Source organism: Anopheles coluzzii, chromosome X (genome assembly GCF_943734685.1).
Source record: "Anopheles coluzzii chromosome X, AcolN3, whole genome shotgun sequence".
In the NCBI taxonomy this organism is placed as follows: Eukaryota; Metazoa; Arthropoda; class Insecta; order Diptera; family Culicidae; genus Anopheles; species Anopheles coluzzii.
The window spans coordinates 13,436,836-13,674,284 of NC_064669.1; the positions used below are offsets into that span (position 1 = coordinate 13,436,836).

Sequence of the window (237,449 nt, forward strand, 5' to 3'; positions counted from 1 at the left end):
GCGATCCCGATTGTTACTCGTTACACGATCGGGATGCGAGCGGCAGTCGGGATACAGCTAGCAACGAATGTGGTGTGGTGTCATTACAAGGCGGAAATAAATTAAGTTTATTTATTGTAGTTTATCTAATTTACGTTGTGTCGTAAACACTTATTCGGCCACATATCACACGGCGAACGTAAAAAGAAGCTACATGAACCTGTCGGCTCATGGGACACGCCTTTGCCCAACATGTTGCTGATAAAGCTGGACAATGAGACCATTCTGGCGTGGGAAAGGCATTCTGTGCATAAGAAGCAGGACAAGTACAGCGAGTTGATCGAATTCCTGCAAGACCGAATTCGAATCCTAAAATCGAGCCAGAGTGTCTCGTGCGATCGGATTGTGGCTCCGATCAAGGTGGCCGGGGCACATCGGCCCACCGCACCACGGCGGTCGGTAACCAACGCTGCTTCTGTGCAAAGGAATACTCCCGTTTCATCGACCATTCAACAAGTGACCTGTCCATTGCAGTGTGCAGACCATCACCTGGTTCGAAATTGCCGGGATTTTTAGCCAGGAGCGGCGGGAAATCGCACGGTCAAAGGGATTGTGCTGGAATTGTCTCAGTTGTTCCCATCAAGTGAGATCGTGCAAATCCGAGTATTCTTGCCGTTCGTGCAAGGAACGGCATCATACGCTGCTTCATCAACCACCACAACAACCTACAGTCGCTTTGTCAGCCCAATCAGATGATGATATGGTATTTCTCGAGACGGCTATTGTGTTTATCGTAGACGATTATGGAGAGAAGCATGAGGCACGGGCGCTTCTGGATTCGGGCTCTATGTCTAACTTCATCTCGGATACGTTAGCTCGGAAGCTCATGACACCTCGAGCGAGAGTTAATGTATCAGTGTCTGGCATCGGAACTTCAAGGCAGCAGATAAAGGGTTCGACCACGGCGATCGTTCGTTCAAGAAACCTTCAATTCACCACCCCATTGGAGTTTCTGATCCTGGATACACCCTCGGCGGACATTCCCACCTCACCAATCAACGTGTCTTCGTGGAACATCCCGGATGTAACGCTAGCAGGCCCCACGTATCACATCCCAGGCAAGGTCGATGTGGTCATAGGTGGCGATACGTTCTGGGAGCTGCATACCGAACGCAAGCAATCTCTCGGTTCGGGTCTGCCATGGTTGGTAGAAACGCAGTTTGGATGGGCGGTAGCAGGAAACACAACGGATTCGTCTCAACAACATCGGGTATGTAATATGGCAACGAGCGACAGTCCGTTGGAAGCCATATTGACGCGGTTCTGGGAGAGCGAGACCATCTTCGACGAGCCCGCTCTACCTCTGGAGGAAGACATGTGTGAACGTCATTTCATCTCTACTACAACCAGAGACCCATCTGGCAGGTATGTCGTACGTTTACCACAAATTCCTAATACGAATATCGTTTTAGGAGAATCGAAAGCAATCGCTGATCGTCGTCTCCTAGCGGTGGAACGGCGGCTTAAGTCTAACCCTGCAATAAAGGAGGAGTATAGTAAATTCATGTCGGAGTATGAGCGCTTAGGGCACATGAAACAACTCACCGAGCCGGTGGACGATTCGTGTGAACACTACTATCTCCCTCATCACGCGGTGCTTAAGGAGTCGAGCACAACCACCAAGGTCAGGGTAGTCTTTGACGCGTCGTGCAAGACATCTTCTGGCTACTCCTTGAACGACAAACTCCTGGTTGGGCCGGTGATCCAAGACGATCTGTTCACCATCATCGTTCGTTTCCGGTCTCACGCAGTCGCACTCTCAGCAGATGTTGAGAAAATGTATCGGCAAATTTTCCACGATTCTCGCGACACTGAATACCTGCGCATTCGGTATAGAGGAAACACCACAGGGCCGATTCAGACGTTCCAACTACAAACGGTAACATATGGCACGTCTTGCGCACCCTTCCTAGCAACAAGAACGCTAAAGCAGATCGCTCTCGATCACAAGATGCAATACCCCCGAGCAGTGGATCCTGTATTGCACGATTTTTATGTGGATGACCTGCTAACGGGAACAGACGAGTTGGCAGATGCAATTGAAATGCAAAGGCAGATTTCCGAGATGCTCAAGCAGGCTGGATTCGTGTTGAAGCAGTGGGTATCGAACGTACCCGAAGCACTAATCAGCATTCCCTCAGAAGACCTTGCCATCCTTCCTACTCATGAATGGCAAGATCCCCAATTTGTATCGACGCTTGGTCTGGTTTGGGAGCCAGCAGTTGATATGCTGCGATATCGGATCGATCTACCAACTGCTGCGACGATGTTTACAAAGAGGCTAGCTTTGTCCTACATCGCCAAAATCTTTGACCCGCTGGGCTTGCTTAGTCCAACCATTATCATCGCTAAGCTCTTTATGCAACAGCTGTGGAAGTTGCAGGAAAACGGTAAGCCGTGGGATTGGGATCGTGAGCTACCATCACATCTCCAAAAGGAATGGACGGCATTTCATTCCAAGCTGCATTCACTCCGGGAAGTGCGCATTCCGCGTTACACTTCAATTCGGCAAGCAACAAACGTGCAGCTACACATTTTCGCGGATGCTTCTCAGGTGGCATATGGTGCTTGCTGTTACGTCAGGGCAGAAAACGATTCGACAACATCGGTGCAGCTGTTGGCAGCTAAGTCTAAGGTAGTATCGTTGTCGAACACACATTCTATAGCAAGACTCTAGCTTTGTGCAGCGCGGTTGGCAACGCAACTGTTCCAGAAGGTCAGTCAGTCCCTCAACGGCGAATACGATGCTTTCACTTGGACTGATTCCATGACCGTGCTACATTGGCTCAATTCAGCACCACGGAGGTGGAAGCCTTTCGTTGCCAACAGGGTGGCACAAATTCAAGGAGAAACCCGGATCAAGTGCTGGAGGCATGTTCCTGGTGTAGACAACCCAGCAGACGATGCATCGCGAGGTCTACTACCAGACAAATTGCAATCCTGTGAACGATGGTGGCATGGGCCACATTGGTTGAGCAGCAAACAGGAAAAATGGCCTATAAGAGAACCTGCAATTGAAGAAACGGCATCAATAGAAGAAGAACGTGTTACACAATCACGAATAGCTGCAATGTCGATGGAGGACGATTTCAACAATAAGCTATTTGCACGGTTTTCAACCTACCTCAAACTTCGTCGAACCATGGCGTATTGTTTACGTTTCGTGCAATGCAAGAGGACACCGAAACCCGCAATTGCGTCACCGACAGCCAAGGGTCATGCTTCGATTCAGGACATGATTATATTGATTGCACCTCCATCTCGAGACGAACTCATCCAAGCTGAGCTGCAGTTGTGTCGGTTAGCTCAGCAAGATTCATTTGCGGACGAGTTAAAAACGGTTAAAAACGGCAAGGATATACCACGCAATTCGAAGCTGAAATGGTTGTCCCCCTTTATTGATGAGGCGGTAATTCTGCGTGTTGGTGGCCGGCTTCACAACGCACAAATAGCAGAATACGCGAAGCATCCTATACTTCTTTCTGCAAAACACCCACTCGCTGCATTGTTAGCAGTCGCGTATCACCAGAAGTATATGCACACCGGTCCGGAACACTTGTTATCCATACTTCGTGAACGCTTCTGGATAATCGGTGGCCGTAATTTGACGAAGTTGGTTTTCCATCGGTGTCACAAGTGTTTCAAGGCCAAACCTACACTGGTGCAACAATCCGTTGCAGATCTTCCGACTTCAAGGGTTACACCCACGAGACCGTTTGCTGTGAGTGGTGTGGACTATTGCGGTCCGGTATTGCTGAAATCGCCTGTTCGCAATAGAAGTCCCACCAAGCCATACATCGCCATCTTCGTGTGCTTTGCAACACGAGCGGTCCACATTGAGTTGGTGAATGATCTCACCACGGCAGCATTTTTGGCAGCACTAAGGCGCTTCGTGGCTCGCAGAGGCAAAATCGCGGAACTGCATTCGGATAATGCTACTACGTTTAAGGGGGCTGCACACGAACTTCATCGCCTCTACGAGATGTTTAAGTGCAGCAATAGCGAACGCATCGAAATCTTCAACTGGTGTGCCAATGAAGAAATTCAGTGGAAGTTTATTCCGCCTCGTGCGCCGCACTTCGGAGGACTGTGGGAGGCTGCTGTACGATCCGCTAAACAGCACCTAATTCGCACGATAGGAAGTACGAGCCTCACTCAGGAGGGAATGGTAACATTGCTAGCGCAGGTCGAACAATGCTTAAATTCAAGACCCCTGATTCCGCTTTCTAGTGAGCCATCGGACACGCAACCGCTCACTCCGGGTCATTTTTTGGTAGGGTCGAACATGCTGGCGTTGCCACTTGTTGATAGGAGTCAGGTAGCAGCCAATAGATTGAAGGAGTTTGATTTGGTGCAAAGCATATGCAGCATATATGGTCGCGTTGGTATCCGGAATACTTGCAGCAGCTTCAGGCCCGGGCCAAACGTTTAATAGTTCCACCAGTACCGCTAGAAGAAGGGCAATTGGTAATCATAAAGGAAGACAATATACCACCTACCTTGTGGCCAATGGGTAGAATAACACGATTGCACCCAGGAAAGGACGGCGTTGTTAGAGTCGTAACACTTCGTACAGCTGCAGGAAAGGAGATAGTACGCGCAGCAGCTAGATTGGCAATCCTTCCAAATCCAAACGTATGTGAAGACAATTAACCTCGAACACCAAAGTTAGGAGGCGATCAACGCGAAGCACATGTGTAATGTAAACAACCACACCGCACATACACACGACACGATACACGAAGTGACAGATCGACACTTGCAACTTGTACAACACAACACCACACTTGCACAACATTTGCTATCTCTGAGGCGAAGTTAGATCGAGATACTTCTTCATTTTCTTATTTTTTTTTTTCAATTGTATTTGCTGAATGTTGTAAAGAAATACTTTCTTTGGTGGCTGGAATGTTGGAGATTGATCATTTGAATTTATTAGTTCGAATTCGAAATTCGAACTAAATTTAGAGATAGGATAGGAAATGAACTCATAGGCATAGATAAGGATAACAGAATGAACTCAAAATGAATTATGTAATGAACTCTTGACAATTGAATATACAGGCGGTCCCCGAGATACACGGTACCTCTTATACGCGGATTCGGAGATACGCGGTTTTCTAAATTTGACAATTCTTTGAGCAAATTGTACTGATTTGACACATCAATTTCAAATTGCCAAATAATTTCCGTTTTGATCGAATGTTAAAAACTATTTTAAAAGGTTTAAAACAGTTATTTTCAGTCAGAATCATATCAAATAATTCATAAAGTGACTAAAACCGCCCCCTACTTGCAAAATTACACAAAAATTTGTGATATTTTAGCAGGAAATCACGAGATTCGACTTACGCGGAAATTCGAGATACGCGGTATTTTGCGGCCGTTTTCGGTCCCCATTAACCGTGTATCTCGGGGACCGCCTGTACAGTAGCAAACGGACATTTGAACGAGTCGCATTCATTTTTCTAACCGGCACAAGTTTTTGGAATTATCGGGAAAGAAAACGAGTTGTACCACGTAGCCGAACATTCGTGAGGTTTTCTCACAAACACTATTGCAACACATTCATTATATTACATCAGCAAATCAATCCACACCATAGCAACATACCTAGACCATACCATCCATAGAAAAAACCATTGAGACATTTATCGAAAACAACCGAAACGCGCAACATAAGCAATTCAAGCGTTACTGCAGCAACTTATTGCTAAAAGCGCAGTGTAGGCAATGATCGACGAACGCACTCGTTATTTGGCTAGAACAGTTGAAACTTTCCAGAACCTTTGTAAAAACACTAAAAGCGCAGCATAAGGACAAATTGACAGAGACCTCACTCCGATAGAATGAATAAATTGCACCTCATATCAATAACCTTTAATTAGGACAAAAACACATTCCAAAACCAATATTTCGAAACCCATTGAGTATAAATAAAACCACCCAAATAGCCAGCTCGTACTTTATAGCTGATTTAGGGCTGTTTAACGAAAAATCGTTCCATTGTCGTACTTTGTGGCTGATTAAGAGATAGACGGCACTTTGTGGAACTATGGAGCTTTTTAACAGGCACATGGTACTCTTTGGAACTTTGCGGCTGATTAGCACTATGTGTAGGGTTCATGATGGAACTTTAAGGCTTGTTAAGAACGTGTACCGAACTTGGTGGAACTTCATAGCTTTTTAATGCATGCCATCGGTACAAGGTGAGTCTTGTCAAAGAGTCAAAGACAGACGCCGCCAATCATCTCATTGCTGCTGTACAAGTTAGATTAGTTCTTTGAAGAAGGGATTTTGAAGGAAGTGATTGTGATTGTACAGTAAATTGTGATACGTTTCGTGTAATTTATGAATATTAAGGGTTTAAAAATATACACATGTACACAAACAAAACAAATCCTGTTGTTTATTTCATCGATGACGCTTGCTTGAAAATAAAACACAAAGAAAAATAATCCCCAGCACCGTAGCTTAAGGAAGCTGCTTAGGCGCTATTTAGAAGGACCGCCTGGAACTTTGATGCTGTTTATCTACTGCAAAAGGCGAATTAGAGCAGCGATCTTTAGCGTGCCAAAATGAGCTGCTTAAGCAATTCTGGCTATTTGGGCAATTCCGACCGTGGCAAGTCAGATTCGTTCGGACTGCCAAGATAGGACGTTACGCTTCCTAAAAACTTCGTGTACCAACTTATTTCAAGAGTTTAGTTATCCCAAATAGCCAGAATTGCTTAAGCAGCTCATTTTGGCACGCTAAAGATCGCTGCTCTAATTCGCCTTTTGCAGTAGATAAACAGCATCAAAGTTCTATGTTGGTCTTTCAAACAGCGCCTAAGCAGCTTCCTTATGCCACGATGCCAGGGATTATTTTTCTTTGTGTTTTATTTTCAAGCAAGCGTCATCGATGAAATAAACAACTAGATTTGTTTCGTTTAAACACATATGTATATTTTTAAATCCTTTGTATTGATGAATTACACAAAATTTTACACAATTTACTGATAATTCACAATCACTTCACTCAATATTTATTCTTCAATTAACGAATCTAACTTGTGCAGCAGCAATGAGATTATTGCCGGCGTCCGTCTTTGACACTTTGACAAGAGCCACCTTGAACCGATGTCATGCATTAAAAAGCTATAAAGTTCCACCAAGTTCAGTACCGTTTCTTAACAAGCCTTCAAGTTCCATCGTGAACCCTACACATAGTGCTAATCAGCCGCAAAGTTCCAAAGAGTACCATGTGCCTGTTAAAAAGCTCCATAGTTCCGCAAAGTACCGTCTATCTCTTAATCAGCCACAAAGTACGACATCGGAACGATTTTTCGTTAAACAGCCCTAAATCAGCTATAAAGTACGAGCTGGCTATTTGGGTATGTCCCCCTACACAAGGTAAGGCTTCTAAACTCCAACATTTCCAGTAAGGGAAACTCCTTTCGGGTTTCCATGATCGCCTGGACGATCAAATCAGTCCGCTTCGAATAGTTCGTTCCACCTCAGCTCATGTCAGTAAAGACTGACTCCCCGCAAAAACGGTGCACGACGGCCCCGCGTACGTTCGATCACATTACATCCATACTGGTCCTGGATTCGATTATGAACCCATACCGGTTCCGGTTCATACCGGATTTGGAACTGACACTGGTCCTATACCGGTCCTGGAACTGAAAGTAAACCTATAAAAGACCTGGAACTGATTCTGAACCCATACCGATCCTGGAATCGATCATGAACCACAGATCCACACAGATCCAGAGATCCAGAAATAGCTCCATTTATTTTTTTAGAAATAGGTTACATTTATTTTCTGGAACAGTACCAGGAACTGTTCCGGATTCGGAACGGCATTCGGACCTGGTGCGGGTATGTCTCCGATACAATTCCAGTCTCCTCTCATCGTCACTACCACAGGTGTGTATCTCTGTTGGCACCGTTCTTACTTTGCGCCATTGTTCAGCGTGTCTTGTGCTCATGCTTTCGACAGGTGAGATAAAACACGTGGATCACCTATAGGATTTCAAATAAACTGTTACACACCTTATCCAATTGCTTTTCATCACGACCCGAAGGTAAGTAGTGATGAGTCAAGTAGCACTGTGCCACCACGCACACACAGCACCGTAAAATGTGCGAGCACAATTGCACATTTTATAAAATTGTGGTGCCACACTTAGCACAATTTATGTGCTCCGCACAGTTTGTGTGCTCCGCACAGTTTGTGTGCTCCGCACAGTTACTGTGCTCCGCACAGCTACTGTGCTCCGCACAGTTATTGTGTGCTTCGCACAGTTTGTGTGCTCCGCACCAAGGTGTTATAAATGACAAGGTGAAGTTGTTCAGAGCAAAATGACGTTTCTCGACTTGACACATCTCTTCCGGGGGCTCCGGTATAAAAATCGGGGAGGGCTGGTACGGGGTAATGAAATTTGTATGCAGAGAGTGACAGATGTCCCCCACAATGTCGCCCAGCAAAAGCGGTAAAAATCAACCTTCTAAATACATTATCCTTGCTCCGCACAGTTATTGTGTGCTTCGCACAGTTTGTGTGCTCCGCACAGTTATTGTGTACAATCCGCACAGTTTGTGTGCTCCGCACAGTTTCTGTGCTCCGCACAGTTTCTGTGCTCCGCACAGTTATTGTATGCAACTGTGCGGATTGTACACAAACTGTGCGGAGCACACTAACTGTGCGGAGCACAGAAACTGTGCGGAGCACACAAACTGTGCTGAGCACACAAACTGTGCGGATTGTACACAATAACTGTGCGGATCACACAAACTGTGCGGAGCACACAAACTGTGCAAACTGTGTGGTAGCTGTGCGGAGCACAAAAAGTGTGCAAAGCACACTAACTGTGCGATAACACAGTAACTGTGCAAAAACTGTGCGGGAACACAGCTACTGTGTGACCACACATTAAGTGTGGTACCACGCACACACAGCACAGTAGACTGTGCGTGGTACCACAGCACCACACAGTGAAAAGTGGTACTTGACTCATCACTAAAGGTAAGGCATGCGTGTGGAGAGTACCGTGTACATGCAAATTTCATATTTTAAGCTTTATTATGTGAGATGGATGGAGCAGCAACATGCTTTCAGAAGATTTAGCTTTTGTTTGAGAAAACTTAATTTAAACAAAATCATTTTAATCCCACATCGTATCTCCTGTGTGCTTAGTGCCTATTACCGTTGAGATTTAAGAAAAAGCTAAAAAATGTGCAACTATTTAACATAATAGTTATTTCCCTAATGTTGCGTTCGAATGTGATCGGGGATGCAAAGAATACAAAAAGTTAAATAAGTTGAACTCATCTTTATTTGTAATTCGTCATGGCACATCGGGTGTCTCGCTTCGCATCTTACAATGGTTGTGTGTCGATTGAGGCCTTAATTCAAATTAACGATTTTTTGGTAGTTTATTTCTATGCAAGAAAACAGTTCATCAACGCATTAAGTAAAAAAAAAAGTCCTCCGGAACACAAGAGCTCACTCGCGCTTGTTCTCCTTCTCCGAGTCCGCTTGGCGCTGCTGGCGCGCAATGGTTTCGTCTTCCCACTCCGTGCGCCTGGATCCCCGCAGCTGCCCGCCTGCCGCCGTCGATGTGTCGACCGTACTTTTGCGACGCTGCCGGATCGCGCCCAAACCATCCCCCGCCTGCCGCGACGATGTGGCGCTGCGGCCCGCGGCACCCATTGGCGGGGGCGCCGGGCGCTTAAAGGACCGCACCGGCCCTCCCCCGGTCTTCATCGCCGCTCTGCCCGTCGGTCGGCGCGTCGGTGGACGCGCCGGTTGCCCGCCGCCCACCGACAACTCCATCGGCTGCTGCTGCTGCGGGGACGCCGACATCGGCGGAATGCGTGAGGCCGAAGCCGCCGGCCCGTCCTTCGTATCCATCGGCCAGATTGACTTAGCCGAGCCGGTGTCGTCTGTGTAAAATTGTGTGGTTAGAAAATGGACGGGAAAGTGGACCGCGCACCACCCGGGCAGAGAAATCATTGCGGGAAAACTCTTCCAGGTTGTGCACTTTTTTACCTACCTTTGTTGCTTAGATCCATAATTGGACACAGAGATGTGCGACGCTATCAAAAGAATTTTTTTTCAATCGCACCAACACCAACTTGTTCTTGACACTTGCGAACTTGTTCTTGAAAGCACGTACGGGCTTGGAGAAACACGTCCGCTCGCCTCGAGAAGCTGTGCAGAAATGGAAGCTCAACTCGTTCGTCGTCTCCAACGGCTCCCGGCAACAGTCGCTGGTAGTGATGGGCGTTTCGGAGCGCACCAACGGCTCCGTAGTCGGCTCCGGAATAACGGCTCTGCACTCACGGCTCCGTTCCAACGGCTGCGGAGCCAGCTTCAGGCCCACCGTTCCGGGGCCGGCGACGAATCAACGGCTCCAGATCAACGGCTCCGAACTAACGGTTCAATAGAGACATCATTGTATGATAGCGTAATAAAACAAACGAATATATCTTCTTTGATAAATTCTTTGAAACATGACCTACTCCGCTATTTACGGAGTTTCCCGATTGAAACTTCATTGAAAAAGTTATTTTGGTCCTTTGTGTTAAAACCGGCTCCGGAGCCGTTGGTGCAGAGCCGGCCCCGGAGCCGTTTTGCCCATCACTAGTCGCTGGTGCGATCTCATTTGCGAAGGGGGTGGAGCTAGAGGTGCTGGTGGTGGTGTCGATGGTGTTGGTGGTAGTGCGACAGACCGTTAGAGCACAACAAAGGATGTGAAATTTCTTGCGAATTCCGCGCGCTGGTTCTATACACGTCCGGCCGTTGGCTTCAAACACTTTAACATCTTTTCAGTCAAAAAGTCAGGCGACACTTCTCTCTTGGTGTGTGTTTGCGTGCGTGTGTGTATTTCGTGGGGTAAGAGTGAGCGAGCGCGAGCTCGAATTCTTAGTTTTATCGTGTTAGCTCCTAGCAGTCCGCGGTTTTGTTAGTGTGCGCGCGTGTGTGTATTGCTCAACTGTAATCCGAGATCGACTTTGGCCCGTGGGTAAGTGTCGTACGGTTTTTGGCTATTTCACCCAGCCCCTGCCCTTTTCCTATCTCACAAATAGCGCACAAATCTCCTTATACAAAAAAAAAAACGCACGCAATTATTATAAATCTCTAACCAAACAAATTTGTCCAGTGGCGCTCGGAAACCACAAAACAACGCTTCTCGTTCTCGTCGGGCGGCAAAAACGCCCAACATGCCTCTCTACCGAAAAAGCCCTTCTTTCCCTCCCTCCCCCCCATTGTCCGCATAGTTTAGTTGGCCCGCCGCTTGATCGACACCTTGCCGCGGCGCAGATGCGACAGAAAGATGCGCACCTTCTGCCCGTCGGACGTTTTCTTCACGCAGATCGCCTCGGTCCCGATCGCGGAGATGTTGGCCGGAAAGCGCGGTATGTCCCGGCCCTCGACGTGCACCGGCTGGCCGCGGTGGAACCAGCGCCGCTCGTACCACAGCTTCCCATCCTCGATGCGCGTTTCCGTCGACGGTTGCGCGTTCGATTGTCCGCCCTGCAAAAAAAAAGCGCGTCGCGAGCCGAAATTGAATCAAAACCACACACACACACACATACACACACACCCGCTAGCTACACTTACCGTTCCCGTGGGTGCTGCCCCACTGCCACCGTAGCCCTCCGCCGGCTGAGATCCACCGTTCTGGTCGGCAGCATTCGCTCCTCCGCCGCCGCCCCCTCCTCCTCCTCCTACTCCTACTCCTCCTCCTCCGCCACCACCCGTTTGCGTTCCTCCACCCGTGCCGCCGGTGCTACCGCTCGCCCCATCGTTGACGGAATGTTGAGCGGCGGCGGCGGTGGAGGAGGCTGCGGCGGCGGCCGCAGCTGCCGCCGCCGCTGCTGCCGCCCGGCTCGCCGAGATCGGCTTGCTGCGCGAGATCAGCTTCAGATCGTGGTCCACCTCCTTGTCCTCCAGCAGAAACGTCAGCTGGTTGGTCGTTGGCTTGCGGCGCTTCTCCGGCACCGGCAGCGGCTCGTTCGGGCGGCGGCGCAGCTTCCGCGTCACGGTCGGCTTCACGTCGACCGAGTCGCCGTTCAGCTCCATCGTCGCGAACTCGTGCTCGATCATCTTCTTCTGGTCCTCCAGGTCGGCGATCAGGTTCTCGATCAGCTCCGCCTTCTTCTCGTCGAACTCCTTCTCCGCGGCCGCCTTCTCGAGGATGCAGTCGCGCTCCGCGCACGCGAGCAGGTAGTCCCGCTCGACCTCGTTCAGCAGCACCCGGTCATCCAGCTCGAGCTGCAGCCGGTCGACGATCTTCAGGTACTCCGGGTGCTTGCCCTGCTTCAGCAGCTCCAGCTGCCCGAGCAGGTTCGCCAGCTTGTCCTGGTACATCTGCTCCCGGATCTCCATCCGCTCGTCCACGCTGTGCTGGTTGTTCGTGCCGGTCAGCAGCTCACTCTCGCTCGCCTCGTCGGTGTCTGTTGGTGGAGGAGAACATGCAAAAAAAAAACCCGTGTTATACAAACGTGTCCACACGCGGCCCAGCTGCTATAACCGGTCGGTTCGCTTGCCTTCACCACTATCGGCGTCATTTTCGCCGTCCTGTTCCGGCAGGGCGTGCTGCTCCCGCCGGCCGTCCATTTCGAGGTACACCGTGCTACCGCCCCGGTTTGTTGCCATACTCTCGCCCACTCCTTCCCCGGTTCTCGGTCGCACTGTTGGCCCGTTGGCAAGTCGGACCCGAAAGGAAAACCTTTTCCCCCTGGGAAATGCTACCCTTTTCCAGAATTCCAGAAAGTCCACTGGCCTGGTAAAATTAGCTACAAATCGAAGTTTTATTTTACTGTTTTTATTTATTTCTATTTAACTATTTAAACACCAGGCGCGCGATATATGACGCCATCGGAGGCTATGTTTTTATTTACGTTTTATTTGTTTGACAGCGGCGTCATGTTTTCCACTGCACAGCGGGGCAAGCACGGTCGGAAGTAAAAAAAAAAATATATTTTGAAATATAAAAAATATTTTTGTATTACCAACTTTAATAGTAAGTTAAGAAAAATCAGTAATATTATAACTCTATCATTTCAATTTTATTAGTAATGACTGGTCAAAGTAGCAAAAAAATCATTCCCCGGGCCGTTCATCCGGCTGTCCGATTATCCGTGCTATTGAGAAATGACAGCTCAAGACAAAGATGACATTGCGTGCTGAGGAAACAAATTGAAAAAAAGGGTAAAAGCAAGGTGGAATGTATAATGAGGTGTAGTTATAGCGCTTTTGGCGATCCCCCCCCTGGGCTCCGATTTTGACAGATGGTTTTCCGCTTGTATATGTATTGATGGATTGTTTACGTTTTGCATGGTCAATATTTGGTGGAGATCAATTTGGGTGAATATTTTAGTTTATTAGAACACAGTCCGTGATTTAAAATGGAAATTTTCCGACGAGAACCTGAAGTGTTCGCCAAAAGCGGAAAACTAACTGTCGGTTTTCTTCGTCGATTCTTCTTCCACCTAGCTGTCAAAACGAGCTTATAACTTGACCTGATATCTTTACGGTCCTTGGGTAAAAGATTTTTAAGGCCCCCCCCCTATGGCAATCGAAGCAGCCCTGACAAGAAAAACGAGATAGTGTGCGGTTGATCGGTCATGTAATCTGTCAAATATTCAAAAAATAAAGTTTGTTTACATTTTGAACCGAACGATAGCTCTCACGATCAAGGTGTTATAAATGACAAGGTGAAGTTGTTCAGAGCAAAATGACATTTCTCGACTTGACATCAAGGTGTATGGATTTATGGAGGTGAAGTGCTTCAGAGCAAATTGACATTTCACGACTTGACATAACAATACTGGGGGCTCCGGTATTAAAATCGGGGAGGGCTGGAGGAGGGTATAGAAAATTGTATGCGATTTGACATAACAATACTCAAGGATGGCGCCCGGAAAACGCGTTAACAATTCACCTCCTTAATAAAGACACCTTGCTTGACATATCTCTTCCGTGGGCTCCGGTATAAAAATCGGGGAGGGCTGGTGCGGGGTAATGAAATTTGTATGCAGAGAGTGACAGTTGTCCCCCACAATGTCGCCCAGCAAAAGCGATAAAAATCAACCTTCTAAATACATTATCCTTGCTCACGATGTACAACGGCGAATGATTAAAAAAGGCTACATCGGTGATGAAAATGTTGTGTGTAATGTGTAAAATAAACAGCCGAAAAATTATAAATGGAGGTAGAATCGACTTCGCACGCCAGAAAGCCGTTTAGGGTAAGTAAAGCATAGCTAATATTTGTAATATTAAATCAATTAAAGCGGTATTTTCTATGCAGCTGTTGTGCAACCGTGTTGAGCCGGCGATAGTTAGAAAGAGGGAAGAAAGAATGCCCGCAATCAAACTAAACGATGTTTGATCATGGAAAACAAGGTAAGTTGATAATGAACGTAATCCGCATGGTATCAAAAACTCCTCGCGTTTATTTTTTTAACCACTGTTTTTTTTTTTTCTATAGTTAAAAAGCATACAAAGCTCGCTCGCCGTTGGACGCTTGGACAATTACTTTTACAATCATTCGGTGATCAGTTTGCGAAACAAAAGCTGTTTCCTGCTCTTTGCCAAATGTCTCTACTTCTCCTCTAATAAATTTACGTAGAGGTTCTGACCTACTCGATAGATGATGAATAAATTGCCCTACAAAGTTTACCAAACCTAAGAAACTTCTAGCTTCCTCCCTTGTTGCTGGTTTTCTAAAATTCTTAATGGCTTCTACTTTATCTTCAGCGGGTGCAATACCTGACGAACATATTTTGTACCCAAGTATTTCTAAACTGTCAGCTCTAATTACACATTTCTCCTTATTCAAGGTTGCGTTATTTTGTTTTAAGACTCCTAACACTTGCCTTAAGCGTTTATCATGTTCTGTTTTATTTTCACCTGCTACAACTATATCGTCAATGTAAATTACCACTCCATCTATTCCTATTAACATTTGAGTCATAATTCTTCGGAATATTTCTGGGGCACAATTAATTCCAAACATTAATCTCTTGAAACGCATAAGCCCTTTGCTAGTCATGAAAGTGGTAACTGCTCTTGAGTCTGGGTGAAGTTCAATGTGGTGATATGCGGAAGTAATATCTAGTTTAGAAAATATTTTGCATCCACGTAACTTGTTTAACAAAGTTTCAATAACTGGTAACGGAAATTGTTCGCGTTGGATAGCTTGGTTTGGATATTTCATATTGATACAAATTCTTATATCATCTTTTCCTTTTGGTACTACTACCATTGGGGATATCCATTCCGGAGGGCCTAAGACTGGTTCAATTATGTCAGAATCAAGCATGTTTTTAATTTTACGGTCTACTTTTTTTTTCTAACGCAATTGGAACTCTAATATACGATTTTTTTTTTTGGGGTGTTGCCTTATTAATGGATAATCGGATTTGAATATTTGGACATTTTGGAAAAGGTTGTATTTTTTCTTCTAAATTGTGTACCTCTAAACCTACTTTCAACACTTTTAACTGCTCGGCAGTAGTTTTGCCTAACAATGATTTGTTGCTATTCTGCACTACAAAGAATTCCGCATATACCGTAGGCTTATTTTCGTTAACTGTTACTAATAATTTAAATTTAAGAATTATTTTTAAGGGTTGTTTGCTCGCATACGCAGTTATATTCTTGTTACAGTCGTACGTGATATCGTGAATATCTGCTTTGAATTCTTGTAATGTTTTCCATACTTCCTCCGTAACGGTATTCACAGACGCACCTGAATCTATTAAAAATTCAACAGGAACATGATCCAATGTACATGTGACCATACCGTTCTCCCAAAGCCGTGATGTCGTTAATCGCTATAATAATATTAATTATTTTAATTATCAAATCTACAAGGATTCTACGAGCCCTCATTATTATTACATTACCTCATTAAGGTTGTCTACCGCATCTGAGTTTCGTCTTTGATTTCGCTGCATATGTCCTGATGATTCTGTTTTTGGTTTTTTTTTTCCGTTTAAACCTATTCTTTGTTACATTTCCTCCTTCCGTTTTGCAACATCTACCGAAATGTCCTTTGCGCCCGCAAGCATTACAACGAGTCTTTCTAGCATAACACTCATTAGAATTTCCGTTATGTCGCCATGACCCACAACGGTGGCAGCTAGTATCTTGCCATTTTCTTTTTGTTATCATTGGTTGTTGTTTGACGTATGTGTTAAGGTCTGTAGTCATGTATTTAAAATAAGAGGTGGACGAATGCACGCGAATAAGTTAACACAAATAAAAACGTTTATTCACTATCCTATGTGGAGGCGCGCCGGAGAGAGAGTGATCCTTCGGGGATCACGTCATAAGCCCGAAACTAACGGCATCTCACGAGATGCGTGCACTCATCAGTGAGAGCCGTGATACATACAGGTTGGCTCACTAAGGCAAAATATTCACCATAACAGTATGCAACTGACGGTTCAATTTCTTTCTCCTTAATTTTCATTTTCTGGCTTATTAATACTTCCCTGTTAATTGCATAACTAATAAACTCATCTAATTCCATTATGTCTTCTAAAGCTGGCCCTACACGCTGCATTCATGTATGCGGCTACAAATGACAGCTACACATTTCCATTGTTCTCGATCTGTCAGCTCGTCGCCGCTCGTAACCCGATGTATGCGGGTTACGAGCGGCGACTAGTGACGTATCTTCCACCTGCTATGTTTACATTATTGTTTCAAGTGTTGAAGGGAGGGATGATTTTTTTTATTCAGTAGGGACGGCTTTGCCGTATTGCTTGAAGGGAGGGATGATCATCGAATTAAATTTTTAAATTTGAGTGAAATAAAATTTAAAATTACGTGCTTATTTAAGTTACTGATAAAATAAATACAAATTATTAAAAATATTTTTATGTAATGTTTTATTTGAGGGCAATAATAATATTGACAATAAAATGAGGCTTTAATAAACGTATACGAAAATAAAAATGTTGGATACATTATGTGGGGATTTGTTGGTATTGTGTTTGGAGATTCCTTGGAAGTTTTCAGGCGGACATTTTCGAATAGCAGTCAACCACGCCAGTGTTGAAGTGTGAGGGAAACGCAAAGTGGAATACCGAGTGGACTGATTTACCAAAAGAAAAAATACGTCTGTTCGCTTGTACGCTTAATGCAGGAATGGTCTTTATTCATAGTTCAATGTGTGTGTTGCCCGATTGGCAATCATTCGGTGTTGCCTGATAGGCACTAGTCGTGTCAAGCTGAGAAGTTCAACAGCCAGCACTTAACAATGGAAGGAGCTAAAACCGCCCAAAAATCGAATAAAAATGTAAGTTACACCTTTTCTCATAGAATGACACACTAAATTATTGGTTGTTTTATTATTTTAGCCTATTCCAGATGAGGAAAAAGTCATTGAATTGATCAATTTGGTGAAAACTTATCCGTGCATCTGGTTAGATACTGATCGCCAGTATAAAAATAACGAAATAAGGCATCATGCCTGGCAACAGATAGCATCCGTGCTGGAGGAGGATCCACGGTGCGTTCATGCTAAATGGAGGAATTTAATGAATTCCTACCGGCGGACAAAAAAGGAGATCGCTTTGAGTCAGACAACAGGTTCCGGTGAGTAAATTTTGCTATTTTATTACTTCATATTTGTTAAGATCGTTTCTATTGTATAAATATTCAGGTTCCAGCGAGCTATTGAAGGAGGTTTGGTATGCCTACGAGCATATGTCGTTTCTACATGAAACGACAGCTCCACGTCGTACAATCAATACTGTAAGTAGACATTGTTTATGTATCGTTTTGTGGAGGAATAAATTAATATAGCGTTTCTGTTCTCATGTCAGGCAAATCTTGAAGGAACTTCTCGGGAACCTGTTGTTATCTCGACCGCTCCTGCAACCGCCGCTTCATGCAGTTCAACTGCCTCAACAACAGCCACGACAACTCGTGGTCGCACAGCGTCCAAAGGACGCAAAAGAAAATTTAGTGAAACGATTCGATCAAGTCAGATTAGCGAATGCTTGACACCCATTCAAAGCATTGCTAATACTGCTACTGCTGCTGCACCTTGCACAAAAGCCAGGGCTCTGGGCAACTTTGTAGAGGCACAAGTTGCCACCTTCGAAGATGAACATCCAGAGTTCTGTGCTAAACTGATCAGGTCCATAACGACGGTCATGAATGATCAAATTGATCAATTTTATGCGGACCAACATGGCTCCTCGATGCATAATCATGCATATCTGTAGGATTAAAATTTAAGCGTTAACATAGTTTAAGTGCTTGTTGGAATTTAAGAATTTTATGAATAAGTGAATTATGTATTGTTAAGATAGTATAAGTGTTTTTGGAATTAATGAATTTTATGAATTACTGAATTGAGCATTGTAATTATTTTCCATGAACTGTGAAAATCCGAAATTTTTGTTTTTACTGTCCAGGAGTAACGGTCCAAAAAGGCCGTATTGCTTAAGATAATTCCTGTTTATAAAAAAAAAACGTATTCGTATCATTCATAGTAATAATGACATTTATTTTGTATGTACGCCTTACATTTCATGTTTGCATCGGTTTAGCATAACGATAGGAACTTTATTAGTTTCAGTTATTCTTCCTTGGTTTTTCAGATTGTATGCACACATTGAGTTAATTGCCATGTAAAGAATTCTACTATTCTTTAAAAAATAATATTAGTACAGTCATTATCCGATATACGCTATCGTACGGGACCGAGCGCAATAGCGTATCTCGAGTTTTCGCGTATAGCGGATTCCTATGGAAAAATAGTTTACACTACCGGTTCGAGGGTTGAAAAATATCGCCACAGAGTTTTGCATTAAAGTTTTTTGTTATAAAATAGGTATCTTTTGCACAAATTTAATGCAAAATGCATTAAGAACATTAAGGAAATTCAAAAAGAGCATAAAATATTTCAAAAAATTAAAATATTTGCAAAAAACACATGGAGCTGTCAAATTTAGAGGAATCGCGTACTGCGAATTCGCGTACAGGCGGTCCCCGAGATACACGGTTAATGGGGACCGAAAACGGCCGCAAAATACCGCCCGACAGACAAAGAGAACGAAATTTTCAGGCGAGGGGTAGGTAGAAACACGCGGTGGGGGCCCGGCCCAAGATCGGATCCAAAGTCCGTTGTTTTGGGCTCGAAATTAAAAATGGCGGATGGAGCGCTACCACGGAGAGAATGCGCTCTCTTGCTTGCCTTTAAAATACACGAGGCGCTCTCGCTGTAAAGAACGCTCGCTCGCGCTGTTTCATCGTATTTTCTTCATACCCCTCCCGACAGACAAAGAGAACGAAATTTTCAGGCGAGGGGTAGGTAGAAACACGCGGTGGGGGCCCGGCCCAAGATCGGATCCAAAGTCCGTTGTTTTGGGCTCGAAATTAAAAATGGCGGATGGAGCGCTACCACGGAGAGAATGCGCTCTCTTGCTTGCCTTTAAAATACACGAGGCGCTCTCGCTGTAAAGAACGCTCGCTCGCGCTGTTTCATCGTATTTTCTTCATACCCCTTCCTTCCCGTTTCTTTCGGCTTGCGCAGCGCTGAACTGGTACCCCCTCCCACTTGATTCCAGCGAATTGCGCTGCGCTGGACTGACACCCCCTCCCGCTCGTTTCTTTCGTAGCGCGCTGTGCGCTTTCCTTCATTCGGACTTGGTACACCCGAATCAAAACAAAAACTTGAACACATCAAACTTGGTTTATATTTTATCACTTTTATTGCAAATAAAGGGGCATTTTCACACATAGCTTCACACAATCTTGCCACAAAATCACACAAATTCTTAATATAAAAAAATCGTCGTATTTCAAAGAGCCGTCAAACTGCGTGGATCCCGTTGTTGATGTTCGATACAGCAAAAATAAACATTGAAATAAAGCAGCGCATATCACACATTTAAGATAAATGGTGAAAGAAAAGCGCAGCTTCATTTCAATGTGCACAACACTTCAACACTTAGCGAAACTTCGATCGCCCGGGACTTAGGCTAACACGCGCGAAGCCTTTCACGGCGAACGCTTGAGCTGAACTGACGATTTCGTGTGGTGGCAAGAAGGGGAGCGCACAGAGGAACACTCGCTGCACTAGTGCGAGCGAGACACCGATACCCGCATGCCGCTGCGAGAAAACCAAACTGAGCGCGCAGGCTGAAAGTGAACGCACACATTCACACATGTGTAATTGTGTGAGTGCAAAAACTGTGTAGAAACCAAAACACGCTCGCGCCTCCGAGCAATTCCGCGAATTTCCAACCGTCTCCCCATGCTTCTACATGCCCCTCGCCTGAAAGTCGCACACTTTTTCATTCTCATTGCTAGTAGGGCGCGTATCTCGAATTTCCGCGTAAGTCGAATCTCGTGATTTCCAGCTAAAATATCACAAATTTTCGTGTAATTTTGCAAGTAGGGGGCGGTTTTAGTCATTTTATGAATTATTTGATATGATCCTGACTGAATATAACAGTTTTAAACCTTTTTAAAAAGTTTTTAACATTGGATCGAAACGTAAATTATTTGGCAATTTACAATTGATGTGTCAAAACAGTACAATTTTCTCAAAGAACTGTCAAATTTAGAAAACCGTGTATCTCCGAATCCGCGTATAAGAGGTACCGTGTATCTCGGGGACCGCCTGTATATCGAGTATCGCGTACTGCGGATAATTGCTGTATATAGTTCACCACAGTTAGCTTTTAACTTGCGAGGCTTGTCTCAAGTAAACGGTGCCTTTATTTATAAAGAATGCTACAAATCACAAATAAATGATTTTTATTTCCACGAAAGGAAAATATAAAACGTGTTAGGAAAAATAGGAAACATTCATAAAGATTTCGCAATGCACACAAAAATCAAATACAAATTTGCTTTCGCTTAATACCATAATTCTAATTAGTACGTGGTGGTTTATATGCTTCCGAAAATTACACAACTCTGCGCGGTTGCGGTAAATCAAATGGTAATGGATCATTAAACTTTAAATGTCGTGCTAAGTGTTATCGCATGTTTTGCAACACTCTAGGCGGCCTCAACGGAACGTGTCGAAGAGGTAACGTTGTAGTAGGGTCAACGTTAGACTCTTGAGAGGAAGAGGATCTAGATGCCGTATTTCTTGTGGGTGCAAGAAGAGTTGTATTATAATTCCAAAGCAAGTGCCGACGTCTAAAGTTGTGTAGATGAATTGTTGCCAGAACGATTTTTTCAGCTACTTGTGGTTCTAATTCCATTGGTTTTGCTAAAACTCGCCAGACCTTTACATCAATGCCAAAACCGTTTTCTACCGTTCGACGAGCTCGCGAATGCCTGTAGTTAAAGTGGTGTTCTATTGAGTTTGCGGTATGCATTCCAGCAAAAGGCCGGAGACAATATTCTTTCAATGCAAACGCTTGATCACCCAAAAAAAAATAGGTAACCTCGATCTCGTAAGGAACTTGTAAAATTTCAGGAGCGGGTATATTTAGCTCCCGGCGCTCCAGTTTCTGGTATATAGCACTGTTTGCTAACACTCCACCATCAGAAATTCGACCCTGGCAACCGACGTCAGCAAATATAAAATTTGAATTAGCATCCACTATGCCTAGCAAAACAATGCTGAAAGTGCTTTTATAGTTGAAAAACTGGCTCCCGCTATTAGCTGGTTGTTTTAAGGTGACATGTTTTCCATCAATGGCACCAATTACATGAGGAAAATTCCATTTTTCCTCGAATCCTTTTGAAATCGTCAACCATTCTGTAGCAGTAGACGGCAACTGTAAAGAAAAGTTATTTGAAAAAAATATTATTAAACAACGTTTTGTTCTTCTTCTTCTATTTGGCGTAACGTCCTACGCGGACATGCCGGCCTATATACAGGCTTTCGGGTCTTAATTCATTACCACGTAGTCGGTCAATCCTAGCTTCGGGGGGACGGTCCGTTCTAGGTTTGAACCCATGGCGGATATGTTATTGAGTCCTTCGAGTTGACGACTGTACCAGGACTGCCCCGTTTTGTTATAATTATTACAATAACTCATACATATTCGCGGATATTATTGAATACGTTTGTAGCGGTGGCTTACGTCCCGACACTCATTTTCGTGACTTACTAGATAGTTGCTTTAAATTGTTGCTATACCGCGACATTGGAAAAACGGGCACGAGAAATGTGTTGCCTTCCCTAGAATTTCTTGTGAGCACCGTACATTCCCGCTACGAACAGATTCAATGATACTAGCCATTATCACTGTTATAAACTATGTATTAAAACGATTAAATCTCTCTGTTTGTATGACAACCTAAAACATTAGTGTTAAGTGTCCTTTTTTTCATTTGTTTCGTACACAAAGAGGTACACGCGTTCTTATATAAACGACACATGAACTTATACAATAAAACTTAGACGTTATTCTAACATTTAAAATACAAAAACAAAACATTCCCGCCGTTCCCTTCGCGTGTGATTTCTGCTTTTGCCAGTTGTCAAATGCCGGCGTGTTCGCCGGTCAACCCCGTTGACCGCGCAAACGATGACCCGGATGGATTGCACAAACACATTGACCAATGACCGCTTACGCGTCAATGGTGAGTTACCAGTATCAAACCATCTCGTCCACGTTAGCCTACAACATTAATGCCCATAAAGGGATATGCGGTTATGTTAGCAATAATAGTAGAAACATCCAATCCAGACTGATAAAATTTTAAATGAAAGTTCCCCAGCACGTTGGAACGAACATTGGGAAAATTAACTGTGCTATAAGACAAAGTTCGTTCCTATTTTTATGGTTAGTTAGTAAAAAAAAAGATTGTCCAGTGAACCTTACGTTTTACTGAGCTTTGTATTTTTAGTAGGGTACAATCTCAATGTGCAATAGTTTTTATATTCAAAAACGTTTTGACATACATTTATTTCCGTCAATATAATTTTTATACTATGAATTTAGTCATTTCTAGCATAATCCTACGCCAAAAAAACTAAATAATTAAGCTTTTCACAAGGTTTTAATGTTGCAGCCATTTGTTTTACATCGAACATGGTCAGGGCTGTGTGGATTGATGGACAAACTATTCATAGGCTTAACAATAGAAAAAGCACCATTCATTCTTTAAAAAATATATAATACAGGGTTTGTTGGTAACTACGGCAACGCAAACAACAAGCTGTTGTGTAAAACGCAACATGGTTGCGGCAAATAGTTTAGTGTTCTATAAAAATCTGACACAGCCCACGCGTAGACTATATAGATTTAAGTATTAACACTCGTTTACCCCATTATTTTCGAAACATGTAAGCTAAGCTAGTTTTTAACGTATAAGTGACAAGGGCCTGACGTACGCCTTCGGCTATCTTTAGAGCTGCCCTTAAACGAAGGGCTCTGTATCGTTATCTTCGTTTCTCTTCGTTAACTTACCGACCTAGACGGATGCAGTGCGTGCTCGTCCTAAGTAAACTAAAAGTTAGCGTTGAATGATTTGCCAAAACGGCTTATAATGTGCCTGCCTTATAATATATATCTACATTTTACTTGGCCATGACATTCAATATCGTCACCCCGAACTCAATCACACCAAACTTACAACACGCTCAGCCACCGCCACGTGCGCAGCCACACTGCAGTAACAGTCAGCAATGTCACAGTTGTCAGCAATAATCGACCGAACCAGCCAGCCGACGACTAGCCAAGTTGTCAGCAATTAGTTCAGATCTAGTTTAGGACTCCATGAGTAAGGAATACATTTTTTTTTGAAAAACTAGTTTTCTCGCTGGTGTCTTTAATTATTTTGTTCTTTCAATTAAAAACTGATAGAAACTGACTGTCTATTGTTTTGAATTACTAATGATGATTATGGATCGAAATAAGTTAAAATAATAAATTCAGTAGGCGACAAATCATATATAAGCACATTTGGGATGTTGAAATAAGAAATTGCAATTATGTAGGTTTATTATATTGATACCAAGTAGACGTCCAGTTTACAAGCTGTAGAAAGAGGCAAACTTAAAGTAAACGCTAAATTACTGTGATATATCACTTTGTTTCAAAATGAACAGTCGCCTGTTCGTTGGCCTTAACAAGCATAGCAATCAGATTTATTTTATGTTTTTGATAAATTGATCAGATATAATAAAAATGAATTAAAATAATGGGTGTTCTTGTGTGGCTTATTTAGAATTAGTTATTAATTTATTTAGCAAGCACTGACGCAATAAAAGGCCCATTTATTATTATTATTATTATTATTATTATTACCAAAAGAAATATTCTCAACCTGTGGTTGCGTTAGTGACATGATCTGAATAGTTGTTTATTGCAACAAGTTCATTTGTTAAATAGTATAACAGCAGTTTTTAGGCAATATATTAGTTTTAAAAAAATAGACTATAATAACACGAGCACCAGAAAACGAAACCAAACTTAAAATTACTATATATACAAACAGCTTAGATAAAGTGGTCATCTTATAAGTAAGAAGAGAGTATTAGTATGGAACTGTTACCATATTAAATCAGTGAAATAATACCTTAACGTATTCCTTCAATTCATTTATTATGTGTGTACAAACATCACGCACAATAAGGGATACGGAACTGCTAGAAACCTAAAACAAATGGTAATATTATTATCATTTTATATTGTTCAAATATTGCATAAAACTTACCCTAAACAAAAAAGCAAGAGATTCATATGAGTCTTCCGAAGCTAAAAAGCGAAGCCCGATGCATAATCGTTGCTTCGGGCAGATCGAAGGTCGCATCGTTGTATCTTGTCGCTCATTTTTTGGACCAATCCGATTTAAAAGATAGTAAAATTCTTCGCGATTCACACGTAGAAAACTTTCTAGCCGGTTGTTTGGTCCTTCGCCATCTATCGCCCTAAACAGCCGGGTCCAAACGCTTTCCCTCTCCAGAAATAGATCGGTCATCCAGCAGCGCCGTGCATTTTCCTCTTGCTGCAGTTCTTCGTCTTCCTCTTCTATGAGTATCAACATGAGAGTAGCCACTTCAGCCGCTAAAGTTGGAAGAAGTTGATTTATTTCCATTTTTCCACTGTAAAAAAAAGAAACTTTGTGTATCACGGCAAAAACAAAACCGGAGTGATCTCCGCATAATATAAACACAACCAACTATGTTTGACAACCACAATATGACAGCTGAACAAACACGGATTGAAAAGGTCCCGAACGATAGCTACATCTTGTAGCTACATTTGACAAATAGAACAAAAGAAAATGTGTAGCTGTCATTTGTAGCCGCATACTTGAATGCAGCGTGTAGGGTCAGCTTAAGCCTTGTAACTTTCCTTTGACCATTTCGATTCTAGTTTACCTGAATCATAATTCCGAATTCTAACTTTGTCGCCCTCTGATATGTTTGAGATTTTTGACCCGCGCCTCTTATCGGCATAAATTTTTCCTTTCATTTTACGAATTGCGTCAGAGTCTCTTTCATTTTCATTTCTACTCCAGCATGGATCTGTCTTTAGGGACGGTAAAAGATCTTTGATAGGTCTCCCAGTGAGTAATTCTAACGGAGCTTTACCAGTTGTCGTATGTGGTGTTCGGTTATACATTTGGTCATGTTCTTTGATTGCTGTTTTCCAACATGATCTAGTGTTCTTGGCTATTCGCAATGCTCTCAATATTCCTTGATTGTTTCTTTCTACTAATCCATTCATTTGTGGCCAATAGAGAATGGTATGAATTAATCTAACATTCTTTTGACTACAATAGGTCTTAAACTCTTCGCTTGAAAATGGTGGGCCGTTGTCACTTCTTAAAGTTTCAGGGTAGGATTGTTCTTTAAACACTGCTTCCAACGCTTCTATAGTTTTGCTTGCTGACGTGTTGCTCATTTCTATTACCCTCACATACCTGCTATAGTAATCTACCACTACTAAGAACGTTGCATATTCTTTTGCGGTAAAGAAATCAATAGCAATATCTTGCCAAGCTCGTTCGGGCATTGTTTTCCTAATCATAGGTTCTGCTTGTCCAAAAGGTGCTACTAGTGCACACCCTTCACATTCTCGAACATAGCTTTCCACGTCTCGGTCCATATATGGCCACCAAAGTCGTTCTCTTAGATTTCTTTTCATGCTTACTACCCCAGGGTGACCCCTGTGAGCAATCTGCATTGCATGCCGCCGTAACTTAACAGGGAGAACTATTCGATCGTTTCTGACAACTAATCCATCTATTATGCCCAGCTCATTTGCAAAGGCTTGAAAATGTGCTAAACTTGGATCCCATGATTGGTTATTAATGGCCATCATAACTTTACTTAACGTTTCATCCTGAGCTGTGTCCTTTTGAATTTGTGGTATTGTTATTGCAATATGCTCATCGCCAATTGCATAAAGAAAATGTTCTGTATCGTCATCAAACGGTTTGTTTTCAGATACGGGGCACAATCGTGACAATATGTCGGATATGTTGGTAGGTCCGGGTATGTGCTTAACTTCGTATCTATAGGGAAGTAAGCGAAGCGCCTACCCTTCTGCCCTAGAACAAGCCCTTTTTCCGTTCTGATGTTTACCTTCAAACATGAACTGTAGGGTTTTGTGATCAGTGAAAATAGTGAATCTTGTTCCAAACAGGTAGTAGTAGAATTTTTCTACTGCCCATACTATTGCTAGAGCTTCGCGTTGGGTTTGAGGGTATATCCTTTCGGTTTTCGACAATCCTTTTGATGCGAAACTAATGATGCGGGCCTGCCCTGTCTTGGATCGTTGTGCTAATACTGCTCCTAACCCTACCGGAGAAGCATCTGTATATAATTCAGTGTTGTCTTTTGGGTTAAAGAAACCCAGTCTGCTTACTGTATTACACAGTTCCTCTCTTAACTCATCAAAGGCCATTTCTTCGTCCTTTCCAAATGAATCAGTGTCTCCACGTATACATTTTCTCAATGGTTCTGATTTTGTCGAAAGGTCTGGGATAAATTGGCCTACGAAATTGATTAATCCTAGAAAACTCCTCACTTCTTCTCTTGTCTCTGGTTTCCTAAAGTTTTTAATTGCTATTACTTTTTCTTCCGAGGGAGATATTCCTTCCGCACTGACGTTGTATCCCAGAATCTCTAAGCTAGATACTCCAAAAGTACATTTGTCTTTGTTAAGCGTAGCATTGTTTTTGTTCAAGATATCAAGGACCTTCTTTAAGCGATATTCATGTTCCTCTTTCAATTCTCCTACGACAACAACATCGTCAATATAAATAACAACACCTTCGATCCCTATCAACATTTGACACATAATCCGCTGGAAAATTTCAGGCGCACAATTTATACCGAACATTAATCGTTTAAATCTCATTAGTCCCTTGCTGTTCATAAACGACGTGATGTCCCTTGAATCAGGGTGTAACTCCACATGATAAGCTGAATAAGCTGAAGTAATGTCCAATTTCGAAAATATCCGTGAACCTCTCAACTTGTTAAGCAATGTATCTATTACTGGTAGTGGATAATGTTCCCGTTGAATGGCTTGATTTGGGCCGCGCATATTAATGCATATTCGAATATCGTCCTTTCCTTTTGGCACTACTACTATAGGAGATATCCAATCTACTGGTCCCTTAACTGCTTCAATTATATCGGTGTCTAACATGTCTTGGATTTTACGCTCGACTTTCTCTTCTAACGCTATTGGTATTCTTAGATATGAAATCTTTTTTGGTACTACTTCTCTGTCAATTGAAAATTTCACCTGGATGTTTGGGAATTTTGGAAAAGGTTTCTTCATTTGATCTACTTGTAGTACTTCTAACCCGACTTTCAGTACCCGTAGTGCCTCTGCTGTTCTTTTCCCCAGTAAACATTTCCTACTACCTTCAATCACGAAAAATTGAGCGTATGCTTTTGGTTTTGCTTCGTTCACTTTTACCCATGCCTCGAATTTTCCTTGGAGTCTTAACGGTTGCTTAGTCGCATATGCAGTTATACGCAGATCGTCGTCGGTTTCTTGATGAACAATCGTAGCATTACTTTGTTTCAGCTGTTTCCATGCTTCTGGTGTAACTGTGTTTATCGACGCTCCCGAGTCAATTAAGAAACTAACTTGGAAACTATCAATCCAACATGTTATAATCCCATTTCCATTTTGTTTTCCCTAAAAGAAATAAAGACGAATGCAAACAACAAGATTAAGGAAAGTGGCAAAATAAATTAACTTCTATGTTATTCAGTTCGATTGTAAATATGTATATATATATAAATGCTCCCATGCAAATTATTCCATATGCACATATATCCATGTAAATACGCTCTCTTCTCTTTCCCAGCTATATTATTGAATATAGCATCAATGCTAGTATCATGATACTATACCTCTTCTCGTTCATCCTTATCACTGTTTCCTCTGTTTCCATAAACGACGTTAGCCTCTTTTGGCCTTTTCCATTGGTATTTTGTGTTTTCGCGCCCTTCGTAATCACGTTTTTTACATACTCTGGCAAAATGACCAATGGTTCCACACTTGTTACAGCGTGATTGTCGTGCAGTGCATTCTTTTGCATTTGCTTGGTGTCGCCACAATCCACAACGTAAACAAGTATTTGTCCGAAAGGATGCTACCCCTTCTTTACGTACGTGAGCAATCTGTGCTTCTCTTTCATCACCCGCAGCATTTTTTCTCTTTTGCTCCGTGAATACCTCACGATTTATGGCATAATTCAGCTGTGTCAAACTTAATTCATAAGAGGGCCGCAAGTCAGTGATTCATGGGCCGCAAAGTTGAGAATAAAAAATATACCTCAATATTCATATAAAATACTGTTTAAAATCATTATTGTTAAACAAATTGACTTTTTGCACTCCTCGCTTCAAATCTGGAATACTTTCTTATTTACAAATTTGCTATGTTTTTTTTTATTGTGCACTTTTTCATTTAAAAAAAATGTTTAATGTACTTTTAAAGTCACATGCGTTTTTTTCATCCTTATTATTAAAATAGGAAATTTCTCATTAGTCGCGTTCTAACACGGCACTTCTGTTAGAAAATATCACTCAACCACACTTTTTTACTGAGGTAGGGGAAGTCTACCAGCCTGTTGCGAATCTTTTTCAAGTCATCCGAGCTATCCACCGCTGGATGAATAACAAAAATATTTGCATGCAATTTTTTGATAGATCAAGAGGTAAATTGTAAAAAAAGTGTTTAAACATGATTTTTCGCTAATTTCCAAGTTCGAAGGGGTATATGGTGGTATATGGTAGTATGGTGTATATTTATTACAAGAACCCATATTTTACGAATAATTTTGTTAAATTACGATAATTTTATCTGACGAAGATTCGTGGTGTGTGATCCCATAAAGATTGGCAAATCTTGTTTTGCGCTTGAAGGGAGATGATTCGCGAATTGAGGTATGGACTGTGTCAGCTAATCTATTAATAAGCTATGTATTGCAGGGCTTTGGCATTTCGATTATTTTAATCCTTAATCTAAATCTCTTAGTCTTAAGCGTAATCATATCATTTTGGTTTAGATTTTTGGGGAGGTTCAAAAGTACATTAATTCGTCTTGCAAAATGTGGGGTACACAAAATTCCAACTTGGCTACAATCATTTTTATTAAAATTGATGGTGGCATGATTATGACAAAAAAAAACAGAAGTGGCTCCAATCCAACATCAATGATGTAACATTATAAGGTTGGAGCCGTGCAAATCGGAGAAATTCGGAGCCGAATGAATCCTTTACTCGGCAGTCGGGGGCATTGAGATCGTCAAATTCGGTGGGACCGACCGGATCCATTTCTCACTGTAGATTAGCCGCTCTGTGCGACAACCGATGACTCCAACGGTTCCGAATGGCTTTAAACGGCTCTATAGGCTTCGGACGGCACCGAACGGAATTGTTGGTTTGATTTGGCCGGATTCGAAGTTGCTATAGCTAAGATCGAAAATGGTTTTGAGCCGTGGATGCGATTCTGACAATCCATCATTAGTTGTTGCGAAGTTTCCAAGTGTGTGTATCAAGTTATTTTCATTACTTTTCGTTGGTAGAAGGTAGTCGCAAATCTATTTTTCCATATAGAATGTGCAATCGAGTGTGCACAATACTATGCTAATATTCAGAATTTAATCGAAACATAATACCGACTGAGTTTGCATTCAATTCAATGTTTCTTAAGGGTCTCGATTGTTCTGTACGATTGTGTAGAATAAGTTTATGAGATGTTATGGGTACATTCATGTTAGATTCGAAAAATATACCATCTAAATGATTGTTCTTCTCTGGAAAATTAAATACACTTCGACAAATAGTACTAACAGTTTTTTGGTTTGGAGTGATTTTAGCAATTCTCAAAATATTCTCGCGGGCCGCATTCAGCATTGACGAGGGCCGCATGCGGCCCGCGGGCCGCCAGTTTGACATACCTGGCATAATTGATTAATTCGTCAATATTCATAGCATTTTCCATGCCTTTGTCTCGCACTCTTTCATCTTTTGCGCCGATGGTGATTTGATGGTATATTTCTTTTGGTGTGCGCGTTTCGAAATCGCATTTTGCTGCCTGCGTTCGAATTCTTACTACGAATTGGTTAAAACTTTCTTCCTCCTTTTGTTTTAACGACCGAAATATTTCCAGTTCGATTCTTTCATTTCTTTTTCCCACAAAAAAGTTGTTAAGACTTTTCACCGTATTGTCGTACACAGGGATAACTTTCGGTCGGAATGGTATTTCAACTCGCCGGAGTGCTTCTTCTTCTTTCTCACTGGGCGCTAAATAATAGAAAATTCGCTGCAGGCCCCTTCCTCCACGAGCTAGCATATACGCTAGTTTGGTTTTTTGTGATTTAATCGAATTAAGCGATAAAATCAATTCCAACGCACGATGCCACTCTTCCCATTCTCGCCGTAAGTCTGCCGGGTTAGCCGCGTCGTTGAATGGTTCCAATGGCCACCGTTCCAAATTCATCGATGGAAAAATAAAATTAATATGTTTTAATTCTTTACAAAGATGTTCTTTTAACTTAATTGACGCGCACAATTGACTGTAATATTTGACGCAATAGTAAGAAGAAAAAAAAAAAACAAAACAAAACAAAATTTACCGAAATTAATTTTCCTTTTTTTTATTTCTTTTTTTTCTTTTTGGTTATCGCTACCATTTTACACTCTTGGTTATTCTCAACCATTTCCCACTCACTTTAATACAGCGTGATATTTGTTCTAGTGATGTGCTGTATGGAGCGCACCCACGACTCCGATCCGACTCCGACTATTGTTAGTTCGATTCCGACTCCGGCAAAATTGAACCACTAGATCCGCCCGGTGTCGGAGTCGTTTGAAGTCGTCCGGAGTCGACCGGAGTCGTGCGGAGTCGCCGACTCCGAACGACTCCGAACGACTCCGACTCCGAATGACTCCGGACGACTCCGGACGACTCCGAACGACTCCGAACGACTCCGAACGACTCCGGACGACTCCGACTCCGGGCGACTCCGGACGACTCCGACGACTCCGAACGACTCCGAACGACTCCGAACGACTTCGAACGACTCCGACTCCGATTGACTCCGGACGACTCCGGACGACTCCGAACGACTCCGAACGACTCCGGATGACTCCGACTCTGGGCGACTCCGGGCGACTCCGAACGACTCCGGGCGACTCCGCACGGCTCCGGACGATTCCAAACGACTCCGGATATTGCAGCGCGGATCTACCTTCCGGAGTCGATTCCGAATTTATCGGAGTCGGATCGGAGTCGACTCCGGATTTTTGCCAACTTTACCCATCACTAATTTGTTACTTGCTAATTTATATTACAATATGGATGTTTCTGTTCGCTATGACCATACCGCGCGTTTGCCATTTCAGCCACTATGAAGTTCTTCGAACCTGTGTTTGTGCTGCGGCTTTGTACCGGACCCACACTTCTACACTTTTCTACCCGTATGCGACACTATGGATTTCTCCGGATTTGCCTTTTGTGCTGCGGCCACGCGCCGCACTCACAATTGAACTGTTTTTTTTTTATATTTTTTTTCGACACTTCGGACTTTACCGGACTTGTCTTTTGTGCTGCGGTTCTATTTTGTACCGGACTCACACGTTTACACTTTTTTTTACCCGTTTGCGACACTACGGATTTCTCCGGACTTGCCTTTGTGCTGCGGCCACGCGCCGGACTCACAATTGAACAGTGTTTTTTTTTCTTTTCCTTTCGACACTTTGGACTTTACCGGACTTGTCTTTTGTGCTGCGGTTCTATTTTGTACCGGACTCACACTCTCACACTTTTCTACCCGTGTGCCCATCATACCTTCTTACCAATACGGTTTTCAACCAGGGCATTCAACTACTAAACAAATTGATAGATTAACCACAAACATCAAAACACAGCGAAATATTAAAAAATCCACTGGTTTTGTGATGCTAGATCTAGAAAAAGCGTTTGATACGGTATGGCACCAAGGGCTTTTGTACAAACTAATTTCTTTCAATTTTCCTCCGACCATCATTCAACTGATTCAGTCATTTTTATCCGATATAGCGCGTGGCCACGGAGCTGAAAAAATGTTGACAATTTTTTCAACTTTGTCAAAATTGCTTGTCAACTGCAAAAAAGAGCTTTTCTCGTGGCCGCACCAAAAACATACACAAGAGCGACAAAAAGCTCCAACATCTGAATATCATCGATATTTTGTTTAAGAAGCACTAACTAGGTACATAAATCAATTAGAATCATGCATTTTAGCATTATTATCATAACAATGGGTCACAACTGCGCCAAAAAGCTGTTTGTTTACGCTTTTTCACGAACGTCAAATTTTGTCAACTTTTGTCAACTTTTTTTCCTGGCTGCTCCAGGTCACAAAATTTTGACAAAAGCTCACATTTTGAAAAATTTGTCAGCATTTTGTCACTCCCGTGGCCTTTCGCTTATAGAAGCTGTTTCCTGCAAATAACCTCTTCGAAATCAAATGACATTCACCCACCTGCCGGATTACCCCAAGTCAGCGTGCTGTCACCCGTTCTTTTCAACATATTTACAAGCGACTTGCCTAAAACAAAATCTGTAAAAAAAATATTGTTTGGCAGATGACTTTGCCATGAGTAGTTCGGATTCCAATCCAAAATCTATTATTAAAAACCTCAACAATGGAATTAAAAAATATGTGACATTTTGTAAAACTTGGAAATTAAAAATCAACGACTTAAATAAAAAAAAAAAATTAAAATTTACTCATCTAAAATATGGGCAAATTGTGCAAATGTTCATATAAATAAGTTACAAGTATTTCAGAATAAGTTCTTGAAAGAGTGCTAAACCTTCCTCCATGGCATAGCACATTTGATATACATAGAATTACTGGTTTTGAACTAGTAAAAAATTTTGTTCGTAACACACAAGTTTTATAATGCCAGTGAAGGCACAATTGTAAATAGCTAGATTGTAATGTAGATGTAAAAATAGGAGTAAGGACTAGTACGTAGGATTATCTTAAGGTAAAACAATCAGAGGGTTTTTTTTTCTAATTTTTCCCTATCTACTTCAATTCAGGTAAAGATGTACAATCCAAATACGCAAAGCGTTATAACAATCAGGTTATTGAGTAGAGGTCAATCGATCGGAACCAATGTATAATTCGTGGAATATTGTTACAAAACAAATCAAAAAATTACTTACTTACTTACTTACTTACTTCTACCCGTGTGCGACACTACGGATTTCTCCGAACTTGCCTTTGTGCTGCGGCCACGCGCCGGACTCACAATTGAACGGTGTTTTTTTTTTTTTCTTTTCCTTTCGACACTTTGGACTTTATCGGACTTGTCTTTTGTGCTGCGGTTCTATTTTGTAGGGGAAAGCGGGGCAAAATGGGCATGTTAAGCAGTTTACTGAATATTCCTTTGAATATTCCACAAAACACAATTTTTCTTTCATTAATGTATGCCTCAACCATTTATCTATGGATTAAAATTGCCACATAGAATGAAAACAACTTAAAATCATGAAAACAGTGTAAAATAAAAGTTGATGTTTTACGAGAAGCTATTTTGACACGCGGGGTAAAATGGGCATAGCCCTGGGGCAAAATGGGCATATGTAAACAAACTGTGAAACGTCAAAACACTGGGGCAATTTGGGCCACAACAACTGCGCTTAGGTAATGGTCTATGCTTTTGCGCACGTTTCGTGAAATGTATTTTTCGTTCTATCTTTTGATTTGCTGGTCAGAAAAGCCCTTAAAATTCTTCCAAAAATATGTTATCAAGATTAAAACAGCTTTTAAACGTTTAAATCTACAAAATCGAATCTTATGAAGCTGTGTCTGTTATCATTTTGAGGCGACAAATACAACACCATAGCCTCACCAAGCGCCGTATGTCAAAAGCATCTGGCCATTTTGCCCCAAGCGTAACTGCCCATTTTGCCCCACGTGAAGCACATTTGTATTATTTGTTATATTAAAAAAAATACGCATTCAATCGCCTTGCTTTCTTCAGACAAATTGTAAAGAAATATCATATCTTTAAAAATATATCATGTAAAACTTCAACGCATCCCTGTGACACTAGTTTAAGCTTATTTTAGAAGTGGCTAAAATTACATCAATATGCTGCTAAACCATATTTTGCATTTTTCTTGGTTATTTGTTATGTAAGGGTTATGAAAACTACATGGTGTTCATAGAACACTCTAATGAATACATTTTGAGCATTGGAAAGTATCTTTGTAGTCAAATAATGCTTAAATAGAGGGTGCCCATTTTGCCCCACATGCCCATTTTGCCCCGCTTTCCCCTACCGGACTCACACGTTTACACTTTTTTTTTACCCGTATGCGACACTACGGATTTCTCCGAACTTGCCTTTATGCTGCGGCCACGCGCCGGACTCACAATTGAACGGTGTTTTTTTTTCTTTTCCTTTCGACACTTTGGACTTTATCGGACTTGTCTTTTGTGCTGCGGTTCTATTTTGTACCGGACTCACACTCTCACACTTTTCTACCCGTGTGCGACACTACGGATTTCTCCGAACTTGCCTTTGTGCTGCGGCACGCGCCGGACTCACAATTGAACGGTGTTTTTTTTTTTTCTTTTCCTTTCGACACTTCGGACTTTACCGGACTTGTCTTTTGTGCTGCGGTTCTACCCAACTAACAAAACCGATATGCTTTCTCGTTCTACCCCAATAGAGCGGTAAACCTGAGAGAGCGAGAAAGTTTGTTGATTTTGCCGCTTGGGTATTTTGTACCGGACTCACACTCTCACACTTTTCTACCCGTGTGCGACACTACGGATTTCTCCGAACTTGCCTTTGTGCTGCGGCACGCGCCGGACTCACAATTGAACGGTGTTTTTTTTTTCTTTTCCTTTCGACACTTCGGACTTTACCGGACTTGTCTTTTGTGCTGCGGTTCTATTTTGTACCGGACTCACACTCTCACACTTTTCTACCCGTGTGCGACACTACGGATTTCTCCGAACTTGCCTTTGTGCTGCGGCCACGCGCCGGACTCACAATTGAACGGTGTTTTTTTTCTTTTCCTTTCGACACTTCGGACTTTACCGGACTTGTCTTTTATCAAAAAAAAAAATTTTTTATTTATTTTTTTTTACTCTTTCTGCATTTTTTCTGGTACTCAACTCTACACCAGCATGTATGCTAATTTCTCGCTTTGTGTTTCGATTTTCTTCAGTGTGACAATCAGTTCAAATGCTCTATCCTTTAAGTTGGCAACCGGATACCCGGGTATTTTTTTCAACTTCGAACCGCTATAACTTTTGATTCATTGCTTTTATTGACCTGAAATTTTCCGTAGCCTCCCAACTTTTAATTTATGATTTTTTTGTGTATAAGTTGTAATTTTAAACAGCCTGTCATTTTTTTAATTTTTATTTTTTTTAAACTTTACCACGTAAGTTGGCAACCAGCATACCCGGGTATTCCATACATTTTGTATGGCGAATGACGTTTCTCTTCTTCCTCTTTTCGTATTGTGCCTATTTTCGAGTCAAATTCAAGCGATTCCAAATTTCAATTTGACCGTTATTTTTATAATAAAATGAAAAAAACTTAATGAATAAATGAAATAGAAGAGAATATATGGTCGGCATTACTTGCTTAAAGCATTAAAATATAGAAAGCATTGTTTACCTATGAAAATCGTTAATTTTTTGCGTTAAAACGTGTGGAATACCCGGGTATGCCGGTTGCCAACTTACGTGTGTAAATCTGGTTGCCAACTCTACGGCTATGCCATTCTTCCCACTCGCGACGTAAATCCGATGCATCCGCAATATCATTGAATGGCTGCAAAGGCCAATGTTCAGTATCCATCTGTAATTAATTTTTTTAAATTATATATATTAGTATTTGTATTAATTGTTTATTTTCCTTTTTTTAAATTTTATGACATTTATTGCTGTTATTATTTTCCATACTCTAACTACACTACTGAACCAGCAATAATATTCCGCAATAAACTTCGCTCTATCTCTTTCATAATAACTTGATCAATATGAAATGCACCTACACTCACACTTGTATGTAATTTAAAACCTATGTGGAATAATATTTACTCAAATTTTCATTTACTAATAATTGCTACATGTAGTAAAGAAAATAAATAAACAATAAAATATTAATCTACTGTCCCGCCTTGGGCTCAATTCGCCTTGGGTTCTCAACTCTCGCTTAGTGATGGGTAAACTCAACAAAAATCCGGAATCGCTTCCGAATCACTCCGCCAAAATTGGAAGCGGTTCCGGAAGGTAGGTGCAAAACTCCGACCCCGGAGCCGTCTGGAGCCGTTCGGAGCCGTTCGGAGCCGTCCGGAGCCGTCCGGAGCCGCTAGTCGGCAGCCGGAGCCGTCCGGAGCCGGCGGAGCCGTTGGAGCCGTCGGAGCCGTCCGGAGCCGTCGGAGCTGTCCGGAGCCGTCGGAGCCGTCTGGAGCCGTCGGAGCCGTCCGGAGCCGTATATATATAGGAAAAAAAATGAATCAAATTAGGAGGTCAAGGAGCAATAGAACTATGACGGGAGGTGGGTTTGATAAAATACGAAACAACGTAACGTAATTATGGCAGTTTTGCACGGTTGTTTACATCGACTAACGTGTATGGTTTAGGCCGCACTTGTTTTTTACCGAATAACATGATGGCACATGGACAAGACAAAGAATATAACTATCAATCATCCGTCCACCTTTTATGAAAATAAAGATCAATAATAGTTTGATTCATAATTTTTCCCTAGATATACGGAGCAAACAATTGTTTTTGACTTTATTGTTTAAAAAAAAATACAAAAAAACTTCAGAGCAATAAATGAAGAAGACTATTTTTTTACTCGTAAGCTGTTTTTTTAAATGAAATCATCGCTGATATCGGGAAATTAAAGCGCTTCAGAAGACTTCCGACTATTACAACGACTCCTACGGCTCGAACTGGCTCCGTCGGCTTCGACGGCACCGACGACCCCAACGTCTCCAACCGGTTCCGTTGGCTCCATCGACTACGACGGCTCTGTCGGCTCCAACGACTACGACGGTTCCGACCGGCTCCGGACGGCTCCAACCGGCTCCGTCGGCTCCAACTGCTACGACGGCTCCGACCGGCTCCAGCTGCCGACTAGCGGCTCCGACGGCTCCAACGGCTCCGACGGCTCCGAACGGCTCCGACGGCTCCAACGATTCCGGACAGCTCCAACGGCTCCAACGGCTCCGACGGCTCCGGACGGCTCCGACGGCTCCGACGGCTCCAGCTGCCGACTAGCGGCTCCGGACGGCTCCGACGGCTCCGGACGGCTCCGACGGCTCCGGGCGGAATCGACGATTTGAATTTTTCGGAATCGGAGCCGGAGTAGCAATGCTCGGAAGCGATTCCGAGCCGTGGGTGCGATTCCGGTTACCCATCACTACTCTCGCTAAATTCGTTGGTTCTATTGTCACTGATTGTCACTTGTTTATTATGCCTCACATTCACACACACACATACACGCATTGTCTAATTGTTCGATTTCGTCACACAATAGCTGCTGTCTTACTGTTCCAAAGAACTTAAAATTTACCTACTCTCACCGCGAATGCACGTCGGACCACACATGTCTTTTCATTTTTTTCTTTTGTCTTCTAAAAAATCTGTCGTGCCTCAGTTGTCTAGATTGCCACTTGTTTCTTCGGGCACGGACTATTTTAACCAACTTCTAGCAATACAATTTGACCACACGCTCTGTTTGACCATTTTACATTATTCGAATTTGTCCTTTCTTTTGCAACATTTTCATTCCATTCCACTCTGCACACTTTGATATCGCACATTATTTATCTTTTCTAATTTCCTTATTTTCATTTACTTTATATATCTTTTTTTTTAATGTTACGGTTCCGCACTGGTTTCGGTTACTTTTCGCTTTATCAAATTTTCTTTGCGCTGCGGTATCCTACCGGTCTCGCTATGATACGGATTTTCCAGACTCTTTATGCTATGGAATAGCCGGACTCAAATACGTGCTACGGGATGTACCGGTCTCATAATTTTGCTACGGATATCCGGACTCTTTCTTGGGCGCTACGGTACCACACCGGTCTCGGCCACTTTTGCTACGGTATATCCGGACCCTTTTTGTTTTAACCTGTTACATCTTCGTTTATCTTTAATTTTATTTTTTTATTTTTTTTTTATCTTTTAAATTCTCACTCTTTTATTATTCTCTTGTTAGTCGGGCTGTTTCGCTTGCTAACTACTACCACACGCTTATACGTTTTTACGTTTTATAACGGACTTCACATTGTTCGTTCGGGATTACCACCGATTTCACCACACTTTGCTACCATAATCATGTTTATCACTCGCACATTTCACAATTATTTTATAATAATTATCATGATTAATTGAACCATTTTTTTTCTTCTTGTACTCAAATTCCTTGACTCACCTTTCTCGTTTCAAATTTCCTCTTTTCTGTGCTTCGTTTACCGGCTGCGCCAATTGTAGAATCCTCCTCTTTTAATTAATACCCACGGTATCGTTGATGTTTCCTCGTCACCGTTTATTAACCATCTTTTTTTTTTATTGATTTTTATAGAGACTTTGAGCCTTTCGGCTTCATTCGCCTCTTAAAGATATTAACCATCTCCTCGATTCTCACCAACGTTCTCTTTATATAACTTCCAACAGTGACCAATGTTCTCTCCCACAATTCCCTCTCTTTTAGTCAACGTTCCCACACTTCCCCTCGTTCTATGTTTGTTCTCTCTCTTGTATACAACACTGCTCGTACGCAACTCTACAAGCAAAAATCTATATGAATGGTCGTGTGGTCAGATACGTGGGTATCATCACCAACGACCATTACTCAAATCTCACATGCTTCAGTGCTGGTGATTTCCGTTGGAGTTTAGTATTTCATTACCAAACGGAAGTACCACAGAGGACGGATCGCGGACAACAACCAGGTTTGGCTGGTCGGTGGTATTTGTCGGGAGACAAAAGAGATTTTTCTGGAGCTGGTTCAGAAACGCGACGCTGGCAACTTGCAGGGCATCATTATGAACAATGTGGCCCCCGGAACGACAATTGTAACGGATGGTTGGCGTGCCTACATCGGATTAGACGGAAAAGGGTATGAGCACGAGATGATAAACCATTCCGAAAATTTTGTCGACCCAAGCGTTCCATTAGTACACACACAGACCATCGAGAATTTATGGCGCTGTGTCAAGCCCTTTTTAAGATCTAAAGGCACAAACCGGGGAGCATTGATTGAATATATACGCGAGTATCAGCTTAAGCGAGCCCAGCCTAACAATTTCATTACCATCTTGCGTGCCATCCAATCAGTTCAGGAGTTTGAGTAAGTATTAACATATTCTTCTTCGTATTTTTAAACACTTTAAATTCATCGAGCTCTTTCCAGCTGGCTAGCTAATGCCAGGAAGCGGATGTATTATTATGCAACCGCTATCTTGGAACTCCGAATCCTACCTCCTCGTGGTGCTAGCTGGAATGCGACGTCAATTGCTGACGATCGTATACTACCAGGATCGGGGGACTATGTTTTATTTTTATTTATTTATTTATTTTTAATTTTTTTTTCTCTCTACATACTTAGCCTTGACCTTTTATTATCATTGACAATACAGCATACGTATTTTACTCGACCGTATTTTAAACAATAATTATTTGACTAAAGGAACAAACTCTTAAAACTATCATCAGGACGATCACATGTTGGTACTAACCACTCCCCTTCGAACAGTCCTTTCCTATTCAGTTGGGCTCTTGTTCGTAAAACACTGACCTTCCGCAACAGTGCTTAATGCCCGCTGTGGCCTGCGAGCGTTAAAATCTTCAATCGGTTTCTTTGGCTTCTCTGTTCTTCAATGAAGGAAAATAAGTTGATTGTTATGCACTAAACTAGTTTTCCAAACAACATGCTCGTCATGGGCTCAAGCCCCTCATACGTAGGACTGACTATCCTGATCTGGGTGATCAATAGCTTAATTACACTGATACATCCATTAGTGGTACAGGCATGCCATTAATGACAACAGTTATATCCAAAGACGAATAAGAGAAGTAAAAACACCTGACTACATTGATTGTTTATTCATGAAGCATACTGACCAAACCTTTTCGCAAGCTAGTTCCATTTCTCACACAACGGTTTGGTTGATGATAGAACACCTTCTGTTAAGACGGAAGCACTTTTATCGTATCCATCTCGATAACGCAGCACATTCTTTCTATTTGGCTTAACGACATACGCATCGACCTATACAGGATTTCGAAACTGATTTAGTACCACGCAGCCGGATAGTTAATCCTTGCTACGGGGGGACGGTCCGTATGAGGTTTGAACCCATGACAGGCATGTTATTAAAACGTAAGAATTGATGACTGTATCACGGGATCGCACAGCGTTGCACTTTCTTGCTATTTATTGCGTAACAAATAAATAATTGTTATGCTTTATTTTCGCTATAGCCGACATACGTGGTCATGCAGACGTTATGTTTAAATGCTTACAAGACTTATTCGTATCACCTAACCGGACAGTTAATCACTGGTTGGTGTGTGTTCCGGGAGGGAATAGAACTACGTATAGCCTATCTAGAGACCAGCTTTCTGCCATTAGGGCATACGGAATGATTAATATTTTTTTCCTTTTCCAAGTCACACCGTCATGAAGCTAGTTGAATAGGTCATCTAAAGAATTAGCCGAACAAATTATCCTACAATAACATATCATTAAAAACAAAACACTAGCTCTATCTTATCGTTGCAACGAAAGGTGCATGGCAGCGCCGAAATGAATGTAGCCATACCCTTCCACGCTCTCCTTAATATAGAACTGAAGCACTAAAGGTACCACGAGAGGCTGGTCACGATCATGTTCATCACAATGCAAGAGCTATCGTTCGGTTCAAAATGTAAACAAACTTTATTTTTTTGAATATTTGACAGATTTCATGACCGATCAACCGCACACTATCTCGTTTTTCTTGTCAGGGCTGCTTCGATTGCCATAGGGGGGGCCTTAAAAATCTTTTACCCTTTTTTCAATTTGTTTCCTCAGCACGCAATGTCATCTTTGTCTTGAGCTGTCATTTCTCAATAGCACGGATAATCGGACAGCCGGATGAACGGCCCGGGGAATGATTTGTTTGCTACTTTGACCAGTCATTACTAATAAAATTGAAATGATAGAGTTATAATATTACTGATTTTTCTTAACTTACTATTAAAGTTGGTAATACAAAAATATTTTTTATATTTCAAAATATATTTTTTTTTTACTTCCGACCGTGCTTGCTCCGCTGTGCAGTGGAAAACATGACGCCGCTGTCAAACAAATAAAACGTAAATAAAAACATAGCCTCCGATGGCGTCATATATCGCGCGCCTGGTGTTTAAATAGTTAAATAGAAATAAATAAAAACAGTAAAATAAAACTTCGATTTGTAGCTAATTTTACCAGGCCAGTGGACTTTCTGGAATTCTGGAAAAGGGTAGCATTTCCCAGGGGGAAAAGGTTTTCCTTTCGGGTCCGACTTGCCAACGGGCCAACAGTGCGACCGAGAACCGGGGAAGGGGTGGGCGAGAGTATGGCAACAAACCGGGGCGGTAGCACGGTGTACCTCGAAATGGACGGCCGGCGGGAGCAGCACGCCCTGCCGGAACAGTACGGCGAAAATGACGCCGATAGTGGTGAAGGCAAGCGAACCGACCGGTTATAGCAGCTGGGCCGCGTGTGGACACGTTTGTATAACACGGGTTTTTTTTTTGCATGTTCTCCTCCACCAACTTGCCGCAAGCCAACGCTTGCTTTTTTGCTGGAGGACAAGGAGGTGGACCACGATCTGAAGCTGATCTCGCGCAGCAAGCCGATCTCGGCGAGCCGGGCGGCAGCAGCGGCGGCGGCAGCTGCGGCCGCCGCCGCAGCCTCCTCCACCGCCGCCGCCGCTCAACATTCCGTCAACGATGGGGCGAGCGGTAGCACCGGCGGCACGGGTGGAGGAACGCAAACGGGTGGTGGCGGAGGAGGAGGAGTAGGAGTAGGAGGAGGAGGAGGGGGCGGCGGCGGAGGAGCGAATGCTGCCGACCAGAACGGTGGATCTCAGCCGGCGGAGGGCTACGGTGGCAGTGGGGCAGCACCCACGGGAACGGTAAGTGTAGCTAGCGGGTGTGTGTGTATGTGTGTGTGTGGTTTTGATTCAATTTCGACTCGCGACGCGCTTTTTTTTTTGCAGGGCGGACAATCGAACGCGCAACCGTCGACGGAAACGCGCATCGAGGATGGGAAGCTGTGGTACGAGCGGCGCTGGTTCCACCGCGGCCAGCCGGTGCACGTCGAGGGCCGGGACATACCGCGCTTTCCGGCCAACATCTCCGCGATCGGGACCGAGGCGATCTGCGTGAAGAAAACGTCCGACGGGCAGAAGGTGCGCATCTTTCTGTCGCATCTGCGCCGCGGCAAGGTGTCGATCAAGCGGCGGGCCAACTAAACTATGCGGACAATGGGGGGGAGGGAGGAAAAGAAGGGCTTTTTCGGTAGAGAGGCATGTTGGGCGTTTTTGCCGCCCGACGAGAACGAGAAGCGTTGTTTTGTGGTTTCCGAGCGCCACTGGACAAATTTTTTTGGTTAGAGATTTATAATAATTGCGTGCGTTTTTTTTTGTATAAGGAGATATGTGCGCTATTTGTGAGATAGGAAAAGGGCAGGGGCTGGGTGAAATAGCCAAAAACCGTACGACACTTACCCACGGGCCAAAGTCGATCTCGGATTACAGATGAGCAATACACACACGCGCGCACACTAACAAAACCGCGGACTGCTAGGAGCTAACACGATAAAACTAAGAATTCGAGCTCGCGCTCGCTCACTCTTACCCCACGAAATACACACACGCACGCAAACACACACCAAGAGAGAAGTGTCGCCTGACTTTTTGACTGAAAAGATGTAAAAGTGTTTGAAGCCAACGGCCGGACGTGTATAGAACCAGCGCGCGGAATTCGCAAGAAATTTCACATCCTTTGTTGTGCTCTAACGGTCTGTCGCACTACCACCAACACCATCGACATCACCACCAGCACCTCTAGCTCCACCCCCTTCGCAAATGAGATCGCACCAGCGACTAGTGATGGGCATAACGGCTCCGACCGGCTCCAGACAATTTCGGAGCCGGCTCCGGAGCCGGTTTTAACACAAAGGACCAAAATAACTTTTTCAATGAAGTTTCAATCGAGAAACTCCGTAAATAGCGGAGTAGGTCATGTTTCAAAGAATTTATCAAAGAAGATATATTCGTTTTTTTATTACGCTATCATACAATGATGTCTCTATTGAACCGTTAGTTCGGAGCCGTTGATCTGGAGCCGTTGATTCGTCGCCGGCCCCGGAACGGTGGGCCTGAAGCTGGCTCCGCAGCCGTTGGAACGGAGCCGTGAGTGCAGAGCCGTTATTCCGGAGCCGACTACGGAGCCGTTGGTGCGCTCCGAAACGCCCATCACTACCAGCGACTGTTGCCGGGAGCCGTTGGAGACGACGAACGAGTTGAGCTTCCATTTCTGCACAGCTTCTCGAGGCGAGCGGACGTGTTTCTCCAAGCCCGTACGTGCTTTCAAGAACAAGTTCGCAAGTGTCAAGAACAAGTTGGTGTTGGTGCGATTGAAAAAAAATTCTTTTGATAGCGTCGCACATCTCTGTGTCCAATTATGGATCTAAGCAACAAAGGTAGGTAAAAAAGTGCACAACCTGGAAGAGTTTTCCCGCAATGATTTCTCTGCCCGGGTGGTGCGCGGTCCACTTTCCCGTCCATTTTCTAACCACACAATTTTACACAGACGACACCGGCTCGGCTAAGTCAATCTGGCCGATGGATACGAAGGACGGGCCGGCGGCTTCGGCCTCACGCATTCCGCCGATGTCGGCGTCCCCGCAGCAGCAGCAGCCGATGGAGTTGTCGGTGGGCGGCGGGCAACCGGCGCGTCCACCGACGCGCCGACCGACGCGCAGAGCGGCGATGAAGACCGGGGGAGGGCCGGTGCGGTCCTTTAAGCGCCCGGCGCCCCCGCCAATGGGTGCCGCGGGCCGCAGCGCCACATCGTCGCGGCAGGCGGGGGATGGTTTGGGCGCGATCCGGCAGCGCCGCAATAGTACGGTCGACACATCGACGGCGGCAGGCGGGCAGCTGCGGGGATCCAGGCGCACGGAGTGGGAAGACGAAACCATTGTGCGCAACCAGCGCCAAGCGGACTCGGAGAAGGAGAACAAGCGCGAGTGAGCTCTTGTGTTCCGGAGGACTTTTTTTTTTACTTAATGCGTTGATGAACTGTTTTCTTGCATAGAAATAAACTACCAAAAAATCGTTAATTTGAATTAAGGCCTCAATCGACACACAACCATTGTAAGATGCGAAGCGAGACACCCGATGTGCCATGACGAATTACAAATAAAGATGAGTTCAACTTATTTAACTTTTTGTATTCTTTGCATCCCCGATCACATTCGAACGCAACATTAGGGAAATAACTATCATGTTAACCTTCATTTCTATAACCACCTACCCGGGTATGTTTTGCTTATTCTTTTTATGATAACTTTTTATTGGATTATCGAATCGATGCAAAAAAATTAGAATACCTAGAGAAACATGTTTTACAAAAGTGGTAAAAAATTCAGAATTTTTCAATTTTTTAAAATGTGCTTTAAAAAATAAAATCAACTTTTACCCCTTACTTCTATAACCACCTACCCGGGTAGGTAATACATACAATAAAGGATTTTGTTTTCGATTAGTCGCTAATTTTGTAATGATATGTATAGCAATGCATGTAGTTATATTTATAGAATCTATTCAAAAAGTTTTCTAGCTCTTAATATTCTTCAAAAGTCACATAGATTGAAATGATTGCCCCGACAGTCGGGAAGACATGGCGGTGTATTAGTGCCAGTTGAACTAATTGCTATGCATTCAATTTATGTAACTAAAAGCAATACTTCATAAATTTATAAACTAAAAAGAAGTTTTGTTATTATAGCTGCATAGAATAAGTTAAATAAGACATTTTTTGACTAATAAAAATACAAATTCCCTTATATAATGTATTACCTACCCGGGTAGGTGGTCATAAAGATGAGGGTGTATTTTTGGTCATAGAAACGAAGGTTAAATCGCTAATCGTTAAGTCGCACATTTTTTTTGCTTTTTCTTAAATCTCAACGGTAATAGGCACAAAGCACACAGGAGATACGATGTGGGATTAAAATGATTTTGTTTAAATTAAGTTTTCTCAAACAAAAGCTAAATCTTCTGAAAGCATGTTGCTGCTCCATCCATCTCACATAATAAAGCTTAAAATATGTAATCTGCATGTACACGGTACTCTCCACACGCATGCCTTACCTTCGGGTCGTGATGAAAAGCAATTGGATAAGGTGTGTAACGGTTTATTTGAAATCCTATAGGTGATCCACGTGTTTTATCTCACCTGTCGAAAGCATGAGCACAAGACACGCTGAACAATGGCGCAAAGTAAGAACGGTGCCAACAGAGATACACACCTGTGGTAGTGACGATGAGAGGAGACTGGAATTGTATCGGAGACATACCCGCACCAGGTCCGAATGCCGTTCCGAATCCGGAACAGTTCCTGGTACTGTTCCAGAAAATAAATGTAACCTATTTCTAAAAAAATAAATGGAGCTATTTCTGGATCTCTGGATCTGTGTGGATCTGTGGTTCATGATCGATTCCAGGATCGGTATGGGTTCAGAATCAGTTCCAGGTCTTTTATAGGTTTACTTTCAGTTCCAGGACCGGTATAGGACCAGTATCAGTTCCAAATCCGATATGGATTCAGTATCAGTGTCAGGTCCGGTATAAGTTCATGATATGTTCCAGGACCGGTATGGGTTCATGATAGGTTCCGGGACCGGTATGGGTTCATGATAGGTTGCGGAACCGGTATGGGTTCATAATCGAATCCAGGACCAGTATGGGTTGATGATAGGTTCCAAGACCAGTATGGGTTAATGATAGGTTCTAGGGCATGAATGGGTTCAGTTTCAGTTCCAGGACCGATATGGGTTGATGAAAGGTTCCAGGACCAGTATTGGTTCGTGATAGGTTCTAGGGCAGGTATGGGTTCATGATAGGTTCCACGACCGGTATGAGTTCATGATAGGTTCCAGGGCAGGTATGGATTCATGATAGGTTTCAGGGCAGGTATGGGTTCATGATAGGTTCCAGGGCAAGTTTGGGTTGATGATAAGTTCTAGGACCGGTTTGGGTTCACGATTGGCTATAAGACCGGTATGGATTAATGATCTGTTAATCTGAGCTAATATGAGTTCAGGATAGGATTTAGGGCAGGCGTTGATTCATAATTTGTTGCTGAACTGCAAGGAATAGTGATAGGTTCTAGGGCAGGAATAGATTCATGATCAGTTCTTGGACCGGTATGGGTTCAGTTTCGGATCCTGGACCGGCATAGGTTCAACAATCAGTTTCTTGACCGGGATTAGATCATTTGCGGTTCTTGAACCAGAAAAGGTGATATTGTATTATTTTTTATTGCTTTTTCCACCATTTAAAAATCCTTACCTCAAAGCCAAGTGCTGCTGCATCATCGTACCTGTAGTACATTTGCAAATGTGATGAAATTGGCATTCACACAATTCTCTCCTTTCCATGTCTTACCCTGCTGAAGTCATAATGAACAGCATATGTGGACAATTTGTGTAAAATTACGGATAAACGGTTAACGGCGGTCCACGTGTTATCTCACGTGTCGCAAGCATGAGCGCAAAATTTCGGAAAAAATAAACCTTGATCTTTAGAATAGTTTAAGACGGCTGATTCCGGATGATACATGACCATTAAAACGATATTAGTTTAACGATAGAGAATGCAATAAAAGAAAATAATATCAAAAAGAGAGCAAGAAAGTAAACTGGAGCAGAAATTGACAAACACAACACATATACTTCATCCCCGGCGTTATGGTGTTGACCATTGTTGGGTGTTTGTTAAAATTTCTAAAATTTCTAACTTTAAAGCCTCAGACGATTCTTCCAATTTCGAACCGTATGCTGAGCTAGTGATAGTTTTGAAAAAAAAAATGTTAATCAAGATGCATTGAGCTTAAATAAGAAGTTTTCAAGCGTATGCACTCGGACAATCGTTACATAAACCATGATAGGATTGAATTTACAAAAATAATGTGATAATTTCTTGTTTTTCATAAGCCAAATCTGTTCAAATAAAGCAAGCCAGAAGATTGGATACAATAACGAAAAAGCTAAAAACCTTCATGTTTGCAGTTTCTATCGTTAGTAGGCCGTCAACGTCAATGTTTCGCAAGCATGAAATTGTCGTTTTTTTTACTGACAACGGCTAATCCAGCTGTGAAGGCAGATAAAAGATTAAAATTAAACGTTTTCATGGCTAATCATCTTCAACCAGCAACCAGATGGACCAGAATTGTTGGTCGAACCAAATGTTTCGCAATCCTTTTTCGGCGGTGATTTGTACCCCGCTACGACCACAAACGTACCCGCGCACCCGAGAGAAGGAAAACGACGCCGTTTGCACTCCCTTCGCTGACGGTTCTTTCCCAATGCCGATCGAGGGAGAGTTTGATTTATCGGTGGACAGCATGTTTGATTGAAGAAGAAACGCGCTCGGTTGATAGTGGCGCAGAGAGGCAGGAGAGCAGGAAAACAGAACAGTTGTGTGTTTGTGTTAGAGCATTAAAGTTCGTTCTGCTTTATTCAATCGAAGAGAACGTTTTTCCATGATTTCTTTTATGTTGTTGCTTAACACAAAATTATAAAGGTAAGCGTACCCGGTGTTTTCAAAGCGCTCACGTCACAAAAGTAAGGAGAATACAACGCCCTGCGCGCGCGTGTTTCGGGAGGGGAAGGGGTGTTGTGTGCTGGACATCAAAACAATTCCCTTAACTTCGTCTTTCCGCTCATTACAATCACGCACGTGCGTGTGCACGATATCGTACTGCTGTGAATCGAACTTGAAAAACACCCGGACAGGATTTGATTGTTGGAAAAAACAGGGACGCCTTTACATACGGTTACCACGGCCGAATCCACCACGCTATAAAAAGGGAGAGAAAAACAAAAAAAAACAATGTTATAGACGAATGGCGACACCAAAGGCCACACACATTACTGTACTTACGTATTCGAGCTCGCCGGCACCGACACCGACGTCTCCCTTCTTGTCGGCCGGGGCGGCCTGCTGCATGCGCCGGTATGCCTGGCGGTCCTCGCCCGTCTTCGGACCCTCGGGCCGGGGGCCGGCCTGGGTGCGGGCACGCTGTGGCTCCGAACGGGCGGCACGCTTCAGCGTCGACGGCACGATCTCGGACGGCAGATGCAGGAAGGCGCGCAGGTACTCGATACCCTCGTTGGTCAGATACCAGTAGTAGTGGCGCCAGGCGAACTGCTCCTTCACGAAGTTCTTCGACTTGAGCGACTGCATCGTCTTGATGACGTGCAGGTTCGGGATGTTCTCCAGCTCCGGGTGTTTCGGGGCGTAGAAATCCTTCTGCGCGACCAGCACACCCTCCTTGAAGAGGTACTCGTAGATGGCGACGCGATGTGCTTTTGGCATGAACATCTGCAAAAGTGAAGAAGAAAAAAAGGGAAGGGAAACAATCACGATTAGAATCGTTCAGTCGTGTTCGGGCGGGTATGCGGGTTGATGTGTTAGGCGGGTAAAAACGGCTGTGCACACTTTTACGTATTACGGGCGATTGTCCTCCTACATATTCACTTTTCAGAAAAAAATCTCACAGTCACGCGCACGGAAAACACATTTCGCGAGAATGTATCAACAGCCACACACACACACACACACACACGCACAACGGAACGCGCTTCACTTCGAAGAATCGTGCGTGGAGCGCGCGATCCGGTCCCCGAGGAACGTTTGGAAACACACAATTTTCACACATTTTCCGGAGGAAAATCGCCCGCAAAAGTGTGCCACCGAGTCGCGGGAGCGTTAGGCGAACCGTTTTCACACCAACCCGCCCCAGCCGGGGCCGAATTTTGGCCCATTTTACACCGAATTTCCTTTACCTTGGCGAAATGTGTCACAACAGTTTCGGTACACTGCCCGGAAGAGAAAGAACGAAGGCACGGCAGTCGGCTCAACACTTTTTGACAGCTGCGATGGAACGTTTCTGTCGGACCCGGGGGCGAGAAAAGGACGGAGCAGGACGGCACGCGAACGCACCATCCATTTCCGGCCGGCGGTTACGTTGACGTTTTGGGCACAAGAAAGAACGCACCCAAGGTTTGTAGTGCGCGGTTGAGCTGTCGACTGTACAAAGCGCGGGCAATTGTGGAGGTGAGAGATTTTTTAACGCAAAACTGAGCTTTTGCGCAGAGAAAATGTGTAAAAAAGGTGTGCAAAAATATGAAATAATTTTCATACAGGCTGTAGCGCCGAGAACGGAGACTAATCACTCCATTTTTCCCACTGAAAATCTTTGCCACAGGGTGGTCCTGCTGTTGAATGGTAAACTTACAACCATCAACGACAGAGGGCGCTCCACGTCGGAAGTTTATAGGTTCCCACACTACAAAATATGCCGTCTGACACATGGTATTAACCGTAGAGTTGGCAACCAGATTTACACACGTAAGTTGGCAACCGGCATACCCGGGTATTCCACACGTTTTAACGCAAAAAATTAACGATTTTCATAGGTAAACAATGCTTTCTATATTTTAATGCTGTAAGCAAGTAATGCCGACCATATATTCTCTTCTATTTCATTTATTCATTAAGTTTTTTTCATTTTATTATAAAAATAACGGTCAAATTGAAATTTGGAATCGCTTGAATTTGGCTCGAAAATAAGCACAATACGAAAAGAGGAAGAAGAGAAACGTCATTCTCCATACAAAATGTATGGAATACCCGGGTATGCTGGTTGCCAACTTACGTGGTAAAGTTAAAAAAAAATCAAAATAAAATATTTACAGGCTGTTTAAAATTACAACTTATAGACCAAAAAATCATAAATTAAAAGTTGGGAGGCTACGGAAAATTTCAGGTCAATAAAAGCAATGAATCAAAAGTTATTGCAGTTCGAAATTGAAAAAAATACCCGGGTATCCGGTTGCCAACTTAAAGGTTAATATTTTTTTACTGATGTTGTTCTTTAATCAATATTTATTTGTTGTACATCAGTAGACAAAAGTTATATGTACAGGCGGTCCCCGAGATACACGGTACCTCTTATACGCGGATTCGGAGATACGCGGTTTTCAAAATTTGACAATTCTTTGAGCAAATTGTACTGATTTGACACATCAATTTCAAATTGCCAAATAATTTCCGTTTTGATCGAATGTTAAAAACTATTTCAAAAGGTTTAAAACAGTTATATTCAGTCAGAATCATATCAAATAATTCATAAAGTGACTAAAACCGCCCCCTACTTGCAAAATTACACGAAAATTTGTGATATTTTAGCAGGAAATCACGAGATTCGACTTACGCGGAAATTCGAGATACGCGGTATTTTGCGGCCGTTTTCGGTCCCCATTAACCGTGTATCTCGGGGACCGCCTGTACGTGTTACAATTGAAACGATTTTGGATAGGATTGTAAGGAAAAATATTCACTGGGAAATCTGCATCTTGGTAACAGGTCTAATAAAACACGAAATAATACAGTACTACGTCGATTATCCGGGTAGGTCGAGACAAGGCAGATGCCGGTTAGTTGCTTTCCACGGATATAAGCCCAAAAAATGTAATTTTCATTTAAATTTTTTGAAATTTACTGGTTTTATGTACATTTCACTTCAAGCAATTGATTAATCACTTGTATAATATTATTTAGATCATTAACTTTATGTTTATCAACTGTTCATTAACAAAACAGAAATGCAATAATATCACTAGACATTAGATAGTTGCACAAAAGTATTGTTTATCATATTGACTATCGATGCAAATGTTTCCCACGATTGAACAACTGTCAAATTTATGTACACGTTAAATTGTACATTAAACTTTCGGCTAGTGTTCGCGGTTCGTGGGAACCTATGCTTCGAAAGTGGCACTATTTATTCAATAACTTTTCGGATGGGGGCAGAAGGACCCGAATGAGACCTAAAGTAAAACCTAGGAAAGGCCAAGACGTTCAAAGAAAATCGAGACGTTTTCCGTTCAGTTTCTAAATTAGATCTCACGTTTATTTGAGAAAATTGATTCTTACATACTAACATTTTTGATGGTGTTGAAACGTGTCCGTACACGTTGTTTAATTGTATTGGTGCCAGTGTGTGAAAGTACCGTGGCCCTTTTCGGCAATGCATGCAACGGTTTGTTTATAATCTTTATGTTTTCGTATGGTGTTTTGTTTATACTTCAATTCCACGCATTCTAGATTGATTCTAAACTAACTTGAAATTTTATGACCTCCTCGTTTTGGGTTGATAACTGAAAGAATTCGTTACATGCACATATGCATGTTTTCGTCCTTCATGCATTTTTCTCCTAATTTCTGTCTGCTTACCGGATGCACCAGCTCTAAAATATTTTTATTACCCTACACGTTGTTCGAGTGGCTTTTGCTTATCGATGAACTCAAGAAACGGGCCGTTCCCAAATTGTATGTTTATTTAGGCCAGCGATCTCGTTCTCATACGATACGTTACAATAGCTTCGAATTTCTACCCACACTTAGCCATTGCAAATGAAATATTGCGTTGCAATTTAAATCTCCTCAACTCAGCCGTTGCAATTTAAAAATCGCCTCAAACCTACCCGTTGCTACCGGAACACCGACCATAATACAGTGGAGCGCCGTTTATCCGGCCTTCTAGGGACTTGACTTCGCCCGGATAAGTGATTAACACGGATAATGGGTTAAATGATATATTTTATCACCAATTCCTGGTTATTTTTTGGAATTTTTTCTTATTTTTTGATAAAAATAACCCAGTTTTCATTAACTTCATGTTTTTCGAAAGAGAATTTTTAAAATTTGCCATGAATTATAGTGTTTTTGTTATGACAATGTGTTCTTATAACCACATTTTTAAATATCCTCCTCATAACCCAATGTCACTTTTGTATTGAACTGTCATTTCTCAACAGCACGGATAAACGGAAAGCCGGATAAAAGGTACCCAGATAAACCCGGCGCTCCACTGTATGTGATAAATATTACTTTTTTATTCAGTCTGTTCTCGAGCTAAGCGGTTTGTGCGTTCCCGAGGAATCCGCGTATCTCGAATATCAGCGTCAAATTTCGCGGGTTTCGGCCAAAATGCATTTGATAATTTGGTAATTTTTATTTAATTGAGTACTTTTATACACTTTATCACCTATTTGATACGATTCGTGCCGAACATTCTGATATTTTTGGCTTTTAAGTGGACTAAATTTATTAACAAAAATGCATTTTATACTGCATTGCACAATTCTTCAAAGCAAGTTACAGTGGACCGCCGTTTATCCGGGCTCATCGGGACTTGATCTCGCCCGAATATGCGAATAACACGAATTAACCAGTCAAGGAATGTATTCAAGCACAAATTCTTGATTTTTGTTTGAAATTTATCTTATGTTTTGATACAAATTAGCAATTTTTTAGTAACTTTATGTTTTTCCAAAGAGAATATTTGAAATTTGCCATGAATTATAGTGTTTTTTGTTATGACAATGTGCTCTGATAACCGTTTTTTCAAATATCCTCCTCAGAACGCAATGTCATCTTTGTATTGAACTGTCATTTCTCAACTGCACGGATAAACAGATTGCCGGATAAAAGGTACCGGGATAAACGGTGCTCCACTGTATATTGATTTGACGTTTGATCTATCAAATTTAGAAAACCGCATATCTCAGAATCCGCGTAAGGGCGGTGGCAACGCTTTTTCGCATGCGATTCTATCGGACGGCCTGTCAATTTTTTGTATGGGACGTCCGACGTTATCTGTCAAATCCCATATAAATCTCGTCCGATAAAATCGCATCCGATGAGCGTTGCCACCGCCCTAGGTGAAGAACCGTGTAACTCGATAATAGACTGTATATTTAAATGCATAATATAAACCGAGAATCCTCTTTTTTCTCAGCTTCATTGTTTGTGCCAAGTAGTAGAGAAATTTCTCATATCGTTTTCTCAGCTGCAATTGCGTGTCTGTGTGCTGTGCCAAGCCCGCACAGATTTGTTGTTTGGGAAATCGCCAAGTCGATTGACTTCAGGTTCCATCTACCGCCAATAGAGGGCGTCTAGCACCGGGTGCCTAATAAGATTGGTTTATTGAGCCGAATTTCCAGAATTTTTACCTCGTTTTCCTGCTAATAATTAAAAACATTTAAATACAAATTCAAACCACATATGCTATACCTATGTACACGGTATATATTAGTTTTGTTTTTTTTTTATTTATTTCAGCGCCAATTTGGATTATTAGTTTCGTTTACGTGTGATTGTGTGTGTCTCTTGTTTTTTACTCTCTTTCTATCTATTTTCACTGCACTAAGTAAAATCGATACAATAGTTCAAGATATGCGTCCCCCACTCTCCCTCCGCAACTGGCAAATATATGAAATTGTTAATCCCCTGCCACACCGATTAAAAGGCGCGCGCGCTGTTCATGCTCTCTTCCGTTTTCTGTTTGATTTTAATATTTCTTGGTGAGGGGGACAGGGAAGGGACCGGGCTATCTGCGGTGCATTCGGTGAATAAGCTGGAGAGTTCGGATGAGGTTGCGAGATTTCATATAATAATGACACCCTCCTCGTTGTAGTATTCGCTGTAATCCGGCAGCACACTGTGGTTGCTGTTGTTGTTTACTCCGCCAGTGCCGGTTGATGACAGCCGGTCCGGACGCGCCGTGTGTTGATCGCCCTGCCGCTCCACACCCGTCCAGTGGCCGTTCTGCGCATCACGAGCCAGGTAAGTTGACGTCCGGGAAAAGTGGGGGAAAAGAAAGAGCGCGTGAAAGAACATACAAGACAGGTGCAATACCCATCCTGCGAGAGTCAGCATACATACCTGGGTTAGATTTTCCGGCACGGGCAGCATTTTCCGGCTGCTGGTGGAAACAGAATTTTCTACCGTTGTGCTGCCACCACCGCCACCGGGATGCACTGCATTGGTGTTCCCATTCGCGTGCGGCTCGCCACTGTCGACGCTGCCGCCCGAGTCGCCGTCCGGCGGCTGAACGACCGTCGAGCTGCGGGACGGGGACGGCGAGGAAAGGTAGCGCACGCGCTGCAGATGCTGATGCTTGCCGCTGTAGTCCTGTATCTTGACCGTGCTTCTGCAACCGGTTCCGGCGTTCGGTGGTACCAGCTCGTCACTCCCGGCACTCCACCGCCGTCGTGCTGCGCCACCCGCAACCGGCAGGCAAGCCGGCGGTGGTGGTGGAGGCGGTGGAGGCGGTGCAGTTGGCGGCAGGGCTGGCGGCTTTCCGTCCTCCAGGCTCGCGCACGAGAAGGAGGAGGAGGAGAAGCAGAGATTGCTGGTGGTGCTGTCCCGCTCGATGCACGTGACTCGTTCGTTCAGCTTGCCGGTCTTCTGGCCGGCCGGCTGCTGCTCCACTTCCGCCGGCGTGAACAGCTCGTCAAACTCGTCGAAATCACAGGCCGGCCGGCGGAAGATGTCCACGCTGCCGGCCGAACCCTGCCGGTGGCCCGACTCCAGCTCCGCCAGCTGGCGATCCATCCGCTGGACGATGTCGAGCTGCGGCACGAACGCTTCCTCCAGCTCCATCGCCGTGACGGCCGGCCGGCCCGGACCGTCGCCGGCCGGCTCGCCCTCGCTGCCCTGCGACAGGAAGTCGTTGAGCCACTTGCGCTTCAGCTCCGCACTGTCGAGCGATTTGCGCAGCACCTCGGCCAGTGGCGTGAAGGCGCGGCCCGTGCCAGGTGCGGCAGCAGGCAGTGGGGGAAGAATAGCGGTAGGGGGAGGTGGAGGCGGTGGAGGAGGGGGAGGAGGTGTGGGATCGGGTGTCTCGCCTTTGGGCTCGTGTTTCGGTACGCCCGCACCCGGCTCCCATCTGCCCCGATTGGCGTCCGAGTCGGTCCGGCGGAGCTGCAAAACGCGCGGCGGAAGGGGCAGCTTTTCCGCGATCTTGCTTGGCTCGGTGGCTTGCGCGGGCGGCGGGGCGATGGCCGCCACCGTCGTCGTGGCGTCGCTGCTGCCGTCCGTACTGTAGCCCCGCCGGAACCGCACCTCGATCTCGTCCGAGTTGTTGTCGATGGAGAAATCGCACGCCCGGTCGAGCGCCCCGGCGGGTGGCAGCGAAGTGGAGCCCGACGCCGGCGGCGGCTGCTGCTGCTGCTGCTGCTGCTGCTGCTGACGTATGGTGCGCAGTGGAGCCCGTTGTCTCGGTTGCGTTGCGGCCGCCGTGGGGACGATTTCCGCCCCGGCAGCCGACGAGGTGCGTCGATGATGATGGTGCGATGGTGGCTGATGGTGCCGTAATGATTGCACCTGCCGGTCGGACGACTCACTGTCCGTGTCGTCCCGGGAGCGCTCCGGCTCGGCGAAGGCGCCCCGCCGCCGCCGGTGGTACCGCACCGCCAGCAGGTTGTCCACCGATTGGGCCTTCGTCTGCTGGACCAGCTCGACCACGCCGTCGCTGCTCGACGTCGGTGCGTCTAAAAAAGCGCTCTTGGCCGGGGCGGCAGCGGCGGCACCGGCACGGTGCGGCTTCTTTGCCCGCGGCATCCCCAGGCCGCCCGCCGAGCGGGCCCGGGCCGCGGTCGCCGACTCGCGCTCCACGATCCGGAACAGCTCGCTGCTGTTCTTCTGCCACCGGCTCAGGTCCGCTTCCGGGGGGCCGGCGGGCGGTTGCCGCTGGTGGGTCGCCGCGGGCGGGGGCCGCTTTCTGCGCCTCGGCGGCGGCCTTATCTCGGGCAGCGGCGCGTCCACTGCCGGGGGATGCCGCTTGCAGGGGGAAAACTTCTCGTGCACCATGGCGGGCGCACCGTGCTGCACCATCATGTCGCCGCCGCCGCCGCCGACCGCTTGCGTGATCTTGCGCGGCAGGTGGAGCAGTATGCCGCGCTTGGCCGCGCTGCGATCGCACTTGAGCGCGTACAGGCCGAGATTGTCCCGGTGGCTGTAGTCGGCCGGCGTGCGGCTGCTGACCGCCGCCGAGATGATGGAAATGTCGGACGAGTGGCGCATGTGCTGCGGCGGCTGGGCGCGGGCTGGCGGTGGGGCGGGTCCGTGCGGCGGGTGCACGCAGTCACCGCGGGGCAGGCCCGGCTGCCGGCGGGTGCTGGTCGTGGTTGCGGGGGCGGCCGGGACACTGCCGCCGAGGTTGAACGCAGCGGGCAGGTTCGGGAACTGGTGCAGGTTCAGCAGGGAGCCACCGTTCCATTGGCGGATTTTCTTCAGCTTCGGGAGCTTCGGCAGCGGTGGCAGCACGCCTACAACGAACGTGTGGTTAATTATAGTGAAGGGAGGAGAAGGGGGCATTTTTGCACACGAAAACTAAAGGAGCAAGTGGACGCAAGGCGTGGATAAAGCATTCTTGGGATGGTAGAGATAGTGGGAGATATAGCACGGGTAAGGCTGATGAGAGGAATTACACTATTCCAAGTCCAACGGTGTCGTGGTAAGGTGCTCGTGCTCGTGTCTTGGGTTCAAAACTGAGGCTAGATCGAATTTGACAGGGGTCCTACTAAAGATGTTCATTAGTAAGCCACAAAGATGGGTAGGAGAAGCCTTTACAACAGCAACTACCCGAGATTAAAAGGTTGCGAAACATGTAATAGAAATATTCAATCCGTTTGTGAAAGGTTTAAAATCGATATGAAAATATGGAAAGCCTTTTTGCTAGGAGGTTTTCCAAAATGGATTGCAAACTGTGAACCGAATAGTGGAATTGTGCAAGAATCTGTTCGGAAGAAGGGAAGTTTACATCTCGAAAGAATCAAAAGCAAAAGCTCGAAAGAGCAAAGAATCTCGAAAAAGATTCATATATTTCATGTACTAAAACATTCATATATCTCGAAAGATTCATAGAGCATAAGGTTCTTCTTATTCTTCTTCTTGGCGTAACAATCTATTTGGTCATGCCAGCCTTTACAGGCATTCGAGATATTGCAACCGGATAGTATATTTTGCTACGGAGAGACTAGCCACGGGCATGTACCATGTTATCCCGCAAATTCTAAAATAGTTCCGAAGTGATACTCAATTGAACAAATTCTGAATTCTCACCTCTTATCCGACTTCATGACTTTAAAATGACTATGGACATTTTTTTTATTCACAAATAACGGGTTCGGCCGTATTGCTTGACTATGAATATTAGTGATATGTAAAGTTGACAAAGATCCGGATTTGACCCCGATCCGAGTCAAAACATTTCGGTGCCGTCCGTAGTTGCCACGAGTCGGCCAGAGTCAGTAATTTAATATAGACCGATAAAATACATATAGTGCATGTGGGCAACAAATGACCCTGTAAATTAGCTCTAAAGAAATGTATCAACAAGTCTGATATGTTCTAACCCTCGTTAAGAATCTTTAGAGTGGCATATCTCGAGAATGGGTGGTCCGATCGGGGTGAAATTTGATATGTGAGTTGGGATCATCGAATTCTCCAAAATGCATTACGAACCATCAATACTGAATGCAACTGCGATGATGTTATGATATTTTGCCTCCATGATTCGCTAACCCGAAACTCTTTTTGCCGCCCAGAAACAGTGTTCAAAGTAAAAGTCTTTTTGCAACGGCCATATCTTTGGTTTGGATACTGACCGACTTCGGTCGACTCAGACTCCTTACGGTTCCGTGGTTTCGTTTTCGCACGGAGTCGGAATTCAATCAACAAAAACTGGAGTCCTATCGGAGTCCTTCTGGTTCAGAAAGTACATATCTAATTAAAATGGCTCGCGAGAGCGTAGTCGTGGCGAGTTCAATACTCTATGCCTCGTAGCTGTGCAGATAAATGCACTACCGTACCAAACGGTCTTATTACAACGTCAATACGTAATACGTAATGTATAAGCGGTTTTCTGTACTATTCCTCAATTGTACGATAGATATAATTACTTTTCGCACAAGATATAACACCACCAGTGGCTCGTGAGACGATTTGCGACCTCTTCTCAATATGAATATCCATCTCAGATGGCTTCCAACATTTTTCGATCATCATAAACATCATATACCCATGAAGATTCTTTACGATTATTCAATGCGGGTAGTTCCATCGCTCTTTCACGAATCTTGGTATCAAATCTAGTCTGAGAAGTAGAAGAAAAAGACATCGCAGGATGGGGAGCACAGAACACAGCTTGATTCTTTGTCGTCAAGTCGTCGAATCACCACCAACCGTCTGTGCCTGCCATCATGGTGCTACGCGGGCACAGGAACGATGAGACATTTTTCTTTGGCATTTGTAGGTTTTGTTTGCAATGCTCCTTTTATGCAACCAAACATTCAACAAAGACCTTTCTTTAGCTCCAAGTTCAACAATGAAACTTTTAAGTCCATTTAAACATTAGGGAGGAATATTACGTGTTGGTAGTAGGCTCAGGGTTTCCATCCGTTTCTCATAATGGAAAACCATCTTCTTGTAGTGTATGGAGAAATCTCATGAACGCTTAACGCTGTAAGAGATGTAATTTGGACGATTAAGGGAGTAAGAGCTGCACGTAAACTCATACGAAATTGTTTTCGATAGTCAACGCTCCAGAGCAAATCCTTAATGGCAACTATCAGTAGAACGTGTCACAGTCAACGAGCTCCTGAGTTGCACTGGTCTTGACTTTTGTAGGTATTTTATGTTTGAAACCGATTCATCACAATGTCGCACCAAAAATGCTGAAGCTGCTAGCATCAACTCCCACAGTTGATTGTTAAGTTCCACAGACAATGCTTCTTCTGATTGATCGATTCTGGCCGATTTCAAACATTTCGTCATGTGACTCATCGATTCCATTATATGATTAATTAATTAATCTCTAATTCGCAAAAAATGTTTTAGATGACGACACAAGCTACAGGAAATAGTGGTACATAAATACTGCAACGTACAAAAACTGGTCAACAAAACAAAGTGAATATTTCAGCCAAAATTCACAGCACAAAAATATAGTTCACTTTTAAAGGGAAAAGTATTTGTTCACTAATTCCATGTGCCAAATCCGAACTGCCGAGCTTTTTGTATAACATCTTCCATTAAATGTTGCCGTCCTTATCGTCCTATTTCGTCGCGAACACCAATCAGACTTAACTTGTTGTTAGTTTTCAATGTGATCATTAGTCTCAATAGGGTGGAGTTCTGGACAGTTAGGTGGTTTGTGAGTACCAGAACCAAGTTGTTCGCTCGTTCCATTCCATTGTCTTTTTATTCACAGGACAGGTCTATGTTATTGCTTGATAAATTTATATGATGTTGCTTATGTCGCTTTTCTAGACACTTCCGGAGGTAGATGTCTTGATTGATAGTTGCCGTAGTGATGAAGATGCCGCTTTTTCGGCCACCCATGTATATGTCCTACCAGACGAAGTATTGATCCTCCCATCATGTTAGGGTCGATTAGATCACTGAGCAAAATTTAATGGAAGAGGTTGAGCGAAACTATCAAAACCGTAAACGAACATTTTTCCCTTGAGTAATAGTTATAGATATATCGCAAGTATTACATGATATATGGTTGTATTATGAACGTTAACTGAAATACACCCTTTTTTGTTGACCATTGTTAGCTCCTCACCAAGACTCGAATTGATTCAACGATTTTGAAAACCACTAACTGCGCACTAGCCGTGTGTTGTCCCCAAATTAAACTGACTCATTGAGCCTCACGTTTACACACACACACACTACTTGCCCGTATCTCGCTTACTTTTAAAGAAGTCCATCCTTTCGGTTACGCTCTCCGTGTTGCCGGTAAACCGAGCACCTTCTTCCAAGAACAAGCGCACGAGATGCACGGTAGGATCATTTCCTGTGCCTGGGCTGTTTTGCGGTATTTTGAATGCTGCGTTCGCTATGGTTCACCTAACGTTTGCGGAATGTTTGACTGCTATAACCACCCCAACACCACCACCGTCCAGAAACACCTAATTAGCATTGATCGCGATACTGTGATGCACGCAAACGGAGGTTCCTTTTCCTCCGTTTACTCCAGCGAGAAGAGCACACCAAAAGCAGCTCCCGGGGTGTCGCGACACTAATTTAATTACCGACCACCGGGACGGGGCTAGACCGGGTTTCTTGCTTAACTAGGGCGCGTGCGTGCGCAACATGCAGCTTGTGTGCAGGGACAGGATCATATGTCAGGAGGGGAGTTTTTGTCGCATCAATGCGTAGTTCAAGAACTTCCATAAATTACGTAATGCTAGCTTAACTAAAAGAAGAATGCTCAAATGAAAAGAAAATATTGGACGAACGAAAGCATTAGCTGTTTGAACAATCCAGAAACCAGACGCTTTGCGCGACATTACGTAATGAACGGATGCTCCCCATGCATTGCTCGACTTGCGTTGTAATAACAATGGAGGACGCATTGAGCCTTCCGTCGAGGAAAATGGAACAGAGATCAAGACACACACACACAGACATACAGCGACGACAAAAGCATTAAAACCGAAGCAGAGAAAGAGAGGAGAAGACAGCAAAAAGTACACCGAAAACACAAACATCCACTACAACACATATCGTTAACATTGATAAACCGTATGCATATTATTTATCTTTCCATTTTTTTGTTGTTTCTATCTACGTTTCTCGTTTTGTTCCATTTTGTGTTTTTTTTCTTCGTTTGTTTGTTTGCTTGCTTTTTGTTCTGCTGCTTGTTATGCAAGTTTACTGGAAGATCCACAGATTTCACTTAACTGGTGGCTACAATTCAATTCAATTAAATTCAAATAGGAAGCAACTGGTCTTAACCCCCGCTATACAACGCAACGCGCGCAACCACGTGCACGCCTAATGGAAAGGAAACTAATTGGGACAGAGTGTGAGAGAAGGTAGGAGGCAGGGAGTGAGGGGGTAATTTTTCCGAGTGTCCCGTGGAAAAAACAAACTAACGCATTACAGAGTCGATTGGCGCGTTGCCGATCACACCTTGGTTACTGACTATGTAGAGCTAGTCGTCGTCGTCGGCAGTTGCGCTGCGCAGCGAGCGTCTCAAACACGTGCAGAACACGCGCAACGAACTATAGTGTTGGGTGGTAGGAAGGATGAGGGAGGTAAGGTGAAAGACTAATGCTGCTTGCGCAACCTGCCGACTACTAATAAACGCAACGAAACCCGCTAAAGCTTTAAAGAAACAACAAAACAAACACAAAACACAGCTACTACCTCACTACCTACTCCTTCTGACTGCTCTGTTGCCCTGTCTCTCTCTCTCTCTCTCTCTCTCTCTCTTTCTTTCTCTCTTTTTCTCTTTTTCTCTGTCTCTATATATATATCTGATAAGTCTTTTCTAGTGACCCATAGGCCTGTTTTTTACAAGGTCCTTGGAGCTGCTACAACTTTCTGAAAAGTACATGGAGAGAGGTTTCGCTACAAACTACCACGTGGTAGCTGATCTGGGTTAACGCTCCCTTTTCCGGCCTGGTGTCGTGAAAACCCTGAGCTACAAAATATCTCTACGAGGCGAAGAGTGGGGGAGGGGGAGGGATAGGGAGGATTTTGGTATAGTCGTTCCGGCTAGCTCCGGGTCCTTGCGGATTATTGCGTCGCCCCTTTGTTCGTGTGCCTTAAACCTTCAACAATTCCACGTCGCTATCTATTTAAATGGAAGCATACACACGCACACATACACACACACACACACTTACGTACACACACACACGCGCATACACATGACAAGATAAGGAAGCAGGGGTGAGGTAGCGAGAGAGAGAGAGAGAGAGAATGAGACGAGGGAAGTAGAAATGTTGAAGAAAAACAAACAATCGAAACTACGCAAACAACAAACTGATTACAACATTAATACGCATATAGAAGGACGCGAGGACATGCTATCTCTTTCGGCTCGAAATTCTCTTTCTCTCTCTCTCTCGCTGTCTCTCTCTATTGACCCCTCTCCTCGAATCCATTATGTATCGCGCTCTTTAGTCTAGTTTTCTTGGGTTTTGTGGCAAGGGCGTAAAGAGATTAGATGAACACCTGCTCGTCCTCGGAAGCGTTCGAGAGGGACAGCTGCGTCCGGATTGGGCCGACGGTCGTTTTGAACGTGTCCTTCGCGGGCGTCACCGGGTAGCGGGTCGGTCCAGTGTACTTGCGGGACATGGTGCCATGGTGCTGCTGCTGCTGATGCTGCTGGCCGGGAAGCTTTACGGACGAGCCGAGCCGTGGGCCGCCGACCGCCGCAGTTAGTAGCGTACCGAACGTGGGCGGTTGCTTGCTGTAGGCCTGCAGAATCTGAAATAGAGAAGCCCGCGATCGTCAGTATGGGTGTCAGCTGGGGCGGGTGCAACCCAAATTGTTGTGCTACCTTCGGCAGGTCGGGCATGCTTTTCGACGGGCTAAGCCCAACGTAGGCGGGTGCGGGATGTTGCTGCTGCTGGTGGGCCGGCTGGTGACTCCGCTCGGCCAGTGCCATTCGATTGCGCGTCCGGAGAATGTCGGCTACGTTTTTCGTGTACCGCTGGCTGGCGACATTGCTACCGTTCGTGTTGCTGTCCGCACTACCGTCCGGCTTGCGTTGCTGCTGCTGCTGCTGCTGCTGTGGGTTGTAAGCCGACTTGACTTCCTCGTACAGTTTCGTGTAGCTCGGCGCTGGCGGTAGGTTGTAGTGCGTGTCGAGCAGCGGTGTTGCGGTCGCCGATCGGCTACCATTCTTGATGTACAAACTGTTCGACTTGGTAACGGTGGGTGGCCGTGGTTGGTGATGCTGCTGCTGCTGCTGATGGTCGAGGTCCCTTAGGGAGGATTGCTGTTGATGCTGCTGCGGCCGTTGGAAGATTTGTGACAGCACGAGCTCCACCGTACGTCCCGTTTGCTGTAGAATACTGAGCGACTCGGCGTACGGCAGATTGAGCAGCGACTTCCCATTTACTGCTATGATCTGTGGGAAAGGATGGGAGAGGTACAAAACGAGTCATTATTAAGGATTTTTATTTATTTAATTATATAAGTAGCAACGTTTTCTTTCGATATAGTTATTATTCCAAAGTCAATATTTGATAATGCATTTAGAATAGGGATTGTGCAACCGTTTGGAGCTATGGGCCACATTTGTAATACAATACTCGGGCTGGCGGGCCATATGACAATTATTGCCGACATTCAATCGTCGTACAAATAGACTTGCTAACTTGCCCAATTTCTGTTCAAATCCTGTCTTAAACCCTGTTTTTATTATGTCTGCACTTATCCGTTCAACTTATAATCTTGAAAACTATATTGACTTTCATCTACTAGTTTGCTCAAAGTTCCGAATACTCCAAAAGTCTTCAAAAATGTCTCCGATTAATATCTTAAAGAACAATATACATGAAAGTGGTAATCATGAGTGCTCTCTCGCTGTGGAGTATGCAATTTCGAATTAGTTAAGATATTTTATACTTCTTCTTGTTATTTGGTGCACTAGACTTGTCTTAACCACAAACAGTTATGCTCTCAGTGGTCTATTGATTCATCCACATGGTCCATACGGTCCCATGACATTAGGTCATGCGAAATAACGATTGTGTTACGGAGTTTTACACTCCATTGACGATAATATTTGCCACTATTCCCTTTACTATGTCCTATTGCATCTTAAGTGACCATTAATGAATTTGAAATACTATTCGAACTTAATACAACTATTTAATGTAGCTGTATCTCACTTCAATATTGTTTATTCCGTTCCAGAGGTTGCTGATGTCTGATTTAGACTGTTACAAGTGAGGTTATGGGGCTTATAACATACGATAAAATACGCTTTTTGTTGTAGAAGTTTGATAAACAAAATCAATGGAGACGGACCTTAGAAATCTCAGTTGGCGTAAAATTGCCAGGCAAGCTCTAGGAGATCTTCCAAATATGCTCACCCAATTTGGAACGTCTTCAATGTTTTTAAAAAGTAGGTACTATATTTGTCAAAGCAGAAAAATATTTGTTTTTACTTCAGAACGATCGTTTTCGATCCATGAATTAATCGAAAGAACACGTAAATGATTTCATGTGTTAAGTTCTACTACTTTTTTCTATGGAATTCTCAATGCTGCTAGTAGAAGCGGGGTGCTAAAACTGACTCACTCGCTGTACGAAAAACTCGGTATGTGTAAAGCTATTTTTCATATATTTTTTGTTTCATTAAAAAAATCAAATAAGTGGCCGCAGGAACTGCCCAGGAACCCTCAAAGTTAGCACAACCTTTTAGGGATACCGGATCATGGCGGCCTATAAAGGCTTTCAAGACTTATTAAGTGCCACACAATCGATCCTTGCTTAGGGCGATAGTCCATATGAGGCTTGAACCCAGGACGGGCATGTTAAGTCGTCTGAGTTTTACGATAGCGCCGCGGAACTCCCCGATGCAACAAAAAAGCAAATAGTAAAACCACTGGACTGGATAATTCCACGACTGAGACAGATTCAAGTACAGTTTTTAGTCCAGAATGGGAATAACGAATGAGGTCAGGATCTGTTCCCGGAACGATAAGGAATCTTTATATGAGTATGGATCTGGGATTAGTTCCAGTACCGGTGGGGATATGTGACATGATCTGTATAGGATTGGAAACACCCAGAATCGACACTCATTCGGGATCAGATTCAACATCGCTAAGGGTTTTGAATCCGTTTCTCTTAATGTGTCCTTTGGAAATTTAAAGACACCTGGAGTTTGTGTTGCATTACCCATTAACCGAGTCAAATGATCTAGTTATTATAAAAAATGAAATAGACAACAAGAGTAACTAGGTACTTTTTAATAGCAGAATAATTAGTCATTTCATCCCGCTACAGCAAAACGTTCCCATTTCTAATTTGCAACCTTGTGCCTAATCAAATTCTGGATTTGTAAGACACGCTACCAATCAAGATTTGTTTCGGAATTTAAAATAGTACTTTGAGTGAATTTTCTCAAAAACTTTTGGTGTTTTGTGCGGTTTTGATTTGTCTTTCTCTTACCTGGTCGCCCACCCGTACACCGTTCCGTGCGCCTGGACCGTTCGGTGCGAGGTCCTTCACGTACACGTTGTTATCGTTACCCTGCACGATGCTGATGCCGAGCGTGTACCGCGTGGTGGTGTTGGCGGCAGCGGCAGTCGGATCCCGATTTCTCTTCCGCACGCCGCCACCCATCGTGGCGTACGGGAAGCGCTCGTCAAACTCGTCGTACCCGTGGTGCGGCACCGTCAGCGACCACTTGCTGCCCGGGAGGGCGATCGATTCCTGGGACCGGGACAGGAAGTGGTGCTCGGCGGTCGGGGCGTCGTCCACGATCGCGTCCTTGACGATGAGCACCGTCGCCAGGATGCGATCGGTCGACGCACCGCCGCACTGGCTGATGTTGTTGAACTTCTCCAGCAGCGTGTCGGAGATCGTTTCGTCCGCCATCGGCAGCTCGAACTGGCAGCTCTCGCTGCGGATGCTTGATTCTGTGTGCAGGAAGGCAAAAAGAGAAACCGGTTTAGCTGTGGGAGCTCCGCTTGGTGACGCAAAACAGTAGTTGCCACTCACGTATCACACAGGCCTTCGGCGACAGCAACGTTTCCGCACTGCCACCGATCGACTGCTCGTCGATCTTCTCCATGAAGTACACCGAGCCCATGCTGCTCTTCACCGACAGCACCTCGTCGACGCTGCTCTCGATCAGGGGCTGGGTCGGCGGGGCCGGCGGCTGCTGACGGCCGTCGCCGCCCAGCTCCCCGTCGTCCTCCTGCAGCAGGTAGGCGCTGCTGCTGCTGCGGCTAATGTTGGCCACGTTCTGGAAGGAGGCGGCACCGCTCAGCCCGCCCGGCGGCTGGTGGTAATGGTGGCCGGTGCCCACCGCCGCCAGATTGTCGAACGATTTGTTGAGAAACTGGGCGGAAAACACCTTCGTGCCCATCTTCACCTTGTTCCGGTTCATGCTGTGCGTCGTCTTTGGCGAGTCTTCCGGTGACATCAGCTGCTGCTGCTGCTGCTGCTGCTGGTCGTAGCCGTACGTTGGGCTGCCTCCCGACTGCGTGGTGGAGCGCAGCGTCCCTACGGTGTGGCCCGTATCGGTACCGTCCGACGGGGAGGAGGCTGGCCGCCGCATGTCTCCCTCCTCCGGCTCCTGGTCGGGCTCGTCGTCGCCCGGCACCATCCGTCGGAAGGGATTTTCGTTCTCCTTGTTCTGGTTCTGCTGGTTGGTGATCTCGACCGTCAGGTTGAGCGCGGACGTGCCGCCACTGCCCGGCTCGACCGTCGATTTGGAGCGCTTCAGAAGGAATCGCTGCCGCAGCCTGGCCAGCCGGTTGTCGTTCAGCATCGACTTCTTCAGGTTGCGCACCCGCAGCCCGGTCGTCTTGAACGGTTTGTCGATCTTTTCGATGTGCTTCGCGTCAAACGCGGCCGGATCGGGCGACGGTTGGCCGTCAATGACCAGCTCGCTCACCGTTCGCTTCCGGCGGCCGACCTCGTCCGCCAGTAGCCCACCAGCACCACCGCCGCCGACGCTGCCCGCCGGCTGCTCGATCGGGATGTTCAGCTCGCTGGCGAGGGTTTTGATCGAGATAAACGAGTTGCGCAGCTTCATGTAGAACTTGTGGTGCTCGGACGCGAGGTTGAACGCAAAGTAGCTCCTGCAAAGCAAAAGAGGATGGAGAATATTACGAAGCTCGGGCAATGTGGCAATTTGCGGGCACTCACTTCCTGCCGTCCATCCGCAGCTTGTACTTGACCAGATTTTTGTCGCTCTTCGGGCCGAGCGTCTCGCTGCGCCGCACCACCACGCAGAACGCGTGCTTCGAGAAGCAGATGTTTTCGATCTCGAGCCAGTCGAAGAACGCGTACAGGTGGCGCAGGAAGCTGCTCTTGCCGTTCCGGCACTCCTGCTGCTCCTGGGCGGCGGTCCGCGGCTGGTAGCGCACGTTCCGCTCGAAGATGGCGACGCCGGCGAGCGAGATCGCGACGTACACGTCCAGCAGGATGCCCTCGCTCGTTGCCCAGGACGCGCTGTACAGGTGCAGCCCGTACTCCTTCAGCTCCTGCACGTACCGGATGAAGTTGTGCTCGGCCTCGCGCTGGTGCAGGCCGCGCTTGTGGAAGTGCGCGTTGCGCAGGTAGCGGGCCAGCTCGCGCTTCTTCCGGTACACCTCCTCCGGCAGGTAGTGCGAGATGGTGAAGTACTCGGTGTACTTCATCTGTGGGAAGGGAAGGTGTGGTTAGAGTAGATACAGACAAGCAAGAAAGTCCTCCAAGTGCTCGCTTACGTGCTCTTTGAAGCTGCCAATCTCGGCCTGTAACGCCAACCCGCCGAGCGCGATCAGATCGTCCTCCGCGCACAGTATCTGCCGCTCGAGGATGCTTTTGCGCAGCTGCAGATAGAGCAGATGGCGCGACTCGACACAGCTGCAAGAGAGGTGGAAAGGAAAGGGAATATGTTAGAGAGTGTGGCCTGCGAGAGGGAGGAAGGTTCGTCCGCGCTCACCTGACGCCTCGTAGCGTGGGGAGAAAGAATTTGATGCGCACGTAAAGGGTAAAGACAACGTTCTCCACCACCGGGGTGGACTTTTTCGACGTGTTGATCCATATCTGGGGCGCTACCTGGAAGTAGTAACAGGGAACGCAGAAAGATGCATTAGCAAGAACCTCATAGAGAAGAAATTGAATCGCAATATGAACGCTGATGATGTAAAGTTGTGTAAATCGCTCGGAGTCGCCCAAAGCCGGAGTCATTCGGAGTCGTCCGGAGACAGTTGACTCCGACCAACTCCTCCAGCTCCAGTCGACGCTGACCGACTCCGGACGACTCCGGACGACTGCAAACGACTCTGGATAACTCCGAACGACTACGACCGGGATGAATTCGACTCCGGACACTATTCTTATTAAAACTATTCTACTTTTTGTGGCGACCAGTGACTTACTCAATTTGTTGGTATTCAATTCACGTTGAGTAAGTCTTCGGGATGGATTGTGAGTGAATTGAATCGCAGTGAATCAGTAGATAGTATGTAGAGTAAGGGTGATTTTACTTGCAAAAGAATCGATCAGTAGTCGCAACAGAGCGTAAGAATTTGAAGAGTTGAAACGTAAAAATGTGAGGGAGTGGCCTATTCGGTATCGGTGAGATCTTCGCACTTAGAGTGTGAGTGATTTGATTAGCAAAAGAGTGGATTACACTAGTACGGAAAGTAAGAGTTAGCTCAATCGAACAAGATTAAATCACACCAATTATGGCTATAATATGTCATCAAGATACCGATTTTGCTCCTACTTTTACTTTTACTTTTATATATCCCATAACCCACACGCTGTTGTTTTTCAAGAGAATCTGGAAGCTTCCCGAAAAATGTCAGACTTTCTTCTCGGTTTATAAAGCGTTTTCGCATAATTTTATGAAACATTTGTTGGGATTTTTTGGACAAATTTGAGACAATGCTGGGAAGATGCCAATAAATTGAAGGATTGTTTTAAAAACTTGTTGGAGACGATTAATGAACGGATGGGACGAATCCAAATAAAGAAAATTAGTGTAGGGTTTCATGAATCTTTCGCTGATATTCATTCATATGAATCTTCAGTGATGAGTGATTCGGATCTCGAATTGATTCCTCAAAGATTAACGAATCTCTAAATATTCGTGAATCTCGAAAGATTCATGAATCTCCTAGGATTTATGAATTTTGAAAGATTCATGTATCTCCAAGGATTAATGAATCGCGATGAATGATAATTGAATATTCAAAAAATCATGAATCTAAAAGATTCATAACTCCATTAAAATTCATATACCTCCAGGGATTCATGATTCTTCCGTCGTGGGTTCAAGCCTCGCATGGACCGTCTCCCCGTAGCAAAACAAACTATCCGCCTGCGTAGTACCTGCCAAAAAGTCTCGTTGACCACGTAGATTGCTACGTCAAAAAGAAGAATAATGGGAAGCTCAAGCTCTGTGAATCTTTGGAGCTGTATGAATCCCTACAGACTCGTGAACCTTTCGAATGAATCTTTTGAATTCATGCATGAGTCTTTCGAGAATCATGAATCTTACGAGATCTTTGAGATTCATGAATCTTTGCAACCGAGATTCAGATTCATTAAATCATTTCAAAGATTCATTCAGATCAGAATTGCCCAACACAAATAACAGTGGTCAGTTTTAACAAATCGGGAAACAACCAAAAAGCCCTGCTCGAATCCCTACATCTCTACTCGTTCATTCTGATTCTGAGCACGCGGAAAAGAGTTGAGTTTAAGCTTGGAGAGTATTCCCTCCGATTGTGTGCAGGCTTTACCTTGTAGATTTTGAGATCGAGCGGCAGAAAGACGAAATCGCCACCGATGAGCGCGCACAGGCCGAGGAAAAAGTTTTCCCCCAGCCCCTCCAGCCGCAGTATCGCCTCGAAGATGTGGCGGGCGAGCGTGGTCGTGGGATTGCACGTGACGTTCACTTTGGTACCGTTGAGCAGGAGAATTGTAACAACTCTGCGATGCTGCGTCTGCCGATGAGGATAGTTAGCATTAGTGTTCCATTTTTTTCTGGATTGTGGATTGGGCGCGATGGCCCTCCGAAACCGTTGCCTACCTTTGCGTCGGTGAGATCAATTGACTTTGGTGCTGAGTGGGAATTGATAATGAACTCCGGACCCTTGTGCGAGGCTACCTGTGCGGGGACGCTGGGATCGGTCTGTTGGCCACCAGCAGCCGCCGCCGCCGCCGCTTCGGTCGGCTTTCGATTGGCGATGGTTTGGGTGGCGATCGAAACCGTCGTCAACGGGATGCCAAGATCTGCAATGAAGAGCGCGGGATGAATGAGTCAGCTGTCAGCTCTGGTGCCGGGAACTCCTCGCCTACTTACTGGGCATGGAGGTGGCATTGAAGCTGCTCTGGTCGAGTGGGGCGGGACCGTCGCCACCATCACCGCCGGCCAGACTCGCCAGATGGTTGATGGACTTGGAGGGCATTAGCCGGCCGGGGCGGCCAGCGAAGTAGGCGGCAGCAGCAGCCGCCGATTGCAGATGCATTCCCCGCTGCTGCTGTTCCGCCGCCGCTTCCGCCATCTTGACCTCCACCATCGTCACGTCGATGGTGTTGCGCCGGTAGTCGGCTCGTCGGCGTGCGGCCAGCAGCTCCGCATTGTGCCGCCGTCGCACGGTAACGCCCTGCTGGGGCAGATGGGGCTGTGGCTGCTCCACCAGGCCGGTGCTGTCCCGTGCCGCCCCACTCTTGGAATACGAGATGGTGTGGTAGTTCGGGTACGGTTCGGGACCACCGAGCGTGTGCTGCTGCTGGTGCCGGTCGTAGGGTCTCGGCAGCGAGCAGAACCTCTGCTCGGCCGGATGATGGTTGCTTGCCGTCGGCGGTCGCTTTACCTTGAGCAGCGTCGCGGCAGTGGACGCACCGTACTCGTGGAAGTCGTCGCCGCAGGACGAAACGATTGGACCGTAGCCTTGCGGTTGATGGCTCTGCTGCTGGGTGCCGATCTCTGGTTCCTTCTTCCGATGTACCTCCAGCAGCTCACCGTGGTCAGACGATCGACCCGAGTCGGTATCGCTTCTGTGCGGGAAGGGAAGAGAAAGAAATGGGCGCAAGTGCATTAGAAGAACAAGTGCATTGGTTGGAGTTCGAGCCGTCTCGGCGGGGCTGGTGTACGTACTTTTGCTCCTCGAACGACTCGAGCGAACGTTTGATTTTCAGCTCCGGTGGTTGCCCTATCGGCGAGGGGCGCTGCTGGTTGGGCGGTTCGGCCGACGAGACCACCTCGCGGTACAGATCGATCAGCATGTGCGAGAACGGTTTGTACAGGTGATGGTTCTTGCAGTAGTCCGATATGATCTGGAATGAGCCCAAGCACATCGAACGAGTTAATTTAATTCCGATTACGATACATTACTCCGAAAGAAGCAACCTTGGTTGCCATGGCTACCATATATGCTATCGTATATCATATATTCTAATGATAATGAGTTTTTGTAACAAGAAAAAAAATAGAAAAATAACCTTATTGTGAATATTCTTTTTTTTCACAAATAAAAATGTTATACCCATTTTTATTTAATAATTCATTGATATAACCATGGTCAAAATTTGAGTATAGAAGTCACAAGTAATAATTTCTTTGATGAATTTATTGTTGCGACTTTACCATATTAGCCATGTAGCATAAAATATCCACTCAATGTCAACCTACGTTGTTTAGATGATCGGTATTTTCATGTAATCAATGAAACTTCTTCTCAAAAACAAATCCATATACAACATAAAACTGTTGTATTCCCGGTTTGATGGTCAAAATAAAACACAAAACGAGGAAACAACAAGAAAACAACCAAACATGCATAAAAAATCATTATTTTCATAAATTTAAAGTTTTTTTTTTCATCTATTCAATAAAACTACCCGGGGGGCATGGCTAACAAAAATGGTCTGACACTCAAAGTGTTCAATTATTACCGCTACACAAATTCTGCGGGGTTTGCTTTCTTTAGCATTTGAGAAAGGGTAACATTAGACGACTTGATTGACGACAATTTTCTTCATTACAAAACGTCTCCCGAACAGGTTGAAAGAGTCCAATGAAATGTCCAATTGTTTCTTGTGGTTTTTAGTTACTTTTTGGTGGGAATTGAAGCGTTTTTTTTTGTAAAGGTAGTGCAGTAAAAGTCGGCATTGGATTTATGAGTTATGACTATTCTGCTAAGGATAAATAAATCAGTTACTGAAAAACCAAGTCAACGAGAGAAGTACAGCAGACAGAGGTTGTGCCTAAGATCACAGAAAGGGAGCCGCTATATGACTGCAGCCGTTTAAGGTACTTCTTGCGGGATAAAATACGGAATAACAACTTCAGGAGAAGAACAAAATGGAATAAGTATTCGTGCATTGGCATACACGAGGTAAGGGCGAATCAAGATTTGGCGAAAGCTCTTCAAAAATAATGGAGTGTTCGAAAAATTCTCAGCTGTAAATTCAATTTTAAAGCTCTTTTTTGGGGTTTGGTGATACGAATTGGCCTGGACATTAATGGCTAGCTGGTTCAAGAATACCTGCCTTGTGGTTCATCTGCAGAGCATGTTGTCAAGCATCAATAATAACTGCAGTGGAACCCCTCGGCCTTTAAGATGAGTTTTTCGCATATAGTGTATTTTAGCGTGTGTGACGATCCCTTTTAAGGTCCAAAATGACTAAAATTAGATTATACGCGTGTAGTATGTTTTCTATTATACCGGAGATATTAGTTTACATTCCATATTTCGATAATGCATAAACATATTCTGGTGTATGCGCGTATTCACAAAGATAATACTGGAAAAAGCCAACGAAATGCCAAAGAAAAAAAAACAGTTTAGAAACTGAGGAAATCAAGCCTCAAACACCCCAAAACTAAACTTGCTCAGAAAATAACAAAACATTATGAAGGTAAACTTGGCAAATGAGAGTTTCGATACTAAGAACCGTTTAGTATAAAACGATTGACAGGAGAAGAAGTGCCATAAAATTGTGCAAGGCATGTATGGTATATTGACGAATGTTTCTTGCGTGCTTTTCTGGATGTACTTGTTCGTTAAGGCGAGTGTTTCCCCTATCAATTACTGTCCAATGGAGGAGTTTCGTATCACTATACATGTGGTGTACAAGTGTGGTGTAGTTTGTATGGCAAGGCATTCATCGAAATGTTGAAAATATTTATGTGTACTGATGTTTTTCATTCGTAAATATTCCCACCACAAAAAAAAAATCAATGGTGATTTGTCACTGGCTTAGTTAAGTCTAGAGGGAAATGTTTCACATCAAACTTTTCGTCGACACTAACCGATACAAAATTCATTAAAAATTCAAAGTCTCCCGTATGTCGGGTGAATATAATAACGGCACGAGTGAATGTCACTGGAACGGATTAAACTCGTTCTGCGGGGTTCCACTGTAATTGTTTCGCGTATAGGAGAACAGTCCAGTCCTATGGATGGGCTGCTCATGCCGTTATTATATTTGAATCTATAACGAGCATGACGTTTGATAACGGATTTAATTACTACAAAGTGGGATCAAAACAATTAAAGCTATTTTTTGTTTTGTTTTAGGAGTAAAAATAAAGTGTCTTATTGGAAAGTGTGTTGGAAATATTTCGTTATCGAGACATGAACCGAATTGGAATGGCATCGGGAACGTGCAGAAAGTCTGAAAGTGAATAGAAACCAAGATAGAAATACTGTCATATAGTTGGATTGTTGAATGACATGCGCTCCCGGGTACACACCTCTGAGGTTATGTTGCGTAGATACTTTTGGATTGAAGTTCAGGGTAATAATCGCAAGATTCTCAAAAAATTGTGATACTTCTGGATGGGTGATTCGAACGAGACTTGGATTGAAGAATTTCCTTCCGAGAATTTCCTTCCAAAAGATTTGTCAATCGCTGGACTAACGTACATTTTCCTCTTTTCCTTTACAGCTGCTTCAACATGCGACAAACACATCCCACCACGTACGAGCTGACCAGCTCGTCGACAGATTCACGCACTGATCCAGAACTGCAACGGCTGCTAGAATCGACCTGGTCCGAACGGCATGATGCCGGCGTTGGCTTTCGCTACCGTCTGCACATAGAACGTGAGCGTATTGCGGAAGGAAAGTTCAACTTTCTCATTCTGGTAAGCTCATTCTGGGCGTCACTATTCCCGCAAGCTTGCTGATTGCTAGTTATTTTGTCTCCCGATCGGGTTCGTCCAACAGCTGAATCGCAAACGGCTGACAGAGCGCCGGCAGCCGCAAGCATTCCAGCTCGATGCACCGTTCGATCCGTCCCGGTTTAACTTTACCCGCGTCGATCCGGCCGAGGTGCAGCTCGAGCTGGTCGCACCGTCGCCGACCACGATGCTGATTAACAACAGCCCGGTGACGGTGTACCACTCGCTAGTCGTGCCCGACCGGGCGGGCCAGCACTCGCAGCTGCTCACATCGGGCGGTGTGCGCGTAGCGTTCGAGCTGCTGCTGCGCCTGCCCGACCGACGCTACCGGATCGGTTACAACAGTCCCGGTGCGCAAGCGTCCGTCAACCATCTGCATCTGCATCTGCTCCGGATCGATACGGCGCTCTACGTGCAGCGTGCGGTAGGCATAGGAACGCGCTTAACACACCCGTTTAAATTGTTTAACCTGTACATGTGTTTGGTTTTGTTTTGGTTTTAGGAACTGCTTCCCGTGCGTGGCACTCCGCTGCTGCACCGGCTGGCGGATCATCTGCCGGCCCAGGGGTATTGCTTCGTGCTGCGCGACCCAACCACGGAGCTGGAGCTCGTCTGCAGCGGGCTGATGAAGCTGATCCAGGCGCTAGCGGAACGGCAGATGGCACACAATCTCTTCTGGACCTGGACCGACCTGCACCGGGGTGGCGAGCTGCGGGCCCTTGTGTTTCCCCGCGTGACCCAGTGCGTCAACAAGGCGGCCTGCTCGTTCAATGCCGCGTTTCTCGAGCTCTGCGGGTTCGTTTCCGTCGGTGAGGGGAACGATTATGACCGGCTAACGGAGGAAGCTATCGTGCAGGCGCTGCGGGAAGCGCAGGGTGACGTGTACGGTATGCTGGACGGCATATTTCCCGTCGCTAGTACCGATTGAGCGTTTGGGTGGTTGAGAAATTCAACCGTTGTTTTAAATACAGGACTAGGAATGTTGAATGATTTAAAGAAAACAATATTTTAAGAGAAAGATAGTTAAGCAAACTCGATTTATTTGAGGTTAGTTAAAGGTTCAACCGTTGGTCACAAAGAAACGTGCCACTAGCGTTGTAAGTTACTCGTACAACCCCTAATAGACATGTCTGTGCTGGGATGGTGTGAAAATGGTACCCAAAAATAGCACACTAATCCTAGCGCAACGCAAAAAAAGGTATGAAGGCAGTTTTTCATGCGTAAAAATGCGGCAATAGAGAGAGAGAGAGACAGGGCAAAAAAACCCCGAAGTAAACATTCCAAAAACTGTTTAGTCAAGGCGTGCGTACACTACACCGACAAAAGCAAACCCCTTACTTTAGCAGAGGAAACGACCTGCGTCCTGCCTTAAGCCGTTCTTTTGTTTTTGTTGTTCTTGTATCTTCCATTTCCCCCGCGGAAAAGCGGAAAAGATGGCCAGTTGAGGGCGGCCCCTCCGATGGTGGCGCAATGTCTTACTCATTCTTCGTGTTCGGCTTACGGTTAACCCTCGCAAAACAAAAAACAAACCAAAAAAAAACCCTCTTTTAGCAATGGAAAGCTGCTCCGAGGGCGTTATTTTTCTTTACACCTCATCTCCCTCTAAACCTTCCCTCTCCCCCACACTGCCACCAAGCAAACAAGACGCTTGCGGCAAAACGAGGATTAGATTAAAGGGGATGATCGTTTCGCGATTAGGCGAGATAGGGACGAGAAAAGCAGCCGAACGCACGGCATCCGTCCCTGCAACTATTGGGAGCAGCGTGGGTGGTCGTTGCGTTGTGCCTGGCCTGGGTTGTGATTTGCATTTTCCGATCATTAATCACGAGGAATGATGGGTCCTATCCATCCCCCCCCCCGGTTTCGTCTTCCACTTCAAACCGAAACCGCAGCACAACGCAGACGGCAAAAGCTTTGAGGAAGGAAAGTGAGAATGCGGACCCAGCGAGCTTCTCCGTGGCTTTCTCCGGACCCGGGGGTAAATAGGTAATAGCTGTCAAATTTTCTGTGTACAATGTGACAGCCGCCCCAAAAAGCAGGGCGTCCGATAATGGTTGTGTGTTTGGGCCGGGCGGTGGATGCTGGCTGAAACGTGAAACAAAAGAGCAGTGCGCTGGTCTTGATTGGTCTTGTGTGCCTTTCCCGGTGGGGCGACGACTGGACGGCACGGGCGACGGGCAACAAGTCAGTGCTTTTTGGCAGACTCAAACAAAAAAAAATGCTCTTACTTTGACAAGTGGCAATAGCATTGTTTTTTAGCGCAACAGGCAGTTGCGGTGGAGCGAGAAAATGTTGCAAAGAGATGAGTTTTTTTTTTGGTTGCTTTTTACAGTCGACACTCCAGCCGGCAAGGCCGTTGCGTGTCGCATTCATTCGCTTTCTTATTGCGAAAGGGCGAAAGATAAATGGAAATTCAGCTTCAACTTCAACCCTTTTTTTCGTCTGGCACTTGGGCTAGGTAGGGAGCTGTTGTGTTGTATCGTCCGCACGTTCGGCTGCGGCTGCTGCATCAACAGGCCATCAATTTCGTTTGCGAAAAATCATCCTCACCACTAACCACCATTTGTATCGTTCACAATGGCCGGATATTTGTCACACATCTGGGCCTGCCAGAAGCGGGCTCAAATGGATTGTTCGGCTTGGCAATATGAGGTGAAGGACAGAAGGGAGAAACAGAGGGAGAGAGAGAGCAAATTAAATGTTTTAATGTGATTTCCTGTTGTTGTTTTTTGTTGGCAACACACATTATGTCGCCTTTTGGGACCGTTTTCCGGTGACCCCCGCGCGTGACACAGTACGAACCAATAAGATGATCCGGTTCGAAGGACCAAATTGTGCTCCATAAATCTAGCGTGCTCGATGCAAGTGAAAGACGCTGCTCGAAAGAAACGTTCGTTAGGTTATAGCTTTTTCATGTTTTGGAGTGCGTCAGGGGACCAACACGTCTCTGTGTGTGTGTGTGTGTGGTTAATTTTTTTAAGTGACCCCGTTTACTCTTCCGCATGCTCCAAGTGAGCGGAGATGAGAAGATCATTTGAAACATGCAGGCCAACCTCACCACAAAAAGAAAATCCCACATTCCGTAAATGGTTGGGAATGCCTTCTCCTCCGAGCCCTCCTTTCTCTGCGAAAAACCATAAAACCATAACCTATAACGCGACGGCGATGGCGATGGAATAACTAAAACAGAGAACTGTTCTCAGCCGTTTAGTGTTTTTCGTATTATTATTTTTTTTCCTACTTCGGTTTTCAAACGGATCGAACAAGTTTTTCACACCACTCTAACGCTAACGAAGCGGCAAAGGAATTCGAGAGTGGAAAGATGAAGTGCCACCCAACACCCTCACTCCCCGGCACTACAGTTTTACCCGGTATTGCAAAGGGATTAACGACGATACCGGGGAAAAAGGGGGACGCGTTGCTGGTGGGTGCCGGCGATTGGGCGAAACACTTTCCCCACACCGCTTCACTCCATTTGTCTCCGCCTCCGAGCGGGCAAAGCAGGGAGGGGACCATTTTTCGTGCACAGAGCACACTTCCCATTCAATTGGAAGTTATTTATTATATTTGAAACTAACCTCGAACCCACCGTTCCCCTTGGCCTTTCTGTGCTCCTCTCACTGTGAGAGAACACACACACACACGTATGCACAGAAACACACACTGGTAGACACTTCTGGACGGACGGGTGGATGCTAGAGTGTCCAGCAAAAAAAAAAAAAAGAATAAACCGGGACTGAGTGCGATGGAAAAGCGATCTACACACCCCAAACACCCTGCCCCGGCGTAGGCGAAGGCTATTTGACATTTCGAAGCAAACGCTTCCCGCCCACACGGCACCCAATGAGGCGAAAACTTAGCTGCCAGGGGGAAACAATAAATCAGTTACAGTGCCACCATACTGCCCGTCCGCGCCCCGGTGAAGCTGGAACACCCGCCTGGAACGCGCGATGGACAGATGCGGACGGAGGCGGCCGATGAGCTGCGCGCAGCGTGGCGAGCGAGGTGAGCTTAGAGGATAAACCACAAACCACACTCCACGCTACGTTGGCTCTGTGTGTGTGTGTGTGTGTGTGTGTGAGTGCTACCGGGAAAACAACAGGCTGCTGGCACGGGCAAAGCGAATGGCGCACAGGCAAAGTGAAAAGTGAAACCTTATGAAGTGGAAAATGATTTTCCGATACGTGTGCTTCAAGTTGTGTGTGTGTGTGTGTGTGTACGGGGGCGTATTGGTGATCCCTTTTTTGAGCTCAACGTTTATGCTGGCCAACGGCCAAACCCAGATAGGGATAGCTTTTCGGTAGCGGGCGGTCCGAGAAAACTAGTGAGGAAGGCTGAGTGGCAATCGAGTGGACGGCAAAAATGTATGAATCAATTTTCCAATTCTCCCTTCAACACACACACACACGGATGCTTCTGATACGGTTAGGGCAAAAGTGTGCTGGATGTGTGTGTGTGTGTGTGTGTGTGTGTGTTTGCGAAGGGATCCGATGGACCCAATTCACAAACTTTAGCCATCTTTTGTTTGTGCGCTTGAGCCGCTTTTGTTTTCACTCCGCGAACAACCCCGAAGGGAGGGGGGGGGAGGAGTGGAGGGGAGAGACCCCCCCCCCCTTACTGTCTACCACTCGCACTAGCCATGTGTTAGCATCGATGTAGAACCAGCGCACAAGCAAGCATCTTATCACACGAAGCCCAACAATGGCAAGGACCTGGAAGCGCCTGCATGTATGCAATCGCTTTCGAATTGACGCGGAAAGGACTTTCCCTGCTACACGCTCAACTATGCCAAATGCATCGATCGTCAAAAAAAAAAAAAAGAAAAAAGGTGAAACACACTCACACATGTTTGGAGCGGTGCTACATATTACAGCAAAGTTTTGCTACATTCCGAGCGGGGATATTAGTGAGATGGGAAGTTTTGGTACCAGTTTTATTTTGGAATCAAAACTGCCCTCAAACTTCCCACTTTAGGATGACAGCCAATTTTGAATATTTAGATTTTTTTTCTTCTATCTACTATAAATAAACTTGTTTCGGCGGGAGGTGATGGTCTCGGTATCCCTAAGGGGATTATTTTCCGCCGGGTCATGTGTCACCCCGGCCTTTTGTTTTGTTCCACCCCCAACGGGACCGGAAAAAGGCGTGAACCGAATCGAGAGAGGCATTGATAAACAAAAAAAAAAAAGCGGGGGAAGCAACATCGACCAAGCTTAAATCAATTCCGCCGTTCGTCCTTTTTGGCATGTAAAGTATACTTTTTTTTGTGATTTCAAATGCAAAGCTTGCTACACTACAGCAGCACTAAAATGTTGCTAGTGCATCGGACATTAGAGCAGAAGCCCAGTACAGTAACGTTTCACTTCGTATCACATAACGTAAAAGTAATTTAAAAAAGGACTTTGATAACCAACACAGAGTCTAACAAAGGCTTTCAAAAAAGATTGAAACAGGCAAAAAGTATAGCCAATTTCCAAATGTTGCCTCATTGTTGCAAAAAAAGTGATTTCAAGTACTACCATTATGATATTGGCTGATAGCGCCTAAAACCGATCGATCAATTGCGCTTTTTTGCGTGCGTGTATGCTATCGCTATTCCGATACTGTAGTTGCCTGTAAATGCCTCTGGTATGCAATTTCACCGTAAAAACAAATGGACTGTGGAATAGTGAGTTCGAACAATCGAAATCAAAATGGAGACACTTTTGATGAAACCCGTTCCGCTTGCATCTCCATCCCTTCTCTCCCTTAGTCTCTCTCTCTCTGTTGCTGGGTGATATGGTGCTCCTATACTTCACCGCTGTGTTGGAGCATAGGTCTTTGTGTGTGTTTAGATCAGAGTTGTCAAATTGTTGGCCCGCGGTCGCTTGAGCCAAAATTATTTTTATTTTGCATTTCTGCTTCTCCAGTACAAGTCAGTCAATTCCGAACGCCTGAAGTTTGATGAGATCTTCAACTTCACAAATTTCTCTTACCAATTGTTAGACCATCCAGCGTCATAAAACCGTTATCGGTGTTTTGCTCCATCGGTCGAGCACGCAATTCCGGACACATTGTTTGCTGGTCTGGTAAAGCGGTTACAAAAATACTACAAATTATTTTTATCTCATAACAATCGCTTACATATGAATACATTGTGTTGCTTAAACAAAAATATGTGTTGATTTGATTTATTAGTTTCCAACTTTAAACTCACACTTGCTGTGTGTGGTTACCGAACATTACTGTTTTATTTTTAATTTTAAGCAAATAATCAGAAAGAGTAATTGCTGTTAGCAAAGACTTTGAATGATTAACAAAAGCGCTCATCCAACACGACTGCAAAACGAGATTAATCAAATTGCTACTGAGGTGTGGGATAGCGAATCAACGCCTTGTGTAGCGTGGAATTTCGGCATCATCTACCCCATGTACAAGAAGGGAGACAGGTTGGGCTGGACAGGGATATCACAGTGTTGACTCCTTCAGGATCGTCTTGTGCCTCGCGTTGAAGAGACAGACAGAAACTATCAAAAAAGATTCCGAAACGGAAATCGACCACTGATCAGATCTTCACCATGCGGCAGATCTAGGAGAAGATGGCAGAATACAGACGCAACACGTACCAACTCTTCATTGTTTTCAAAGCTGCATATGATAGCATAGCCAGGGTAAAACTATGCGAGGTTATGATTCCCGGCCAAACGTTCTTTTGGATTCCCGATTAAACAGATAAGACTAGGACCAACGTCACTTGCCAGGTGGAGATGGATGGAAACCTCTCAGGGCCTTTTGCTACCACCAAAGGTCTGCGCTAGCGGGACGGGCTTGCCTGTCCCCTATTCAACTAGGCGCTAGAGTGGGTTATCCGTGACTCGAGGGTGGAGACTACGGGAATCTTCTTTTATAGATCAACCCAGATCCTGGTATACGCTGATGATATAGACATCATTCTTCTGTGGCTCTCCCATGTAGCAGAAGCCTACCAAGGGATCGAGCAGGTGGCAGAGATCCTCGGATTGCAGATAAACCAGAATAATAAATAAACCAGGAATACAGAAATACATATACGTAGGCTTGACGTACAGATAGGTGAACGCACTGTTGAAGTCGTCCCAGAATTCGCATATTTTGTGTCAAAGTTCAGCAACAACTGCTGGTTGCCAACAGGTTATTACTACAGCCTAAGAAACAAGTTTGCCCCAAAGAACCTGTCGCAACGGACGAAGCTGGGACTATACAGCACCTACATAGTACCGGTACTCACATACACCTCTGAGTCACGGGCACTGTCCAAATCTGACGAAACTCTCTTTGTCGCGTTCGAGAGGAAGATGGTCAGAAAGATACTTGGCTCCGTATGTGTGGAAGAACAATGCAGGAGTCGTTATAACGACGAGCTATATGAGATGTACGGCGACCTCACTGTGGTGCTTCGTATCAAGCTCCCCAGGCTCCGGTGGGCTGGCCATGTTGTACGCATGGAAACGGACTATCCAGCCCGTAAACTCTTTTTAGGCCATCCACAACGGCAGAGGAGGAGTGGTAGGCCCAAATTGAGGTTGCTTGGAATTAAGGCCTGGATAACGGACTGGCAGACGAAAGCGCGAGACCTTGGGCGGTTTCGAGCTTTCCTGAGGCAGGCCAAGATCGCAAAGCGGTTGTAGCGCTGGATAAGGGAGTAAGTAAGCTCATCCAGGTACGAATGAAAAACTGAATCTTTTTAGCACATTATTTTGGTGAAAATATCAGATCGAACCCCTCTTTAGGGAATAAACAAGCCTACTTAACTATTGGCCATAACTGGCAATGACTATTTTTGCGTCCTAAATCTGGATAGCTGGCACAAATTTAAAAAAAATCAGAGGTCTATGGCCGAATGAAAAAAATCTCCTACAAACGTTTCTTGGATTTAATAATATAACAATTTTGCATTAAATTTTTTACTACTGCAACGGTCTTGTTATCTCAATATGGACTGAAAGGTACTGCCAGCGGTCCGATTTTGGTAAAACTATGTTGCGCGCCTGTACTACTATTTTAAGCGGCATTTTGCCCCGCCAAATGATCAAATGTGTTTGACATCGCTGATGGCGATGATTCAAAATGTGTTTTTGTCTGCATTTGCCTTCATCCGCCGCGTCCCGTTCAACGGCCGGTCCCACTCGAAATGAGCGCGCGAAACTAAATTAAAGTTTTTAATTAACGGCCAACTGGCCGTCTGACTGACAAAAGCGTCCTCGTTTGATTCATCGAGCGGTTTTTTTTTCTCTCCTGTTGTTCTTCGTTCTCTTCTTCCGCTGCGTAGTGTTTGTTGCGCGCTCATTTGCTCGTACAATTACGCGTACAAGGAGAGAGGCAGGGCGATAAAATTGTTGAATGAAATGTTTGCAACAATACTGCACACGGCGCTTATTTTGGGAAATGAATGTACCAACCGAGTCGTGTGAGTATGTGTGTTTTTTCCCGGTTCCATTTTTTGCCTCCGCTCGCATCCCCAATTACCGAAGGCGCGGTTCCATCGAACAGGAAAATGTTTTAATATTTCCGATGAAAAGTGCATTGCATTGATAGGGAGGAAGAAGTGAGGTGGGTGTGTGGTTTTTTCCATTTTTGCTGTTGTGATTTTCATTTTGTGTGTGTGTATGTGTGATTGTTACAATTACGAAATTGTACTTCACAACCAATTCCGTGAATGAGTTGGAATATGAGTAGCTTTGCTCTCCAAGCGGTTCTATTGCTTGTATTGACGGGTTCAGACGCGAGAGAGGACGGAGGTGAGGAAAACAAAGCATTATAAAAAAGGCTCATTTTCACCATTTGCCACCCTTAAGGAGAAATGCTTAATGAAATCTAGCAGCGAACAGAAAATTGACTCGCCCTGTTGTTTGATTTGTATGCTTTTGTACCGACGCACCTCTTGAGCTCGGCACGTGCCTTACTACAAACCTTCGAACGGGGTGCTATTTTTGCTCTGTTCCACCTCTTCTAGCACCTCCACCTCCCTCCCCCCACCCATTGGGAAAAATTTAATTAGTTTGCTTTTGGAATAATAAAACACTCCCGCTACCGGGAACTTCCCAGCGGCCAACCTCCTTCCCATGGGGTCGATGATGTATCAGTCGCACTCCAAAAATATAGACATTAGACGCATCGTCAACCACGGAACAGGCAAGATGGTCGGAAGTGAGTGTTCCATCACCTCTTCCCCCGGCAGAATGGTACCAGCGTTACGTTTCAAATCTTTACTGCAGGCAAAAGTCCCTTTTACCACTGTTCAAACAACCCACTCTTGCTCTCCTCTCTTCTATATCGTTAATGTTTATAGTTATCCGGGCAAGCATGTTTTCGACCGCATGCTTCGACCCATGAAACGTTATTGCAACTGCAGGCTGTGCATTCTGGAGCTTTGGACCGATACACTTCATATATCATGCATTGTGACAAGACGCAAGGAGACGAGCGCGAAACGTTGCTTCACGTCGTCGGCCATGAATTTCCTGCTCGTCCGGATGCAGCTGCTGGCAGGGCACGCAGCATAGCTTTGCTTTGGCATACTTTGCATTTCAGGAGCGTGTGGTTATTAGTGATTGAAAGTTATGGAATGCTGCTGCTAGTGGCCGAAGGCGTCATCCATCAATTACGTAACGCAAAAATTGCCATTTGGCGCAATGCACTTGAAATGATTTAGAGTTTAGAAAACTATAAATGTTACGTCATGGTACAATGTCTGGTAATACGTGTAGTAGGATCAATCTAATTAAAGAAATGTATAACAAAATCAAATAATAACGAACACTAAAAAAATAATAAAACATTTAATACCCATTGGTGGACCAATCACATGCTTGGAGACATTTTTTGTAGCACCCAACTCCTGGTCACTCACTTGGTCATGACATTTTCTACCTATGATAATCACGGCATTCGTGGAACATACTTGACCCACGTTTCTTTTGACTTGGTTCCAAATGTCAAAATTAGCATGCTTGATCGTCCTGTCTGCTTAGATGGTTTGTTGGGTCGAACAATAAAACATTTAAGAGTAAAAGCATGCTCATTTTGTTTCTTGGAACCACCCGCACGCCCCGCATATCTCCCATGACTATCGTAATGATCACCGACAAAAAATATCGCCAATTAACCAACTGACTGAGCAAGAGTTGGTTGCAAAAATGTCGGTAAGCATGTGAATGTTGTGAAGTCATTCGAGCTGCCGATTATATCGCGACACTCCCCAATGTAACGAAAAACAACAATCAGAAAAACCACTGGACTGGATAGTTCCTTGACTGGGACAGATTCAGGTACTATTTTGAGTAGCGAATTAAAAAGGCAACAGTATCAGGGATCGGAATGGGGTCAGGATCTGTTCTAGGACCGATGTGGAATCTTAATCAGTTCAAGAGCGGCACTACTGGTAGGTTACAATTCCATGTATATGTTACAGTTTCACGGCCGGTTTGGTGTAAGGCCAGTGTAGGTTTATGACTGATTCAATTACCTGGCTGGGAATAGATTCTGCTCCAGAACCAGTATAAATTTTGTAAAATGTCAGGATCGACTTCTTCTTCTATTTAGCGTAACGTCCTACGCTACGCGGACATCGAGGCTTAATTCATTACCACGCAACCGGATAGTCAATCCTTGCTACGGGGGGACGGTCCATTCGGTCCACCGGAAAACCCTGTATACACGTTCCAGCCAAAACCAAAACAACCCGTGCCGCATCTGACGTGTCTTTTCGAAGACGACTATTGTGAAATTGAAATGGACAGTGTACCAAAAACGACTTGACTTGTTTGCAAGTGGTAGACAATCGTGTTTTTCAAATCGAGGATTGCTAGTAGACTGTGGACAGTTGTTAATTGGAATGGAAAACCCTGTTACATCATCCTATCAGCGTTACGTAATTTATGGATAACGCCTAACACGCTGCAATGAATGATCCTCATCGCCTAATAAAGTTAAGCAATGCGATTCTTTCCCTGAAGCCTTCCCTGTAGCGGAAATTGCGTGGATATCCTTTGTGCTTTACGCGTTATTCAATTTCCCTGAAATTGGTTTTAGGCTTGCAGGCTTTTTTTGGTCCTTCATCTCTGCACACACACAAAGTCCCTGTCCACTGCATTGGCTTTCAATGGTAAATACCCGAATAAGTCAATTATATCAAAACTACCGAAATGAATGCGCTTGGACTTACATCGAGCAGAAACATCAGGCTGGCGCGCTGGTATAGGTTCGCTTCGCACATCGCCAGCACGACGTGATCGAGTGGTGTGAGTGCGTCCTCTGTCCGCAGGTGATGGACGCCTCCGTCGTACTCTTGCTGCTGCTGCTGCTGCTGCTGGTGATGATGTTGCTGGTGGTTGACGGCGAACGACGAGACAGTGCGCTGCAATGTCACACCGAGCGAGTAGATCCACATCTACGGGCAGGGGGTGAAAAAAAAGAACCAAGAGCAAGAAAACCAGTCCGAATAAGTGATTTGCGATAAAAAATCCAAATGCTGTGGCTTTGCTTTAAAAAAAAAAACATAAAACTCGATTAAGGCATGATTGAGTTTATTGGGCAGGAGACGAACCCCGCCGCCATTGCGTTGCGCGCCGTGCTTTGACAGGTCTTATGTCAAATCATGTCAAATTAGTCGAGTGCTGGACGGGTGTCATAAAATGGGCGGGGGGGGGGGGGGGGGTGTTTGGAAACGAGCGCGTGGGAGTACACTCTTTGTGTGCCGCCCTGCCCCAGGGATTTTAATCGAATGTCCATTACTATTTTCAAGGCTCCGAATGGCACACAGCAAACAACCACCCACCCACCAGCTGCGACTGATGATGATGACGGACATGATTGGACACTTTTTTGCCTGCTACCTATCCACCCCTCCCCCTCCCCTAGCCTTCTCTCCTGTCAAACCACTGTGACAACTGTACTGCGGTGGTTTCAAAATGAAAAGTACAACCAAAATAGAACAGGAGGAGGACGACGACGAATGGAATTGAAATGCAATTATTGTTATTGTGTTCGGACGGGCGGCGAAAAACCTGTTACCGCAGAAAACAATCAGCCTAACAGCGTTTTGCGTGGAAACGTTCGTCTACCTGTGTATGTGTGTATGTGTGTGTGTACAAACGCTTTTTTGTTTGTTTGCTGCTCTGTATCACTCTCCCCAGGAAGAGTTAAATAGATATTGCTGCAACGGGGCTTCAAAATGCATTACCCACTCAAGCGCCAACCATCTCCCCGACGAGCACATTTCCTTCCCGCTTTTTCTCTACAGTGTTCTACACCTGCTACACTTTTTGCAACAGGTCCTGCAGTGTGTTTGTGCTTTCCGCCCAGCAAACGGCCGTGTTGTTCTTACCTTTTCAACGTCCGACTCGCTGAACTGCACGTTCTTGCCGAGCGAGTTGATGTACTCGGGCGATAGGAACGGTTCCTCCGACGCACCGTAGTCCGGCGCTGCACTGGCGTCCCGTCCCTGCTCGTGCTGCTGTCCGCCGACGCCGCCGGTTGCCGGCACGATGCTGAACACGACGCGTCCGCGCGAGCTGATCTGCAGACTGGCGGGCGTTATCAACGGTCGAACTTTGCTGATTGATGGTGTTTCTGAGAAGGAAGGCGGGGTAAAAGAAACGAAACGAGATTAGACACGCGGTTGTGACGCACCGCCCAACATCCATCAAGCAGTCAAACGCAAGGTGAAGGACACTTGTGATCCTCCTTGCGCGTCCGTCCGGGTGGGCTTCGCTTAATGATAATTAATAGAAATGGACGCCCTGCCCCACCGTAAGGTATGTTTTCTCATTACTTCTGGCAATGGTTTGCTTCGGGAAGCTGTTTGCTTTGCTTTGCTGCTGTTTGTAGCACATTGCCGTCCAGCGTTCTGCGTGTTGGTGCCTCGTGCAAATAGATACGGTGTAATGCGTGCAATGCAAATTGTGTTGGAGTTCAAATTAAAACCGCCATTTTGAGGTTAAATGTTTTTCAAAAGTTTTTAATTTGAAGAAGAAATTTCTCTCAACAAATACATAAACTGTAGCGCATCCTGTGCGTGTGCTGCTTGCTCGAAGAACAATAATTGTGAGACATAGCGGTTGCTCGTTGGTTGCTTTTATTGTTTTGTGATTTAGTCGAAATGTCACTTGAGAAGTTTGAAATTGAATCAACATTAATGTAGTTAAACAACTGTCCTGACAACCTTGGTTACAATGACACAAGAAAATGATTTCAGGGCAATTTTTACCAAAACAAAAAAATTGTTGAATTTAAACTTTTCCATAAAAAAATATCAAACAAAACTGTTTTCACGTCGCTCTCTCCTTTCCTAAGTACAATGCACAGTGGATAATATCCATACAAACGGCGGGATGAAAATCATTTTCTCATATTATTGCATTTTTCTTATGAGAAAATTTTCTCATATTATTGCATGTTAAGACCATATGGGACGGCCCCACAGTGTATTCGTCGACTGGTGCAACTTTATAACATTCCCGTCGTAGGCTCAAACCACATTGGAATCGTTCTGTATGAGAAACTGTACCAGAAACACAAATAATAGTGCTCATTATACGATATTCGTTATTCGATACTCGTTAAGTTGTTAAGCATTTTAAATTTGCTCGTTAAGTGAAAAACTCGTAATAAGGGGTATCCATTACTGGGTACGAGGAGCTGCCATAGTAACCATAGTAATGGTTACTGCAGAAAATACATGCTAATAATAAGAAAATACAATTTCAGAAAATACAAATTAGCAATATCGATTGGCCGTTGGCCGATTGGCAGGAGAAACCAGTATAAACGAATCTTTAGTATGTATACTATATCTTTAAATTAGCGGAATATATGCTCTTGCATAAACCGTATTTGTACGACAAATCCGTCAAATTTCCAGCTCGATCCGTGGATAATCTACGCTGCGTGTTTTGTTGTGCATCGATTCAAACTTGCTAAAAGATCTTTCCACGGTTATCACTTTATGTTTTTATGTATAAAATAGTTCAAGTTCATTTTTTGCAGATCCTATTTGCATACGTTCGATTAAATCTAATTTGGAAGCTGCCAATTGAAAACGCTTTGAAAAAATGTGTTTAAACTTTTTGATGCTTCAGACATGCTTCCTTAGAATTAATAAAAACATTAGGTTTCTCAATTGAAGGAAAAAGTATTTACTCTTGATGATGAAAGATGTTGAAAACTTTATGAATAGTCAGTTCGTCCTTTTGAAAACATTTGACAAATCGCTTACAAGCCAAGATCTTAATGCACGACAACTTTAATAGGAAAATAAAGATGTAGAGTCATTCTTATTAGAAATGGATTTTTTAGTATTTAGGTAAAGAGACTATGTATTTACCAAAGTGTGTTAAGCAAAATGTACTAGGTGTAAGAATATGGAAGGTCTAATTTTAATTAAACTTCAGAGAAAGATTTTAAATATTCGATCGTAAATACACAATAAAAACGAAAAATGTAGACGAAAAAAACCCGGTAAAAAATTGTAAAAATAAAAAATACGGATAAAAATGTACCCCACGGTACAACAGTTTATCATTCATGCTGCGTAGAGGTTGACATCATTCGTTTATGATAGGTAGTTTTTGATACTGGTGGTTTGTGACTCTCAACAACATTATGTAACAAAATCGCCCACGCTCTTGTCAAGAAAAAGGTAAATAATTGTCGTGTTGTGAGGATGATCGAAGCACAGCCGAATTCAAATTCAACCGAATTCAATTTAAATTCAACGATAAAAGGTAGGAAAAAGGTTGATGTTTCATATTACATACTACTCACGACCGAAATCAGGTCGAAATGTAAAATGAATGAGGCAAAATTTTAGAAATGTTTGTTTTTTTTTGTTGAATCTTGATACACTTCAAAAACAAGTTTTTTCATCTTATTTAGACAAAGCTAAACAGTATGTTAAAAACCCGTTTCCAATCACATACTAATTGTTGAAATTTGATCAATATTTGCTTAAATATGATGGTTTATGTTTATGTAAAAAAAAAATCGGCACCAAAAACATTCAGTAAATTTGTGTAAAAAACGTGATTTTTTTTTATTTTAACGAAGTTTAAGCATCCATTTTAAGAAAACGTATTTGGCGTTAACATGCGGCAAAGTTGGTTTTTCGAGTTCTATACAGGCGTGTGCCCAATGTGCAATGCAACGAAGAGCCGTCGAGCGCAGCCGCTTCGGCAATACTATTTAATTAGCAAAGAATCCAAAAGCTATGGGACGCGCCACGCCGAGAAGCGTTGTTGCTGCCGCTCGCTTAAAGTCACTAAAGATTTTGTGCAGTTTTCTCGCCCGCTCCCTTTTGCAGGATAACGCTAGGCAGACAGTGGAGCTGTGGAGGAGGGTAGGGGGGGTTGGGATGTGGAGGAAATGGACTGAATGTGCGTCTGCTGGCCGCACACTGCGCTCGCACACTGCGCTTGACGTTAATTAATTGAATTAATTAGCGAGCCCGGTTGTCGGACGCAAGCGACGAACCCCTAATGAGCTTGTTAGCCGTTCAGGTGGAGCCCAGATGTGGTGGCGGCGGGCAAGGTAGAGGTAAAGGTGAAGCCGCACACACCGTCCCCCTTTCTCTCTGTCTGTTGTGTGTGTGTTTGTTTGTGTGTTTTAGGACATTCCTGCTCGATTTGGTGGGGTAAGGTAGGAAGACGCACTAGGCCGACCGCCGGCGGTGCAGAGCTTTTCAATAAGGAAAGCAATTCAACGCTCGGCGGGGTAGGGTAGGTCGAGAGCAAAGGTAAATTTGTTTGATCCTGTTTCGTTGCTGCGTATCGGACCGCGCAAGAATGGAGCAAGAATGAAAAAGTGGCTCGTGCTGCAGTTCAAACACTATTTCAAATTCAAACTCACTTCGGCAATGCAATTCGTCTCTGTAGCTCTGTGTTCGCTGCATCATCGGTTGAAGCAATGAATCGTTCAGTTTGCTCTGGTGCGCTCGGATTGTACAGTGGATGGTAAGGGGAAAAACAGGGACCGAACACGAGACGGAGAAAAGGTAGAAATTATGCGGATTCGAGTGAAATAGTTTGCCGTATTCTCAGTGCGGCTGCAGATGCAAAACATTTCAAGCAGAACTTTTTGTGGCTGCAAAAGTGATAGAACATGCTATTTTCCACGAAAAAAATTAAATAAAAAAAAGGCAAAACGGCCCATGGGTGTCGATGCATTGAGGAGCTTTAGTTCTTTAAAAAGCATCAAAAAATGAATGTTTCATGCCATCATGGGACAAATATCATAAAGGGAGGGGGGGGGGGGGGAGGGGCAAAAAAGCAAAGATGGCTTTCAAAGGGAAAGGTGGACGAGGAGGGAAAAGAAAATAGAATAAAAATCAACAGCTCGCATTAACAGCGAACGGGGAGAGAACGCTACAGAAAGCGTCCAGAAACGTAAGGACGCAATGCCACGGATGACGTAAAGCCCGCAAGCAAATATGGCACTAGGGGTCTTCCTTTTTTTTTATTTTTAGATTTCCATCCCTCTCTGGGCTGTACTTTTTGTCTGACTCCTCTTTAGCTTTCTATCGCATGCAGGGAAGATAAATGAATTCAAAAAAACCGATTGAATGGTACGGAAACAAAGCATTACATTGTAAAGAAAGAGTGTGTGTGTGAGAGAGAGAGAAGATAGAGAGAGAGAGAAGAGAGAGAGAGAGAGAGAAAGAGAAAGAAAAGATATCGAACGTAAAATTCCTTTCAAGGTACGATGGAAAACATTCGCCCGGAAGGGAACAGCGGACAGTGTGCAGCGAAACGCAAGAGTACGATGACGAGACTTGCAACAAACGTTATTATTTGTCCTGAAATTTGTATCCCGCAGACACGCAGGCAGGCGGGAGTGGCGGCCAGGCGCACGGAAGCCCCCCTTCGCCCATTGCGCCAGCACCTGTCCTCTTCCCGGCCCAGCGGATGACGATGGAAAGCGGAAAGGCAAATAAGTGGAAAATCTTGAGCGCAAACTTTTTGCCCGCGCGTCTCGTCCTGCAACCTCGCCCACGAACCTATTCTCTTAAAAATGTGCATCCCCGCCCCCCTTTCCACCTCCCTCCCCCCCAGCCCACGCTTGCTTGTGCTTGTGGGCCGTGGCCAAAAAGAAAACCCGATTATTGGCCTCGGTCTATTTTCCTTCCTGGCGTGTTCTTTTCAACGCCCTTGACGGCGGTTGCGCAAGCGAGACAGCGAGACAACGAGGAATGAAGTGCCAATATCCGGCGCGGCGAACGAGCGCACTACAGAGCCTTGCCTTGGAACCCGCGGCGGGCAGTGAATGAGGAGGGGTGGGCGAATGGGATGGGATTATAATTCTGTTTCCGGCGCTTCACGGGTTTTACAATAGCGACCGAGAGCGACACGGTAAAGTTCGTTAAATTTGGTTCCCTCCCCCCCCCCCCCCACGGGTACTTCTGAGCGTTACAATCTCCCCTTGCGTTTGCACCCCCTCTCAAACGGTACCTCTACCTGCAGCGTTGGCGCGATGATAATGTTGCGGCTGCTACCTCTTGATTAACATAATGAATATTTGTTGCGTTTTGGTTCAGCTCATACACACACACACACACAGAGCTAAGGAGCATATCCTCTGTGTGTATGTGTGTGTCGTTGTGTTTGTGTGATTTGCAGGCGTAATTGTACGTGCACGATAAACGAATGAAAGATTGAAATTACTTTCAACACACAATCAGCCGGTCTGTGGCAGAGAGGAACGGCTGCCGGGGTTGGCCTTTTCCCTCCATAGAAATCGCAACTGTTGCCCCACAGCAAGAAGAGGGAATAAATAATCAAATCAAAAACCATCCTCAACCACCCTACACTCCCCCCCCCCCAAGTGTGCGTGTCGGTATGCAACATGTGTAATTTAACGCTTCGTAATTTAGTTGCGCGGTTTTTGAAGTATGTTGTACGCACTGGGGCTGGTTGTGAGTGGGTAAAAATGCCTCCACTTGAGTGTGCTTGTGTGTGTGTGTCTGTGTGGGTATGCATGTGCTTGGGAAATGATACTTTAATGGTAACCTGCTGCTTTTATCCTTAACCCAAAAAAAAAAAAAACAAACAAAAATGGCGGTCCAGGCGTACAAAATTGGTACCGTCTGCCAGTGACATACGCTGGGTGCGCGAATACTTCATTTCTTTTTTATTTTTTTCTTTCTCTTTTGCACAATCAGCATAAAAACGGGCCAGCATTCCCACTTTTCTTGCGTGCTCTTCCCCTTTTCCACTGACCCTGTTTCCCCCCCCCCCCAAACACACAAAACTATTGTGTGCAGCAGCAGCGGAGTGCGCTTTGAAAAATGATCGCGAAAGGTTACGCCAAAAGGGTTGCGATAGACGGAGATGGCAACGAAACGAACGCTCTGTCGCATAAATGCGTCGCGTCCTTGGAGGGTGTTTGGGGGTGGTGGTGTGTGACATGAGCCATCGTTCGAGTCCCTGTGTGTGTGTGTGTGTGTGTGTGGTTGTTGCCTGTTTGCGTTGTGCAATTTCTTGTTTTTTCGGCTCCCAACGGGCCAAACCCAGGCCAAACAATGAAGAAAGAGTGTGGGGCGAGAAGGTAAACCGAAACCGGTAGGATGGGGGAAAACATGCGCGGGTGACGGTACAGGCGTTGACAAGCGTGAATTGAACCGCAAATGCAAATAATGCAAACAGAAGAATAGTAAAAAAAACAAGCAAGGAAACGATTCCGTTGTTCGGGTTGTTACAATTTTCAGCGCCCATCGAGCAACAAGATAGTGATGCTGCCGCCGGCCTATCTCTCATCACTGCCAGCCCGCGGGAAGATGGCGATGGTGGCATCTTCTGGCCCTGCCGTGCCGTTTGTTGCACAGCGACACAGGGCCCCGGCCTTGGAAATGAGGCCACCGCACCGGGAATGCAAACCGAACCGAACGCGCGGTGTCCTGAAGGCAAGCAACGAATTGTTTGATTTTTGTGCGGGTGCGTTGCTGCCCAGATCGCAACCGGTTGCTGCTTGCGCCGCTCTGCCCTATCGCTGCACCGTTGCATTGTTGCGGGCTAGAGTAAACAATCCGACCGAGTTGATTTCTTGGGCGCTCGTCGTTCGATAGGCATGGTGCTGCCATGAGCGGGGCGTTATTGCAATTGAAACGGAACGCAGATAGCATCACGCAACAGCTAATTCGTTGCTGTGACCTTACACAGACGAACTAATAAGGATGGTTTCGCTATGCAGGTTGCATAACTGTAGGCGTGTTGGGAAATAATCGTATGAAACATTTAGAGGTATGCAATTTTTTGCATCTATTTGCGAAAGTTGCTCGGCTAAACAAGCAAGTTTCATATTTAATAGCACTCAGATGTTTTTTTTTTAAATTAATAACGTAATTAGCAAGCACATTCCTAACTGATTGCATAACTGTAGGCGTGTGGGGATTTTTAAAAAACGCCTAAAGGTATGCAATTTTTAGAACTAAGCAAAAAAAGCACATAACGCTGCATCTCCGCTCCTAGCCACGCTCTGCTCCTTCCAAACAAAATACACGAAATTTATAGCCGTATTGCGACAAACAAAAATGAAATTTATAATACTGAGAAATGTTGCTTTCATTACAACACTCTCATTAGCGAGCCCATTTTGCCCCACCGATTGCACAACTTTAGGCGCGAACAGAAACAACAAAACTCAAACAAAACGTCCAGAGCGATGCAATCGTTTGTAGTCGCTCTTAAAACAAGGAAAGCTAGCAAACAGCTGTGAAACATGTGGGATGGCCCTAAGGGACTGTGCTACACAACCATTCCTTATCTCAGCCGTCATCTACAATACTCCCTTTTTTTGTGAAATAACAAGGAGCACAGAACAAACAAAAAAACCACTGACATTGGTGATTGTACCAGCTGATGTGTCACTGTCAACCCATTCGGGAGCGGGTTTGGTGAACTTGGCACAGGCTGCACATTGTTGCACTGCACACCGGCGACAATCTCTTGCGGGTAGATGGCTGGCAGCGCCAAGGAGCGATTCGTTTTTGCCCCGCAATCCAATATATGACGCGATTCTGCGCCGGGGACGGATGTGCAATTTTACCAACGAAATGGAGTTAGACATAACCGGTGTTACACACCTCGCCCGGGAGTGCCGTACAGTAACGGAAATGGTTCGGCGACATCGAGCATAATTGCACTCCGCCAGGCAGACAGGCAGGCAGAAAGTTGAGTTCATGCTTTAAGCATTCGCTCGCCCTGCTTTAGCAAATGCGAAACAGGAAAGCCAGCCCAGCGGATGGATGCACCACCACTGCGAGCACAGTTCATCATTATTGTGTACGGTTGAGTTGCTTCGACCCGGGTTGATGTACGCAGCAGCAGTATGATAGCGAAACGTGCAGTGCAGGAGGGGGAAGGTGTGAATGGAGAACCATTCGTTTGCTTGCATTTCTTGTTCTTCTGCAGCTCTTTCTCATCTATTTTTGTACTCGTATCATTCGATCTGCCAACGGTGCAGCATCTCAATAAACATTTATTCTTTTCTGAGCGTCGCGACCAAAAATAAAAAAAACAACGTTTCCGCTGTGGAAAATAATTTACCGAATGCGCTTATTTAATTTCCTGCCACAGCGGCGCCCTCCCTGCAGTGCGCCGCACATGATTGAAAGCACATTATGCTGACACAATGGAACCGGTTCAGGCTATTGACTTGGTTAACAGTTTCGGTCTGAAGTACGACGACGGCGGCGACGAAAATTGCTTGCCTACACTTTCGCGACACTGGTCCTTCGAGCCGGATGAGTGTCTGCCCGAGTACACGGCGCACAATCTAGGCAAGCGGAATAACAAAGAACCAACTTTAATCAGTTGTTGTGTTTTTCTGTTGCTTCGCCTCTAGGCTGCTTTGCGCACTGAACAGAAGTGGTGGGGGGTAAAAATGTGTGTCTAGCTCGGGGGAGCTATTGTTTATCATCAACTTTTGGTCCTTCGAACCGGATCACCACTACCGGTGCGCTCTCGCGGTTCGCGCGGTTGCAGTAACGATCGATTAGCATCGCCAGCGCAAAGGTGGCGTACTCGGGGACCAACAGTGTTCCGTCAAGACAGTGTTGCGTGTGGAAAGAAGCCCCCCCCTCGCCCCAAAAAAAAGAAGAAGCTTCTCAAATAAAATATTCAGCTCGGGGGAGTTTCAGACGGCAGCATCACGCAAGCAGGTCGGCTGTTGCCGGTACCGGTCTCGGAGCGGCTTTGTGGTTGAGGATTGTGAGTTATGCTTGTTAGCACTGCTTTCGTATCACGTCCTTTTCTTCCGCCACCCTTCAACAGCCTTCCCCATTTCTGTAAAAAAAAAAACACCTAGTGTCCACCGGGGCCGAAGGCTACGAAAGCACCCCCTCTCATCTTTTCGAGTATTTGCGTCTTCTTCGCCGCTAGAAAGTTAGCGCCGGTCAGTAGAAGAGCAGGAGTGAGATGGAGAAGAAGAATAAAAAACTCTCTTTCTTCCCACACACACACACACACACACACACACACACACACACACACACACACACACACACACACACACACAGACGCTGAAAAGGAAAAAAGCAAACAGATAACAAACAAAACAATCGCTAAGAACACACACACAAACCATGTCACGGTGCTGCTGTCCTTTACCGCTTTGTGTCGCAGTTTTGTGCCCACAAAATGATTTTGTTTTTTTTCTTCTTCTTTTTCCTCTTATCTCTCATCCCTCCATCTTACTGTTTAAGAAGTTCTCTTTTTTTTGTACATTTTTCCCTCTTCGTTTCGAGTACAACGAAGCAGCGTACAAGACGTTTTTAACAATTGGAGAAAAAACAGCACCTCCCCCCCGAACAAAGAGAGAGTTTCGGTCACGGGGTAGCCGGAGTGTTGCATAATTACATTTTTCGGCAGGAGTACATCACTCCGTATGCCGAAGTTGAAGCGAGAACGGTCCTCAACAGTCGATAAACACGCCGCGCGTTGGCTTTGGCGTTGGGAGCTAGGAGCTGGGCGGGCATATGATTAATGAACCTTCAAATCCAGTGTCCTTCACACCATGCCCGGGGTCCAGTGTGGGGCACGGGTGGCGGACAGTCGTTTCGATTAATTCCAACCGACCTTCTTCCAAGGTGTGTGTGTGTACGCGTCTTCATGATCCTGCCTACTGACCTCGGCGGCCGCTCATGGTTTTTATATCTTTATATATGTTTGTGCATGTGCGTGTGTGTGTGTGTGTTTGCTGGAGGAATTTGTAATTGAAAGCCCTGTAGGTGTATGCACGCATGGATGTATGTGTGTGTGTGTGTGTGTGTTTTACGTGGCATTCAAGAACGGCCACCGCCAGCAAATGAAGAACAAATTTCTGCCCCGACCCTAAGCAAACACACGCCTCCGGAACCGAGCACACTTCTCTTCTTCCCTCCGCGAGAGCGGATGACTGACTGTCTCTACCAACATACCACCCCGCGCCTTACCCTTGCCGCAAGCTTCAAAGGTGTCACAAGGTGCGGAGGCACGTGATGGAATGACCTTTAGCTGGGCTGGGCCTCGGTGCGCCCGGCAGAGATTTATTTGATTTGAAGATTGGCCGCAGTGAAAAGTGAATGAATTCTCCGAATTCAAGGGATCATCCGGACGGTTAAAACCGGAGCTTGTTGCGTAAATCACCTTCCCAACCGGTCGCTGGCGAACCCAGCCCCCCCGCATCTTGTTATTTGCCCCGCTGCCCCACGTTAGAACGCACATATTTAGCACGCGTGACACGCACAGACACGTATTGCTGTTTTCCTTTTTTTTTCTTCCACTGGAAGCCTTCACTTAACAATGAAGTTATGCCCTAAAAATAGTGCCACAAATGTCCGACAGTCGGTGGCGGCGCTCGGATACTTTAAGTCTTTCAACGGTCAGCAGTCTTGGAAACCACACGCAAACGTGGCTGCCATTAGTTGTCGTGCTCGTTGACATTCCTGTGCCGAGAGTTTGGCTCGGCGCTACCTTTAACCTAACCCCCCCCCCCCCTCACATTGTCCCGGTAGGATCCGAAAGGCCGGACGACCATTTCCCGGTGGACCGTTTTTCTTTCTTACGAACGCGAGAGTGAAGAGAGTGGGATAGAGAGATAAAACGAGATCGGAAGGAAGGGTGAGAAATTATCGTCCCAACGTAACTGGATGGATGGCCGCACGGGCACAGGTAGTTTGCTGCTTCGCCAAAGCGTTTCAGTAAACTGAACCTGCATGGAGACGCCCAGTACTTTTCGCTCGCGTTGGTGGAGCCGCCCAGTGGTTTGCTAAAATAGCGAATAAAATAAACAAAAAGCGACAAAACTTAACCGCCTTCAAGTTGTAATTTGCCAACCCCCCCCCCCCCCCTCCTTTTTTGGTTTACGGTAAAAGTGACCCCACTGCTTTCGCATAATTCGATTTGGAATACACGAGCGCGACACGACACGAAGGGAATAATAACACACTGCCTAACCCTCGCCTGCGTTTTATCCCTTTTTTGGGTCTTTAGGAAAAATTAGGGGACGCAAGGATGGTTACGGCAATTCGGCAAGATCAAACAGTTCACCGGGAATGGAATTGTATTTGCCCCGCAAGAAAACAAAAGAGGAAGCGAGATAAGAGTGAATCCTGTGCTGCTAAACCATTGCATCCTCTTCCCGCACCCACACTGTTGCAACAGGTGACACGATGGTCACCCTTACACTCTCTCTCTCTCTCTCTCTCTCCCTTTCCTCCCTTTCCCAGTTGAGGGGCAGTAAAAACGCCGTGCGAAAGGGATTATCTTAAAATGCCGCGGTTTTTAAGCTGTGGCCCACAAATGTAAGTCGCAAACGAACCGAATCCAATCCACGGGCCGATTCCGTTTCGGTGAAAGGTAAATATTGGGACGGATGGAAAACGGCATTAGGGCGAACGGCTCAAACGGGAGGGATGCCAGAAGAAAGTTCCAAAACCCCATTCAAGCAAAACAAAACGCCCAAACAAAACAAAAAAGTGGAAAGAAGAATCCTGAACCCGCCCAACACGACTTTGTGATGCCGCTCCGTTGGTGGCTAACAAGAGCAGCACATACACACAAACACACGCACACAAAAAGGATGCTCCGCACGCTCATTGCTTCATTTAAATGGTCTGTGTTTATCTCGTTTTTATTTTCACCCCCCCCCCTCCTCCCCTTCTTGCTGCACCCTTTGCAGGGTAAAAAAACCAAAACAAAACCGACGCGATATGATGGCTAGGTTAAACAGCAACTGGAAAGGCCCATTAACCGCTCGAGTGGTCATGCTTTATGGACCTCCTCAGCCATATCCGTAATTTTCCCTGTCGGGGAGTTTTTTTTCGTTTTTGTTTTATTTCGTTGGGGAAATAAACCCCTGCCAGAGAAAGCTTACATACACATACACACACACAATCACCCATACACACCCATCCACAGCCACCTATACAAATGGCGAACAAACAGCCCAATTTGTCCGAAAAGAGGGCATCATCATTAGGTGAAATTCCACCAAGCGGGCTACCCCGATGCTGGAGGGCGTGTGAAAGCCCCAACCGAAATGGGGCGGGTTTTGGAGGGGAGTTTGGCGGGGTTGGTGTGGAGTGAGATAATTTTAGCTTTAATCTATTATGTAATATTTTCGCTGTCCGATGCAGAGGGAATTGTAAGGGAATAAAACCAACAACAAAAAAAAAGTCTTAAACGAACGACTGCTAAAGACGTTAGCACACACCGTACGGCCGGAACCGAAGCGACGGAAGGGAGAGCGTGAATGTGAAATGGAAAATGGAACTAGAGGGAGGGCGAGAGCAAGGAAGACGAAACAATCGAAAAAGAACAAGTTGCCAAATTAAGTGAGCACCACGTGAGAGGGTGGGCAAAATAAAAATAAAAATAATAGGGAAAAAAAGGAAAAGCAAAATAAAACAAGATAACGCGTACAGATTTACAGAGGTTTTCAAGCAATTGTCACACGAAAAATGGGAAAAGTTGAGCTTTTTCAACGTTGGTGTCGAATTCATTCACGCAATAAACGGTTTAAATGCAATTTACACGTATTTTGGTGTGTTAGTAATAATAGCCGACAGCGCGAAGCATTGAACACATTTTAACAGTCGTTTAACGCTCGTTTTGCTCAAACCGATTTTGTTGGTTATTCATTTCCGTTAAAATAAATGATTGACAAAACCAAAGTCTATTTAATATAGGGGTTGAGGTTTTTACAACTCTCGTTCAAAAACCGTGGGCAAGTTTGGACAGTTGGATAGAAAAGTTTCAATCGTTTCATCGGAGTTTTTAACGTTTTTTTTCAATTTATTCTATTTGAAAAAGTGTTCGAAGACCAAAAAAAAAGATAGCAATACAGTGCCGTTACCGATTAGAACACGAGCAGTGGCCAAAATTAGGACGGAACCATGTGCACATCAGGAAGGTGAAATAAATAATATATAGTGTTCTGATTGAGGTCATTTTTATGTGATGAATTACTAATAAAACTAGTCGATGCCACGTTCACGAGATGATTTTTTTTATATTCACTAGATTTTGTCCAGAAAAATCCGACCGATTGGCCCTGAAAGGTGTTTGGTAGTGTGCAAATGTTTCCAAACACTTTTTCATCTAACTGTCACAAACCTCCTTGGAAAATGGTGAACCAAAATCGAGCTATGCATCGACCTCTGCATTAATGGGTTTTCCAGGGGTTCTCCTAGTTGTGGGACACTGACATTTTCTTATAGGAAGTACTTCATATGGTGGAAATTTGAGTCTATCGTTTTTGAACATGCTCCTTGGAAATTCTGATTGGATTTGTGCAACAAGAGTGCTATACAGTCCAATTCCCATAACATTAAGTTCATTTCACCCAAGAAAAAGTCCATAAAGTGTCCCACAGCTATGAGAACTCATGGAAAACCCTGTATATAGACTTTGGTCAACGCTCATCCGAGGCGAATTTATCGGACGAAATTTATATGGGATTTGACAGATAACATTGGACGTGCGATTCCGACGTGGTCTGATAAATCCCAAATAAAAATGTGTCGGGTCGTCCGATAAAACCGCATGCGAAAAAGTGTTGCCACCAGCCCGTTTAACGACTGCTCGATAATGCATATACGCACAAAAAATCGAGCTGTCTTCGAGCTTGCATGACGCGTTGCACTCCATACAACTTTTTCGATCATAGTTTTAGCAGTTAGGATTCTAGTACCTCGCGAACAGTTTAAGCAGTCCAAATTATGGCTTGCTCAATACTTGAAATTTGATATATCTTTTTAAAAAATTCGTTAAAATACATTGCGTGACCATATCGACGAGTCATACAGAAGAAAATAAATTTAATAAACAAAACATAAAATTAATACTTGAAACTTTCGCAATGTAGTAGGTGTACCCAAACGACATTTGATCGAAATTGTTTTCCCATATCTGCTTGATTAGTACTCGATAAGCTTGAAATTTTGGATTTGTTATGTGATCAAGTGTGTTGAAAGCGCCAAAATTTGGTGCGTTCGTAAATTAGACGTTCTATTCTATTGATTCTATTGAATTCTATTGATGGACGATGCCGTCGAGGTCATTTTTCATTCATAGCTATGGTTTGTTGATGAAAAAAAAACTCATTTTGTGTGACGTTTTTTTATAAAACAATTTTTTAAGTATAAAATGGGAACATGGCCAACTAAAACGATAGGAAACATCATTTCCGACCGAATGTAGAAGAAAGTAATGAAAAAGCAGCATCACAGTTGATTTTAAAGGACTTTTTCAGAATTCCCTTAAAAAGGTGCAGTTGAAGGGAAGTTTAAGGCTCCAGTTTAAGGGAATTTGGTCGAATTCCCGATTATTCGTGTTCGAAAATGTCAATTGGGTAGGGATCCCGTTAAACTAGCGGGATAGGTTAAACACAAATCGAGCAGTACAATAAACGATTTGTTTATTTGAAAATAAACAATGAATTTGTGTCGCACACGCTCGTTGACGATCGTTTGTTTAACGACGGCTTTGGATATGTCGTTAAAATTAACAAACAAACTCAGTGCTTGGGCAAATCCAATGTCGAGCAATTTTCTACGACTAGAGTTTATTGTTAATGATTTTCAATTTCCAACCATTTCTTTCGCGATGCTGTTTTGCTGCACTGCTCGAATTTGGTTCCCGCAGAATTGTATCGAGCTGTTTTCGTGTTAAATTTTTAGCTCGATTTCAATAATTTCAATTGAAAAAATTAAACAAAACTATCAGCTATTAAACATTTTTACATAAAGCGTTAAATCTGAGTAATGGTCTAAGTGATGTCCTGGTGCTTTTAAAACTGTTTTTAAAACTGCTCAATTTTCTACCGTGATTCGGAACGAGCAAAAGGCAATGAAAATAAAAAAGAGTAAAAATGGCCGAAATGTTTAGCTGTATTCGAAAGCGAATGTCAATCTTGAAGTTGATAGGTAAAGTTTTCAAATACTGCTTGAAAACCCCTGCAAGGAGTGGGCGCCGGTTCAAAGGTTGAGTGGAACACAATGATGGAAAATCGATGCCCCTTGCCACGGTATCGCTTTAATTCCGGTGGGAAAATGTACTACCGCACGCACACGTGTATACATTCACACGGAATTAAAAAAAAGAATTGCCGTACCACAGGGCAAAGAGGAACAGCAAGTTTTGATGAAGTGGATTCCACTTGAGGCGAGTTTTATTTTTGCGCTCACACATACACACACACACACCACATACAATAGGTCGGGTCAGATTTGTTACACACACACACAGCAATAAGAAGTCCGTCCGTGACGTGGGAAATAAAAAAAATGGCTAAAATCTGGAACGCAAGTGTAAAGAATTTGGCACACCGTAACCTAGGCAAGCGGCAAGCACAGGAAAAAGTTTTCCTCGTTTAGTTGTTGTGCTAAAGGACGTGGGTGGAGGGTCGTGCTGGTCAGGTCATCTGCCCCGCGTCTTACGACACTTTTCGCTCGAGTGTGATAATAAATTGCGGTTAGAGACGAACCAACTGCTCGACGCAGCGGAGAGTAACACCCACTTCGGTTGCGTCTTTTATCTTTGTCCCGCTCTCCTCTTCCATTGGCAACTACCATTCCATCACCGTCGCCGCACAAATACCTCATCCAATCTAATTCCTAATCCTTAAACGCAAACGGCCCGGTGCCGAGCGGAAGGGGCCCGAAAAACTTCAACCACAGAGCCGAGGGAAACGGCACAGAGGGGCGGCACGGGGGCTAAACTTTTGAAAGAAGTACAAGGGGACGAGTCTGGGAAATTGAAAAAAAAACGAAGCTAAGAAAGAAAGAGAAATGTGCCGCGCGCGCGGACTCTTGTCGGCGTGGTTTGGCGGGAAGAAAGAAATTAAATTTTGCAAACCGTGGCAGAGAGAGAGAGAGTGTAATGGAGGGACAGTGAGAGAATGAGTGCCTTCAAAATAGCCCCATTGACGAGTAAGGCGCGACATGGCACGGGCGGGAAGTGGCAGGACACCAATGTCTGGGCTTAAAAGGGGTTTAGTGGCTGGGTGTGTTTGTGTGCCATCGAGGGAAGAAATTCTCATTTCCTCGTCAATCAAAAGGCGGAGAAAGGCCGAAGAGGGCACAGGCAAGCGCTGCGCTTTGTTTTTGTGGGTGTTTTTTTTTGTTGTTGTGCGACTGTGGGAGGGAATTTACCCGAGGTAACGCTTACACCCCAAATCCAACCCCGTCGGGAGAGCGAAACTGTGTCTGTGTGTGTGTGTACTTGATCCTGCTGGGAGTTCTTGGCAAACTTTCGCGCAGCCCGATACCCACAGATAAACAAGCAGGTGGGCTCGCGCTTCAGCACCAGTTTGATGTGTTTGGGTGGATTGTTTTTCTTTTCGACCGGTTCTTAGGCCTTCTCAAACTAATACCAAACCATCACGAACAATGCAAAAAAAAACTAAACTTCTGTGGAAAATGATCGATGTTGTTAGCGTGTCGGGGTACGCAAGAGAAGATGCGCTAGCCACACTGGCGCATTTTGGCTACTATTTCCTTTTTTTTCTTCTGGCAAACGTTTGGGTTTTTGTTGGACGCCCGCTACCTGTAGGCGGGACACTTCTTCTCGGTCGCTTGAGGGTTGATAAGGTTTTGATTTGTACGGCAGGTAGGAGGGCTTGATTTAGCGTTTAATCTTGAAATGATGTCCGGTGTCGTTATCATTACGTCTTACACCGGCATCTTCAGAAGTCTTCAGCATCTAGACAACCGAGGGGGTAATTTTGACTTTTTGGGGGTGAATTTTTGAACAAAATTTCACAAAATGCAATAGATCATAACTAGATTGCTCATGTCTTAAAAAGTAAGATTCGTATCTTTAAAAAAACATCCATCCACAAATCAACTAATTCTGAACATTGAAGAAGATTGTTAAATCTAAAACTTGCAGTGCAAAAACTCCCTATCCAATCCAGAATAAACATGCATGAGGTGCTCGATCGAAGAATTAAAATTCTCCAAACCTTATATTTTAACCGTAGTCGTGAAAAGCGTCTAGTCTGGCCAGTAACCCCTTATCGCACCCCCCCCCCCCCCCCCGCCCAACTCATGAACTTGCGAGTGAAGAATTGAATTCTACATGGAATGTTGAGTTAATGGGGGGAAAAGCTACACAACGGTTGTAAACCTCTGATCTAAACTCATAACATCAGCTTATAAGATGTCAAAAGCACTTCAGGAGGTATTGTTTGGAATTCGCGATTATTTCCATGATGACGAACCATTGTTCCTCTGCATCAGTTTTATTTTTAGTTTCCATTAAGTCATAAAGCAGCATCTTCAGAATTCATCATCATCAAGACTAAAGACGGTAGCATATCAGACCAATAGATCTGAGGGCTGCAGAAACCTGTCAGAATTGAGCTCATGGAATTCATGTTGGACATCGTATTGTTGGAGTTCGTAACCTCCTCGAAGATAAAGTAGCGTTCTTCCAGTGCGTAGGCAATTTTGGATGTACATTTATTCATAGATCGGTATCTTCAGGGGATTTCCTCTCCAAGACCCAAGACATCAGACTGCCAGGATTGAGCTAAACAAATTCGTTTTGGATAAGGTATTGTTGGAGTTGAAGATACCAAAGCATCCTCCCAATTAGTAAGACTTATATGACGCCAACAGGACTGAAATCTGCAGAAACCTACCAGGATTGTGCTTATGGAAGTCCTTTTAAACAAGATAGTGTCTCAGAGCTCCCAACTACTACTAAGATACCAAAGTATTCCTTGAGTGCATCACCAAACTATCTCTCAATTGAACGTCACCAATAAAACATCCTTAATATTTTATCACCTCGTACCACATCAGTGGAATCATCTAGAGGTGTCTGGTGACAACAGTGTAATGCAGATCTCCTCCTCCAAGGTGTCATGTTCCCATGGAAGTAGCGGAGACACACACCAACTTCACCGTAACAGTCTCGCCCACGGTTGAGAAAACAAAACCTAGATTTATTTACTAGTTTTGGAAGTGATGCAGTGAACCTAGCTGTGTACCGTGTGTGTTACTTGCGTGGATGTGCGTGTGTGTGTGTGTGCATGAGTCAAACCGTTTCTGTGCGCAGCTCTAACGACACACCTGCCAGATCCATCTTCATTAGGGCGCGCAAGCACAGCGCCATTTATACCAGTACCGGGAATCACGCTCTGTTGCGTTGTCAATTAAAAACGCTCGACAGAAGCGCCCCGCTACCCGGCTTTTGCCCGATCGAGAGGCAAAAGTTATCTTCGGCTCGCTAATTAATTGATATCCTTATGCTCCGCCCATACGTGGTGCATATCTTGCACACCCACACACACGCAAACAGGAAGAAGTCGTATCATTAAGGCGCTTACCTCCGAGAAACAGGTCCTGCAGTGCCTGGACGGACTGGCAGAGCAGTGCCCACCCTTCCGCCTGGTTCGGGCGCTTGAGGGCGATCACGTTCGTGAGCGAGACGGCACTGCCGGTGGTGGCGGCGGTGTTGGTCGCCGGTGTCAACGGCCGTAGCTGATAATCGGGACCACCGTCCGCCGGTTGATGGTTGACCGCCGCCGGATGTTGATAGAGATGTTGATGGGGTTGCGGGTGGTGGTGGTGGTGTTGGTGGTTGTTGTAGTGATAACGCGGTTGTTGCTGCAGCTGTTGCGCGACGTGCCGTCCCTTGTACCGCTCCCAGCCCTGGTCGTCTTCCTTGCTGTGCGTCACCATCAACACCGTCTGTTGTTGATGGGTCGACTGGTGAAGATGGTGTTGATGTTGTTGCGGGTGTTGGTGTTGGTGGTGTGGGTAGTGATGATGCTCTAGCTGCTGCCGGCGATACTTCCCCATCTCGTCCTCTTGCTCCTCCTCGTCCTCCTCCTCTATCATCACCCCCTCCTCTCGGCGGTCTGTACCGTTATGCTCCTCCGCCAGCTGAGGGGTGATGCGTTTGAATCGTGAAATCATTTCCAGCACGTCACTGCTGCGTAACGGCTGTCGTTGATGTTGTTGTTGTTGTTGTTGTTGCGGTGGTTGTTGTTGATGATGGTGCTGTTTTTGATAATTTTGTTGCTGCTGCTGCTGTTGGTGGTGGTGTGCTGATGCATGTTGATGATGTTGCTGATGCTGCTGTTGCTGCTGCTGCTGCTGCTGCTGCTGGTGTAGTAGTATAAGCTGCTGCGGTTGCTGATGTTCGTTATTGTCCTGGTTGCACGGAACACTACTAATGTTGTTATACTTATACTGAAGATAAGGCCCCCGCGGTAAAGTATTGTTAGTGTAGGCACCATACGTTGGTGGTGCTGGTGCTGCTGCTGCTGCTGCTGGCGGTACGGTTGTTGACTGATGGCCACTGACGGCCTCCGCCTCCACCTCGGTGGCAGCAGTCTGTGACATGTCGTCGCCCTGCACTACTGCCGCTTGCTGTTCCTTCGCACTGTTGCTACTGTCTCTTTCGCTCGACGAAGTTTTACTGCTGTTGTTGTTGTTTTTGTTGGTAGCAACAGTTGCCGACATGCTGTTGGTGGCTGGCTGCTCAATTGACCGGTCAGCTCGGTGCAACAGCAGCGCGTTGCGGTTGTTGATGGCGGCCAGTAGCTGCGGTGACGTTTCAAACTCTCGCTTCTCCAGATAGTTTTGATTTCGGGGCAAGTGTTGCTGCTCTAGCGATGCTTCCACACCTTCTAGCTGCTGCTGCTGCTGCTGGCGGTTCTTTTCCTCCTCCGTTCCTTTCGACGGTGACAACGATAACGACGACGATGACACTAACGATGACCACACCAACAGAGCCGATGGCTGTGCATACATTCTGGGGGTGGGGGGTGTGGGAAGAAAGAGAAAATTGGAAAGAGAAACTCGTTAGAACAGGGTTTGAAGGAACTTCGAATTAATATTGCCCATCAATCAATGCTCTTCGCGTGGCTTTAAAATCGTGCTCGAAGGACCGATTGATTGGTTCGCATCGCAATAGGGTGAAGCATGACAGCGACAACAAAAAAAAACGCTAAGAATGAAAACGAGATTTTGCAATCGAATTACGCAGCTGTTCATTATCAGGTCGGATGGATGGGCAAATTCTTTACCCAGGTCGGATAAAAAAAAGGGTCAAAATGGTTAAAATCATGCAGCCAAACGCACCTCTAGCACCTTCTCGCTTGCCAATTTCTACCAGTTCCAATTAGAATGGGTAGAAAAAAAGGGAAACGGTGAGTGGATAAATTCTGATCCAATCGAGAAAACAGCGTCGTGGAACGAAATTCGAAACGATTGAGCGAAAAAAAACGGAGGTAACTGACAGCACGCTGCTGTTGCTGCTGCGACTTGACGTTTGATTTGACTGCTCGTTCTTCGGGTTCGCGTCGCCGGCGTTCTTTGACATCTGCCAGGGATTATTTGTGAAGGACCGCGGCAGCAGCGGCAAAAAAATGAACGAAAAGGCCCCGCATTCTTCCACTTTCGGCTGGCAACGCCACCGAGCACCGATTGGCTTCACCTTCATCCATTGGAATTACCTTTATTAATTGTATCCCTCGGCTCGCCGCCTTGGCTGCTTGCTGCTGGCTGTCATTATTTTATCCCTCAAAGGCAAGTCAAATTTCTGACGCTTGTAATTCTGATACCAGGTTTTTTGTTGTTGTGTGCGTTGTTTTCCATTTAATGCCCTTCCCTCCACCCCCCCCCCCCCTGTTTGTCGCTTCATTCTTTATGTGAAAGATAAACCGTAGCTCGGATATTGATATTAAAAAAAACCAGATGGGAGGGGAAGGCAGGTTGTTGATCGTTGCTCGGTGCCATTTCCCAACGGTGGGACGGAAAGTGGCCCAAAAAAAAAGGTACAAAGCAATTTCCATTCGAATAAACACACTTCGATCGGAAATTGATGCCCCCGATGGACGACGAGACCTGCCCTGCTGCTCGATGGGCGGCATGCGGTAGGGCAGGGGAAGCGGGAGGGGTGGAAAAGTTAAAGGTGAGAAAATCAGTCAAAAGCATCCGGCTGGTTGGTTTCTGTAGCCTCACCAGAAGACTGAAGTTGATCCTTGTAGTACAACGTAAGCGACATGAAAAGATGAGCGGGAAAGGTAGGGAAGTGGAGCACGGATGAAGGAGGGACAGTAACCGCATGTGTATAAACACTCACACACACACACACACTCAAATCATTTTCCTAGCAAGCACACACACGTACCCATACACATACACAGATCGAAAAGCGAAACAAAATCAACGCTCAAAAAGTTAATCTAAAATTAATGAGAACGATCCTTCCGTGGGACGGCACGGGCGGATTCCCTGCTCATGCTTTCTTGATGGACCGAGCCTTAGTGAAGAAGGAGAAAAGGAGTGAGGAGAAAGGGAAAAAGGATTTAGCAGCATATTGTGGGAGGTGTGGGAGCACAAAGGCAGGCCAGCCAGCCAGCAGCCGGGGCAATCCGATTGAGTTCACGCTCATTTCTCATCCGTGTTCCAGGGTTGGCACACAGGGCAGGGGGGAGCCGGTGGTGATGGCTTCAGTTCGCCCTCCCTGCAACAGATTTTACATTCCTCTTCCTATTCGGCCGAGTGTGCCCCGAATACTGCTCTTTTTGTTGTATCTCCCCGGCTTGCCAGGTGTTAGAAGGCGGCAAAAGCAAAAGCTCGTGGCATCAAACACAAGCAGCCGGGAATGGGAATGGATTGGAGGTTGGCGGAGCTGAGCGGATAGTTGTTTTTTTTTTTACTGTGAATACTAATGCGCGAATTAGGTATGCAAAAAGGCTGCCAAGTGGTTGTTTCATTTCAGGATCGACATTGAGAGGCAAATGTATGTGTGTCGTTTTTTTGTGTGATGGGATTAATTTAGCTGAAATTAATTGAATGATATTATGGTAAAGGCGTTCTGCTTGGTGGTTTCGTGCATATGACGCCTACAAGTATGCAATGACAGTTTTGAAGCTACCACCATAAAGTTATAGTTATGATTTTACCATAAAGGTAGCAGGATTTTTTTTATTCAGGACGAACGGTCCATAAGAGCCGTATTGCTTGAGACAGGTAATATTTAAGATATCTAAAAAGTGATTAAAATTCAGAATCAAAAGCTAAATGAAAGGCAATAGTATTTTCGCTCATAAGAAATCGTGGTACATGGGAAGCTATGAGTCTTCTTAGGGTTACACAGATTTACAGGGCTTGGTTTTTGCTTATTGATGAAAAATTCATTCTTTTTATCTGTTTGTTTGACTCAGTGCTCGTTATTGTTGAATAAATCAATAAATGGATCAATGAAATCTTGGGGCTATATTACATTAAATATTCATCAGAATATGACGTATCATACACCAAAATAAAGAATATTCAATCCCCAATTATTTAGACTACAAAAATTGATGTAATGAAATGCATTTCCTTGCGATTCCCCACATTGTTCACGGGGTTGAAATGGTCAGCGGCGAATCACCAGGAAATCAATTTAAATCATTACATCAATATGTTTACAGTCAAAATAGTTGGAGAGTTAAATATCCATTCCTTTGGTGCACGATAAGCCGTATTCTAGTAAGAATTTAATGACTTATAGTAAACAAAAATCAAAATTTTACGTTCATTTTCACGCAAGGTCTAAATTGACCTTAATATGCCAAAATCTCATCATATCACGTAGCGCCCAAAATCAGGTAAACTACACTATACTCGGTTGACTTAGCATCCATTTTCTACGGCTTGAATTTCAACCATTAAAAATTATGTACTTTTGAAATAAAAAAAATTATAAAAAAAAATAAAATTAATACTATCAATGTTTTTTTCAGGCAATTTTGACAAATTGTTTCAGGCAAATAAATGTTATAAATTTCAGGACTTCGAAATACAGTTTGAAGTATTAACGAAAATGTGGAATAAGTAAATTTGTTTTTTATATTTTAAGGATAAGTGTGACCCTAAATAAAAGTCAGACTTAAACTAAAAAATAGTAAAAATATCAAATAACAATCATAATGATAATGAAAATAATGATGATAATAAAAACAATAAACATAACAGTAGTGATAAAAACAATAACAACAATAACAATAATAATAATAAAAATAATAATAATAAAAATGATAATAATAATTATAATAATAAATCCTTGATTGAAATCAATTGTTTGAACTCAAATTAAAAAAAAAAAAAACGTATAACGGCTAAAACCCATCATAAAACAATCGATTGCCTACAGTTAGGCGCTCCAACCAAAAACTTCAAAATAACTCAGAGCGGTTTGATGCAAAAAAATAGAAACATACTTATATCGAACGAATCAAATTTCACCGCAACATTTTGCTGCATTCCGCTGCACCCTGGTGCCTTTTTTATATTTTCCTCCTCGGTCTCCTGCTCCTGCACAAATCTACTGCAACGAGTCCCGCCAGCTACAGCGGCAAGCTTCAACAGCAAAAGCTTTCCAAAAGGCGCTGCGCGCACGGGAAAATAATTAATTTGTCACTTTCATCGAGCGGATACACTCGCGTACACCCTCGCGGCCTGTTTGCCTCATGTTTCACCCGTCATTCGGGCTTTGCGGTTTAATTGAATCAAAGCGATCGCATTTACGCCCGGCCCAGTGGGGCGTTTCATTGTGTTGCGGAGGCACGCATATCGGCACATGCACACACACACACACACACGTGTATGTGTGTGTGGTTTGCTATTTAATTGGATTGCAACTGTCTTTACCATACCACCACATACGCCTACCCACCTCAAATACTTATCATGTTTTGTACAAAGCAGTGTGTTTGTTTTCCTGCAAGCAACGCCGACAGAAAGAGAAAACACACCCACTCACACATACATACATAAGAAAAAGAACCAAATAAATGAAAATACCATTCGCTCAATGCACACCGAAACTACAATAATGAATTAATTAACATCAAGAAGCGCATAGAAGAGATACAGGACGGATGACGTGGTGGTTTCTTCCATTATCTCGTATTATGGTGCAGCGCTTAAAATTGGACAGCACCGTCATTCGCAAAATCTCGTCCCATCTACGCCCGCTTTGTCTCGCACTGTCTCCTTCCCCTTGCAGGAAGGGGGAGGGGAGGGGAAATTTTTCTGAAATTTTAAATAATGATAATGAACACAGAGAACGCTTCCACTTGCACGGAGACGGAGAAAAAGGTAGTAATCTTGCCTGGCGCTGCAGCTTCCGGGGGGAAGGTGCATTCTTGCACATCTCAGCACACGTACCTCCATTTCCGTTTCTTAGTGATCCATTAAAGACAAAAGTGACATCGCTTTCCCGGCTGGCGGGAATGATTTCATTAGCACCTGGCGCGTTGCTCCTGACGCCGCACTAAGCAAAAACAAAAACTGCAGTTGGATATCGTTTTTGTTGCCAACGCTACGGCTTTACTCTGGAAACAGAGCTGCTTGCTGACCGAGAAGAAGCTCCTGCTACCGGCCACGGGCTGAAATAGCCTTTATGATCTGACCATTGGCTTTTTTGTTGTGCTCTCGCTGACTCCAGAGTTTGTGTTTGTTTTTCATGCCAGCTGCGCGCTCGTAGCCAGCTTGTCGTGGGAAACCATTAAGGTGTCTTGCAGGATACATCCCGATAAAATGTGTGTGTATGTGTGCAAGCATCCTTTATACCGCACTTCATACTCCGTGCCCATTCACCCACTACACACTTTTCACATCGAAGACCTTTGAAAACAAAGCAAAAACCGCTTCATTACTGCAGCCGCTCAAAATGCACGCTTCGTCTGCTGAGAAGAGAACGAAAAAAAACGCACACACACACACATACCCACACACAAGCCATCATCCACGGGCAAAACCTAATTACTTCCATAATGACGCCTGCCGTCCCCCATCTTTAGCTGCCGGCAGCGAGCTCGCGCGCATTTGTAATCCTTGGTCAGGTCCGCATCGCGCGTCCACAGTTGCGGATGACACGTGACAAATGCTCTGTGCGGTGTCAAGCGCTCCCGCGTGCCCGAACAGACACGTTACCGATCCTTCATTTCCGCTCCCTCGCAGCTCTGGAGGTTTGGCGGAGGACTGTGCCGGTGGCAACGCGCTTGCATCTCCACTCGCGACTGGCATCACTAGCTGCGTTGCAATTAATCATCATTAATCTCTTCACGCTGGTGGTGGTGGTAGAAGAAGAAGGACAATGGGGATAATGTGGGAAGTGCAGAAAAGGGGCCTTGGGTCTCAATTCGTGCCAATTCGTGCGCGTTACCAGTGCTCAGTAACAGTAAAGATGGGGCACAGAGCACAACCGATGCACCGTCGCAGCATCAAAAGCTGAAACCGTTGCTGATGACACCGTGCCGTGGTGTGCGGTCCTTTTGTTCGCACAGCACACGTAACGGAATCGCTCTATTCCGTTTGTCGTTCCAACACCTCAACCACCCATAGCCCACTGAAGGGGGGGGGGGGGGACAAAATTTGGCATTTTAATTAAATGCTCTCGGTCTGAGTCCGATGTACGAACTGCCAATGTTACCGCTTTTCGGGATTTTCGGACGGATTTGGGAATGGTTTTTTTATGTGTCATACAAAATACTGTTTTGCAATGCGAGTTGCATACCTTTAGGCTACCGTTGGCTACTAGCAATACGTAGCTGGAGTAGTGGTGGGAGCTCGGAATTGGAACTGTGATATCGGAATTTCGATTCTGGAATCGATTCCGGTTCCGGATCCGGTTATAGAGCCGACTCCGGGGTCGATTTCGGAATCGGATTCGGTTCGCAAATCACAGTCAGCTATGGAATAGGAACCAGAATAAACTCCGAATTAGGAATTGGTACCGAAATTAGAATCTGTTCTGGAATTTAGCAAAGATAAAGTACATTTGGATTCTTTGCGGCTATCAATACAATCGTAGCAGTATAGGACCGTAACGCCTATTCTCTTGTTCCGGACCTTCTATCCGGAATCGATTCCAGAAAACTTTGGATCTCGCCGGAATCGATACAGAAGAAAACTGATTGTTCCCATCACTAGGCTGGAGGGCCGTTTTTATAGCGGGCACTGAAAAATCGAATGCCAGCACAAACGGACTGTACTGTTGTAGCATCACGCATCAGGAAGTGCATGCATTTGGGCGCGGCAGCAGTGTGACATGTTCATGGTGGCCATGACAGGTTCACAGCTTGTAAGGATCGAACCTGTTATCGAGAAGCTTGTCATGCCAACGGCAAACCTATTCTGTAGCGTGTATTGCATACTTTTAGGTGCTGCTGAAACAAAGAAAAAAACAGGTCCTACAAAAACAGCGAGTGCCGCCTAAATGCACTTGGGTTACCGTTTAGCAAGTGAAGCGTTAACGATGACTTTATGGCATGGTCAGCAAATTCCCTGTTTTCTTTCCTTTTTTTCAGACAGCTTGTCATATCGCCCTCCCATTATCCCATAGTGCGCTCAAATGAAAAAAAAAAACAATTTCTACTCATAATTGGTTGACTAGTGCAGATTTTTTCCTCTCAGTCCGATTACAAAATTGTCTGCTCTAAAAATAACACAAACACAAAAAAAACACACACACACAAATACATCTCTAATCCAAAACACTGACACACCGAGCGGACGGCTTTGGTGCTACTGAAATGTATGCAAATTAAGAGCAACACAAAATAAGGGAGGCCCGAATAACATCCAACAATAACAGGACCGGCACGGCATGACCGGGGGAGACGTACCTCTACACATCATGAATCGGTCCACTGCACGCCCTGATGTCGGTATCCTTCGCCCGGACGTAGCAGCAGGCTGGCATCGACGTCGGTTCGCCGCCAGCAGCACCACCACCACTCGTTGCCATTGACACTGCCGGGATGGCGGTGGTAGTGGTGGCGTTGGTGTTGCCGTTGTTGGTCGTAGGGCCGCGCCGTTCGATCTCGATACGAACATACTCGACACGGTGATGCTGCTGCTGCTGCTGCTGGTCCACTTCATCAATGTATTCCTCCTCGTCCTCCTCCTCGTCCTCCGCTTCGTCCTCGCCGCCCTGGGCGAAGGGCACGGTGCAGCGCGGCGGTGGTGGCGGTGGCGTCGGTGGCAGCGGCACGATGGGCGCGACCGTCGGCCCGACCCACCGGTCCACGCTCGGCTGGTACTGGCAGCAGCAGCTGCGGCACGGTTCCGCCCGGGACAGTCTCATCTCTCCGCCGGCCGCCATCTGCCGCAGGGCCACCAGCTCCTCTAGCGTGCAGTCCAGCAGCAGCACCTCCTGCTCGTCGGCCACCATCCGCCCACCCGGGTACGACGGGTACAGGTCGACCGGGTCGGTCCGCACACTGTCAGCTGTCAGTGCGCGGGAGAACCGCCTTCCCGGTGACCGGTCCTGTACTGTTTCCTGTTGCGAATGTTGCTGCTGCTGCTGCTGCTGTTCTGCTTCGTTTCGCACACCGACCAGTATGATCGGTGTGCCGCCCTCGCCGGAAATGCGCCGCGCAGCGGAGGCACAGCCACGCACCACCGGCCCACCCGAGCGCGGCGAAGGAAACGCAACCGGCGAAGAGGAGGTGGAGGAAGAGGAGGAGGAGGAGGAGGAGGAGGAGCAGAAGGAGGAGGACTGGTCGTGGGGTGTGAGCTCGCGGGGCGGCAGATAGTACACCAGGCAGGTGACGCCGACCAGGAACAGGAAAAAGATGAACACGATGTCGAACATGAGCAGCGAGTTGAATGTCATCAGCTGCATACTTTTAGGCGCACACGGGGCCCCCGGCCCAAGCTGCCGCTCTCGGTGGTGGTGCTGATGGGCTTTCTACTACCGTTTGATTGGTGGTGGTGATGGTGCTGGGGAAGGGTGGGGCAAACCCCACACACTCACACACACTCACACACACACGTCTACAACTTGCACAGGTGGGATCGATTTCACGCGCACGACGCAGCGATCACTTTCACTCAAACGTTGTCTGTCCAGCTCGGCGTAAGGAGCTGGGCGCGTTGTGCACACATTCAGCCGCCTCGATGCGTATTGTTCCCGACGAAGTTTATGGTGTTTGTGTAGCTGTGCGTGTGTGCGAGTGTTTGTTTTTGCTTACATCGTTCACTCGTCGCCGGATGGTTGCACGCTGTGTTTCATCGCATTGCACAGTGGAAGTGGATAAATTAATTAAAACCTGCGCCACAAGGAAGCACTGCGGAGCAGTGCACAAGCCGTATCACAACACTGGGTCAAAGCTGCCGAATTTGAATGTTAATAGACTCATTAAGAAGGTGGAAAGAGAGGGAAATGACACGATAAAGAACGATGTCGTTCGTACTCGATGCGACGCTACCGCTCTCGCCGCGCTTTGTGTGTGTGTGTCTTTTTGGCACCTGAAACAACGATATAATCGTTTCCCAATCTGTTTTTTTTATCGTAATCACCGTCCTTTTGTTCGCTTCAGTTCACTTTTATCGCGCAGCGTTCGCCCAGCGAGACACCCTCGGGCCGAGATGCTTGTAAACGGATATTATTATGCTCTTCGGTTGGTACACCCTTCCCTGAACGAGAGTAGAGTGGTATGGGGCGGATTTTTCCAGATTTTATTAACCTAACGTCGGAGGGAAGACAAAACTTCCTGGCCCTACTCCGTGCAGGGTTCTTTGCGGTTGTGGTGGCAGAAGAGTTTCCTAGAAATGTTGACGCCGCGTAGTACAATATTTACTCTGTAGTTTTAGCTCCAATAGTACTCTAAAATTGCTCGAAAAGTGCTCGAAACGTGCTGGTACAACGTCACTAGATTACGTTACAAAATATTCAATACAAAATATGTCATATTTGTGACAGTTCCTTGCCATCCTTGCCAAAAAGTGGTGGTCACAGAAGTTTTGGAAAAATCTACATCTCATGATATAGTGCATCTTATTATGCTGTTCTATCCCAAGCGACATTTGTTTTAAATTTTTAACCATGATCTGCTCGAATGGTGCTCGAAATACATTTTTTGGATTTTTATGTCATAAACCGTGTTGAAAGCGACAAAATTTCGTTTATGCGTGTGTATGACCTGAGAGTTTTAGGTTTGTTTGCTTTAATGTTTGGCAACAAAGGACGGCAAATTTCGTGCGGCGTCTTTTTGAAAAAAAAAATCGGTGTTTTTTTTGGTATAAAATGACTGAACGACCAGTGATAAGGCAATCCTTATCTCGAATGAAACGTTATTTCCCTCAGGACAGAGTAGAAAGTAACGAAAAAACACATCACGGTCGATTTTACTGGGCTTGTTGGAAAAGTCTCTTAAACTGCACCAGTCTAAAGAAAGTTTTTGAGCTCGAAAATGTCAATTAAGCACCCAAGTGACATTTGCTCGAAATTGTTTTACCATATCTGCTCGATTAGTACTCAATACGTCTGAAATTTTGGATTTGTGTGTGATCAAGTGTACTGAAAGCGCCAAGATTTGGTGCGTTCGTAAATTAGACGTTCCTCTATCGATGGACGATGCCGTCGAGGTCATTTTTCATTCATAGCTATGGTTTTTTGATGAAAAATAAAAGCTAATTTTGTGTGACGTTATTTTATAAAAAATTGATATTATTTAATTATAAAATGGGAACATGGCCAACTATAACGATAGGAAACATAATTTCAGAGCGAATCTAGAAGAAAACAACGAAAAAGCCGCACCACAGTTGATTTTAAAGGCCTTTTTCTAAATTCCCTTAAACTGGTGCAGTTTAAGGGAAGTTTAAGGCTCCAGTCCCGCTGCGCAAATTCGAGCAGTTTCCAGCGCAGAAAATGCACCAAAATCTGCGCTGGCCAGCGCAGATTTGGCCTGGTCTCCCGCGCTGTTCTTCAGCGATTTCTGCGCTGGGTCGCGCAGTTCGGGCAGTTCGGACAGTTCGGACAGTTCGGGCGGCGGCGGAGCAAAAAAAAAAAAACGGTCAAAAAATTTAAAAAAATAATGGCGCCCATTTTTTCGTCCGCTTCTTCCTCTCCTCTCCCTCCTTCACCCTGGCTTGCCTTACTTGCGCTTCTGCCCGTGCCTTCCGCCGCCAGCTGATTGGGTGTTTGTGGTGTATGCGTTGATTCATATATGTGCATTGCGGTTGTGTATTGTTATTGGTGGGTGTTAGCATTTATTAATTAGTGTGTGACCTTGGGACGATGCGGGAGAAGCTGGATTGGGATTTAAAGTGTTATCGGTGTATTGATGGATTATTTTATTTCGTGCCGCTGCTGATGAGACCATTCGATGCCCCTGCCAATTGAGGGTGAAGAAGCCTATTTAAAACAAGCGTAGGAGAACGTCTAACACTAATCTAATATTTTTTAATTTGAACATGTTTGATGCTTCAACGACCTTCTATGCATCATGTAGCACAGTGTATAGTGGTTATATTTTTTTTTTAATTTGCCGAAATCTGTTTCGAGTTTTTGTGTCTCGACACACACACACATGCACACAGCGCGGGGAAAGTGACCATTCACTCTATCATGCCGCGATCCCCCACCCCGCCCGGCGCTTTGGATGATGATGCGCTATATGATAGCTGATGATAGCGGAATGGGAGGGGGGGTTTGATGGGGGGTGCGTGCTTGCATGCGCGCTTTCGTAGGTGCGTTCTCGCGTGCGCGCGTTCGTAGGTGCGTTCTCGCGTGCACGCGTTCGTAGGTGCCTTATCGCGTGCGCGCGCGCGCGCGTGTGCGTGCGCGCGTGTGTGTGCGCGCGTGTGTGTGCGCGCGCGTGTGTGCGCGCGCGCGTGTGTGTGAGTGTGTGTCTGTGTGTGTGTGTGTGAGTTTGCGCATGTGTTTGTGTGTGTGTGTGTTTTTAAACCCCAAAACTATTTGATTCTGATGCGTACATTTTCATCCGCTGCGGCTACAAAGTCCATGCATTTTCGATCTCGCTACCTGGGAGACAACACAACCATTGGCATTGGCATCTTTGCGATCGGCTCTGCTGTTGGGGGTATTAAAAAGACACACGATCTAAGCAAACGTGCGTGTGATATATTGCACATTTATTTCTAAATCAGCTAGCTGACTCAAGTGGAAACAACATATTGAATTGAATTCATACAAAAGAGGATTCTGGATTTGTTTATTACGGTGCGCGTATGGTGCTGCACATGTCCGTCCAGAATCTGATGGCTTGTTGGTTTGTAGTCGTTATCATGACGCCGATTGCCGGCAATGCCTTGGAATGAGTTCGGATCGGTAGGTTCATGTTTTGGTCGATTGCATTCCGTTGATTTGTCGCGCCACCGCGGGACACCCGGCAGCAACAAAGTCTAAACAAAAACCTTCCCCGAGTGTGGACTGCTATGCTAAGTTCTTCTTCTTCTTATTATTATTCTTATTATTGGCGTAATGGCCTACGCGATCATACCGGCCTTTTCAGGACTTGAGTACCACGCAGCCGGATAGTCACCTCTTGCTACGGCGGACGGTTCATACGCGGTTAGAACCCACGACGGGCATGCAGATGTGCGGAATGATGGCGGTGCCGCGGGCCCGCTCCTATCCAGCGTGCAACTTGCATACTGCCACACTGTCTCCTGCCCGGTGCATACGCAGCAGGCAGGGGGAATGATGCACCTCCACAGTAAAAAAAAAAAACACCGTCATGAACCAGCGGTGGACCTAACGGTAGGCGGACTAGGCGGTCGCCGAAGATTTCTAGTCTGTAGTATGCCGTATGTCTACAAGTGGACAGATTATTAGCGACAAGGGCCCCCGGAAAGATGGTCTTTAGGGCTCCGTGGCTGGAGAACCATTTGCACCTCCCCTCCCCCCATGGCGACTACAATTTTAGGGCCTGTGACCGATGATCGTAGGGGTCCCATGGTCACCCCCCCCCCCCCCCATCCGCTGGCAAATTAAGTATACTGTTCAATCTTTCAACAGCTGTGTGTCAGTACCCCCTCCTTAGGGGCCTCAATTCGTCTTTCCGCCTTTCATCATAACATTCCGGAAGAAATTACATTTGGCGACAGTTTTGCATACACACGCACACTCACAATCATGCGCAGGATGCTTAGCATATCTATGTAATCCACAACAGACGAAAGCAAAAGCTTAGTGTTAGAAACGTGTTAGAGCGAATTAGGGTTCTGCGCGTTACACAGCAAACCCTCCATCGTGCGCTAGCGATTCCGTAGTCATTTTTACATTGCATCGATTAAACTCATTGCGCTTTTTTGGTTTGATTTGTGAAAATGCAACTTCATCGCCGCAATGTTTGTTAACGGCATTTTTAGGCGCCACAACAGCTCGCGAGCATTGTCCACACGCGCGAAAGAGATAGCGCTATGGAGGGAAAAAGCACGGACGATGGCTGACAGCGATTGGCCGTCTGACGCACCAACACATTCAAACCTTCGGCAGCGCGCTCAGGCGAGGGGTATGAGGCGGAGCCAGGGACGGGCAGCTCGACGAGCTGCTCGACAAATTTGCCGTTGGAGAGAAAAAGAGGGCATGATAAAATTCTCAGAACTCCATGATTTCTTCCGTCGCTTTGCGCAGCGGGGAAAATCAATTGATATTTTCGAGCTCGAAAATCTGACTTTTGATCTATTTAGCCTGAAAATGCTCTTAAACTGCGCCAGTTTAAGGAACTTTTAGAACAAGTCCGTTAAAATCAACTGTGATGTGGCTGTTACGATGCTTTCTTCGTTGTTCTTTAGGAAATAATGTTTCCAATAATGTGCAACATGGTTTGTCACACAGAAATCCACAATGTCTGGTGTTTCGTGTACTAATCGAACAGATAAACAGGGAAAACAAATTCGAGTAAATGTCTGTTGGGTAATGTTTAACATGCTCGAAGGGTAGTAGTGTATTACAGCAAATGAAATACAGTTTTTTTACAGTATAATTGCTGTGTCCAAAAGTGATCGTACAACGTTAAAGTACTAAAAAGATGATACGATTGCAGTAACTGTCAAAAATTTGTCATCTTTGTGACCATCCTAGCGATTCTAGTGTTGAATGTTGTCGTGATAAAAGTGTTACAAAAATCGATAGCATTTGATAGCATACATCCGTTGTACTTATTGCACTGTTCTATAAACGTTTTACTTACTTATGTACTCAGAAAAGAGCTCAAAATCTACCCAATAAGTGCTCGCAAAGTGCTTTCAAAGGCATTCAAAAAATGTTAAAACGGATGATTTGAAACTTATTTTGCAATTCACATTGTTGAAATCTTCATTTGTACAGTGAATAAAATACATTAATCGATCAAATATATTTACTGCACTTATTGTGTTAAAAGTATACTCGACAGGCGTTCAAAAGAAGCTAGAAAAACGATCCAAATAACCACAACGATTATTAGTTTGATCAGATTTCATGCAGTATTATACACACTTCATGTATTCCTCAAAATGCGCTCGAAAAGCACTCGAAAAGCGCTCGAAATATGCAAAAAAAAGCGATCTATGCTACAGTTCCCATGAAGAACATCCCTGCAAAAATCCAGCAAGGGAGATGAAAACACACACACACACACACTCCAACGTGAAGCACAAATATTGTGCTAGCATTAAAACTACTTCCCTTGTTACCATACTTCCGGAGGGGAAATTATTACCTCCGCTTCGTAGCGATGTTGGTGATGGTGAGGGGGGGGGGGGGTTGAGGCCGCGACGTTCCGCCAGGAAAGTGGTGCGCGAAAGGACGCGGGGCAAAAGGATGAGCCAAGAACAATGAGCGTCACACACGCCGTGCAAACAACGGGCGCACGAAACTCCACCCAATTTCGAAGCTCCCAAGCAGGGGGTTGGCGCGCTCGTGCAATCACAGAAAGTGACATGGGAAAACCGCTTCCCTTTTTTCTCCTCTCCCCCTCCGCTTACATGGCTTTATCACGGCCGTGCTGAGGAAGCTACTGTTACCACATTACCCAAACCCTTCTCCTTCGCTGCCCAAAAAGTGTGGAAATGGGATTGTGATGGACGACGCATCGGCACTGCCGATAAATGGCAATTTAGCCAACCGAAATGGCGAGGAAAGCTTTTACAGAGAAAGCGCCCGGGACGGGTGGGAGGGATGGGTTTGAGCCCGAGCAGGAACAGAAGACAAAACTTTAATCCTTCTTCTAGCCACTAAGTTTCTTGCACTTTCTCTCGCATCTCGTTCCCCCAAAAGGATCCTCAAAGATTCATGTCGTCCGTCCCGGAGGCAGAGCTGCCGTGTGCGAAAAGGGATTTTATAATTGAAAAATCCTCCCGCCGGTAAACATGTGTCGGCGAACAGCGGACGGGAATGACGATGATAAGCCGCCCGTGCGAGACGATTTACTCTCCTTCACATACAGAAACACTCACATACACACGTCTCGTTCGGCTCTTTTGCTCCGGTAGAACAATAACGTTATCAGCCACCCCTCTTCGATAGTAGTTGGCGGGTGGTGGTGCCGTCGGTGCCGTTTGCTGTTTAAATTTCGAAAAACTCTCCCGAAGCGCCCTGAAAAGCAACTCTTCGCACGGGGATGGGAAAGAATGAAAAGTCATTGGTGGTGGGGGCGGGGTGAAAATCATTGAATCGAGCGTGATAAAGTTGCGATGATTTTCCAGCAGTCCCGATCAGGGAACGGGGGGGGGGGGGGGGTGGGTAGCGGAACAAAGTAGAATCGATTCTTTGAAGGTGAAGGTGAGTGGTGGTGACGTCGTGCAGAAGCATAGGGAAAAAACATAGCATAGGGGGGAAGTAGGGCAAAAAACGGGCCGATCACACGACCCGTTTCGCACCGTGGAAGCGGCATGGGAGCTGGCACGAACGAGGTTTTTCCTCAAGCACTGATTGGACTGTCCGAGAAGCATGTTAACTGCCGTTGCGATTAGCGTTTAATGACTACCTTTACCGGGAAAAAGATTTGCAAGCACTTCGGGGAGTGCTGGCTTAAAAGGACCCTATCGTGCTGCGGATTGCATACTTTAAGGCGCTTTTGCAGCAGCAGCAAAGGAAAAAAAAGAACAAACGCCCAACTCACTAAGCAACGCTATAAAATGGCCATGTTAATAGGGTTAGAAGGTATCAACACTGGTCGGCTCGCCCGTTCGCAGGTTAACGCACCGCTGCTAACCGTTGCTAAACCCCAAACCGATAAAGAAAAGCGCCGGCAAAGTTTTGTCGAAAGTGAAAGTGAAATTGATTTCAAATCGACAGCTTTCACGACAACAACAACAACAACAAAAAAACACAAAAACAAAAGCGGTAACGCACGTTTCCCGCTACCATCTGCCAGACACATTCATCCTTCCTGCTTTCCGTTTTGGTCCGGGCGTCGCCTTCCCTGGGCTCAGCAGCGTGCAAGCGCTTGCGTTAGTGAAGGCAACAGGAAAAGAATGAGATATAAATATTCAAAAAACCGAGGGCGGTGTAGTAGCTTCACTCCCGTCCCGGGTCGGCCACCGCAGGATCAAAATACCCGAGAAATCCACCAGACAAATAAAATAAATGGGAAAACAATCCCGTTTTACTTCCCACCCACACTACCCGAACACACACACACACACACGCATATATACAAGTAACATTGCTACAGACATACACACGCAAACGGTCCGTTATCCGTTAGTATCTCTTCTTCGCCGGAGCAGCAGCATCTCAGGCAGGCAGCGATCCATCATCGAATGTGGTTTAATAGCTTTTCAGCAAATAGCGAATGCAAACTCGGCAACTCTCGCCCCGGCACGGGTTTCGGTGCTTTAGCAGAGGGGTGGTCGAGGCGAGGGAAGGGGAGGGAGGGGTTGAATTCGAGACGGGTAGGATTGGAAAGTCATGAAAGTACTTCCACCAGCACTCCGCACCAGCACAAAAGTCAAAATTGTCTAGCTCCATTTCGCCATAATCTATTCCCCGTCAGTTCCCTTTTTTTTGCGCGGAACCTCATCCTACCCCTTCCATTCGCGTTGTTTTACCATCGTTTCATTTGGCGATTGGTTTTTATCGATATTTTTGCCACCCTTCGCCCACCCGCGAGACCCTCACGCTTCTTTCCGCTCCGGGTGGCTTGTCTTTTTCGCTCGTTCTAGCATGCTTCTGGCAGCCGCTGGGTCCCCTCTGCTTCTGGGAAGAAAAGGTATTGTACCTTCGAGTTTTTGCTTCTAAAGCTAAAACAACCACATAACCTCATTTAACCCGGTTGGCGCGCCCGCGTACGCTTATGCTTTTTTTTTTTGGTGGCAAGTGCCGAGTAGAAAAACAGACTGTACTGGTGCCGTGACCAGGAGAAGTAGCGTAAAACCAATCTGGCGAGGGGTGTAAGTGGTGGAAGCAAAAAAAACACACAATAGATTGAGAAAGAGTGTAACGACTATCGTGCTGGGCGAGCGGATATGGGTAAAAATAAACGTAGTCATAGCTGAAGAGCAAGAGACGGAGTGCGCCTTAGTTCAGGCGTCACTCCATACCACCTTTTTTGTGAGCCAGTTTTTGCTGAATATGATTTTAAAAGAAGCACGCAAAAAAACAAACTTAGAGCAGCAAAAATGAGTGAAGAACAACCGGTCTGACATGGCACATGCGAACATTCAGAACAGGGCGAATGTCGATAGAGAAAAGAGAGAGAGAGAGAGAGACCGAGAGAAAAGAACAAAATGGCAACGAAAATAACATGTTAACTTTATCTTATCATGATATTCTCGCACGACACACACGTATCTCATCGCTCGCAATCGCTTGCGCTGTTGCTTCTCGTTCGCTTGTATTTGGTTCGCCCCGGTTTCTATTATAAGCTTCCGGGAAGCATCGCCATCCTTTCCATCCTTAAAAAAAATGCAAAAAACAAACAGTGGCGAATGGTTTGATGCCAAACTGGCCTCATATTTTGGCGCGGGGCTAAGCGCGGGCATGAGGGAGGCACAACCAAACATTGTTTCTTTTACGTTATTTGAGAACGTTCGGATCGAATCATCGCGTGCCATCTCGAACGGGGGAGGAGGAGGAGGAGGAGGAGGAGGAGGAGGAGGAGGAAGAGAAAGAACACACTCGTCGGTGGAGCGCACTTTGCCTTTGAGTGGGAATGGCGTGGAGTGGAGTGGGCCATAGCACTGGGCGCTGATAAGTAGGAGCTAGTCTACCGGACGGCTGGAACAAAGGGGGTGGACACAGTTTTGCACAGTGAGTATCCATCGGACGTTCGCATGCCGCTCTCCAAGCCAGCCTTTGGCAGCTTCAAACGGGTTTCTAGTGGGAAGTGATGATGGCTGGAATTGAAAACTGCCATGCTTGTAAAATTAGCTGCAACAAAGCGAACAGGGGGGAGAATAGGGCAACACGGCAGGGGCTGCAATGCGCTCGCATCAGCTCACAACGGTCGAATAGAGACAAGTAACAGAAGCAAAATAAAGGGCTTCATATATGAGAGCATAATTCCCCTGTGGCTGATAATACCAGAAGCTCGCTTTTTCAGTTTTTTTTTCACTTTCATAAAATTGCTCACATTACGTTTGTTCGCTTACGCAAGCACTCATGCACGCATGAGGCTTCTAATTAATGCGGTGAAATTAGCAGAAAAATCAATACATCAAATGCTAGATGCGTGGTAAACTCACGCTAAAAAACAATGAAATTATGCTGCTGCTTTTGTCTATGATAACCCGATACTTTCTATCTACCGGTGAAAAATATCCTTTTTACAGTGCCCGTGGGGCACCAGGCGTCTCCATGGATATTGACGTCCATGGAGGCGCCTGGTTTTTCACGAGTTTTGATAAGATTTTGAGCTTGTTTTGGGGACACTAATGCGATTTCAATTTTTTTTATTTGTAACTTGAGTGTGTATGTGTGTGTGTGTGTGTATGTGTGTGCTTTTCTAGGTATATTTTGGACGTCATTACGTTACGATGCTGCACATTTCAATAAACCCTATTGTGCGGTTGTTCCGTCTTCAAATTGTTTCCATTCAACCCTCCTCGTGTGTGGTAAAACATGCAAACATTCTTCTGAACAATTCTTCTTGTCCTTTTCAAAAACACACACTTACGCAGACAAACTACAGTGTTTGAAGGTAGCAGGGGACAAGGATAGCGGATTCGCAAAATGGTTCGCCCTTCCTCGTTTGCAACCAAAAAAAAAGTAAATAATGGAGATTTCGTCCTCACGCCCGTTAGATGGGGCGTCCGGGAGGCAGGGTAAAAGCCATTCAAATCTTCTCACACAATTTGTTAATGGTGATGAGCATCCCTTTTGCTGCCATCGCACGCACCAAAACAGCGCACAGTTTCAGGTTCGTCACTTCCCCCACATTGTGCGTTTCGTGACCGCCCTTTCACCAACCGAAAGCTCTAATATAAACCTTTTTTAACGGCTCACCGCTTATGGGCTATCGGGTTGCGCGCGCGTGCATCGCTGTGAGCGCGTGAGTGTTTTCCTTTCCCCCGTTCGCGATGGGTTGTCTGTTTTCTTTTACCGTCGGCTGCACGGCACGGGCGGACCCACGCGAGGCGGGGTAAATGTTGACTTTAATCAAATGGCTCATTTTGTAGTCTCCCCGGTACGGCCCATTCCAACCCTCCTCCCTCCGCTTTGCTTCGAAGGCGTCCAGGCAGTTGGCGACCCAAAACGGTCAATGATACATCCCCCCCCCCCACCGCCTGTATCCGCTTTGGGGATCGTATCTTTCGACAGAAAGAAGAAAGGTTTGTTCCGTTAAATATATATATATATATTTTTTTTTGGGTTGCCACCCCCTAAATAAATCTCCCTGCTCCACACTTGACACACGGTCGCAACTCTCGGTTGCAAAACATACCGAACGAACAAACAGTGTCCATTAACGTACACATTCTTCTTCCATGGTTTTTTACACGTTTCTGGTGGAATGGGGGAAAATGGGGCCATCCAAAGTATTCATATGAATTTTACCGCGTGGCAAAAATATGAATGATGAAAAGGACACGTCGTCAAAACGTTAAGCCAAATCAGCATGGGAGCATACACAAATACACACACAGAAAATGAAAAAAAACAGAAGGAATTACAGAAGAGAAAAAAAGGCCTCCGAAAATTCGCCCAAGCCTTAAATGCGCTAGTCCCGTTTTCCCTACACCCCCCCCCCCCCCCCCCCCCAGCCCCCTTATAGCAGGTAACGCACGATTTTCGCCGAAGCATCGAACACTAATACGCATTTTTCGTAGACGATTGAGTAGAAGGATTTTTGGTGTCTTCGTTAAGGCATGAAAAACCTGCTCGACGCCATACACGTCCCATTTCCGTCCGTACAATCGATCCGCTGGGAGGCGTACCCAGAAAGGGATTCCGACTAAGGGTAAAAAGGTTGGCCCCGGATATTCAATAACGGGAAGCTGGACTGGATTGGAATTGTTGTGCCATCCCTTCCCCTTTTCCCCAGGCCGGTGGTCTATTATCGAGTCTTGGCTCGTGCGAGTCCATTTCACCTGTGTGCGTTGGTAAAGCAACAACAAAAAAAAAGAAGTCCCATCCAGCCGTCATCCCAGACACTCGGACACAAATGGAAATGATGCTCGTGAGATGTGGTTTGGAAAAAGGTTTTTTTTTGCGGAGCTGCAAGCCGTTCGACGACGTCGACATCGAGCTAAGCTCCCGAAGGGATAAAGTGCAATATATGTATAGTGGTGAGGACGAAAAAAAGGGCTCATTCAGCTCATGTGGCTGTGTGTGCGAGTGTCTTTTTTTGTACCGAAAGGCGGAGGAAAACCGATATCTGTGCTGGCGTCCAATTTAGGGAGCAACCGTGCTTTGCACTCCTGCGCTGGCAATTGCTTAAATGTTTTCTAGCTGGCCGAACTGGGGACTAGGGACAGCGAGGCAACGGTAGTGTGAGGTAGTGTGTTTTTGCTGTGCACAAAAAAGTCCCAAAAGAAAACGGAAATACAATGTCTCCCACCCTGACACACTGAGTGACGAAATACACACTTGAAAAGCAACGAACCCTCATATAAAGCGCTCAGGACGCGCTCGTTACCTTTCACACCCCGTTAGCTAACTGTTCTGCCTTCGTGCTGGATCACTTGCATATGTCTGTGTGTGTGTGTACAAACACAGCAAAAATTCAAGACATTTGGTGGTTTTGAGCAAAAGCGGCTCTCCAGGGAGCGATGGTTGGTGTTTGATTAAATATGTGCCCGCGTGTGGGCACGTCTGCACAATCTGCGGGTCAGCCATGTCGCTGGATCTCAGCCATCCAAATCCAAACGTACGTATGTGTGTGTGTGTGTTCGTATTTTTCCATTCACCGTGCCGAAAACTCATTTCCCTTTCTGCCGGCGAGGCACCGTTTTGCAACCAAACGGCTAAATTTCCGTTTAATTACCACTCAATCATCGCACGCTGGGCGGAGGGGTGTGAGAGCGTGGGCGAAAGTTTGTTCGAGCGTGGGCAGGGTGGATGATGTGTGTTAAGGAAGCGGGAGACAGTGATCGAATGACATCCTCCGGGTGGTTGAAGCGGCCGGCTAACACCGGAAGCGAACGAGTGCGGCAGAGGGAGACGAATTGATTCGTTCCAATCTCACTCCCCGCACACTATCGAGGGCCGTGACATCGACGCCCGAATGTAGGCAAGCACTGTTAATAGGCATGTTAATCGGCACTGCCACTCCTCCCGCAAACGACAAAACACACGCCCAGGACCGAGGGGGACTCCCCGACTCGGATGCAATCAGGTCGTGTGCACACTCCGCACACAAACCGCCCGTAGGGTTTGTGTTCTATTTGTTGCTGTCGCTTTCACTACCTTCTTTGCTCAGCTACCACCCACACACACACACACACCCACAGACAATCAAAGAAGAAAAGTCCTCACACGACAAAGACGCAGGCAGAAAAGGCAGATGGAAAATCTATCCACCGCACGGAAGCAACCTTCCGGATCGATAATCTTTGCTTGAAGTTCCCACCTCCCGAACGTCCCCCCCACTCACTGCCCAGGCTTTCCATCCTTCCTTTCCCCCTTCGCCGTGGGCCGGCGTGTTAGCAGCAGCACACCACCATCACTGAATGGCAATTAATTATGTATCGAAATTGCATCATTGCGCGCACACTACAGCAATTCTCCGGTGGCATCGTTTGCTGGCATCGTTTGTAACGGAGCAAGCTGAAGCGGGCTAGCAAAACCCGAACTTCAATTCCGGTTCCCGGTCGGGCAGAGAGGGGTACGTTTGCGCGCGTAAAACAATTGTATAACTTTAGGCGCTATAAGGTGCTGGTTTGTGATGTTGGTGCTACATATTAGAGGCGGGAGCTCGGAATCGGAACTACCCGATTCCGATTTCGATTCCAGAATTGGAATTGTAATCGGCTCCGGAATCGGAATCAGCTTCGGAAATGGTATCGGCTCCGAATCCGAAATCGTAATCGGCACCGGAATCGGAATTGCCTCCGATTCCGGGGCTAATTTTGATTCCAGTACCGATTCCAATTCTGAAGCCGATTCCGGAACCGACTCCAGAGCCGATTCCGATTCCAGAACCGATTCTGATTCCGGAGCCAATTCTGGTTGCGTTTCCGATTTCGGGACCGATTCCGGAGTCGATGCCGAGAACCGATGCCGGACCTAATATCGGGAAAAGATTCCAAAAAAATCGAAGCTAGTTGGAATCGATTTCGACCAACACTTCATTACTCCCATCACTACTACATACAGCGCTAGCAGTGTGCATTTCGCAATAAACAAACCATTAATAAACAGGAACAAACTCATTGATGCATGTGCGCCTAAAAGTATGCAAACCACGTTGCTAAGGCACTTTAATAAAGCTTTTGGGATGATTTTGTGACTTTAAAAATAAAGATACTTAAAGCCAGGACACACCCACACACACACACACACACAAACACACACACACACACACACACACACACACACACACAATTTGAACGGTTTGTGTTTTGTAGAGAATTTAATTACATTTCGTTTCACACTTGCCATGCCCGGACGATGGACGGGAAATTGAGCGCAGCTAAAGCAAGATGTGATTGTTTGCCCCGACTCCTGTTCCACCATTGCCCGATGGAAGCTTGCCAGCGAAAGAATGAAAAAATAAAACATTCAGGAAAAAACCGGACCAACCCAAAAAAAAAAATCGAAAATCGTACCCACCGCAGAACAAGAAGAGATTTGATTTGATTAAACACGACGGAAAAACCGGCAAACCTTCCGCATTCCCTTCGCTCGCTACAACGCTCAACCCCATTGCCCGTTGTATGGTTTTACACGAGTTAAAGATGAGTCGCTTCATTCATTTGCGTGTACAACACGGGCTTTTCCCCGAACCTTCCCGTGGGCAGCTCTGCCATCATCGGTCGGCGTCGTACCCATACGCCTGAAGTTGCAGAAAGGTTAAAACACGGACGCATCATCGAGGAGGAGGGGGGAAGGGGGGCTAAAAGAATCTTTTCTGCCACCATCCTCCCCCCCCTCATCCCCGCAAACCACCAACCGCACTGCTCTGCCCTGTCTCTTAGCCTCTGTATCCTAACATTCTGGTGGCGTTTTTCCCAGAGCATCAAAGAAATTCTGCACACTCCAAGTGTGAAGGTAAGCTCAACGTTCGGCTGGGAGGGGGGAAAATGTGTACGCTTTCCTTTTCGACACTCGTCTGTTTGTTTGATCAGGCCGGGGGAGCACATGGGTTTTCACCCCATTTCATTCATTCACCCCGCTTTAGCCATGGACGGACCGCAGACATCCACACGCAGCAGTACACATTGCAACAGAAATTATCTTACTAAGCAGGGAGGGAGGGGTTGGAGGGGAACAGAAAGTAATGAATTTCCCTCCACTTTGGGCGGAGTTTTACCAGAGCCTTCAGAGATGGAAATTATTTATAAATTTCACCTTCATTCATGATAATTTTAATTGACGTCGAGCGGCCCGAACAACCATCAATTGCATCTAAATTCCCCCAAAAGTTTACCTGCGCATGGGAAGGCAGAGTGAGATGGGGGGAGGAGTAGTGGAGAGTTGGCGAGAACAGCCACACGGCTGCGGCAGGAAAAATAGTGAGTTTGTAAATTAGTTGGCAACCACTGTTACAAGGAATGCGATTTTGAGGGGCGAGTTTTTTTTTAAATTATTTTATGTAACCCACGCAAAGAGAGAGAGAGAGAGAGGATGAGGTAGGGAGTAAAAAGATGAAAAGAAACAAACCAGCTCGTAGTAAATGGACCAAAAGTTTTGCGCTTTTTTGAAAGCTGTCCCACAAAATGAAGCTCCATTCAACGCCGGTTTCAAGCAGTTCGAGTTTTTGGGGCAAAAGTGTCGCTTTACACCCTTTTGAAAGGAAGTGGAGCCTTTTTCGGCCGCCATGATTCCGCCAGTGATCGCGTCGAATCAGTGGCGGAAAGTGCCAGGCCCTTCGCAACGGAACCGGAAGTCTTTTGCTTTCACCGTGCGGTTCTCGCTCTGCACCAGCACCGAGAGAAATAAGACACAATCGCAAACTGGACCGCCGCAAAGAATGGGCTGCTGCCTCTGTCTACAGGAAACTGATCAACACACACAGAGAGAGAGAGAGAGAGAGAGAGAGAGAGAGAGAGAGAGAGAGAAAGAGAGAGAAGAGTATCTTGTTTTTTTTGCGCGTTTTGTAGTCTACGGCGCACAAATACATTGACTGATTTTTAAACAACTATCTTTAAAGCTGCGTGTTGGTAGAACTGAGCGAAATTTGTTTGAAACCATGACCGGAAAAAAATGGTTTCTTGAAGAAACGAGGGCGTCGATTTGACCGAGCACACCTACACACCATCGGCAAAACAATCAAACTGTCACTTAGATGTCCCCATATGGGTTTTGATCATAAAAAGACATGTTTACGAGGGTCTGGAACAGCAAACCAAACACACTGAATGAAACAGAACAATTAGGCAAAGCAAATTAACCCATTTTACACATTGATGGAGAGCCACAATTAAGCAGACGCATAACTCCCCCCCCCCCAAACTGTAAACCCGTTTAAGAACACTATGCCCTACGTGCGATTGTGTGTATGCGTGTTTGCTTATGTTTGCCTTCGGTACCTCGTTCGGGTGGCGATTAATGAGGAAACTTTTGCGCTTCGCTTCGAGCCCCCGACCAAAAAGGATATCGTCCCTAAATCCCGCTCACTCTCCTCCAGCGTTGACCTTTCTATGGGGGGAAGGGGGAGATGGGGGGGGGGGGCGGTTGGTGCACTTTTGTTTTTCGAGTGTTTGATAAGCTCTCTAAAAACTCTTCACGGGTCTTTGTGACCGAAAAAAAAACCTGCCTGTAAAGCCATCGCATACACAAGGAGTGGCAAAGCTTCCTTCCGGGCAGTACAAATGGCAGCTGTCGTCTAGGGATTTGTCAACTTTTACACCGTACAGTGAAGCTGTTGAGATGACTTTGCTTGGAGCTGATGGCGCGCGAGAGTCGAACCGTAATGTCGGGTTGTTTTTTTTTCACGCAATGTTTGAAAATCACAATAATAATGATTATGATTTGCTATGATAATGGCAAATTTGATAATGCAAATAAACATTCTGCGGTTGCATACATTACGGCGATTGATTGTGACGGAGACGGAGACCGCACACTTTAAGGCCGCGTGAATGATGTTAGGATACTTGGTTTGCTATCCGCGATACATACAGTCTCACGTGATGCTTTTTTTATGTTTTGTTTTAATTATCAAGGAAGGAATTGTGCCTGTTTCATATTTATTTAAACAGCAGAGGAAACAAATCAGTACTTTTCCCCTTTGATCTGTTTTATAGCATTGCATAACTTTAGGCACCCCTGTATCGTGCACTAAATTGCCTAATCGTTTCAACCAAACTCCTGCAAGTATGCAATCTGTGGAACAAACCTATCATTTTAATTTGTGCATAGCGTAATGCAGCTATGATGAATGTAAATTTAGACACTTTTGCTTAACATGTTAGTTCTGCATTTAATAAAGATACTTATCACGAACGAGAATGTCTACAAGAATTAAGATCGTTAATAAAAGTTTATAAATTTAAATTATTTAAAAAAAAACTACATAACATTACATTAATTTAATGACGTAAATTAAGCAAGGAAGAGTACTAATACCACCATAACGATCAAAGTTTATTCAAACAGTTTCATGTCGACTCATTAACATGATGATGCACCTGCAGGTATGCAGTGCACGCAACAAAACGCCTGTTTAAGAGCATACTTCACTGTCTTGCAGACGCTTTCCGCCTGCAGGTATGTAACGTGCATCTTAAAAAAAAACATTCTTAACAGTAATTTAACTTCAACGCGTGTTTGGAAATCCCACCGAACAAAAGCAAAAGCCAATCCCGTTTCATTTCACCTTTCATTTTTGCTTCTTTCATTATTTTCAATCCGCTGTGCAAACGGTCACGGTACTTTAAAAGGGCAAGAAAAGATCTCAAAATGTTCGATGGGCTCAGCAGGCCGTGCACACTTCTTGTACAGTAATACAACTCAGCATACACACACACCTACTCTGCTTGCTTGCCCAACCAGCCACAACACCACACAATCCTTCTATTGTCCTTCCGCGGCAGACACAACTTCTGCCAATTCCCCTTTGGCGTCGTGTATGTGTGTGTGTGTGTTCGTGGGGGTCTGTGTGCCGATCACAGCTGGAAGTCCATCTTTTTCTTGGAGTATTTCTCCCTGTGCACACACACATACACATGACGAGTGCCACAGGCGTGTGTTTGACTTCCACTTCCATCAGCTCTTACTGCTTTGTGGACGGTTTGTTGTCCCGCGTGTGTTGTAAAACGGGGACACAACAATTCCAAAGCACACAGTGCCCAGCAGCACGTCCCTCCTAATCCACCCATAAGCTGGCGAGTATAGGAACACCCACTAACACATACGCACACACACACACACACACCCAGCCGCATCTCTGAGCCATTGAACGGTGAACGCAGAATTCCGGCAGACTCCAAAGAGTGCCGGGGGAAAATTGGATGGACACGAAAAACAGAAGAAAAAAAAAACGGTTCAGCATCGAAGCGGGATCGAGGGAGCGGTTGATTGTTGCAAACTGACAGCAGAACGCGCGCGTTCTCCACACACTTGCAGCGGTTGCGGTTATCTTCTTGCTGCACAATTCGGCGAACGAAATGCATTTGTAGCGGGTGGTGCACCATCCACAGCAGGATGTGTTTCCGTAGTTTCGTAAAAGTTCGTTCAACTTTCACCTCGTGACGCGGTAGCACTTTCGCAAAACCACACAATCACCAAGGGGTTATACAATCTAGTGGAAAATTGAAGAAACAGTTTGATTTGATCGACATAAAGAGATGGACAGAGAGAGAGAGAGAGAGAGAGAGAGCGCGCGTAAAACAGAGTTTAGCGTTGATCGAGTACGAACGATGGGGATTGGAATGCTAATGCAACAAAATATCTTTAAAATTGAATCAAAATTACAAAATTGAAAGAAAAAAAAACATTAAATTAGACAGCTCTGTTAACGATCGTCTGCGTGAAGAGTGATTTGTGAATCACAAATTACAAATTTAGAAAGAGTGCAAAATTGCTAACTTTAACCGAACACGTTGGACAGAACACGTCGGACACGACCCTATATTCACCACCAGCTCTTCCGCGCGGAACGGGAGCGCAGTTCGAGGCACCTGGGCACTGTGGAACTGTTGCGAACTGTGCGCGATCTTTTCGACTGGTTTTTGTTGTTTTGCTGACCGGCGGGCAGGAACTAAAGTACCCTTCGGGTGTCACTCTGTACGATACGGCACCGGACCGAAACGAACTATGGCGCTCGGCATGCGAAAACGCTCTGGTCGCAATCTAAGCGGAACGGATTAATCAAGAAGGACCGGACTGCCAGCGCGTCAGCACGAAGCGAGCTTGCTGCTTGTTGCTGTCCGCTGAAGCAGGATGCTGTTCTGCTCGTGCGCTCGGTCGGTTCGGTTTGTCTGCCCCGATTTCCGACCGATCGGCCGTTCGGGTTCCGTGCACTATGGGTGAATTAGGTTGGAAAACTGCGAAGGAGAACTATCTACTCAACTCAACGATTAGCTTACGCACGTGAATTTAGCATTCAACGTTATCCGTGTAAAAATGTACTGAGCACAATAAGGTTTAAACAATACAGGATACCCCCGAGAAACGACTGTATTTGGGATCGAAAAAATGTAGTGGACAAAATCGTATGTCCATCCAATTAGAATGTCTGTCAATATAAAGCTCAAAAGCGAAATTTAAGAGGTTTTTTTTTATAATATCTTGTATTTTATTTAAATCAATGTTCGATAATGTATTTATTTTGCTCCAAAAGTCGTTTGCACGATATAAATATTCAAGACTGGGTAATAGGGAAATCTTTATAAATGTGACGATAATGGTTATCAGTAGGACATTTAAAAAAATAAGTATCAAAATGAAAATAGTCGTATCTGCGATTTGTCGTAACTTGAGGGGAACGTATCTCGAGGGAAAAACTTTACGGTCGAATTCGTGAATAAAAAAACTGCAATGATTAAACATTGTAGAGTTTATTCGTCTATCGGTAACAGAAAATGTGATCCAGATTGGAATGTCTAATGATGCTTCAATACTTTCAAATTGGAAATTCTGAAATCTTCATATACAGTGGAACGCCGTTTATCTGGGCTCACCGGGACTCGAAATCGCCCGAAAACTCGAATAACACGGATGATGGGTCCAAGTATTTTTTTTCATATTCTTGTTTTTTTTTGAATTTGTATTATGTTTTCGTTAAACCAAGTTAGTTTCTATGAGCTGTGTGTTTGTATAATGAAAATGGTCGAAATGTATAATTAATTTTAGCGTTTTTAGCTACAACAATGTGGTCTGATTTTTTTTTTCAAATATTCGCCTCAGCATATTTGCATTGAACTGTCATTTCTCAACAACTTGGATATACAAACAGCCGGATAACAGATACCCGGTAAACGGAGCCCTGCTGTATGCGAGTTATATGTTTTATAATAATCGAAATATTTTTTTAGCAATGATTATAATTGTTCCAGCAATGTCACAATTTTTGTGTCCCTGTTTTGCAAAACACACGGGACTTAACGTGCGTCCTTCACAAAGCAGTAAGAGCTGAAGGGAATGGCAATTAAACACACGCCCGTGGCATCCGTTGTAAATAAATTTACAATTTTACGTCCAACTCATGTCCCACCGTGCTCGTATCTCCTTCACTGGCAACGATTTCGGAAGTCAAAAAGCTCCCGATAAGGGAAAGAACGATAGAGTGAGAGCGAGATATCGATACGGTTGCTGCTATACTGTTTGCCGGATGGTGAACCATGCGAAAGAGTATCCGCGCATTATCGCCTTTCTCGCCAAGGTTGCTCTCTCGCTTGCTCCTTTGCCGCCGAATACGTGCGCGCGCGTGTCGAAAAACGTTATCAGATAACGGTGATGCACACAAACGGCGGTCTTTCGCTCTCTCTCTCTCTCTCTCTCGCACGCCGCAGCATCACCAGACTGAGATTCATCATCGTCCAACCCGTCCCAGTGTCGCGTGCGGCCGTGTGTCTCGCTCCCACGCTCATCGTTCCAGCTGACACGATTCGGGCGACCGTTCGGGTGCTGCCGTTGCCGCCCGAAAGTCTGCAAAACCGCACGTGCACTTGCCTACGGGACACACTCGTTAGCTAGTGCACACGGGAAGAGGGCAGTGTGGTTGGCAGAACACCAGAGGGCAGTACTGTTTGTGTGTGTGTGTGTGTGTGTGTGTGTGTGTGTGGGTCCGGGGAAAGGGAAACAAAAACCCACCGCGCCGTCTGTTTATGTGAGACGCAACGCTACACTGTCTCTTTTTCTCTCTGTGTCCAATCCTAACAAGTGGTTTTATTTGCATTGTGTGTGTGTGTGTGTGGTGCTTGGGGGATGTTGCCCTCTGTTGCTACTATCATCCATCCTCCGCGTATCTCGTTCTCTATGTGGTCAAGTTGGGGATATCATTTTGCCCAATTTTCAATTTCCCTCTAGGGAGATCTTCCTTATCAATTCGCGTGAAGAACGCCTCTGTTTTCTCACTGTCTCTTTATCGTACTTTACACTTCCAGTAACACACTCACACACAGGCAGTGTATGCGTCTAAAACACCCTCTCGCAAGAAATGTATTCGCCACCGCTGCTTACCCACCCCCCTCGCGCACTAAGCACAGTTCGAACTTGTAACGTGCCGGTCAACAGCCGAGCGCTCTACCCGCTACACTATCAGCGGCCGTTGAGCGTACGCGGACTAGAAGCAGTTTTTATTCTGAAAACTTCTCACGAAAGCATTAACCACCAGCAGTCCAACGCACACTGTCGTTCTGGTTTCATCCATCTCTGCTCGAAACAAACGAACCGACCAAGTTATTAGGGCGGTCGGTATGGCCGGTGATCGGAACGGTTATGTGCGGGCTTTGCGCCACATTACTCAAATACCGGGGAGAATTCGGGCGCATACCGTCCTCGCCATGTCATCAACATCGTACTTGTACACCCACAAAACGCGGCTGTTGCTTGCCGGAAATGAACTGTAGCAGCATCGCTCCGCTCCGCTGACGAATGAATGGAATACAGTCTCCAAGCACCCTTCCTTTCCGCTATCCTTCTCTCTTTATCTCTCTATCTCTCTCTCTCTCTCTTTCTCTTGTGTAATCCATCCCTGTTCGATCTCCATCAATGCATAAGGGATGAGTGACATTTCAAAACCGATTCCAAAGCGGAAGTTACTTGCTTTATTGCATATGGCACCCGCCGCCTGTTGGCAGGATCTCCGAGCTATCTCTACACAGTTTCCTTCTCCTTTCTGTCTGCTACCTGAACCCTTTGCCCGCAGCATCCCGAGAGTCATTGACCGAATACAACAACAACAACAAACTAAAATCTAACGAATGTCAACCCGAACATCTAGCAAAAAAAAATAATCGGATGTGTATCCGGTTACGCGAGTCTCGATTCATGCGATTCTCAATCGAGCATTGCCGTGATTCGTCGGTGCCACACTCTTTTCCCATTTACAGCTCTTTTCCCTGTGTCCCATCTGTCACACATACACACTCACACAAACAATAAAAGCAAAAGCACGTCACACCAGCTTGAATTCAATTCAATCACCCAAAAATAGCTGGCGTGCCTTGATGCATGGCGATCCGTGCACCGCAACAGCACGTTTGGTTCGTAAATTTTGAAAGCTCAATTTGGATGCTGGCCAAGCAAGCGGCGGGCAGGACGAGACCCGAGCGTTAGTTTATCTTTTTCTTCCGTAGTTGCGTAGTCCTCCCGCCTGCTGGCGGATTGCAAACTGACAATCGTAACAGTCATGCAGCGCCCGATTTGCGCACCATCTGCTGTCGACGTCGCTGGTTGCTGGGGGAAAAAGGGAAAAGGGGGTCAGAAAAATTCCGCTGTAATTCCAGCACGTAGAGCACCACATAATACCCGCCTACGTGTGTGGCGGATCCGATCGCTTCCTTTCCGAAGCATCACAAACATCACCATCGCCACCAGCGCACCACCGGCAGGGCCAGCAGCCACTTGCAGTGCATTTAATATCCCTTTTTTTTCCTTTCCACAAACAAACCGCCACATTCCAAGCGAGTGTATGGGAGTATGGGAGTGCCGAAAGGGTGCGAGAAAAAACAGCGCCCAACATCCACCAACCCGGTGGCAATCACGGTGGAAGGATTAGTGTCGAAAGCCGTCCGCCCGATGGTGGGAGCCATTCAACACGAAAGGAAAAAAAAAGAAGACATCGAATGTAAATTGTGAATCGCAAAATATTTCCAAATCGGAAAAAATGTTTGTAATGTCTCGCACGGATTGCTGTTGCGGTGTAGAGAGAAGGGACGGGAGCCGCAGGAACAGCTCTAACATGCTTTTCTCGAGCGGCTGATCGTGGTGGAACGGTTTTTTTTTTTTGCATTACCGATTTCAATAGCTGTGGTACGAGAGTGGGTTTTTTTTTTCAATTTATTTTTCTCCCATTTTCGCCCTTCACTCGCTTACCAACGTCGTAAAGAACATTTTCTTCCTTTCTGCAACCAAACCATGAGGAAATACGACCACGCTTTCATGGTGGCATGGTTCAGAGAGGAAAAAAAGATAAATACAGGGGGGGGGGGCAGAAAAAGGACAAAATCTTGATCGGGAAATATTCTCACAAACCGATAATGGAGCAGCACCTGTCGATAAAACTTATCGTGCGTGAATTTGATCCTGCACCCCGTCCTGCAGCGGTGTGGAGCCTCGCGATCATTCCCGCAAATCGAACGCAACACCCGCACTCAAACACATAGCAATCGTGAGTGGAATTGCAAATTGGATCAGCCCCGACAGGACAGGCTACATTGGTCGGTGGTACGTCCCACCGCCGTTTCTGACCTTCAGGAGCTGCAGCAGGCTTGCTCACCCTTTTTTTAACGCGCACCACTGCTCCCACACTTATCAATCGTCCAGCTGAACCCCGCCTCGGGGGGGGGGGGGGGGGGGAGATGCTTTATGGGAGGTTTGCGGCAGCTTCCCTAATACGTTATGAATATGCCCCGGGACCGGCATCATCCCGGGCATGCATAATGCAATAAAAATGGAAAGCAATTCCTATCCATCCCGATAAACAATAAAGGCGGGCGTACGTGTATGGGTGGATTAGGGCGGCTAGCGTGCCCAGTGGGTGATACGATGCTTCTGATTGGATCAAGCGTGGTTCACCGTTTGATGGTTGATGGTTAGCGATTATTGCATGGTTAGTGCGGTTAGGCAGGTAATCCGCATAGCAGGCGTACCATTTGGTGAAGTGTTTTTTTTTTTAGGAATGGAAAGTGCATGTTTTCGGGTGTGTGATCGGGATGTTGAGCTGCCGATAATAGTTGAAGATCGTGATCATCTTGAAATCAAGCTGCCTTTTCTTAAATATCATATCTAATAAAGATCTCAGATATATCAAAATCCCACTTTAAGGTTATCAGGGATCTATCAATATCTTATTCTAAAGGAGACATTATAGGAATGAGATTCTAATTATTTCTTGTTTAAAGATAAAATCGGTCCTATTTTATTAAGATCCAATTCGATTCCGAGGATGTATAACATCCCATTTTGCAGGATATCCCCACACCAACAATCTTAAAACTGACAAGGTTATTCCCCAATTTTATTGTGAACAATTATGGGAACATGTTGCGCATCATGGCAACCCTGGAGATCTCTTTTTATAAAGGGGGTTCGCCTCTCAATACAGTTTGATCGCGGTCCATAAATACTATCAGTCTTCAAAAAAAAAAAAATTAGAAGGAGAGTTCTTATTGTTCGCGATTAACGCGATTCTATAACCTGTCCCATAAGTCCCACTGCAGAGGCCTGAGGCCAGTATGAAGGTAAAAGAGCCAATAATGTACTTCGTGTGCTTGTGAGTGTAAAGGGTTAGAATTCTGATTTGAATTGATTTGATTTCTGACAACTCCATTCCTCTTACGTTCGACATATCAGAGCTTCACGAAGCATTTTTTTTTCAAACATTTGCATTACATGACTCAAACGGAGACCCGTAGTTGTCTAAAAATATGTTTCTTCTTGCAACTTACAGGCTCACAGCTTAGAGCTCTTAATACACCCACGCTCAAAAGCATTGAAGATCTTGAAAAAATATCGTCAACTAATGATATAGGATACCATATCGTTCAAACATATTTGAAGAATTATACAAAAGCTAGACGCCAAGCTGCGCTTCACGTTGTTGTTTGCTATGAACAACAAACCCAGATCTATTATACAGCAACGAGATTAGATTCTACGAAGTAAACTTTATATGACATTTGAGACTCTAAACTCTTTTTCTCTATAAACGTTCTGTAATATCGATTTCAATTACGTTCGTTACTAGTGGTTTTATTTCACATTTTTCCGTTGGACGTAGATCATTGGTATTAGTAACAGGTTTTTATCGGGTGGTCCTGTGGAACAACCGTCAACTCGTACGACGTCATAAAATGCCCGTCTTGGATTCAAAACTCATATACATAAGTGAAGCCAATATAGGTCGGCATTACCGCGTAGTTTATTGTAACTGAACAAACATTATCATATAACAATGGGCCTGATCGGGAACGAAAGTCGATAACAGAGTGGATAATTTAGTCGATCGGTTAGCAAAATTCCAATGTTATCCAATTGCGTTTTCTCAATCAGAATCCTCGCTAACCGATCGGTTTGTCAGTGGAGTGGAATGGTGTTTGCCACCATAGCAACGTGGTTAAAAAGTCGAGCAGTGGGATATGCAGTTGAAAACTCCATACAAAAAAAACCATTTCAGTCGGATAGCCATTTCTACTGCTCCACCCCAGTTGATATAACAGTGGAAAACTAAATAATATGTAAAACCATGTCTAACAGCTCGCTAAAAAGATGTTATAATCGCTGTTTGAGTTATTTGAGACGTTTTATCGCTTGGCTTTGAAAAAATACACTTTTTTCTCAAATTAGAATCAATTTTTTTTCATGGGGGTGGTGGGGGATGTTGGTCGGGATCCCTGATATATGAGCCCCCTGTAGTCTTTGAGTCCCTTCGTCTATGGAGCCTCTATCGTTCACGGAGGCCAGCGATGAGACTACTGTACACACCATATATGCTGGATTTTATATGCACGGGGTTCCCGCGGCCACTCAGTTCGTTTACCGTTAAATCCACCATTGCGGAGGGGACGTAGTAGGTTTAAATTAAAGTGGCCAGATGACTTGGAGGCGTCAGTCGTTAAGGCCAGGATAATGGACTGGCGAGGGCGAAAAACCGTGAGCGGTTTCGGACACTCTTTATTGCACGGAATAATTGTACCACGTTGTTTCAAAATATTTTTGCACGAGAGCGTTAAATACGGACGTTCACGGATCCAACGGTGGTACATGGCACAGGACAAGGATCAGCGAAGGCGGCATGTTCAGAAAGGATTCAAACCTGGTCCTCCAGTTCATACGATTTTGTTTCATCTAGACTTGTTGAGGCAACCACCCGTTTCACACTTTTCCCGGATTGTTTGAACAGGCCTACAGTCGGTACTATCTAAGGCCACTTCTGGTGTGGACTCTTCACTAGAGGGTCCGTAAATAAGCCAAATTTACTATTTTATTCAATCCGCAAAACAAACAAAAAACAAAACAGATAGGCAAAACCAATGGCTACTCGAATTGGAAGAGTTATCCACCAGTGGAGAAATTATCCACCGGTGGAAAATAAATTCCACCGGTGGATTCGAGCATATTAACCGATCGGATACATTTTATCGACTTTCGTTGGCGATCAGGCCCAATAATCCTACCAAATTTTGAGTCAAATTTTGAGTCAAATTTTGACAATTTCCGCTAGGTGACGGTATAAAATCCAATGAGTCATCTAACATAATGATGGCCGTCTAGCATAATGATGAAGGCCAAATTTACTGGGAACATCTTGCATTTGAAGTGTGTCGGAGTAAAGTTGCCTGCCCGAGTTTGAGTACTCTATGTGCGTACTTCATATCGATGCACAAAACCAGCTCGTAATCATCCCAATCCTCTTCCCTAATATGCCCTAAACCACACACACACACACACACACTGGCAGAACGAAATCACCAGGCAAACTGTGTAGCGCGGCCCCCAGCACATTGACGTGTGCCGCTCAACGAGCCACACAGAAGAAAGGTGTAAAGATTTCATAACGAGTGAAGGGTGTTGAACGTGCGCCTCTATATGTGTGCGAGAGTGCGCACACAGGGGCGCCAACCGGGAGGCTACTGTAGCGTTTCGCAATCCAGTAAGCAGAGATCTCGAGCCACGGTTCCGCCATCCCGAGCGCGACCACTCCGCGGTGGTGTGCTCCAAACAGCCAATTAGCACGCAAATTTCGAACGGCGGGCACCCACTTCACACTTTGTTTCACACACCAGTGCAGCCGGTCCCGTTATGTTCCATTTTTCTTGCAAATGTCTTCAGTTGGATATGGGGGGGGGGGGAGATGTTTGCTGGACTCGTTTATCGCCGGTACACCTTAGGTCGGTGTGTGGTATAGTTCCGCTCAGCGCTCAACATACGGCAAACGGGAAGCCAAACTGGACCACCATTTGAGCGAAGTTGAAGACGAAAAAACCAAAAGCGAAAAGAACCCACCAGCGGCGACGTCTGTAAATGACCGCTCGCGCTTATTGCGCGTCGTTTTACCGGAAACTAATGTGAAGTACTGCCAGCAACTCACACACACCTACGACCACCACATCCACGCTGAGCAGTGAAAAGGGAAAGGAAAATGGATCCCACAGGTAAGAGTCAATTAACGATGGATTAATAAGCGAGCTCACTTGCTGACTGTGATCATTTGGGGGAAAATGGCTACCCTACACACACACAAACACACCTTACAGGAAACACCTTAAGGAAGGCAATTCTGTAGCTTTTACCTGTTCTGTTTTGGCCCATTGGGCCATAGATCTTTAGCCGGCTTTTCCACACCAATTGCCCAACAACGGTTGGAGGGAGGGCGATCAAACAGAGCAGCTGGAATTAGTGCTGAGGATATTTTTGGGATCGTGCTCCATCGTGTGCGCCCAAGCTCTGAGGACCCTTTCAATGGAAGGTAGCTTCAGCTGAGGAAAAAAACGCAGTTTGTGTTCATTCCACAACGAAAAAAAAATACAGTTAAAAGTTACATCGCTTAAGGTGCACCGGGCTCTGGTAAGTCATCCAGCAAGTCCTGCTATTTCCATTCCTTGCACTAGGGAGCACGGAAGAAGCGAGGTACAACTCAGAACTAACTTTTTTGTTGTTGTTGTTGCTTCCGCTGCTGCTGCTTTTTTTTCCTCAAACAGCGCTACACAGTGGGAGAGCAGTTCGACTTGTGCTTTAATTTGTTCTTCCCTTTTTTATGCCACTTTCCTTTCCTACTAGCGCGCGCACACACACACACGCGCGCCCCACTGCCAAAGAAACTAAAGTTCAGTTCGCCGTAACAAGAAAACGTACTTTCCGATTTCGCTTGAGGATTTTTTGCACCACCGTGCTCTCTCCTACTATCTCTCTCTCTTTCTTTCATTTGCTTCCTCATTTGTAGGGCGCTGCTTCAAGGAGGCAACTTCCGTCGTTCACGAGGAGTCAGTTAAGTTTCCGGTATGCACACACACACAGACACACACACAGTACTTGCCAACCGGTACATAATGCCCATGGCTAAGAGGGACCCTACGAGAGGAAGGAAGTTGGCAGTTATAGTAGCACTCACACTCACAGCCACAGCCACAGTTCGTCTTCTGGGTGCTTTTGCGCTTGTTACTGGCACCCGCCGAAGACTTTGCCAGTAAACATTGGCATCATCTTCCAGGCACTTGGAGTTTTCCGCTTCCTTGCCGGCACACTTGCAACTACTCTGAGGGGTTAGAAGAAGAAAAAACACACACCCAGAATCACCCGCAAGCGAACTGCACCGAATTGCAACTCGCCACTCGTCTGTGGGCGGATTAGATCGGCTTAGCGAAATTGAGTCGTGGAAATTAAACTAGACGCCAGCGCATTGGTAATGAAACATTCAGGGTGCAGCAATGTAAACCCATGCAACGAACACCAGTGGCGCCAAATCGGACCAAAGGTGTTGGACCTTAATTCTCCTCCACTGCCGCAGCTACGTGTGTTCTGGCGAAAATGTTGTAAGAATAAAGCATGCCATCTTTAATGCGATTTATAGTTGCCGATTACCACGCGCTTTGCTACATCACTCAATAAGCACAAACGCTGTATTTGTTTCCCTCCACGCTGCTGGTTGGCGGAGAAAGTTCTCCGCATCTGCCTTCGCGACTCATCTCATCAGCAGGATGATGATGGGCCGTGAAGAACGAAACCCACGTTCGAGCGAGCGCGTGTCGTTTCGTTGCACCTCGTTAGGCGCACATCAGGTGTGAGTACCCATCCGCAATTTGTCTCGTTACGACACCGATGAGTCATCCTCAACCCCGAGGACACATTGCCTGGACGTACGGCTTCCGACCCCCTTCCCCCCTCTGACCGCTCCTCGAACGCGTGATAATGTTATGCAAAAAGCTTTTCATGCACTTGGAGTACATCGCGGCAAGAAGTTGCCGCCCATCTTAAAACAAAAACACTCCCCAGGAAGCGGGGAGTGGGTTGCTTGGAGAATTGAAACCCCTACCGGCGGAAAAGCTTGTGACGAGTAATGGAAGAAAAATGTGTGTATAGGTGTGTGTGTGTGTGTGTGTGGTGGCAGTTCCTCTCGCTCACCTTTTTCACTGCAAACCGTACTTCCATCTTGAAGAAGGTCTACATTTTCTAGGCTTTGTGTGCTGTACCAGGTACTGCCCAGCTGGGACAGGGAGGACACACTGGTGTACTTGAGAAAGGTCGCGTCACTCTCACACACACACACACACAGCCCAGAAGTGTCCGGAGAGCTTTCGATGCCTCCTTGGCAACTGCCTCGGGGGAACCAGTGCGGCAGTGTGACATATGTAATCCGATTACGTAAGAGGATTAAAGTGAGCTGAGGTATGACGATGTCATCGTTGTCGCTGTCGTCGTCGTCGTCACCGTCCACCAGCACCGCACTGTCGGGGCAGTGTTGTATCGGGCGTTGTAAAGATCGGATCCTTTACCTTCCATGTCAGCCTCCTCCCCCAACTTCAAGAAGAACAACCATATGGGAATGTCGGCTCAAGTTCACCGCAATCATACCAACGGCACACGCACGCACACGCAAAGTGGATGCATATATATATATATATATATATATATATTGATGCTCTCAGTTTCCCCATGTATCTTTCTACTGCTCGGGTATTGTGGCCACTCGAAAGGATGTCATTTTCCGACGCTGCATTTCAGCGAGGAACACCCACACTGGAAAGTAGGCTTTACAATGGCTTCCCCCCCCCTCTCCCATTGCTCTATCCATTTCAATGTTTCTATTTGTGACACCCGCACTTGAAGGGTGTCTACCGCTAAAATAGGGTCCATACCCTCTTATGACCCCACTCGTTTTTCCACTCCTGCTATGAGATCATCTCGTTAAGGCAGGCCGACGGACAGTGCCGAGTGTAGAGCGCACAATAGAGGTGAATTGTGCAGCCAGTGCACACACGTCCGCCTGCGCGCAAGTGTTTTCGGGCGGCTCAGTTCTCCACCGGCCGGCATCTTGACTGGACGTCCAGCACACGACGGACAAAGCGTACGGCGGCGTGCGTCTCCGCTGCGCCAGGGAAAGGAGTGTGAGTGACAATTAACATCTTAATTTAATCACCGAGCGCGAAAGGGTTCCGGGATTCGGTATCGAACGTTCGGAGCATTGTGATGGCTTGGTAGATGCTGGGAAGTTTGAAACAAACACACGTTGCGTATCCTTGCAAAATAGCCAGCATGTGAAACATTGTGCTCAAATAATGAAACCTGTCGCGTGTGCTACTTACGAGCGGCGAGAACATCTTCGCCATCAACCATACATTTTCAATCACTAGCTGCTATAACGGACCAACGGAAGAGATGGTGCCGTGGTAAAGGTGTTAAATGTCCGGCTTTACAACATTCTCGTCGTCGGTTCAATTCCCGGCTGGGAACCGCGTCTTGATACTTAATGCCGTTTGATACATAAGACACTTAGCTTTAGTCCCGCTATATGAGTGAGCTTCAATTTACTTGATAGAAAATCACAATCGTTTCACGAAATTTGAAGAAGAGGGAAGAAGCTGCTATTCCAATGGTTGGGCAAAAGCAGTAGTAGAATCGTTTCTTTGGAGCATGTTGAGATTTGATGTGCGCCCAGAGCTCCTTTGCATTGAATTCCCATTATGCTTACCTGTAATGAGAAGGAAATGAGATGAACAAATCATTAATGAAAGTCTGCCTGAATGTTTGTTTTTATAAATTTTTAAAAAAATGTTAAAATCTGTCTTGCTATACTTTTGGAAGGAGAAGTGAAGTATGAAATTCTCTTAAAGTGTGTTTCAATTATGTCCAGCTAGTTTGGTTTGTTGATCATCCAGAAGTACCCTTCCCTCCTCTCAGAAGAAGTCTTTATATACCCGGAAAGGGTCAGAGTTGGACGTCCTTTTTACATCTCCAATTTTTTTTTCTATCTCTCCGATTAACACATCAACCCGAGCACCGTTGGAAGTGTGGCGAGAATAGGAAGAAGATGAAGCTATATCGAAAGCGCTAGCGCACATGCATATGCGTAGCGAAATGGAACAACAAATTAGAGACAGTGACATAGAGAGAGATAGAGAGAGAGAGAGAGAGAGGGAGACAGAGAGAGAAAGAAAGAGAAAACAGCGACAGAGAAACATCGAGTTGGAAAGCAAAAATATGACCGGAAACCGGATGCTTCGCGACAGCAGACAGTTGAAAATCCGCGCCAACTGTGTTGTTTACTTCTACCAACAGAACTGCTGCCGCTGCTTTGGTTTGGTTAAAAACTTTATTTTATTCCACTTCTTTAGCGTGGGACTACAGTAAATATGAAGCGGGCGAGGAAGCGCGAAGGCTCTCTGGGGGCCCTATTTAGCCATCGGGTTGCCCATCCATCTCAACCCCTTTTTTTCCCCCGAATGTGAATAAATAAACATAAAATCCGGACCACCAGCCATACCGGCGGGCGCGAGAATCAGTCTGCCCGCGAAAACAAGCGCGACCTTCCCCTCCACCACCCTCCCTCGCTCTGCGAACCTACGCCGGTGAATGGAGATCATGGGGAAAAAGGGTGAGCTGTTGGAGCAGTGTGTGTTTGGAAATGGTGCGTCGTTATCATTGCCCAAACACAGCAGCTCCATGTTCACATAAAACCCGCTTTTGGTTTGTGTACTCCTCCCCACCCCACCCTTTCCTTCCACCGCCAATACACACAATCCTCGGTCGCCCTTCGCCGGCCCATTGTGTGTCGGTGTGTCCGGAGGGAAAATGATTGATTAAATTTTTGCCCCAACGAGGGGATGCCCACACTCACAGTGCCGGGATCTCGGCGGGCACAGCAGCTTCTGTGCATGTGTCACACGATAGCGATTATTGTGTGGACGCTGTGTGGGGCGGGTAAGGTTCGCAAAACACCCGGCATTGGGAACTAGAGACAAACGCCTTTTTCGATGTCGCTGCTGGGTTGGAAGAGGGGGGGGGGGGGGGGTTTGGAATTGGGTAGTATCCGAGGGGAGATCTCGTGTGCTCGTTCGTATTTCCTACATGTGTAATTGAAGCTTCCAAACTGCCATCGACATTGGAAAATCTGTTTTGCTATTTTGCTGGCTACCGATCAGTGACAGATAGCTGGCCATCTGCACTAGTGATGTGTTCTCTGGAGCGCACGCACGACGCCGATTCGACACCGGTTAATGTTAGTCTGATTCCGGCTCCGGCGCATTTGTAACCCCTGGTTCCACCCGGAGATAGAGTAGTCCGGAATTGGAGTCTTCCCGAGTATCCATTGGAGTTGAAGTATCCAGAGCCCAGCGCCAACCAAAGTAGGAGTCAACGAGAATCGGAGTCAGCCGAAATTAGAATCAATCTGAGATTGGAGTCACTCGGAGTTATTAAGTATCGGGCTGGCATTTCATTTGGTTTTTTTTTGTCTTTTGTCCTGACAACTTCGGTTCCCGTCGACTCAGCCCAAGAATCATTTCCCACACTTTTTACATTTAAACAATTTCTTAAAGTATTCTTTATTATAAGTGTACTAAGCCACATAGTTTTAACATGTCTTTTGAAGACGCTTTTCCGTCTTTAGCGTTGTTAAACCTTGTTAAAACGTTCTGAAGACGCTCATGTGAATGTCTGCAGAAACTATAATTGGAATTTTTATGGCTGGTTTTAATCAACCTGTAAACGTATTCTTTAGCACGTTTAAAGACTTGTTATTTGAGACTAAGGCATCAAGATCAATTGATCTTATTAAATGTGTATAAAGTCTTGGATAAAGGGAGCTTGGAACAGTCTGTACAGGACTGTACATGAAATACGCTATTAACGCAAAACGTGGATAAGCCAAGTATTTCTATCTTCTGCGTAAGTTGTATTTTGCAGTTTTCAACCATAAAATATTTATTTTTCTTTTCCTTTTGCTTGCAGTGGGTGGTTTTATGCCCTGCAAAGATTATTAGATATTTGTCTAATTCAAATAATCTATGCACGGGATAACACTGAGAAAATCGCAATTATGTAAATATGCGTATGCCAGGTTCCGCGTATCTCTGACACTGCCTGTACGCGGAGAGTCTTAAAACTTGTTAGTTTTAGCGCACAAGCGCTTCCTAAAGCTACGTGCTTCTTAAAACAATCTTAGCCACACATATTGCACTACAAATCAACTGAACTTGTGATCAGGAAAGTCCTTCTGTTCTTAAGCCAATGGAATCCATTTTTATTTGTATGGTTGTTCATTTGCGTGTGCAATATGTGTCACCCATGTTGATATTGTGATAAACAAAATCATAGTTTACATGACAAATAGAAAATGGCGATTTCCAAAGCGCTTTTCACGCCATGTTTATTATGACAAAGCTTTTGGTGCAAATTAGGGGCGTTCAAAACAAATCTGTATTTTTAAAACACTATATTTTTTACTAAGAATATGCATTTTACTAGGGTGCTTTGATTTTTTTCAAATTATTATAATGTATTTCAACAGTCAAAATGTTATGGCATGGATTTCTGCTCATACGCGAGCAATTTCATTAGAAAAAATATCAAGACAACTTAATAATTCTCAAAAATTCTCAACCATTATTATGACTTCATATTTAATGCTTCATTGCCGTCTCAAGAACATATCCATAGCAATAAGCTGTAATTTTGATAGTTTATTTGCGTCTCACATCTTAAAGGTCTAGAAATGGTTTTAACTAGTAGTCTTAACAGAGTTCTGTAGATGGGCCCTTTCAGACATGAGTGAGTTTTATTATAGTCTTATTAGGTCATACACGATATTCAAATGAAAAAGGAAGACTTAATGGAATAACCGTAGCAACATCGTTAAAACTATGATAAGATTTAAAATGTTCCTTGGGCGGCCGACTCCGGTCGACTCCGACTTCGACTCCGAACCGCTCCGACTTCGGCCCACTCTGAACGACTCTAACTCCGGGTGACTCCGAGCCCATCTCCGGAAGACTCTAACTTCGGGTGACTCCGACTCCGGCACTTTACGCAGAACTAATTCGCACCACGGGATGGGATTGCACCGAGGAAGATCGCTTCCTAAACTTATATTCTCTCTTTCTTTATCCCTATCGCAAAACCTTGATTGCTACTGAATATCCCAAACAGATCGATGTTTGCTGTTTTACTAATTTTTGCATTTTTTCATGTATTTGTTTTTGTGTATGTTTTCCTACAGCATAGAAGAGTGACAAATAAGAGCGGACAGGAACACCCGTACACTCACTACTCCCATCCACTAAAGCGTTCAGGTGGCGTGCGCACTACAACAGTAAATTTGTCTCCGGACCTGCCTTCACTATGCATTCAGCAGCTCCCTAAGCTGTAAGTGTGTATCTGTGTATGCGTGTGTGTGTCTTTATGAGTATTTCGAAGGACCCGGAGGGTCTGTTACAAGTCGTCCCGATTCTCCTCCAACCCCCGACAGCGACGACACTAGCAAACACAAACAAAAACAACCGGGCGACGGAAGGTACAAAGGCAACCACAGGCATAGGGGTAGGAGCGCGGTGCGAAAGCGAAAGCGGCGGCTACAACTATGCCACCGGCAGCGTCGTCGGGACGGCGGGGCAATGGGACGGCGGCACCAGCGCACCAGCAGCGCAAGGGCAAGGGAGGTGGCGGTGGCAGCGGCGGTACGGTTGTGAAGGGTGAGGGCTCTGGCGCTGCCCGGGCGCCCCAGGACCCGGACGAGGATACCAATGCCGGCTTCGGGAAGTATTTAAGATCGCAGGAAGGTGAGTGGGGGAAAGAGGCGTTGCGAACAAAGGGAATGGGCGCGGGGGCAGGAGCGTTGAGCTGAGCGTGGAACTATTGATTGGATTTCGCCCATCCATCCACGCGACACCATTGACGTCGTCATCGTGATATCCGCCCAACAATGCCGGACGCTCCAGGCAACAGCTTCTTCAAGACACCGCCGCAGCCCGCAAGTGTGCGGGCGGTCGGCGGTCCGGTGGGGTGTTTCGATGGTGGAGAAAGCAATGCGCTCTGAATGTGACGTAGGAGGCTGGTGGAGGGATGGGTATGGGGGGCTGGGCAAAAAGGAAGGATGGAATCCAATCAAAGAGCTCCAAGAATGGGAGAACTCAATCCGTGCGCGAATGGGGACCCCGGGAACGGTAGGATCGGCTCCAGAAATCTAAACGTTAGTGCAAAATGCATTGACCGTTGTGTGGTTTGTACACGGGAAGGAAGCCATTTTGTTATCCTCCGGATTGAAAAATACAGGTTTTGTTTGTGTGTTGCTTTTGAAGAAAACGAATAAAACGACTCTGACGGAGCCGGAATTCGGGAGATGCAGTCAAAATTCTTAGCGAGCAGCACCTGCCATTCCAACAGGATAGACAAATGGAGGTTTGAGCTTTTTGAAAACTAAGCAACTAAAAAAAAACGATACATTTTGCAATGCGGATAGCTTGACAGAAGAAGCGTACTGTCGATTTATTGGGTGGGATTTCCCAAAGGGTGGTAAATAATTTTGGCGCTCTAGATTGACGGCAAGAGCGCATGTTTCTAAATAGGATAGTTTTGTTATGCAGATTGCCTACTTTTAGGTTCCTATCATGTTGCATTGCATTGTTTTATTAAGTTTTGCTTATTCTAAGGTAAATAGCAAATAGGAACGATGGAAATTTCCTTAAAAAGCTACTTTCTAACTGCAGGATGCCTACATTTAGGCGCAGTTTGTCCAATTTTATTATTTTGTTCATGAATCTTCCTGGAGGTCAGCAAAAAATCGATTGAGTTGAAAAACTATTTTCAAATCAATATATATATACCACAAACAACAGTATGTAAGCAACGCTAAACATATTTTTCACTTCAACCCCTCACTATCCAATGCTGTATCTTTTTCTCTCTCTCTCTCTTACTCTCCTTCTTCCCCGACAGGAATAGAAATGATGAAGCTGTTCGTGATCGCTAACACGATTGTGGTGTTTGTTACGATGGCCTGGCCCCAGATGCAGCAGTCTTACCGCATTTTGCGCTCGCTTCTGTTTAGCGACGAGGACGACGATGCTGGCGAACTCTAAAGAGGTGTGAAGTATTGTGTGCTGAGTGTTTCTGTGGTGTGCCCGCGCTGTTCAAACTTTGAGAATTTAAAAAAAAAGAACAATCTTGCTCTTCCTGTTGCCATTAAACAAGCTACCGTGGCACGTGGCAAAACTAAAGTAAAGAGAAAAAGACAGAGGGAGAGGGAAAGACACGACTAGAAAAAGAAAAAAAGCAAAGCAAAAGGTAAACTCTAATCTCCATAATAAATATAGTAAGGCTCTGGCCACAGGCCGCCACACCATGCTGCTGCTTGCCTTTCGCAGCTTCTTCTTCATCGCCGTCATCCTGGGCTACAGTACCGGCATCTGGCGACTGATTAACGACTACTTCCGGCGCGAGTTCCAGTCCTACCTGGAGGTGGAGGCGCAGACGAACCAGTACCTGTTGCGGGACCCGCCAAAAGCGGTGCTGGCGCCGGATGCGCCCGATAAGCAGCTTCCAGTTGGGGGCCGGCAACTGGTGCGGTCGCCGCCGCCAACACCACCACCACCACCACTGGACGGCAGCCATCAACAGGTGACAGATTCGATTATGGCACTTTTCGAACCCATCACCCTCGACGCGGACGCGAACGTCGATCGGAAAGTTAGTAGTAACCGGCAGGAAGGTACCGTTGGCGGTGATAAAGGGCCACCGGATGCTGCGACGCAGGACGGGACGCTGCCAGTAACGACGGCCGTTGTCGCCGCAGCAGAAGCCACCGATATCCGGTCCCGGAACGGGAAGCAACCTTTGGCCGAAGAAGACGACGACAGAACAGGGCGGAAAGGGATGATGGAAGAGGAAAAGCAGAAGCAGGGGGAGGAAGAGGCGGAGGAGCAGGATAAATGGATTTCGTACTGGAGCGAGCGGGGACGGCGCGCAGGCGTACCGGTGGACGATAATGCGAACGCTTACTGTACGGTGCCGGGCCGGCCCGACTCCTACGCGGAAACGTTGGCTGGTGCCGTGACCAGGATGCGGGAACGAACAGCAGGCAGCGACGCGCTCGGTTGCGATTAAACCGCAAACGCACGCGAGTGCGTTGGTTAGCCGTAATCAAATTAAACGTGCCTAACGTGACATTTAGTTTGTTTGTCTTTTTTTTGTAAGGAAACAGCAAAGAAGAAGCCAAACTGAAAACAAGCATGGCCGAATAAAAATAAACTAAAACAGACTAGAATAAAAAAGCGCTCTGAAATCGAAAGTCTTATAACGGTTGGAATGAGTTAATTTCAAACTAAAACTGATGTTGTATGTTTTGTCTTACATTTGTCGTGATGCATTGTGTGTGTATGTTTGTATTTTTCCCTTCTATAACGGTATCAAAGCGAGCAGGACGGAGTGAGGAAGATAGAGATGGAGTACGAAGAAACAATTATGCATGCGCGTGAAGAAATTAGAAGGTAAAATATGGAAATGAAAACCTGCGTGTTCGCTGGTACGATGCCCAGGCACAGCTGGACTTAATTAAGCATCTGTTGCATCTGTCGGTGGAAAAGGCTTCGCGGAAGAGGGAAATAATCGTCCAAACACACACACACACACGCCAGACTGCAAACGGAGCGGTGATTTGCTTTCTACTGTTTGCCTTTGTAGCACGTAGCTTGGCTGCAACCGCACGGGTTGCTCACATTCTTTACTGATATTCTTGTATATATGTTTTCTTCCCTTTTTGCTATCGGTTCGCGCCCCGTACCTTCTCCGAAAAGTCATTCCAACTTATTTTAATTACAGCACAGACACATTGGACATTTTCGGAGCGACGAATAAATAACGCGACCAACAAGGTAAGACACGGAGCGCGGCATGCTTGGGCCTTCTTCAGTCTCCTTTCTAATTAAAATTCCGCTTTTTCCATGCCGGCGGCCAACCCCGAAGACCAAAAACGACAAACGGATGACGCGATTTATGGCTGCATTTGTGTGTTGTGTGTGTGTGTGTGTGTGTGTGTGCGTATGTACAACTAGCGCCCGATTTGTTCCCGATCCCGGTGTTTGTCCCTTTTCCGGAACTGATCGCCGCCTTACTGGCTAATTTGCTGGTAAGAGACGGTTCGTCGCCCAACGCGTGTTGAATTGGTCTCGAATTAGTCACCAATGGCACCGTTGGAATGTGTGTGGCGGTCTTAGTCTGTGCACTACTTTCCTCCTCCAAGGCGGACGATAAATGGCCGATTATTCGGATAGAGCAGAGTGTCGAATTGGGTCTCGCACCCGGTTCTGGATGCTAGTGGCACACCGGCTTACTAAAAAAAAAGTCCCGGAAAACCCATCTTGCTACAGATTGAAGAAACAAAAAAAAAATACTGCCACTGTTGTAAACTAGTTCGAACGCTTCTGTCAATTTGGGCTTCCAGCGTTCGTCCACGGGACCGGAAGAGTTGATGCGAAGAAAAAGGGAAGAAACGAACGCCCGAAAACCATTTTAATCCCGTTTCCGATAAAGTGAGCGCTCGAAAAAAAAAAACACGCGTGGCAGGCAAGGGGGGGAAGGAAGGGAAAGCACCACAACCGTCGGCCAGTTCAGGGCATTGATAATACAGATTGAGGTTGCCATTTTGGGGGTGTAAAGACAAGGCAAAAGCGATTGAAGACAGTGATCGAAGAAAAGCAAAATAAAAAAAAACAACGGAACACAAATGTGTTAAATAGCAGCGCAGGAGTTACAAGAAAAAGAAACGCACCACGGCACTTTACCATCTTCCCAACAAAGCACCAACAACAGCAACAAAAACGCATTCCCAGTGAACAAGCGACCACCCCCGGACCGGAATCGAGAGGGAGCTAGAGTGAAAGAGAGAGAGAGAGAAAGAGAGAGAGAGAGAGAGAGAGAGAGAGAGAGAGAGAGAGCAAAAAACCTCTCCACCAAATGCCACCCACTGTTCCGATGGTGGGTGGTGCCGCCGGCAATGGGAAACGCGCGCGCTACTCGCCAGGAAAATTGGGAATAATCGGAAGCAGCTAATTGAAGGTGCATTCGCACACACAGACACACTTACACCCCGTTTTCACGCGGTTGAAAATTGACAGGTGGGCACAAAAACAAAACACAAAAGCAACAGCAAAAAACCCAACTGGTGAAATGTGATCCACCACCCTTCTAGCGGCGGGCGCGTGACGTGGGAGGGCTTTCTTTTACTATCTCTTTCTCTCTCTCTCTCAAGTGAAAAGCCCATTGGTTTTGTTTTCGCGGTGTGTGAATTCGGTGTCATCTCCAGTACGAAGAAGGTAGCTGGGAAGGCGAAAAGAAACCGAGAGTCGCAGCCGACCAAATGTCATTACCTTTGTGGTCACCGTTGAGCGGAGGGGAGTACAAAAAAAATCCTATCGCTAATTCGTACTACTCTAATTGAATTTATTGGATAGGGTTTTTTTTGTTGGAGAATAGGTCATCTACGCCTCTATTTCTCTGTCTATCTTTTTCACGATCGTGCGCACATCTGGAGCATGTTCAGACAATCGACTTGTCTGTTGACACTGATACATACCGCAATTCGAGTGTTTTCTTTTTCTCGTTTAGGTTATTGTGCGTTACAGCTGGACAGTTTTGGAGCTCGATGAATAGGTCAAATGATAAGAGAAATCCCCCCCCCCCCCCCCCCCAAGACACACTCAACCGAAGAAGAGAAAAGAAACCTCCAACTAGTGAGTAGTAGTGAATTTTAAGTTCGTTTGTTGACCGTGAAGCGCTTGCAGCGCGTGTGTGCTAAAGCACAACACACTCGCACATCCGATTAAATTTAGAGAGAAAGTTTGTCCGGTTCCGGAGAGTGACAGAGCCCAAATCGTACGCACATCGCGTCGGTCCTGTTTTGGGAACGTAATTGATCTGGGTCACTCTCGAAAATCGTCTACGTTCAGTGTCATTTGTGTCATCGTTTGATTGTAGGAGGCATATTAGCGTAATGATCGTACTTTGCTTTAGCGCTCTGTGTGTCTGACACTCGATCCACCACATGGAACATGCAGCTCATGTTACCCTATCAACCCTCCGTTACGAGAGCCGGGTAGAGTTTCCTGGTGTTCTAAGGTGCGGCTAGATTCTTCCAGGGGAATGGGTACAAAAAAGATACAAAAAAAACATGTAAGGCGGCAAAATCCGAGTCAAAATTGCTACATTAGTAAGGTAAACCGGGGCAAAATGGCACCGGTAAGCATTTTGCTGTATCTTTTGGGTAGATCACTTTACACTGATTTTTTTACGGCAATTGATGCTATTTAACATCTTATTCATCAGAAAAGCAATTAGAAGTTGAATTGCCGTATTGCTTCGAATTACGGCCAGTTAAGGAATTTTTGGCATGCAATATTATTTTCTTACAAATTCAATTTTAATCAGTCAAACCTCTGTATAACTGACTTTACTAAAGAAAATGATCCACATTTGAAAAAAAAATAAAGATTTCCAATTATTGTACTCGAAAAATTGCAAAAAATCATAATAGCAACGATATGTTGATTTACATTTTTGACCGTTTCGAGTTCATGTTTCAAATAACGGACGTTTTGAATCATATTCCGGACAACCTAAACATTTCGTTTATAATCTTCACATTCACACACACACTACATCTTTTTTGATTTAAAAATTATTTTAAAGTCCGAACACCCAATTCCAAGGGCCAGTGTCCTCCTCGACCGAGTTATCGACGGTCGTATTGACAACGGGGTTTGGGTGCTATTTTTCACATGTATTCGTAGATGCATTGAAATGAAGTACTGCTGTATCTTCAAATATCGTTGTTTACTTGGGATGTCCGGAATTTAAAACAAAATAAAAAAATGTTGCTTCGAATTCCGAACAGAATTAAAAGCGTATTTTGATGACATTCAGAGCACAATGTGATAAAACACTTTTTTCACGTTGATAACTACTTCCTCAATGGATTCCGATGTATTTCAATACACGGGAATGCGTTAAATAAGCATTATCGCATAAATAACACTGGCGTCCGTTTGAAGCAAAACTGCGAAGAATGCGTCTGGTGGTGCACTGACCGACAGAAAATACATGTTTCCAGTGGCATCAGGGCCTGCTAAGGGTCAGACACATTTTTAATTTATTTTAGGATACCATAGCATTTTTTTTAAATATAAATCCGATATGGCCAGAGACAGGGTATGAAGAAATTCAACAAAAACATGCCAAATGTCTGGAATTTGAAGCTGTCCGTAGTTTGAACCATAGCGGTATTAGCATCAAATGTGAATTAATGATAAATCAGCCGGTCTCAAGGTACAGGCGTCAACTCGTACGACTTAACAACATTCCTGTCATGGGTTCAAGACTCAAATAGACCGTGCCGTCATACGTCGTATGACTGACTATCATCCTGCTATGGGGGGTAATTCAAAAGTCAAAAGAAAGCCAACCACACAAGTGGGGTACAAGCAAGCCTTGACCGACAACGGTTGTTGAGCCCAAAAGAGTAAGAAGAAGAAGAAAAGTTAATAAAAAGAAATTTAAAAATCAACATCCAACAGTCGTGTAAATGCCCAAGTGAAACATTCTACAAACTTTAAATATACAAACACCAAATTAAATTGAAATGATTAGTTTTTTCACGAAAATCTTAGATAAATGCCATATGCATGGATGCACATAACTTTGTCTCTAATTGTTTGTTTAATTCTTACGAAAGATTATCTTCGAGACGATCTAAATAACATCGTTTCCAGCAAAATAATTATATTTCCTGATTTATTAATTTATTTTGAAATCTTAGGCTATGAACCTGTTTAGATTGAACATCAAACATTGTTTTAGATGTTTTTTTTTCAATCTCTAGAAGAAATTAGAACATATTGGTTTGCCAATAATGCAGGTGATCATTTCGCTCCTCCTTCCCCTACGAGCGCATTGTTGCGCTAGTGGTGGCACTCACTGCGTAGTGACTGAGCGAGCTCGCGTATACTTTGCGCCATACAGCCACACATCACCTTTGACAGCAACGGCGGCGTTACGGGGCGTTATCTGTCAAGGACGGCAAAATTGCAGGCACCTGCAAAAGCCCAATCCGACACTTCACACAGCGCTGATTCTCGTAACATGATGGCGCTCATGGTGTGTATGTGTGTGTGTGTCTGTGTCACTCCGTTGCTCACTTAGAACCAATATGCACATACCAAAGCCCGCTGGTGCAAACATCAGCAACAAAAGATAAGGTAGAAAGAATAGAGAGCGGCAGAGAGCGAGCAAATTCCGTTCCACCCCGACCCGAGCTCAGTCCTTCGAAACCCTACACCACCCAACACACCGGCACAAACCCTGCCAATGGGCGGGAACTGCGCGGCAGGGTGTTTTGTGACAACTGGCTAGCTTAAAGTGACACTCAAACTTCCCACACCGTTCCCGGCCGCTCCATTTTCCCGCGATTGAGGTAAGATGGTATAAAATGTGGAGCAAAATATTATTTTTCCACCCTGGAGGGGGGATCGTCGGCAAACCAAAATAAGAAGCAAAAAAAGGGTAAAATTAGCCAATTCGGTTTTCTCCTGTGTGGTGCATTCTTTTGTTTTCGTTGTATTTTTTGTGTTTTCGTTCGCTCGCCTCGGGCGTTGTTTTTGTCTCCTGCCAAGCACACACGTGACACGTGGTCAAATGGGGATGCACACAAGATGCCAGCGCAAGACAGAGTACGTCACGACACGGCATTATTATTTTTTTTTTTACATTTCCTTCCCCCTCCCAGCACTGGCAAAAAGGGATGGGGTTTAATGCAATTCGCCTTCGTTTTCCTTCTCGCTGGAGCCCTTGTTATTGTTTCTTCATTGCATATTTTGCTGGCAACCCCACATGGGATAAGTAGTGGGTGCGCTTGCAACAACGTTTCCAGCATTTCCGGAGCATTCCTTTTGGCTGCAAGATAAAGAGGCTGTGGGTACACGGGTGCGCCCGTTCGTGCAGGTCAACACAGCATAGGGCCCGACAAAATAGCTCTATGGCACAGCGCACAAAGAAAGAAGAAAACAATTACCACTCTCACACACACACACACTATCACATGGGAAAGGATCGAAGGACGCGAAGGACAGGAATTTAAATTCGACAACTTCAGAGCTTCACTCCGCGTGAGAAGGAGAGCAATTCAGGGTACAGGGGTGTCATCCCATCCCGTACTGCCAGGCCCTTTACCGGCAACGTTTAAAAAGGGATACCCGGCAGACTCGTTTACGGGCGCACACATGCACGCAAGGCAAAAAACGGTTTACCACTTTATGCTAATGTTCGCATCCGCTGCATATTACATATTTAATTACCGCTTACGAGCAAAAGTAGGGAGTGAGATGGAACGAGAGCGAGCGGGAGAGAGAGAGAGAGATAGAAAGGGACGCAAAAGGATAGATAGATCTTTCCATCGCCCCGGCTTGCTGGGTCGGGAGTTGTTCTGTGCGAAATAATAGACTATTTAAAAACATGTCGGGCAGCAGGAGGAGCAGAGCGGATAATACGGGATTGCACTTGGAAAGGAAGTAAACACATGCACACAAACACACACACACACACACACGCATACATGTACATTGGTGGGACCGATGGGAGAAGAAACAATTACACATCACAGACACATCAGGGATGATGACGACGACGACGATGATGAGAGCTCGCGCTATGTTTCCGCCCTATCCCACCGGTTCGACCGGAAGTTTAATACTCCAAACACACACACACACGCACACACATGTACACGGGTAGTGTTGCTGGGTGGAAAGACGCAACTGCAACAAGCTTTCGGAAAGGATGGAATTTATGCATCTTGTACTTGTGCGGCCGCTCGCGCGGGTAAAAGATGTTAGGCGGTGGACGATCCTGTCCAAGGAGGCGGAAAGGAGTTCGTCAACCCACCCCCCCCCCCCCCCTCCCCCGGGAGGATATCCTCCTGTTTCGGAAACACAGCATCTTCCCATTCCCTAACCGATAGCACAATGTATGCGGGGAGGAGGAGGTTTGTATTCAAATTTAATTCGTTACATCACATTGCACATCCTTCACCCATTCTGCTTAAGCCTTGACCCCGTCCTGGCGTGTTCAGGACATCTAAGGATATCGCTTTCTGCAGCAATCTCCCAACAGAAGGCGAACGTTTCTCACACGCACACACACACACACACACGTACTGTGAATAGTTTGCCAAGATCCGCCGGGCGGGATTTAAATCAGAACGTTGTGCTCCGCTAAAAGGGGGTTCGATGGAGGGACGATAGTGGTTTGTAAATTAGTAAATGTTCGCCAAACAGATGCAAGCGAGAGACAGAGAGAGAGAGAGAACAAGGGAGGTAAAGGAGGAGTGTTGCTCATGTTTTGATAGATCCTTCGGGGCCTTTTGCCGAGGATCCCGGTCCATGTTGACTGCGAACGTTGGCAAGCATTCACCAGATGGGTTTTGTATGTTTGCTTTCATCTGGAGACTGTATTAATACATTCCGGATCAGATTACATTGGCTGCGAGTGTTTTCGTTCGAAATAATCTTTTTGTTCAGTGTACATCGATACACAGGCAACCACATTGATTTTTGGAAAACGTAACGCCGACTTAGTTTATAGCGTTTTGAAAAGTAAAGCAAAGAATAATATAAATTTCAGTCAGAATTCAATAGATTAACGCTTTTCCAAGATTTTTCCATACATGGGCCTAAATTTTAACTGAAACATCGCAAAAGAGTGTCATCTACGACATGTGAGCTAGTTCTCCAAAACGAGGTCCAAGGAACTGTCCAAGAAGCCTCGAAGACAGATTATAGTAGTCTTACTTTAGGTGGCCGTCGTTTTAGGTCCCGATGTATAAAAATATCGCGGCAACATTTTCACAAACAAGTCCCAACAAATAACCTTCTCTAAGGGGTAACCGGTTATGCCGGGCTATACAGGCTTTCGAGACTTTTTGAATACCACGCGGCCGGATAGTCAATCCTTACTTAGGGTAACGATCCATACGTGGCTTGAATTCAGGACGGACATGTAGTTAAGTCACCCAAGTTGACGACTAGTATTGATGATACAAGGAGCGGTATATGTTCAGTTCAAGTTCTAATATGGGTTCCCTGCATCAATTCCAGGGCCGGTACGGATTTTGGAGCAGTTTCAGGACCGATATTGGGTCAGAATCGGTATGAGATAGGGATCAATTCCACGGCCGGTAAAGACCTGTTCGTTTAGAATCTAGTCAATTGGTACAGGCTGTAAAACAAGCAATTTTCTACAGAAAAAAAAAGATTTTGGCATCAAACGAAAGGACATTTAATTGAAAAATATAAATAAAGCAACCAATTAAGTGTTGATGTACAGATGATGATGATGATAAGTCCCACCACATACCCCAAATATATGTTTGAGCGAGACGGTAGCATCTTACGAGATGAATGCAACGACTTATCCTTCGATGTCTCTCATTAGATTCCGCACAACTAGCATCGTCTAGCTTCTTTCTCCAGTAGTGTGCAATTTGTAAAGGTCTTTTAGTATTTTTCTCGGTTGGTTTTAAATATGTATTATTAATAAATCTTTTACTTTAGACCCAAATTAAGGACAGTTATAATGCTGTATACCATTTTACGAATTCAACACTTCTCGACTGTAACGGACCCTTAATAATGGGCTAAATTCAGTTATTAAGGAGTAATTAGTATTATTTATTTTATTAAATGTGTTTATCAACGGGATATTCCAATATGGCCTTATTTCTATTAATACAGGTACTATTCTGTAGAAATGTTTGAGTTTATTGTTTCATTGGCTATGAAAGCCCGGTTGTGTGCCTTTACCTGCCAATCATTTGTCACTACTTCCATTTGCCGGCATATCTTAGCAAAATAGCATATATATGATAGTTATGACAGTTTGACAAATATGTATGTAGTTTATGACAGACCAATACGAAAGTTTAGACTAGGAACCCCAATTTTAAAGAAGTTTCGATTTTTCTCTTTCCGGATCATGTTGGACTTTTTCCATAGTTGCGCAACTTTTTTTACAACATTCTTATTCTAACGTTTTGAACTGTTGAACACATGCACGTACAAGTAAAACTTGTTGCTAGATTGTATAGTGTGCTCCAATACCTTCAAATAACTATGAAAAAGTTCCATACTGCGTCAGTATGAGGTAAAGCAGCGCTCTCCAACCTTTTTAGGATCGCGGACAACTTCACCCTAAAAATGCATTTGCAACGGCCCACATCTATTTAGGGCATTCACTTTGTAGGCTTAGTTCAATGTTTTTGATCAAAAATATGTTTAAATCTAATTCTAGACAATACAAATAAAACTTTCTAATTCTGCTGAAAATTTAATTTTGATTGTGAACAAAGATGCACAACATGAATTGTAATGAGCTTTTATTAAAAAAAAAGATCAATTCTTTCGCGAATCACTTCTGTTAACGCCACAGGCTGGAGACCACGGAGTTAAAGGACGGTAAAGGGGTTAGGATCAGTTCCACGGCCAGTGTAGGTTCATGACTAATTCTAACAGCTGTATGGGATTGGAATCAGTTTTGGCATAAGGATCCTGTAGAGTTCTGCAAAATTCAAATATCAAGATGGGTTCTAAATCAGATTCTCTGGATGTTTCAAAATGAATTCGTATTGTACGAATCTTAAAGTTATTAAATATCCCCGAAATTATCTGGCAATGCCCTGTAACCGGGCCAAATGAACTAGTTACAACAAAATAGGGTAAACAGTTTGCGATTGAAATAAGAACCATTTTTATAGCTTCAAAGCAGAATAAAAGTACGCGTAATTTCTCGCCATCCGCTCGGTTTGTCTTAAATGTGTGAAAAATGTGCCATTGCCAGTAAAACACACACACAAGTAGCACCCGCTGGAAAATGACGAAACCTTTCGACAAGCCAGAACTTCCGCCCTTTTAAGTGAACGCAAAAGACGATGATGTAATTGTGTAACGGCCATCCTTCCATTCCTCCGATCACCAGCAACAAAAATGTGCATCCCCGCACTCAACCAACCTCTTTCTCCGACACCCCCCCCCCCCCCCTCCCCATCCAACCTCCAGAGAAGGTGGAAAGAATTTTCCGTAACCGAAAAAGGGGTGAAAGAAAAGCGCGGCAACAATTTAGCCCGGGTTGTGTGAGTGTGTGTTTTTCGCTTTTCGTTCGGAAAAGGTATGCAAGTGGTGCCAGTATTTTGTGTGTGTGTGTGTGTGTGTGTGTGTGTGTGTGTGTGTGTGTGTGTGTGTGTGTGTGTGTGTGTGTGTGTGTGTGTGTGTGTGTGTGTGTGTGTGTGTGTGTGTGTGTGTGTGTGTGTGTGTGTGTGTGTGTGTGTGTGTGTGTGTGTGTGTGTGTGTGTGTGTGTGTGTGTGTGTGTGTGTGTGTGTGTGTGTGTGTGTGTGTGTGTGTGTGTGTGTGTGTGTGTGTGTGTGTGTGTGTGTGTATGTCTGTGTCTGTGTGGCTGTGTTTGCGAGCGCTTGGGGGAAAATGGGGGCCGCACTAGTTGTATTGCGTGCTGCACGCCATACCGTCAATACACCAAACGAGGAAATAATGCGAGGCCGTCAACACAAACAACAGCACACACACACTGCGTGAAAATGGATTCATTAGGTGCGCAATTGGCAGAGTTTTCTTCCCCACCCTAAAACGGCAGCTTTCCAGAAGAAAAACAGCAGCAGCAACAACAACAGCAACAAACCACACATACTCACCCAGACGAGAAGAGCGCGGTAGGGCGGGTGAGCAGTTAATAAGTTATAATCATTTTATGTTTTTTTAATTGATGGGTTTGATTTCACTCCTCACTCGGTGGGCAAACATTTGTCTGTCCACAACGGTGGAGCAGTTGGAGGAAGGGGAAGAAAACAACAACAAAAACGAGTTATTTCGTCTGTAAATAAAGGGTTCGCTTTTTGGTTGTGAAGAAGTTCCCGAGTTTCCAAAAAAAAAAAACCATTAAAAATCCACAGAGGAGCAGAATCTGGGTGCTATAAAATCTAGTAAAAGCTCCCTTTCAGTTATCAAGGCTAGTGTTGGTTTTTATATCAAAGCCTTTAAATTGAGTTTTATTGTTTGTTTTCGCGCAGTTCAAGATGGGGTTTGTTTTATAACTCTTAAAAGCTTTTTTTGCTGGCCAGAGATGCTCAACTAGTGTTTGCTTGGCGTTGTTGTGTGCACGATAAATTTGACAGCTACCTGCTAAAATAGACAATTTTTTTTGGGAAAAATCTATCATCTCGGAATTTTGTTGCATTGTAGAAAGAGCAGTTTATTATGCTAGCTATAGAAATTGTTCAAAACATCAGCCCTCGGAATTGATTACGGCTTCTGTCTGACCACGAAAATCTGGAGCAAACCCTTACAACCGCGTCCCTGGAATAGACCGCGTTCACGGATTTATTATTTGTTCATAATTGCGCATCAATAAAACAGACAAAAGGTTTCCGACTACATCAGACATTTGCCAGAATAGACAAAACATGGTGGAATCACGTCCCATTTGACTAAAACGCGCTTTGTTCGCACTGATTTTGCAGCACTTTTTCCCCTGTCGATTGGCCAGGAAAGCGTCGGTATGAGCACATTCCGATCATCTGATGGGCGTTATTCTTCGTAGAACTTTCACAAAACCTCCAATGCAGTTTCCTTTTTCATTACGAATCGTTTTCATGGTTTTCAGGGCACACTCCATGATCTTCCGGTACTGCTTTCTGGCATTATGCAGATCCGTATCATCATGGTGATCTGTTTCCACAAAACAAGCGGGTTGAACATTTTTCATTAAATTAAAGCAAACAAATCACAACTATACAACGTTAGCTTTCGTATCGCTTTTCTTTTGACGTATCGCTTGTGTAGAGATGTCAAGGCAATAACTAATTATAAAACAAAACAATAAATGTCAAATTTGAAAGCTTTGTACATTACAAAACAGATCATGGTCCCTCGGATAGTTTAAGCAAGAAAGCTGAACTTTCTGCCTGTCAATGGAATAATATTCTTCTTGCGGGATTACCAGTAAACCCAAATCCAGTTGGCATTTACGTTCTGTCACATTGGATTTCTACAATTGCGTGCAAACTAAGATCGTCATTTTCTTTTTCCATTTTTCTGTTTAAAATGAGTCACAATATTTGAATGCATTTTGTAGCATTGTTTGAAGCTGTTGTTAATCTTTCTGGATAACATAATCATGAATAAAAAAAAATCAATCATTGAAAATAGGACAAATGGCCGTTTGTTTGCAGTTTTTGGCGTGCGACTTTGTAAAGAGCGATTATAGACGTTCTAAAAAAAATCAGTGTCAATCTCACTTCTATTTGTCTTCAACCTTGTCAGCTGTAACCTTATGCTTGGCCCAACTCGCAATTGAAATGAGTAAATAACTAAAATTAATTCAGCTACTGGATGGGACTTTCTATCAAGTAATATAATTTCCAGAGTTCCTTTTTTGAGGTCATAGTGTTCCTTGTGTATTTTTTTTTTTTATTTGTTGAAGTTCAATTCTACAATTATCTTTATTTGATTGGTAAGTTAGACATGCTATTCGGAGTTGTAGTTTTTGTTTACTAAACTCCTAAACTAAAATCCCTATTTGCTAAAGTCCATTTGATGAGCAACTTTATACATCTTCGGACTTAATGACTGCAAAATCAGTGCGAGATAAACCCCAAACTTTATGCATCTTGTACTTATTTGTAGCTGATAGATGTGAACAAAAAATAATAATTGCGTATAACCCCTGCTAAAAAAAGGCAAAGGTTTGACAGCCCTGGACCACAGCACGGTTTGCTTCGGTATCATCCATGTTTGCCTCATCCTTTTATTGTCCTTTCCGCATAAACCTGGGCCACCTTTGACTGGGTGCCAAAAGTGAGCAAGTTATGCTTTGATGCACACACCAACCCCTTCTGCACCCTTCCTCTTTGTGCCCTTTCAACCCCGTGTAACAATACAACCACAACGTCTCCCTCTCCGATTTCCCTTGTTAGTTTCTGCTCGAGGAGCCCACTCAACGACACAATTCGCTCGAAATTGCCCGATGTATCACTGGCGGGCTAAAGAGCTAAACAAAAAAAAAAACAAAAAAAAACAATACATCCACGAGTAGACCTTAACACCTCCCTCTCCCCTCCCGTCACTTCCTTCCCTCTACGGTAGTGAAACACAAGAGCCGCCCGGCACGACGATCACGTAACAACGCTCAAAACCAGCAGCAGTTCGCGCACACAACCGGCGACTACGCGTTTGGTGTGTTTCCCTTGACCTCCGGTGAGGAGTAATTGTTGCTTCACCGGCGATTTGGCTTTTTGATGCAGTTGTTTGGTGTGTGTGTTTGTTGTTTTTTTTTCTCTTTTAATTTGTGGCTCGTGTCTCGCGCTAAAGGCTAGACTCTCTTACCACTGCCACTGGGTAGGCACCCCGCCCGTCAGCTTGTAGCTTGCTCAACGCAGAAAATAAAAAAAAAAATTAAACGCCACCAAGCGTCAACACAACAATCTTCGATGGCTATATTTTGTAAAAGTAGGACTCTGTGCTTTGGTGCTGCCTTTTTTTTTCAAACCCAAAAATTGGTGATCGGCCCGACCCACTGAACATGACCTTCTCCTCCCGCGCACTCTTGCAGCCTTCCAATGCCGTTCCACCAACCAACGTGGTGCACAGTAGCGTGACAAAAGTTTGTACGCCCCGGACCGAGGTTAAAAATCGCTTTTCGAAAGACCCAATTGCGAGTCATAAAAAAGAAGAAGAATAATAAGAAGAAGCAAACGCCTTCTTGAGCGATCTTCCTCCCCATACGGGTGGAGGAAGACACAACACGGAATGGCCGGAAACCGATCACCACCCGCCGGAGCGTGAATAGTAAAAAAATATGTTTTTATTATTTTTCTGTGTCGTTACACCTCACCATATTGCAGTTGGTGAAAAGATGGTGCTGTAGAGCACAGGCGGTACAGTGAGGTGTCTGGCGATACGAGGTGTGAGTTTTGTTTTGGCACATCACGGCAGATGTACGCAGAAACGGTGCAGTTTGCTTTGATGTGTGCGCCAATGACATTGGGTGGTTCCTGGTGCGGAACTGTAGAGTAGCCACTCCCTAAGAATCAGCGTATTCTTCCGTCAGGTCGTTGATGCGTTGGAATTAGCTGTTGGCACAAGGTCAATGGAAGACATGGGCGGAAGACCCACCGCCAACGCAGTCGCAGACATTGAGGTTATCTGGAAGAATCAGAGTTAAGGGGATGGAATTGAGCGTAACAATCAGCTCTGAGACATTGGATTCCCATCGTCAAGGTGTCCCAAGATATTGTTAGAACAAACGTCGGCACATCTGACTTTAATCCAAGATGTTTCGGACATTGGAATCATCTTGAAATCGGGGTTATGCCATTAGAAGAGCCTGGGCAATATAATGATGCACAATGATACATCTAATTCCTACCATGAGGAAATTGTAAGACATTGGAAGACAACATCAAAAAGAGATGATCATTTGACTCCAAGTCAAATAATCTCAAACCCCAATATTAACTAGAGATCATAACAGTGTATTAAAGTCTTGCATTTCCCATGAATCTTGAGTTGTCGTGGAACAAAAGGTCCAACATATCAATCAGCATCTTCACGCTATCCAGATGACCTTCAGACATTCTCGAACAACTGGGACTTGATGGGCAACGGAAGATACTTTCCATTTCCACGACAACCTCAAAGTCCCGGGAGAAAGTCTCATACTACCCTCCCATTTCAAATGCATACCTTCAAGCGGATACCAGGAGAGATTGCTTTGTTGCTGCCTTACCGCCGGATCCTATCGTATTTGTTTGTGACAAACACTGCCGCCTACAGCGCGGAAGAATCGATTATCGCGGACCTCTGAAGCGTTTCTGCAAATTTGTTGCACGGTGTGAACAGACTGATCCGAAGGTGAAGATCCGTCAGCTATCCCCCACATAGAGACACACACACATACATCGGCTGACAATTCATTAGAAAGTGTCCACCCAGCTAGCCAGCAGCCGTACCGAAATCGGCCTCATGCCACCACGTTCCACTGGGCCAGGCGCGCAAACAGCAGTCGCTCGAAACACACATACACACCGATGGTTCAAAAACCGGATCAACCACCGGATAGCTGATTTAAAGGCACGTGCATCTTTATCGCGCGCTCACGCTCTCTGTCTGTCTCTAGCTTCTTTTTCTCTCTCTCTCTGTGTATCTGTGTCCCTGCCTTACCTTCTTCTCAAACCGTTAGCGTGAAGAGGCGTGAAATCACCCGTCGTGCTTTGGGCGGACGACCGCGGTCAAGCACTCCCGGGCACTGCAATCGCTCGCCACACCACGAATTGCCATTTGGTGAAAGTTGCTCTCGATAGTGTGTGAACTCTTCTCCGGGTCGAGCGCTGCCCGAAAGGAGGCGAAGCAAAAACGCGCGCGCGATAGATAAGCCCAGCACGAGCAGCGCAAGACACCGCCTCGGGCCAGGATATGGTAGCGGAATCGGAATCGGAAGCGGACCTTGTTGAGACATCGCACCAGGGCAGTGGAAATGACCGGAAGCAAAGTGTATCACCTCTGGAAGCCGGTGTGGTGTCACCTAATTACTTCATGTTAAATGTACGCCTCACCGACTCCAATGTCATCCAAAGCGTCTCGGCGTCGTAGCGCCCTCGAACCGAATCAATTTTTAGGAACTTCCGGCTCAATTTGCCAGAGATGCAATCGAGAAACTCAAGACACACCTGGTAACCCTCCCCCACCGGGTGGAGGGTCAGAATTCAGGGATAGCTTTTGGCGCTCGCCCTATCTCGATGACTCTTCCAAAACAATTCGATCGCCCACACACATTGTTGCCGGGGACACGATTGTTATGCATTGTACCTTTATATATTTAGATGCTTTCTTTCTGGTACAGATAGGAGCGGGAGGGGAGGCGAGGGGAGGGGGATCATTTTTGCTATGACGTGCGGGCTATCTCTTCTCTCCAGTCCCCTCCCTTCCCGAACAGAAAATAAAAAGGCGGACAACCGTAAGCGCACAAGCAGCCATAAATAAAAAAAAGAAAGCTTCATCCACCCCCTTCTTCCACCCACTAGCTTCCTTTCGTATGAATAAATGTTATTATTTCCAATATGCCTACCACTGCCCCCTCAGTTTCTCTACTAGCCTTCTCCCTCCCTTTTTTCCACAATTTTCTTATCGTGTACCGTTTAGATAAATTTCCACTGCCTCACGGGTGTGTGTGTGTGTGTGTCTGTTTGTGCAACGACCCTTATTTTCTGGCTCGCCATTTTCCGACTCGCACCGTTACACTCCACCCTGGTGAGTGAGACGTACCCCTGACGGTCGGTGTTGCCGGATCCACCACAAATGCACAAACAGACCCATACACACAAATACACACACAGACACAATTACGCACACAGCCAAACAGACACAGTAGGTCCATCTCCAAGGCTGAGGGAGCTTGTTATTTTGCCCATCCGAACACAGAGTTCGCTTAAATTTCGTGTGCTTCAATGGGTCTCGCGATGTATGTGGGTGTGTGTGTGTGTGCGTCTATGGGCTAGTTTTTTCTTCTTCTTTTTGCTCCTTCGTTTTCCAAGCTTTGTGGTCCGTTAGCCTCCCCGATTGGGCCGGTGGATTGGGGTGTTATAATTGAAATCGCTCATAAAGGTTCAAACGCGTTCATGGTATTTGTTTGTCTGCAAATGCTGACGGCGAACAGCGAACCGGGTGGGAAGAGATGTGGATGAGTGTAGGTATCATTATCATGTAAAATGATCTCTTCCCACCCCCCCCCCCCCCCTCCCCAGCCCCTCGGCGAATGGCCCACCACCATCGCACCATCTGCGTATCATGTGCGTGCTTCGGTGCGTTGCGCGCCTTTATCGCCGATTTCGCAGTCAATATTGCCCGAGACCGTTCGCGCTTCTTTCGAGTAGAGCAAAAAAAAAGAACACAACAACAAAAAAAAACGCTGCAAAAGAATGAAGCAGACAACAGCACGTATAGCCCGATTAACGTTCATTTTGATGGCTTTTTTTTTGTTGGTTCCTTCTATTCCTAAACAATTCCGAACAGAACTTCCACTTTATTTCGCATTTTCTACCGCGCCGCGCTCATTGCAACAACATTCTTCGAAGTACAAATTTCCGAACATATTTCAAGGAAGTGGGAACACCCCCCTATTCTCTTCCCTACTCTAACAACCACCCATCCCCTCCTCCTCCCCATCCAGCCGTATCCCTGGGGAGCATTATCGCCTTTATGATTTCCATTTTATCGATACGCCAACCAGATGAGACATAATTCGTGGAAACATATTAATGAGTGTAGTCCGGGATGTAATGATATGGATGAAGGGCAGGAGGCGTACAGAGCGGAGAAGTGCAAATTGCGGAAAATTAGCGTAATACAGCACACCCGCGTGCCTCATTCTTTCGTTTGACTGTGTGGCTGTGGGTGGGCTGAGCATTTTTCAATGCTGCATACACCCTCGGGGCAAAACGCATGTGTTAAACAAAAAATGTTCGATATTCGGCGTACATTTTCCCCTTTCGTAGACTTAAGAACAAAAAAAAATGGCAAAAAGCCCGGCAAATGCTGCACAATTTCAGCAAATGAAATTACGATACGCTTTTCCGGGGAAACGGCCCTGTCACATCCTCCCACGGCTTGATGTGTGCGTTCTGTGATCCAACAGTCATCCGAATGAATTGTTTTCTCCTTTCGGGCTCGAAACACATCGTTTAATCTCAACTAACAATTACACTGAAGACCACTCGGTGCGCCCTCTTTTGCGTCCGCCGCTGGAATGTCCCGCTTGTGTCACGGTTGGAGAGCTCGTCACCGAGCAGCACACACACACACGGTGTGCAGCATAGGGAAGAAAAAGGGAACGTTATGGATAAAAATAGGTATAACTGCGTTTGAAAATAGAACGACTGCGCTGGGACACATTCTTGGGACGAACAGTGCCGCTGTTCGGTGTGGGTGGATCGCTTCGGTTTGGATCGCTATCTGCCGTGCACGATAGTGCAGCAATATCAAATTGCAAGCGATCTTCCCGCCGCACAGTTTGGTTCCCCGCACAGCGAACTAATGGGCGGATATTGATGAGCAAAGTTTCACTTTTCACGTACCGTTTGCCTATGTTTATTCTTCACATGATCTTGCCGTGTGCTCTGATATATTGGACATCCAGATGGAGCTACTGTGTGGCAACATGTGGTGTGAAGTTGAAAAGTGTAGTGAAATATTTGTATTTAACACTCGAATTACTGAACAATAAGTATGTTTGAACGAGATTCGTGGCAAGAGTCAATTTTATGAACCCAATTTTAACTCTTCCACGAATGTCTGGCAAGCCAAAATGGTAAAAAACGAGGATAAAATGTTCTTATTAAAATGCTTCCACAATTGTTAAAGGGGGCTAGCTAGGATCAGCTGACATTTTAGGAAATATGAAGAACATATTAATGCAATTACTTACGAAATTAAAAAAAAGAGATTGCAGGGAATATTGCGCAGTAAGTCTAAAATTTAAACAAACTACAACTCGAATAAAAGCCAATCAAATCAAACTTCCAACTACTCTAAGTGAAAAAAGATAAAACCCCTTCGTTTTGGTGTTTCTGAATACAAATGTGACACATTTCTTCAGTTCCAATCGCCAGATCTATCAAACTATTCAAAAACAATGTATGAAAATTAGAATTTACACGAAATGGCCATAGAAACATTAGAAAATAGACTTCCTTTTTGAATATAGGGATGCACACATTGAAGCCTAAAGGCCGCTCTGGGACTATCGTGCGTCGCTACCCTCCGTACACGTGCGCACACACAGGAACGGGCATGTGTACGAATGAAGAAATGTGTTTTTCCAATCCGGACGTCGCCGATGTGTTGCAATAAACAGAGAAGTGGAAAACCCTCGTATAAATCGAGAATAAACCCAGTGGGTGTGTGTGTGTGTGTATTTCCCAATAAAGTTGTTTGTTGTTTTGTTCTTAGAATGGATGATTATGATGTAAGAAATGATACCTTTTTTTTTGAGACATAATGAGAGAGTAGGACAAATTTATGAGACTCGTTTATAATACTGTGATATTGCATCTAAACACACACACACACACACACACACACACACACACACACACACACACACACACACACACACACACACACACACACACACACACACACACACACACACACACACACACACACACACACACACACACACACACACACACACACACACACTCACACACACACACACACACACACACACTCCATACAACTCCATTTGCTTTGGCAGCCAACAAATCGGGAATGATTTATTGCGACAGGTTGGATCAAGATGCTCCCCGATTCCCAAATAGCAAACACACACACACACACACACCAGGGAAGAAGAATAAAGGTGTCAATAAAAAAAATCATATCGCTTTCTCGCTTTCATCTGGTAACAAATTATGCTTACCAGCCGGAGCGATCCTAACGAGAATGTTTTCACCATCCAGCGTGCAACCCTTTCTCTCTGATGAGTGCGCTCCCTGTCCGATGCGACAACTCCGTTGCTCGTACAGCAGTAGCAGCGCGCTGGAATATGGCGGAAGATGAAAAACACGTGTTTCGTAGCTCTCGATCATTAATACACCACACACTTTCGTATTTCTTCGTTCGTTTGTTTTTTTTTTGTTCGTTTTCTTTTTTTTAATACAATTAATAGTGACAAACCGAAACATAATACACATTCTACCACTGTGTGCCTCTTCCTTTCCATGCTGCAGGCGTGTGCTCAAACGCATTCGCAGTTTATGGCGTTGTATTCATTCGCCCCTGCACCAAACGAGACGGCTCCGGCGATACAGAAGTGGTGGAATGGTGGAATTGTGAGCACACTGAACGGGTTGAGAAACCAAGAGAACGTTTTAACGATGTGTTGGTTGCTGAGTGTTTCTTCTTCTTCTTCTGTATTTTGAAATACGACATAAATGGAATATAAAGAACGCGGCCCGTCTCATCATATCACGACGAGACGTGACGGGAAAAAGATGATAACACACACCCAGACACCCACCGGCAGGGAAAGAGTTAGCGAACAAGTAGGACGGAGGGAGCGATTGCTGGGGTGCAGCCCGCAAGACGAGGGAAGAAAACAAGAATGGAAAATATAAATAAATACAAACCAAATAAACAACGAAAAAAACCGGTCACGACAGCCGTCGAAAGAGACCTGATGGGTAAGCATAAATGTTGCCTCGCCGCAGCATAAGCATCGACGGCACTCCATGCGAGAAGGCGAGGCAGAGGGAAGCATAAAAGACTCAAAACGTGAAACGTAAACTCCACAAACACACACACACACACACAAATGTATACTGAAAGCCACACAACATCGACGCGGAAGAGTTTGGCTCTGTGTGTGGACATGCAATGAAAACGAGATGATGCAGAGCGCGGCGGTACTACAGGGCCCGCTGGGTTGCAGCTTCACAGGTACGGGAGAGCAGGTTTGAAGTGTAGCGTCTGCCCAACCTGGACGATATTTACACGATTAAGCTGCTTAAAAGGCACCAGCGCCAAAGGGGCCGGACAAGGAGCGCACCATACTTTACGATCGTCTCGCGCTCGCTCGCACTTGCGCCTGCCCTCTCTACTTTTGATGCCTATTTTGGGCAAACGTATACCGCACAGCGAGAGAGACAGATTGGAGGCGATGAACGCCGGAGCCACTTCATCCGTCGGGTACGGGCAGGATTCGCTACACACCACGGGGAAAGAAGGGAAAAAAAGGTGCGACCCTGGACCTGAGAGGTACTACTGATCAGTTTGAGGTGGAGAAAAAGAACAAGAGAGAGAGAGAGAGAGAGAGAGAGAGCGAGAATGGCAGCAGATCACACGCAAGATCTGGGCTGGTGTTTTTATAAAAGAATTGGGTATATGAACAAAAACTAAGGCTATGAAGCGAACAACGCGTGCGTGCTGTCGCTGTGTTGGTTTGGCTCTCATTGCGTCCATTTATAGGCAGGCGGTGTACGATCTTTCCACGATCGTAAACGATGCCGTTTTGGAGATGTTTCAGAACTCTTCGCACACCACCGCACGCTTGGGAATATGAAGAAATTGCAGGGTTTTGCATGCAGTTCACTGCCTAGTGATGACAAACGTTTTTGTAGGATATTCATTTCGTCCCGTTTGAGATAATCTGTTTTAGAAGAAGGTACAAGCTTCTTTAGAATATCTATTGAGCTTATCTTATAATTTTACTCGATTCCAGTCGAGTCGAGAAATTTAACTCGATGTGAAATGTGACTGTTGGTTCAGAGGTCTGTTTGTGAAAATCAATTGAGCTCGCCAAGCTAAGTTTAAAGAACTCTTGCCAAATTAGAATGTCAGCCAAAAAATAAGGAATTTCGTTATAGATGATCAAACGAATTATCAATTGTATTAATTTGATTTCATTGAGTTATTTTCATGGGTATATCCATTTTCATAGTCGAAAATTTAAATATTTTATATCAACACTGCTACAATATCGTTTCCGATCCATTTCCCGCTAGAGTTTTGATGTCGAGAACGGTTTGGATCGACTCTAGAATCGAAATACACATGGACGTACGTGGACACGACTACTTGACACATTTCTATGGAAACCACGAAACCGCTACCAGAGGCGGGATAGTCTAGTTGCATAGTAGATATGTTTTTCTTAGCAATATTCAACTCGATGTCGACGAGATATTGCAAGAATAGAATAAGCCTATATGTCTAGCAAAAACACTTCCAAACACAGAGGCAAAAAGGTAAAATTAAACAATCATGAGGTCTCTCAAGATAGCATCCACTTCAATTACGTTCCGTCTTATTTCTACCATGGCTGATGGGAATAGATAAAAGTAGTTTTGGTTAGAAATTTCATAAACCTTATACCTGTAAGGAATCATGGCGTTGGAGAGTCATGCGAGAATTTCTAACACACATATCATATTAATTTTGAATGGTTTCGTTGTGTCTCCTCGAGCAAGGTTTATTCAACAAATGTGATGCTTTGTTTTTCTTACAAATTCTAATTGAAATTTATGCATATTTTAAGCTGATTTAATTTTGTGTTTTCCATCCCTCGATACCATCGACCGCCGCTTCACCAATCAAATCCAGCAACAGTTACCGGATGCGGGCGTAAAATTATGGCTCTGCTAGACGGCCTACTACGGCCGTAAACAGACAGGGAACGGCTTTGCTACACAGGATTAGCCCCGAAAACAGCGAACGAAGAGCGGAGGATGTTTCATAATTAAGAATTAAGGAAAAAAAGCCACTCAACAAGCCCTTTACATATGGGCGATTGGTTTCACACCCAGACCAGGCAGCCATACACACACACCCTCTCCAGACCTTTTTTTCCTTCCTTTATGTTTCTCCCACTTTCGCTGTTTCTCCCGTCCCATCGTAGATTGCTTTTCTGCAATAAAACAACTAACACTCTTTTCGCTGACCCAAAGAACTCTGTTGTTGTCTAAGGTTTGGGATAATGTTGCAAGGGAACAAGAGAGCCACAGAGAGAAAGAGAGAGATACAGAGAGGAATCGATCAGCAGGGTTCTTTGACCAGTCCCACATTTTTATCGCCTTTCGCCTGCGGGAACGGAGAAATTAGAGAACGATCGTACGCTGAGGGCGCCTTAAGCTTTGGCGAACATGCACACAAGCACAGACCCACATGAGGCATGATTTCGCCCGCGCACCCAGAGGGTCGCAATAAAAACAACGAAAAACCCGGTGCCCCGAATTGGAAGAGCGAGCGAAGTGAGGAATTCCAGAAACACACAGCGCCCCGGCCACAAAGCTGAGCGTATTATCGTCGCAACCGCCGTGTACCGGGAGGGAAGCGCGGCTCGTTTGTCGGTGACTGCAACGGCCCATGGGAAAGGAGCCGGCCCGGTTGGTCCCGGTGAAGTTGTGTGAGGGTTTTTTTTTTTAATTTTTTTGCGAGCAATAGCAATATTACCCGCGCATACGCTTCTGCGAATGGAAACATTGTGGTTTTTTTGTTTGTTTGTATTTCTGGTTACGTTTTAGATAACAGGAACTCTTCTTCATTTGTGACGTGCCATTCTGGCGGGTCCGATGGCCCGCTCGTGTCGCAAAATGGAGACAGTTACTGAGTTTTTTTTTGGTACGCGCAAAATGTCACCAAGACAATCCAATGACAGCGAGCGTGGCTTCTGTGGCTGGTTTGGCACTGTGTGCTAACGAATTCTGCATTCTGTTCGCCGCTCCTAAAACCCATAAAAAGGGGGTTAGAGAGATCTTTGGCCGGTGTCGTGTGGGAAGAGAAAACAAAACCGACCACCTTAACCTCACATTCATAAGCGAGCATCACCACCAGGATGGATCCTTACAGTTAACAGAAAAGAGAGTGTGTGTGTGTGTGAGAGAGAGAGAGAAGAGGAAAGAGCAAAAGTCTACACGCAAGCTTTGTTGACAATATTGCCCGAACCTGTACGTGTAGCTGCCGACTGTTTTTTTTTTCTTTTTTATTTTCTTTTCTCCAAACCCCTTTCTTCGAGACGCGGTACTGACGGAACGCAAGAAGCCACCATCAGCGCCTCGGTAAAACAGGTTTTATGCCACCGAGCCAAAACATTGCACTCCTCCTCGCTCTACCCAGCAAACCCAACATCCCAACCACCGCAACCAAACAAAGCGTGGTGGGAGCACGCGGTTTAAAATGCAGCAAATAACCGTCATTCGACAGCAGCATACAGACCAAGAAGCTAGAGGCAACGAACAACGAAAATCCACATACACACACACACACACACACCAGAAACGCAATGAAGCGGACGGTTCCTTAGCGCTGCCGCCACCATCCAAGTTGCAGGCGAAGAAGCGCGCTATCTTTGCTTAAGCTGCAAAATCCCCCACGCGGCCAAGCTCCAATGTTTGTCTCACGACACAAACGTACACACTCTAATCCAACCCCCCGCTTGCCGTTATCGTCCTCGTGTTTAGGGTTTTGTTTGTGACAAAATTAGCATAAGCATGAGAAAAGCAAAAATCGTCAACGCTGTTTTGCGTACAGCGCCAGCAGCAGGCGGCAGCCCCTGCCTCCACGTGCGTGCTCCGTTTTTATGTGTGTGTTGGTGCTGGAAGGCTTGGAGGCACTGTCGGATCACCACGGATCAAGCTCTGATATTTCTTCGCACGGCGCACTCCGCACCCGTAAAGTGAAGGGCAAAACCTTTCACATTTATCGAATTAGCGGGGAGTTGGGGGGGTTCTGGGGTGCTGGCCCGTTGATCGGTTTGCCGCTTTTGGCGTGGCGCGAGATCGGTAGCCTCTGGGTGACGCTCCCGAACCGCTCCCTAGCACAGGCTCCCCACCAGACCGGGGGGAGGGGGGGATGTTTGTTGTTTACAGTGTTTGGCGACAGTGCCCTTTGGCGTGCGTTGGGGCGGGTTTGGCCAGGGCCTACTTACCTTTGCATGCATGCAGTCGTGGCTGGCGGACTTTACACCGCCCGGGCGCAGTTGAAGGCTGTCCTGTGTCGACGGCTGGTCATTGATCGAAGGGGATGGAGGGCTCTCCCTCGCTCAGCTGCTGGAGTGCTGGGTACGGCTACACAGTGCCCTGATTGATTGTAATGCTATTGCGTTCGGGGAGGTTCGCTTGGCGCAGTTGAATGCTGGTTGCTACGGGAACCACTTCTTACCGCATCGCGATTCTTCGCCACACACTTCTAAGACCCGCAGAACAACCTTACCAAACACTTCCACTATTTGAGCACACAGAATGAAAATTAAAAAAAAAAAACACCCGCAGAAAAGGATGTGGACCCGGCGGTGGTGGTTGGGAAAATGATCGATTTCCCGTTCCGGCCGATCGGCCGTGAAACCGAAACTCTGCGCCCTCCTAATATTCCTCACGTTGGGAAAATCGACTCCAGGAGGGCGGTTGGTGCGGGCTTGCGCGTGCACCCTTTTACACACAATTAAGCCCACCTTTTCGGGGAGGGGGTGCGTTATTTACCCACTTGCACACTTCCTTTTTATTTGATTCCCTTTTGGACACGCACTTAGACCCACAGACACGCTTTTTCTTACACACCAATTCACTTCTCTTTCCCCCCCCCAGGCACACCGGCATTGAACGGGCGAGGTACCAGCGCTGTAAAGAACTTGCTTCACCTTCTCCTGCAGGGCGTCCTCTTCGGTGTGCGCTCAAAAATCCGCGAGAACAACCATACGCACTGCCGAACTGTCCGGAAAAGCGCACCACGGAACCGAGCTCCTGTATTGGCGGCCTGGTTTACACTAGCTTCCCGGCAAACGCGTACCGAAATTTTGGGGTTAAGCTGCTTGCACACACGCAAACACCACGACGCGCTTCGCCTCGACGTGCGTTGCTTTCTGACTCGGTCGGGGCCGAGCCGAGCCTGTGCGGACCGCTTGGTAGCAGCGCGAAGCGCAACCCTACATCCGCGCCCAGCCGACAGCGGCTTGTTAAGCTGAGATGTGCTGGTAAACAAGGCATGTAACGACAAGAGTAGCAAATTATTTTGTTTTTTTTTGTTTCTTTGAAGTAGCGTCCTGACACAAGCAAATGCTCGAAAGATTGTAATTTTCAAGATAACATTCTGAGAATGGGGGTTGTTTACGATAGTAGCTAGATGTTTTACGATATTAGCCAGATTTTTTTTTATATGGAGCTTGACATTTTGGTGGCAAAAATCATGTCAACACTCCGTACACAACCAACCCTCAGAAACATTCAGAGTTTTAGCCTAGATTATTACAGCCTGAAAAATATGTAAAAAAAAAAGTCGACGTCGTAGGCTCAATTAGCTTACCTCATAAAGGAATGAATTTGTTTTAATGAAGCCTAAATATTTTGTTGAAAAAAGTAAAACTGAATTTAAATAGATTTTCACACTTATAGTAAATTTTTAAATATCGATAAAGATTCAGAAAAAGAAAACAAAAAATGCAGCTTTTTTAACTCAAATAGTGAAATCCAATATGGCGAAACGTAAATATCAAACAGATACAACCCGAATGATGTATATTATTCCACTGTCAGGCTGAAATTTTAGCTTGTTTTGCTGGACATTGAAAACGAGCGAATGGTATAGTTAACGCAGCTCACTTGTCTTTCTAACCTATTTTTGTTCGTCCTTCCGTTGGAGTGCCGTGATCAAGCGGTAAGACTTTATTAAGGCCTTAACGGTGAGGTCTTCAAGAAAGTTCGTCCGCTGAGTGCGGCCGCTCTCGAAGATCTCTCGACGAAAAAGAGAGCAAGAGCGAATGTCTTACTCTTCACATTCTTGATCGTGTATGGATGTGTGTGTGTGTGTGTGTGTATGTCTCGGAAAGGCGTTATGGAAGCTTGTCGAGTTTGAACGAAGGGAATGTAACGAATTTAGATATGAAACGCTTGTTCAAAATATTCTGTTGTGGCGACCAACCGATTATAAAATCTTGTTGTAATGTGATTTGGGTAAAATTCTTATCGTTGTTTTTATCTTAGCTCACGTTCAATGTTATTTCTTTCCACTCTCTCATTGGGACTGTTGGCTGTTCTCTACATGCTCAAAGCCTCATTCCTCTCTCGTATACGTCAATTGCTCGGATCTTTGAACTGTCATGGCCTCCTTTGAATTTCGGTAACGTTTCAACAACAAGCTCCAACATCAATTGATCAGAAATAGCAAATAAGACTGTTTGAACACTTTACAACAATTTTTAACGTTAAAAAGTAACAAAACAAACTGTGAAAATCAAGAAATTGAAAGTGATCCATAACAATAAAACAAAACGATGTACGAGAGCTTTAAGCATTACATTTGAAATGAGCAAAAAGGTTCAACAGTCGCGTCGATCATTTGCTGTCTCGCCTGGCCAATGCAAAGTAAAAGAGAGAACAGCACATTCAGTGAGAGGATCGGCGCAAAGCACTCTTTGAGCTTTTGAGCCATAAAGCTTACCACATGCTTTTAAACCGTTTAGTGGAAGCTTAATTTTTGTTCGTTCTAAGCTTAACCTAACGTTAGGTGGTCAAGCTTTCATGGTGGTCACGAAACCGAAAACTTTTCTTCAAAAAATAAGTCAAGGTTGCAGGTGTATGTGGCTTTAATTTTTGCGTAGGAATTCGTCCTTCCAAATCCTAGAAAAAAAGCATTGAAGGGAACACTATAGGAATGGAATACAAATCAATAACCTAACCTGTGAAAGCACCACAAAACCCACCAATCCGTGTTAAATTGGCTCCCAATGTCCGACAGAATGTGGCGGTATCTCGTTAGGACACTATGTCGAGTCGCATAATAACGACAAAAAGAAGAAAGGAAAAAAAACCCGACCACCCATTGCAGAAGTCGGAAGTCTGGCCGGTGTCACAGCGTCCTCTTATCATCGTACCACACGCCATCCTTGGACGCCATCCGGACGGTGGTTTTATGGCGAACGGATCTCGTTTGAAAACAGCAAATAGAAACCATCGGTGACAGGCGCTAACGAAAAGCATTCCAACACACACACACATACTTACACACATGACCAAGCCGGAGCTTACACCTGTCATTAAGGAACGGTGCGGTATTAACGTTTCTTCGCTCGTAGCCTCTCACCGGTAGTACTAGCCTTTCTTGGGCATGTTTGGTCCAGAGAAGCAGCTTCCGGTTGCATTCGGTTTAAAAGCGATTCAGAACTGGTTGCCTCAATTACCCGACATTCTGGATGCTACGAAGCCAATTAGGAGGTGGGAATCGTACAAAAAAAGGCACTCAGTGCACGGATGACAACCTCCACAGTATCTTCTGAAACGTGTCCCGCTAGCTAGCCAGCATGTGTGAGCTCCTTCCTCTGCCATGTACATGTGATCTCCATAAAAACACATCTCAGGAAGAAGAGGCAAGTGCTAAAGGAAGTTATTCGACAGGTTGACCAAGGTCTGCTGACTAGTGATGGGAAAAATGAAGTTTTGGTCAGAATCGATAACGAATAGCTCCATTTTGTAGAATCGAGCAGGTCCAGAATCAGCTTCCGAAATCGACTTCAGAATTGGTTCCGGAATCGGCTCCAGAATTGGCTCCGGAATCGGTTCCGAAATCGGAATCGACTCCGGAATCAGAATCAGCTCCGGAATCGGAATCGGCTCTGGAATCTCCATGAGAATGGATCGTTATTAAGTACATTGGGATCCTTTGCGGTTTATTAACTAGGGGTCAAAGCATCCAGTACATTCGGGCAAAACCGTGGAATGATATTTAAATTCATCGTTTTATTGCAGTTTGCATTGAAAGATTAGTTGTGTTTCGATTCCGAAGCTGATTCAAATTGCGGAGCTGTTTCAGATTCCGGAGCCATATCAGAATCCGATTCCGGATTCGAAACCGATTCCGATTCCGGGATCGAATCCGAATCCGATTCCGGAGCCAACTCCGATTCTCTATTCTGGGGACAGATTCGGAATCGGGTACTTTCGATTCCTAGCTCCCACCACTACTGCAGGCAAGAAGCAGACACAAAACAAACCTAATCGTTCAGATTATTCCTAAGTAAACGACTAAATTTTTAATTATTTGGATTTTATTGGTGAAAAGAGTTGGTGAAAATTTGCGTCAAGATTAAGCGAAACACATCGCCCGGCCGGGAAGATTGCCCTCTTCAGAATTTTATCCCTTATTTTACGCTTCAAACACGTCGTATTGGAGTTGCATCTTGCCCCTCGGGATCGCGGCGAATTCCGCTTTCGAGTCGCTAGCTTTGACAGGCCTTGTGGAGTAACCGTAATCGTGAGTGTGCGGTGTTGTGACGCGCGGGGGTAAACTTTGGTACATCTTATTCTAGTGGTTTGAGTGTCACGACTACACGCCATCAAAGCAAAACCTAAGGGAAATGGAAAGAATACGGAAGTTACAACAAAACTAAATGCTACACAAAAAAAAAGGGAGCAGCTCCGAAGCCGCTTACCCAAGAACCTAAACCTAGTCACTCCTAGTAAGCCTAAACTGCGTGTTTACAGCGCTACCGAACTAGAAGAAAAAGAAACGAAACGCGGCGCAGTCTTCACTCCTCGCCGAGAATTTGTACACTTCGCACCGGCTTTTTGCTGTACATCGGTAGCATCGTGGCGGCGGCGGCCGTCACCGTGCTCTGCCCGTCCTGCTGGCGGCCTGTCATCTGGCTCGGTTGGGTTTGGGGCCGTGGCATCGAGGACGCACCCTGCAGATGCTGCAGACCGGGGTACTGCTGGCCGGTGGACTGCGGTCCGGCCGGCAGTACGTCCGTGCCGGCACCGGGCGCCTGGATAGCGAGCATCAGCATCCGGTAGAGCAGGCTTTCGCGCACGTCCGGCGGCAGATAGTCGGCGGAACGGAGCGATCCGGTGGCGGCCGAACCGGGCGCATCGAGCGCCGGCTGGTAGTACTGGCCGTTGCGGCGCGCGAAGCCACCGTCGAGCGGGTCGGACTGGACACCGTCAGCTGCTACGCCGCCACCCCGTACGCTTGCACTCGGTGCGGATGGGCTGTAGAGTGGGTTCTGGTAGCCGGGCGCATCGTAAGGTCCCGCACCTGGATAGGGGAAGGGCAGTGGTGGTCGGGGGATCTGTTGCTGAGGATAGCCGCCGCCGAGGTATGGGCCGCCAAGCCCGAACGGAGCTGGAGATGGCCCGGGGAAGTAGGGATTGTACGGGAAGGCTCCATTATAGCCGCCGTAGCCGCCGCCGCCTCCGCCGAGACGGTAGCGCGACGCCTGCTGAGCAAACTGCTGCTGCTGATGGCGCAAGATGAGCACCTGCAGGATGCGCTCAAAGTCGCGCGCGGTCAGTGGACGCTCCGGCGGGATGTCGTAGTAGTACGGGCTGGAGGGCAGCCGCGGATATCCAACCGGGTTGTACGGGACGGGAATAGGGTACGAGTTCTGCTGCTGCTGCTGCTGCTGCGGCTGGTGCTGCTGGGGCGGCTGAGTTGCACTGAGTGACTGCTGCGGCTGGTAGGCGGGATCTGCCGGCGGCAGATTCAGCCGCCGCTGCTGCCGATAGGGCAAAAGGCTGTTGAGATGCGGCTGCGGGTCGTCCGCCTCCCGGTCCTTGTCGTCCGGGTCACGCCCACCGTACGGTAGTTCTCCGGGTGGTGGCAGCGGCGTGAAGGACCTCGCGTACGGCGGCGGCAATCCGTACGGCGTGCGGAAGCGTCCGGCCGGCGGCGGTTGCGATGAGCCGTCCTCGCGCGGGCGAAACTCGATCGGCCGGGGGCGGAATATCGGGCGACGCTCTTCCGCGTGCGGTTCGGCTTCGCTAGTCGCCAGGACCCGATTGGCGGCTGGAATTTGCACGACTGAGGAGGACGCCGGTCCGTCGGTGACGTAGCTGTGCTCGGAGCTCGGTTCGGTCGAGGTTTCGTACAGGATCGGGGCCGGTTCGTGCCTCGGTGGTTGTGGTCGGGCCGGTTGCTTCACGTACACGCGCTCGGTGGTGAGCCGGTCGGGGCCGGCCTGACCCGCCTGCAGCACGCTCTGGATGTGGGCGGCACGCTGCCGGGCCGCCAGCACGGCGGCTGGGATGCGCGGCGTCGGATGGGTGGTGTAGAGGGGTTTTGCGCCGCCGGAGAAGATGCTGCCGAGTTCGCCGTCGGCCGCCGACTGGCCGTAGATGATCTGCTGCGGCTGCGCCTCGTACTGCTCGCCGGACTCGCTAACGGCCGGGGCCAGCTGGCGGCGCAGGAAGTTACCGCGTACGGGCTTTTTGGCGGGCGGGGCGTGCGTGTACTTAGCCGCCTCGAGCCGCTCGGGCCGGGCAAGCTGTTCGGCCGTCTTGGCCGCCTGGTAGGGGAGGGGCGTCGGTCGGATGATGAGCAGCGTTCCGGGTTTGGTGTGCACGGTGGAGGAGTGGGTCGAGGCGGCTGTTGGTTCGCCGAACGCTGCTGCCAGATGGCCGCCCGTTTCGGTGGCCGCTGACGTCACAGTGCTTTCGGTGGTTGTGGTCGTGGTGGTGGTAGGTGTTGTGGTTGGTGAGTTACCTCCGTTCATTGCCATCGTGCTGCTGCTGGAGCCACTGGATGCCGGTGTGGTCGGTGTGGTGGTGGAGTAGCCGTGCCGTTTGCGCGGTATCGTCTGAATGACGCTCGGGCGCAGTGTGCTCGCGTGCTGCGGGTTGTGATGAAGATGGGAATGATGCTGCTGCTGCTGCTGCTGCGGTGGATGATAGTTGGGTGGGCGACGTGTGGTCGGCATCAGCAGATGCTGAGTGCGGTTGAAGCGCGGCGGAATGTGCACAATCTCCTCCTCAGGCGTCGGCACGGTCGACACCATTGGCAGCGTTGCGGTCGACTGTCCGCCGCCGTACGAGACCCGCTTGATGTCGCCGTTCGCGTCGATGTACCCGTACGTGCCCTTGATGTTGCCCAACACGTCCCGGCTCTCGATCTTGAACGTACCATCCTCCGCCTCGTAGCCGACCGTGTACGAACCGTCCTGGTTCACCTTACGGATCTGCTTGATGATCTCGAGCCGCTGCGTAGGGTCCTTCGTTTCCGCCTCGCTCAGGTCGGAGGCTGAGCGGTCCGGCGTCGTCTCCGTCTCGCCAAGTGTCACCGGGAGCGTCGTGTGCGTTGCCTCCACCAACGAGTCGGTCGTCGTAATGGCGGAAACGCCTGGGAAGGGCAGTATGAGGACGGTGACGAATAGTACCATCACCCACAGCGTCATGATCCTCTCGCGACCTGCTCTACCCGTACAGCGGTACTGAGGAAAGGGCGAGAAGAAATAAGGAAGAGAAAAGACAAGTAAAGTTTAGCAAACAAGGAATTCGAAAGTAGACAGTTACTATGTAACGAGTAACTGAATGATGAAGTGAGTGATTTAAGTATCTACATGCTCAGATATCACGGATTCGGGAAACTCTTATAAGAGGTCGTAACGAAGTCCCAACACACATGAGGGCTTGAGGCTTAAGATCAGAGAACGAGAGCGAGAGAGCACTTAGAATTCCAGCTAGCGAGAGTTATTTTCTCTGTCTTGTCGAATGTATGGAAAAAGACCATACGATAGAAATGCATCAGATAGAAATGAGTTTTGAGTATGAAATCGTTAACGTCGATTCCAGAATAGATCCAGGGCATTTGTTAAAGTCATCGAAACCCTTCTGAAAAATGGATGGAGGGCGATATGATAATAGTTTGTAAAATGTTTAAGTTTTCAACGATGCAACATCCCAATAGACATTTTGAGTACGAGAATCAAGCTTTCGAGCTGTTTCACTTAAAGTGGAGCATAGTCTGCACCAGTGTAAGAGAGTTTAAGAACAAGCCATTTAAAATCGGCTATGACTGAGCTTTTTTGTATGCTTTCTTCTTGTTCCGTCAGGTTAGCAATCCTTTGAAGTGGCCGTGTAGCCATTTTTAAACTGAAATAACATCTTATTTTCAGGAAATAACGCGTACAAAAATACTTCTTTGTTTGTCAAATATTACAAGGATAATAATGGGGTCCTTTCCGTTTTAAGTTCGTAGGCTGAAATTTCAGCCTGTCAGCTGTTTGCATTGTATAGCAGTTTTCGAGCAGCTATCAAAGTGGGTATAGTATACAGGTGGGCTTATCCCAAGGTGTATGAATTTAGAAGGCTGATTTTTATCGCTTCTGCTTCTGAATTAAGATTTTAAAAGTGTTTTGAGTATTCGTCAATCCTCCAGAAAGCTTGTTTGAACAAAAGTTTTTACCCATCCTGTCAAAAAGTGAAATTCAAATTTGGTTATAAAAAACATTCTATGAGACCCCCTCGACTACATATACTATGATTCTAGATTCCACCACCCGATCTCTTTAATGCACCTTGGGATAAATGTAAACAACACCATGTTTTCGAGCAGGTACTCGAATCTAATTCTAGTTTATAGGCTAGAATAATCTAGACTGAAAATTGCAGGCTAGTTTTAAGTGTTTTATGTGTTTTGTATGGAGTGTTTACATGATTTCAGCCTCCAACTGTCAAACTCGATACAAAAAAACTGACTAGAATGGTGAAGGGCCCGAATAATAGAAAAATAATTTTTAGGCCATCCACAAGGAGAGAGGAGGCGTGGTAGACCTAAATTGAGGTGATAAGATGGCGTGGAGGCGTCCGCTATTAAGGCCGGAACATCGGACTGGCAGACGAAGGCGCGAGACCGTGAGCGGTTTCGGACACTCCTGAGGCAGCCCAAGACCGCAAAGCGGTTGTAGTGCCGGATAAGTCAGTAAGTAACTAAGTAAAACGAACTCAACGCAATTGTTCAACGATAGTGTAAGACACAGTTTTGTCCTAACGAAATCTTACCACTTAAAACACGATTAATCACACACAAATCCGCAATTTCTGGTGTTTCAAGCAGCATTCGAGATCATGAATATTAATATAGAACAAATGTCACTTGGGTTGAGATGTGTTCTCATAGGTTTTGTAATTAATTAAAAAAAAACATTTATAAACTCTAAAAACAATTTTTAGTGGGCCAGCTTGATGTGGAATAAAATGAGAATCGCAATATGGTGCATCAATATAAATGAACTATTGCATCCTCTATAAGGATTTTATGTTTATCTTTTGGCTTGCGTTTCAATTTTGTGAGTGTATTTATCGTCGCCGAGAGTTGGCTTGGCGATTCTATGCCTAGACTACTCGACTCGATGCACTTTCCCTACTTTATTTTAAAAACTTAAAAAAATATAATAATCAATGAGCAACCGAGTCACATCATTAGACATAACATGAGGTAAAAAATATAAGTAATATGAGTACATTCATAAGCGTCAATAATTTGTGGGTTTTTTAAATACCAGAATGATATAATTGAAAGTTTTCGTGTTTCAAGGCTCAAAACATTCAATAATATTATGGAAAATAACTAATTCGAATGTGTAATACTGAGTGAAATTTGAAAATTTCGAAAAAAAAATCTTATGTTCACGTTATTGAGATTACACTATTTTTTTCAAATAAGACGATTATTCTAGTGTAGAGCTGGGAAATTCACAATCAAAAAGTAAATTATTACTTTTCTGCAAGTCAAAAATTTTCTAGTAACAATTTTCTACTACTAGGAATATTTGTATAATAGCATTAAATAAAGAAAGAAAACGGTCAAAATTAATAAAAACTTCAAGTACTTGTTTTTGCTCCTTTGCTCGAAATTACAGGAATATATCATTTCTAGTCTAATGGTTGCGGTACTGGTTTTACAAGATTAGGATAGATTCGATTCCAATTTGAACTGTCTCCACTTAAACAGGATCCAGGAGTACCAGCGCCCGAAAATCTGATAAAAAGAAACTCAAGAGAGCGAAAACTGTTTCGCCGCATTCGAGTTTGATTTTGAGCGTTTGTGTAGTGTAATAATTAACGTTTAATTTTTAGAACATTGTTACATTGATATTTTTCTTTTGAAACGTGAAACTGAATTAGTCTGCTATTTTGGGTATTCGTGTGACAAATACATTTTACCCTTTGTGCATAAAAATAAGTTAAAGAACAACAGGACCCAACAGTTTACTCTGATATGAGGTACCTAGTAGCTGATTACTAAAAGAGTAACGTGTTATTTTCCTCTACTATAACACAACATTCACATGTCTAGCAGAAAGAAAGCAAGGAGTGAAGATTATCTTTTTTGCAATTGATGTTGTTTAAGCGATCGTTTTAAAAAGCTACAATTTCGAACATGTCACCTAAACATGCGAATCGGTTGCACGCGTGCCACTTGTCATACCGTCAGCTTTTTTCACCCGCGAAATAAAAGCGCCCTCCGTTACGCAACGGTGCATCTCGGATGATAACGCACCTTGGTTGCCTCAGAGCTGGGCGCTGGTGTACTGGTGCCGCTACTCGGAGGGATTTGCGAAATCGGAGGCAGCTTAAAATCACACCCCCGCCTTCCACTCCCAACCTGCCACACACTGTAAGGGCCACCAGAGCCCGTGTGCAGCAGATTTCTTCACCGAAAAAAAAAAACCAGAGCGCGAAAACAAAAACCTCGCGACACTACCTCCCCCCCTGATTGTATTCGGGCTGATTTTACGATGTGAGCCACCAGCGCGCAGGCTCACACGGTGGATTGCCCCCGTCTTGTTTGGTTGTTTTCATTACCCTCTCCTCCCCCCCCCCCCTCCCCACGACTGCATTTGCATGGGAAGCGGCTGGATTGCATCGGGTCACAAAGCACAGAATGTGTGCTGTGCGGGAGGAACGGAGCCAAAAGCGAGGCACCCGATTCCGCGCGTGAGCACGCGTGAGCACTACTGGAATTGATGAATGGATGAGCGCCCTCCAGCGCTAGTGCTCCAGTTTTTGTCTTCACTCGCTCGGGCCCGCTCGCAGTGGCAAAAATGATGGTGATGATGATGGGGCTCTGATGCACCCTTACTCTTTACTACATTGGCCCGGAGCTTCGGGGGGTGGATCGGCCTTGAGAGTTGGCAGCTACACCACTAATTAATTAGTGTATAATTTGCCCATAACTCGAGGGCCTCCCCGGGGGCTCTTGGTAGTTGCGCACGCGTCGTGGCGTCGAGGTGTTACGACCCATTAGTGCCCAACACCTGCGCTCAGAAGTTGCAGCTACTGAACTGATGCGTGGTATGCAAAACGCATCTTAACGGTGTGTTGGTCGAGCACGCTGTATGAGTCCTTTAGCTGTACAAACATTCCGAAAGCCTCAAAACATGGCGCCCAGCCAAAAAGCTACTGCCATCCGCAATTGCAACTGTGCGCGATACCACCCGTACACCACGTCACCGGCGGTGCTGGAAGAGCGGTGTCGGTAATTAAGGTAAGGCCAAAAGCTTAACAACCACCCAGACAGAGGCAGCATCCCGCGAGAACGCGTTCCAATTTGCGCGACTTGCAAACGATTTGCATCACTTTGCGTCGGTGACTTGCGCCACTACGCCATTTACGCGTGCGGCGGCGTGCGCGCGAATTGTGTTTATGATTCCTGGTTTCGCACTCGGCGGGGCTCACATTTAGATCGCGCTTCGGTAATCGGTAATGCAACACTGCCACAACCCGCCTGCCAGCGATCTCACCTTTGGATGCGATGGGTGTCCCATCTTGAAAGACAAGCGTTCGTCGCTTGACGCCGTTCGTTCGACGCGGGTGCGTTGATGCTTGGCGAGCGATCCTTCTTGCGGGGCGCTCTGGTGCCTGGGTTGCGATTCGCGTGCACTTCAAAACCTCCACCAAGGGCTCGGCTACCCAAGGCTCATGCCACTTGCCGACACAGCAGACGGTCCTTCGCGTACACACCAGCAACACTCGTCTACACGAACACTCGCTTTGCGGTTGATTGAATGTGGGGGATGAGGATTGATTGATAACTAACAAAAACTGTTCTTCCAACACCGAAGCTGCTTTCACTACTCTTCGTCCTTGGTACACCGGGATCTCTTACGCGGTGAGGATACACTCCGATTTGATCGATTCACTGCGCACCACACGAAGAAAAGCAAAAAGGATTTAGCTTTCCTTCCGCACTTTTGACAGGTTGGGCACACAGTTTCGTCCACCCCAAATTAAGTGGTTAGTAGCTTGCCGTGTTTTGGGTCTGTTCGCTTCATTCACACACACATATACACTCACACAGCTAAAGAGCCCAGCACGAGTGTGTATTGATTGATGATCGGCGGAGTTTTTTTTTTGTTTTCGTGCTAGCGCATCGATCACGTGTCCTTTTTCACGTACACAAACATGCAAAGATGAAGAAATAGTCCTTTTTTTGGCACACTCACACACTCACTCACGCGTTTGAAGCTGATTCATTGACGAGTAAAAGCACTCCAAGTATGGAATAAAAAACCTACACCGTTTAGTCCTTTGCTTAATCGAACAAACTACTGTATAACAACAGCCACCCGAAAGTAGAAAAAAAAACAACAATCGTGCGTGCCGTCACAAGCACGTTCACAGTCACGCTCTGCACTTTGCGACCCGTTCAAATGAGCCCAGCAGCGTAGGCGTCGGTGTACTATATAGCATCGGATCGGTTGCCGGCGGCTCGCCTGCCAACAACTCCCCCTCCAGCCGGGGCGATGTCTGTGTGGCGCGCGAAAAAGCGCCGACGCCCACACCACGATTTGCTTGTTCTTCTATCGGTGGGGAGGGGTCGGATGCTGGCGGCAGGCTGGTTGGAAAAATCACCTCTTAAGAAAACTGAGAGAGATAGAGAGAGGGGGGGGGGAAACGACAATAATTTGCAGCCCAGACCCAGGGGCACCGGTGGCGAACTGTGTGTTTTTCTTTTGTTCCCTCTCTCTCTCTCTCTCTCTCTCTCTCTCTCTCTACCCTCGGTTGACGTAGACCTTCCATCCCCTCAAACCCAATGCCCCACTGGAATGGGCATGGGAATTTTTGAGGTTTTATTTTTGTTTTTTTTTTTATTGTTCTTGGTGCCAAATGTGGTATGACCCCGGTGAACTGTTTTTTTGCAGCCCTGTTGGAGCCTTTTGGTGGACACGAGTTGGTATGCATTTTCCGCTTTTCCTATGACGTGTAGCGATTGACGAAGGGACGCCCGAGGATGGAGGATGGGATCACGCATCATATAAACTGATATCTTGAGGCGGATTCTCCTGTACAGGGTTTTCCAGGAGTTCTCATAGCAATGGGACACTTTATTAACTCTTTCTTACGTGAAATGAACTTAATGTAATGGGAATTGGACTCTCTAGCACTTTTGTTGAAAAATCTAACAGGAATTTCCAAGCAGCCTGTTCAAAAGGTATACCATAAAGTCCAATTTCCAACATGAAGTTCACTTCCAATAGGAAAGAGTCAAAGAAGTGTCCCACAACTATGAGATCCACTGGAAAACCCTGGAAGCGGACTGAGCAGACGCTGGGGCCTAAAAAACCCTAGCCAAAGCTCCGTATGTTAGTTCGCTTTTATAAGCCATTGATTTTTTTAAATTATTAATTCATATAGGAACGTAAAACTAAATCTTTCTCAAAGCAGTACATTCTTAAAAGTATGTTTGCGGAATGTGTTGATGACGCTTATGGCAATTAAAAGATTCGCGTACAAACTGGACATACTTTCGCAATCTTCCATATTAGCAATACAACTTCACATAACAATAAAGCATGAAGAAGCTCCTGGAACGTTTAATTTTTGTTTTAGTAACTTCCTCGATTGTCTCGATGGCGAGGACGGCAAGTCTACAAATACACAAGTACAGGATAATCAAGGTCAGACACTTGAATTTTAGGCAATTTGTATGTATCTGTGAAACAGGAAATCAGGAATTTGTGTAGTGGATTTAATGTCTCATATACATGATTGAGCAAACTTTTCTTTCCAAATACAAAAGTAGCAATGAGTTAAATTCGGTTTTGTCTCTGTTAGTCTTTCCAAATATGCTCCTTAGGTGTACTAGAATTGTCAGGTTGTTACAGTAGTCAAATTGGTCATGGTCAGGGCAGCTGCATCAAGGTAGATCAACTGGATCAGTACTATATGAAAAATGTTGTTGTTGAAATTGATATATTTTAGGCATTTGTAAGAAACCTAGGGGCCTCGAGATGAATAAATCCGCCTCCGCTGCCAAACACAATCAACCGGATCGGGAGAAGAAGGCATTGGCGAATTGAGCCGACGACTATTGGGACGCTTTTGTAACGCGGCGCTGCATAAATTAAGGGGCGTAAATCGAACGGGCAAAAAAAGGAATTAATTAAATCACTCGTACGAGTGAGCAGCACACAGGCGCAGCAAGATTCGGAGATGTTGCAAGATGGCATCGTTGCAATATCTGATAACTGCCGCCAGATTGCACCATCCTACATACGGCTAGCTGCGTGTCTAGCGAAAGAGATACCTCGATTAAGTAGAGCACACAATATTTAACACAAGTGACAGAGTGCATCTGGCGTGAAATTTCGGTCGAGCTTCGGGGCTAGAGGCGTTGCAGTGATGATATTTATTTGTGAGGCGTTACCGTTGTTCGGCTTGGCTGAGCCATGGCGAGGGATTGCGAAGGAGACGGATGTAAAAAAAATCAAAACATCTTTCCTAAGCCCTTCGTGACCTTGGGAGATTTTTTTTTATGTTTTTGTTTTTTTAGCAATGCAAAAAATCGTAGTTTGTGCCAATGTTTTTTTTTTAACCACCCACCCACCTCCAATCGTGCGGTAAAACGTAGAAGCTGCGGACAAAATTGTTCCGGGAGTTTGCACGCCATCCGGCAAGAGGAGTCACTTCCTTGAGTCATTGAAAAACAAAAATCGTCGAGCCGAGGGGAAAAACAATAAAGGGCGATAATTACATGCGGCCAATAATCACATCACTAAGACCCGTGGTGCGGATTGTTTTAAACGAATTAAAATTAAAACATCCTCTGGTAAGGTCAAGGCGCTCGTGTGTGTGTGTGTTTGTATGTTTGGGATTTGCTTTGCTTCCCAAGACGGGAGCTAAGTTGTTGGACGTAACATTTAAGCTTAATTTATTCCGATTGTGTTCTGTTCTGTTCCGTCCCAACCAGAGCATTCCGAGCTCGGCCACTCCGTTACGAGTGTCTCCTCACCCTGAGAGCGTCACCTGACTAGTCAGAGAAGAAAAATGCCTCGCTAAACGTATACCGGGCACACCGAGCAACGGCCTGGCTCGTTTTCGATGCGTCATTCCGATCCTTCCGGGGGATCATCGGCTAAAACCTGCTCATTGCATACAATGTCCCATTTTGGGGACAATGAGTCCTTGAGGTGGCCGGTGGCCTCCAGTACTGCTGCTGGGAGATTCTTTACCTTCCCGTGCGATTGTCGATAAATCATGGTGCTCGGAGGCTAGCGGTAAAAAGGCACACACACACACACACACACACACACACACACACACTCGTTGACGGTGGTACGAATTTACAAAGAGTGGCAGTCGTTTTTCGTCCGCAGCCCGTAAAATGAATTCATATTTCTGCGGCGCCGGACCGGGGGCCTTGGTGCCGGTTCGGTTTCTTCGGACCACTCGAGTTGACATCGAACGTCCCACCCGTGTGCACCGGGGTCGGTTGGACGGTATCAAACAACAATAGATTGGTTTTGATTTGTGGGCTTGCGCGCAACACGGCAACCACGGCGGGAGGCTTGGTGGGAGCGTTTTTGAATTTTGTGACTTTGGCGTGGCTTACGGAGAAGGTTGTTTTGGGGAAATAGTGTTAAATCTGGGGAGTGTGGGAAGGGAATGGGTTGGAAGTAAGTGTGGTTCATATTGATAAAAAGTTTGGAGCGGCCAGTGGCGCAGAATGGAATAGTTTGCTTTGGACTCGTTTGAACAATTGAAAATAGCTATAAATCCAGTTATAAATAAGACGACCGTACATTGTTTGTACTTAATGTTGAAAGTTTTAAATTAAATTGAGTATGATGTATTTATAATTTCTTTCAGTAGACTGTACAACTGTAGGCAAAATCCCTCCTTCGCCTTTTCCTCAAACTAGAGCAAACTCACAGGCTAAGCCAGCAGCAAATGTTTTAAATGTATAAGCCAAAACAGAATGTTTTGGTCCTTGGAACAGGATTATGAGCTAGGCATTTAATTTTTTTTTTTTTTGGCATTCAAAAATGAGTTTGACAGATCGTTTGAATTTTGAATACTTCTTGATTTGTTCACCAATGTGGTAACTCATCCGTCATATAGGAAAACGAAACAATATTTAGATTAAAATAAAAATATACTAAATGTTTAATTTTTTAAACGCTAAATCTGTTGAATTGATGATATAAAGCTAGGCGTTGTTGTCTCCACGCATAGCAAGGAACCAAAAATCTCACATCGCGTAACAGGGAGCGAGCGTCGGTTGACACTAAACTAGCTATAAAGTTGAATTGGCCGTTTCTGTGTTACATTCTGTGTGCATATCGCGCAGAGTATGATGGTAAGTTGATCCTATTATTAGATAATGAATATCAAATCGATTGAATTTTCTTTAAAGTCTCAATTCATTTTATCCAAACATAGGCATTACTAGGGTAAATGTACCTATAGTGGTGGTAGTACCAATAGTGGTGGTATTGCACTAAAATGCGGTTCATACGGCAAATTAAAAGCAATTAAGTTATTTACGTTAGTGTGAAATGTTTTTTAGCCTTTTACAAAGGGTTTAAAAGTTAAATGGGGCCATTCCGTTACTTAGTGACCGAAAAATCCATTATTTTGTAAAATGTGTCATTTCACCATTTTTCAACATTTTTCCTAAATCCTTAGGATTTCATAACGAAACTCATATTTCTGGTAACGTTCTAACCACGCAATTACTAGTTTTTCGACATAACTGTTATGAAATGTTATTGTTTTACTAAAATTATTTGCCTTTTGACCATATTTATGCATTTTTAAGTGTTTTTTACCATAGTGCCATTATAGGTACACAAAATAGGCATGTTCCTATAGTGGTTATAGTTATAAAATCAATAAAAACAGGTCGTTTTCTGTTTATTCGAGGATATTTTCGACATGTCGTACTGTTTTCACTAAAATAAGCAACAGAAATGAGTTTTATGTAGGTAATTTATCAAAAACTGGTCAAAATTCGCTTATATTGCTGAATGAAAAATTGACTTCAAATCAAGCACACTCTTGCGGGTGTAGGTTGACGACAGGTGTGATGCAGTACTTTCGTCAATAGTTTCATCGATCAAATGTATACATTTTTTTACGATCAAATTACGGAAGAAACCAATATTATGGCAGTAATCTTTGCTATTCATACGAAAACAGCTTCTAAACCAAGTTTCATTGATATTATACACCGTTTTTGATGCATCTTTGTTTACCACCACTATAGGAACACAATAAGACGACTATAGGAACCATACCACCATTATAGGTACAACGAAGCAGTTACAAAAATTTGTATTTTTTCGTAAATTTGATGTATTTCATGGTAAAAATGGTTGTGATTGCGAAGATAAAACATATTACAATTGCTATGTGTTAAAATATTCAGAAAATGTCCTTTCTGACACTTTAAATCCATTAAAACACATCGGTACCAATACAAATTGCACCACTATTGGTACATTTACCCTATATTGTGTTTATTTTGTATTCCTTACGTAGCAACACATATATAGCCAACTTAAGACATACCATGTCACGATATGAAAGCAGCTCCTTTGGTTCTTTTTCTACGCAAAAAAAATGTTTTTGGTCCTTCGAGCCGGATGACTAATTTTTAACTCGCCTTAGCAATAATGTTTTAACCTCGCAGAGTCTTAAATAAGCATTACATTATTTCCGTATATTGTATTATTTCAGAATTACAATAATGTAATATTTTACTCGTTTCAACAGAACTATGAGATTTTGATTTTTCTTCATGTTTTATTGAATTTTTTCATATCCAGTTCCTAGCCATACCGCTTTTTTATTTTTTATGATTGCTATAATGTACCTATCAGGGCCTACTAGCGGTCAGATACATTTTTAATTGACCCTAGGTACATTATTCTTCTTCTTTGACACAACAATCGTTTTCGTTCAAAGGTCTGCCTGTACCACTAGTAGGCTTGACTTTCAGTGACTTACTGATTACGCATAGTCAGTCCTACGTATGGGGGAACGGTTCCATTCGAAGCTTGAACTCATGACGAGTATGTTGTTAAGTCATGCGAGTTGACGACTGTACCACTAGACCGAGGTATTTTTAGATAGATGTGACAAATGCCTTGATGGCCGTCCGGGGAAGATCGTCCAGAGTACCAGAGTAGAGGAAAACAGCACCCAAACCCCGTTGTCGTTAAGGCCGTCGTCCATTTCACAATTGAATGTTGGGCCCTTAGAAGAAGATGAAAGCTAAGGTGTATAGTGTGTGAAGGTGAAGATTATTGACGAAATTCTATGATTGTACGCAATTCGAATCAAAAACGTCCATAGATTGATGCATGAGCATAAAACTGTTTGGAATATGAATCCAAAAATCGTTGCAATTCCATTATTTCGAATACCATTATTGTATATCTTTACATTTCCTCAAATTTAGATGGTCTGTTTCAGTAAAGACAATAATTAGAGGTAAAAGAGATTACATTTGCAATCGTTGGAAAATATGAAGTGTCAAAAATGCCTTCAATGTCCGCCATTCGAAGCAATACGATATTTCAATCATTTAGCCTTAATATTGCGGCCTCTTCGCTTTGTTTATAAAAAAAGTTTTCACAAACGTATCTTTTTTATAGCTGTACAAAAATTCAAAAGCCATCAATTGCTTTTAGAATCACCAACATGTGCATCACGGACTAAAGTCCCGTAAGAACCGAGTGCCTCATATGGTGGATTGAATATCCTGCTGCTGGCAATCAATAATTCACCGATTGATCCAAGCGCATTAAGTGGATAAAAAAATGGTAGAAAAAAAAAGATCAATCGCTTTTAAACGACAACTGTTGGTCCTTGGAACCAAATTGTACGGCTCGTATTTATGTTTGCCATTGCAAACATCAAGCCAAGTTTGTGGATAAATTAAACGTATAATGGCACTTAAAGACCCGTTGTACAGCGAAATGTAATTGAAATCTAATGACCTGCTTCACACGAACCACCAGCAAGCAAACCCGATGCAGCCCGAATCGGTATCGCTGTGTCGAGCGACAATTTGGTGGCGGGTGCCAAACAATTGACGCTTTAGCGTCCATTAAACGGCCTAGCCTCGACCTCGGCACAAACATTAAAAAAAAAATCAAAATCAAACCACACTCGAACACGCACAATGTTAATCGACCGTTCATAAGTAAGATGAAACGCATAACAACAGCATGCCAACCTGCCATTGAGATGCTGGCTTGGCGTGGTCAAATGCCGACCTTGAGAGCCGACCACGCCTCCAACCGTCTGCTCCTCGCCCGCGCGTAACGGAATCGATCGAAAATAGGTTTCGGTTTTTCTTCGCTCCAAATATGACGCACATTTGGCGCGAAACACCGACCGACGAGAGGAAGAGGGGTGGGGTAGAGAGGGAGAGAGAGGGAGAGAGAGAAAGAGAGAGAGAACCATGTCTAATGCCGGTTTGAAATGGCTTTTCGCTGCGTCCTACCGTGCGCGCGAATCTCGTTCAAGCGCTTTTCGTGGCCAGGCTTTTCTCACGCGTCTCGCGGGGGCAGACAATTTTCACACATGCCTACGCCTTCGAGCCTGTCGCGACTGCAATCTATGCGAATGTGTCAGTGAACGTAGAAGCGGGAGGGCGTTGATTCAAGGCAGCACCGATTTAAATCGCTTCAATCGCCCATCCCTTCAAGAATGGTGCGGACAATGGTTGTGCGCGGCATTCAGCCCCGGTCTTTGCCAAAGTTCGACCTGAAGCGCGCAAGAGCTAGAGTTGTTTTTTTTTGGGACAAACCAAGCAGACAGAGAAAAGCTCCTGGGGAAGGAAACAAAATAATAAAAAAAACCCTAAAACTGCTCAAAGATAAACCCGACAGGCTAATGAAAACTGCAAGCACAATAACGTCAAACTGCCGGCCGCTGTGTAAGACAGTTTTTTAATTCTGTGTGCTTCTAGCGCATTTTCTCCACCCCACGCTCGTTCGCTTTTCGCTCAAGGAGACACTTTGGGAAAATAGCACCACCTTTTTTGTTCATTTTCAGCCCGAAGTTCACCGTCGCGCACCTCATTTGCGTGCTTTTTTTTGCCGTGTGTGTGTATGCTTTCAACGTGCGAGATTATTCTTCGATTGTCGCCGCCTCAGTCGTCAATGAAAATCTGCGGGCTGAATTGTTCACCCGCATTGGGAGCGCGCGTGTGTGTGTTTGTGCGTGCGTGCGCGCTGCACCATTTGCCACGAGGGGTGGTTCATTGCACAATGCGGCCCACAGCAGCCAGTGACTGGTCTGTTGCAATCCGGCCCGGCCAGAACACGCCAAAAAGGCAAGAGACCAACCCATGGTGGGAAGGGGACGAGAAAGGGAAGGGGGGGGGGGGTGTTTTGTTTTTGTTTTTCGCTCCTAAAACGAAAAGCGCCGGTGGAAAGTAAGAAAGAGTGGGTGTAGTGCGGGGTCAGGGCGTAAGAATGGATGCCAGAAGACAAAAGGCAGGGAAAGACAATGGGAGGGAAAATACGGACAAATAAGACTAATGGCGTGCACCAGGTGAATGGGTGTGTACGTGTGCTTGTGTGTATGCACACACGGGGGCTGCGATACGAGCTGGCATGCTAATTTGGGAGGTGAAAGGGCACTCCGAAGAATAGAAAACTGAAGAGTGCAGAGAGGAGAAGGTCAGGCAAGGGAGGGTGTAAAGTTTGTGGCATGTATTGTCCAATTTTATCCTACCTATTTGGCATCGTTTTGTGGTGTTTGGGAAGGTAAGGGAGGGATTGGGGGAGAGAAGTTGGTACAAAGATGTAGGAAGCTTTAATACTTTGTCATCCAATGAATACACCGGCACCCCCAGTCTGATGAAAGCAACCACAGTATGCTTGCAAAATTCCTCTATTCGGTTGCAACCAGTGCTGCCAAATGTCACGAGCATCACGTGATAATCACCACCAAAAACAATGAAAATATCCGTGGTAGCTTGATGCGATATTGCTGATAGTCAATAAAAGTGCGTCATGACATGTCGAACACGACATGCAAATGCTTCCGTCCAACGCGATACTCTGACTAACAAGCTGAGATTAACAGCGTAGCAAACATAATCATGACTTTTTCTGGCTGTAAACAGTGATGCCAAATGCCACTGATTCAGTCACCAACACTCATGACTGAAACCAAGCTCAAATCAGTTCACGTACACAACTGGGATGATCAGGGGTGAGACTCAAACAGTTGACCAATCACATGCTTAGTGACATTTTTTGTAGCACTCAACTCTTGGTCTCTCACTTGATACATTTGCTCCCAATGATAATCGCGGCATTCTTGGCGATTTGTGAACTACTTGGCAAGTGGTAACAAGCAACAAAATGAGAATGCTTTCTCGCTCTGTCTGCTTTAATGGTGTGTTGAGTAGGACGCTTAAGCATTAGAGCGAAAAAGCATGCTCATTTTGTTGCCTGGGATCTCTCGAACGCATCGCCTATCTCCCATGACTATCGGGATGATCAGCGACAGAAAATGTTGCGACCATGACTGACCAAGTGTTGTTTGCAAAAATGTCACCAATCATGTGATGGTCGCACCAACTGTCATGACTTTAAGTGACATTTTGTCATGACTATTTAAGTGACATTTAGAAGAACTGATCACAGTAAAAAAAGTCATGACATAGTGACTGATCAAGCGCTGGTTACTAAAATGTCTTCAAGCGTGTATTGGTCACGCCAACTGCTTGAGCATCACCTCTGATTATTACAATTGAGTACGTGACGCTAACAGGGATTTTGTTTCAGTCAGAATGTTTTATGCCATTGGCAGTGACATTTTTCAGCACTGGTTGCAACACTTCCATTATATGATTGCAAAAACCTTCACAGAATGCTTGCACAATTCCAGAATGCTTGCACCGGTTTAAAACATTCCCTTAAACCTAACTTAATTCATTTAACTATTCCACTATACGACTCGAAACCCTGTAAGCCTGATTAAAAAAAACATTCTTTTTTAACAAAAGATTAACAAAATCAATGCTAAGTCCAATTCTGTTTACTATGTTCATCAATGACGTTTGTCTACGCTCCTGCAAGAACGCTGATCTGATCTGATCGCCATTAAGGACCGCCGTTCACGTTCAGACCGCGATACTCTCTACGTGATGTGTCGTCAGTTAATTGTTGTGTGTCGTGCAATCGAACCAGGAATGTCAAACACTGAGCTCCTAAATAATGTTCGTCATGCACACTAGTTTCTTGCGTTATTCGTTGTATTTAGGTTGAGACTTGAAATAATGTATTACAACCTGATGGTAATCGTTCCTTTATGCGAATTATATCAAAATCGTTTTATTTGTTTCTTCTTCGGATTATTAGAGACTTCAGCTCTACCTTCATGCTTTTGTTTATTGGTGCTCCAATCCAATTTACTACGCCTGGGTCCGGAAAAGTGTTCTCTGTTATTTCCTTCTCTCACTCTCTTTCTTCTATTTTGTTTAACTATACTCTTTCTAAATCGTCCCTCGCTCGTGTTATGCGTATCTGCGACCTTGGTGTTATACTTAACAGCCGTCTAAACTGCACTAAACTGCATCTTGATGACAGTTCTACTAAATTCTAACCGACTCTTAGGTTTATTTTACGTTCTACCTCTACCTTTGGGGTTTAAAGCTGTTTAAGACCAACTTTTACTGCGATCTAGTAAGGCCTATTCTTGAATATGCTAGCATTATTGGTCCTGCCTCATTACCACCTTATGAAACGCGATGGCGAGATATTCGGTCTTCATTCATCTCTTTAGTCATCGCCAAGTGTCTCGAACATTTTTTATTGGTGGCTCTTTAATTTCTTTTACTGATGCTTCCGATTTACTCTCGTCTATCTTGCTGTATGTTCCCTCTCGTTCTTTTCGCCCACGTGATCCTCTGTCAGTAAAGACACGTCATATGCTATATACTTTCAATAATCTTCTATCCTGTTTCGGATTGTTTAACCATTTTTACTATCGATTTGATTTTAACTCCTCGCTTAACTCTTTCCGTAACCTTCTTCTTATGTTTACGATAGTCTCTTAGCGCTATACCTTTATTTATTTTAGTTTATTTGTTTTTATAATTTTTTATTTGTTAAGTCAGGTTTAGTTTTGATGATATTTTTGTTATTTATTTGATTTAAGACTTCGTTATTTAGACTTGATGGAGTTAAATAAATGAAATGAATTGAAAGAAAAACCAGGAAAAGATTTGGGTCAAACGTGTGGCCGCTACCACAAACATGCCACACAATTGCAGTACAACGCGTGACAATGTGAACGAGAGCTGCCAATGGGAGGGGGGAGTGGTGGACTTTGTGATAAACAAACCCCATAGCACCCCAAAAACCATAGAGATACTCAACACAACACACACCCGCCTGGGTTCTGTCGCAAGATCTGCTCGAAAAAGATCGCAATGCCGCGAGATAAAGCGTGATAAAGCACCATCTACAACAACACCCCGCCCGTGGACACGGAGGGGTAAGCAACACGCAGTGCACGCAATCGCGCCCGCAAGCGGCACGCGAGCACCAGTCGAAGTGCGAAAAAAGCATGAATTATTAATCCGACTCGCAGCACACCAAGCGACGAACCCGACGTCACGGCGCTCGCCCGCGCACTCGCTGTCACAAAAGAAAGGCTTCCTGATGGCACTTTCGGTAGGGCTTTTCCCGACGGGGTTTGAAAGGTGCATCAAAATGTACATTTTATTAAACGGGGTTAAACTTAACGTCCCTTTTCAGTGGCCGGTGGTTAAAATGTGCATTTATTTACCCGCGTGGAGCGCGTTTTCGACATCTTTCGGCTTCGGGTGGAGATTGCGTCGATCGTTTTTTTTTGTTTTTGTTTGGTTTTCGGAGTCAATGTGCCATCTCGAAATTAATTATGCTTCGCGCGGTGCGGTGAAGAGGAAACAGTCATTATGTTGTGCCAGGTGGGTGAGTGAGAAGGGGGAAAAATCATTATTGCGTTTGGAAGATTAATTTACCGCTGCTTGGGCTAGCGTCGGACTATTGGCTGCAAGAAAGCTTAAAGCCCCACAACAAAAAAAACATTCACACACACACACACACATGCGCGATCCTAATGATTAATCACAGCGGTGTGTAAGGTGCAGGCTGTGTTTTTCCTATACAATCACCCTCCGAAAAGGGTGTCGCAAATAGGCTGTCGTCACGCTTTTAATCCTTTGCGTTGTGAAATAACCGAAACCGGTACGAAACAAACCAAAACAAAAACGACTTAAGCTATACTTGTGCTGTAAGAAATGAAGAGAGAAAAAAAACCAACCCCCAACAAAAGACCAGCCCGTATGCAAAACCATGCCTTAAAATCTCGCGTTTTGTTGGTGGCGCTGTGTGCGCGTGGTTGTTAGTGGCGTGAACATTTTCCACGCGAATCAGATTCGATTTGTCAACGTGCTGTTTTTCGCTCTTCCCCTCGCCGTCTCTGTCGTAGCAAAAAGATGCCGGGCCAGAACCCTAAGCTGGCGGTTCGCTGTCTGCCCTGCGCGCGCGAAGCCAACCACGCATATGATTGATGCTTATGGCGCATTAGCACTGAGGCGAAAAGGGAACTGCCGGTGCGTACGGGCAGCAGGCTGCTTGGCTGGCTGCAGATTGCTGTGATTCGATCCAAGGATTTTGCTGCTGGGAAACTGGTGGGAAAACATGACACGCGGCTGTACATTTACCGCCCGTCGGTACTGTGTGGGTTTCCTCGTTGCTAGGTGGAGTGGAAAAACACATTTCCTCATGTTGGCCCACCGACACACACACACACACAGCTTACATGCGTGATGCAAGAATGGCAAAATGGCCTCGGGGCTACTAGGAATGGTCCAAAACGCACAAGAATGGCATCGTGTCGATTTAACGACAATCACGTAAGGTTCTCACCATAAAAATACGCCCACGGGTGACCCGAACTGTTTCGCGGAGTGTGTGTGTTTGTGCATGCGCGTGTGTGTGTGTGTGTGTTTGTCTGTTGACCAGCAAGTAAGCAGGAACCCTGGCAGCCGTCCCCGGTCCCATATGGTTTTGCGCAGCCGTCGCGAAAGACCTAGGCCGAAGGAAAATGAGCAACATCAAAACATAATTCCCTTCCCTCGCCGGAGGGGGGGGGGGGGTGTGGTGGTAGGGGGGCCGCGGGAACGGGGGACGCGTGAGAAACTGCACTGATTCCATTGTTCCAGTACAATTCACCTGCCGCAGCCTCGCCCCATTAGGTGGCCTGGCCGCTTGTGTTGGCTTTGTTTAGCTTTCGAGCGATTGCCGCTTGCTATTTTTGCTTCAGGTTCGGGCCCGGGTCGGCTTTTATTTTTATTTTTTCTTTCTTTCTCAATTTTCTTGCCGCACTCCACCCCCGCCACGCGTGTGTGTGGCAGGTGGGTGGAGGCGGTGTCGAATGGGTAAATTTTCGCGATCTCGTAGCGGGGACGGCTTAATGGGTAGAATTTTAGTGTTGCTTTTGCTTTCCCGCGTTCGCTTGGAAGGACAAGATACTGATGGTGTTGGGGGGGGGGGGGGGGGGGGGCTGCACAAAAAATGTCGACAAACAAAAACAGACAGCTAAAAGTCGTCAACATGCGACTCACATCATCTGCATACGCAATCCGGTGGCTGGTGGACTGCGGGGGAGGGGGGGGGATGGGGGGTTGAGCTGTCACCTTGATTTGTGGGGCGACTAGCGCCACTTTAGCGGCTACTTTAGGCCAGGCAGGAGGACCGTTTTAAGCTGTCCGGACGAAGGCTACTCCGCGATCAGATCGGACCGCCTGGAGATGGGATGCTGCCGTTGGGGCGTTCTCTTTAATTGCCAATAAATAAAACATGCCAGGTAAATGGCGACGCAAAGATCTACAGAACGATTGTTTAATGTTGTCTGTGACGTTGGATTCTGAGCATTGTTTACTTTTTTTTTGGTAACAAAGGGTAACATCGCAAATGTGCGCAATTTAATTATTCGTGTCACAAGGGGTAAAACAAGTGTTTGCCAAAGGTCAGCCAATTGTGCTGACATTGTCAGGTCAACTGTAGTCTTGGATGCAATCGGAGCACCAAGTTCGGTTTTGGAAGATTTTCCAAAGAGTAGGATTCCTGTACGCAAAAGACGGTGCAGAAGTTTGAAGATTTTAGAATGCATAACATTATAGATTTTCGGGGCGGTCCCATCGTAGGTTCAAGCCCAGAATGGACCGTCCCCCTGTAGCAAGGATTGACTATCCGGTTACGTGGTAATGAATTAAGTCTCGAAAGCCTGTATAGGCCGGCATGTCCGTGTAGGACGTTACGCCAAATAGAAGAACATTGTGTAGATACGAAAGGTTTTTCTGGGTATTTAGCTAGGTGGCCTGTTAAGTATCCCGAATACCCCCTAGTCCAGAAATGCCAGTAAATTTGCGTCTTACGAAAGCTTTCGCATTGATTGAGCTGCTAGGGCACCGAGGAGGTTCAAAAGAGCTCAGGAAGAGCTCCTTTCGCATGATATCCTTGCGCCATATACAGCAAAGATCTAATACTATTGTTTAGAAATAAATTTTATCGCTTTCTGAACTTATGGAGTTGGAGTTTTTAGTACTTCAAGAATGTGCGTTACAGTACCAACAAATTTTCTTAGATGCAAACCAGTCGACCTTCCAAAGTTTTGGAAGAGTTTCAAACGTTTTTGGAGTTCTTTCAATAATTAACATTCTATTGCAGCGACCTTGTCTGCTCGCCACGAATTCGCCTGGATAGCGATTTAGCCAGACAAAGCATTAATGTTTTTGAGCGATATTGTTGTGTTTGGGGAAACTGTGAAAGAACATAACTTGAATTCGATCAACATATTGGATGGGTTGAAGCAACCTTATCTGACAGTGGATCCAACAAAAATCTAGGTATTTTTAAGGAAATGGACGCAATCTCTTAGCTGATGGTGGTCCTAGTGTGCGGAATAGGGATATTAATAAAGTAGCAAAAAATCCCTAAAATACTAAAAAAATAATAGCTTCTTCACCAGACTCAGCCAAGGCTCACCAAGTCCCTTACATGCATTACAGATTGGTGTATTGTTGTTGTTTTTTATAATTATAGAGGATTTGAACCTATTTTGAGTATTTGATGTCTTCAACTCTGGTCGATGAATCTTTCATGATAGTTGAACATGTTAAGAGTTCAAATAATATAGATCTTGAATACTGTACTCCGTAGTATCAATCAAAGACTAGACTTTTTAAGAAAGAGTTGATTTTTGATGTTCCTAGAAACTCGCACGACTCAACAACTTGTCCGTCGTGGGTTCAAAACTCATATGGAGCGTCCTCCTACAACAAGGACTTGACTATCCAGCTGTGCGCGGTACTTAATAAGCTCCGAATGCCTGTATAGGCTGGTATGATCACTTAGGTCGTCATGTCAAGGAGAAGAAGAAGAAGAAGAAGAAGAAGAAGAAGAAGAAGAACTAAATTTGCAATTCAATTATTCCGTATGACAGCACAAAACTTCAATAGGTCTAAGAATCCTTGCCAGTACTTGATATATGTAAGATTTCCCATGTCAAAATAATCATCAAATTGAAATGCAAGTCAAAATATACCTCTTAGCCAATTTCTTAATCATATTTTTTTAAATACTCTCTATGGACTGTTATTAGATTTAGCATGTGTTTACAGTTGTTAGCATATCTGGATAAATCCAGCAACAAACAAAATGTAGTGCATGAAAGTCCCCGAGACAAACTCTTACGATTCAATATATTCGGTTGCCATCAGAGCACTCCGATACAACTTTTGCACAGCTTAACATGCATTGTTACTTTGCTGCAAGTGTTCCGCGAACTTTTTCCGCGAACCCTCCGGCAAGCGGTGTCTCCAACCTCTACTAACGCTGAACTGCACCCGAACTATGTGCAATCGATTTGGGGCGCATTTTTCACATATGTCGACAGCGGTAAGGAAGTCGTTAAGGCGCATTGTTTAGTGCTTTTTCTTCTTGGTCGTTCGAGGCTGGAGCCACTAAGGCAATGGCAAACGTCCCAAGCCAAAGTGAATCTAAAACAATGGAATCGAAAAACTTGCGACGAGTGGCCAAATGGCCCACCCACACCCGGGGTGGATCGGACGGCTAATGGAGGGCCGGTCGGGATATCGCGCGACATATTTTCACATTCCACGCGCTGTCAACCTTACCCAGAGCATGTGTGTTGAAATGCACTGCCAAGCTGGAAGAGATTCTTCCCATACACAATATATACAAAACACACACACACACACACACGAGAGAGTGATGTGTCAGTTTCGTCATTTTGCACCAACCTGAACCGTTTACGAAGGGGCACACTATTGCCCTGCACAAACGCAGCCCGCTCTATTGCTCAACAAGTGAGTGTGCTGGCTGCTTTTTGCCACCGTTCAAGCGCCACGTTGCGCCTGAGAAGCGCGTGAGATTTATTTCGCCGACAAGTTGACCGACACCGTCCGGAAATTGTAACGCAGCCGTGTAGCCGCTGTACGCAACGATATCACGCGTAATGTGACGATGGGCTGGGTTGCTTCTTTGCTGCAACGGTCGCCAGTGGCGGGTTGTCGTAGGTTATGGTGTCAAAAGTGGAGATGTAAGCAGTGCTGATCAAGATGGGCTGCGATCTTCGACGTGTGAAAACGGTTGGCGATTTAGTTACATCATCCAAACCGCTTTATAAACAGTATTACTTCAATGTTTTGTTAAGCTATAAATAATATACTTATCATTTTTTCAAACTTTCTTTTCAAAAAGAGTATAAAAAGTTTTAGCTGGAATCGCTTCTAAAAAGCCAATTAAAACCATAATATCCAGCAAGACCTTGAAAATATCTTATACGCCTCGATTGCAGGTCTAAAAACTGTCTGTTACTAAAGAAACGGACAGTTTGTTTTTGAATCCATTCAAAGCTGTCTTGAGATAAGAAGCTAGAAAAGCTCAAAGCTTTGCACAAAGTTGATGAAAAAGCTTGTGTATCGATGTAGGCGCACAATAAGTAGACATTACATACCTCGCAGGCGCATTGAAAATACTATAATCACATTGCGGGTTTCTTGAATACTTCAATGAAGCAGGCAGCAGTGGCGGGTTTAACATGGTTCACGTAGATCGTAAGTTTTCGACAAACACCGTTTTCGTGCCCAAATAAAGAATGTTAAGCTGCTTTTGAAAATTGTTCAACTGTAAGTAAACACTTGATGTCCAACTGAAATACCGATGCCTATCTGAACTTCGTTCAATCGTAACTCTACAAGTGAAGCCCATAGGTTGATCCGTTTGCTGTATGGAGTTTAGAGTTTTTCGTGCCTTCATTTGCAAAAATAATTTGAATTCCTTTGCCGATAATTTATCCCGAATGTTAATGATTGAAGATGAAATGAGTACAAAATTAATCAAAATGAAGATCCAAACTGTTTAATTTCATCAAAATGAACATCCAGGAAACGAACATGGGTAATATAAACGCAAATATTGAGGAAAGCAATTGTTTAGTTTCGATTTCAACAGAAGAATTTTCGATTATTCAGAAAGGCATCATAATTTCAGTTGGCCGTCAAATGCTTACATCAAATGTTCTAGTTTAACAATGTTCAAAAGCACCTTAACATTGCTTACTAACATTGCAATTTCATCACAATGAACATCCAGGAAACGAACACGGGTAATATAATCGTACGCAAATATTAGTTGCGGTTACACAAACGATTTTAACAAAACAATTTTTGATTGTTCAGAAAGGCATCAGAATTTCTCAAAATGCTCGAAAGCACCTTAACATTGCTTACTTGGGCTTCATAACGGTTTATAACAGTGGATATAGTTTGAGCGGCCCTGTGGGCGATAGACGGTGGGGCTACATGACTGAGGAACCCTGAGGATGTATTTAATCTTATGCTCACAATTAGATCGTAATAAATAATTGAACTTTATTGCTGTCTTGTTTCATACTTTAACTCTAACATGGCTCCAAACAAGACTAAACTTTCTTAGGAAACAATCGAAATGGCGTAATGATTGCTACGCGTAAAAAAATAAAACTAAATGTCCCATTACATAGAGTATCGTCCGAATTCGTAACATTGTGTCAAAGCTTCCTGATCTATTAAAATAATCGTCACCACGCCAAGTGTATACTTACCAGTTACGCATCTAACGTCATCTGAGATTAAACATTGTAAGCAATGTCTCTATGCATGAAAATATTTGATCGTAACTAAACTCCTACTCTGATGTCACCTATGGTCATGCAATACAGTAGATAGTATAGCAGATGTCATAAAAACTTCCAGCCGATTGAGACGAGTTTGTTCAGGCAAACCAATGATCTTTGACTGAGTTGTGCTATTATTTTCCAACACCTACCAAATATGTATCGACTAATTCAACCTAATCGAACAAGCCTACCTGTTCTGTAACTAATACTTATTAACCTACTAATCTAGAACACGAATGTAAGGTGATCATCCACAAGGAAAGTGTTGCAAGTTCCGTCTCAAGCAGTGTTTATCGAAGCAACCGTGTGTGTACCGCTATGCTAACACCAGGCCTACTAACTGGATCGTGTTTTTTAAACTTGCACCCCTTTTAGTCGCTTCATTACCCACACCGCACACCACACGGGCACCAATACGCAGACCTGCCACCGCGCCACGATTACGCCATCCCGGGGTGCGTGCAAAAAAAAAACGGTGACTAAATGCGGTTTTTGATACCGTTTTTCATCGTGCAGTACGGTCGCGATTACGCGAGCCCCAATTCCGTTCGACACTTGTGCGATCGATACGCCTGCTAACTAGTACAGGCTCTGCCGGATCGGGTGCGTCACCCGTTTCGTGGTGCGTGTGCCGGGGGCCGCCTCGAAAGCGTGGACGTGACGCAATCGAGGGGCGGAACGCATTGGTGACCGCTTTGCCGCCTTCTCCTTCGGCGACCCTGTTCCCAGCGATCGCACAGCAATGTGTGGAATGTCGGAATTAGGGTACTCTTTACCTAAACACCGTATTTATGGTGCTGTACGGGCAAGACATTGGAAGTAGAAAACAGATATATGAGCGATACAAATTCTGCGCTGTTCGCACGAGTTCCTTTCTCCCGGATATTAGTTTCCATTTTTTTTTGCATGGGTCGAGCAAGCTTTTTCGTCACCTTGGCCCGTTCTTAATCGAATATGAAACGCGCCATCCGACGTTTGGATTTCATCACATCGCGGAAATGCTACCACAAATCACACCAAACGGGGCTCGTTCGATAGCTGCTAGAGCACGGTGCAACCTCCAACAACACGCCTACTTTCTATATACCTGGAGACCCTGGCGGTCCCTACGCTGTCGGCCCGAAACTTGGGCCCCGAGGGGACTTGGGACATTTCGTGAGTCACCGACACACACACACATGGTCACCGATTCTGGTGCGGCGCATCCGAAAAGAACGGACGACGCCAAATTTGACGCCTGGAGAAAGAAGACGAGTGCGAGAAAGACAGAGAGAGAAGCACTAAAGTTCAAGGTTAGCGCGGACCGCAGCACTAAAACAGCAACAAACCCTAATCAGCCTCTCACCCGTTTTTGGGGGCCAGATTTATGTCGTTACTGTTGTTGTTGTTGTTGATTGCTGCCTGTTCACTGATCACTTCGCAGCGTCACATCCTAACCTTCCCCCGTTGCGGCTGTGCGTGATGTCTTGAGCGAGAGAAGCGATCTGAAGGGGGGTTCGTTGTCTGCTAAAACCATCAGCGCAATCTCGTCGTGAGAATCGTACCGCTCGTACGGTAACGAACGGTTTCACATGGAGATCTTCGACTGGTGCCCGTTCTTAGCCAGCAAAGATATCGTGTCCACCCTTTTTTCACACACCCCAAACGAGCTAAGGCTACAACTGCAGCCGGTGCCGGAATTCGCCACAGTAACTGCATACGCAAATCATTGTTTCGCACCAAGTTGTACGGCGAGCACAATAATTACCGTCCGTGCAGTTTTTGTAGCAGTTTCACATACCCAACTCCTGCTACGTGCTAAAATCTGCATGCCAGAAGGAAGGGCAGGAGGGGCATTACATTACGCAAAACATCTAAACTGGTATGCGAGCCCCTAGAGAGCGCAACAGTTTAACCTCTACGATAAGCCATCGCATATGCAAGCGGTCGTACTGCCGCCAAAAACCTGTCCCAGTGTGAATTTCCCCTGGCAGCCTTACACTGCATCGCAAGTACAGCCTCCGAGCGCGCGCGCGCGCCCGTGTGTGGGAGCATTTCCCTCCCCGGAAATGAAATGGACGCGAGTGCACGCGAAAAGTGCAACATCCGGTTTGTCGGGTTTCGGGGTCGGGATTTGGTTGGCTTTTCTCCACCAGTCACATCCGGAACTGCTGGAATCGCTTGATGCAGCCAAAATGATTTCTTTTTTATGTTTTGTTGTTTGTGCCTCACAATTTGCTTCCGTGTTTGTTGCGCAAACGCAAGCAGTAGCGCACCAGAATGTTTGTCTAGCAGAATGTGTTGCGCATTGGTCGCTCGGCAAGCTGCACGCGCGCATCGCCATCTTAAGCTACCGAGTTCTTTCACCATCGTTTCGGGTAGCACCCAAATGGGCGGTCAATTAAGACCTGGTCCGTGTTGGGGCCCCGGGCTGGGCTACCGTTGCCACACTGACGCAATGACGCGTCCCGCTTTAGGTAATCGGCTCCGGCATGTTCTCGAGGCAGTGGCCCCACCATCTCGTCCCGTACATTCTTCGCGGTGGCAACGGTGGTCCGTGAGGATTGCGTCATAACCGCATGCGGCGGCGGCTACACTACTGTCACGGAGTTGTCAATCCAATCCATCGTCCCCACACAAGTCGATAAGGTGTACTAGATGCACACACATTCACACTCAAAGATTTACACATATACACAGAGGGATGCAGAAAGTCCTCTGTTCGGGAAAAGAAGTTACTCCGCCATATTTGTTTGAGCGTCTCTAATTAGTCGAATCAATCTTCGGGAGAAAAATACCACAAATTTCAAAACAATCACGAAATGGAGATAGATTACGGTATCAAAACAGCCCCAGGGTTGGAGAAACTGTTAAATAGTATATACCAAAATCACCATGATATCTACACCGATCGATTCGGAAAGCCGAAAAGGGACAGGTTTGTTAAATGATATGATATCTCCCAATAACAAAAACTGGCAAAAGCGCTTGCCATGATTATAGCAACGGAAGAAGCAATAATTTCCACCAAACCTAACATTATTTTCACAGATAGCGCTAGTGTATTGGCAGCACCAGAAGGAGGAAGTTTTAAATACCTCGTACATACAGATCCTGGAAGAGCTTTCAGCCTCAACAAACACAACCTTTTGTTGGATTCCAGATCACTGAAGAATCAAAAGTTAATGAAGTCGCAGACACGGCAGCAAATAATGGTCGCAAACAGAACTATGGACAACAATACTGCTTATTCAGAATTGATAGAATCGAACATGGACAAGGTGTTCTGGGGTGGAGCGATCACTACTGCCAATTATGTACATAATCGATTGCCATCCTCCTCACCGGAATCGACACGTTACAAAATATGGCACGGCAAGAATCCTTCCTATGTACATTTTTGAGTATTTGGACCTGACGTTTTGTACACATTCGCAAAGAAAAACGGCGTACACGAACGGCGGTTACGCGGGCAATAAGAAGGCCTATCATTCGTAAACCTGGAGGACCTGGACGAAAGCAATCATCAGTAGTCGTGACGCAAATTTTTTAGAACAATACTAGAATGGCGAAATTGAAACAAAACCGAAGCCAACGGAGCACTGATGCTGCCAGTTGGACCAACTCTGATATTTTCACTCGCAAAAGAAACTAATACGAGTGAAAACAACGTCCAAATAAAGGCTTCTGCTGAACCCTCTTGTATAAGAGAATCGAACATAAACCATACCGTTGAGGATCTTGATGAAACACCCTGTTAAAGTGCATCTGATGGTGAACTATAAGACTATCAGAGGGTGAACGTTAGGTGTGCTTGAAATACATCGGCTATGCTATCGGGTATCGGCTATGCTAAAATCATATGTATTAAAACGGAACTTTAGACGTGGTGTTACCTGCACTCGCACGACTTAACAACATGCCCGTCATGGGTTCAAGCCCCAAATAGACCGTGCCGCCTTACGTAGGACTGACTATCCTGTTATGGGGGTGGTAATCCAAAAGTCACTGAAAGCCAACCTCACAATGGTACAGGTAGGCCTTGACCGACAACGGTTGTTGAGCCAAAAGAAGATAAAAGAAGAAGAAGAAGTTACCTGCAAGAAGAAATGTTACTGCCATACTAACGAAGTAACTGGAAATGCAAAAAAAAAATCTAGAACTTCATGGCACACGATGAGCAGGAGTGTTGAGAAAGCAACATGTGTGCAATAAAGATGATGAAGTAGATAATGTATGCACTAGTAATGGGTAAAGTTGGTTCCGAAATTATCGGAGCCGACTCCAAATTTTTGCCGACTCCAAAAGGTAGGTCCGCCCAGCATTATCCGGAGTCGTCCGGAGTCGTCCGGAGTCGTTGGGAGTCGTCCAGAGTCGTTCGGAGTTGTTTGGTGCCGTTCGGAGTCGTTCGAAGTTGTCCGGAGACGTTTGGAGTCGGAGTCGTCCCGAGTTGTACGGAGTCGTCCGGGGTCTTTGGAGTCGTCCGGAGTCGTTCGGAGTTATTCGGAGTAGTTGAGAATCGGAGTAATCCCAAGTCGTTCGGAGTTAGTCGGAGTCGTACGGACTCTGGAAAACTCCGACTCCAAACGACTCCATGCGGCTCCGGACGACGTCGAACGACTCCGACTTCGGGAGGAACTAGTGGTTCCCATTTTGCCGTAGTCGTAAGTCGGACAAACAATAGCCGGAATTTGGTATGCACTAGTATGCCCATCATAATAGTCTTTGGTAAATGTTCCTTATAGTTAGTCCTGTTTCAAATACACCAGAGTCACGTTTGTAATTTAGTTTCTGGTTATTTTCACTGTGTTATAACTCCGCTCAACATTAGGAACTTTACATGTACAATAATTTGTAAAAAAAAAGAATAAAAGCAAGAGGCAAATTATCAGAAAAAAGGCTCCAAACCGCTAAAAACCAATAAAAAATAATAATAATGGAGTCAATTTCTGAACGTTTGTTTATTGATTTTCCTTCCAGTGGACAAGGCTTGTGCAACTGACTTACATTACAGACCCCGAGCAAAACCAAAAATCAATATGTCTCTGTTTCACAACCTCACAAAAAAACAACAACAACAACACCCCGCGCGTCGTCCCAATTCAAACGCATTCGGAAAAGTGCGATCGCTCACCACAATTGCACAATACGCTACCGAATCCATCTTGAACAACGGGGGAGTGTGTGTGTGTGTGTGTGTATGTGTTTTGTCCCGTCTGGGAGCATCGTCATGTTGGGTAGTAAAGAAGGAATGACAGAGAGAAATGCAGGAGGAAGACTTCGAAGGAGAAAAAAAACACACACACACTTACAGAGTGACATTTGTAGCAAATGGCTAATCGAGCGATTATTATTATTATTACTACCTACTACCAATTTCCAACTCACTATAGCTTCTCCTATCTCTCTCTCTCTCTCTGCCTCTCTCTACTAACTCCCTCATCTGCCGTCAGCGGTTTCGGGAGCCAATTTCCGTTCGCTTGATCGTTCGCTTACGTAAATCTACGCGCCGGCAGCACACGTTCGTCGCCTCGTATGTGAGCTGCATTTTATGCAGCGCGAAAGTATGTGATGGAATCTGCGAGAAATTGACGACTTGCTGTTTTATTTATTTTTTATTTCATTTCTAGCCAAAGCGTACAAGCTGACAGTGAATGCGCGCGTATTTTCCATTCCAAACGGACGCTTGCACGGAGAGGCCCTTGCTTTTGATAAGCAGAGCAGTCAAATGCGACGCTCTCAGACTCGCTTGTACTAGGAACTTACTAAACATCCGAGCAAACCGTTTCTGTTTCGAGCCGCTATTTCGTAACGCTACACATATCCTTGCCCCATAAACGGCGTATGCCCGCAAGCACCGTTTCGACCGCTTGAACCGGTGGGGCTGGTTCCTTTATTTCTTGTTATTTTTGTTGGTGCGCTTGACGATAATGATCTACTTTTTGGACTACCTCCTGCTTCAAGCTCTTGCTTGCAGGCGGCTATACACGAGCGCGATTCAAAGATCCAACTGACGGATGACTCCCCTCGGGCAGCGCGGCAATGGCAAACACGTGCAGAAGCTTCACCGGGTGCGCTTGCAGGAGAAAGAGACTGAAAAGGAAGGGCGGGGGGGTAAGTTTGGCCACCGAAATGTAAGTGAGTTTGATGGTCACCCGTTCGCGGGTCTAAGGTCGCGCTCCGAATTAAGCCCTGAGCCGTTTTCAATAGCACGCCGCCCCGGAGAAAAAAAAAACACACACACAAAACAGGTTGGCACGTAGTTGGGGCACCCGAATCGGGCGACCCAGCGTCAGCAGACGCACGGGTGAATTCAGTACCGTTGACCTTCGCGACATGATGAATGAGTTTTTCTTCTGCCCATGTGTGATAGTGTGCCTTCACTCCTTTCGAACGTGGCGGGCGCTGGCAGCAGCAACAGCAGCAGCCTCCAGAATCGAGCAGTTACCTAAGGGGACGAGATGTTATCGCTACCTCCGCAAGCAAGCAAACACACACGTCATGTTCTACTACTAATCCACCACTTACTACGACAACGGTACTATCTCTTACCGGTGGCGCAACGGTTTCGCCCCAAATCCGGTTTCGCTTTCAGTGCGCTCGGTTCGCACCCGTCGGAACGTCCTTGGAAGGGTGCCCTAAAACCCATTATTATCACCGGGGGCCGGGGCCTGGATCGAATTCTTCGCCACATTAGTCACCCGGCGACGGCGGGCGCACGCCTTTCTAATAAATTCCGCTCCCGAACCAGCTGTCGCACACCCGTTGGCGAACGCGGGCGGCTAGCGATTGGACGGGCGCATTCCACACTGAAATTAGCCATGCTGCGGCCCGCCAGCCAGCCAGCCTGCCCGCCCGCCCGGGTGACTCATTGCCAACGCTTCGACCATGGTCGCGTATTTTTAACGACCTCCAAAGTGCAGCCGCGCACTGGGTCACCTTTGCACCGCGGGAGCGACAAATTTATTACATTCTTGTTACAAAGCGCAACCGTTACGCCGGCCTAGATGCGGGAGCGCACTTGAAGCACTCGAAAAGCCGCAGCCAAGTCCAGCCGAAGCCGAACCGCCCGAGCAGCAAGGCACTCCAACGCAAAAGGTCAACCCAAGGTACTGCCGCCCACTCGCACCTTCCTTCTTCTTCTTTTGCCGGTCTTTTTGTGCCAACGCCCATCCAACCCGGCTCGAATGTGACTCGCGGGCGTTGCATTCAAAAGCCGTGGAAGAAAATTGCCGGTTCCCCTCGTTTTTCTTTTTTTTTTTTGACACGAACTGGCCACAAACCACCAAGGCCATAGCTGGGTGCGTCCGAGTGCACACGGTGCCGATTCGATTCGTTTGTGGGCTGCCCCAATGCGTTTCTTTCACTATTCTCCGTACGCGAACGGTTTGTTTCGAACGATTTTTGTTTTTCTTTATTTATATCATTACTGTACTGTCGTCGGTTATCTTTGCTTGTTGCGCGTTACACCGGTTAACCCGAAGGGTCTAGCGTTCGAGCAGTTTTCGAGCACTTTTAGAGCGACAACGAATCCTGCCCGCAAGCTCGTCTCGTCCCTGCGGGTTGGTTTGTTTCGTGTTTTGAGTTTTACATCCTGCTGCCCGGCGGCCGCAGTCCGTGCGCGCAGTACGGGGTATCGTGAGCAATATAGAGCTAAATTCTTTAATGTCCTTAACGTAGGGTAAAAATAGTCTTACGCGTACTTGTCTCACTTAGCAGAAAATCAAACGTTAGCGGGAAGTAGTCATGGAAACCACGTGGTGGTGCAGGCGTCCTTGAGAGAAAGCAAGAGAGCAAGAGAGTGAGAGAGAGAGAGAGAGAGAGAGAGAGAAAGAGAGGGACGCGTGGCGTAGTGTGCTTGGGGGAAAAGGAAGAAAAGCAACAGATATAGCCAGAGAGCAACACAAAAGGAAACGTATGAATGGAAGCTAATGTGAAAAAAGGGAAAGGAAAGAAATAAATAAAACAATTACAACAGATACAGCAAGTACACAGACGATGCAAGAAGAAGAGAAAGAAGAAAGTGTAACGAGTACAGTGGAGGGAAGCAAGCAGAAGTCGATAAATAAACACTGAAGCTGAATGGGTACGAGCAGAACTAAACTGTGAGTGAGTAATCAATGAAAGGTACAGCAATACCTTGGAATGGCTTCGCGAATGTTGCGGAAGGGCAATGGTAGTGGGGAGAAAATAAAATAATAATAAAAAAACAACACGAGCGCACACACACACACACACACATACATTAGTAGCAAAAACAAAAGAGAAACGCTGCGTTGCTTCGGCCTACGGCCAAAACCCGGCTAGTACTCAATGTTGTGACCCCGCAGGAACGCGTCGATCTGGCCGGGGGCGCCCTGGGGCGGACCCTGGGGCTGGATGAAGTAGTACTGCTGCTGGGGCTGCGGCTGGGGCTGGAAGCGGTGCATCGGCGGTCCGCCGACCGTCACCTTCTTGGCCGCCTCGAGCCGGTCGGCCCGCAGCTGGCTCTGCTGCAGCTCGAGCTGCTGGGCGAACAGCTGCTGGCTGTTGATGAACTGCAGCTCGTTCTGCTGCTTCTGGTAGAGCTGCTGCGGGATCTGGACGGTCGCCGGCCGGGGGCTGGGCTGGGCCCGGTACAGTGGCGACTGCTGCTGGAGCTGCTCGAGCGTCACGAGCTGGCCGGCGCCCGGATGCTGCTGCTGCTGCGGCTGCGGCTGCGGCTGATGGTGCTGATGCTGCTGCGGTCCTGCCACGTACGGTTGGATGCGGTGGTTCAGCTGGAAGTCGCCGTCGCTCTGGGGCAGCTGCTGGTACAGGGCGGTGTCGTACTGGCCGGAGGCCGGGTCGAAGATGAGCTGCGACTGGTAGATCGGGTTGCCGGCGGCCAGCTGCGGTCCGGGGCGGCCGAACGGCGAACCGGTCGGCTTAGGGGCGGCGCCGCCGCTCGGTGCGGTCGACGGTGTCGGCGGGCTCGGCAGCTTGTTGTCGGCCTGGAAGCGCTTGAACTCGGCCTCGAAATCGATCGACCCGGTCGGGCCACGGGTGCTGGGCGAGGAGGTCGGCCGGTAGGTGGTGGGGGCGAGCGTCGGCTGCGTTGGGAGGGGCGAGACGCGGTACACCGGCTTGGGCGTAATGTTCACCGGCAGGACGGTCTGGGGCGCGGCCGGCGCGGCCGGACTGTGGAAGATGGTGGGCGTGGGGCTGGGCGTCGTGCTGACGATCTGGACGCGCGGGCGCTGCGTGGTCGTGACGGCACCGGCGAAGGGACGGGCGGCCGGCCGGGGCGGCGAGCCGCGCTGGCCGATCTGCACCTCCTCCTCGGCATCGGCCGACTGCTGCTCCTGGCGCTGGCGGTCCTGGTAGTCGTTCTGGAAGACGGTGGTGGTGGGGCGCGGTGCCGTGGCCGGCGTCGAGTGGTGGCGCACCGGGGCGGCCGGTGTCGGGCGGGCGACGGGCACCGGACGGCGCACCGGGTAGTTCTGGGGCACGTTCTCGTTCGAGTCCTCCTGGCCGCCCTCGGCCCGGTCGCTCTCCTCCTCCTCGCTGCCGTCCGGGTTGTTCGGGTCGCACGGATTGCCGGACACGTACGTGAACTCGCGCTTGTTACCGTCCGGGTCGATGTAGCCGTACTTGCCGCGCACCACGCAGTCCGTGCCGCGCGTCTCCTCCTTGAACGAGCCGTCGGCCGCCTCGTACCCGAACGTGAACGAGCCGTCATCGTTCACCTTGCTGTAGTTGCGGATCGTCTGTACCGGCGGGGCACGAGACTCGCTGGCCGGCGCCTTCTGGCGGGCGGCTACCGGTGCGGCCGTCGTGCTCTTGGCCGCCGGCCGCTGGTACTGCTGCTGGTCGGCACGGGGCCGGGCAGCCGCCACCGGTGCACCGTACTGGCCGCCACCGTAGTCCTCGTCCGAGGACGCTACCAGCACCACATCGCCGAGCCGCTCCTGGGCGCGCTGGGGCGCGGCATAGTACTGCCGGTTGTCCTGCTGGGCGTCCTCCGCACTGTCCACGTACTCGGCGCTGGACGGGGCGGCTAGGACGCGCGGTCTAACGCGCAGTCGGCGCGTCTGTGCGTCACCGGACGCCACCAGCACCACCAAACCGAACGCCAACGTTAACCACTGTGCAGAAACGGAGGAGGAGAAGCGGAAGAGAAGAGTTAATGAGAGAGGCTTCTTGCATACTGCAGGAGAAAAATAATGTGGAACCTATACACACACTCACAAACAAACTCAAGCGAGCGCGCGCGAGAATAGAACTCGAAACCGCCGTGACCGCAGCGGTCTAGCGCTACGCACGGCTCTATCTAGATGCACTCATTTCGATGCGTTAAGAGAGCTATTTATATTCATCCCACCGCTCTGACACCTTTCACGATCACCGTTGCGTTGGTGCAGAAATGGTTTTAAACAATTATTCTATCGCACTAAAAGGGTTTGCTTCAACAGCTCAATGGGCCGAGCATTACACAAAAAAACGGGCGTGTAATAGAGTGTCTTAAAATAAATCTTTATTACCGCAACGCTCGTCCGTTCCGTGCGACGGGCTTGATCGTTTTTATTAGTTCGTTTGCATTTCTCCGCTTGCGAAAACAAAGCGAACCAACGGCGAACGTGCCGGGGGGGGGGGGGGGGAAATGGGGAACGTCAAACGTAATTAAAATTTAACTTCCTGCATCAAGCGAACCGACCGGCGACGGACAGAAAGTGAAAATGGAAATTTATCGCCCCTGCGGGTAGAGGTAGAGGGAGCGATGCAATGTGTGGGAGCAAAAACACACTCCCAACGCGGGGGCCGCATCTTCAGCTCAGGATGCAAAGAAAGAAAATGCAAATTCCACCCTCCCCGCTTTTCCCGTTGTTGCTCACGGCTTCCTTCGCGCTTTGAGAAAATTGTGGTTCATGACAGCAATAATCACCTCACTCGGGGGCTTCGTTGGTGTGGCGGTGGTTTTTTTTCCCCGCAACCCATAGAAGGTACAAAGAGTACAAGGAAAGCTTCCACCATTCGCTGACGGCTAGTAACAAGGGAAAAAGTGTTTTTGTACGCGGTGCTGCCGTGGAAATTGCTTTTCATTAATAAATCAAACACACGTGCTGGATGGTGGCGGGCACTTTAGATGGGGAAGCCGGGGCAGGAAAAAGCAGGGGAAAATGGAATACGGCTAAACAAAAGGGTGACTGAAGCGAATTAAACGGCTCCCCGTCACGGTACGGGAAGAGAAACGGGGGTGGGTGGGCTGGCTACGAGTGCTAATGGGCTGTTGCGACTTAATAGCAAGCGTTGCCGTTTGCGGCACAAAAACGGTCCCCGTCATGCTGCTGTTGCTGAAGTGGTTGCTGCTGCTGCTGCTGCTGCTGCTGCTGTCAGCAACTGCTCGCAAGCGCTCGGGGTGCAATTATGCAGCCTGAGCGATCGAACTAATGGAGATGAATGCCACCAACGCTGCAAAGTGCCCGCCCGCCTCGTTTATACACCTTTCCCGTGTCTCCGCTCGCTCGCTGCGCTGCGGAGATTAGTACACAGGGCGCGCGTGTTCGCTTCCTTTCTTTGCGCCTCCCTCGACCGGAGGGGGGGGGGGTTTGCTTCCGGATTCCGGCATCGGAGTGCTCGTACGTCAATGACTTCCCTCCTGCCAGCCAGGAAGGAGCGAAAGGATGATTGTGGTGGAAGGAAGGAGAGCGGACTCCAATTCCAAGCAGCGGTAGAACGATTTGCAGCGACGATTGTGATTTTATTGCTCTGGCACTATCGATTTGGAACTCTACGGCAATGGGGAAGAAGGGAGAGATTGGAATGCCTTCTCGGTCGGCTACGATGATTGCCTTTTGCTTCTGGGTGACTTTCCGGCACCCACTTCCATCCTTCCAGTCATTGCAATGTTACGGAACCTGCCAAACTGCAGCTCCTTCGCGCACACCTTCTCGGCGCGGCAGCAAAATGCGAAACATTATTAACAATCCATCTTTACGAGCATTCATCCCGGGCGCATCGGGCGCCTCGACGGCAGCAATTTGGGATTCGATTTTTATGATCCCTTCCCCCTTCACCCCAAAATGGGGAGAAGAACGGCCGGCACAGCGAGGAACATAATTTAAATTAGGCCTAATGCAGCGCCTCACACCGATGGCAGCAGCAGTGGACGAGGGCAGGACGGGGCGGGAAGTTTTTAATTGAATTTTCCATCCAGCCCGTGCGGAACGAAGGGCTGGCAGCGGTCCAGTAGCCGAGGTCCGGCAGCCCATAAAGTGGTTTATGCCGCGGCAAACGGCAGGCAAGCGGCGGGAAGCACTCTTGAGCACCAATCGCCAACAAACTTTGCGAACGTGGTGCTCGGTATGCGCCGTGTGCTCTGGTCGGTGCTGCCAAAAAGGTTCGCCGTCTGCCGAAAAACCGTGCACCAACCAACCGATTGGATTGGTTGCTTTTGTTTTGCTCAAGATTTATCGCCGCTCGGCGTTTGTCGTGCGCCCCGGGAGACGGTACACCCAACCCCCCTGGTGGTAAATCAAGATGGCGCCCGTGTAGGTGGAGGGTATTGCGAGAGAGGGAACTCCCGAGCAGTTCAATAATATTCCTGCAAACGGCTGCTGGAACGGTAATTAAAAGCGGACTCACCCTACTCCCCCAATCCGAACGCTCTACCGCAAAAAGGTAGTAAATCTTGCTTGCTTGCAACCCTCACCCCTCCGCTCCCCCTCCTTGGTTGGCACGGTAATTTGTGCACCGAAACAATCAATTGTGTATGTCTGTGTGTGTCTGTGTGTGGAGCCCATCAACCAAACAAATTCTGTCCTTCTCCGGCCCGAACGGCATTCGACCCCAAGAACACCCCATGCATGGTCCGCATGGTCCTTGACATTTCGCATCCACCACGTCCACAAAGGGGAGGGAAAGCTAAGAATGTCCAGCTGCCCCAGATTGAAAGGGTGACCGGCTGGCGCAGATCAGCACAACGGGCTTGAAAATCGATCCGCATACGGGGGAGACCTTTGCGAGACCGTAACGCTCCAAAAAACCATCGGAGCTGTCTGCTGCACACGCCGGTGCCGATGGGGCAAAGATGGCGGCCGTCAAAAAGTGGGAAAACAAAGACGCACACAAGAGGCGTCCAATTTCTCGGCAGCAAATGTGCGAGGTAACGACGCAATCGTTCATTTGCTTGCTCCATTTCGATCGAGCTCACATGCTGCTGGCGGCCTTTAAAGGCGACAAACAAACACAAACAAACACGCTGCAGGTAGTGGACACATTGCTCGATGACGTTGCTTGCTGCCGTCTGTCCAGATTCACTTTCAAAGCACTACCACTGCATGTCCGTCCGTTACGCGTGTCCCGTTACTTGCGCGGGCATTGTACGCGCTTCTTCGTTAGCGTGCTTGTAGGACTGAGTGGAAACGAAGGGGGGGAGGGGGATGCGAGGAGGAAAAAACCTCATTCCCTCTCACCGCAGCCGAGGTTACGCTTCCTCCCGCCGCTTAACGACCGTGCCGTTGCAGCCCGTGTGAAATACTTTCCCTTTTCGCGATCTTCACGGTCAAGTCCGAGGCGGATGCGATAATGGCTGAACCCTGGGGGTGGGTTTCGTGTACTGTGCTGGAGGTAATCAGAAAGATGCGCCCTGTTCCCCCCTCCCCCTACACGCGTGCCCTCCCGGGACGGTAATGCAGACTGCTGGGCTGCTGCAACAGCAAGCCGTGGAAACTCGTTCCAACTCGCCGCACCAAAGGCTGCATGCGAAACGTGTTTCTGCCGCAAAGCGCCCGCCAAAGGGAATGTTCAAGTGCGTCACAGCGCCTACCGCGATTCGGTTGCTGCTCGAGCATTTCCGCCTGCTCACAAGCGGGAAAATGTAGCTCGTGGCTCGGTTTGCCACTGTACGCCACGAAACTTCTGCACGCAAAATTAACGCAACGCATTCTCCGGGCGTACATCTTTGGCGCGGGCATTCAGGGTGAAGCGCGTTTGCGAAAACCACCTAATTGCATCCCAAAAAACCATGGGAACGCAGCAGCGAAACGCGCGAGCCTGCAAGGCCAACGCACAAAGACGTTCACACATCGACGCCTCGCCGAGGTGCGACCCCTTGTAGATGCGGTCGGGTAACTGACCCTTTGTTTTAGAGGGTGGGAGAGGGGGTGGAGGGGGGGGGTTGAGAATTTTCCCGAACACAAATTCGCGTCTCCATTTTGGTCGCCCATTGCCCAAATTCTGCGAACCTTGGCGGACAAAAGCAATAGACACGATTGGGCAAGATAAGCGGGCCGCGTGGGACGCCGAATCTCGAACGGACAACACACACACACACGCAGAGCGATACACAATCGTGTGTATGAGCGTGAGCGTGCAATACTTGTGTTTCGACCTGTTTTGCTAGACCCAACCGGCCGTCATAACGGCTGCAAAACAGTTCGAAAATCTTTCTTTTGTCGCCGCCTGTGTCTGTGGGTTATGAGCTAATGGCTTCATTTTTTTGCCACTCGACTTCACACATTCCGGTTTGCACACATACAAACCGTTCCCATATGAAGATGGCAGGACACGAGCTTGAACGAGCAATGAACAAGCGCGCACTACATCACGGCTAAAGCGTTACGTAACGCCCGCGCGCTTATTCAGCATTCATGCCAGCCTCTAATTCAAGCACGAAAGTGTAGCTCCCACACACACATACACATACACACACACACACACACTTAGAAAAAATTTCGAGCGACTATGGTTCTTGCTCTAGTGACGCTTGCAATAAAGCCACCTGGAGGATGTGACACCCGCGCACAAAACAGGAATTCGAGCGTCGCGAGAGGCTATTTCGGGATCGGCAACCGAGCACGACTCGATCACGCAACGGCTATCTCTCTCTCTCTCTCTCTCTCTCTCTCTCTCTCTCTCTCTCTATCTCCTTCTCGCATTGCCTCCACTTTTTTTCGCCTTCATAAGCTGGAGATAAGCAGGGCACGATCGAAAACTATTCGCACTCGGTCGCAATAACCCGCATCATCCGCTCTACGCTACGGTCGATCGATCAAACGGTTTTAGGCGACCGTGCTGCTTGGCGGCTGCCCGAAGAGTTCGCCCCCGCATCCCCATTCCGTATCCTTGTTTTTCGGCATAATTATCTTACGGCTAGCAGTTCGTTGAACGCAGGTTGCCTTCCTTTTCGCCCGGTGCCCAATGCGGAATGTCTTCGGTGTGCCATGGTTCGTCTCTCCGATGGAAAACCTTCACTTTTGCTCACACACACACACATGCTGCCCCGTGTCACACAGTCACACAGACGAGTGGTGTGAGTCCATCTTTGATTTAATAACATGTGCGTTTTGTGTGCTCGGTTGTCATCTTCGAGCCCAACTTGGCGTGAGTTTTGGGGGAGAGCTTCGATCCGAGGGGGAGCCCATCGCATGGTCTTAACCACAGCGACCACAACCACTCGGTGCGGTCGGTGCACGTGAACCTGCGGCACCTGAAGGGAACGGGTCGGTCGATGTCTCGCGCAACAACGATGCCATTATTGGCTGCTGGTGCGCCTGCCGATGATCCGTTCTCATCACATCATTACAACGCTTCTCCCACCCGCTCTTTCTCTCTTTCTCTCTCGCTCTCTCCCGAAGCAAAAGTGACACACACCTTCGCCACGGCATGTTATGCTTTTTTTATGCTGCGTTATACTGTGGGAAGATGCTCCAGCGAGCTCTGCGAGCGGGTCGCACCAAACTGTACAACATATTCTCACGGGTTTCGAAGGCTTTGGTCGGATCCATTCCCCCCTACTACTCCCGCGCGTGAGGGTGCACTTGTACAAGCGCTTGTAGTGGCTGTGATCCCCCCCCCCCCCCCCCCCCCCCGTTACCAAACCTCCCAGCACTGTCACGGTGTCACTGTGTGTGTGTGTGTATTTTGTTTGGGCTATCTGTTTTGCTTTGATCTGTTGTCGGCCCATCTTCATCGCCGTGTGTCGCAGGGCAATCGCAATCAAGACGCTGATTGCATCCGCACTGTGCCTTTGCAGGAAAACGGTACAGTGCAGGGACGCCCGTGAGACAATGTCTCACATATCGCGCCGCGCATATGTTATCGTCACCGAGCAGATGACAGGCATGAGCCGGCACACCAACCGTGTAAGCGACGGGTTCTCACGGTGCCGAATTTGTCGGCATTTGGTTGGCGATCGCCACGCAGCCCACCTGCCCCGGGGGCGTCCGGTGTGGGAGACCTCCAGATAGAATCTGACAGGGAGCATCTTCACGGCGGCAAAGGTCAGCCGCGTGAAGAAATGTGCGAACCCAGCCGCCTGCAAGTTATGTATTTTTTACTCCTCTCACACCGCTGTCCTTCAGACTCAGAGCAGTTTTGGGGGGGGAGTTTGTCTACGATGCTCTTATTAGCCAGGCTTCTACAGAGAGGGCTAAGCGCAAGCTGATCATCAGCTTCGCCTAAGTGTACGTGTGCATCAAACCAAACTTTGGATTGGCCAGAAAGATGTCCGAAATATTCGCTTCTCTCTACCGTTTTCGGAGCAGATCGAACGCTAAAGGACCTCAACAGTAGCTGTGTAGCTGAAAACCCTCGAAAGTGTAATGCAAAACCCCGCTTTATTACCCTACTTAGCGGACGACCGCTGCAGTGTAGTGGGATGTAGTAAAAGTACAACAAACTAAAACAACCACCCGCTTGTACTCTTGCCCCGGGTAAGGCGGGTGAAAAAGGTGGGAAGTAGCTTGCGTCATGGCACGCAATTGTATGATGCAATTGCCATCGATCGAATAAGGCATGCCGGACCGTCCGGGGGGACGGAAGGCGGGGCCGAATCAAAGCATAAGTTACATAAAGAAGTGCGGCAATTAACGGCGACGGCAAAGTGGTCGATATCACTCCATACTCGTGCGAAAGACGGGGAGGTCCAAAAAACTAGTTTACTTCTTTGGATGCAAAAATCGGTGGGGCGCGGGGGAGAGAAGAGGTGGTCTGCTCTTGTTATTCTCGGCCACGATTGCATCGCGAATCGCGGGGCGGCATGCGGAGCAACAACAACAACCCCTGTCCGCGTGTGTGACCAGCGGAGGCAGAGCGATGTGCTGCTGTTGGCGGACGCGGGCCCGGCAAGTCTCGGTTGAAACTGTGCCACTTGTCCACAGGGGCCCCCTCGAGTTGTTGCCGTTGTTTTCCTTTCTTTCAAACACACGCGCGAACGCTCGATAATGGAGAAGAAATGACCCGCCAGAGTGAAAGGAGCCTACCAGATCTAGTTTCGCGCGTCCTTGGCATAATCTTGCGCTTATCGCACGGGAAAGTCGTTCCAGCGCGCTCAAGGAGAACGAAACCTGTGCGCACGGGGAGTGATCGGTACTTTCATTGATATGGAGCTTTTAACAACACGCTGTCAGCTCTGTCGCCGTGGTCCCATCGTTTAACGCTAGACACCCAGCCCGTAATCATCGCTTGCGCGAGTTCAAATCTAATTACAGAATTTATTAAGTAAGAGTTCAAGCGCACGAGAGAAAGATAATTTATCTCCCCCCCTCGCACACCGAACTTATTGGGTCGTGTTGTGTGTTTTTACTTACCGTTCCTTGCAAACGCATTGTGTCGTAGTGTGTGTGTTTTTTGTATAGTAGGTAACTACTCTCTACTATTCCTTTCTCCTGGGACTCCCTAGGGCTGATAGATGATCGCTTCTTCCGTGTGGCCGGATATGTGCGCGCAGATCGATTTGATCGTGTGGGAAAGGCTTATCTTTCGAGCAGGTTCAACAGACTCTCTGGTCTGGTCTCACACACCTCCACCGTACGCTTTGCGGGATAGAGTTTTGATTTGCGGAACACTCGCCTTTACACTAGGAAACGTGCACCGAGGTAAACAAAAAAAACAAACAAACACACAACCGAGTGTGTGTGCGCGCGCACACAGTCACACACGCTCTCTTTCTCCGCTCTAGTTCTACGCTCTAGTGTTGCATGTAAAAACGGCTGGTGCTGTTCGCGCGTTACTTCCGCACACAGACACACACACACTCACACACTCGCCTCCACAAAGGTCCGACTCACTACTCAAACACGCAAATGCGCACACGTCGATTACGCTTGCCGTAATTTGCACTGTGGAAAAGAAAAAAAAGGAACAGGAAAAGAAGAGTTGGATTAGAGCAGGCATTTGACAGAGCTAAAACGTATATGGAGGACACACGGATACGGTGTACCTCTCTGCAGGTTTTTTTACGAGCGAAAGAAAAATGCTGATCGTGCAGTATGGAAATGAAGCGCCTCGATTACTATTGACATAAACTAAAAATCGAATCTTTAAACGTATTTCAAGGGCTTAAAGCTTCGGGATGGGCAAAAATCTGGAAGGGCACCCAACTTTCTAAAAATCCGCCCAAAAAGTGTGGCCATCTATGGCTAGCTCAACATTTGGATCCGCTTCGAGCCGGCGCATCAATAAAAGTGAAATTTAGGATGGCTGCCGATCGTCGGCAACACGCCCCGAACAAACTAGAATCCAAGCCCCTGGACGGGGAGCAGCATTTCGATTCCGGGCACGCGTGGCCACTTTTCCCATTCGCCGACGCTTTGTTGTTGTGTGTGTGTGTTTTTTTTTTCCTTTTCTCCCTCATTCCATCAGAGCACCCCGCTCGGTGAGTGGATGGGGGGGGGGGGGGGGGTGCTGGAGCGGTACTTTTACTTTCTACTTCCATTCCGTTCCAGTTCAATTTTCCCGATGCCGGAGCCGGAGACCAAAGACAAATCAAAGACCATCCCCATTCCCCTCCACCGGTCGGTGGGATTCTCCCCGATTTTGAAAGTTCACAGAAGCTGTGTGTTGATGGTGCGCCTGCCTGGCGGAAAGAGACGGTGCGCTCTTGCCAGTGGAGTTGGCCGGTTGGCATTTTATCGTGGAAGCAGGATGGCGTGTGATGGTAATACGACGTACAACAACGATGACTATACACACACATGATTCGGGGGTGCACATACAACGAGAGACACATTTACACACACACACACATACAAACACGCAGATACGAACGTTTGAACAGGACTTTGAAGAGGAAAAGGTAACTCAACCATCACACGTTTTGGAATCTAAAAGATCTTTGAATGTTGTTGGAGCGATCCTAAACCCTAAGAGATCTTCACGAAGAATGACCCGATCTCTGTTATTTCTTCTGGAGAGGTTTTTCCCAGGTGTCCTCAACCTACTCCCACACATCACCTCCCAGCTGGAAGTTTGGATCTTCATGAGCTTCGTAGCTGGGGTTTCCGAACTCCACAAGCACTGTATTCATAACTAAACTCGTAAGATCGGCTTTTTTCAGTTCCAATAAAGCACAGAGTGCCAATTGTCTTTGAAGCACATATTCACACCACACTTACACTGCACACTGGACGCTGGCACGGGATCGGACGGTGAAGGAACTACCGTACAGTCGGAAAACCTCTGGATCGGATCGCTATGTTGTAGTGTTTTGGTTTGGGTTCGTTCGGAGGTATGTTTTTTTAAGTTGTTGTGGTTGTTCGGGCTGCGGGCCCCTAGTCTGCACTGGGGAACGTGTCTTTGCAAAATGGTATCGAACGCTACCAGCGCCACTGTATTTTATAACATTCACCCGCCCCGAAGCCCTCGCAGCGGACGCGCGAATGCGCTGCAGGAGGGGAATAAAGCCACCGTACCTGGGGCGGATCAGTGGGTTGTGAGGGGGGGGGGGGGGGGTCTACCCCTTGATGATCGAGACGGACGGACGGCCGAACGGGGTGGGGGATGGAGAAACGACGCTTAAACCACCCTTCCACACCGAGGGGTGTGAGAGCAAATGGGGCCCAAGCGAGAGCGAGAAGTGGAGAAGAAAGAGCGTGCGAAACAGAGAGACCCGTGCGGACAAAATGTCGTGATCCCAGGGTGCAGTAAGACCAAGGGGGTAAGAATGGGGGTGAGGGTGAGGGGACGGTTTGAACTGTACGGTACCCAGCTGTGGCTTTTGTAGCAAGTGGGCGAAACACTGGGAGGAGAACGAACCGTTTCGGGAGGCAACACTCTTGGAGTTGACAGATGAAAGAAGCGGATCGCGGCGGTACCCACACAGCCCATATGCGCCGCAAAACTCCACACGCACACACACACACCGTGGCACTGTCCTGCCATTGGGGTGGGTGCTGCAAAAAGTTTCCCTGCGACCCTGCGCTCTTGTTGTGCTTTTTGCTTTTCTTTTCGGGTCTCGCGGGATGCACTTCTAGGGTCTCACGTTTGGAGGTTTCTGCGATCTGCGATCTCAGATGATCTGCTAGCGGGAAATCGTATCTTCACACCGCACACAACGACCTAGAGTGTCTAGAGTGTACAGAGAGAGAAGGAGGCGTGCAAAATTTCTTGCAAACCGGTTCCAGAACCTACCGATACTCCACGAGACGGCAAGATCTAGACTGGTAAATTAAAGGCCGTGCGCGTTTGCAGAGCGATCCGGTGGTGACTTTTCGCAACACCCAAGCTAGGCGAGATCGCTCAACTCGCAGAGTGTGGCTAAGCTGGGCACGAATATTCTGTTCGAGATGTTCGGGAATTCAACAGCGGGCAAGTAATACGTTAGCCCCAACCAGATTTGCTAGTAAGGGTGAGAGCCTAGACAGTTCGGTGCGGGCTCGAGCCGACGACACCAATCGAACCTTCCCGAGAGCGGACGCGGGCAAGGTTCGCTAAATCTTCGGCCTCGGACAGGAAAGGAAGGATAGGAAAGGGTCGTACCCAACATATACATACTGGAGCGAAAATCTGCTCGCCGTTAGGTATGGGATGACACCTCACCGTACTAGCGCAACGAAAGTGTTTGAGCCTAACCTATTTAGGACCTCTAGAGCCTCCCAATATCCCACAAACACTCGGATCATTCGTGTCCTCCACCGAGACTGAGACACAGCCGTTCGCTTTATGTTGGGGGATATTTTTATCTCTCATTATAAGCCGATTTCGAGTCCCTCGCCACTAAGCAGCCTCGAGTGACCTCGACAGTGACATTTCAATTCTACCCCAAAATGGATCCGGCACCACCGGTCCGGCTCTACCCCAAAACTGCCCCTATCAGAGGAGGCCCCAACTTCACAACATCCTGCTTCAATGGCTCTTCCTTACTGTGCGCCGTGTGCGCACACACCTCGACATCAGTTTACTACGCCGTCCATTAATTAGTCAAAGTCAAGCTCAAGCGCAGAGATCGGGCGAGATCTGCGAGCGCGCTAAGCCTTTTGCACCTCTTTCGGCTCCTGAGTGCAGAGTGTGTCTTTCCTCTGGCTATGGTCATGCGAAGCTCCTCTGAGATGTTCGTCTTGGGGTTCACGCTCGGAGGTGGGATTGTAATTATGTCCGGATCGGTTCAAACAAAAGCGCATGTTTTTTTTTATTGCATACAACCATCCTCCGTTGGACACTGTCCCGCGTCGGATCTTTGTTTACTTTTATCGCTTTGATGGAGGTGCTTACGATTAGTGTGGCTTTTTTTATTGATTTCCAATCAATCATGATAGCATGATGGATGGTACACGCGTTACACAGCGGGGCTGGGAAGCGCTTACGGAATTAATGCACTCGCCCTTACAATGGACTGTTGTGGAGTTTGTAGTTTCGAGAAGGAAGAAAAATAATTTACAGCAAATTCCACCAGTCACTCAAGCCCCAACCGGAGTCCACCGTTTCCGTTCATCATCATTAGAAGCATTTTGCGTTTTTTCGCATCGCTGAGCATTTGATTGGGCAAAGATACGCAGGCCACCCTCCCGATTCTGCGATTCTAGACGGGCGGTACCGGACCACTACTCCATCTAGAATGGTTTCGATGGGGGCAGACAGTCCCCACGCTTCCTTCACTTTGTTCGTGCAACCTTGAGAGCGTGTCTCGACCACAATCGCACGCTCGCTTCCTCGTTCGACCGTTCCGTGGAAATCACTTTCCACGAGCCAACGAACAACGCACGCGTAAGGCGATGAGCTAACGCTAACCAGCACGCGCCAGCAAACATTTCACTTTCATTCCCAACCCCATCAAAGCCTTCGAAATGGTCGAACGCTTCCAGCGACATATGACGACGACGCCGTTAACCGTTTACAAGCCCGTGACTTCCTCCGCGCGTTTGCTTTCGCGAAAGATGTATTCATTTTTTTTTTTTGTTGCGCTTCCACCGAGCGAGTTTTCCCAAAAAGGTCGTCGCACAGCGCCGGGTTCGGTATGGCCGGGCGATGGAAAGAGGCGGTGGATAATTTCTGACGATTTTCTTTGTCGTAAAGCCCAGCACTGTCAAGCGCCTTTACCGCTTCGCTAATCTATTCGTCGATGTTTTTAGTTTGGGCTTTCATTTTTCTTCATTCATGAGCTCATGTGTTCATGAATCGGTAAGCTGGTAGCTTAATGGTCGCATCCATCCCCGCATCGCGACACTCAACTGCCTGGAACGGAAAACGATGAAAGCTTCAAATTTCGATATCGTACAGGTCCATTTGGGGAGGTTTTTTTTTTGCTGCCTTTTGTTGTTTTCGGCAATTGTTTATGAAACGGTCCGATCGTTAGGCAGACCGACCGCTTACTGGAGATGCATAACACACATGCCTTTCCAGCTTTGCCGTACGGCCTAGGACAGGGCTCTGTTTTTCTTAGCTTCCCGCACTGTGTCGAGAGAGAGAGAGTTTTCCTTTTCGGTTGTTAGCATTTTACACGCCCGCCATTATCTGCACAATTTATGAGCTTTCCTCCGATTGGGCTGCTCAGCCATGGTGGACATATCGGCTTTTTGGCATGGCCCCGGTGTTTTACCAGGAGTTGCTTTTCTGTGTTTTGTTTTTTTGTTTTTTGCTTTGCGGATGCCTTCCTCGTGAGTGTGTATGTCGCTGTAACACCGCCAGTTAGGTGAGAGGTAAGCAGGAGGAGCGGCTAAACACGGTCCACACGCGTTGTGGACAGGACCACGGTTGACTGACTGCACTGGTTCCGGTTGCAATTCACCAGCCGCAAAACTGGGCGACGATCGCACCAAACGAAACCGTGGTGAACGCCTTTCGCTCGGGAGGCCTTCCAAACGTCTCCCCTCCGCTCGGTAAGCGGAAATGACAACGTTAACATCTTCGGGGAAGTACAGCCACAAGAGGTGAAATAAGGGGAAAAAATCAGCGAGCTAAAGGTGGTGGAATGTGAGCTAGATTTTATCTTCCATATTCTTTTTTTCGTTTTGGTTTATACATGGAGGATAGATTACAGCGTTTAAACCTCTTCTTGCTGAACCACAGCTCATTAAAGATTTCAAACTGCTCAAGGTTTGTTTAATTCGTTTACTTTTACAAGTTCAATCTCATTCTTGAATTTCATCAGAGTCTACCGTGTCGATCACTGAGCTAGACCATTTTCAAAGCTTATTTATAATATTCTTCAATAACATCCATACATATTCGAAATCCTCTTTCATAAACTTTTTTGGAACTCAAATAAATTGGTGAAGTCAGCAATCTATCCTATATTGCCTTTGTTTTGCTTTTGTGATATCTGCAAACATTCGAAGTCAACAGACATGTTTGCTTTTACGAAATTCCTAGCGAACTTTTCCCATTGAAATTTCTAGAGAAATAATTGTTACTTTGACTAGATACTTCCAGATATTGGTTAATCGCAAACCATCCTCTCTAAGATACTCTAAGCGCTGTTATGGCACGTCCGCCAATTTCTGAAGATATCAGTCTACGTTACATTATTTTTTGGTGTTTATGAAACATCCACACATTTGAAATCAACAGAATATTCTACCCCCACATGATAAGGTTTCCAAATATTTGAAGACAATAGAAGATTCTACTACTCCGGAACTCCTACCAACCTTTTTCGATATCAATTTTCAGAAAATAAAAGCTTCTTTAGCTAAACACTCTTTGGTAATCTTCAATATCATGCAGAGATACTCTATAATCTCAAACTATCTGAAATATTCTTGTGCGATTCCTCGGATGACCCCTTCTTCTGGAACTCCAAAACATTCGTGAAGTCATCAGTCTATGCTGCATTTGTATACTTCTGAAACATCCACAAATATTTAAAGTCAACTAAACATTCTACTGCAATTGAGCTCTTAGGAATCTTTCAAGGTACACTGATGCTCCAACAGCTATTCGTTGACTTCCAATTATTGGAGTTATCTTCCCTCATACTCCTCTGGAACTCCAATTAATTCTGCAGCAACCATTATTGAATTGTGCCACCTCTTTCTACACCTCTCATCGACAATTTCAAAACATTCTTCATCCTATATTTCTACAACTCAATTTCTCCGGACTAGATGAAGAGTTCCATACTGAACAGTTGTTGTCCACAAATTTGGTTAGTCTATTGAAAGATATTGAAGTTGCAGTGAAGTCTACAATATCCCAAAGTCATCTATTCTTATAATAGCTTGTATTGTTGGACTTTGTTGTGTTTCTAGTAGTGTAATTCAATGTAAATCTTCTCTTTAACGTTTTTCTCTCCAACATCAACCGCTTTTCTTAGTCATCGACATACCGAACACTCAGGTCCCTGTACGTCTTTGCCTAACGCCGCCAAGAAAACACATATTATGTAAAGAGCAACAGCACTTGTGTTGACGCTGCCATCCTCCTCTGCGGGTATCACCTGGCAAAGTGCCGCAATCATCGTCCTCGTGCACACACATATCGTGCCACGCGATTACGCACGCTCCGGTTCGTCCAAACCATCGGGTGTACCACCCAGCCGCCGATCGACTTCGACTAATCGCAATGAATTTGGTTGACGTACGCATTCCGCACCTTCCCCTCGGGCCTGGGTGTACGCGGAGGGCACCAGCGCTATTGCGCAAAAGCTTTGCGGTGGATACAAACATTGGAGCGATAGTCAAGAAAAGAGCCCCCACAAGAACCCACGAACGAGAGTATCCAAGCTGGTAGATTGGATTGTGTTTCGGCTCGTGTAATGTCACCCCCCCGTGAAATGCGCCGCTGTGACTGATTTGACACCTGTCAAGCGGTGGCCACACCAGAACATGGTTCCAAAAAAATTTCGACCAAGTAAGCGAAAAAAAAAAAACAAAAACAATCGTGTGTAAAATCGGGGAAGACCCTCGGAAGAAATCAGGTGGGAAACTATGCCGCCGTCTTCGTTAACCGCCTCGCAACGGCATGCGTACGCCGGTTTCAACATCGGGCGAACCGATTTTTCCAGACCTTCAGGCTTCCCCGCGTAGGCCGCACGTACGGCCGCAAGGGTAGCCAATCTCGGTGGGGCTCGGTGGCTCACTCCGCAGGTCGGCTTAGGCCAACTCGGAACTCGTTTGATAACGCACTTTGAACCAATTTCGGCCCCGGCCGTGTAAATTGAAGCAGAAAAACGGATTGTTGCGCGCAAGCCATCGCTCATCTGGGCCCAATCCGAGGCTGTGATTTGTAATGTGATGTGTCCCAAAAAGGGGGTGAAAGAGGAGAAGGCAGGGGGGACAAAAACCACACAGTCACACAGCAGCGTGTCAGGGGTGAGGTACGCTTTGCCCCGGGGGCTAGTACACGGGCATTCGGTGCTGATGGTTTATTTGATTTGCCTTACGGGCGGGTTTCATTGCCATCTTTAGCAAACCGTCGCATCGTTGTGCCGCTCCCCCACTCACCCTCCCATATTTGTTAACACCACAAGGGTGTGCATGTGTGTGTGCATGAATTCAAGACAAGCGAAATATTGCGATCGGAACGCAGATCGCAAGCGATACGGAGCGTGCGCGGCGGGTCGTTGATAGGCCCGACCGACATCCGTGCCCAGCCTCAGCAAGCAGGCCGAGCACTTTCGATTTCGAATGGATTTGCCTGCCTGCCCCCTGCGCAACCACACACACACACACACACACACATGCACGCACGCGAGACGCACTTATAACGCGGCAATGTAGAGCACGTGCACCAGGCCGCACGCAGCAATACGCAATCGGACTTTTAAAGTTGCGCAAACGTGACCCGTACGCGCGCGAGCTGCAACAAACGAAATAAAAAAAAACCCACACACACACACACACACCGTTGTCACCGTCCAACTTTCTCCACCCTCACTCCTGAAAGGTCTTTGCGCGCGCGTTTGTGTTTATGTGAATCCTTTATTGCCCCTCTGCGTTCTGCGTACCTCACGCCTGACATCCTTTCTGGCCTGCTGAAGGCCACACGACGCACGGGTCGATTGCTGCGGCTGCCCAATGCACTTTGCCAGCGGTGCATCGTCTGTTGCGCACCGATCTGGAGCGTTTCGGCGTGTTTCGGCCCCGATTTATTTTCGAAGCTGGCTGTCGTTTGTGTGACCCACACACGCCACATGGCACGCGCGATTGGAGCAAAAGGCGATCTTTCAATGTACGCGCCTAGGCCTAGAAAGGAAAGAATTAAAAAAAAAAATGAGGCCTCTCTCAACCGCCGTACCGTGTGCGTATGATTACGTTGCGCATGATGCAATGCTGCATGGCTTTCTGCACTCTCTCTCTCTCCCTCGGCCTCACATCGAAAAAAAGTGCCCCAACATGGAGAAATGATTCGGCTGCATTGGAATGCGATTGATTGCGGACAGGCTGGTGCGAAACATTGTAGGGAAATTAGTGTTATTTTGTGCTGTTTTCTTTCTTGGTGTGCTGGTTTTGCTTGCAGTTGGATAAACAATCCTCATTTTGTGCCCCAGTCCCCGATCACGCGTGTGTGTGTGTGTGTGTGTGTGGTTTTGGCTCCCCGGCAGCGATAAGTGTAACAACAGCCGCACACAATGTCCGCGGGTGAAAGAGACCCCAAAAAAAAAAACAAGCAGAAAGAAGTGATGGATTTTTTGCATAAGTCTCCACCTTAAACAGCTGATTATTTCCGTAATTGCACAAATCACGCCCGAACGAAAGTAGTTCATCGGCAATGGGCGAGCGAAAAACAACAAACAAACAAGCAAACCCACTTTTACCAAAAAAAAAAGGCACACACCCACACCCTGAAGCTACCTGTTAGGGAAATACAATAAGTTTGCGCGAGCGTCCTGTTTGCGCGAGCGGGCCAGCCCTTGTTGTTAATTGCTGCCGTGAAGCCATGCAACCGATGCGTTAGACGCCTGTGGGGATGTGTGATGCCATCGGACGCCGATGCACTCCGCCAGGTCAGTCTGGCTGCGAGGCGTTCGAATGATGTAAAACCAGCGAGAGGGTAAGAGACTGAAATGGGTACCGATAACGACAACGGGTTACCAACTCGTTACCGTCCTCCCTCCCTTGTCCAATTAGTTCCACCTGGGAGGTGTCGTTGTCTGCTAAAATGCTGTTACCCTTCCCGCTTAAACCGTTTCTTTCGCATGTTTGTTTTGTTTCGGTACCGATGATGATAGTGAAAGGAAGATCGGTTTTGTTTCTTTTTCGCGTTTTTTTTTTTCATTCCTTGACGTTTCAATGTGCCGTTCCAATCGTGAAGCGATTTGCTGAATGCGCCTGGCGAGTATGCAATCAGTACGCATCGAGGGAATTGGCTTTCGAGTGGTGTGTGGTATGGTGAATGTCCTCATCAATTTCTGTTTTTTTTTGTTAAAAACTGTTTTACGCTTGGATTCCACCTTTCATCCAAAATCGATTTGATTGAAAAGCTGTAAAGGCTCATATATAAATAAATATAAATAGCGATTGTGAGTATTTTTATACAGATTTAATATTTCAAGAAAACATTTGGTGAATTGGTTTAGCAACCCTGTCATATGCACAAACATATTTTAACCTTTAAGTTGGCAACCGGATACCTTGGTATTTTTTTTTTTTCAACTTTAAACTGCAATAACTTTTGATTCACTGCTTTTATTGGCCTGAAATTTTCTGTAGCCCATCAACTTTTAATTTATGATTTTTTGGTGCATAAGTTGTAATTTTAAACAGCCTGTAAGTATTTTATTTTGATTTTTTTTTAACTTTACCACGTAAGTTGGCTACCAGCATACCCGGGTATTCCATACATTTTGTATGGAGAATGACGCTTCTCTTCTTCTTCTTTTCGTATTGTGCCTATTTTCGAGTCAAATTCAAGCGATTCAAAATTTCAACTTGACCGTTATTTTTATAATAAAATGAAAAAACTTAATGAATAAATGAAATAGAAGAGAATATATGGTCGACAGTACTTGCTTACAGCGTTAAAATATAGAAAGCATTGTTTACCTATGAAAATCGTTAATTTTTTGCATCAAAACTTGTGAAATACCCGGGTATGCCGGTTGCCAACTTACGTGTGTAAATCTGGTTACCAACTCTACGGTTAATGACAAAGCAGTTTACCAGACGTTAAGATAAACATTTTGTTGGGTATTAATAAAATATTTTAAATTTAACTGTGTAATATTCGCTCTATCTAGTTAATTCTAGTAATTCAATTTATCGACTGTGACAGAAAAAAATCTACTCCGGAGCAAATTAGTGATGGGTTTCATAAATCTTTTGTGGAGATTCATTCATATGAATTTTCATGGATGATTGATTCGAATCTCAAATCGAATCTACAACGATTCATGAATCTCAAAAGATACATGAATCTCCAAGGATTCATGAATCTCGAAAGATAATTAAATCTTCGAAGATTCATGAATCTAAAAGATTCACAAATCCATTCATATTCATATATCTCAAGGGATTTATGAATCTTTACAAATGTTTGATTTTCAAAATGTTGAATTTGAGAGATTCTACCTAAAAACATGCCCGTCGTGGATTCAAGCCTCGCATGGACCGTCTCCCCATATTAAAACAAACTATCCGGCTGCGTGGTACTTCCCTAGAAATCTCAAAAGCCTGTATAGACTGGCATGACCACGTAGGTTGTTACATCAAGCAGAAGAATAATGATGAGCTCTTGAATCATTGGAGATGTATGAATCCTCTGAGATTCTCTAGAGATTCGTGAATCGAGTTATATGAATCTTTTGAAATTCATGAGACTTTCGAGATTCTTATGTCTTTCGAGATTAATTAATCTTTGCAATCGAGATTCAGATTCATTGAATAATTTTCAAAGATTCATTTATGTTCATGAATCTGCATCAGATTTACCAAATAATATAAATGAATAAATAAATAATTTTAGAGGCCACCATAAACGGGGTGCATTGCAAGGTGAGAGTATCGAACTTGAAGTTGGAATCGCCCCAGTACCAAGAAGGTGTTCGACAGCGATCCCCAGTTCGGCATAAGGCGCAGGGGAGCACAGCGAACTCGATGGCTGGACCAGGTGAAGCGAGATCTGACGGATATCGGGTGTCTGTATGGATGGGAGTCTGCAGCCAGGGACCGAGCATACTGGAGAATTATTGTTGACCGGACCATGTCATGTCGATTTGCTCCATCGAGTAGACCAACAGGAGAGAGAGAGACAGAGAGAGAGAGAGAGAGAGAATTATATAACAAAAATAATGTATTGGCTTAAAACTATGACGTGAAGCAAAATTATACAAAAAAAAATGATGCAGCCTCTTTCGTTATTAAATAAGAATAAACTATTATTAGTGCCAGCCATTAATAGTTTATCTCGGGGACCGCCTGGACAGGCTTTCGAGAATTATTCAGTCCTACCCAGCCGGGGACGGTTCACCCACGGGAACGGATTCAGAGGATAATATCTCTGATCGCTATCCCACCAACAGATGGCGCCACTAGCTTTTTTTCTATATTTAAAATGCGCCGGTCGTTTACCATCTGCTAAACAGAGTCATTTGGGATTCCTTTTCGTCCGCGAGCTTGAATCGTTTAGATCCCATTTAAGAATCGTTTAGTGGATTTTTGGAACTTAGTAAGACTGTAATCGGTTGAAGGTAGGAAATAAATACAATGCAAGAAAAGGATAGCAATATAACGATGAATAACAAGCGGCAGCTAATGAACATTCCAATGAACCCTCGAAGCATTACTTTTGTTTTCTTTCTTTTTGTTGTGGACATTTAATTTTCCAGTCGTTTAAGCTTAATCTACCGTCCTTGAGCATTCTGTCCCAAGTGCCACAAATCCACTAAATGACCGCTAAACGGATTTTAAACCACTCAAACTCTCAACCTAAACGGAATATAGAAAGACTTCGTTTAGCAGACCGCAAACGCCTCATGCATTTTAAAAATAGCAAAAGGCTGGTGGCGCCAGCTGTTGGTGGGATCTCCAACCAATGGAACTTCCTCGCTTGGAGGAGAACTTTCTCATTTGCTCTGTACTGTTATATGGTTTCGCATCGAAGTTATGCATCGCTAGAACTATAACGGCGAAACGATTGTTTAAATACTAACCTCCAATGTAAGCCACCAGCACTGAGGCAAGTGAGATTTGAGTAATAGTCGTTTATGTTCATACCCATGTATCTGACCACACGACCATTAATGTAGTTTCTTGCTCGGAAAGTTAGAAGGCTATATACCTCATGATTAGATAAAGCTTGTCGAAACACATTGCAAGAAAAGGATAGCAATATAATGGTGAGTTTTAATACTCCATCTAATTGAGCTAACCCATGAAGCTATGGAGTTTTCGTTTTTTTTTCTATGAAAATACGATTTTTCAGTCGTTTAAGCCTAATCTGTGGCGCTTGGAAGGCTTGAACGTCCGTCAAAGATGTTGTTAAGTTTTGCGAGCTAACAACATTACTATGAGACCTTCGTTTTTATTTAGAATCACAACACAGTAGAGATTAGCAAATATGTATTTTTTTATGGCATATCGAGTTTGTGCTTTTTGCAATCCTTCTATTTTAATATTTTCTTTACAACATGAATATTTGAAATAAAGTAAATAATATTTTAGAAAAAAAAAATTTAAATGTTATCCTCTTGCACCGATTGACCATCCCTGGTGTGCGTTTGCTGCCCCATCGCGGCGAATTTAGATATCAACCATGCGTACTAAACACATCACTGACAGCT

General features: G+C 45.8%; 11 protein-coding genes across 12 annotated transcripts; 4 read left to right on the forward strand and 7 right to left on the reverse strand.

The window, feature by feature from the left end:
- Positions 1-231: 231 nt before the first annotated feature.
- LOC125908313 (uncharacterized) lies at positions 232-2,927 on the forward strand. Its single transcript, XM_049611006.1, has 3 exons — positions 232-434; positions 514-2,674; positions 2,835-2,927. Exons 1-3 carry the CDS (start codon positions 232-234, stop codon positions 2,925-2,927), a joined length of 2,457 nt encoding a protein of 818 aa, XP_049466963.1.
- Positions 2,928-9,343: 6,416 nt separating this feature from the next.
- Positions 9,344-10,774, reverse strand: LOC120955581 (uncharacterized). The gene is made up of 2 exons (XM_049605681.1): positions 10,082-10,774; positions 9,344-9,971 (listed from the first exon to the last, which is right to left on the reverse strand). Exons 1-2 carry the CDS (start codon positions 10,098-10,100, stop codon positions 9,532-9,534), a joined length of 459 nt encoding a protein of 152 aa, XP_049461638.1. The 5' UTR covers positions 10,101-10,774; the 3' UTR covers positions 9,344-9,531.
- A 118-nt stretch (positions 10,775-10,892) lies between these two features.
- Positions 10,893-12,962, reverse strand: LOC120955575 (sin3 histone deacetylase corepressor complex component SDS3-like). Its single transcript, XM_040376571.2, has 3 exons — positions 12,582-12,962; positions 11,653-12,488; positions 10,893-11,565 (listed from the first exon to the last, which is right to left on the reverse strand). Exons 1-3 carry the CDS (start codon positions 12,688-12,690, stop codon positions 11,311-11,313), a joined length of 1,200 nt encoding a protein of 399 aa, XP_040232505.2. The 5' UTR covers positions 12,691-12,962; the 3' UTR covers positions 10,893-11,310.
- A 26,577-nt stretch (positions 12,963-39,539) lies between these two features.
- LOC120961393 (uncharacterized) lies at positions 39,540-43,414 on the forward strand. Its single transcript, XM_049611013.1, has 3 exons — positions 39,540-39,569; positions 42,231-42,659; positions 42,744-43,414. Exons 1-3 carry the CDS (start codon positions 39,540-39,542, stop codon positions 42,996-42,998), a joined length of 714 nt encoding a protein of 237 aa, XP_049466970.1. The 3' UTR covers positions 42,999-43,414.
- A 4,822-nt stretch (positions 43,415-48,236) lies between these two features.
- Positions 48,237-49,735, reverse strand: LOC120954645 (40S ribosomal protein S10b). The gene is made up of 3 exons (XM_040374748.2): positions 49,601-49,735; positions 48,696-49,136; positions 48,237-48,611 (listed from the first exon to the last, which is right to left on the reverse strand). Exons 2-3 carry the CDS (start codon positions 49,134-49,136, stop codon positions 48,579-48,581), a joined length of 474 nt encoding a protein of 157 aa, XP_040230682.2. The 5' UTR covers positions 49,601-49,735; the 3' UTR covers positions 48,237-48,578.
- A 3,573-nt stretch (positions 49,736-53,308) lies between these two features.
- Positions 53,309-61,058, reverse strand: LOC120961558 (uncharacterized). Its single transcript, XM_040385348.2, has 3 exons — positions 60,373-61,058; positions 54,549-56,935; positions 53,309-54,431 (listed from the first exon to the last, which is right to left on the reverse strand). The coding sequence occupies exons 1-3, from the start codon at positions 60,386-60,388 to the stop codon at positions 54,270-54,272; spliced, it is 2,565 nt and encodes an 854-aa protein (XP_040241282.2). The 5' UTR covers positions 60,389-61,058; the 3' UTR covers positions 53,309-54,269.
- On the forward strand, positions 54,350-84,111 carry LOC120961566 (GDP-D-glucose phosphorylase 1). The gene is made up of 4 exons (XM_040385359.2): positions 54,350-54,449; positions 74,055-74,253; positions 74,336-74,713; positions 74,792-84,111. Exons 2-4 carry the CDS (start codon positions 74,065-74,067, stop codon positions 75,215-75,217), a joined length of 993 nt encoding a protein of 330 aa, XP_040241293.2. The 5' UTR covers positions 54,350-54,449; positions 74,055-74,064; the 3' UTR covers positions 75,218-84,111.
- Positions 61,200-177,183, reverse strand: LOC120961550 (uncharacterized). Its single transcript, XM_040385335.2, has 15 exons — positions 176,257-177,183; positions 105,112-106,544; positions 86,633-86,877; positions 85,472-85,696; positions 71,260-71,438; positions 70,462-71,159; positions 70,189-70,391; positions 69,899-70,102; positions 68,089-68,204; positions 67,871-68,009; positions 67,308-67,801; positions 66,153-67,240; positions 65,601-66,070; positions 62,974-63,546; positions 61,200-62,900 (listed from the first exon to the last, which is right to left on the reverse strand). Exons 1-15 carry the CDS (start codon positions 176,262-176,264, stop codon positions 62,634-62,636), a joined length of 6,342 nt encoding a protein of 2,113 aa, XP_040241269.2. The 5' UTR covers positions 176,265-177,183; the 3' UTR covers positions 61,200-62,633.
- Positions 144,711-150,809, forward strand: LOC120961591 (uncharacterized). Of its 2 annotated transcripts, none has more exons than XM_040385409.2 (4): positions 144,711-144,841; positions 148,951-149,096; positions 149,200-149,509; positions 150,666-150,809. In XM_040385409.2, exons 3-4 carry the CDS (start codon positions 149,311-149,313, stop codon positions 150,806-150,808), a joined length of 342 nt encoding a protein of 113 aa, XP_040241343.1. In that variant the 5' UTR covers positions 144,711-144,841; positions 148,951-149,096; positions 149,200-149,310; the 3' UTR covers position 150,809. The 2 variants fall into 2 exon arrangements, with proteins under 2 accessions (XP_040241343.1, XP_040241352.1); XM_040385418.2 differs by having other exon boundaries at positions 144,733-144,841; positions 148,956-149,096.
- Positions 177,184-180,345: 3,162 nt separating the features above from the next.
- LOC120961574 (uncharacterized) lies at positions 180,346-188,762 on the reverse strand. Its single transcript, XM_040385373.2, has 2 exons — positions 187,834-188,762; positions 180,346-183,519 (listed from the first exon to the last, which is right to left on the reverse strand). The coding sequence occupies exons 1-2, from the start codon at positions 187,855-187,857 to the stop codon at positions 180,844-180,846; spliced, it is 2,700 nt and encodes an 899-aa protein (XP_040241307.2). The 5' UTR covers positions 187,858-188,762; the 3' UTR covers positions 180,346-180,843.
- A 25,179-nt stretch (positions 188,763-213,941) lies between these two features.
- LOC120955633 (uncharacterized) lies at positions 213,942-226,122 on the reverse strand. The gene is made up of 3 exons (XM_040376677.2): positions 225,910-226,122; positions 224,104-224,634; positions 213,942-216,660 (listed from the first exon to the last, which is right to left on the reverse strand). Exons 2-3 carry the CDS (start codon positions 224,119-224,121, stop codon positions 214,858-214,860), a joined length of 1,821 nt encoding a protein of 606 aa, XP_040232611.2. The 5' UTR covers positions 224,122-224,634; positions 225,910-226,122; the 3' UTR covers positions 213,942-214,857.
- Between the last annotated feature and the right edge of the window lie 11,327 nt (positions 226,123-237,449).

What these genes read in the sequence shown, in the direction of transcription:
- LOC120955575 (XM_040376571.2), bottom strand. Translation starts at nt 12,690, where the DNA reads ATGGCAACAAACCGGGGCGGTAGCACGGTGTACCTCGAAATGGACGGC. An exon ending in TGACGCCGATAGTGGTGAAG is followed by an intron (nt 12,489 to 12,581) that starts GCAAGCGAACCG and finishes CTCCACCAACAG; the next exon opens with ACACCGACGAGGCGAGCGAG. An exon ending in GGGCAGCACCCACGGGAACG is followed by an intron (nt 11,566 to 11,652) that starts GTAAGTGTAGCT and finishes TTTTTTTTGCAG; the next exon opens with GGCGGACAATCGAACGCGCA.
- LOC120961591 (XM_040385409.2), top strand. Translation starts at nt 149,311, where the DNA reads ATGCCACCGGCAGCGTCGTCGGGACGGCGGGGCAATGGGACGGCGGCA. An exon ending in GTATTTAAGATCGCAGGAAG is followed by an intron (nt 149,510 to 150,665) that starts GTGAGTGGGGGA and finishes CTTCCCCGACAG; the next exon opens with GAATAGAAATGATGAAGCTG.
- LOC120954645 (XM_040374748.2), bottom strand. Translation starts at nt 49,136, where the DNA reads ATGTTCATGCCAAAAGCACATCGCGTCGCCATCTACGAGTACCTCTTC. An exon ending in GTGCCGGCGAGCTCGAATAC is followed by an intron (nt 48,612 to 48,695) that starts GTAAGTACAGTA and finishes CCCTTTTTATAG; the next exon opens with CGTGGTGGATTCGGCCGTGG.
- LOC120961574 (XM_040385373.2), bottom strand. Translation starts at nt 187,857, where the DNA reads ATGGGACACCCATCGCATCCAAAG. An exon ending in GACACCCATCGCATCCAAAG is followed by an intron (nt 183,520 to 187,833) that starts GTGAGATCGCTG and finishes CCCTTTCCTCAG; the next exon opens with TACCGCTGTACGGGTAGAGC.
- LOC120961393 (XM_049611013.1), top strand. Translation starts at nt 39,540, where the DNA reads ATGAACAATGTGGCCCCCGGAACGACAATT. An exon ending in TGGCCCCCGGAACGACAATT is followed by an intron (nt 39,570 to 42,230) that starts GTAACGGATGGT and finishes GACCGGTTATAG; the next exon opens with CAGCTGGGCCGCGTGTGGAC. An exon ending in GGGCAGCACCCACGGGAACG is followed by an intron (nt 42,660 to 42,743) that starts GTAAGTGTAGCT and finishes TTTTTTTTGCAG; the next exon opens with GGCGGACAATCGAACGCGCA.
- LOC120961550 (XM_040385335.2), bottom strand. An exon ending in GCCTGATGTTTCTGCTCGAT is followed by an intron (nt 71,439 to 85,471) that starts GTAAGTCCAAGC and finishes GGCTCATTCCAG; the next exon opens with ATCATATCGGACTACTGCAA. An exon ending in GCATGCCCGACCTGCCGAAG is followed by an intron (nt 62,901 to 62,973) that starts GTAGCACAACAA and finishes TCTCTATTTCAG; the next exon opens with ATTCTGCAGGCCTACAGCAA.
- LOC120961566 (XM_040385359.2), top strand. Translation starts at nt 74,065, where the DNA reads ATGCGACAAACACATCCCACCACGTACGAGCTGACCAGCTCGTCGACA. An exon ending in AGTTCAACTTTCTCATTCTG is followed by an intron (nt 74,254 to 74,335) that starts GTAAGCTCATTC and finishes TTCGTCCAACAG; the next exon opens with CTGAATCGCAAACGGCTGAC. An exon ending in CGCTCTACGTGCAGCGTGCG is followed by an intron (nt 74,714 to 74,791) that starts GTAGGCATAGGA and finishes TTTTGGTTTTAG; the next exon opens with GAACTGCTTCCCGTGCGTGG.
- LOC125908313 (XM_049611006.1), top strand. Translation starts at nt 232, where the DNA reads ATGTTGCTGATAAAGCTGGACAATGAGACCATTCTGGCGTGGGAAAGG. An exon ending in CGGCCCACCGCACCACGGCG is followed by an intron (nt 435 to 513) that starts GTCGGTAACCAA and finishes TGTCCATTGCAG; the next exon opens with TGTGCAGACCATCACCTGGT. An exon ending in TGTTGGCAGCTAAGTCTAAG is followed by an intron (nt 2,675 to 2,834) that starts GTAGTATCGTTG and finishes GGCTCAATTCAG; the next exon opens with CACCACGGAGGTGGAAGCCT.
- LOC120961558 (XM_040385348.2), bottom strand. An exon ending in TGCCGGAAAATCTAACCCAG is followed by an intron (nt 54,432 to 54,548) that starts GTATGTATGCTG and finishes CGTGATGCGCAG; the next exon opens with AACGGCCACTGGACGGGTGT.